At 40.7% G+C, this 203,386-nt stretch overlaps 7 protein-coding genes and 1 long non-coding RNA gene across 10 annotated transcripts in view; 4 read left to right on the top strand and 4 right to left on the bottom strand.

The window, feature by feature from the left end:
• Positions 1-869: 869 nt before the first annotated feature.
• On the bottom strand, positions 870-46,395 carry LOC117813102 (unconventional myosin-VIIa-like). The gene is made up of 49 exons (XM_034684187.1): positions 46,104-46,395; positions 44,302-44,400; positions 36,418-36,486; positions 32,382-32,495; positions 31,329-31,481; positions 30,563-30,747; positions 30,251-30,372; positions 29,799-29,941; positions 29,451-29,564; positions 28,897-29,050; positions 28,699-28,775; positions 28,308-28,427; positions 26,903-27,045; positions 26,526-26,736; positions 26,146-26,281; positions 24,098-24,204; positions 21,761-21,898; positions 20,948-21,106; positions 20,748-20,840; positions 20,087-20,181; positions 19,826-19,910; positions 18,114-18,332; positions 15,752-16,069; positions 15,416-15,625; positions 14,261-14,437; positions 14,060-14,149; positions 13,135-13,262; positions 12,310-12,436; positions 12,081-12,200; positions 11,605-11,778; positions 11,288-11,515; positions 10,730-10,900; positions 10,318-10,435; positions 10,110-10,236; positions 8,378-8,547; positions 8,084-8,274; positions 7,042-7,166; positions 6,720-6,877; positions 6,410-6,563; positions 5,911-6,066; positions 5,671-5,776; positions 5,298-5,411; positions 5,001-5,088; positions 4,298-4,404; positions 3,922-4,107; positions 3,017-3,133; positions 2,619-2,702; positions 1,693-1,812; positions 870-982 (listed from the first exon to the last, which is right to left on the bottom strand). Exons 3-49 carry the CDS (start codon positions 36,433-36,435, stop codon positions 890-892), a joined length of 6,543 nt encoding a protein of 2,180 aa, XP_034540078.1. The 5' UTR covers positions 36,436-36,486; positions 44,302-44,400; positions 46,104-46,395; the 3' UTR covers positions 870-889.
• An 8,417-nt stretch (positions 46,396-54,812) lies between these two features.
• Positions 54,813-130,517, bottom strand: capn5b (calpain 5b). Its single transcript, XM_034684189.1, has 14 exons — positions 130,365-130,517; positions 109,574-109,746; positions 93,444-93,575; positions 80,164-80,372; positions 78,326-78,518; positions 68,285-68,478; positions 64,476-64,553; positions 63,576-63,771; positions 63,201-63,323; positions 62,899-63,095; positions 61,528-61,649; positions 59,876-60,012; positions 56,095-56,506; positions 54,813-55,995 (listed from the first exon to the last, which is right to left on the bottom strand). The coding sequence occupies exons 2-13, from the start codon at positions 109,736-109,738 to the stop codon at positions 56,324-56,326; spliced, it is 1,929 nt and encodes a 642-aa protein (XP_034540080.1). The 5' UTR covers positions 109,739-109,746; positions 130,365-130,517; the 3' UTR covers positions 54,813-55,995; positions 56,095-56,323.
• Positions 83,654-84,538, top strand: ompb (olfactory marker protein b). Its single transcript, XM_034684188.1, has one exon. It carries the CDS (start codon positions 83,800-83,802, stop codon positions 84,280-84,282), a length of 483 nt encoding a protein of 160 aa, XP_034540079.1. The 5' UTR covers positions 83,654-83,799; the 3' UTR covers positions 84,283-84,538.
• A 4,171-nt stretch (positions 130,518-134,688) lies between the features above and the next one.
• On the bottom strand, positions 134,689-152,975 carry LOC117812963 (cullin-5). Of its 3 annotated transcripts, none has more exons than XM_034683968.1 (19): positions 152,875-152,975; positions 147,271-147,380; positions 147,071-147,170; positions 146,414-146,590; positions 146,030-146,171; positions 144,678-144,823; positions 142,168-142,248; positions 141,783-141,921; positions 141,016-141,146; positions 139,336-139,443; positions 139,176-139,240; positions 138,950-139,082; positions 138,310-138,441; positions 138,068-138,191; positions 136,873-137,048; positions 136,561-136,722; positions 136,309-136,427; positions 136,035-136,158; positions 134,689-135,830 (listed from the first exon to the last, which is right to left on the bottom strand). In XM_034683968.1, the coding sequence occupies exons 1-19, from the start codon at positions 152,896-152,898 to the stop codon at positions 135,636-135,638; spliced, it is 2,388 nt and encodes a 795-aa protein (XP_034539859.1). In that variant the 5' UTR covers positions 152,899-152,975; the 3' UTR covers positions 134,689-135,635. The 3 variants fall into 3 exon arrangements, with proteins under 3 accessions (XP_034539859.1, XP_034539860.1, XP_034539861.1); XM_034683969.1 differs by having other exon boundaries at positions 141,828-141,921; XM_034683970.1 differs by lacking the exon at positions 152,875-152,975 and adding an exon at positions 152,597-152,810.
• A 4,395-nt stretch (positions 152,976-157,370) lies between these two features.
• cnot8 (CCR4-NOT transcription complex, subunit 8) lies at positions 157,371-163,689 on the top strand. Its single transcript, XM_034683750.1, has 7 exons — positions 157,371-157,502; positions 159,012-159,221; positions 159,525-159,718; positions 159,798-159,959; positions 160,253-160,397; positions 160,570-160,680; positions 162,849-163,689. Exons 2-7 carry the CDS (start codon positions 159,105-159,107, stop codon positions 162,975-162,977), a joined length of 858 nt encoding a protein of 285 aa, XP_034539641.1. The 5' UTR covers positions 157,371-157,502; positions 159,012-159,104; the 3' UTR covers positions 162,978-163,689.
• Positions 163,690-165,911: 2,222 nt separating this feature from the next.
• Positions 165,912-187,063, bottom strand: gemin5 (gem (nuclear organelle) associated protein 5). The gene is made up of 27 exons (XM_034683749.1): positions 186,781-187,063; positions 185,166-185,320; positions 184,125-184,306; positions 183,376-183,620; positions 182,662-182,794; positions 181,902-182,067; positions 181,252-181,464; positions 180,311-180,396; positions 179,643-179,725; positions 178,089-178,225; positions 176,770-176,843; positions 173,848-174,029; positions 172,666-172,805; positions 172,319-172,490; positions 172,007-172,216; positions 171,873-171,929; positions 171,649-171,783; positions 171,091-171,186; positions 170,768-170,905; positions 169,139-169,286; positions 168,840-168,959; positions 168,535-168,745; positions 168,115-168,381; positions 167,860-168,022; positions 166,614-167,109; positions 166,243-166,333; positions 165,912-166,152 (listed from the first exon to the last, which is right to left on the bottom strand). Exons 1-27 carry the CDS (start codon positions 186,920-186,922, stop codon positions 165,997-165,999), a joined length of 4,398 nt encoding a protein of 1,465 aa, XP_034539640.1. The 5' UTR covers positions 186,923-187,063; the 3' UTR covers positions 165,912-165,996.
• Positions 187,064-187,205: 142 nt separating this feature from the next.
• mrpl22 (mitochondrial ribosomal protein L22) lies at positions 187,206-190,885 on the top strand. The gene is made up of 7 exons (XM_034683751.1): positions 187,206-187,312; positions 187,408-187,450; positions 187,687-187,822; positions 187,924-187,989; positions 189,680-189,757; positions 189,958-190,027; positions 190,586-190,885. The coding sequence occupies exons 1-7, from the start codon at positions 187,288-187,290 to the stop codon at positions 190,792-190,794; spliced, it is 627 nt and encodes a 208-aa protein (XP_034539642.1). The 5' UTR covers positions 187,206-187,287; the 3' UTR covers positions 190,795-190,885.
• An 8,346-nt stretch (positions 190,886-199,231) lies between these two features.
• LOC117813261 overlaps positions 199,232-203,386 on the top strand; it is an 8,517-nt gene continuing 4,362 nt past the window's right edge. Inside the window, exons 1-2 of the long non-coding RNA XR_004631378.1 lie at positions 199,232-199,385; positions 200,012-200,092. This is a non-coding gene — a long non-coding RNA (uncharacterized LOC117813261). The remainder of the gene's footprint in view (positions 199,386-200,011; positions 200,093-203,386) is intronic.

The following is a 203,386-nucleotide window of genomic DNA, read 5'->3' as shown; positions in this document are numbered from 1 at the left end:
CTTTGTGGCACACATTCAGTCTGTTTCCTCGCACGTGCATGGCTAACATGCAATAAAAAATCACCAGGTTATGTTTAAATACGTTTAAATCTGCAACAGTTCATAGCACTGGAGTTTGTTCTTTAAGAGACGTGATCTAACACTTATTTCAAAGGTAAGTCATTACTTCATGATGGTAGTTAAACTTATAACACTATAAGAATAAATAAGTCTGTAATATGAAGCTACTTACAAGACCAACAAGAGTTAATAATTAGTCTGTTTTGAGGGATGTTGATAGTTTTGTTGGATTGCTGATCTTTTCTTATCAAGCAAGAGAGATGTTTCTGTAAACAGACTAAAATTCAATTATCTTCATACTCATAGAATTGGAAAACTTGAACCCTATTTACACTTATTTTAAAACACATGAGTGGTGATAGGTCAGACAGTCCTAAATCAAAGATCAAGTGACCCTTAACACCCATAGGGGTGTTATTCTCAGATCACCTGAACACCAAGTGTAAATAGGGTGTTACATTTTGTCTCATTAAATCTAAAGATGTTTACATTGAAAGCTTGTTTCTCCGATCTGGACAGTCCCGGTTAATAAACGGATAAAAGTCATTAACTAGCAGCTAACAGAGATTAAAATTATACAGAGGAATCCAAATTGCCGAAGGTGGAAAAAGGTAACTTCAAGGCAAAGTAGGTGAGTCTTAAGACAGGGCTAATAAATATCAGCATGATGAAAACATTGGCATAAGATCAGTGTCACATGTTACCACCTGTGAAGTGCCTCAATGATCACAGGTGGGACATCAGAAGGACAGTTTGTGGGTGAATCAGTGTGTTTCCATGTTTTCAGACGTATTTGACTGAACAAAGGGTTTGATTGGATGACCGTAATTTATTTGCTGTTTCCTCGGGTGCTCCTCTGTTTGGTCATGGTCGTCAGCATCTGGCTGATGTAAGAGGTCAGGAGGTCGTCCATTTTGTAGCCCTGAGGGGTTAAAAAAACAATGAATACCAAACTTAATTATGACACAAAAACTGGAAGTAAATAATCATCTCGTCACTAAGAGACGTTTACTACCTGTATATATATATATCACATTTTTCACTATAATTAGAGAGAGGAAATGTTGGTGGCAGAGCGCGGGGGAATACATTCAGCTAATGGTTGTAGCCAGGAGTCAAACAAGCAACTGCTGTGACAAGGGCTATAGCCTCTGTACATGGGGTGCACACCCAAACCACTAGGCCATTGGCGTCCCATGGAAATATTTTTTGACTCACAATAATTGCACTTAGATTTGAAACCTTGCAGAAGTTACTAAACACAAACGTCCCCTAATCTGACGATCAAAATGTGAGAGAATGTTTGTACGCAGCTTCCCTTCACAATACTCAGTGTGTTTTGGGGGTTTTTGCTGATAGCTTTGTGTCATCTAGTACTACAGTGACCTTCTCAAACGTTTAAAAATATATCTGTCACAAATACGGCGAGAAATCCGCAGGTTTTCTCCAAAAACAGTCTCAATAACAGAACCTGACTCTAACTTTCTTAGCTGCATATTTAATCATATTTAAACTCCACACTTCTATGTTGAAATCTGAATCTCTCTCTCGCCACTTTGCTTTTGTTATTGTGGTATTTGAGTGCATGTGTATCCCAGCATGGTGTCTGTAAACATAAGTTCAGTGTCTCACCAGCGAGGTCTCACACAGCAGTTTGCTGCCTCGGACCAGGTTTCCAATGGTGATATGAAAATACGTGTTTCCACTGCTCCAGTTGGAGATCTTTGTGAAGGGATGAGTGGTGAGGATGTCCTGCAAGTAAAGAGAGAGATGAGTACACTGAATATTTACCATGCATGTCACTCACAATCTTTCACAGGAGCACCGTAGAGTTCAAACTAAAGACACAATATGTCCTAAAATACACTCGTAGACAATCTTGTGTTTCAGTTTTAAAGGCTAAAGAAAGCCGTACAGGTTATGAAGATGTTGTAATAGTTCAAACACTGCAAAAGGAAAAGCCCACAGTGAACAGGTAGATACCCAAACCACAAGACCTTTTTTGTCTCATACTGTTGCCATGATTTGCAAATTTGAATAATAAAATACACAACAACAATCAAATCACTGCCAAACATTACAGGAGCATGAGCTGCATGTCGATTTACGGCAGTTTGCATTGATTTTTCAGGCGCAGATGTGTTGCACTATGTGTTGTACAATACTCATATATTTGTTATTGCATAAATGAGCAGCAAATTTAATGTAGTTGATTTTTCACAAACCACAAAGATGCTTTTGGTTTAGAAATGAACCCTTATATACCCTTCTGAAATATCTTCAAACTGCAAAAATATGATATCAAGCACAGTGAGCACACTGCTGAAATACCAAGAGAAAACAAAATTCTCTGGAGTTACATCTTTTAAAAGCCTAAACTAGACCTAGGTGTGTATTTTCAAAATAAAATGTTTAGGTTTTACTTCTGAGGTGCCAAAAAGGAAATGTAGCTCCTTAAACTAAAATCAAACTTAGTATATAGTAGGTACTTCAGAGAGACCGTTTTTCCCCAAATGTCTCAAAGTTTAAATAAAAAAGAGTGATAGATGTGGACTCACCTTAGATTTGGGATCAATCAAACTGACACCATGTTTGTTGATGGCTATCAAGAGAGTTTCGGGGTAGTTGGGATCAGTTGATTGCTGCAGAAAGAACAAACACACAGTTTTGATTTACTTTTTCTGAGACATTACATTCTATGTTACTTTACATTCAAACTGAACTTCTCAATCAGGTGAATACTTTAGTTTTTGCACATATATCAATACATTTGTGGCTTTCATTTATTTGCAGATTCAGATCACAACGAAGGACGTGCATTTTTAAATAATATACTTCCCAGCAATATATATTAACCTTTAATTTAATTCGATCTTCTGCAAAACAAAAACAAAACAAAGTGGTAGAATAACTCAAAATATCCAGCTGTTTGTGAACTGCGGTGTGAAATTGTTACCTTTATTTCAAAGAAGGCAGATCCAAATGTGGGCCACTTGTAAATCACTTTGAGGAAGGCGAGTTTGGCTTCTTCTCGGGTTTTTCCTGAGTGCTTGTTGAACAGCAACATGATGGACTGAGAGAGAGAGAGAGAGAGAGAGAGAGAGAGAGAGAGAGAGAGAGAGAGAGAGAGAGAGAGAGATACACACAAGAGACAAACCATGAAAATATAAGACATCTCTGAATATTCATGTGTTCACTCTTCACTCTGTGTATGTTTCTTTACCTGATGATGAATGTGTTCATGAATTAAAAAGAGTTTTGTGGAGTCACAGAGATGATGTCCTAATTATGTGATCCGTCTTCTCAGGTCTTATTTTATTGTTCTATAACAAACATTAATCTTTGTACATAAAAAAAAGACTGATAATCGGAGTCAAAATAAATAAATAAATAAATAAATAACAGAAAACTGGGATGTGACCCAGACTTTAATAAACCAGCTTTTCCCACCAGGATGACTGTATCTGGTATTTTCAGTCGTGTTGATGTTTGCCTCTGGCTGTATTGTAATAACTTTAATCATCCTCTCTCTCCTCATCCAGCACCATCATAACTTTAACATTTTTAATGTCCAATATTTTGATTAATGACTTAATATCTGTATAACTAATGAAGTTCATTCAGCATCCTCAGCTGTGATCTGTTTGTGTGAGGCAGAGGGAGTTTCATGCATCCAGAGGGAAGTTTGCAAATAATGGAAATCAATACAGTGAAGCTGCACAGAGATATCTAAAAGAAGTGGGATGAATCTATTTTTTATGTCGTATTGCTGCTAACATCCTCTGCTGTGTCTCATGTGTCCTTTTTGTTGGACTGCTCATTTATATATAATTGAATTCCTGCTCCAGTGTGTCAGCTCACCCTCTTCCAGTCATCGGGGGACAGATGTCTGATCTGGTCCTGAGGGACCAGCTCCTTCAGGACCTTGGCGATGTTGTGAAAGTTGGATTTATCCTCCTCAAACTTCACTCTGTAGATCAGCGCCCCCAACTGGTACACCTCCTCCCTTGTACACTTGTGGTAGCCTCTCAGATACTTCGGCAGCTCCTGTAGATAGAAGACAGTCGCTCAGTGTTTGTATCTCTGGAGCTGCAGGTCATTTCTTAACACTTATACTCCACCAGGAACTGCAGCTGCTCCATTCAAACAAGGATTGAATGATGCAGCTCGGTGTTCGCACTTTTACATAAGCATCCAAACACCTTCACTTTCACGGAGAGCAACAGAGCACACTCACCTGATAGTAGTGGAAGATGGAGTCAGCCATGGAGTCTTTCCCGGGAACAGTGTTAGTCCACAGCTTCTTCATGAAGAACACCTGATAGGTCAGTGAAGGCACCACACCTGCACGGCCACCACACAGAGGTGAGAGGATGGAGAGTTACAGGAGGAATAACCAATAAGAAGGTAGATTAAATATGAGCTTTACAGGCGCTATGTGAAGCAATTCACATGTTTAGCCAGATTACGATGTAACTAAAGAGCGCTATTTTTACATGTGAAGAGTTCTGGACAGGTTTGTTGTTAAAATACAAATGATGTGAGGTTGAGGGGAAAACCAGGGTCAATATGTTTCATAATCTGGTTGGTTAGCTAACTTTGCTTTTTGTTGGCATGGAAAAATTCTGAGATTGCTATCATGACAAAAGTAGGGCCCACAGGTTAGTGGACGGCCTGTGGATAATACGTGTGTAAGGCCAAATAACAAAGGCTGTGAGACAAGTGGCATCCTCTCCAGCTTCCCTACAGTGTCCACAGAGCAGCACAAGCTAAAGTCATAAACTGACTAACCCCCACTGCAACACAAAGTACAATAAGTTGGATATCTAACAGTCAGTCAGTGTTTCCTGTTCATCACTGCTCCGGTTGACTCATGAAGTGCCCACTCACATGTGCAGACTCCACATGTTACCTCTAAAGAAGAGTTCATCTCTGTTTACCGTCTTTCACATGTCTGGCTTTTTTGATCCAGTCGGTCAGATGCCTCACAAAGTCGAAGAAGAAGTCCCCATCGGGAACACTGATGACCTGAAAGACAAGAAAAATCAGCAACTACTTTTCTGAGGAATAGGAGTCACATTTTCTCTACGGCCAGGTTCCAGAGAGAAATCAGACATCATTAACAAAGACTGAGCTGTGTAGTCTGCCTCATTTGTTGTTGCTGTTCTTTCTACAGAAGAAAAATGAATGAAGTTACTCTACAGTGTTCAGTTCATGAAGCTTCACTTCATGTTCACCTTATCTGTGATCTTCACAAAAAGACTGAAGCCATCTGCAGATTTGAGCATCAGACGTCCAGAGATGTTGTGGCAGAAGTCTTTGGCCTTGGTGCTCGACTCAACTTCAAACACCTGCTAACACAAACAAGCCGAAACTGAAGCTGCTGCTCACACATGAAACAGAAACATAGGAATGATAATAAAACATGAGATGAGTATGTTTATAAAGCAGATATGTTTACAGAAGCAGGTTTAAAGAGTGTTGATGAAGCTGAGAGAAAACCTTAACTCTTTACGTATGGACCTTTAAATAAGGATGCAACAGCGTTATTAATATCCCTGTATCAGGAAAACAAAAGTGATAAAAGAATGTAATATTTTTCAGACAGACCTCGTCTGAGTCATCCGGGAAGTAGACTTTGTGGAAGATCTGAGTGGTTTTGTGCTGGATGGCCTCCACCTCCACCAGGTGAGGGGGGTACTTCCTGGATCCATTTCTATAACAAATAACAGAGAGGAGACATGACATGATTGTAGACTGGAAACACTACTCTGTGTGTGTGTGTGTGTGTGTGTGTGTGTGTGTGTGTGTGTGTGTGTGTGTGTGTGTGTGCGCGCAGGCTTGTGTTACCGTAATGCTTTCTGTAGCCTCTGCATGCAGTCTGGAGCGAGTGGATAGTGTTTCTTTGCCTGCAGGTATCTCTGGACGTGAGGCAGCAGGGTGTTACTGGGAGGAAACAAACCAGTGCAGAGCCACAGCAGCTCCCAGCCCTTCTCCTCACTGTACCTTCACAAACACACAAACACACAAACACACAAACACACACACACACACACACACACACACACACACACACACACACACACACAAACACACACACGCAAAAGTCAAATTATTGTTCAGTGTGTTCTTGTGGCGAAAGAGGAATAAAATAAAACAGCAAAAAATACAACTTTCAATCACTCTGCTGCAGACAAAACTCAGTCCTTGTTACATATGTGTGGTTGTGGTTGTGTGTGTGTGTGTGTGTGTGTGTGTGTGTGTGTGTGTGTGTGTGTGTGTTTGTGTGTGTGTGTGTGTGTGTGTGTGTGTGTGTGTGTGTTTGTATGTGTGTGTTTTTCAGTCATACTTGATTTGATTATCAGTGAGCTGTCTCAGAATCTGACAGAAGATCTCGTCTTTGAGCGGCTCTGCCTTCAGCGCTCCTTCAAAGATCTGATCTGTGAGCTCGTTGACTGACCGCACTCGTTTGGACGGATAGTCGCCCATATACTTCAAGATGGGTAGAGCAGAGGTCAAGGACGTAAACCAAAGTACAGTGCTATCATTATTAAGTGTTGTTTTTAGAGTTGATTGTACTTTTTACACTGAATAATAAAGACACAAAAAGGATCAATTGATTCACATGAAGATGTTAAACGCTGTGCGCTAAAGGATATCCATGAAGGCCTGGCAGGCCTCCTGAGAGAGCTCATCGTGAGCCAACACTTTCTTCAGTAGAGGCTGTTTGAGAGGCTCCCTCGCACAGCTCCACAGACGCTCCTTCCCTCTGGACTTAGAGATCATCACCCTGCTCAGAGTGCTCTTAGGAGGAGGCCTGCAGGAGGGGTTAGAGTCGGTGAAACACAGAGGAACTTTGATCTTTCTGTGGAGCCATTTCACTTTTTATCAATGCAACTTAATTCATATCTGTAAGTATACTGTTCACATTTAACGTAACAGTGCTTTAGAGGAGGATAAGAGACGAAATGGGAAAGACACCTGAAGTAGTCGTAGGAGAACTCCTCCAATGTGTACGCCTTGGTTTTGTCCTCTTTGTCAGAGGGGTTCATCTGAGACACACCGATGGATTCCCTCCTCTGATCAGGAGTCATCGTTACCAGAGCCTGAGAGAGAGTAAAAGAAGAATGATAGAGTTATAAAAATACAGAAATCCATTTGTACATACAAAAACAACCCTTCTGGCGTACTTCTGCATAGATTTTTACATGCAAAACTGCACATCACAGAAAGTCAATCCTGCCTGTGGCCTCAATCTGTACAACTCCCCTTCTTGTGTGTCTGACACTCTGTTAGAACCTAGACTTTCTTTCACTTCCAGCAGCTATAACACCATTATTATTATTATTATTATTATTATTATTATTATTATTATTATTATTATTAATAAACACTGAATCTTAACCAGACACATATTTGTGAAATGAAATGCTGTGCAAAAATCTAGCTATAGACATCAAATCAATGCTTGCAGTGTTTATGTCATGTAACTATTTAGCAATAATATTGAAATAACATAACCCATTCTCAGTATTGCCATACTATTGGATGCACATATTTGTGCATATTTCATACATTGTATATTTCTTCTATATATTGTGTTGCATTTTTATTCTACATGTAATAAACTTGTCTCACAATTTTTTCTCTTATATCTCACACCTTGGCTTAAAACCATCAGAATCTACTTCAAAATATTAATATTGTGCGTCTTAAAAATACAAAACAAAGGTCTCAACATGCTTTAATAAGTGAATTTGTGGATGATTCAATGACTCATTGCTTGTCTCGGAAACTCATTGAACTGCACTTTCTATCTGAATCAAACTCTTGTTAGTGGACAGAGTGTGTGTGTGTGTGTGTGTGTGTGTGTGTGTGTGTGTGTGTGTGTGTGTGGGGGGGGGGGGGGGGTCCACACATCATGCTAAGTCTGAGTTTCCTCCAGAAAAGGGACTGTTCTTTAAGTGACACACTGTTTAAAGGCTTTCTAAGAACACTACATAAATGTTGTGTCCTCACTCACCACTATGTCGTACTGCGGCCTGGTGATGGTGGGCAGCACATAGACACACTCAGCGGGGAAGTCGCCTCTCTGCTTGGTCCTGTCATTGATGCCGTGAGCCCAGCCGGAGTTCATCACTTGGTCTCCGGAGTGTTCGTCCAGAATGATCAGGTCCCCTTTAGTGAAACTCAAGAAAGTTGAGTCTGCCCCTGCTGCAACACAGAGAGGACACTTTTAGACACTTTAAAACTCAAACATACAGCAGCAGCAGTGGTTTTAACATTTATAATATCATGGCATGTTCATGAGTCTTACCAGGGTTGGGACAGTCCAGCAGTCCCACCACATACTTGGACCTCTTTCTTAGACCATCGAGGAAGGTGATCACCAGGTCTTTGATGTCGTCTGCGTTGTTGGAGGTGAACGTGTACTCGTCTCCTTTGATGGTGGACAAGGTGAAACTCTGGCCCTGGAGTTTACCCCCTCTGGAAAAGGAAAGTTGACTTTTTATCACTGATTAAAATGAATACATGAGTCATCATTTAGTACCTCTAAGAAGGTATAGAGGTGAAGTTTATAAATGATCACTTGATGTTGTCCTCTTAATTCACTCAGCCTTCTAAGCTAATGTTTCGAAATAAGTAATTAATAATTAGCATGATAAGACTGGCTCTTAACAGAGAGTACAGCTGAAGTAGAAAATCCAAGTAAGCAATCTCTGTGCCCATCAGCCATCGCCTGACATTAATATTGCCTCTGAGAACGATAGACAATTTCTGTGTAGTTGCATGTATCCAGCGATCAACGATAAATGACTTCCAGCCAACACTTCTCTTATCTTATCCGCGCGCTTCATCGTTTACAGTCCAGTTAGCAACTTGAGAAGTGACCATGTACTCAGGTCAAATGCTAAGCACCCCTCCAGATCTACAAAATGAACGCTGTCATTTCTTGGTTCATAGCATCCCCGCAGGAGCGCCAGTACGTCTGTGTCTGGTAGGTCCCAGTTTCACTGTAAATAGTGAGTCAAACAGAGGCTGCACTCTAAAAAAGAAACAGTTTTTCTTGTGGTCTACGAGGGATCAGCTGGTTAACGAGTTTAACAGCATCATGATGCAGATTAATAGAAAGTGTATAGTTTTTTTCAAGCTTTGTCATGTCTGTCCTCAAGAGGAGATGAAAACAAACTTTGAAATGTTTAGTGAATGGAGATCTTTCCTGGTGCATTTGAGGAACTCAGGAAATCTAAAACTTGTTGGCACAGTGTTGTCCGGCTCAAGTTAGGAATTTGCAAACAAGGAACAGCTAACAATCTATTCTAGATCAGAGATGGATAATGTGTTGCCAGATTTCTGCTGATTCTACATTTTTATGAACCTGTAAATACAGATCTGAATTAGATTTTTTCTCATGTTTGTGTAAGAGTGATAGGAACTGTTGTAGGTGCAGTTTCTCCAAAAGGTCGCAAACAGGAGGTTTTCATGGAAACTGGTGCTGGTGCGGATTTCTCCAAGGTCGCAGACAGGAGGTCTCCTGTACTCCCATCCTAGCTTTAGCACGCAGCTTGCTTACGTATCCTGTTGTGCTCTCATGTGTCCTGTATTTTACTTAGCCAATGATCATTGTTAGACCATAGAATATTCCCTTTTTTGGGAGAGCTTCCTGTCAATGTACCACACCTGTTTTCTTCTGAAATATGCTGTTTGAGCTCACATTTTGGGGCAGAACACATCTAACTTCGACTGAGAGAAGTTTACTTGTTGTCTCCCTCTTTACAAAGAGTGTTGATAATAAAGACTCGACTAAAGACAACCATTTGTCTCTCCATAAGATTATTTCATCCATCACGCTGAAATCATGACCTGAACAAGAAATTGCCATTACACAGGTCAGACAATAAAAAGTAGACTTACAGTAGTGCTTGAATCAAGAATATACCAGATAAAATAGGGCAGAATTTTGATGTTTTATTCAATACTGCAGATGAAAACAGGCAGAATTCAATCTTCAAATGATGCAACAGAATATAATCTTGGTGTAATCTTACCTGCTGCTGGACACAGCAGTGATCTCTGGGAACGAGAGCTCCAGGAGAACCTGCTCCTGTTCGTCCACAAAGTAAACTCCGGTCCAGTTCACCGCCACGATCACGTCATTCTTAGGCAGACTGGGACCTGCGCACAGACAGTCACATCCATTAACACAGGACCAAGTCTGCATAATTACATCACTGCTGGAGATTTTGTTTTACCCACCAGAGAATTTGAAGGCCTCGTAGAAGCGTGAGAAGAGTAAAGGCCACTTTAAACGAGCAAAATCCACCACGTCCTCTTTCACCCTCTGCATGTTCAGCCTCCGTTTAGTGTGTAATCCCTGCACAAGTCAACTGTGGTCAGTAACTGTAGTAATGGTTGGCTCAGTATTATTTTCTGTAGCAGAGGTGTGGGGATGTAAACATTCCCAGACAATATTGCTCTGCAGAATCAAGCTATGAAGAGCTTTGAAGAGGGCTATCGTACGGTGGGTCATTGCATTCGAGTGTAACGGTGAGTGAAAGCCAAAGCTCATCACAACAGAGCAGAGATGACTAACTGCTCAGTGAAGAGTCAAAGCTCAGGCAGAAAGGCCAAGTGAGTGTTAGTTTATTTCATGTACTTCAGCAGGTACCTTTTTGTGGGCGCTGATGATGAGCTGAGCCCACTTCTCTGCAGTCTTAGTCGAGGTTATTTCTCTGTCTGGGATGTAAGAGGGGATGAGGCTGAGCAGGCGATCTTGAAGGATCTCAGAGCCGTAATCCACATAGTACTGCTGAGAGGCCAGCTCTGCCAGGTCCTCCTCCTGGTGAAGAGACACAGCAGAGGGAAGGGACGATCATGAGGAAACTAACAAACTTTTAAGGACAACTCTCGTTTCTCTACTGCCGAATGAAAGAGGACACCAAGTGTAACAGAAGTGTAAAGCTGTTTGATGCACAGAGGCTGCTGAGAACTTAACTCCAGCACCTGATCTGTGTTTGTGAGCATGAAAACTGAAGAGACACATGAAGAAATACACCTATAGATCCCTCATCAGGAGCCGGGTTTGGATTTGGTTTAAAATCCTCTGTTATGATTCTGGGTGGCTTTTTTGTTTATGCAAACTAATTCCTGTTGGAGAATTCACAGTTTTAATCTGGTCTCTGAATTTAATCATGATCTGTATGTTAAACCAAACTCAGCCGCTCACCCTCTCACAGCGATACTCTCCAAACTTCACCCCTCTGACGATCTGCTGGTAGACCAGGTTTGTGGCGACGTAGTCCTCAGAGGGGCTGTGCCAGGGGTTGAAGATTTCCTTCCTGAAGAACAGCCTCCAGGGGGCGTTCCTTTCCTGGGCGCCCTGCTCTTTAGCGTACTGCTCGCATTGGGAGACGGCGTCCATGACGTGGTCACTGCCGCTGCCCAGTGACGACACCTGGACGAGACAGTTTTACAAATGTATCTATATTATTATATGCACAGAGTATACGCTGGGTTAATGTCAGTATTAATCGTTCTTCTCACCTTGTCAAACAGGGCGATATACAGCGAGAAGCCAAAGCGGTCCCTCAGGTTGATCTTGTCTGCAAGCGCGTTGCAGAGCTCGCTGGCAGTCGTGGCCGAGTCTGCCAGGAGAGTCTTTGTGGTGCCGTCCATGAACGTGACCGGGAGCATGATGGGCTTCTTTGATTTAGTGGCCTGAGGGGCAAACATGTCAGACTCAAGCTGAAGCCTTAAAGACAAAGTGTTCCTCTGTGGTTCATTATGGTGCTCTGAAAAGTCAGCTCCTAAATCCTCCAATGATTTGATGTTGATATGTAAAGTCTATTTTCAGAAACATGAACAGTGTCTCTGAAGGTTCATCAAGTTGAAGTTTAGACTTATCATTTTTTAGGTCCCACATAGAATCCATTTTAATGTTTGAAACTGAGTTCAGTGTTTAAATACTTCTTCATGACCTGCAGATATTCTTGCAAACACAAAACAGACGATGTCAGTACCTGTAACTCCAACCAAGATGGCGGCTGGGTCCTTGTGCGGTTGACAAATGTCCTCCTCAAGCGTTCCTCACAGTATGGAGCGTAACCAGGAGGGCCGTTTATTAGAAACGTTCGTAGATACTGACAACAGAGAGGAAAACAACAGATGCAGACTTGCAGTTTGACATCTGAAAACAGTGATCACAGAGGAAAGAGCAGCTGTATTTCACCTCAAAGAGAGTTTTCTTACTTTGACAAACTTTTCTGATGGAGCGAAACAGCCAACGCAGAGAGACAGCAGGATCCACCCACGGGCGTGGCTGCTCTTTGATGGATTCTGAGTGAGCTGTTTGCAGATCTGACAGTAGATTTCATCCCTGAAACAGGTACCAGAAACATGATTCAACCAGATCTAGGGCTTAATCCTGCTGAAATTAGCAATTTTGTGGTTGTCCAAAATATTCTTTGGATCCATCCACAGAATCCCCCAGAAATGTACTCCAAACACAGACAATGAACATGAGTTGATTAAACTCTACAGACTGAGATCATGTTTGTGGGAAGATGCGCTCAAATCTCCAACGCAGTATCCCCGAAAATGAAAGTGATCACCACATTTAGACATTTGGCTACTGGAAAAATGAAACAGCTTCACTCATGATCTTTTTATCACTGCAGGGAGGTTTGTTATTAAAAACGAAGCAAAACTGAGAGTACAGAGTCACATCAGCATCAACAAGCTGCACAAAGGGATGAAAACATCAGAATTTAAAGGTTTGTTTGCGTGTTTGGATTACTTTTTGGGTTTGTTCGAGTTTGTTTGGTGACAGGACAGCCGACAGAGAGGGAGGAGATAGGGGACAATATCGTCTAATGTGCGGTCAGCCTCACCAGCAACAGGGTCAACCAGTCCTCCTCACTAACATAAAGAACCAACTTGGATTTCTTGCTTGTAGATGCTCTGAGAATCACTTCTAGGCTGGGACTTCTCACCTCATTTTTAAGCTCCCAGAGTTTGTAAATACGGGCACTATATGTGGTTTGAAGAAGAGTTAAACATCTAAAGTCAGGTCACCTGAGGGCTGGTCGTAGGATACCGTTGCCGATGATGAAGTGAAGTTTCTCGAGGTTGGAGGTTGGTCGGTCCTCCAGCATGCTGTTCCCCTGGACTCCATAGTCACCCTCTGTGAACCGCCTGGTCACCTGTCACACACACGAAGGAGAAGAAACTCTTTAACTTATCTTCTTGAAATGTGCTTCAATGCAAACACTGAAATGATCCAGAGTCATCCTCAGAAGTCATGAAACTGTTTGATGATTGCGCTGCTCTGTAAATATTCTAAACTGTGCATAAATAAGGGTTTATTTCCAAAAGTCCTCACTACAGTTTAAAACACTGAAACAGTGACTCTTAGATTTCTTTATATGACATTACTAACTTTTAAATACCCCGACATTAATGTTTCAGCATCATTTTACTGTTGTAGCTGTGCAAGATGGAGCTCGTTTGAACTGTTTTAGACTGACTATCTTTAGGAGCTAACTCACAGCTCACCTACAGGACCCTCTGAATGGTCTCCAGATAAACCTGAGGGGCCTGACACATCTTGTGTTTACTGACATTCAGCGAAAGCTATGCAATACACAGTTAAATCAATGCATGTGTTAGAGATTTAGTTAAAGGAGGTTTAAACAAGTCAATAAAAACCCTTCATGATCGTAGCATTATGTGTATTAGTCCCATTTTTCTATTTAAAGTTATTGAGGAATGATCAGACTGAGTGAGGAAAAACCTCAAGAACAAACAGCCCCATAAACTCTGTGACTCTGAAACTTTCTACCCGACAACAAAACAACATTAGAAACAAAAAAAATAAAAATAAAAATGAAAATATTTGATATTTCCTTCCTTTCACAAAAAGAAGCTGTGTCATTAAACTAGTAAATATCCCAATAACTGCTACAGATGTTGAAGTATAAAGAGCTGGACTGATTCTCGCCTCCTCTGTGATCTTTGTTTTCCTCTTCAGGGTGAGAGACACAAGTTTATGTCTGATACTGTTCCTCTTCTGGCCGTCTATGGAGCTGTTCTGTAGGCACAAACATTAAGCATGATTACATTTAACTACTCTGCAGACCAGAGCATTAGCAAAAATCATCAAGAGTTAATTGAACAGTCGGACCCTTCAGCTTCCCCTCACCTCTCCTTCCACCTGCAGCTCCTGCAGCTCCCTCTTGTACGTCCTCTTTCCCAGGGTTTCGTAGATCTTGGTCATGACGGGGATCTTTTCGCTGCCGTCATTAATTACCATCTGACATTTCGGCTCTGGGAGGTCTCCCATGAACCTCAGCACAGTGATCCACACCGCTAACGCAGCCTGAGGAACATCAGAGGATGTTTATAATCAGCAGTTGTGCCCGTTAGATATCTTTTCTTTCTTAAATGAGCTCTCAGATTATTTGACATTAAACCAATGACTCAATTTCTCTTTTCAGCACCGGAATATTTTTTAGGGCACAACCTTTGAGGCAAATGCAAAGTGCCAAAAACTGCAGTTCCTGTAATGACCACATGGGGCAAGACAATCCTCATTTTGTCACAGAAATCAACATGTTTACAGCCCGGTAACACCTAGAGTTTGGTCTTCACTGCAGGCCTCTATCCACAATAACTATTCAGGGAGAGCCATTTTAAAGATGATCACTCATTCAGGGTCTAGATTATGCTTCAGGAACTTGGTGACTCTGAGTGTCAGGTGGATGCTGTAAGCTGTCTGCAGGGGGTAACCTAACCTAATTCCATTACTGAACACACAGGCCATGTTTCTGTTGTTGTTCCTTTTGTGATTTCATGCAAAGATCACACAAATAAAAAACACTGAAATAACTGCTAGACTTAGCTTCCTTGGCTTCAGCGTCTTACTGAACACACGTGCAAACAGGATCAAGGAGGAGAGGGACTTCTGATGTAACTTAGTTTTCAGCAAAGGTGGAGAAACCATCAACAATTGTTATTTTGAGGTGCAAATTTCAGGTCTAGAGCAGCTTCTAATGCTACAACAAGATGTCTATCAATAGTTTTTACATTACATACATCTAAAACAGACTGAACAGTCACAAATGATGGATAGGGTGGACAACCAAGGACAACTTTAGTAACCTTGCAGCAGTAAACGTCAGTGTGAAGTACTCTGAAGTTTAGGTCGTAATCACAAAAACAACGTTCGAGAACACATCACCTTATTCCTCACAAATGTTGAATGACTCCTTCAAAAGGCAGATCTTGTTACTCCATTAATAAATAAATTGAATAACTTGGTGTATGACAAAGACATTAAAGTGCTTCAGTTCCTTACCAGCTGGTCTCCTTCGTCCTCATGAAACAGCAGAGGTTGTTTCAGCGGTCGTCTGATGTATGTGTGAGTGGAAACCCCCTGAAAGTATGTGGCTGCAAACTTGGAGAACTTGTACTCAGACAAATCCTCGTCATCCTCATCAGGTAACGGTAGACCTTCATTCAGCTCCTCTTCTTCATTTTCTTCACCCTGAGGAGTGTTCTCCAAGTCCTACGCAGCATGAAATACACACAGATCAAATGATACATCTACATGAGTAACATATAATAGGCTAGTTAATTTTACATCATCTAGAACCAGGGTGGGAACGAAGGATAAGACAATACAATATGATACCTCAAAACCAGCAGGTGCTTGTCCATCCTGGTTGGGCAAAGGCCCCGAGTTCCCCAGGAACCCAAACACGCGGTCCACCATGTCAGAGTGATCCACCGGCTGCTCCCTCTCCCTCTCCATCTGCTCCACTAGCTCCTTCTTCCTCCTCGCCTCCTCCCTCTCCTCCCTCTCCCTCTCCTCCTGCTGCTGGGCCATTTGGACGAGCCTCTCCTGGTGTTTCCTCTCGGCCTCTGCCTTGGCCCGCCGAGCCGTCATCAGTTTTTGCAGCTGCTCCTCCTCGGCCAGGCGCTGGCGCTCGGCTTCCTGCCGATGCCGCAGCTGTGAGGGAGGTGAGAGAGGACGGAGAGGGGGGGTCACAGAGACAGGTAGAGGGTGAAACTGGTTAGTGTTTCGGTTAGCTTTGATTACTGTTCTGATTAAAGCTTGAGCAGAGAGAGTCAGGGTACACCTTTTATTATCTGTATTGACAGATAATTGGCTTTTTGTTGTTATAGTTCAACAAAAATACAACCAGACAACAGTGACCAAGAATATAAACTACACCAGACTTCTTTTTTTCCTCTATTGAGCATTGAAAGGGGCTTTTAGTCAGCAAAACAAGTCTACATTTCTACGTATTCACTAGTCAGGGATCCAAGAAAGCGTCAAAGTCCTAACAACACCAATAAATGACAACATGTAACGGAAGCTGCCTCTGGTTCGCACTCGAGCTGCTTCCCAAAGCTCACCCACTCAACTCCTTCTCCCTCGAGTCAGTCTGGAACTGCAGACCTGCTAAATAATACTACTCCATGCTTCCTTAGAGAGCTAATTACATCTCATCAAGCTGATAACAAAGTGACATTAAAACAAACATTTACAAAACATCATTTATTTCATGTTTTCTTTCAGGACAGGGAGAGAGAAAGAAAGGGTCAACAGTGGCAGCAACAACTCAAAGATTCTTACAAACTCACGCCATCATTTCACATTTAACACAAAGACAAGCAACCAGGATCAAACATATCTGTTTAAAAAGACTGTGGAAGAGTCTACGGCCTGACATATTTCAGGCAAACGGGAGAATTTTTTCTCAAGATCAAGTTTTCCTATTTGTTTGTGCTAAAAGTTTTCAGTGTTTCTGAAGGCAAAAGTAGGTTGAGATATATTACGAGGGCCAGATGCAGACTTTAAGACGATGAAATCATGGAGCACCTGCACCCCAAATGTGTATCTCTCTAACAACCTTATCTTCTTCTCCTCCTGTACCGCTTTATTATAGAATCAGTTCTTTCCTATAGTGTAATCTGTTTCATTTACAAGGCAATAAAACAATCTCCTTAAGATCACTAGTCTGGTTGGTAAAATCATTGTATCTAACAGATCTAGAACAGTCACAAAAAAAGCCCCCTCTGTGCCTGCACTTCACCTCTCTCCCTTCTGGACGTAGGTAAAGGTCCCCATGTGCAGGAGCTTTGTTCCCACAGCCATACAAGCTTTAAACGTACTCTCCCCGTTGACCCGGTCTGTAGTGTTATCCATGACTGTCTCTGTGCAGGATGCCTGCTCTCTACTCATGGATCTGTTCAGTGTGCTTATCTGTTTTCTTCTGTCCACTGTATCCTCTTTGAGGGACTGCATTTAATCACATTTGTTGAATTTTATATTTTGCACAGGCATAAAGGCAAGTGTGGTTTTCAGAACAAGTAAAAACGGTGTCCCCCTTTAATGACTAGGGGTTTTCAGGTTGCATGCAGCAAGTGTTTTTAAATCAGGAAACCATATTTCTAAACATGTCTGAGCTGTGATTCACATCATCAGGTAATTAAACCCGGAAAAGATATAACTCCTTCGCTTTTTTATGACACCATATATGTTTACTTTACTTCTATAATCTGAAGCGACAAGCCACACTGAAGTCAAGTTTAACGTGAAGCTACAGCTCACAGCCACTCAGCTCAGCGGAAAGACCAGAAAACAGGCCAAGCAGCAAGCTCTCTAGATTTAAGACTTCAAAAATCAATGCTAGAGGGATTGTTTTTTACCTCTTGGACCCGAGTTTCTAGTCTTATGTTTAGGTAAGCTAAGCACAGACATTTGGTTTTCAGAAAGAAAACAAACAAGCAAACTTACCCAAATATCAAACTAACTTTTAAGTTCTGTTCAGGTATGAAAGCCTAAAAGTGAAGTTTGGCTTAAAGAATGTAAAGAAGTAAGGGATCACATGACTGAAAACAGTAAGGCTTTACAGTTTGTTTCATTCAAGTAAAATAAGCAGGACATCACAGTTTCTTCCTCAAGTGTGCCTTCAGCACCAGTAACCCTCTCCCACTGTCAGGTAGGCAAATTGATACAGGTAGACGTAGTAAACATAACTCTTTACCTCTGCCCTGAGCCTCAGGCAGAGGCGTCTGGCTATCATGCCTCTGGTGTAGGCCTGAAGGGTCAACACGGCTCGGAGTCGCCGCCAGAACGCCTGCCTGACGAGGAAGCCTCGGCAGCGCGCCTGAATGTAGGTGACGTTCAGGCGGGTCAGCTGATAGCTCCTGTAGAACCTCCTCGCCCTGTAGACTGCCTGGAGCCGCAGGAAGCCACATTTCATCTGAGGGAGAGAAACACACAGAGGATGAGATGCTCTCATCGCACGCTCATGCTCAAATGTCCCATCAAATCCAAATATGCTCTTTAAATTAATATGAATGAAAGATTATTAAAAAGGACAACAAATACTTTGACTGTTTGAACCAGCTGCCTGAGTAAAAGGTCTCAAACCTCCTGTATGTTTCAGTACATGCATACGAGTATTTGTGTTCATGTGAATGCATAAGTACTATGTAAGCATGAATTTACATATGTGCAGGTTTATGCCATGTATACTTTGTTTTTATTTTCTGTCATGAGTTACTTTTGTTCTGTATTTTCTTTGTAATGTCCTGACTTTAATTTCTGCTTTCACTTCATAGTTATCCTCATGTCTTCTCAGTGTTGTGTTTCAGTGATTCATGTACTGTGTTTTATTTGTTACCTTTTTGTGTTCTTCTGTGTTTAGTATTCACCTGTGTGTCCTTACTCATTACCCAGTGTGTCTATTTAGTCTCTGTGTTTCCTCCCTTCTGTGCCTGTTCATTGTGCTTATGACGTTTAATGTGATGTGGATTCCTGCGATATCTGTCTTCTTGTGTCCCAGTGTTTTTTGTTCTCTGGATTTAGTTTGAAGTAAGTTTATTTTCTATCTGTTTTTAGTTTATTCAATTATTTTATTTTGAATCTGCACCTGGGTCCTCCCCTCCTTTCTACATTTATGACATTTTCTGCTACTCTATGTCCCCTTTTCATAATGTATACAGTTAGTAAACATTTAAAAAGATTTAAATGGTTCAAACAACATGGGGACATGTAGAAGGACAGACAGCTTGACCTGCTATAAGTTTGGTGCAAAGCAGGATTCACTGCGGATCTTTTTTTATCTTTTTTTTCTATTAAGTTATTTTTTTTTTTTTTGCCTTTATGGAAGAAAGACAGGAAATGTAGGGAGTAGAAAGTTGGGGAAGACATGCAGCAAATGGTCGAACCGGCGACCTCTGAGACCGCAGATCTTTAAAGCTCCAGTGAGGAGACTTTAGCTTGTTAAAAAACCTGGACAAGGTTCTAAAGCAAACCAAAACATGAGCATAAAGACTTTTTCTACAAGTCGTAATGTGTGAAACAGCTGGCAGGGGGTTAGGTGCTGACTGTGGTGTGACTGCTTGCTGCTGAAACAGCCTTTTTTTAAAATCATTTTCCATGACAAAGTTTTCAATGAGTCATAGATTTGTCTGTAAAGATAAAGCACAACGAGAGTAAACAGTAATAACTAAACTAAGTTATCACAGGACAAAATCAGCAAATAGATGACAGGTCCTGCTTTGTCCACAGGGGGCACCAAAATCAGCACCAACCAAAAGTTCCTCACAGGCACTTTAACGTTCTCTCCTATCTTTAGTTTAATAAGTAATGTTTTCTAAAACAGTCACAGAATAAGTCATTGTAAAAAAGAGGGAACATATTACCAATGAGAAACTAAAAAACCACGCTGTGACCGTGTAAAAGACTCACAATTCTGTAATTCCTTCTGCATCGATAGCCTCTCCAGACCTTCTGGATAAAAGTGGTAGCACTCCTCAGTTTGAGAAAGTAAGTCCTACAAAGAAACAGATATTACATACTTAAAAGCAGAGCATATAATCTCTGAGTCTCTCCATTACACCTGAAAGAGAATATAACATCGAGATTCATCCAACAAACACAGACAAACATAGAGACCTTAAAAACACAACAAATCTACACTTTATGGTTTTGGTCCTGTACAATACGTACCTCTCTCTAAGTCCACGCACAGCCTTCTGGATGAGGATGACCTTGTCGGTAATGGCTGTGTCCCTCTCGATCTCCAGCTGCATATCGTGGTGGTCCTACAAAGAAAGGAGCAGAGACAGAACAGCAGATAAAAGAGACGTAATGAAAAGGTATGCATTCAACAAGAATGGATTTCCACTTAGAGGAGGTAGACTACGAACACAGTGGTCCCAGATGTGCGTGGTTATGTGAATTAAAGGGAAAATGTAAAAATGGATCCTGCATTATTTCTGACCTTTAGGCTGTGAGCTGTTCAGGGACCACGTGTGCATGTTTCATATTTGAATGCATCAACTGATTATTTGCTGTTATTCTGCATTTTCCAAAACAAGAGCAACTGTCATAAACTCAATATCGAGAACCTTCTAGAGGAGAGGGACTTGGAGTTAGGGGTTGGCAGAGGAGTCTATGACCCATTATTAAAGATGTCCATCATCAGTAGGGATTGATGGAGCTGGAACTGAGGGCCACAAATATTATCAAGAAGCTTTGGGTTCAGAGAGAGACTGAAAAATGTTTTTGGCGTCTTGATGACAAAAAAAGTTTAATCTACCCAGATCTAAGAGACGTTGTCCACTCAGCTCTCAAGGATTCAGTAAACAAAACAAGAAAAACAAACAACCTTGAGGAAAATCTTGGTCTTCCCGATCTGCCAGTCTTCAAGTTTCCCCAGCCGGGCCTGGACTATCATCTGGCAGGTCCCCCGTAGGTCTTCCTGGAATACGAAAGACGAAGCATTAGTGATGACTCTGTGACCAGAAAGCAGCTCATCCTATTCTCACTATGTCCTAAAGGTGGTGCCGATGAGAGTGTTTCATTGACCTGTCTGTGAGCAGGTTTGACACCAGGCATGAGGACTCTGTAACGGTCCACGAACTCCATGAAGGTGTATCTGATGGGATAACCGGCCCGCCTGATCCTGATGGTCTCCATCATGCCGGAGTATCTCAGCTGACGAATACACAGCTCTCTGTCAAAGAGCTGAAATAAAAACACAGAGAGACAGGATGAATTTAAGAAAAAACAGGACTCTTAATGGTAACAAAATGTCCAGTTACATGATTCAATTACAGAAAGATGAAAGATAATGATGCTACAGGTGACTCATGTCATCATTTTTGAGATTATAAGCCTGTTTGCTGCCTTGCTTTAAAAGACTGATGCCACTCTCAAATCAGCTAGCATGCCTCTGTCAGAAGATAAAACATCATCAGAAGCTCACTTATTTATATGTTTTATCACCATTTGAGAACCTGGAGTTATATGCTGGATTAGCCTATTTCTGCTTCACTTTGAGGCAACATCACAGTCACCAAACATTCCAGGAAGTAACTGCCCTAATCCAAAACCAGTTTAGATAATCCCTATTAAAAAAAATACTTTGATTCTAACACTTCGCTTTTTGTGTAATGTGTGAATTACAGATCTCATTGACAGTTTATCAAAGTTTATGAATATTTATAGACGTTTATTATTGTTTCAAATCCAGACAGAATAATTTGATCAATATTGAGGGCATTACTGAGGTTACAAGACTCAATAAATTTGAATCTGTTCTTAAATCAGTAAGTTTTTGTATTTCATGGATGATGTGAAGGAGGTCAAAAACACACACTTGAAGAAAATGGGCCTCACCATGGGTTTTTTGAGCTCGTTGGGTTTGACACAGCGAACAAAGAAGGGCTGACACACACTGAGCGTCCTCATCAGCATCTCCAGAGAGCGTTTGAACTGACTGCTCAGAGTGGGAGAGCGCTTCCTCGTCTCCACACCCTGCAAACACACACATACACAAAACACACACACACAGAAGGAGGGAAAAAATACACAGAAGTATGTTTAATCAACTTAAGTGAGAGTAGATGATGGAGCCACACAAGGTTTTTGGACTCTAAAAGTGCAGAGGAGAGAACAGTTGTTTTCCTGACGAATCCGTAACTGTATTTTATTTCCCCTTATTGTGTCATTAAAGTGTTTCTAGGAAAAAACCTTTTACTGTTTACTTCTTTAACTTTTTTATGCATTTACAGGCTGAGGACAAAACCAAACAACAAGCAGTCATACTGATCAGGTCATAACCTGTTAATAGAGCTACGATTTCTTCATTTAAAAATAGTTTTATTTGGATCTTTTGTCTACTCTCTTTATGCTGGACTGAGTATAAATATCACGATTATTACAATATATATATATATTTAAATAACTTTATACTGCACCATAAAACATGGATTCATAAACTTTGACATGCAAAGATCACCCACAGTATGAAGCTTCAGCCTCCATTAGGGGCGCCCCTCTTGCAAACATTTTTAAATGCCTGGTGCATTATGATGGCATATCAGAAGTTTAACATTCAACTTCTTAATGTGTTTTCTTTTTTTTTTTTGGTTATTTTTGCCTCTTTTAGATGGGACAGCTGAAGAGAGACAGGAAATGTCAGGGGCGAAAAGCTGAGGATGACATGCGATGGGCTGTGGCCAGGAGTCAAGCTTCTGTATGTGGTGCGCACACCCAAACCGCAAGGCCAACCAGTATCCCCCAGGATAGTTTGGTTTCTTTGAAGTTGGTTTGTATGAAACACTTGTCAATAGTAAATGCATTAGCCTCAGGGGATGCCGGTCAGCTCAGCCCCATTGTTAGGGAACCAGCCAGGGGACCGGAACAGAAGTTAGACTATCAAATGCTGCAGACAGGATCAGCTCTACCCTAACCGTAACCATACAATATAGCAAACTCTGACCAAAGTGCATGAGTTTATGGATTTTCTAAAGTGCTTTACTTCGTTGTCAGAAAGCCCTTTCCTTATTACACTATTTGTGGACGCAAAATATGTGTTCTTCTGCCTGCAGTGCACTGAGATCACGTGTGGGTCAAGCCCATGAATAATGCATGAATTAATCCTATGACCAATGCAACGAGGTCTGTGGCCTCCATACATAGGGCGCCTGCTCCACCAACTGAGCTATGTTAGTGCTTCATTTCTTGGCAATATCTATCAGTAACGGTGACAGTGAACTGACCACTCTGGACTTTTATTTTTGTTATCAGACTTTCTGAATTTGCTGCTCTCCAGTAACTTTTACCTTGAAATACTGTCTCTTGTACTGCTTCACCTAACTTCTGTTCTTAATAAAGCATCATATCTCATCATATTGTTTGTTTTATATCTTATACTGAATCATTTAATTTTCACTCTCATTATCTGTCTGTACTTTCAGTATATTTGTTCCTGCTGCTGCTAAACCTGGTTTTAGTCAGGTGATAAATGAAGTCCTGTCTTTTGTTATCTTACACATTTCTGGTGAGTTGGACACAGTGAGGATTTCTTCTTAGATTTTTTTTGCCAATGGTTGATAAACACAAGACACGTGTTCACACAGGGATACATGATACAACAAGGTGTGCACACAAATATTACTACATCACACAACAAACATATACAGAGAACAACACAACATGTGTGACAGGTGTCGTCTCCAGGATCCTTCCAGAGAGGACGAACAGAAAACATGACGTGACCTCACTCAGAAACACGTTTCACACAGTCTGTCAGTTCAATGTTTGATTCTGCAAATAAACAGACTTTTCCCCGCCCACCTGTGAGGTTACGAGAAGAGCTTGAGGATGGGGTGAGAGAAGCTTGGATATTTGGATTTTTGGCTTTGCTTTCGTTCAAAGCCAAAAAACAAACAGGGTTTGAATCACCACATGTTGCTGGAGACTGTCGATTACCTTGGGAGTGGGGGTGCTGGGCTGCTGATAGCCACACAGAAACTGATGCGATTGTGAAAGACAGACAGAGAAGAGAAAGCGGAGTGAGAGGAGGGGCGAGCAATTTAAGTAAAAGCCAACACGCTAAAGGGGTTCACCAGAAACAAACTTAAAAAATAAAAGCACAAAGCAGGTGAGAAAAACAAGTGCAGCATAAAATTATCAAAGCAGCAACCTAGTGGTGTTTCATTTTAATCTCACCATGGCAACGTCAGCCTGGAAGATCTGCTTGATGAACTTGTTCTTGGACGAGTGGACGAGCTGGATTATGTCTGTGTGGAGGCTGTCTCTGTTCTTCTCCAAAAATCCTGGAGGGACGACCGAGAGAGAAAACTGCTGTCACTTTTATTTTCACACTGGTTTCATTGTTAACAAACTAAGAGCTGCAAGAATAAAGTTACTGTGGACTGACATACAGCTCTGTGTTTGAATCTTGAAACATTATACATGTACCTCAACTTACAAGTTCATATGTGTTGCAGTGACACACAGTCCTTTATGCACCATTGCTCTCAAGGTATCATGCAATGACCTCTGACATTTTTAGTGTCTGTTAAAAACTCGCTTTTCATGATGTTAGGAATGAGATTTTAATTATCTCTCTCTCTTCTGCTCTTATTTGTCCTCCTGACTCCTGAGCCTAATGTTATCACCCTAGACTGTATAAATAATACAGTAACAACATAGTGTCCGTGATGTCACCTATCTGTTTCTGAAGTGCTGTGTTGAAGCCGATCGTCGGCGGGAGCCATATTGGAAATGCTGAAGTCAACCTAACTGCTGTCGAGCTAGTGTGAGGTAAAAAGGCGGGCTTTGTTCCCGCCTGTCAATCAAGTCAGCTGTGCTTCTCATAATGGAAACTCGTAAATTTGATATCTTCAAAATTGCAACGTTATGAAAAAATTCACCCCCCATTCAGTGTGTGCGGGTCAAGAAATTAGCTATCCAGACTACACTTGTTTTTTGTACCAGGCTGTAAACGTGTTTATTTCTGCTGTAAAGATCGGCTTTTCTGAATTGGTGTGTATGTGGTTTCCGGTACTTCTAGAGACAGACTCAAGCAGACACTCGAGAACCTGCAGTTTTTAACCCTTCCGCATCAGCTTCAATTCTCGCGGCCGGAGGTTGCAGCTTGGATATCACACACATCGTACAAAAATACAGAGTAGCATAAACAAATTCACAAGAGATGACATGTAAAACATCTGTTCTAAGTAACCCAATTAAGTTGAAGCTTTACAAATGTGATCACTTCATTTAATTGGTTTTTGTGATGGTTTTATTTTGTCTTCATTGCTGCTTTTGAGAATAACTGTATTTCCTGTCTTTATATAAACATGCTTTTATTTTGAATGTCTGCTAAAGGGACTTCCTGTAGATTGTACATTTCAGTACTGAATGAAAACAGCTAAAACAGCGAAGAAGAAGTAAAACTGTTTGATGTCTTGGTACACCAGGAGACGTAAACCCCTCTGTTGTAAATAATGTAAACATCCATTGTTGTGACTGGCCGTCCTTCAGAGGGAAACTTCAGATGATGTTTAATTCTACGCTCTCATCTCCTTCTATGACAGCCTGCGGTGAGTGACAAGCTTTGTTTTTACACACTCATGACTTCACTTCTACAACTGTTAACTCCTGGCTGAACAGGTGAGCTGCTCTAACAGCTGTGATTGGCTGGATATCTATATATCGGTCTGTCTCGACGAATATCAAAGACCCATTCAGTAAAAAGTGGAGGAGACAAAATCATGTTTCTGTGAAATTTCAAGGTGTTGCAAAACCCAAGGGTACGACGCGCCTGTACTGGATTAAACCCTAAGCTAGTCTGGGGTGCTTAACCCAGTCGTTGCTTATTCACTGCTCATTTTTAGTAGAACTTTCTCACTTTAAGCTGTTTGGAAAGCTGCACTTGCATCTATGTTTTGTGTTTGCACAAATGACGTCCTAAATAAAAAGGAAGTTATTTGAGATTAATTTGTTTCTTTCGCTTCACATTCATTCATACGATACTATCATTATATCACATGATGCAGCAGGTGTTTCCCCTCTGGTTTGTTTAGGTTGGCTGTGTTTTGGATGCTCTGCACATCTAATCTGACCTTTATTCTCCCAGAATCCCAGAGAGAGTCTGACTGAAAATTGCAGCATCACTCATTACACAAACAAGAGAGCAGCTCGGGTGAAAATAACGCAGCAATGAAAGAAAACTCAACCGCATGAAAGAAAACAGATGAGGAAGAACTCACCTCTGGTCTCATAATGCACCACACCAGCGAAATGCTGGATACCAAACTGGGTTTCGTAGCTGTTTTTAGGAGGGATGTAGTTGCAGTTGAGCTTATGCTGTGAGTTGAGCTTGTACAGCATCGTGGCATCAGTTCCCTGTAAGAAAAAACAACAACAAAGAAACAAGAATTGATTAGAAAGACAAGTAAATAAATCTGTTAACTTCCCATTATAAATTGTAGCATCAGATTTTGATCCCTAATGCCAACACATTTCAATCAACCAGGTAAAATACAAAAAACTAGCCCAACAAATCAATGTACTCTACTTAAAATGTGGAATTATATTTATCTAAATGAAAACTCGGACTGTTTTTAATCATTTCCCAAATACTTTGTACCTTAGGAAACTTGCTCTCTTCGTCAATGAGGGAGATGATGTTCATTGGCTTGTTGGCGATCATGTCCAAAGCATCCTGATTGTCTGTGAACTCGATGTGCTGCCAGCTGATGTCCTCGAGGTTGTACTCCTCCTGCTCCAGTTTGAAGACATGGCGAACGAAGAACTGCTGCAGGTTCTCGTTGGCAAAGTTGATGCACAGCTGCTCGAAACTACAGAGAAGAAATAACAAAGGAGGAAGCAGAAAGACAAGAGGGAGAAAGAGGGTTGGAAGTGTTTTACAAAATAAACTAGGGCTCAAATGAGATTTTTATGTGGTGTTGCACATAAAAACAGCAATAATACAGTTATTTAACCAAATGGCAGAGTTTCAATCACCTGTTGAGGATAAAGTTCTCAAAACCAAAGATGTCCAGCAGCCCTATGGACCTGCGCACGAGGCTACTCTCACAGGACGGGGGTCTGTAAATGGCAGCATTGATCTTATCCACGATCCAGACGAACAGCCGCCCGTAGATCCCCTGAAAGATGAAACTCATGGTCCATGAGAACGTCCTCAAACCAGACTGAAATATCTACGCAACCACTGAATGAAGAGATATCTATGTTCCCTCAAGGATCACCCCTCTCATAATCAATTGTTATATGTGATGATTGATATGGGAAGTTTGCAATAAAAGGATTATCAGCTCATGTTAGGTTGTCCTTTAAGGGTTAATGAACAGCTTTTTCTTGAGTTCTTTATGAAAGCCAAGCCCACTACCAAAGTAGGAGGGTTTTCTGTTGCGTCAAATCAGTTACATCTGTGTTTGTAATTAAAGATGAGGTATTATGCTCATATTTCAGGCTTTATAGTGTTCCTCTGGTAGCTTTGTAGCAACTTCACATGATTTACAGCTCAAAAATGTTTTACTTATCTCAGGCTGGTGTCTTTGAAACCCCTGATTTCTGCCTCTGACTGAAACATTTCATTTCAGTAACTGTCTCTTTAAGGCCACCCCAGCATTCTAGAACCATGCAATAAAGTGGTGTTTGTCTTTTAAAAATGATAAATATGCCCTTTTAAGGAGATCCACCAACTGGTGATGTCACAATTTCAGCAAATATCGCATTGATCTCGCTGAATTCTCGTATGACTTTTTGAATAAGCCGTTCAGAGCAGCCTGCTGCCAGCTGATTAACTTGTTTACCTCACAGTTTGAAACATTTTAACCTCAAGAGGAGGTATTATGCTTTTTTCATTATTTAAAAACAAATATTTTACAATTTTGGATGTTGATACTAAACGTGGGCACAGTTTCAAATTGCAAAGTAATGGTGTGTTGCAGTAATCACCAGGTGAGACTGCAGGCTGCTCTGAAAGGCTTGTTCAACAAGTTACACGAGGATTCAGCGAGATCATCACCAGATTTGCCCAAATGGTGTCCTTTCAGAAAGTAAAACACTACTTTGTTGTATGGCAACAATGAAAGAGGCCTCTAGAATGCTGGGTCCTGCTGGTGGGACCTTAAAGAGACAGTAACATAAATGGGTTCTGGAATTCTAGGATGACCTTAAAGAAACAGTAGCTGAAATGAAGCGTTTCAGACAGAGGCTGAAATGAGGGGAGTCAAAGACACCAGCCTGAGATAAGTCAATATTTTTTTTATCTGTAAATCATGTAAAGCTCCTACAAAGCTATCAGAGGAACACTATAAAGTTTAAAAAAGAAAGACATTACTCCCTCTGTAATATTTGTTTTTAAATATGGAGAAGCATAATACCTCCTCTGTAAGATAAATACCTTGACGAAGGCATCCCTGACGTCTAGGCCTTGTTCCACACTGAGAGGCGTAGTGACACTTTCCCCTCGAGTGATCAGGGTTCGAGTAGTCAAACACACCATCACGTCTTTAGGCTCCACCTGCAGAGCACAACAAGCAACATCACAAAAGTGAAGACAAAAGCATACCTGTGATGGGAAAAACAACAAAACATGGACTTCATGTTATACGTGCTTATTTTCTCACAGACAGAACACTAAAGGCTCAGCACATCTGTGATAACAATGAAACCATTACCAGTATGGGTTATATTACTCATTCAAGAAAGGCTGCTGGTTTTAAGTTTGTGTTCTTGTTCTTAGGAAGACAATGGTTTGATCTTTTTAACTCAGCAGATTGTTGTGTACTTACCTCCATGAGTGTAGCAGCAGTCACCAGGTCAGGAGATCGCACAACTACACAGGCGTCCAGATTGTCAAATATACGAGCTGAAGAGGGAAAACCAGATCACGTTTTTTTCACACATCTATTAAATAGCTAATCAACCTCTGACCATTCTTTGTAATTCCAATTTGAAACTTTACTAAGTGTACTTTTGGTCCATCATACCCTCAAAGCGCAGGTTTCCCATGTGCAGGATGGCAGCCAGCAGCTTTGAGATCTCCCAGTTTTCAGTCTCAGTGAACATGAGGACTTTCATGGCTGACACAATGCTGGAGTAATCACTCAGGTCGTTACGACCGTCACACTGCGTGCAGTTACCCTGATAAGAAACAGGAATCAGAGAATTGGGTTCTTTTTATGAGACAGTAGGGAGGCTGGTTAACCGCAGTCCTCCAGGTATCAGCAATGAGTCAGCTCATTTCAGAGTGCTTCAGTTTTAACTGTTTGGAAATGTTATTGGAAGTTGTCCTCAATGATAAAAGGGAACACACTCTTATAAGAATAAAAAATATAAGAATAAAAAAGTGATGATATTCACTATAACAACTGAAGTATAATTGAAGATGCAAAACATTCATGTGTCTGAGCTTTTACAGGGAAATACTCCTTCAGTTCAAGCTACATTAGAGGGGATGTAAACATATCTCAGTTTTAAACTAGCTTTAGATGCAGATCTCTGGTTATGCAGTACCACTGCTGTCCCACACGTACAGACTCACCATAGTAAGGTAGGAGTAGTCTGTAGCTAGACCCAGACCCAGCTTGGACTTCATCTCAGGAGCCATCCCCCTCAGCATGCAATAAAATATATGGTAGTTCCTCTCGTCTGGAGCCTGGAGGAGAACAACCATAGTCAGTCCTGTGTGCCTCATGTTATAATCTGCTGCTGATTCACTTCATTTCAACAATGATTCCAAAACTGACTCTCCATTTTGCACAAAGAATAAACAGAAAGTGGTCTGATTAAATGATGAGTGATACTTCGACAATAAAATCATCACATTACAGTTAATATCATGATCTTTAACTTTATAAAAATGTTGGTAATCTACGATCAGGTGTCTCACCTGCCGACAAACACGTGACTTCTCCAGCAGGTACTGCTCTATCTTGGCTCCTTCGATGGCTCCTCGCCTGTTGAAGTGGATATCTATATATTTTCCAAAGCGACTGGAGTTGTCGTTACGGATCGTCTTGGCGTTGCCAAAGGCTGAATGAATGAGTGAACATAAGGCACAGTGAGGTGATGGACAAAAGCTCATGAAACATGGGACAGATTTGACATTTGAGTCTTAAAATTATTTCTTCACCTTTGAAAATGGATCCCAAGAAATGTTAAAATAGGGCCCAAGTTTAAAAATACTGTAATTACTCCTTGGTGTCAGGAAAATTTAAATTTAAGCTACATTGTATAAAAACTGGGCAAACTCAATCTGTTGAGAATCACTTCTTGATGCTGTTTTTTCTCAGCTTTTTTTTATTACATTATTATTTAAAACATCACAGCTGTCTGTCTGACCTTCCAGGATGGGCGTAGCCTCCAGGACCTGCTGCTCGATCCAGGAGTGCTGACCACTGATGGCTGCCAGGAACTGCAGGATCAGCTTTGTGCTCTCTGTCTTCCCGGCTCCTGACTCTCCACTGTAATACACAAACACACACACATAGACACACACATACACACAGACTCACACACACACAGACATAGATACACACACACACATAGATACACACACACACACGCACACACACACACACACACACATATAGAGTCTGGCATTTAATGAAGGGCTTCACTTTGAATCCATCCTAACTGCATCATGACACACACCTGATGATGCAGCACTGGTCCTTGTTGTTTCGCTGCATGTTAAAGTAACAGTTGTCGGCGATGGCAAATATATGCGGCGGCATCTCGCCGATCTTCTTGTTGGTGTAGAGGCGGATGTGGTCTGCTGTGTAGATGGGCAGCAGCTGGTACGGATTGACTGCAACCAGGATTGAACCTGTATAAGTCTGCAGGAACGAAATAACAGAAGAGTTTGGATTATCTCTTATTAAAAGTCCATGTTTGAATGTTTAAACTTAGCTCAGCTCCAGCACAGTGTCTGAAATCACTGCACTTGCTAGATCTTTACAGAAACTTGAAGTTATCTGGTTCTGTGTCATAAAATTTCACCCAAACCAGCAAAACATCCCATTTAAGAAGCTGGCCCAACAAGAGTGGAAGTAATCAGAGTGAAGAACATGAGTTTGAAAGTCAAACAATCAGGAATCGTTTATATATCAAGTCACATTCAAAGACGAGGTCCCATCTCTTCTTCCTCTTTGGTAATGCAACACACTTTGCAGATAAATCTGTTCACACCTAGACTGAAGTGTTAATTGTGTTCTGTTAATTGTTTATTTATAGAAAACTCAACTTCAGGGTGTTGGAGGTTCATGTAAACAGATTGACCTGATTAAGAACTTAATAAAGCTGCGGCCTGTTGGCTGCTTCTCCTCCATATAAACATCGGCAGCGATGAAAAAGCTCTGTTCTAATGTGGGTCATTCTAAAACTGCGATCTACAGTGGATTTTAAAACAGGTACTGACGTAGATGACGTGTTCATTGTAGCGGATGAGCAAGTTGCGGAGGATGCCAGCTTCATTGAGGTCGCCCAGACGGATCATGTCCTCCACCCCCTGGATGGAGGTGGGGTGCATGGGCTTGATGTTGGTGGCATACTGAGGGGAAATGGAGTGGTCCTGTGTGAGGGGAGAAAGAAGCAAGCCATGTAACATTTCCAGGTCTTTCCAGTTACTTTGGTCAATAAAATGCTGTTTATACTGATTAGTAATGATGGTCAAAACTACAAAATTATTCAAATGCCTTGAAGGTCCTAGATAATAGTATTTTCAGCTGTTTACATCATATCCTTGTCATCCTACAGGTAAGGTTTTTAAATGAATTTTCAGAAAGACACCTCAAACTCAGCTTCTGCAGTGGGTCTGCAGCCTCTCAGTTTCTAACCTCCTTATCCATGCAGTGGTCTGAGTGGGTGGGATGCTATGATAATGAGGCACTGCTCTGATTGGCTGCCTGAAAGGGTGGGTGCAGGCCAATGCAGAGGTAGAGTTTGTAGAAAACTCCCTCTACCGACCAATCGGTTTGCTGCATCGTGGATGAGCAACTTTATTTGGTCGACCCTCGTTGTTGAAGTAGTCCGACGTGAAGTGGTTAGCATTAACAAACACATCAGCACTGACTGTATCTAGTAAGTTGTTGTTAAAATAAGAAGCAGCCACTGTTTTCTTTGTGTCTCCAGTGCTGGGACAGATTATAAACATTTGCGTTAGTTTTTGCAACCAACAACAGAGCAGTTGGTATGTCAGGCTCTAACCTTTGACAACACGACTCTGCAACACCAAAGGAAAGCCACAATAGTGTTCGAGGAAGCGTAACTGCTCCAGGAGTGGGAGTGGTCATGCCAAAAATCACTCCTGTTGTTACACCACCACAGGAGGTGGTGATGTAACAACAGGAAGCCTTAATCCAGGGAGGATCAAGGATTATTAAAGTAAATATGTGTGGATATGGAAAAACACGTTTTTCATTATATGAGACCTTTAAACTAAACTTATTATGAAGTGTGTGTCTTAACTCACCGTTCCTTCATCATCCAGAACCTGGATCTGTCCGGAGTCACAGAGTTTGACCACGGCTCCCACGGGGACGTCAAACTCTCGACCCGTTTTAAGGTCCAGCCACACATAGTCCCCCTGGGTTTAAAAACACAGCTCCAGTTAAATTAAATCCAGCAGGGAGAAGAGAAGAAAATGGAAGAGCATTTGACAAAACATGCCTTCTTATCCATAAATGAGACGTCATAACTTACTAATTTCTGCATTTTGGCATCTTACACAGCAGCAAAGTTTGTTGTACATGCATTTCTTTAAATTTCTTTCAACCTTTTTTCGACCAGGACAAAAACGCATCGTGATTAAAATTGTTCTCAAGAGTCTCCTGGCCAAGACGCCAACAATGACGTGTTATCATCGAGCATGAATTATCATAGATATATCCTACTTCCCTACTTTCCTTTGCACAGACCATGATAACTGATGATACTGCACAGATTATACTCTGGGTCCTTTAAATGTCTCACTTTAGTTTTGGTCTTCAAAGAAAACAGAACCTTGCCTTTATTGCTGCATGTTTTCATTTCCCTCTCCTAAAAAGTCACAGTGTTTGACATTGTATCCATTTCTTGCCCACAGGATCAATCAAGCTTTCATAAATCATTAAAGCTTCCAGAGGTCAGTGTTTCCATCACCATGCTTTAATCACACTTGTTTGTGCTTCTTATTATTATTATTGTACAACGTATGCTGAAAAAATATCAAAGTTGTATCACACTCTCTGAACACCCTACTTTTTCAGCTGCCAACTCTCTGAATGTGAGGATTAAGTCTGAAAATGGCTTAAAGTGGACCACCATAACCCCAGTATCAAGCATGATATAACCGCTGACCTCAGAGCTCTGTGTTGTTTTGGTTTTTAACATAGAAATGAAGTCTAAATTCAGCTGGTTTTAACATCCATTTAGTGGCTACAGTCTAATCGATTCATATGATTCCTCCAACAGAAGCTATAGATAACACATCATAAACAGCAAGTACAGCACCCTCTCCTTACTTGTAATGTGTTAGGAATCAAACCCAACATGCTGCTTAGCTCGAGTCCCTACAGATTCACACGGCTTCCTGTGTTTTTCAGATGCAGCACACAGCTCACAGTTTCTAATGAAAGTCGAGACCGTGTCCTTAAAGATGCTTCCATGTGACAACATCCAGATGTCTCAAATCACACGAGACTTATAGCTGAGGCTCTGAGCGGAGATTGAAGTTTATCTGGATCGTGACCTGCAGGACTTTGGGGTGGAAAGGTGCCGCAATCATGTTATCAAAAAGGAACTATCAATGACCTGATATTGAGTCTGGATACCGAGGACACGTCGGCTTCTACTGTATTTAATAACCTGGGTCTTAATTATGCTCCAGAAATGTCAAAGAACAGTATCATACTTTTCATAAAACCTCAAAGAAAAGAGTTTAGAGAAATATAGTGTAAGATTTAGATTTGTGAAAAGAATAATATCTAAAATTGAGATTAATCACATGATCATCCATAATCACTCATTTTTTATCTCTTCTAAATGTACCTCAAAGTGATATTTAAGCTTTTATTACTCTTATTAACATGGGAGCGGACAAATATGCTTGCTTTATGCAAATGAAGATGACAAATACCTTTAAGAAAATTATCCAGAATAATCTGAAACATACTTGCTTAAAAATTATGCTGAAAGCACAACATGGCAAAATGAAGTGCAACAACAGATGTGCATTTGGACCTGGACGTAACATTAGTTTGTAATGAGGGTGCAATGGATCACAAACCTCAGTTTGGTCCACAGATCGACAATTTTTCACGAAGTCTGAAACAGGCGGAAATTCATCACATGGACTGATAACTGTAAGGGTCTATATCCACTGACTATGACTCTGTGCTGGCTCTGAATGTTTTCTGATTGAAACAGACGTACTTTCCTGAATTTTTAGAGTTGATATATGGTTAATGATACAGTAGGCTCAAATACCACCGAACACCACAGCTGAATTCAACCAGTCAATTAAAGGTGACATATCACGCTTTTTTCATCAATATATATTGGTCTAAGAGGTCCCCAAAACATGTCTTTAAAGTTTGTGCTCAAAAAAACACTTTGAAATCAGATTTTGGCATGCCTGAAAAGCCCTCTTCTTCAGTCCTCCTCAGAACACTCTGTTTTCTCTCTGACCACGCCCCCTCAGGAAGTGGATGTGCCTCAGCTGTCCAGCACGTTGATCTAATGTTTACATGTTGGCTGAATATACACGGCTGCTCAGAGATCACGTTACTTCAACCCTCTGAATCTGATCCAGAATCTGATCCTGACGGAGAGGCGCCTGTAGCAGGACCTTTCTGAAGGATTGGTCACAGATTTAGTGTTTCTTGTTGTTTTATTTATCAGTATGTAGACGTGTGTTTTGGTACACAGCTACGAACATGTAGCTATGTGGCTATGCTAACTAGCGCTAGCACTTATCCATGATAAATAGAAATCATCCACTAGATATTCAATTCTGCAGACGTGGGGAGTAAAACCGACCTCTGCCAGAAAGGCAGCAGGACCTTTCTGAAGGATTGGTCACAGATTCTGTGTTTCTTGTTGTTTTATTTGTCAGTATGTCGACGTGTGTCTTGGTACACAGCTACAGCTACAGCTATGAACATGTAGCTATGTGGCTATGCTAATTAGCGCTAGCACTTATCCATGATAAATAAAAATCATCCACTAGATCTTCAAATCTGCAGACGTGGGGAGTAAAACCGACCTCTGCCAGAAAGGCAGCAGGACCTTTTCTGAAGGATTGGTCACAGATTCTGTGTTTCTTTTTTTTTTTTTTTCAGTATGTAGACATGTGTCTTGGTACACAGCTACAGCTACGACATGTAGCTATGTAGCTATGCTAACTAGCGCTAGCACTTATCCATGATAAATAAAAATCATCCACTAGATCTTCAAATCTGCAGACGTGGGGAGTAAAACCGACCTTTGTGTTTATTAAGACAGCCTACAACTAGCATGCCTCCCTCCTAAGCTCCTTGTTAGCACACATTTGTGCAGGTAATGAAAAACGGAGGGGGGATTCAATATTATTTTATACAGTCTATGGGCTGAACAAGCTCCGAGCTCTGACTCCGTGACAGACCGGATATTGTTGTTACGTAACAGAAACACGGAAGTCTGAAACGGCTCTTTTCACACACATTTACAGAAAGGTGTAGAAATCAAAACAGGGGCAGAATGGATTTTTTTAATTCTCGGGGGGTTTGTAGACATGCCAGGGAAACATATTTCAGGTAGAGAACCATTAAAAAGTCCATTTTGCATGATATGTCACCTTTAAAGTTTTGGGGTTTTCGCATTGAAAATAACGCCACGTTTCAGTCAAACTTTTAGGCCAACAAAACGTTTATTCTACAAGGTCTATTCCAAAAAAATGACACAAGGAGATATAAACCCTATTTTTCTGTTTGATTTTCTCCACTGTTGAGGCCCACAAATAAGAATTTTATGGTTTTTATTGCTGTACTATGAGCAATGCGGGTTCCCCCATGTGCATGCAATTCTCGGTGGGCGGGAGTTTCACGGCACAACACTTCTAATATCAGCTGTGTCAACAATGGCAGAGGGCCTACAGAGTTATATGTTCAGATTCATCCTCAGTCCTGGAAAGTCTGACATAATTTCATTCTGGCAGTCAATAAGACATACTACAGTATATGAGGTCCTTCAATCAGTCACAAGTATATCATATCAGGGGGCAGGTGACATTCCTTTCTTTGGGAATGGAAAGATGACCGGTTGAGAAAGAGAGCACTAAAGTCAAAGGCTTTTTCAAGGTACAATGTCACATTTTCTATAAATGGTTTTTCCATTTCTCTTTGTAAAATTGTATAAAAGCAAAAGTAAATAGAAGAGTCACAGGGCAACTTTCATAACCTAGGAACAACAAGTGACGGTGAGATGCACGCTTAAAAGGAGGTTTGGACTTTAAATGACCAGAAAGTAACACAAGGAAAAATCAGACCCACCTGCTGCAGAATGACCATGGTTCAGCCTTGGGTTGATACCAGGACATCCGAAGTCACCATGTGTGGGCTCTGTGAAGGAGACAAGCAGAGAGATCATCCAACTAAAAGATTGTTTTCAACCATGATTTGAAAAAAGAGACAATGAAAATTACAATAAACAGACAAACTGATTGGGTTGCATAAAAACGAGTGATCACACCCATCTAGAAACGACATCAGGGTTGTGGAGATGCTTGCTGGAGACTTTGTGGGACTGATGGAGCCAACCACTTTAATATGTTCTGGAACTGCAAGGTTATTAAAACATATTGGGAAGAGATCCGTAATCATATACACTACCGTTCAAAAGTTTGGGGTCACCCAGACAATTTTGTGTTTTTCATGAAAACTCACACTTTATTTATCAAATGAGTTACAAAATGAATAGAAAATATAGTCAAGACATTGAGAATGTTAGAAATAATGATTTTTATTTGAAATAATAATTTTGTCCTTCGAACTTTGCTTTCACCAAAGAATGCTCCCTTTGCAGCAACTACAGCATTGCAGACCTTTGGCATTCTAGCTGTTGAGTTGTTGAGGGAATCTGAAGAAATTTCACCCCACGCTTCCTGAAGCACCTCCCACAAATTGGATTGGCTTGATGGGCACTTCTTGCGTACCATACGGTCAAGCTGCTCCCACAACAGCTCAATGGGGTTGGGATTTGGTGACTGCGCTGTCCACTCCATTACAGACAGAATACCAGCTGCCTGCTTCTTCCCTAAATAGTTCTTGCATAATCTGGAAGTGTGCTTTGGGTCATTGTCCTGTTGTAGGAGGAAATCCAATCAAGTGCTGTCCACAGGGTATGGCATGGCTTTGCAAAATTGAGTGATAGCCTTCATTATTCAAAATCCCTTTTATTTTTTACAAATCTCCCACTTTACCTGCACCAAAGCAGCCCCAGACCATCACATGACCTCCACCATGCTTAACAGATTGCGTCAGGCACTCTTCCAGCATCTTTTCACTTGTTCTGTATCTCACTAATCTTCTTCTGTGTGATCCAAACACCTCAAACTTCGATTCGTCTGTCCATAACACTTTTTTTCAATCAGTTTCAGTGTTCTTTTGCCCATATTAATCTTTTCCTTTTATTGGCCAGTCTCAGATATGGCCTTTTCTTTGCCACTCTGCCTAGAAGGCCAGCATCCCAGAGTCGCCTCTTCACTGTAGACATTGACACTGGCGTTTTGCGGGCACCATTTAATGAAGCTGCCAGTTCAGGACCTGTGAGGCGTCTATTTCTCAAACTAGAGACTCTACTGTACTCGTCCTCTTGTTCAGTTGTGCACCGGGGTCTCCCACTTCTCTTTCTACTGTAGTTAGAGCCTGTTTGTGCTGTTCTATGAAGGGAGTAGTACACATCGTTGTAGGAAATGTTCAGTTTCTTGGAAATTTCTCGCATGGAATAGCCTTTATTTCTAAGAACAAGAATAGACTGTGGAGTTTCATATGAAAGCTCTCTTTTTCTGGCCATTTTGAGAGTATAATTGAACCCACAAATGTGATGCTCCAGATACTCAACTAGCTCAAAGAAAGGCCAGTTTTACAGCTTCTCTAACCAGCAAAACTGTTTTCAGCTGTGCTAACGTAACTGCACAAGGGTTTTCAAGATGTTTCTAATCATCCTTTAGCTTTCTAACGCGATTAGCAAACACAATGTACCATTAGAACACTGGAGTGATGGTTGCTGGAAATGAGCCTCTATACACCTATGTAGATATTCCATTAAAAACCAGACGTTTGCAGCTAGAATAGTCATTTACCACATTAACAATGTATAGAGTGTATTTCTGATTAATTTAATGTTATCTTCATTGAAAAAAACAGTGCTTTTCTTTCAAAAATAAGGAAATTTCTAAGTGACCCCAAACTTTTGAACGGTAGTGTACAGAATGAGTTAGGTGTTAAGATTTATTTTAAAAGTGAAACTCTGTGTTTGAGCAATATATCATTTGAAAATTGGAATATTAATGACAAAAAATGTATTGGTATACTATTGACGGCAAGTAAACAGCCATCACAATAAAATGGTTAAAAATATAATCACCCACCATTGAGGAATGGATTAATATTGTGCATGAGATTTACATTATGGAAAAACTGTCAGTTTCCCTCAGAGTGCATGAAAAGTTTTACTGGATCTGTACAAAATGGACTGAGTATGTGAAACCACTAAGATCAGATTTAGTTTGAAGTTATCTGTACTTTGTGACAACCCGCTCTCTTTGGCTGCTCTTAATCTGGTTTTGTTTTTTGAGAATCACAAGAAGGAAGCTTCCCAGTTCTTTTGATTGTATGTTATTGAAATGGAATGACTTCAGAGCAAAAAATCTTGAAAAGCATCATGGACAGAAACAGTCGGAGTATATACGATCACCTCTCCCAATTACCAGGGGGAAGGGGTGATTATACGATGGATGAACAATTTACTTTATTATCTATTTATTATTTATTTATTTGCTGAGGTGTAAAATGCTGAAGAAATTGTATTTTTGTACTTTTCCAAATAAAAATATAAAAAAATGAGTGATCAGTGATAATGCATTGTTAGTTACCTTTAAAGCTTCTACAGTGGCTTGTTCATAAATCTAACTTGCAGCTATAGGTAAGGATGTTTGGTCACATTGGAGCAGCAGAACAAAAAAAGTCTGAATGATAATTATTTTGTAAAGATGTAGTGAATATTTCAACAGCAGATAACAAAACAACATAACCATGACTCAGATTCTTGTTTTAAGTCTTTTTTCAGGAGACATAAGGAACTTCAGCCTCCTTTTACTTCAGTCGGCCCCAGCTCCGGAGGAAACAGCCCCCTCTTTAGATCCTAAGTGCTCGGTTATGTAGCCTGTCAGCTAACTGCCAGAGTTGTCTGTCTGCTGTTTGATGCTCAGTTGGTCGAATATAGTCGCTTTTGAGAGCATTCAGGGTGAAAATGAGGTCAGCTTCAGCAGACTTTGTGGACCAAAAACCTAAACAAGGATCCAGAAAAGGAAACCACAGAACTGGTGTGGATGTTATCAAAGTCAAACTGATCTTATAATTCAAATAATGCACACAAGAGAGGCCAACAAAGCATCACTGATATATATATGAGCTTCTGTGTGTTTCTACAGGAGAGAGTCGTCCAATATCACCTTCACAATCTATATCACACGGTTCTATGTGACATTTCCGAGTAAGACAACGAGCCATGTGGCTCAGCTGGTCCAGTGAGGAGAGTGTTAGGGGGGTTAAAAGGGGGTTACAGGGTCTGTTGGGGGCTGTCAAAGGCTTACTTGGATTCCAGGGGCTAATCCCATCGTTAAGTACGAGCCATAGTTGTTGCAGTTGTGACTGCTGAATCATTTTCTCCCCTTCTGAGCTGCGTTTCTTTATCCTTATTCACAAAGACGGGATGCTATACTGTATACGGTGCCCTGACCTTCCTGTTTCCAGTTTACTGTGCCACTCAGAGACAGTTTTATTGAAGCTTGACATGTTTTGAAGTTGTCTAAATGAAAATTGTACAACAAAAACAGAAAAGGTTTGAAGTTTTATCTGTTAAAGGAGAGTCAGAGTTATTTGGATTAAAGGTGAACAGTTCTGTTCCTTCCTTTTGGAAACCACAAACAGGCTGAGACCAAAAATAGCTTGTGTGGCTAAACAAACAGCACTGCATGAGGATAACCCATTGTCAAAGGGGGAGGAGCTAAGTGTATTAATGATCCATTAGTGGTCCAATAAGTGGATTAACATTCAGTCGCATGTGCCACATAGACAGCTCTGTCTTAAAGATGAACTGATACACACAGATTCTCCTCAAACAGGAGCAGGGAACTTTATGTGAGATATACGCACTTCATTTTAAGCCAGCTTCATCTGTATCACAAAAGTCACAAAACGCTCTGCTAATGCCAAGACAGAGCCTCTTATCCTGAACCACAGGGTGCCAATCTGGCAACTAATAGGTTTGTCCTGAAATTTACAGCACGGGTCTGTTTCATCCTGAATTAGATGACTGACCCACATGATAAGAGCTGTTTACATCAGGCAGAAGAAAAGTGGGATTTTACTAAAATGGCAGAATCAGAGATGCAAATCGCAAAGACAACCCCAAATACATTTTCCCCAGAATTATATTCATTTAATTTCCACTATAATATAACACGTCTAACTGACAGTGTTACAAAACCACTGATCATATAGAGGTGAAGGCTATAATTGGTTTAACGATATCAACACGTGGAGCAGGCTCATAAAAGTCATCTCTGCAGTCATACAAAGTAAGTCTCAAACTACTGAATGTTGAATTGCGGCAACAAGAGAACTGAACAGAAACACTGTCAGTGTCCAGTTTTCTGCCTACTTACTTTTATTGACAAAAGAAACGTAAGTCCATATGGCGGGGTGTCAGTTAGGAGCCAGAACCTGACTAACACCCTGACATGAAAACATTTTGCAGAGATACCGGTAGCTTTGTATCAAAAGATGGGACCATGTCCCGTGAAAACTTTGAAACCTCTGTGTCCGTGTTGTTAGAGGCCGTTGTTCAGTATTACTCCCCGAAAAAGAGCCATCACCAGGAGCCTGGCTGAGTGTCACCATCAGGCTAAACACCTTCACCTAGTTGGTTCACATGGAAACTTGCTTTAAATGACTCCACCCTGATAGATGAATGTAACATGAGACCACATGCTGATACCTGAAAACACCATTGAGCACGTTCTTAATGATCAATCACTCGATTCATTGCTACCATAGACTGATTCTAAAACTGCTGAAGTCAGTTATTATATTTAGGTGTTGCTGTTGTCCCAGGCGTGACAAGACTTTTTGGACCTTGGCCAAACTAAGACACTGACTTATGCAGGGCTGGCATGAAGTGTGTGCACACAGGATTAAAGGACTTTCATTTACCTCTCTATTTCCACACATGAAACCTTACCTACTAACGTTAAGAGCCTTTGGTCCTGTGTATATCTTATAACTTTAAACTGTGTTTCCCACATAATGATGCTGCATCTATGGCAGAGGATGTCTATTGAAAATATCATAATACAATACCCTTTTTATATTACATTGTGTCATCTTTGAAATCTATTACGAGGTCACTTTGTGCATTTATCGTGCTTTGTTCTACAGTTTTTCCAATTTGTGTTCAGGACTGACTTGAATTTGCTCACCTTCTCTTGTTTCAGCTCTCACACAATCCAATCGTCTTTATTTAGATCTCATTTTAAAAACATGAAAGTTAAACAGAGAGCTGCACTTTGGAATAAAATACAGAAATCAAGTTTTGTTTTCTCTCTCTGCCCCCACACACACTCTCTTCGTACACACTGTGATGTGTCCCATCTCACCTCCTACTGTTCTGTTTGATCTTTTATAACATAATCAGAAACAGGTTTTATAACAACTTGTGTTTTGAAATGTCACACTTAACACGAAGTTAACACAACAGCTTATCTGCGTGAGAACAAGAAGGCTTGTTAATGACAAGGCCTTTTATAATCACTTAAAGCTAAGTTGGTGCAGAATGACATCAGAAGCAACCAGCTACACATCACTTTTAAAACAGCACTATGAGAAGTTTTATATTCAACAAGAGACATTTCACTTCAGTCAGTGCATTAACAGGAGGGACGTGCTGGAAAGCCTCTCTGTCTCTGATTGCATGCAGATCATGTGTCAGGCTCCGCAGGTTATCAGACGCAGAGAGACAGAGAGAGATTGTCTCATTGATGGATGGCGTTCTTTTATAGATAAATAAATAATGTGAGAATGGACGGCGAGTGGAAACACAGCGCTGACACAACAGAGTTGTGACATATATACACACATTTTTAAGACTCAAAAAGATGATGTATGTTCAAATTCAACATTTAAACTAACAGTATTAAGAATCTGTAAGCACTTAAATGTTGGCAGTCTATGTTTTGTTTTTTGATTTTTTTACATTGTGCAGAGGTATTTTATTAAATGGACTGATTCAGCTCCCTTAACCTGTCGTATAAAACTGATGTGCAGAAGAATTGTTCTAATACTGAGAGTGATAACAAAACGAAATGTGCTTCTTTTAAATGCAAAGACTTCAAATGAGTTCCGCCTCTGACATGTCAAATAGCCAATCATAGTCTGGGATTTCGGGGGCCATCCCTGATGACCCCTCTGGACACACCTCTGTTTTGATTGCTTTTATGGACACTGTTGTTCAGTCTTAATTCAAAGGGTTAGTGACTCCAGGATAACTAGAAACCACTTTTTGGAAGCGGACAGAGATCCAAATAAAGAACAAAGTCTTGGCTTTTATGAGTGTTTTAGCTCTGAAAGTCCAAAGGCTGGAAAGCTGCAGCAGTAACAGACCACATTCTAAAACTAACATTTTACTGCAAAAGCAAAGGAGCATGGTTGTGTAACGGAAACATTGCTTTGTAATCCCCCGTGGAGGATATAATGTCATTTCTCAACCATAAGAGTTTTGAGCAATGTCACATGAGATGTAAACACATCACGTCTGTAACACGTGTGTTATCACCTCTTAAGAAACGCTGGGAGGAAAAACACAGAGACTGAATAGGGAATGTGTTCGATCAGCCTGTAGTGGATGAACCCAACAAATGATGCCTGCAGCTCTGGAGTCAAGTGCAGGTCCTACACCTTAATGTAAGGACAGATCTGAGTTTGGGTCTCAGTTTGGTGCTGGACTCTAGAGGTTAAGGAGATTTTGGGGAGTGATGTAAGGTTCTGCTCAAGGTTGAACTGAATGCTAAGAGTTGCACTTCAGATATTTGAAATGAAGAAGGATGAGATTTTTTAAAGCCAGAAAACACTTAAACATTTACAGGACAAGATCAGCAAAATATAAAACAACTCTTTGAATCCCTTCTCTTTCATGAGGACTGAAAGGGAAGGGGCACTGGATCAGTTTCCTCCTCTCTGCTGCAAACCTCATCAACAACGATGCCCCCCACCTCACCTACGTGACACCCCATACAGTCACACAGTCACCTGACGTTACATCAGCGTTAAGAGAGCACTGGTTAAACTCAGTGGTTAAATTGTACGTACAGAGGTTTCAAAACCATCAGCAGAGGACTGGATTCGACTCTCCAACCATCGACATCCATGTCAATTCCCACTCTCTCTTCCTGGTTTCCCACTCTACCCAATGTCTTATCTTCTGAATAAAGACATAACAGCCACAAAAGAATCTCTGAAGACTCTTGAGTAGACCTTCTGTGCTACATTAACACACACAGGACTAAAGTATACTCTCTCTCTGTTGCACACTGTTCCTTTAATATTATAAAGATTGGTGCACTCACCATCATCTTGCAAATTCCTGTACAGCTGCACACTATTTATGTAAGTATATATTTCTTATCCTTTCTACTCTATTCTCTAAGAGTTCTGCTGTTTAATAGCGTCCTACTTCTTTATTCTATCACTTTGTTCATTGTTTTAGCATCAAGCACACAGACAAACTCCTCGTATCTGTAAACATCCTTGAACGTAAACTTGATTCTGATCTTTTAAGTATTTTTTGTTAATAGTTCACATATTTATACTGAGTCAAGTTTGGATTACAGAACTTTGACTTGTAGTATTTTCAGATTTTGTTTTCGTACATGTCTTGGAGTAAAGTTTATTATTAGTTTATTTGAGACGCAGAGTTCACAGCTCGTGAGACCTCCACTCAACCTGGTCAGAGATTTACATGCAGCGGCCAACAGAAATCTTGTTAATGCCTTGGCTGCTAATCTGCATGTGTGTGTGAGTGTACGTGTGTGCGTGTGTGGCCCATAATGCTGCTCTAACAAGCATGTGCACTGTATGTGTGTATCCGTTCTGACTCACATGGCAGGGATTCAGAGGCACAGCGAGGCATGAAGCTTTCATCGTTGACCAGCAGTGTTCAGACTCTCCTTGTCCTCCATGAGTCCTGCAGTTTGGTCTCTATAAAAACAATAGTAACACAGATTAACGTGAAGAAGTCAACACTGTAATGCAGAATTCAGGTGTGGGTCATGATTAAAGTTCTCTAACACTTTTTCAAGAGTAATGTTGAGGCACATGTGCTTCAGCACAACCCTTATTTTGAGGTATTAAGTGACAAACAACGACCATGTTACTTTTCTTATTACATTTTTAAAAAATAAATATTTATTTGCATCATTTAATGAAAGCAAATGTTTACTAAATATATTTTCCAATCACTTTATCCATCATTCACTCAGTACTATGGAACAATCAATCCCTAGCCTTCCTAACTTTGCTGTTTTATCTCATATAAAGTCTGACACACCCTTTTTTCTTCCAGTTGAGCTTTTAGTACAAATATTACAATCGTTCATGTCCTGGAAAACAGGAGGGGGGTAGACAAAGAGGAATCACTCTTAGTCTGATCATTTAGACACATGAGAGTTGAGTCAATCGTGTAAAACTCTTGACTTCCTCCTCCATGTATTCCTGATGTTCAGTATGAGAGGACGGTCATGATGTAACTGTCTCTGGGACAGTACGAAGTGCACAACTTTAAAACTGTTTTTCTTCAATAATACTAATAAGTGATGTCAGTGGATCTTTATCAGGCAGAAATCTGAGTGATGGAAACACAGCTCAGAGCAGAGAGGTCCTTGGACTGAACCAGGGCTTTGTTTTACAGCTAACTCACATTTTTCTGAGCTCAGCTGTAGTAGCAGTGAGGCCCAGGCAGAGAAAGAAAGTGTGTCACAATTCAAGCTTCATTATCTGGCTTATATAAAATCTTGAGGATGTGTATGCATACATAACATGCCATCTATTTGTTTTCTCTCAGCTCCTGTGATACCTCTGAGGTCAAAGGTTCTGAGAGGGGACGACAGTTTGACTTTCCTCTAAAGGATCAGGTTTTATACACACATCCTGTGTTGAACAGTTTGGTGTTGAAGATCTTCAAAAGACAGTAAATGCTTCTTGATCTGTTTAGAAAATCTGCGTGTTGTTGTTAAGAACATTTGAAATGCATAAACTGACAAAGATTGAAGAGTTTCAGCTTCTAAAACATGAAGAATTTGAGCTTTTCTGTGTTATAATAGATCTAAAATCAAGTCATTTGTCACGTCAAGTCGAAGATGTCACATTTGGTTATAAGAAGTTTTGATGGGTATGTTTTCACTTAATACAACATTTTAAAGATGTTAGTACAGAGCTTAGACATGGTAAATAATCACAAGTTGTAGTCCTACTTGAGAGGGTTTATTGGGTCAGGTTGTTTTGACTTTACCTTGTTCAGATGTAGTTTCATTAACCATATTCTTCACCTCCTGATTCCATCTTTTATGTCATTCATGTTTACTTTTACAGCTCATACAAACATCTTTCATCAGCACATTTATGTTTCTGTCACTCATCTCTTCAGAGACACAAAGAACTGACGTCTCATCTGAAGCAGTAATCTAATTTAGTAGTAGAGAGGTAATCAGACTTTATGCATTAAATACACACACACATTAGTCTACTGTATTTACTTGAAGGGTACATAATGGCTCCTTGAAGTGCTGGCACAGGGCGAGGAGCAGTAAGAGGCTTTGGCCTAAAGCTACAGCAGAGCAGCAGCACTGTGGCCTGGCCGCAGCCTAAGCCTTCAGCCTTGAGCCATGTCCACCTGCCCCACTTACCTCTAAAAGCCCCTCTTTCTCCTTCTCTTCTCTGTCCTGTGTTGTCCTTAAAGGTGTGAGGGGGCCCAGAGTTGATTGGATGGTTGATGAAGATGGTACAAGACTGGAGATGAAGTATTTCTCCTAGATCTCGTCTTTTTCTGCCATCCTCTGACTCTCTTTAAAAAAATCTCCCCCACAGTCTTCACCTGATCTCTCCTGGTCCCAGCCTCCAGAGGATGATTGGGCTTTTATGTTTTTGGCCCTTTTACAGTTTGATGTCTGGGTCATTCAGTAACGAGGCTCTCCAGACTCTCTCCCTGTGTCTCATTCATGGCTGCTGATCCTGATTAGCTGGAGGTGGAGCCTGTTGGTGGCACATACAGAGCCCTGCTGGGAGGTGGAGAGGGAGGTGATCCAGGTCATGATTTTCCTAGCTGTTATTCTGTTACCACACGCTTGTTAGGTTCAAAGAGTCGGTCAACAGAAAGTACACAAGACTGAAGTCACGTCTCACTGACCTCTTTGAGTATCTTTTGTCTCAGACTTCTGTGGATTTTCTTTTGTGTTAATAGATTAAATAATCGGCTTTAAATATAAAAAAATGACATCTTTTTCTCACAGAAGCAGTTATTTAGTTAAATTTGGTATTGAGACACCTCATCTATTAAAATAAGAGCGTTAACTTTGACTCTAACTCGGCTTTATGAACAGATTCCTACAAAACCTTTAGGATTCCTGTAAGACTCACCTGCACTGTTTGTTTGTTTTCTTAAACATAATAACTAGATTCTCTTAGCAAAGTACCAAAATAAACATTTTAAACACTATCCACATAGATATGAAGGAATCTATCATTACTGACCTGACAGCTGATTGGTGAAATGCTGACAAACCAAAGGATGTGCATGTCATTTTAGTGCAATTTGGCCCATTTAAGGTGCAACAACAACTTCTGAGCAACGCGTTTTAGGAACTACATTTTCCTCCAGAGACTCCCTTGGTCTTGACAAATCTTTCCTAACAAGCCATGATTACCTGAAGTGAGATCAGTTTATGGAGAAACTTGACATAATGTGATTTGGTCTCAACTAATTAAACATTTATTGTGCTTTTCTACACTTTTATTTAGAAACTGAGGAGAGAACGGTGCCTCTGTGTACAGAGCATTGGAATTTAATTGCTGAGCTAAACCAGTTCCTCCCAAATCCAGCACATTTTGAGGAAATGTTACTAAATTTGGTGAAAAATAATCTCTTTAACCACCTGGAAAAAAATAGAAGCTTTTTCAGATATTCAATGTTAATTTAAATGTAGCTATTACTGGCCATCTAGGTTTGATCAAATATTTGTGACATGGTTGGTAATACTCTCATTTCCTGAATGTTTTGCACTATTTAACTCCAGTACAGTGATATACGTACAGCTGTATATAAGATTGCTGAGTGACAATACAACATTTGGTCACCCTGTAGCAGTGTCTTCTAGCAACAACAGAATAAAGTCTGTGTCTGATTTTTGTAAGACACGTTTGCAGATGTATTAAAGTGTCGGGAGCAGAGTTGATCCAAGCCCTTCTCTTGAACACAAAAAGCAGGACTTCTGCACTCGTTCGCTCTAAATGGGGGCTGCACAAGTACTCTAGAGAAGTTCAGCACAGACACCACAAAGCATGTTTTATCTGTATGCCTTCAATCTCCTTCTCTTCATCTTTTATTGAGTCATCATGTGATACGTACACTTACTTTCATTTTGGTTTAGAACTAATTCTCTCTTGATGCTCATCCCTGAATCATCGATCTGTGTATTAAAAATGGAAGGAGAGTGGATCCATTCATTATAAATCTTCAGTTCTTTTCTTGCAGATTGTGCACTGTGCAATAAAAGAAGAAAAGAGCTCCAGTGTGATGCAAGCAAAAATATACTCAAGGCAAGTTTTGGCGAACAGTCTTCATAAAGAAATAGCTTTGAGGTCAGTTGTTACTGAAACATACTCAACCTTTGAGAAGAAGAGAATCTGCAGACATCTGTTTGAACTGAATATAAGCTAATATGATCTATTTTATTTCTGAATGTTTCTGCCTTTAAACTTAGAAACATTTTGTTGTGTTACCTAAAACATGTCCATTTAAAGTCCACGTTGGTTGAGACCTTGATGTAAAAGATCTTCTTGTGCTTTTTAGGGAGCCAATTTTAATATCAGAGGATGGAAACTAGCCTTTTGGCTAACTCTAGCATGTTAACAGACGTGTTCATCAATATATATGGTCCCTGTAAAATGAAAAATTATCATACAAATAAGTTTGTCTCACAGTGTTTTCTTATTCAAATCAATGTGTCGTCCAAAGTTCAAAATGAAACATCAACAGTGTTTTTAATCAGGGAGATATGTTCTTCTTGGTTGAAATAGAAGTACAACAAACCCGGAGAGGTTTTCCTGTTTTATTTCAAAGTCATGCCACAAGTTGACATTAAATACAAAAGAAAAAATAATAATTTCAGATCGTAGCTATAAAATAACCACAGTGTAACCGAGAACCAAATTCAACGAACACGCATTGGAAAAGAAAAAGAAAGCTCACGCTGAAAGAAACACACAGACAAGCACACGGTACAGAACATACAGCACAGCTCTCTGAAACCTAGCTATCAGTAAACATACGGGTTTGGAACGCAAGGTAAAGTGGATATATAAAATTAACAAGGTTATAAAATACTGATAAAAGATACTTGTTATAAAGACCGTAGCATCTTCTAGAAGTGTCACCATGCAGTAGGTATTCCAGTCTCCAGTTAATAAACATCAGCAGAAAAATACAAGAAGAATCACAAGCTCATTCCTTGAGTGGACAAGACTCGATCTCAGATAAAAATGTCGATGACAAGAATGCAGAAGGTTCCCGGTGACCTGGTACGACGGAGCCAGATTCAGTACAGTCTACAAAATGCTTTCATTGAGATAAACAGAACACCCAGTGCAGCTGTTTTCAGACACATGCAGCAGTTTCTAGGTTGAGGAGGCTTTAAAAATGGATAGGCAAGCAAACCTCAACTGCGATCATGTCTTTGTTCTGTCGTGAAGCAAAACGGGAAAAAAGCACTGAAATAAGAACCCGAGATTTACCTTTCAGGGCTACAAATCGGACATAATGCATCTTTACCTTAGTCCCAGGAAACCTTGTTGGTGTTACTCTTTTCATTGAGATCTACATGATGCACTTTGAACAAAATAATGTGATCTTTACTTTGCCTTCCACTGGGGGTGGGGTGGAACGACCTGGAAAAGGGGCCTTTGATAAGTTTTGTTAGCATATTTAGCTACTACTGTATGTTGATGAATCCAGCTCCTGCAGTAGGTGAGGCAATGAAGGCCAATCAGTACTTGAACAATAATAAAGGACCCTCAAAGATAGGATGTGCCAAGTTGTGCTCAAACCATTAAGGCATGGCAAACACTGCAGAAATAAGGATCCTGACGTGAAGATGAATTTAGACCCGTTTGGATCAGGTTGTGAAACACATAAAGGGTTTAGTTCTACGTCTTCAAATCCAGGAACTCAGGCTGCGGTTTAAACAAATTATTTTTAGAGGCGTCTGATTTCTGTGACTGGATGTGACCAATGTGTGAGAAAGACATAATATTATGACAACAGGTTTACCTTCAGCCTGTTTTTTAAAAAGTTCTCTTCAATTCTCACTGTAAGCTTGGTATCTGTAGCACATTACACCCCTTAATCCTGTGTCTAAGTGTATTAATGTGTTTTTGATCTCATGTTTTGATCTTCAAAGCCCCAAATTTCCACTGCAATCTGCTGCTTTCTATCTGTGGCCGTTGTTAGTCCAAGAAAGTGTGACCATTGGAGATCTTGCAGGGTTTGCAGGACAGTCTACCATCAAAACTCCGGTCCAGTCATTATTCTCTCCTCTAACGTATTGACTCAGTCATACATTTGATGCTACCGATGCTAAATTTGGTGGAACCAGAGGTTATGTTGGTTTGTCTGGTGTATTCATTTTTGTGTGTGTTGTGTTAAGTTTGTCTAAAGTTCACAGAAGAAGCTAAGCTAACTTGCTCGCCACTGCAAGCTTCTTCAGGTCTTCCCCCGTCCCTCTGTGGTACAAGGCAGATCACATGATCCTGTTTTTAAAAACGTTTGAAAATCTGGGAAATATTTCACTTGAATCCTGCAAGTACTCGAACTGATCACTCACTCTGGCTGATAGTGAACAAAAACATCTCCCACTAATATAACATCCATAACATGAATCCCATAGTAATAACTGATAGAAGTTGCTGCTACTTTTATATACATACTGTATACTGCAGGTTACTGAATACAAATATTATAAAATTGTTTTACTGCATGCAATTGTGCAACATAAGCCTTCTACTTCACACAGTATGTTTATCAAAGTAGCAACAGTGGATAATGTTTACAACACTCTGAAACAAAAATATAGTTCCTGTGATTCTGTAATGGTGCGAGCGGATCTGAAGCGGTTTTGCTACATGCACTGGCATTTTTGGATTCGTACAAAAGTCACCACCACCAGCTTCATTTGAATGGTTTCGTGTTCTGAAAACCTGCTTTGGCATGGCCGTGCGGGAAGTATGTACAGACAACCGAGAAGCTTTATCGCAAAAAGTCAGAAAGAAAAACAGAGAAGGTCCGTTCACTCCAGCCAAGCCTGGTTAGTCTAGAAGCTGGAGTGTGTTTATATAATGTCTCAGTGTGTGTGTGTGTGTGTGTATGTGTGTGTGTGTGTGTGTGTGTGTGTGTGTGTGTGTGTGTGTGTGTGTGTGTGTGTGTGTGTGTGTGTGTGTGTGTGTGTGTGTGTGTGTGTGCAGAGGTTAACAGTGAAAGCCTTAACACTTTTGGCAAAGAATCACAAAGTGCAACAATTACGAGTAACAATAGCAACGCAATGAGGATCACTTGATGACAGAGACAGAAAATGAGTAGAAAAGTAAAGAGGGAACATAAAAAAGTATAAATGGTTTAAAAAAAATTCCAAAGATAACTTAGTCTGTCTTACATTTGTCCAACAGTTACATAGCAAACAATATTACTCTGTACAGTAAGTCTTCATGTTTCATCAGCCTCTTTGTGTTTTTGGCACCGCTGTAGCACATGAGTAAAAGCTTGAAGAGGAACGACCTGTTGGTTTTCAGATTGAGCTTGACACCCTGTTATTTTGGCTCCTTACTCTCACTATTACTGCCAGGCTGTAAGTGACTCTGAAACCCAAATACCCCGATATATCAGAGCTGTCAAGTTGTGTGTTAGTGGTTATGTTTCTGTGCTACATCCAAACAAACATGAAGAATGAAAACAACAACACTGCTTGCTAAAATGTTGATACTGGCATCTTAAATCAGTGACAGAAGGAAAGCTAACGTTTCCAATAACACCAACGTGGCACATTCATGAATACTAATTCTCACTTTGTCAGCCTGGTATCCACCTGTGTGCATGTAATGTAGATAGAGAACTTTCTTACTGGTGCAGAAATAAAGGTTCTGCATGTCCCTCTCTCACTTTGTCTCACATATTAAAGATTAAGAGTCTACAAACATGCTAGCAGCTTTCTGAGGCAGTATTTAGGCACAGCAATACCAGGATGTCTAAACATAGGCAGCATGCAATGCTAAACTGATGATGTGCATTGGGTTTAATGTTCCCAAAGATCTGATTTCAGCATGTCAGCGGAGGACAACTGAAGATATTTCTTTGCAGATATTTGGCCACAAAGTTTGTTCTGTGTGGAAATTCCCTCCATCACACAAACGATAAGGCTTACATCAAACAGAAATGAAATAAAAAACCTTCAGCTAAAAACAAATGTTGGCACAGCTATAACAATGGCACTAGTATAAATTCAAACTAAAGCTTAATTCACCTTCAACTTTGAATTTGCATTCATGAATGTACCACGTAGCAGTTATCAGCCAGGCGTTAGCCTCAAGTCATTTAGTGCAGTATGTTTGTGATTTCTGGTTCTCTCATTAACAAAACAGATAGACGTCATGATAGACTAACAGGGATTGGTCAAAGTAGTGCACTTAAGCGAGCCAAACTAGGGTTCAAGTGTGTGTATGTTGGTCCCTGTTTGATGCCACTGTCACTGCGCCTGAGTTTAGGCCTCAAACGTTTTACTGTCACATCGCTCGGCTGCATCTTTTCAGGGAAATAAACAAAAAAGATTGTTCAACAAAACAGAATCATTCAAACCTCTCTGAACCATCCTGATGAGAAAGTTGTTTAGTCCCCTGAGCAAAAAAATGTGGATTTAATAACAGCTGTTACATTCTTTTTTTCTGCTGCAGCTTCCCAAAGTACGTACTGTGAATGGCGTACACTTACAATTCTGTCATATTAGCGCACTATGAAGGTGTGCCTTTGCCCCTGCAGCTCACACAGCTGATCAGTCAGAAGCCTGGTGTTCATCAGAGAAAAAATTGTTGGAAATACAAATTTTCCTGAAACAGAGAGCTCTGCTGCTTCTACTTCATAATGTATGCAACATTAACTCAGCTGGAGGTTCAAACATGCAGAATTCTTTCACATCAGTAAAACAAGCTAAGCCTTCCAGTGGCTTCTGCAGCACAGGGGATTGTGCATGATACTTTGCTTACCGCGCAGTGTGACCAGATGCAATACTTTTGACTTCATCCAATTAAAATACTGAGACTTCTTCTGGTATGCTTAACATTACGGAAGTATGCAGACTATATTTATTTGACAGAAATCTCGAAACGACTTCTCCTCTGGCTCGTTATGCAGCACAACAATGAATCTATCATTTGAACAAGAAACGTCAATCTGCGCTTGTAAACATGACAGCAAATTGAACTACCTTGAATAAGTGTAGGTAATCCCGCTGTCATTTCTGTCCCTGATCTTGGTCTGACTTATGAAGCAGAGGTAGTGACTAAAGAGATTTTCTGCATGTGTTCAATGCTCATAAAAACTAAGAATCAAAAGAAAATGTAGTCTACTTCATTTCAGAAGAATGTTTGGATGAAGTCATCAAGGAATATGGTGCAGAGAGTAAAATATAATTTGAATGATTGTATGTAAACTCCTCCAGAACAACCTTTTGAAAAACTGGTGGAGATCAGTTTTTGGAGAATTGAGCTGTTGTCTCCATGATGTAGCGGTAAAACACGAGAGGCACAAACTGAGGCTTCTTCACCTCATCAATTCCTAGTAGCATCATATTCTTATGGCACCAATAACTGATCTTATTTACACTTTTCCTCACCCTCTGTCTGGCTGATTTCGAACATTTCTTGTATTGAGCTGTGTGTGGGAGATTCGAGTCACACCTGGAAGCTATCCTGTAAAACAGACCGGTGTTGCTGTTAGTGGAGTGGAGGGCAGGGCGGTTTTTACCACCTTGGTTCTAAATATAAACCAGCATCTATCCAGGCACATATCGCATACATATCTAACCCTACTCTGATTGGCACTGCAGTTTCTAACACTGACTAACACAACCTTTCTCCAACTCACTCTTCATTCATTGTTCCTAATGCTCAGCTTCTGTCGCTCCATCAGACTAAAAACAACACAAGAAAGCACAGAGAAGATAAATAGCACCTAAAAAGTAGTCAACAACTGCTGCTAATGTTCACCGATGCTAGAGGCATTAAGAATGCATCACTGTAGTACAAGACATAACTGTTTCAAACCTGTTGATATGATCAGACTGACATGTGGTGCATTAGTGTAGACATGCTGACTGCTCAATACTAGCATTTCCAAGACTTCTCAGATAGAAAGAATAAATATATAGTAACAATTGAACAGTACAATACAAGGCCATGAACATATCGGAAAGTAACCCATGCAAGACACATTTATAAAGATGCTGTACACAAAGGTGTGTGATCAATTAAATGCCATGTGTGACAGTTCAAGTAATGGAAAAAGGCGCTGAAATCAGGAAAACCAACTTGATAGTTTGACTGAAAATAGTCCACTAACTGTCTTACATTCAAAGGAAATGTCTTGAAAATGAGTACAACTTACATTTTTAAATTCTTCATATGAAACACAAGGAGAGAAAAAAAAAGACTTAGACATACCCAAAAGTCTGAAAATTTGGAATGAAAAGTCTCTGCAATGATATTGCACTTTCAAGAAAAACAAAGACATGTTGTAATTTTCTGTTCGGGCTTCTGTCACAAAAAGCCTCGGTGCCAAAAGGTCAGATTGGATGCAACATGATCTACGCAAGAAATGCAACAGTTCATCAGAGATAGATTAAATTGTACCAGTGTTGGTTCAATATGCAAAAGCCATCTGAACTCCTTCTAAAAATCTCTCAACAGTTCAACAAATGTCCCGTAAAAGTTTTCCTGCTGCGGAGGCAAAGCCAGGACCAAGGCGATGGCACAGGTTGTTTGGCAGGATGTCTCCTCTGCTCGCCCTCCTCTCTCTCTCTTCCTTTAGGGTCCTTTTGCTCCTTTTTAAATCAAATAAAGTGCAAGGTGTGATGTTCCCTTTAAGGGCTGTTCTCCTTTTGGTTCACACCTTTCCACAGAAACGACTTTCTTCCAGGTACGGCTAAATAAACAGATATACATTCACCCCAAGCACTCCCAGGTACTCCCATTTAGAGCAAGGCTGGAACAAGCAGTACACACACACACACACACACACACACACACACACACACACACACACACACACACACACACACACACACACACACACACACACACACACACACACACACACACACACTCATGCAGTTCAACAACCACACATACACTCGCGCCTGTTCTGTCTTAACAGCAGAAGCACAGCTGCTGTCTCTCCGGATCACGTGGCATGAGTCTTGGCCGGGCCAACAGACTCAAGTCAGAGGAAGCGTCAGGCAGTGGTGTTGCCGTTAAGAGATGATGTGGCACAGGGGGTGGTGGTTTGTAGCTAGGCCAGGCCAGGCCAGGCCAGGCCAGGACGGGCCAGGCCAGAGCGGTCCAAAAGGGACTAAGAGAGCGGAGGGTCTGGCTCATCTTTGGTCCCATAAAGCACTTGATTATGTCAGGGTAAATCTTTGCACTCCGCTGGACTGGGAAGGTGTACACACATGTCGGGGGGAGGGAGGGAATCAAAGAGGAAGGGTAGCACTATCAAAAGCACCGGCTGCTAAGCTACGACCGGAAAGATGTGCAGCACAGGCAAAGAGTTCAGTTTTTGAAGCCATGCAGTTTTTAAGATCGTCCATAGCAACCGGCAGAAAGCGTCTCGGGGAGTCTGAAATGGTCGTAGTGATGGAAGACGGGAGGCAAGATTTCACACATGAGCGCGCTCACAGAACAACACAGAAAAGCTCTCAGAAGAGGGAGAGAATAGCTGCTGTTGGCTATCGGTTTTGTAAAGTCCACAGTAAAAAGTGACAGACAGTGCTGCATGCTCTCCAAAGCACCGGCAAACTGGTGAAGACTTGAGGGGTCTTGGTGAGCGGACCAGGTGGGACAAACAGCGACGGATATAAAAGAGTACACATGACGTGAATATAAATGGAGACTATGACAAAAAGCAGGGTTCAATTTAGATTTCAAGGGACAGAAATGGATGATGTGCTAACACTGAGGACAGCTGACCGAGAAGATAAAGAGTTTTCAACATAAACCCCCTCCGCCTCCTCAAGGTGGAGACAGACCCAACCTTAAGGCAATGCATAGCCCTTGGAAACATTGGCACATGCATGGAGAGTGCAGAGATGTCTGCATACGTATTAGATGTGCATGTATGAGTGTTTGAACACAACTACATGAAGAATGAAATGATGAAGAGTTGTGTTGATTAGAGCTAAATCAATGTACTCATTGAACTCATGTCAGGTTGGTCTTTTTCTCCATCAGTGAGAGCTCAGCTGACGGAGATTCTGGTGAATAAACCTGCAATGAAAAGTATTTAAAGATAAAAATTCTGATGCAAACACTAAATAATGGACAATTTTGGCATGAATGCATTAAAAAAATATGAAATCAAAATACCAAATATTGTCTTTGGACACGTCTGCTCAGAGATATAGTTACAGACTTTCCAAAAACTTCCAAAAAGCTGAAGCAAAAAAAAGTAAAAACGGGCAACCAATAAGAAAAGTGCAGGCAGCAGAAAAAACGAGCCCCCATGATGTCTGGAGGGTTAAAGGTGAGCATGATCGACGGACACGATAGAACGCCATCTTGAGTTTCTATCGCTGTAACTGTCTGAGCGATGGGATCAGATGTTGGTGAGTGTGGTGGAGGTGATGAGGCGCACAGTGAGCGTGCCTGGCAGGTCGTTGTCCTGGCGGCTGCCCTTGTCGCGGAGATGGAGCGTGTGCTGCTCCTGCCGCTCGTTGGGGTCGCTGAACAGGATCACCTGACCCAGGAAGGTGTCCACGATCATGTTCTTGTTGTAGATCTGTTGGCCGCTCATTGAGAAGGAAAACGCAGAAAGAGAGGAGAGAAAGGAAGAGGCAGATAAGCAAGAGCAGAAGGAGAAAAAACACAGGGGGAAATACTCAGCGGACTCTGATAGAGGATAGTGAACCAAGTAGAATAGAGAGGGAGTGAAGCAATATGTAGGAAATGATAAACCCTACATGCATCATTCAAAGAGGAGCTTATATAACACTTTCTATTTGATTTCTTTAACCAAAGAGATCTAAAAATAGAAAAGTGCAGAACAATAAAACAATAAACTTCAAAATTCACAGCTCCATATCCAGGTGCATCTGAAGTCATTATTGCACTTTAAAGCACAAGCTTGTTTAATAACTTCAGAGCCTCTTGGAGTGACTGATTTGGTGGAGCCATAGACTTTAAAAACATGGACTTAGTCTGAGTGATCTCACCCATTGGTTTCTGTAGAGGAGTCATGAGCTGCTAGGTTGAAACCACTAGTTAGACTTATTTCTAAATTTTTCAAATGCATTGCTTTTGTTCATAATCATCAACTTGAGAAACAAACTGAGTTGTTGCTTCCAAACATGTAAGAGGGGACTGTTTGCTGCACACAGACATTAATTAAAGTTGAGCTGTCCTGAAACGTCTTCCAGTGTGCTCTGGGATTGCATTATGTCTGATTGTGTTCTGCTGCTTTTGCAGATTGTTTTCTTGCATGCAGCCAATGATCGCTGAAACACACTCGTCGATATTACTCAGACTACAAATGGAAACCAGGATACTCCTGATGCCAAAATCAGATTTATTATGCAAAATCTGTAACTTGAGATTACTACAGTGACATTGACTGTAAAAAAATGTTCTTTATAGAAGATCCTGGGTCATTTGTCTATCTAGTTAGGTAGTTTATGAGTGTCTTTGAGGCATTAAGAGATGCATTTTAATCAGGCGGCCACCTGCGGCCGCGAGAATCAAAGCTGATGCCGAAGTGTTAAAAACTGCAGTTTCACTTCATTACAGTTTGAAGATGTGCATGCCATACTGCCTCTGTTTTTAAATCTGTATTAAACACTGATTACCTCATACAGAGATATGTGGATGCACTGATTTTGTCTTTATATGCACTGTCTGCCAAAGAAAATCAATAAAAAGATTTGGGTAAAAAAACAAAAAACTGCAGTTTCTGGAGTGTCCACTTGAGGCTGGCTCCGTAAGTACCGGAAACCACATACATACAAATTTAAAAAAGCCGATCTTTACAGCAGAAATAAACATGTTTACACCCTCGTTCAAAAAACGGTTTAGGCTTAAATAGCTAATCTCTTATCGGCACACACTGTACGGGGGGGGGGGGGGGGATTTTTATAATGCGACAGTTCAGAGGATATTAAGACTACGAGTTTTGCCCATTTAAGGGCATGACTGACTTGATTGACAGGCGTGAACACTGTAGCTGTTGGTGCGGAGGCTCAAAGCCCGCCTCTTTACCTCACACTAGCCTGACAGCAGTTTGGTTGAGTTCAGCATTTCAAATATGGCTCCTGTTGACGATCGGCTTCAAAACAGCGCTTCAGAAACAGATGCGTGACGTCACAGATACTCTGTCCATTATTTATACAGTCTTTAATTTTAATGTGTAGTTACTGGCAGGCCTTCACTTTGCTAAGTTATTTAACTGTTTAGGAGGGTAACATGTCAACTGTTGATGAGAGATGTACAGATTTAACACCTCAGGAAGGCTGAGGAGAACATTTTCCCTCCCTGACGATCGCTATCATGGTATAAATGTATAATAAACACTCATGTCTCCTTTCACAGGAAACAAAAGAGGTAATTTCACAGCTCTGACTGAGGATATGTAGCATCACATTACCAGCAATAATTCCCTAACTAGCTCTCAGGCTGGTGCATACTGCCTGATACTGAGTGTGTAATAGATTGGTAACAGATATTCCACATTTTCCTTTTTCGAGTGATTTACTCACATTCAGAGATGTTGGAGGGAAACTTCGAGTATTGATGATACGGTTCAAAAATAAAAAGAATGCTTAAAAAGTGTGAGAGTGTATTTTTAAAAAGTGTCACAACATACTGGACGGACACAGTCTGGAGTTAAAAAGTTGCTTCCAAGGCAGGAACGAGGAGAAACTCAGGATACTGACCCGCTTCTTAACATGAGTGACGACATTTTAGATGTTGCCTGTGTGTCGTAGATACAGGTGTAATAAAGTTCTGAATGATCTGAGATTCTGTTTTTAAAACATATTTTTAACACTTCAGTATTTTTAAAATCAAGTACTCTGTAATAATCTGACAGAGCAACTTTCACCTGTACTGCAGTCATATTTGAGCAGGAGGATCTAGACTTAAACTCAAGAATGATGTTGTGGACTTTGTCACCTCTGATAATAAATGTTGGAGAAAGAGATTTACTGTGAAACTGAATTTTCTGACTCAGCAGCTCTGCTACCTTTTGGTGTTTATCTCTGCAAGACTTCTTTCGCTCAGTCTTTTCATCAAACTTAACTCCACAGTCACACAACCGAATAAAAACAGAACATTTCATGTTTCTAAAAGTGCTTCATTTAGTCTCCCCATGATAATGAGGCTTTTTGTGACTTCTGCATCCTGATGTGTTGAGATTTCTTTTTTTCTTTAAATATCTTTTGGGGCTTTTTGCCTTTATGATAGGACAAAAAGAGAGACAGGAAATGTGGGGAGTAGAGAGGGGGGAAGACATGCAGGACATGGTGGCGGTCAGGAGACGAACCAGCGACCTCTGCGACGAGGGCAATAGCCTCTGTATGTGAAGCGCTAGGCTACCAGCGCCCCGGGTTGAGTTTTCTTTTGTAACACATCAACAGTGATCAAAATCTGAAATGAAATGCTTACTTAAGAGATCTATGGTCTGGGCAAGTTTTTTTTGTCTTCTCACCTTCCACTACAGGTGTGAAATACATGACCATTAAAGATATCTGCTTACATTTACACAACAGAGCAGACCTGGTGGCTGAAAATTTAGACGCCCTTTGGAGATGTAAGGTGAGTGATCAGTAAAAGTCGCAGAGATTTGTCAAGAAGAGGATGCACCGTTTAGTTGAGTCTGGTGATGAATGACGTCATTCTTCCTTTTTACACACGTTTTATTTTTCTCCATCTGTTGGTTTGTGTCACTAAGTCAATAAAACAGACTTGTAACAAACTGCGTTCATTGCTAGTAAAGTTGGGCATCTCAGCAGCCGCTCTGGTCCTTCAGCTGGCTGAGAGCTGCCATTTAACAGATCCGAGCCTCTATTTTCTGCCTGCAGCCGTCATCACTGTGTGCTTCAGACTGCTGTCAGTGTACGTTCCCACAGTGGGATGTCTGCAGAGAGTGACAGCTCACCTCGATGTGGATGCCCTCCTTGGGTTTCTTGCGGTAGAACAGGCCTTTAATGTCGAAGTTCGGGCACCGCGCATCCTTTTGAACAGGAGAACGAACCCTCTCTCCTTCACAGGTGATGATCACGTACGGATCTACAGCTGGAGCAGGAGGAAGGGATATCAATCAGGAGACTGTGCTGATAAACACTTCTAGAACCAAGCAGCGGGTTTGTGAGGGCGTGTCAGTATCTAATGATGAGCATTAACCTGGCGAGAGGGAAATCTGTGTAATTGTGATGATGCACAGCTTACATAAACAGTTTTATCTATCTGTGTATGAGGTAAAGTTATGTTACAGGTTATTAATGACTTTTAGAGTTGTTTAATAATATTGTTAACTGAGAAATCATAATTGTAAAGCTAGGAAAAATTGTAAATGGATGTGGTTGTTTTATCAGCTATTTAGTTCCTTTTTGATGAAGAGTCACTGTCTCTTTAAGATAAACTTGTGTGTTGCACATAGACAGTAGGAGGAGTCGGTGGAGGCACTGGTTTGTCACATGTGTTTTACTGTGTCTGTGGTACTATACTGTTTATTAAAATAAGAAACCAGCGCCATCCTTTCAATATTTGGTTCTGTGATACTTAAAGAACACCAGAATAAAGTTGTTTTTGTTTTTACAATCTGCATCGGGTTTAGAGTGGTTGATTACTCTGGATACAACAGGGAGACACACGTAAGCCAGAACTACAATCTAGCAATGCAGTTTTGTCAGTTACAATCTGTGTTGTGTCCTCTTTTGTCTTTTCTCTCTCATTAATAAACCCTCGACCCCTCAGATTTATCTCAAGAACACTGGACAAACCAGCTGACAGCATCAAAAGTGGTTAGGTACACTTCCAGCAGCTTAAAATAACCCTATACTATCATAAAGCATGACATATGTCTCTTAGAGGACAACTTGCTGCTGAAATTTCTAGTATATTTTCACTTCTTAGACTTTAATGATCACCTTTTCTACTTTAAGTAATTTGAATTCATAATGCAGTATTTTTGCATTGTTGCAATTTACTTTTTTTTTTATATAACTGCTCTAACAATACAAAAAACACTCATCCCTGCCGCCACCATGTGAATCATACAGACATCACTGTCTTTGGCGCCCTCCTGTGGTCACTGTGGAACCTATCACTTGGATCTCTGCAGATTTTCAGCAGGGCTGTCTCGTTTTTAGGTGATCAAATCTGTATCATTTGTAGGCGGCAGCACTTTAATCCCATCATTTATCCACATGATGTGGCTTCAACAGTGAGTGTACTGTAGAAGTTGCAGGTTTGTAAACATTAGGAGCTAACAGAGGGGAAGGATTGTATACTACAGGTTACAACTCAGCAGCTAGCTACATCTTCAGCAGATGGTGCTACGGTACCTTGTGCTTTGGTCAGAAGTCTTTTCTTATCTGGATTGAGGCAGTGAAGCTCTGTGGGTGTGTGGAGGATTTCATAATGTTTTATGAAACAAGAACAAGATCTGCAACGTGCAGAAACACACACACACACACACACACACACACACACACACACACACACACACACACACACACACACACACACACACACACAAACAAACAACAGTCAGAATCAGCTCTTATTCAGTGTGTGTAGAGGTCTTACCTCCGTTGGATTCCTGTCCCTGCAGACCCTCAGCGTTCAGTACATGGACCTGAGTGACCAGCTGAGGGTAGCCACACATCCCCGTCCAGCATGTCTGAGGAGGCTCGTCCAGAGACAGCTCTCTGGGAAACAAACAGTGTGTGTGACTGTTAGTGGACCGTCACTGCAGAGTGGACTTTTCTTTTCTGGAATATGTGAAGAAGAGTTTCTTCCAAAAGACAGCCGGCTGGACAAACAGAAAAAGGCTGACTGAGATCAGCTGAGTCATCATGTTCAGTGATTGTGTCACTTTTCTTCCCACAGGGAAGGGATGAGTTGTGATTTTAAAATATTCAAATGATTGTTTAATTTATAAAAAATGGAATACTTGATATGACTTATGTCTCATCTTTAAAATGCATTGTTTGAATTGTATTTACCAGAGCCTGGTTGTAACACGGTACAACCACTAGATGGTGGTTTTAGGGCATCTGAAAACTGTTTTCTTTTCGATGTTAGATAAAAGGACAAAGAAAGCTTGGTGCAGCGCTGTGAGATTCAGACCTAGAATATAACGCAGAAACTTCTGCAGCCGTCTAAAAGTTCTGGGAGGAACCTCTACAAAAAAATAAACAAAAGACAAGACTTAGAGCAAACTTTGAGAAGTGAAGGTAGCATATCTAGATGACAACTGTGAGCAGTCATTAGAGAGGTCTCTCTCTCTCCTATGTGTGGAAGCGGGTGGGTGTGGGGCTATTTTCATAATCAGCGATTAGTTACCAATGACTTTTGGATAATAGTTTTTCTCTTTTAAAACCCTTTACTACAAAGTTAAACTTTAGAATGCAGTTAACAGGGTGCACAAAAAGGAGCTGGGTGCTGGAGTTTAGCCAGAGTATGCATGATCTTGTTGCACTGATTTCTAACAAGTCGATCACAAGCATGATCTTGTTGCACTGAGTTGCACAAGTTGATCACAAAACAGCACAATATTAACAAAACTGTCTGAAGGGATTGTTTGATTGTTGTTCCAAAGCAAAGTCGGTTGATGCATCACATGATGTCTGGGATAAAAGACTTCGTGAGTATTTGATATGGAAAAGTAACTAATATGATACAGTAACTCCTGATTAAGTTTGTTGCAGTACAATGAGGAGGTATCACATATAGTAGGGGACTCCTGGTTTCTGCTTCCTGACTTCAGTGGTTAAATCTTGCACCCCATGTACAGAAGCCTCAGTCCTCAAAGAGAGCAGTCCCACCTGTGGCCCTTTGCTGCAGGGTATTCCTAGCTCTCTCTTCCTTGAGTTGCTCGGTTCTTAGGTTTTCATTAACAGTTCAAAAAGTAGCAAACGTCAAACTACGTGTTGAGCTGTAAGAAATCAGATTTACTTGCAGTCTGAAGGCACATCAGTAAAGACTCGGAGCAGGAAGTCGCCCTGCTGCCCAGGGTCAAAGGTTGTGGGAATGATGACGTAGCGGCCCTCCTTCAGCTCCTTCCTGAGGAAGACGCAGCGTGAGTTGATGTAGATGGAGCCCGCTACTTTCTGCTGGGCTGAGTGCATACGGTACTTTCGATTCAGCTCCACCTGCAGGAAGGGAAGATATCATAGCAGATTATACTCAGTGGGTTATTACATGCTGAAGTTTGTGGAGGCCTCTTGGTGTTGGTATGTGTTTGTGTGTGTTTGTACCCGGTGAATGTCAAAGCCTATGGCGAGGTTTTCCCCTTTGCCCTCTTTGGGTGTAGCTCTCTTTTCTTTTTGCTGCAAGCAGATCAGCACCTCGTCCTCCACCTTCTTCACATCAAACACGTACTAGAAGAGAGTAAAGGCCCAACATCACACACCCAAACTTCACATAACTCTATCTCTAAGACTCTGTGATGTTGTCTCATTGATATTGTTCAGCCTCTCCCTGATAGAGTTGAATTACTCGTGTCGGGTAAACAAATCATCTCTTCTAAATTGTATTTAATTCTAATGATCTTTAAAAAAAAATATGAGGAATGCAGAGATAAACATCTTATTTGTCTCTGTGCATTGAAAGATGGAAAACCATCGCCCGACCTGAGGATTCTGCAGGAAGGTGGTCTTGTGATTGATGCAGCCTCCGGCCCGGTTGCGGAGAGGGTCCTGTCGGTGGACCCAGGAGCCCCTCATCACCTCCTCCTCCCAGGTTTTGTGGATGCTCAGATATGAGGTGTTGATGAGGCGGCACAGGATCAGGTCAGTGAAGTACTGGCAGAAGTCGTCGAATGTCATCCTGCAGGAGGGCAGGAAAAGGAGAGGAGAGAAGAGACCGGAGAGAGTGGATACCGACTAGAGGGAAAAGCTTGAAAGAAGAAGAACCTTCAACAGGTGCAAAAATAGAGGAAATGAAATCAGGAACAAAAAAAGAGTTACAAGTTAAAGAAGGTCTAAGAGTTCTGGTGCTGGCATGGGATGAGATCAGATTTTGTCAGTATGGATTCTTTAAACACAGGAACATAATGCCACCACCCACATCCTTCATTTGAAGACTTTAACAGCAAAAAGTACAACAAGGTCCTTAAATCAGAATCAGATCAGAAATACTTTATTTATCCCAGGGGGAAAGTCAGTAAACTCAGGTCAGCTGTTACTTAATATGACAATACAGCCTCTGAAGTTTCTCCTCTCACACGTCAAAAAAGTTACTGCTCATGTCGACGTTAAAAAAACCCGTAAACCACAAGTCTTTCATTTTTACACTTTAGTTAGAGAAATAAACAAACGAGAAACAGGAGAGTGATGAAAGAGTTACCTGAGTCTGAGCTGAGCTGTTTGTGATCAGCACTAAATGTTGAAGCAGTAGGACAGTGGAACTGGTTGTTAATTAAACATCTGATCACATAAATGTAACCTCCATATGTTCCACCATGCCAGCACCAAGTTAACAAACATAGGTCTAAGATAACGGAGTATCACTTCTACATTTAAGGCTCTTACCAGAACTCGCCGTCGTCCTGCACGGTGACACCCAGCTTCTCTCTCTCGCTCTTGCTCACCTTGTTCCACTCCTCTGAACTGCAGTGAACAAAGACACAAGAGAGATCCCAGAGGTGAAGGAGAGGACAAGAGGCATCAATCAGATAAACTACACAGGAGAGAGTTACTGTGTTAATGCGTGACACACTATTTGGTTAAAGGAAAGCACTTCAATTCAATTTTCAAACACTGGCAGTGCTTTTTTTTGGTTTGGTTTTTACACATTTCCCCTTTACCCATCAACAAACACTTTCACACACTCCTGACAGAGGATGCCGTCTTTTTTTTTTTTTTTCAGTTATATTTTTGGGCTTTTTTTGTCTTTATTTGATACGACAGCTGAAGTGGGACAGGAAATGTGGGGAGCAGAGAGTAGAGAAAACACGCTGCAAAAAGTCGCGTCCTGGAGTCGAACCGGCGATCTCTGTGACAAGGATTGTGGCCTCTGTGTGTGGGGCTCTTAGACCGCTAGGCCACCAGTGCGCCAGAGGATGCCATCTTAAGTGCACCTTATAATTAACTAATCACTAGGGATGTAAGGATACACTCAACCCACGATTTGATTTGAATCCCGATATTTGGTTCACGATACGATTCACTCACAATTCTATAACGTTTTTTTAAGAAAACTGAATTGAACTCAAAATTTAAATAACTATCATTACATTTCAATTCTCAGATATGGACAGTTGCAATATATATTTTCTATCTCATATTTCTTTGTAAACAAAGTAATCCTTTTTAATTTTTAAGGTGTGTTATAACTCTAATAAAACCACTGCACTTTTTTTCAGCACCTTGCAAAAAAAACTAAAAATGACCGTACAAAAATACCTTGTTGGAAAATTTTAGAACAATTCTAAAAAAATGGAAAGTGAACGATTCCCAAATGAAAGTATTAAATATTAAAACAAATAAGGTAAATCTCTTTAAATAAACTAAAGTGCAGATTATGCTTCTGGCTTGGAATTGACATGTTTGTCTTTATGAATATCAGGGAATGCTAAAATGCTGCCATACCTCAGACTTGAAACACAAAGGTGCATCCTGAACAGCTGTTGAACAAGCAGAGTGAAATGCAGATAGCGCCTTCTACTGTTTAAAAATAATATGGCAATAAAATTTTGTTGAATCGATTTAAATCCACCCTTATTTGTACCGATTTTTTATCGTCTTGTGATATATCCTTACATCACTACTAATCACTTCATGTGAATTCACACTCCCATGGCTATGACACTTGGATGCAATCTCGAGTTCAGTGTTTAGCCACAGGAGCTGGGATTAAACCACCAACCTCAGCACTGAGAAACAATGATCTGTACTGCTGAACCACAGCCACCCCAACGATGAGCTGCTTCACAAAGTATAACATTTTTCCTATTTATTAGGGGTGCCACAATTTTGAAAACAACACTGAACTGTTCGGTACGGCATCCATGCTTCAATACCATTTTTTTCAATTTTGCTATTGCGAGCTTCCACGCATTATATTTCTCTCTGATCTTTACTTGTGTGTGCCTGTGAGTCCTGTCGGATCCAATCACTACGCGCTAAACAAACATGACATCATGGGAGGTGAAGTTCATGTGGTCACATCCATGAGTGGCAGAAAACAGCACGAAACACTGAATGCACTGAGTAGTGGGTAGCAAGGCCAGCGCTCTTGCTCTGCCTTAATGCGACAAAAAAACAACAACTTCTAAACGAAAGGCTGACGGTAGTGAGATTCAAAGGGAACTTTTCTGAGGCAACAAGTTAAAGTTACAACAATATATAAATAAGGTGTGTTCTGATGCAAACCATGTGCATACATTGCTCAAATAATCCTTTGATCTTGTTTTGAAACCTTTAAAGATGATGAGATAGTACAGTTTAAGGTCACCCTGCAGGTCAGACAAGGATAAGGGAGCATGTGCATGAGTATGTAAGTTATGAATGAGTGTATAACACAATGTGTATAAAGCTGTGAATCTTAAGTTCATTTTAAGAGACAGCACATTTAAAAATCAGTCACTGTATTAAACTGTAATAAATAAATGATGCATGTGTCTATCCCTCATGGGCACTATTTCTAAAGAGTCAGATGTGTAGTTATGAGTGTGAATCGTACCTTAACATCAAGGTCCATTCAGTATTTACAGCTCAGGGGGAAACACAGACATTTACTAGATGCATTAGCTCTGTGCTTATGTCTCTGCTGATGATTCACTGACAAATGTCCACATCTCAACAGTCTGTCAGGCTGCGTTTACTGTAACAGGTTTTATCAAAGCATGAATAAATTATTCAGGGAGGGCCAGGGAGTGATTGAGAAAGATGAGCATGGAGTCATGTCTCTTTAATAACCTTTTTTTTTTCCTCCTCAGCTTTATCAATAATTCAGACTCCATCATGATCCTGCTTTACCACCTCTCTGTTTGTTTCACTGAGTCTGGTAGCCAAGAACTCAGAGACCGGACACACGTCGAGGGAGCAGCTTTATCTCGACCTCACCTGTCTTACAAGAAGTGTAGAGTAGCAGAAAGGCAGAAAATAAGGCTGAAATAATAATAATAATAATAATAATAATAATAATAATAATAATAATAATAATAACAATACATTTTATTTATAAGCGCCTTTCTGGACACTCAAGGTCACTTTACAACATACAAAAAGTAGAATCAACACTCAACAGTAAAAAATACATAAATACTACAGAATAACAATACAATACTAACAAAATGAAAGGGGGGGGGGGGGGGGGGGGGGGGGGGGGGTCATTAAGCTTGGCGGAAAAGGTACATTTTGAGGCAGGATTTGAAGGTGGTGTGAGAGGTGGAATTTTGTAAGTCCTGGGGGAGAGGGTTCAAGAGGCGGGCGGGGGCCAGGTGGCTGAAGGCTGTCGACCCCATGGTGGTCAAACAAGCAGGTGGGAAGGTGAGTTATGTGGAAGAGGAGGACCTGAGACTACAGGTGGGTATTTTTGTATGGAGGAGATCAATGAGGTACTGAGGGGCTCGGTTGTTGATGGCCTTGAAGATGAGAAACAGAGTCTTTAAAATGATAGGTTATTTAATGGGAAGCCGGTGGAGGGGGTTCTGGTGATGATGCGGGCAGTGGAATTTTGAACCAAATGTAACGCTTGTTCGCTTTGCCATAGGTCTGAATGGCCTCTTGTGCAAACCGGTCATTTTGATTCACTATGTGATGTTTGAATTGAATGTTTAAGAGGCTCAATTTTAGCCTGTCTGTTTTGGGCGGGTTCCTGGAAAGCAATATGTGAGCGGCACTTAGCTGCCTTGATAATCCCTCTCTCTCTCTCACACACACATAATAAAAACTCCAACATGGCTGAATTAAGTCAGTCTGCTTTGCCCTGAGACCCATTAGCCTGATTGCTTCTCTATTTTTCATTGTCTACATGACAGTTCCCATTGTGCTTCTTTCTTGTGGACCTCGTGAGCATTATAAATCAGCTGTTTTCTCTTCAGTATTTTTCTTGTTTGCTCATTCATCACATGCACTCTCTTGGAAATACTGAGAGCCAAGGAGAAATGTGCACTTTGTCATTTTACAAATCAGATCAGTGAGATTAGTTAAATTGGTGCAGGTCACATCAGGTCATGTATGAGAGAAAAACAATGCTCCTGCTGCTCTGGAAATGTTCCCTGTCTGACTCACTGTGCAGAGCAGAGACAGACAGATGAAAACAGGTCAAAGTGTCAAGGTAAGACAAACACCTGCAGGAGATCCTCCATGCCTGCAGGTGGCAGTGCTGTGGTTACCTGTCGCTCCAGGGGCCGCTCCACTCCTTCTCTCCCCAGGGGTTCCTCATGCGGATCATGTGCAGCTTCTCCGACTTGAAGAAGGCCAGCAGACCATGCCCGAGCCGAACTTTCTTCACATCTGTCACAGCGTAGGCATGACCTTTGACGAGACCACAGTCCAGCCGTGCCTCCATGTCCTCGATAGTGGTCGCCTGGAAAACAGCAACACAGGACACTTAAGAGGTTAGAAAAGACGCTACTGTGGATCTCTAGAATTACACAACACTGGAAGGCTGGCTAGATGCTACGTGGAACTATCATCAGGTAATATCGGGTAAAGTCACATATGAGGTGCTCTTTGGCCACAGGAACTTTCCTCAGGAACTAAGGACTTTTTGAGGAACTATATTTTTTGGACTGCAGGAACCAGGATCTGAATTTAGTTCCAGGGTAAATCTACCCCATTAAAAGTCCCATGGACACTCACTATCAGCAGTGAAAACCAGAAAAGGTGCTTTTCGACCAGAAGTTCTACTCTTCTGGAACTACTCTTCCATGAACTTAATGGTTCCTGTGGCCAACTGTTGTCTGCGTGTCCACCGAAGCCTGAAGTCCCGTGGAGATTATGCAAATCAAGCCAGTGACATATGGAGAAAAAAAAGAAGTCATTGCACTACACCGCAAGACCAGTAGAGGGCAGTAAGGCAGAGACAGAGGCCATTCATCACAGACGACTACATAGAAGGAGACAGACAGACCGGCATCACCATGAGCGACTCAACAGTTAGCCTGTTAGCATGGAGGAGATTCAACTCGTGGTGTTTTGCATTGCAGATGGATTCACTGAATCAACATTTGAAAGAAGACCAGCACGCGAAGTAAAGCCGTTTCAACCGAATTTAAAACTGCTTTGGCAGAGATCGACCGGTGTTTCAGTTAAAAGGGCGACCCTGTTAACTGGCGACTTTCAGCGGGATGCGTTACACAAACATCTTTAGATTATAATTAATATAACATAACAAACACTGACACGTTCAGATGAAGGTCTCCAGTTTACAGGGTAACTTTTAAAACCGTAACACCATGAGCTGACAGAGATGCATTTGCAGTGGGCTCAGAGAAGTCGACTGTTGAACAGCTGTTAAACCAAGTGAATCCCAGTTGGAAAAAGAGAACTGAGAGTAGAGTTATTGTTGATATTGTAATGGAAGTATTCAATGTTTACACATCCAGTGATCATCAATAATTTAAAAAACCTAAATTATGAGACCCAGATTGGAGTCAGCTACACATTTTCTGTCTGATGAAAGGACTTGGTTACTTTGGTTTAAAAATATAACTTTTCTTTACTATGAGAGTTGTCTTCAGACTTTTAGAGATGTTAAAACATTCATTTTTCACCCTGTTAGCCACACCAGAGTCGTATTACAGGCAGGTTTCAAAGGGAATCAAGAAAGCACACTGAAGATGGTTTTGTCTGTTTCCAGGGAAACCACACACATTGAAACATTTTAGTAACTTTATATTATTGAGCAAATAACAATGATGTGATACTTTCAAATTTGGGCAATGCACCATTTTTTAATCAAAACAATTGGGCAGTAAGAGGAACAGGGAAGAGAATTATTGGGTAGCTTTATCAGAAAATTGGTTCTTCGATCCAATAATTATGTGTTCAGTCCACTGGCTGTTTTTGTGACGGATTACGCTGCCAATATGAGACATTATTATCCAACAACAACCAAGAGCCTGATTAAAATGGCACAGGGACAATTGAACACACAGAGAGGACAAATAGAAGTAAGGCTCAATGGATTTCTAAAACATTATTTTATGGAAATTAAGCTCTGAGAGGGAATACAGATCCCCAAAGTGAGGCCAGTGCACGTAAAACACCAGCTGATGAGAGTCATGTAACCTAGAGAGTCTTGGTCAAGTCTTACACTCAGGATCAGTGTGATGTTATATTTCAATGGCGTTGTTTTTACAGAAGGTTTTCTACATACTGGATATTTATTCTTCTCTGTTTCAGGGCTGGCTGGAAGAACAGCAGTTCCTCCTTATGTGTGCATGTACAAAATGACAAACTGAATCTTGAATCCTGTAGTTTAGGAGCGCGTTCTACGTTTTCAGTTTTTGCACCAGCATCTGCGACAGGTTTTTATATCCTCCAGGTGTCCTCCCTTTCCCAGGAGAAATTTTGAGAAAAGCTTGATCTGCTCAAGCCAAAATTGGTTGGAAATTCAAAAGTCAACACAAACAAAGTCATTATTTTCAACTTTTTAGTTGGATGTTATTTTCCAGATGAAGCTTGAGAGTTCTACTTTGAAGACTACAGGAGCACACTGGTCAACAGAGCTGTCAATCATGATGTCACATCCCCTCTTTGTAGCATCAAATAACTAATCCAAACTCATTCTAAAACTTCAGACTCTTGCACAGTCATGATACACAGCACGTTTAATAAACATATATTTTACATACATATAATTTTATAGTTGTTTTTTTTTAATTGTATTATTTATTTATTTTTTGCCTTTATTTGATAGGACAGCTCAAGAGAGACAGGAAATGTGCAGAGCAGAGTGCGGGGGAACACATTCAGCAGGTGGTCGAACCGGCGACCTCTGCAACAAGGAGGGTACCTCTGTATTTGGGGCACCTAGACCGCTAGGCCACCAGCGCTCCTTTAACATTATAGATTGACCCGTGGGAGAAGGAGACAGGGTTTATGAGCCATACTGCAGCCAGTCACCAGGGGGAGTTCTAAAGCTTGACTTCACTTTTAAGGAGCTGCATGCTGTCCATTTTTTTTTACATCTTAACCCTAACCAGGAGATTACAGCTGTTCCAAGCCCACAGAGTTGTGGGAGTAAGTCACATTAAACATGTTTTATTGGAAAGATGATAAGACGCTGCTGAAAAAGTTCCTCTATGAGGATTTGTTTTGTTCACCACACATTTATTTTTTTACCATGACTTACTGTTGTTGGATAAGTTTGACAAATAGAAATATGACAACGTTCTGTTGAGCTGCTGCAGTGTGCACACATGGGATGTTAGGTGGTCCCTCTTCAAAGCTTGTCTCTGTTTTATCAAATTAAGAGATGCATGACAGGTTCAGGTTCAGTTGTGATTTTCATTCTTTGGTCAATACAATTAGTATTTTTTTTTCGTCTGGACATTAAAGGGGACATATCACGCTTTTTTCATCAATATATATTGGTCTAAGAGGTCCCCAAAACATGTCTTTATAGTTTATGCTCAAAAAAACACTTTGAAATCAGATTTTGGCATGCCTGAAAAACCCTCTTCTTCATTCCTCATCAGAACACTCTGTTTTCCCTCTGACCACGCCCCCTCCGGAAGTGGATGTGCCTCGGCTCTCCAGCACGTTGATCTAATGTTTACATGTTGGCTGAATATACACGGCTGCTCAGAGATCGCGTTACTTCAACCCTCTGAATCTGATCCAGAATCTGATCCTGACGGAGAGGCGCCTGTAGCAGGACCTTTCTGAACGATTGGTCACAGATTTTGTGTTTCTTGTTGTTTTATTTATCAGTATGTAGACGTGTGTCTTGGTACACAGCTACGAACATGTAGCTATGTGGCTATGCTAACTAGCGCTAGCACTTATCCATGATAAATAAACATCATCCACTAGATCTTCAAATCTGCAGACGTGGGGAGTAAAACCGACCTCTGCCAGAAAGGCAGCAGGACCTTTCTGAAGGATTGGTCACAGATTCTGTGTTTCTTGTTGTTTTATTTGTCAGTATGTCGACGTGTGTCTTGGTACACAGCTACAGCTACAGCTACAGCTACAGCTACAGCTACAGCTACATCTACAGCTACAGATACAGCTATGAACATATAGCTATGTGGCTATGCTAATTAGCGCTAGCACTTATCCATGACAAATAAAAATCATCCACTAGATCTTCAAATCTGCAGACGTGGGGAGTAAAACCGACCTTTGTGTTTATTAAGACAGCCTACAACTAGCATGCCTCCCTCCTAAGCTCCTTGTTAGCACATGTGTGCAGGGAATGAAAAACAGAGGAGGGGTTGAGTTGTATTTATACAGTCTATGGGCTGAACAAGCTCCGAGCTCTGACTCCGTGACAGACCGGATATTGTTGTTACGTAACAAAAACACGGAAGTCTGAAACGGCTCGTTTCACACACATTTACAGAAAGGTGTAGAAATCAAAACAGGGGCAGAATGGATTTTTTTCATTCTCGGGGGGTTTGTAGACATGCCAGGGACACATATTTCAGGTAAAGAATCATTAAAAAGTCAATTTTGCATGATATGTCACCTTTAAGGTACCCAAGATAATTACTGAGTTTTCTCTGTCTTTAATTCTTGCTCCTGCTTTTGTGTCTGTATTCTGAGAAAGAAATATGGAACTGAAATGAGATTAACAACCAAACAGTCTTGGGCCTCCCAGGGGAAATTTGTGGTCTCCCTGCCTGCAGCATCATAATCTACGAGTCACAAATACAAGCTAAAGTAATAAAAACTGAATATTAAGATGGTGAACACATTTTTCTAAGGTATTGTCTAGTTTTCCAAGCTTCCATTACTCTTTTAGGTAAAGAAAATGGACCTTTAGTTTAAAAACTCATGCATTTAGAGCAGTATCATTTAAAGACGGAGCTGCTGTTGATTCTGAATCACAATAAGGGATTATAAATTAGTTGTTGCTGGGAAAAGACATCAGGGAATACATGGCATGAGAGAGAAAAGCATGAAGCCAAGCAGCAAAATTAAAGTCAAAACAGAATTTGCTTGTTTTCTCAAGCAGAGCAAAGCCTCAGATCCTTAAAAGCATTATTCAGTGAGCTCTATTTGGAACACACTGACAACAAACTAAAACTTTAATATGCAGCTGTAACAGTTTCTGGGGATATTAAACATAGGTAGCCTCAGAGATGATCTGCTATTCAGCTGCAGGAAATGTTTGAGGAAATGTTGGATGACATGCAAAAGAACTTAGTGTCTGGAGGGCACTGTTGTAGCTCACACAGAAGCAGAGAAACATCCAGGAAACTACAGGCTTCGATCACATCTCTGGATTAACAGGATAGGAAAAAAACGAAAAAGTAGTAGCCTTACTTCCAGACAAACTCTAAACTTAGAGCCTGACCCTCATTAGCCAGACTGAGGAATAGGAAGATATTAAGAGTCAATCAGAGCTTCCTGCCTGTTGTCTGATTTACAACTTGGATAGTCAAAAAAAATCCCACAAGCCCTGACCTCAAAAGATGGCTGCTGTCAGCATCAAGAACAATGAAGGTTGCAGTAAAACACTGTTTATGTATTCCAACCCCTGTGCCATGCAACACTGTGGGATGTACTGATACTGCTGACAGTGGCTGACACTGGTGGAGCTCAGCCTCCTCCTCCTCTCATCAGTCCTGATGCCTGACTTGCTCTGACTTGCTTTACTAGATAAAAGAGGAACTAGGTGTGACAAAAACCCCAGGTTAGACTTAGAAGCTCAATATAAGTGCCTGACCACATTATGTAGACACAGCCTTTCAGCCCTGCTCCCAGAGTATACTGTCCTGAGTCTACATTGAGACGGCTCTGTGCACACACACGTCTGAAAACTGACTGTGAATGTGATCTTAGCCAAAGTCTGTATCTGTACATTAAATGAAGAAGAATGTTTTACGTGCCAGACAAGGTCATGTTTAAAATTGTGACGCTAAATGTTTATTAACAGCCGAGCTGATGACAGCTGGAAATACATCACTGATAATACAAACTCTGATGAATGTGAATGTTTAGTTGTCAACATGACGATGTCCAGACGAAAATGTTAACGGCGGACCCTCAGACATTCAAAGTACGGGACATTTTCCCACTGAGCACCTATTCCGTCAAAATACAAGCAAAGCATTCCTGTGACAGGAGTTAAGGCTGGTTTATACTTCTGGGTTGACTCTACGCAGCGTTGGTCAATGCGGACGTGAGCACCACATACTTCTGCATCAATGTCTCCGTGTAGAGCAGCAATACTCAGCTTAAATGCTTGACGGCAATGTGGTCTCTCTGATAGCCGGTTGCCCTGCTACATTCTCTATTTACTTTTTCACAGCGATTCCGAATGTATTATGTTAATTTACAGCTGATACATATTGCTATTTATCAAACAGCAATGATTACAGGGAGGAATAGAGAGGACACATCCCAGGATCCGGGGATCCCAGAAAGCCTCTGCATAGGTACAGGAGCTACGCAGACCTACACGGACCTATGTGCGTAGCCTAGGCCCTCCATTCCATGCAAAAGTATAAAGCAGGCTTTAGCTGAGAGGTGTGGTGTTAGCTTGAACAGCTGAAACAAGTGTGCTGTGTGTACAAGTTTTCACTGCCTCCATGCATCTTTTTATATTGATGATTTTTTTATTGTTCCTGTTAAATGACAAAGCTGCGAAGAGCTACCATGGTGACGTCGGTTTAATATTTACGTTAGCCATTTTTTTCCATTATTATCATTAATATAATAATAAACCGTTACCGTCAAAAAACTGTTACCGCTCCGTGTCAAAACCTTGATTTATCCTCGTGTGCCGATAAGTTGGAGAGGCAATTTGGTGAGATATTTACCAGTTTGATAGTCAAGAGTAGTCAAGAGTGTTGTAAACTGACTGTAGAGCCCTTTGCTTTATGAACACACACACATATGTGTGCACAGCACTTTTATTTGAGGTCACGGTAATAAAATAAAACCATTGTGACATACAGAATGTTTTTTTTACTTGGAGTAAGGAACATTCTTCTATCCTATCACTTTTATCAGTGTGCACTGTGATGGGAAAAATACAGACATGATTATATGTTTTTCCTGTGTTGATTAGAAGTTAGTAAGTTACACACACACACACACACACACACACACACACACACACACACACACACACACACAGTCCTTCTGTGATTTGTATATTATCTGTTTGTATGGCTGAGGGGGAATCCGGGGAGAATGAGGTCAAGAAGGTAACCAGGAAGGGAGAGGTCGTAATAAGCTTTCTGGTTCATCTCACAGCTCTTTGGGTTTGTTTAACGATGAGATCATCTTGTACTCTGAAGAAAAGAAATACCATGCTGAATCTTCACTCTGGGTTAGGTCTGCAGACCTTGTCCTGCTTGTTGGATTACTCTACCAGCTGACCGCTTTGCAAAGCTCAATGAAGGCCTAAATAAAGCTAACAAAGACAAATCGTTGTTGTTTGAGTGTTTCATTTTCAGCAGCATAACATTAGTGAGAGAGTCCAGGCTTAATTAACCAAGTTAGCTCAACTCTACTCAACTCAACTTTATTTATATAGCACCTTTTATACATATAAACATGCAGCCCAAAGTGCTTCACAAAAATAACAGAGAAACAGAAAACAACAGCAATGGTAAAATTATTTTTTTAAAAAAAGAAAAAAAGGCATGGTTATAAATAAAATACTTAAAAATCCATACAGTAAAATAAAAATAAAATAAGTAATAGTGGAAAGAAAATTTAAAATTAAAGTAGAGTTAACACGATCAGATGAATACAATAAATAAATAATTAAATACAATAATAAATGTTAAAGCAATGATTATAATAATAGTGCAGTCCAGGGCTAAACATAAATTACTCCAAATTAAAAGCCAGATAAAAAAGGTAGGTCTTAAAACTAGGGTTAGTAGCCACAGAAAACTAGCATGAATTTGAATGTAGCATTTCCTCAGGACTCTGTCTAAAAGACAAAAACTAGTCTGCATAGTAAGAGTAAGACGAAACCTAGAATAGCTGCCAAAGTGAACACTGTTTCTCAGTGAGCTTTGGTTGCATGCAGGAAAATAATGTAGAGAGTAAAAAAAGCTGAATCCATCAGCTAAAGTGAAATCTACAAACCCATCTGCACATAAGTCAAGATAACGTTGGCGATGTCCAATGCACCGAATAGGAAACCTTGACCCAGACTAACCTGAACCTGTTGTTTGGATAAAGGCTGGGAGCTCTGACATATCAGCAGAGGCTCAGTCTTCAACAGGTGATATCTGATGGGTTCAGATATTGATCTTGCTGAAACTGGCCTCAAATCGCAGACAGGTGCGAATTCAATCTGCAGAGTGCGACTACAATCTTAAAGAAAGCTTCTGCCCAACATGCTGATGGGTCTCCTAACTCCACCTGTATCCCCCTCTGAAAGAGCTCCAGACATAATCATGTACCCTGTTGAATGTATGATGAATCTGTTCCATTATCATTTCATTCCAGAAAGATCAACCCACATCTTTTACTGCAGGTTCCAGGCACACACCACGTCGATTAAGATTCAGCTTGAAGCGCTCACTTTTTCATCTTCCTCATCAAAGTTCCTTGATTTCTGGGAAATGTCAGCCTCAAAACGAACTCAGTGGGTTCAACAGCTCCTCCTTGAACCCTTTTCACTTTAAGTTAACATTATTCTGATGTTAGTGCATCTGCTTTTCCCTGTAAGAAGGTCCTGGAACAACACAGCCAGGCTTCTTCTCCACATTATCATCAAAAGGAACAACTGCATGCTCTTCATTTGTGTGTACTTCATGTAACAACAGAAAACACTGCAGCGCACTGAAAAGACTCTGAAAGTCTGGCAGGAATTTATCCAGAGATTTGGCACTAAAGATGTCGACTGTCTTTGCAGCAAAGCACAGGCAGTGAGTGTCTCTGCAGCACACAGAGGGGTTTTCATCCCTGGGTGTTAAAATTATAGCAGAAAATGGTGTAATTATTAAAGGAGCTCTGCAGCACAAGGGGTCAGCATTGGTGGATTAGACAGTTCTCACAGAATAGGTATGAAAACGGTGTTAAAATGACCAAAGTTCTGCTGTGATTTGTTAAAATATTAAAATGAAAACAGACATTTCTGTTCTTCTTTGGAGAAATGCTTTTAATGATCGTTTGTCTTTCACGGCAAACCATCACATAGTCAATTTTGACCTGTTGTTGAGTGTATAAAAAGATGGATGGTGTACATAACTGAAGCCAAAACAACATCCAGCGCACCTGGAGCCAGAGTCAGGACAGTAGAGATTGGCTCTCAGAGCTGCCATTTTTACGTCCTGAACACACATTTAACAACCTCAAAGATCTCTCAGGTGGGTTCAGTCCACAGCAGAACAGGCTCTCCTGTGGGTTTGAAGCCGACACTCATGCTTGTGGAAAGTTGAATAACTCTTGTGTTAGTGTTTGCTTAGTTTTCTCACTCTTACTCCTCTACCTCTCCTAATCGAGTGCACACAGCACTGCAGGAGTCGACAGAGCTGTCAATCATTGAATATTTAATGAAAAACTAAACGTCTCAGAAAGATGATCATTTGGAAGCTTGAACAGTTTTTGGCTTCACTTCTTGGAAGCTGCTATGTTGTTCATCGTGTTGCTTGAAAACCTGCAAACTAATGACATTTCATCTTATGTTTGTCATTGTGTGTTTGTGTGCTAATAATCCAACATTAAGAGGCTGACACGCTTCAGTGAAAAGGGACATGGTTAGAATTTCATGTCATGGTGGTGTATTGTGTTGTATGCACTCTTCATCACCATCACCTGCATTGAGTCGTTTTGTTGTTCTTGAACATGCTACCATAACTGTGACCTGAAAGTTGCTCATTTACCTTATTTTTACCTGAGCTTTGACACCTAACACCAAATCATTACATCACATCAAGATTGTATTTTTGTGGTCCTCATTATAAAAGACACTCAGAGTTTTGCTGAATATGTTATCAAACCTGGAACAGTGTTATAAATCTTTGAGCTGAGATGTTGTGGTGCCACTGCCAGACCAGACTGCAGACACTTTTTGTGTAAGATCTGGAACAAATCCTGGATCTGGACCCTGCCAGAGTTGTACTACAGAAAGCCTGCTCTCTGTAATGATGAAGGAAGCTACTGTGCTCTGCTCCATTCCTTTGAGTCATATCTTCATATGAAATGTAAAACTTTGGTATTTATCTAACGCTGTCAGCTGATTTGAAAAGTATTTTCTAATTTCCCCGCCTTTCATTCACACAGCTCACCCTGATGGAGCAGCTGATGAGGCCGTCTCTGTTGTGGACTTTGAGGACTCTTTCAAACAGCTGGTTTCGGGCCACCTCATCTGTTGCCATCTGACCTTCCAGCAGGTCCACGGGCTCCGAAACGCCACCCGTGAAATCCACCAGAGCATCAGCCGTGTTTCCCCCATCCAAAGCCTCGTAGCAGCCATAAACCCTGCGGGGAGAGGAGTGCGGTCGGAGAAATTGCAGCTTGAATTAGTTTGATGTTCTGAGTTTGTGAAGATACAGTCACACTGCAAACGCTCAAATGGACTGTAGGTGTCTGAAGAGGAGGGGGTGACATGAGGGAAAGGTTGGCACTACAGCCCCTGAACATGAGGTGAGATTCAACCACCAACGGCCAAATTCCACCAGATCCGTGTCCGGTCTGTCTCCGATCCGTCATGGCACTGGATCTGATAGGGTTTTTATTTTTGCTGGAGCACGACGCATCAATCTCAACAGAGCAGATGGAGTAGGAAAGGAAATCAGGCACCAAAACAAAATGAAAACATCTGGTTAATTTTTGGAATAAAATACTCTGTGTTATCACCAGATCGTATTGCACTCACTTCGGTCACATGACTCCAGCTGTCCTGCTCTGTGCTGTGTTCTGAAAATGCATCCGGTGAGTGTTGACAGATGAGAGAGCACGGAGCCGGACCGCAGCAGATCAGAGACAGACCGGACACAGATCTGGTGGAAGTCCCGGATAGGCCAAACTGGTACCCTTTTATGTCAGGTCTTTGTTGTGTTTTAGTCATGTATCAGGTTTGGTATTTGTTTCTTATTTTCTCCCTTATAAAATCATAATGCATTCTGATTGTAAACCAATATCCTCACTGTTTTCTGTATCCTTATCATTTGCTCTTTATGACTTCTGTACTAATTTTGATTTTGATTTAGTATTTATTTCTTATTTTACTCATACTTTCTTTAATACTCTAATATTCTTGCTTTATTATGTATAAGAGCAACTGTAAAGACCAAATTTCCCCCTGGGATAAATAAAGTATTTCTGCTTCTGATGTACGGCTGCTCACTGTGTGTCAGAACGGCATCTCAAGTTACAAGATTTTTAATCTCATCAAACTCTTCCTGGATAAATGAAGGTTGAAAATAAAAAATAATAAATCAAAAGAAATGCAAGAAAATTAGAAAAATCTAACCAGTCCTGAGAAATAAGGTTACAAAAAAGGCACACAGGTTTATGGGACAGATCTCTCCTCCTAGCATTTTCAAGACACACAGTTGTGCTCATAAATGTACAAACCCTGGCAGAATGTCTGGTTTCTTGGGTAGTTTCTGTTGTCATTATGACATAAAAAGAGTAAACTCAGTTGTTCGATAAAAATTTTGCTTCACCCAATCGCTAACCATGAGTGAAAAAAAAGTTTTTCTCTTATCATTCATATTCTCTGAAAAATGACCAAAAAATCAAAAAATTATGCCAGGGTATGTAAACTTATGAGCACAACTGTAAGGTTATACACTGCGAAAGTTTGATCATCACTTGGAATATGTTTTATACAGATTAACTAACAGAAAAATAATCTGATTATTGGGGTTTAACATAACTGAAAGTTGAAACATCTTTTATGTTAATTCAAATGATCATCACGGTGTTGTTTTCATGATGAAGGTCGGGTTATGTGCTGCTTGTTGACTGTTTAAGGATTGGACTGGCTATGGGATGTCTGGAACAATGGTGTACTTCCGCAGGCAGAACTTTAAGTAAAACAGTCTGCTACAAAGTGCTCACGAAGTTTAGATTTCTCCTCTGAAGCTGTATCTATATATCTGATGGCACCCATACTAACTTGGCATAGGCCTTTTCCACCAGGGCGCTCCAGAACTCGTTGCTGTCGTTGGAGTGGCAGTAGACCAGCTGGTTGTCCACCGTCGGTAGCCGGTCATCAATCACCACGTCCACCCACTCACCGAAGCGCCAGAAGCGGAAGTGGAAAATCCCAGCGTAGGATTCTGGCTTCTCTGTGTCCCACTCTTGCTCCTTCCACTCAGGAATGACCTGGAAGAGGAGGAAGAGGAGGATGAAGGAAGAAGGGTAGAGGGCAGGTAAGCCAAACAAACAGACTGTGGTCCACGGAGCATAAATAATGTCAAGGTGGAGTGGGCTGCCAGACGGGGACAGCATTCCCTCATGTCGGCCGATGCATTTGGGATTAGGGGACAAATTTATCACCTTGGCTTTCTCAGTCATAAATCCAGCTGTAATAGGACATGGGTGAGAGGTAATAACTGTGTGGCTGCAGTGTGTGTGTATGTGTGTGTTTCAGCTGCCTGCCTTTGCTGTGGTCCAGTGAAGCTCCTACAACCAGCCTCCATTTTGTGAGCAGTAGTTACTAAATTGACCAGAGAGGGAAACACCAAACAAAACGTCTGCATAACACATCAAAACACACACAAAAAAGACACATGCACACGCACATGCATGCATGCCCACACGCACACGCACGCACACACACACACACACACACACACAAACACACACACACACACACACACACACACACACACACACACACACACACACACACACACACACACACACACACACACACACACGTGTCAGAGATGTAAAAACTGCACACTGTGGCTCTGTTATCCATAGTGTAACATCTCTGATATGGAATCAAAGCGTCCATTTTCTATGTAAAATAGTTTGAGAGTTATCTTGTGTGGTGTCCTGTGAACTGTCCTGTCACACGTCCTCATAAATTCATGAACAGTATCAAAGAGTTCACTAACAAGGTTTTTTTGTGTGTTTTTTCATACATGAAAACATATTTCTACTAATCTTTTTGTTGCTCTCACTTTATCTCGATATAACCCACGCAGTACAGTCGTTAACTCCGTATTTGAAATGCTTGAAACAGAGTCTCGGATTAATTAATTGATTGGCCGAGCTTTTGGCTCACACTTTATGTTCAGGGTTTTTCCTGCATATCAAATTACCAAGCGGATGCATCTGCCTAGTTTCTTTCCACCCACGGCGCTCGTCAGGTGTTTACAGGAACAACGCTGTTCAGGACAACATTTGGTGAATTACACATTTCAAACTGTAAGTCTGACATTACACTGATGTGGTGTGTATTCAAATGGACGCCATCAGAGCTCACTGACTGTGAAGCCAAAAGATGTAGAGCCCCCCCTGCTGACTGGCTGCAGTATAGGTCATAAGCCCTGCCTCCTCCATTCTAACAGATTAAACATGGGTCAAACTATAAAACTAAAATACATGTCCATGATTTTATTATCTATTTATTTATTTGTGATTTTTGTGACTAAAATTAAGCAAAAGGACAGTTAACAAAGTTATACACAACACATGACACGGAACAGCCGCAAAACTAATAGAAAGTATACCTGTGGAGAGCTGAAGGCATATCAACAAAGTTCAGATGACTGCTGTCAGATAAGAATAATAATAATAATAGAATAGTAGTAATAATCCTTGGAGCAATTTCTCTCTACTTTAATTTATTAATTTATTCTTTTGCTTGTTCCTTCTCTTTCCCCTCTCAGTTTTGAACTGACATGTCCATGATTTTTTCTCAAACATGGATTCTGCCATTGTAGTTGGTCCTTATCAAGCTGAGGTATGTCCAAATGTTCATTTTTAATGAATCACTTGATGCTGAAAGAGGGAATGTGACATTGCGGCTGAGAGTAGAGGAGGAACAGCAGGAGAAATGGAACAGACACTAACATAGAAGTCATTGAACTCTCACTGTTAGAGTGACATTTTAATGAAAACAGGGTTAGCTAGCACATGAGCTTTAATGTTATATTTCACAGAGAGAGAGAGAGAGAGAGAGAGAGAGAGAGAGAGAGAGAGAGAGAGAGAGAGAGAGAGAGAAATCATCACCTACAAGTCATCAATTCTACCTGCACAGTCCTGTTTGAGCAGTTTCCAGTGTATTCACTACCTGAAGCTTTCAGACTTCATTTTGTTTCGATTAACAGTTTATTATCAAAAAAAAAAGTCTACATATCAATTTCCATAACTAACTAAACCTTAGGTAAAGTCACTATTTTTAATTTGCTGACTTAAAGAAAATTTAAGAGGTTGTATTCTAGTCTCATCGCCCCCTTGTGGTAAAGATGTGTATAACATCTCTGCCTTCAGAAGGAGCCCTCACTCTGACCCTAATTGGGAAACAAAAACAAGTTGAATTGAAACCTGACCAGTCTTACTCTTAGAGCATAAAAGTCCACTGAGCTGTGACCTCTCTCTGTCTTTAGCTGAAGCTCGTCATCTTTCATCTTCAGTTGCTGAGCATTGAACAGCAGGTTTATCACTGTAATTTTCTGCATGTTCAGGTCGTGATTGCTGTTTAAAATGTATGAAGTGCAGCTTTCCCACTGTGACTCGGTGTCGTAACAGAACACCCAGCCACGTGGTGACCTGTGAAGAGTCACCTGTGGCACTGCTCCCCGTATGAACACTGCATGCAATAAAAATTGCAAATAATGCAGTGAGCAACACAGCATGTGAATCCGTTGACAGTGTTGCAGCAGGGTGTCCTTGGAGATGTCAAGGTGCGCTAACTGAACAGCAGTTCCTGTCAAACCTCTCTGCAGGAGGTGACACTTTGCTGATGGAGAGAATCTGGCCTCTCTGGAGGACCGCACAGCAACAGCTCGTTTAAAATGAGGAGGAGGGGGGGGGGGGGGGGGGGGAAACAAAGCACTGCACCACAGAAACCCCAGAGTCATTTTGTAATCCTCTGGGAGGCAATCTCTCCTGCACTCCACCCTGCTGCTGCTGCTGCTGCTGCTGCTCTGACTCTGCACTGTGGACAGTGAGAGCGCAGAGGCTCCATCTATCTCAGCTTTCATCTGGGCCAAGTGTCGCTATGCAGCAACTGAACTCTGGGAGGTAAGTGACCTGACGACTGACCAGAAACACAAGCAGAAGGCAGCTTGGCTTTCCCTGCTGTCTGTCAAAATACACACCAAGGGGAACAAAGGGGATTTCCCCTCACTCAGTACTCCTCCCCCTCACCCAGCACCAGCAGAGAAGGGGCAACCTTCTCTTACACAACAGTTTTTATCCCCACATTTACATTTTAGCTCGTACGAGCATCTCCGGATTTAGAAAGTGCAGTTTTTCAGGTCGGGTATTTGAGTAAGGGATCAGTAACCAAGCGAAAGAGACAAACACGTGTGACAAACAGTACAGAGGACCTCCCTGAGGGAAGACCCTGTGCTGTGGCTGAAAATGTCATCAGATCTTGTTGCCTAGCACCTCTGCTCTCCTGTACTTCTGTTGATACACTCTGCAGGAAGGAGCATAGAGTGAGATTCACAGAGTGAGATTCACAGGTTTGAAGGAGGAGGGCAGAAGACGCTTGGTTTCGACATAGCTGCCAATCTAATCCAGCCTACAGTTGGTATCCACCTGTCAGCCTGCTGTGGGGTGCAGTTGAAGCATGTCTGAAGACTTGGAGCTTCCCTTCCAGCCGGACAACCAGCTGACGGAGGTGATGCGTTTGAGAGTTCAATCCCTGCAGCAGCGTGGACAGAAGAGGCAGGACGGTGAACGTCTGCTGCTGCCCAATGAGGCCGTGTACAGGCTGGACTTCTCCAAACAGTCCCTCCGGTTCTCGCGCTGGACAGTGCAGCTGGCCCAAGCTGGACACCTCACCATCACGGCCACCTCGCAGCTCTGGACACCAGACCTCACCAACCTGATGACGCGTCAGCTGCTGGAGCCAGCCGGGGTTTTCTGGAGGGCTCCCACCGACAGCAGAAATGCACCGGTCAGGTGCTACGAGGCCGACACACACGAGTTTGGTGAGAGGATCGCAGAGCTGGCTATGGTGAGGAAGGTGATGTACTTCTTGTTTGCTTTTGCAGAAGGCTGCAGCCCTGAGACTATGGACTGCTCCATCACCTTCAAAGTGGACAGATGAGACTTGGAAAACAATCAAATGCACAAATCCATTTTTTAAACTCTCCTTTTTGTGGTTGTGTTCATTTAGTTTGAAAAGAAAAACTATTTTACAGTTAGCTGTTTTTTAATGGAAGGAAACATCTCTGGACAACCTGTAAAAACAGGACTACACTTTCAGATCTTCTCTTCCAACTTGTGCAACAAAACTCATCCAAGATATTCTATTTATCATTAAACCTGTTGATTATCTTTGTATGCTATGATATTGGGCATTAACTCAGTTCAGTACAAATAAATCCAATAAGAAAAAAAAGGTGTATCATCATTTTCTTAACCAGTGTCTGGTCACGGCTTGTTCTGTTCCTGTGTGTTATCCTCCCTCTCCTCCTCTTGACAAACAGCCATCCTGATGGGTTTAGTAGAAATGAGTCCCTCATGAGATAATGGATAGAGACAGTGTGTACTTGTGTGTATGTGTGTGTAAATGCGTGTGTATTGGTCCTGAGTGTCAGGGGAAACAGGTTCCTGCTGCCTCATCCATCTCCGTCTTGCATGGTGACCCTGACAAACAAGAGAGAGGGGAGGCATGTGGATTTCATCTCTCAGCCTCATCCTGCAGGCTTCACACTGCAGCGGGGGGTGACACAGTAACTGTGACTGTGAATGAGACGACGCGTGTCAGATGAGGTGTGAGAGAAAAGAAAATAACTGAGATGTCAGGAGGTATTAGACTCATTTCGTGTCAGTACAAAGCGTGGAACTAACTCGCCACCTGAACGGGCTGTGCCTCCATTTTCTCTGATAAAAAGTGGAGAGCTGCACATTCTCAGGGGTCTCAATTAAATCGATCCTGCCTGCAGCCATGAATGCATAAATACAAATTATCATCAAGTGTCCTCATTGGTATGTGTCCTTTCTCTCAGCCTTGCCTGTCACCCTTTGACAAACAGGGAAACAACAGGACCAGGTTTGTGGGAAAGCGTCTCATTGGTCATCCTATCAGTAACGTTTAACATTTAACAGAACGAGCGGATGAATTCAAGGGAAGAGGAAGTTACCACAGCGCTCCGGCTTAATGAAGGCCCTCTAAAGTCTGGCGGTGTTTGCAGGTAATTAACATGAACCAAAGCAAACCAAAATAACAATGTTTTGTTTCAGCACTGAGGTTTCACTGGGGAACCGTGTCTGCTCCTGTGAGACTTGGACCATCGCTTGTTTTGCTTTAACAGGGAGTGCAGCGAGTGGCCAACAGGAGGCTGGGATCAGATGAATCTCTGCACAAAGACTGCTTTAAAAATTAGGCTTTCACTCTTGTTTGGATCCAACAAACAGCCCTCAGATAGGGGTCTGACTTTACCAGCTCTAGACCTGAATTTTGGTCCAATTTAAAACCAACAGGACTCCAGGGACCAGATCTGACCTGCAGGACAAATAGATAAGGCACCCAAACATGGTTTACCCTCTTGGTTAAGAAAAGTGTTCAAACAGAACATTCAATTATTTATCTGACATGAAAAACAGAAGCTAGGTATGTTTGGAAAAGGCTTATATATGTGAGAAGTTAGTATATGCAACATGTAGACATTCTAAGAAGTAGTGTACAAGTTCTGCTAAGCTAGGCTAACTGTAAATGGAAATCTGCTGCCTGTTATCTTTCATATAAAGATCCCCTCACACCAAGTAAAGTTTATTTTATTATATATACAAGTGTCTGAGCTTTAATTTATTTTGTTGTTTCTGCCAAGTGGCAAATTTACTGTATTGCTTACTGCTCCCATCAATGAAGGTCGTCAAGGAAAAGAAGCTTCAATGATCGTCCATTTGTCAAGTTTTTACAATTAAAAACACTTCTCAACACAAAGTCTTTCATGCACAACAACATCCGATCTCCTCTTCTTCTTCTTCTTTGTCTCACAGCCGGTCCATGTTGGCTATCCACAAAAATGTGCATGACGTATAGTTTGTCTATTCTGTGCTATGGTACAGTTTTATATCCAGGTGACAGGTGAAATACTACACACTAGTGTTGTAACCAAGTCCGGTCTTGAGCTCATTTAAGGTCTTGGTCTCGTCTCGACATTGAAAGCATTTTCACTTGGTCTTGTCTCGGTTTTGGACTGGGCGGACTCCGTATTTTAGATCATACCGGTCAAGACCACCACTGATGCACTCTGTGTCCCTGTCATTACTGTGATAAGAGAGGAAGATCCCCCTTTATCAGTTCATTCATTTTTTCCTCACCTGTTCAATAACAAACTCTGGAAGCACACTGACAGCTAAATACCTGCCACAGGATTACCACAGTCAACACCTGTAACCAAACAGATAAAAACTATTGAAAGCAAACTTAAATAAAATAAACAGAGGTCTTTTATTTTGTTAACTCTCATAATGATCTTTCATTGATATATATGGTCTTGGTCTAAACTCGGTCTCTATCCCTAATTGTCTTGGTCTTGTCTTGGTTTCGGTGCACTCTGGTCTCGGAAATGTCTCGGTCTCGGTTAATGTGGTCTTGACTACAACACTACTACACACTGCACCTTTAAAGTGTTTACAGCCTTGTACTAATATGATTGCTATAACTAATTTCTCTATTTGAGACAACAATTAGTTTTGCTGAACTCATCCATGTTGGTTATATTAAGGCTGAAATGTATGTATAATTTGGCAAAATAAGGGGAGTGGCTGATATAACTGCCAGGTGGGTGCATTGTAGCTGTTTGCAAGGCAGTAAGGCAATGGCTCCACTTCTTTGCTGGTTTCAAGCTCAGCCAAAAGTTAGTTGGAGTCAGCACTTCCAATATGGTGACCACCATATGGGCCATCTCCAGTAGCCAAGGGATGATACCACCAAAACTAAAGCCATGTTTTGAAAAACCTCTGGAACCACTCCGGAAATCCTGATCCTGATCGCAACTATTAGATTGGAGCCTATCCAAGCATTTATTAATTGATCAGGGATCGGACATTGCTGCAGAAGTCGGGTAAACACTGGACAGGTGGCCAGTCAATCACAGGGCTAACATACAGAGACAAACAACAAGACACACACCCACACTGACTGAGAAGTTAGCATCAAAAATTAACCTGCATGTGGAAGAAGGCCTGAGTGCCCACAGATTCACAGGGAGAACATGCAAACTCCACACAGTGGGTGTCATTTATGAAACATGAGTAAATCTGTGTGTAGATTTGCACATAAAAGCTCATACTACTAAAACTCTACTCTGGATTCATGAATGGCGTGGGACACTCAGATTTGAAGGTAAATACGTGTGTAAGCTCTTGAATGACAACCCATCGTAGATTGACAGCGCGCTCCAAATGATCCACAATTAGCATAAATCCCTGCCCATGAATAGCAAATAATCACCATATTAGGATACAGACCTGTGCATCTGGTTGGCCTGCTCTGCAGTCATGGCGCAAGGAAAGAAGGATAGAGAGCGAGGAAAGAACTTCTCCGAGGCGGAGATTGAAACTATTTTGGGCGAAGTGGAATGTAGGAAGGACATTGTATTTTCTATGGATATAAAATGGTAAGTCTCTACATATAAAACACATGCATTTGTGAGAAGACTACATTCTTACCGACAAGCCAGCCGTCTCTCACAGCTCCATTCTCCAAACGGGTGCCAGCAGTAAGCTGTCATGCGTCCCACCGGGCCACCGAGCCACAACATTGAGCAACACACAGTTTGCATCACATATCAGCTGCACATTCACCAAATGAAAGTTTTTCCGGTTTATGTATGCAAATGCATCATCAGATGGAGCCTTGATGCGTATATGTGTGCAGTCTATGGCACTGATGACATTTGGCATGTTGGCCAGCGCGCTACACCCCCGCTGTACCTCGATTTGCCGTTGTGCTCCATAGGGGAATTGAATGTACTCCGGCCTTAATTTAATAATGCCGGCAAGTACTGCAGAAAATAAAATGCGGCTCATTGATGGCTGGGATATCCCAGATCTATCTGCCATCTCCCGCTGGAAGGTCCCTGTGATTAAGAATCCCAGCACGGAGATCACCTGCAAACGTGCGGGTATGGGCTGGCTTCTTTTAGTTGGCCTTGTCAGATTAGGCTCCAGTTAGTCTGTGTGGTTTTAAACAAGTAGTTCACCTTCTAAATAAACCTATATATATTTTTAATATTTTGTCATGTTTAAATGACGTGTCTCAAAGATATCTGTGTATTCTGTAAATAACAGAGAGCAGTACGTATTAAAATTGTAATTTCCGACAGTGAAAAGCAGTATTTATGTGTATTCCTACGTTTACACAAGTCGGGAGCAGGTGTAGATTTTGTGGGTAGTTACTCACAGATCAGCGCTACTAAAAGATTGATGAATGCTGAAATCGGCATAAATTTCCGCTACACATGGTTTACACACAAATTCATGCTGCTCACGTTTCATGAATGAGACCCAGTTTGTTCAAAGTTTGAGTCCTCTGCTGCTCATCCTAACACAAGCAGAAAGTTTCCAATAAGGGAGAAACAGCAGATGTGATTCATGCCATTTATGGTTGGAAAATCATGTAAACTAAATGTTAAACTCAGCATGATGTTTCTCCCCACTCTGAAATGTTACTAGAGAGGAACAATAACATTACATGTGGGTGTGGTATCCATTTATTTGTGTTACTCTCCCCAAAATGTTTTCAAAATGTTAAACCACTTTAGAGCTGGTAGAGGAAACGGCACTCTAAAGTGCAGCTGATATCTAATATCCAAATGTCTCTTTGCAAACACAGAAAGAGGACGACCTGGACAACAGATGGTTTATTGCATGAATTTTAACAACTTCCTGTCTGCTCTTGTCTCCAGACTCAGAGGGCAGAGAGGAAAAATTAAATACATCTTTTCCCTAAAATGTTGAATATTTATTTAATCTCAGCCTCATATACACTGTATGTTGAGCCACGTCTTAAAACTACTGCATGCACTTTGATTAAGAGATGATTTCTAACCTCTACATCAGTCACTCTCAGTCCTCTCTTCAAAAACAAAAGGAAAATCTAAGAATGAAAGTGTAAAAGAAAAAAGGAGGATAAAAGGGATTTAAAGCAGTAAACACGCTGCAGGCTGGAGACACTGTTTGGTGATGACTCTGTGTTTGTACTGTAAGATGAAACAGAGCTCAGAAACAGAGAGTAAACAGAGGGAGAGCGTATCCAAACTGTATGTACACATTCTCTCTGAGCAGACTGTCACAATCCAGCGGCTCTCTACGACAGGCCGAGGCATCTCGTTTCAAATCTCATTAAAGCTCAGTAATCACTTTGTTTCCTCCACCCAGATGGACGCCACAGGACACCTTAGTATAATCCTGACACCTGAAATCTAGTGATAAACACACTTTACACATTAATGATGTTTAAATTAGGGAGGGGGCACAATATTGACGCTTCAGTATGTCAATAAGTTTATTTTGTGTCTATGAAGCAACAACATTTTGACATGTAAAGCTTCTAACAGAGCAGTCAGGAGGACAATGTACACTGTAAAATATGCCCCACCAAAAACAAGGGAAAAAAATATTTCATGGTACTTTTACCTTGATATAAGCAAAAAAAATCAGCCAATAGAACAAGTGTAAATTTGCTTGTTAAGATTTCTTAAAATAAGACGTAAGATTTAGAAAACTGTGATCTTAAAATTAGCAGGGAAACTTGTTTTAAGCAATATTGTACCAGTATTTTAAAGCTTTGTGTCTCAGAATAAGCCAACAATTAGTATTTTTTCACTGAAAAAAAGATTTTAGCACTAATACATTTCATGTCAACTTCTACATTTAAGTGAGTTGTATTATAGTGGCACTTCTCTAGGTTTAAGACCATCTTGTACTTGAAATAAGATTACAAAGTTTAATTTGAGCATTTTGAGATATAATGTCTTCTCATAGTGAGCTGGATATACTAATATTCAGTCAGGTTGTTTTTAGGATAAGCCAGCTATGCTCTTAAGTACAGTAGGTGTTTGATTGTGTGCATGTAGTTTGAGGATGTATGTTTTTATCTGATTTAGAAGAAAATGCCTGAAAACTGTAACCCACCCTTAAAAAAAACAACTTCTCTTTCTTTCTTTCTTTCTTTCTTTCTTTCTTTCTTTCTTTCTTTCTTTCATCAATTGAGCTGTTTTCTGATAGATTCTCCAATATAATGCATTTACTTAAATCAAGTAAAAGGTTTGTCTTAAATCAAGATTATCCATCTTCTACAAATTAGATCTCAGCTTGAAAAATGTATGAAATGTAAAATAAACCTTGTTTCTTCTAAATTACAACTCAAAACAAGATCATTTCAAGATTGTTTGACTTAAGATATTTAAGATGCATTGTCTTAAAACAAGTCCCTCTATCTTGCTCAAATGTTACTTGTTAAGTAAATGTATCTTAAATCAAGTGGGATAAGACATTTTGACTAAAAATTAAACAATTTCACTTGGTAAGATTTGAGTTTTTGCAGTGTAATGCCTGAAAACGAGCATAACATCAACTCTTTAAGGTGCAGAACTCTTCCAATGCATTGTGCACCAGACACAAGTGAGCAATTGGAGGCTGGTTAACTCTGTGCTGAGCCTGCTTTAGTCATGGCAGGACTCTGAGCAGCAGGTTTGGTGCACTGTGAGTAATGCCAAAGATACTTTGAAACTACAGCTTCAAGATTTTTCAGAACGAGATACACCCTTTGAGATCCCTTTTCAAATCAACTCCAAACGTAGCTCATCTCTGATTCAAAACTTGAAGTTTCTTTCCATCGTCCAGGATTTCAGAAACTGGTCTGAATATAATCTGGATATGTAAAAAACAAACCAGGCCTTTTATCTCTGAAGTCAAGGACCCTGACAGCAACTTTCTCTGCAGTTATGAAGACCAGGTGTCCCCATGGGGAAGTTTCTTAAGCATCTGTCTAACCAAACTGCAATTCACGAGCAGACTTTAGGAATTTAAAAAGATACATAAAAGACTTATTTATTTGGAGCGGTCACTTCTGGGTGTTGGTAATGTGTTTTTGTTTATTTGGACTGAGCCAAGCAAGCTGTTACTCCCAGTCTCCAAGTTTGAAGGAAAGTTGAGCTTACTGGCTGTTGGCTGGAGTTTACCATCACGACTTTAACAAAGTCAGACTCATGAATTTATTTGACTGCCCAACAAACATGTAAAAATGCCAGCATGTGTGTTACAGAGTTCCTGTTTGAAAGAGCACTATAGATCATTTGTTCATCCATCTGTACTGACTTGCCAGAACTGGAAATACAGCATTAAGTTAGAATGAAACACAATCTTATCCTTTCTCATTATCAAGTAATAATTCATGTTAAATTCTAAGAACAAATGCCAAAGATCTGATGTCCCTCCCCAGCTTCTCCAGTGTCAGGATAACCCATTTATTCAAGTCTTCCAATGAAATCACCAGAATATCTTTGGGTTTTGGTTAATGTGTGGAGTATTAAAAGCTCTATATATAAGTCAACTTTAGCTCATGGAAGTGATTACATTTGATGATTAGGTTTAGTACTGATACCTCTAATAATTATACAATCACTCCCAACATATAAGAGAGGATGTCCATTCACTGCACTGCTTTCAAATCGTAGCTGGAGTCTCTAGCTTGGACATTACTGATCAGGCTTTCACTTAGAGACAGTTTGCTGAGCTAGTCTTAGGTTATTACTTCTCATCATAATGGTTTTGAGCTGTGGAGGTTTATGAAATGATGAAGTTATTTTTTGTTTGTTCTAAATTTAAATTTGAACTTTTTTGAAAATTGTTTTTTAACCATGAGTCACGTTGACTGATGTTGTCAAGGACTCCAAGAGCTCTCTTGATCCCTTGTTTTCAAATGTTGACTTGTGATTCATGACTTCGTGATTTCTTTACTGTGAGGTCAAAAACAATTTTCCACCACTAAACCAATAGAGTTTTATTATATCATCCTATTCCACTCTATTTCATTCCATTCTTCCATTCCATTCCATTCCATTCATAGCTAAATACTGTGATGTGCAATGCTCATGATGGATTAGGGTGGGGTCAGACTGAGTCTTACCCTGTCTTGAAGTTGGGTCTCTGTTCATAATTTGACATAGAGTGGTCTAGACCTCCTTCGTTTGTAAAAGCGTCTTGAGATAACGTTTGTTGTGATTTGGCGCTATACAAATAAAGATTGATTGATTGATTGATTGATTGATTGATTGATTGATTCAATTCTTCCATTAAATATGGCATAATTCTGATTAAGTACAGAGAAAGTTTCTCTTCCAAAATCTACTTTATGAACCTTTATTTGTAAATAGTCCTGTTAACAAAAGACCAAACTCTTTACAAAGCCTTTAAAAACTTGACGCAGTCGGTTAATTTTTTGACAGATTTAATTTTAAGGTTCATGTTTAGTGATTTTGTGCTGTGTGATCAGTGGGTGTATACCTTTTATTTTAAAGATGTTTTTGGGGCTCTTTGGCTGTTTTTTCGAAGCTGCCTGCTACATTCTACCTATGCGTATGTAGTGGGTTTAAAAGTAGTATGTACTGTAGTATGACTGTTCTGTTGGATCTGTTCTGCAGGATGCTGGGTTAGGCGTTGCCGGATTTCAGGTTTTTGGAGAGCGGTAAACAACGGCCAAGTTGATGGAGAAACTGCTTCTTTAGTATCACTTATGATTTAAAAAGTTAAGAAATGGTTTATATAGAATTTAATAATTTTCAAACACTGAGTTCCTGAGAAATTTTTCCTGAATCAGTAGACATCCAGGTTTTTTTGGCATACTGCAGATTTTGCTCTTGTTCACATACTACATACTACATACTGAACTTTGGCCAAATCAGTACGTACTGCTAGCATAGTAGGCGGTTTTGGAAACAGCCAATGTCTTTTGGTAGTACAGCCTGAGAGGGACAGGATGTGAGGAGGGAGAAAGAGGGAATGACATGCACCAAATCATGTCATGTCCTACGACTATGACTGTGACTTCTGTACATGGGGCGTCTGCTCCAAACCAGCAGCCCACATGGGTGCATATCTGTGCCGGTTCTCTGAGGTCTTGATGACATGTCAACATTTAAAGATCTCTAAAACTTGTCAGTTTGGTGCTCAGACACAGAGACAATGAGAAGAAAGAAGAAGAAAGGCACAAAAGACAAAAACAATTGTACACACATCCATGCACACACTTACTTTTTGCCATAGAGACTCTCTGGAGGCCAAGCTGGAGCACGCCGCAACAAACCAGCAGTTACCCAGCTGTCCCTGGTGCAAATCGTGTGCGCTGATGCCATCTACAAACAGGTGAGGGTCTTCACACAGCTCCTACATGAACAGACAAAGGTGAACTGAGTGAGTGCTGCAGCTTAGAGGTTAAACATTTGAAGACATTTCATGAATCAATGAAGTCAAGCCAAATATTTTTAACATAAAAGAAAAGACTGAAGAGGTCCAGACTTAAATCTATGATTTGAGATTTTTATCTTGAGGAAAACTTTGATTTTATTTACATTACATTGGAAGACTAATATAAATGAAAGTATTTATGGTAAAAGAGGCCTTTATAACATGTTCAGAGGAGTGCAAATGTGTTACTGAAGTAGATTCCTGAATCAGAACATGACCATCTGTCCTAATGCACCCACGTATCATATTCACGATCTTCCACAAAATGTGGGAAGGCTGCGTGCATTTACACAATCACATTTCCTGTAGCTGCTGTGCTGAGGTCCATTTTCTGCCACAGTACGTACAGACAGACCTCTATTACAGCTAACAACATGGTGCTCAATGAGCCGGACTCACACACACCTACCCACATCCACCCACAAACGCACACACGCACACACACGCACGCACACGCACGCACACACACACACACACACACACACACACACACACACACACACACACACACACACACACACACACACGCACACGCAATAACACAAACAGAGGCACACACTTGTTGGACATCCTGCGGTTCCTGTGATAATGTGTGGGATGAATACTACAGACTGCGGGCTGACAGTACCCATTTACAGAGAGACACTCTGTCCTTTAGTCTTTTGTCTCCTCATACAATGGCTTCACTTCAGCATGAACATGTTGCAGAGAAGAAGAGACGTGTCAAAAATAAAAGAGATTTCCGGGCAACCTCAATATGAAAACTGAGTACAAAGTGAAACTACAGTATTCATAGATAATGTATGTACACAGTAGATAAATATATAAATATATAAATATAGTTTTAGACTGTATAGAAGTTAAAACAGGAGCGCCTACTTTGGCTCCATAATGCAACTGCTGGTGCTGCAATTTGATTGGCTACATGTCTGTGTGGGCTTAAAAAAAAAGTAGCAGGTTTCCAGTAAAATCTTGTTAAAATTTCATCCATATGCTCACAAAATATTGAATTGAATTGAATATGAGTTTTCATTCACTCCTGCATTAAAAAAAATAGATCACGTATTTTTGGCAAAGGGCCAATCCATGGGGCAGATTCAATGTTTTTCTTTGTAGTGCTGGTAGGAACAAAGGAAAAAAACAAGTTTTGAGATGAAAGGATATTCACATGAATGATTACATTTTGTATTGCAAATCAAATATTGGAATATTTAAAATCAGAAGGATCTAAACCTCCTTCGTTGATTCACACAGGACATCACTTTTTGTACAAAGTCCTAAAGAGAAAAGCTAAACAGCACAAAAACTCCTCCTCAAGATTTTACATAAAGGTTGTGACATCAAGAAATATTCACTAATTTAATAATTTACCTTTTAATTACCACTTGTTAAAGTTTCATAGAGGGGATGGGGATGAAAAAACATTAAAAATGGATTATCTCCTGCATCATAAAATGAAAACTGGACTTTAAAAAAAATTCAAACCCAGATAAACCCATTTGCCCTTTGGTACTCATATACCAGGATGTGTGCCCTTAGTGGACAAAAAGGAGAGTAGCATGCATTTCGCAAAAAGATTGAAAACTGAGAAAATGGCGCCAACTGGCGGTCAAATGTAAAATTTTATTATTATTATTTATTATTTTTGCTGTGGTAGTTACACGATCAAAAACTGAGCCATTTTTGGTCCCAAGACCACAAATTTGAGTAAATTGATGACAATAGACCTATACATGTAAAAAACTTGTAAATTGACCTAAATTTAAAAAAGTGAAAAATTAAGAATGTCCAAAAGGGGCTAAGGCATACGGAGGTACAATGACAAGCACACCATGAGAGATGACAGCGTGTCTCCTGGCATGCTAGGCTCCCAAATAACAGCCAAGAAGAGCCAATTTACAGGTTAGACAGTTCAGGGGTACAACAGAATGAAAAGGTCTGATAAATATCATGAAGATCGTCACGACGTAGAACTTATCAAACATCCAAGATCAATAAAATACTGGTCTTAGTTTGATATCACACTATGACTTCATAACGTCACAGTTACAATTGAATTAAACAGAAAGCATCACACCCGTCATATTGATTCATGCATATGAGATTTTTAATATAAAGGTTAACACTGTCCTAATATTAATGGAACACAACTCCATTTTACTGCAGAGCTGAGCTGGCAGAGGTCTGGCTGTGAACACTCTGTCTGTTTTCTGCTCTCTGCTTTATGGCACCGGCGGGTCGATGGGCTCCTCGGCCATTACTCAACAGACAGCAGAAAGACCAGCACCACTTAACTGCTCTTTATCTTTACACACTTGCAGCACTCAACTAGGGTTAGAAAAGTAAAAGAAGCAGAAAGAGGGAGAGGGATGGTGTACGTGAGCTTTTACTCATGTAACATACACAGCTGCATTCTGCTCTGACACTGAGTGAACTGGCTTTTCATTACAAAGCAAAAAGATGATGTGATGTTTGTCTTGTTACACTGGTCCTGTCAAGTTTCTAGCATTGATACTAAATCAAAATTGGATAAAACATCAACAGATTGAAGTATCTTTCTTTGTTGGCCATGACACAAATCGCACTGCACTTGAATATGGACCAGAGTTTGTTGTATGTTTCTGAAAAGGTACCAAAAATGTCCTACAGGGGAAAAAAAGGTTTCTAACTCTGTCCAAAGTACTCATACGTGTATGATCAAATTTATTTAAAGTTCTGACATTTGATTGATTATGATATTAGCAGACAAAAGTGCCAAACATTTGCTTTTTCTATATATGAAAATATGAGGTATGCTTCTTTCTTTATTTTCATGACACCTTGAATAACACAGAGTCCGTCCTGTTGGTTAGAAAAATAAATTAGAACTGTGATCGTGGGCTCTTGAAACGAGAAATCTGATCCTGGTATCAGGTATCAGCCAGATATTGATTCAAAAAGCAAAATCAAGTGTCAGTAACAAAGAGAAAATCTATTCAACTCATTTTAATGGTATTATGTGTTTATGGCAACCATTCGTGCGTGCTACGTCATCACTACACCGGCAGGTCTGTGAGGAGCTAACTTCAAAGGCTCAGATGTTTGGAGGTGTTTCATGTTTGATACACAAACATCTTCAGGGGCAAGTTGCATCATGCCCAAACCTCAGGTTTTGAGGGGTAGTGGTAATGTAGCAAAATACAGTATAAAAAAATCAAGCATCTCGAGAATCCCCATGCCAGAAAATAAGAGATCAACCGAACAAAAATGGAGGCCGAAATGAATCAGTTAACTTTGACAACTGTATCACAAAGATGGAGGAAACTTCCCAATGATGATTTGAAAGTGTAAAACATAACAGAGAGGGTTCTTGGATCCTCTGGATCTCTGCCGTAGATGGCCTGCTGCTGTGGATGGGCCAGACTCCAGCTGCTACAGCTACTACTATCCATCTCACCACTATCATCTCTCTCTCTCTTCATCTCTCTATCCCTCTCTCCAACACGGTCTCAGCAGATGTGTGTCTAACATGAGTCTGGTTCTGCTCAAGGTTTCTGCCTGTTAAAAGAAGTTTGTCCTTGCCGCTGTAACTTGCTAAATGCTGCAGTGCTCATCTTCAAATGGTCTCTGAGTGCTGAGTCACAAAATACTTAAGAATCAGGACTTATATCATTTATGAGTTTTATCACTTCGTAGTCTCCGTGGCATTAGAACCATGGGACGCCCGGAGGCTGAAGTGTAGTATATGCACGCAGAGGAGCTCGGCTCCCAAATCCACCACAGTTAAGAACGTAGAAGAATGGCAACAAGCTGTCATCTTCAGCGGTGGATGTGCAGACAGGGACACACGAGCACAGTGGCGCAAAGAGCAGAGAGACAGCTATACAGACAGATTACAGGCAGTGCGTGATTAGCAAACAAGCTAACAGCTGAGACAACATTGAGGGGAGCAGGCTGAGACGTCAGGAGACGGTCTGAGCAGGAGCGGAGTAGTTTTGTTGAACGTGCGTGCAGGTGACTGAGTGTTTTCTTTATGACTGGTTAGATATTTATTTCGTCATGAATATCCAAGTTAACTCCGCCTTCTTTATCCTAGCGTATCAAAAACTTAAAAAATTGATTAAAGTTCAGTTCCAATACATTAAATATATATAATAGCATGTAAATGTGACTATAAATATCATAGGTAGAACGTTTTTTTTTGTTGATTTGGGTTACCAGAGGCTTTAAAAAGCTGGATCGGTCCATCCTTAGTATATAGACTTGAAGCTGTGCTTAAATTATCAATCTAACACACTCAATTTCTGCAACAAACTACTTTTTGCTTTAAGTTGAAGTTTTTGTTTTGAAACAACAAAAGAGACGTGACCCATCACAAAGAATAATCAATGATAAAAAAAAGAAGTAAAGCTGTGGGAGGATTCACTTCATGAAAATTTGAAGACACTGATTATTACCAGAGCCTGATTGGACTGATCGTTTAAACCCACTGAGGATACCTGCCAGCAGCAGCCTGCCTGTGTGAAGTCTGCAGGCTGTTTCTCCTCTGAGCTCTGGTTTCATCCCACGGTCCAAAGACACGCCGGCTGGAGTGAATAATGAGAGTTAAGACACTTCTTCTAGGTGTGATAGTGAGTGTTAATGTGTTTATCAGGATGTGTTAGCTTGCTGTTAGCCTGGTGAACTGTAGAATGAATGCTGGAATATGCTCAAGTTCCTCCCCCACATCTTGCTTTAACCATAAACATCAGTAACGGTGCCAGGCTTTCACAGTTGTGTGTATGTGAGTATCAGTGCAGATCACAGCATGTTCACGCTGTGGCGTATGTTCGAGGGAGGGTAACAAAGGAACACACACACACACACACACACACTCACACTCTCACACACACACAGGACACACGCAAGGTCAGTAATTTGCTGAGTCTGCAGAGCTGATTGCTGCAAAAGCAAACTTTTAATCAGAAGCAGAGGCCACTGCAGTACTCCCCTGAGGCCTCTACGCTCCACCAGCCAGCAGCCCCTCTCACCTTACAAACACCAGCACTGAGCCACTCTCTGTCTGTACGTGTAGGTGCACAACTATGTGAGGCAATGATCAGGTGATCACAAACTCGTGTCTGACCGGTTCCTCAGTTAAGACCTCTAATCTTGTTTTTTTCCCTAGTCTGCAGCAGCATTGATTGGTGGATTCTGAGCAGCAGCGGGGGCTCCCTGTGGTCGCCTGCTGTCCAGGGATTGGCTCAAGTAGAAGAGTAATAGAGTATTGATCCCCGCCCGGCTCTGCAGACACTGAAGTAATGTGAATATTGTGGCTGAGCACAGCCTAATCTATGAACACACTACTGAGAATCTTTCACTCGGCTTCACCGGCCTCCTCAGCTCCATCCATCAGGCAGGGAGGGAAACCTGCAGACACACACGCTGAACAGACAAAGAGCAAGAAGTGGAAACTAGCTGTACATGCAGCTTGAGATGTCCTACAGTGCAAGGTTCCCTGTGAACATCTAGTTTTACTCATGCATTTCATAACAAAGCAGATATTAGCTTTTTAGTAGTGCTTTTTTAAAATTTCAAAGTCTGTATGTTTATTAGCCTGGACCCATCAGCCAGCTCACTTTTATTCTATCTGGAGCAGCTGTCACTCTTAACAATCTCCTCCCGCCTTCAGATGCAACGGACCAATCATAGCCCATTGTTTAGAATTGAGGCGAAATCTGTAAGATGACAACACAATAACGCCACTTTTTGTAAACAACAAAGATGGCAGCTTCTGACCAAGTGGCAACCTCCGGTCTCAAAATATGAAGCCCATGTGGAAGTGTTATAAACTGCAATTCATCGAGCGTCCGCTTGAGGCTGGCTGCAGAAACACCGGAAACCACATACACACCCATTCAAAGGAGACGATCTTTGCAGCATTAATAAACATGTTAACAGCCTGGTACGAAAAACGTCCTGGGTCTACGTAGCTAATTTCTCTATCAGCACACACTGTACGGGGGTGAATTTCTTTCAGAAGATATTAAACTTACGAGTTTGCTCATATAAGGACATGACTGACTTGACTGACAGTCGGGAACAAATAGCTGTTGGCGAGGAGGCTCAAACTCCGCCTCTTTGCATCACACTTTGACTGGTTGACTTCCGCATTACCAATATGGCTGCCGCCGACGATTGGCTTCAAAACAGCGCTCAGGAACAGATGGGTGACATCACTGATATTACATCCATTATTATTCCAGTCTATGCTTCTGACACAGGGAGGTCTGCTGAACCTGCTGCTTTGAAACAAACTGGATGATGTACTCCCATTGAAGCAACTATGAACAATAACATTTCTGCCACTCTATGCTACGTTACATGATGCTTGCTCTGATTGGTTGTAGGTCTGTTCAATCGCTGTCAGAGGCTAATTATTTACACGTTTTTTTTAAGATTATTTTCATGGTCTTTACTTGATTGACAGATGCAGAGATACAGGAAAACAGGGGAGAAGAGAGCAGGGAATGGCATGTACCAAATGGCAACAGGACCGCGAGTCAAACCTAAGACCAGTGACACGATGAAACCTGAGTTCTGCTATTAATATCTACAATGTCAAGACAGCTCAGTAATACTGTTTAAAAGTCATTCAAAGATCACATCAGAGCTGTTCTGATTTCTGAATTTCATTCAAGGCTTTAGGGACACACTGAATAAAACAGGTTTTAAACAGATGGATATCATTGGATAGACTGTATGTGCGTTCCTTTTAAGAAATAAAAAATCTGAATACCTGGATGGGTCAAACTTATCAGATGGGCTGGATGGGCATTCAAAGTTCCAGGAAAAGGAAATTGAGTAAAACATCAGAAGTTTTACGACTAATATGACCAGTCACGACGTTCACTTACTGCAGTTCACGTTTCATTTTTGAGTTCAGTTTAAGGTTTTTGAAATGAATATGGCTGCTTATGTTTTGACACAACATAAAACACATGATCTATCTTTTCACACGCACACGCACGCGCAAACGCGCACACACACACAAATAATACTTGCAATGTACTTTTTTCTTGGCACCCGTCCAGACTGATCTCATTTGATTTATTCAGATTCATCAAAGGGGCAGCTGCCATGTTATAGAAAACTCCCAGTCATTTGAAAATTTTCCATTATTTCACACCGTGCAGCATCATATCACCCCACCCGGGCCGAGCAGAGACATAAATAAACCGAATCAGTGGAGGAGTGCTGGGGGAGGAAGAGGAGAAGGGCTGAGAGACGATGTGAGACAGTGAGAGAGGAGGAACATTTTATTAGAGCCTGCTCTTTAAGCTCGCACGCTTCGCCACTGGGACTTCATTGCAGCCATAAATATCGCCGGGATGCATCTGAGCAAGGATAACATCGAGCAAAGTAACCTCTGAGGGGGGTTACGCTGGTGAACCTTCACCCTGCAACTGATTACATGACCTCTCTGCATGTTTACTGTCCGCTGCTGGGAAATAAAAAAAATCCAATCAATCATCTCAGATTTACAGTCTCTACAGATGCCATCGCTGCATCACTCTGCTCTACATCAGAGCTTTAGAGACATTTCCTCACATTTTCTATCAAATAAAACCAGACTAGGAAACTCAGCTCTTATGTCATTCGTCACTCTCTGGCTAATGTTTGCATTTACGAGAAGCTTTTTAGACTTTATTGTGAAACATGAGCACAGAGCCTCCCGCTGATGTTTTGTTGACATGCAGGTTTGTTTCCCCAAAACCAAAATGGAGCTTTTCCGGCACTAAATGTGATTTCCAGAAGAGTTGTGGTCAAGAAGACAGCTCTTTCTGGGAATGTGTGCCTCTAAATGTTTGTTTCTTTGTTAATGAAACCAGCAGGGAACAGAGGGCTTTAGGCCATCAAACAATACATCAAAATCTAATTTATAAAATAACTAATGTATTCTGAAAATCTGATCAAACGTTGAAGAAGTCAATCTCCATCTTGTGCATGGCCTTATTTATTCAACACACAAACACAAATCAGACAAACCAGCTGCACTTTGCATCCATTTCACTGATGTTTCATTACAGTAGTGACGATGTCTGCTGGAAACCACACAAATCTGTGACTTTAATTTGCTCTGATGCATCTGATCCCCCTCGTGCTCGGGGAGACTTCTGCCCTGATATAGGTCAGGCCAATCATGACCATTTATGGGACGAGTTTGATGTAATGACAGACAGTATCCTGTTTAAGACACGGCTGTTGATGATATGGGAGGTCCCGTGTCTCCTCTCATGTCAGTGTTCAATGAGCTGGACGGTGGTTCATGTCATGTCAGACCTTTGTGTATTATGTTCATGAGAAGCAATATGTGTTTGGATGTTATCAAGCTTCTTTGCTTTCTCTTCTTCTCGCTCTGATTGGTCGTAGATGCATTTTGTTCTTCCCCTGCTAATACTGCCTCCTAAAAATCAGGAACAAGCTTAAGGTTTCTAAACTAATATGTATACTGGTCTGATTGTTTGTTTGTTAACTTTATCCAAAAGGCTAATTTATTTATGAAATCATTTTGAACCTGAGAGAGAACAAGAAAGATTTGTTTAGCTGGTGAAGTTTTGACGTGAGAGAGACAGCTCTAAATGAAGAGAGTGATAAATTGGCAGAGGCCTTCAGTCCAGATGTTTTAGCTCTCCAATTTTGATGATCAAATATTGATATACAAGTTTTAAAAAATGATGTAATCAGACCCTCGCAAAGTTTCAAAACACCTCCAGATTTAACTCAAGTGGTTAAATGATCTTCTTCATTTCACAGCATGCAACTTGAAAAGATTTCATTTCAGTTTCAGGTTCAACCAGGTGAAATGAACGAGAGAGAGAGAGCAGACGTGCCTCTTTGTTCATCTGGAAACAGAACCACCACTGGTTGCTGTTGCAAGCTAAGGATTCAGAAGTTAAAGGAGCTAAAAATGTAAAGTCTCTGGGGGAGCAGAAATCCATGGAGATGATTTACCAGTTTGGATGATTCTGTTTTTCAGTGTGTCCACTCGCTTATACGTCTCAGACTGCTGCTGACAGGCTTTTCAAACGGGAACATTCGGGCTTAAATGTATCTCCACATGTGGATATTTATAGAAACCTACAACACTGCACTGTAACTATCTGACACTTACTCTATACAAACCTAGAAGGACTCTTTATTTGTTGTGTACTGCACCATCCATCTCATCTTTCTAAATATTACATACAGCTCAAAATATAAAGATAAACCATAAAAGCTGGGTCAGCAGGGTAAGAGCTTTGTCCATCATTAAAGGTTTTAACAACTTGAACAAGAACAATCTGTAACGTGTGGGGTTGCAATCTGAGGGAGCAGTTAATCAAATTTATCAAATTGAGCTTCAATTTGCAAACAATTTGCCACACAATTATCAAATTTAAAACAAACTACTCTTTCAAACTCTGCACAAGCATGCAATGTGTCTGCAGAATATGCAAATCTATCCGTAACTCGTGTACCACAGTAATATGTAGTGCAAGTTGCTGCCACCGTTTACAATCTTAATTAATTGCTCTGGTGAAACAGGCCTCAGTAGCCCTAGAAGTGCCTACATAATTAATTCTGCATTCTGCAGTGCATAATCTAAATCAACGTTTAGTGCCAATACAGGAAGCAGGACATCATTTATGCAGCAAGGAGGGGAGTAAGGAGTTTGGCATCTTTGAGCAGGAGATAACACTGAATGCAACCTTCTATAAAGAAAGAGACTTAATAGAAAAATGAAATGGGATGAAATGTTACTTTTGTGACAGAAAAGAAACTCCCAAATATAGGAGCTGTTGTTCGTTTTCACACAGCAGGAGGCAATGGGAGCAATCAGTCAAAAGAAAGGCTTCTCCATGAAATGTAACCAGCTATAAGAGTGCAAATATAAACTAAACAGAGACATATTCAATTATCCTGCTGCAGACCTGAGAGTTTACAGGAAATGATCTACAGCCATAGGATATTAACCTGCCTATTAGATAATGTTTGAGACTGCATTGACAGTAAAAAAAAAGGCTTTCATTTGGCAGGAATAATAATAATAATAATAATAATAATAATAATAATAATAATAATAATATCAGTATTTATTTATATATATAAGTTTTTTAATCAGGGTGCTTTAAAATTAAAAAAAGAGAAAATAAATAAATATATATACATATATATGAATAAAACAACTTAAAAGAGAAATGTTAAGAAAGCAATGACTACAATGTTTTTTAAATTAAAAAATTAAAAAGATCAGCAGGGAGTTGAGCAACAGAGAGAGAGTCGCAAAACAACAAAAAAGTCGATGTAAGGAACAAAGAATGAAAGATGAGGAGGAATAAAACAAATTAACAAACAAAAACAAAAATATAATAAAAAAGAATAATAATAAAGCCAGAAGAATAAAAAATGAAAATACAAAAAATATAAAATATAAAATTCCTGCCTTTGATACCGTCTGTAACAGAATAACAGCAGCGTCTGGAGGTCTAAAACAAGTTTAGATAACATCTCCTTTCAAAGCACATCTAAAAAAATATGTTTTTACAAGAGATTTAAAGGAAGATAAATACTAAATCAGTACTGCACTATGATGCGCTTTTATTGTTAATCATCACTTTTCTATCACATTTTTCATTTTTCATGACAACATTATGAAAGTCACGTTAATCTGACACATGTTGGGGTCTTCCTTTTAAGAACAGAACTTTATCAAAACATTTGAATTTCCAGTTTCAATATTTTGTTAGCAGCCGTTCAGCCTCTTTTATTTTTTTTTCCATAAGAACTTGACAACACAGGTCCGTTATCACTGAAAGAATAACTTCCGACACATGTAGTCTTACCTAAGTTTTGTGATCACACAGGACTACATACTTAAGTCAGAGGGACACGCAGACTGCATGCTGAGAGTGCATGTAAATGAGCTTTCTGTTAGGAACTTTTCATTCTCTCAAAGCCTCTGTGTCCCTGAGTAGTGCAGTGTGTCACCTCATTATTATGCAACCTCCTCTGAATAAAACAATGCACTAAGAACAAGCCTTCAGTCACAATCAGCTTTAGGGAGAGCACTCAGGAGGAGTCGGGTAAACCCTGCAGCAGGTGAGCTAACCACAAACAAGCTAGCCATCCAGGACATGCAAGCCAAAGTCAGTCACAACAACAATGTGACATGTTTCAACTATTGACTGTCTATAGAACAACAATCATCCAGTGCGAAGCCATAGCTTCTAGATCTCCCCCTGGTGGCTGACGACAGTACAGGTCATAAATCCCAACTCCTTAAAGATGGGGTTGGTAGTCAGTTTTAGATACACTTGTTATACTGGTTAAAATGATCTTTATGTCCTGATGGCAATCAATACATAATGATTTCTTTAAAAAGAGAGAAAAAATCTACAGCCGAAGTAAATCTGGGAAAACACCAACCAATCCCTGCCATCAGGAGCTAAATGATGAAACCAATCAGATCCCGTCTTGCCATTCTGCCCGCCTGCTGCGCGTACATTTCATGTTTGTTTGTGTTATTAACTTTCACTATGATAATGTTTTGGTGTTTTCTTACCACTTAGTGAGACATGAGTTGACATGAGGATGGTGATAACAGAAGGTTCTAGAGCTACCTGTCTGCACAGAAACTGCACTTTGCTGAATGCAATAGAAATCTTCACCCAGCAACACAGTTTGAACAATTTTCCCTCTGAGAGCTCATCTAAAGACAGACTGGGACAGATGTACCAGTGCAGCCTATAACACAGATTTCACTGTAAGTTTAGCCTCATGAACGTTGAATTCTGGGACTCAAGCTCTAAATTTCCTAAAGTTCAGTAGTGTTAGGAGGGCTGTTGTCACAGATTACATTACTGACTATGATCATTATAACATAAGTAACATTGATAATAACTGTTGCACTAAAACTGGGTAGATACAGTGCATATATCTTTCTATGGAAACAGTCTGAGTCCAAGCATCCTAACCTTCTGACAGAAACCACCATCACTGAGGACACAAATCAAGCCCTAATGTACACCAAAGGATGCTCCTCCTTCCTCTCCCTCGGACTCCTTCCAGTTTTTGACTGACATCACAGACCCAAACATATAATCTGTGTGACCCACTTTCTATGGCAGTGCACGCTGGCTGTAGCTGCAGCGGCGTGCAGGCAGAAGGAGGTTACTGCATCCAGAGCCGCGGCCTGCTGTGTGAGGAGGATAACGGCGACATGGGAGTCAGCTCTCTGAGTCCTGAGGCTCTGATATCATCTGCTGCTGAAGCATACATACAGAAGCGGCTTATACAAGAAGACGACAGAGCAGAGTGGAGCAGCGGCTGATGAATACTGACACACCGTTATTTAGTAAATTATTTAGTCATCAGAGCCTCTCGTTGGCACTGAGAGCTCCCCGTGTAAATGTTTAAAGGTCCAATAACTGCTCCCAGTTTACTGTACGCACAGTTGCTTAAAATGACCTTGACACATTTCTGCAGGGAGTTTGGCAAGATGTTGAAGTGACAGCAGCGCCTCAGCATCAACATCTGGCTGGAATGCGTCTCACACAACCTCCTGAAGATTTAAGCAGTCAGATCTTATTTCATCTCCATGAGGTGAAACACTGCTTCACCTCCTCTCAATCAAACAGCTCTCTGATTCAAATAACGTCCGGATGATCAAACCCATGACGGTAAGTGTGCAGTGATAAATGTTAGCTTTGGTCATCTCTGCTGATTTCCACGTACATGTGACCACGCTGTCCACACCACAGGGGTACAAACTGCAGATTCTTTGAATCCGGTTGATGCTGATTTATAATGCATACATGTAACTCCTCCTACACTGTGCTCCAGACAGAGTGTAAACAGAGCGACATACATCTTTGGCAGGAAGTAAGAACAATATGTGATCATGGAGGGTGAGCAACCCTGTGTTTACACACAAAGTATGCAGCTGCAGAGTCACACCACTCACACCAGCAGTTCTCATGAAATTATGGACCCTTCACCCACCCAGTCATGCACTGTTCACATGATGCAGCTGAGGCATCTTTTAGATCATATTTTGGCCTTAAAATAAAAAATAAAAAAATACCTCAATAAAAAGTTTGTAAATGTTTTTTGTAAAATGTGTCTTATCTTGTTATTGCTTCTTCTTCTTAATAGTGCATCAGATGCAATAAAAAACATCTTATTTAAGAAAATCAGGTTTTATTTATTTACTTAAAACGTATTGTCGTTACGCACTCGACTGCTGAACAACTCTGCCAAAGTTTGCTGAGTGTGTTTTGATGTTGCCGGTACATTAGCTGGTTCACTGTGATCGACCGATGACTCCTGTAGATTTATTCCTCAGACTCAATGTGATGGTTAATTCACAGACAGTGAAACAATTTCTTTGTCAGCCTGTCTTCAACATTAAACACTTTCTGATGCAGTGTGCAGATTGGCGTCTTTTGCACATCATCCGTCATTTTGAAGCCGAACCATGCCAGTGAGGATGATCTACGTCCAGCAGTTAAATCTAACGACGTTGATTCAGAGGCCAGAGGTGTTTGCTCACTTGTTTTTAAGTTAGCTTGTTGTGATGTGTTCTCAATGCACAGCAGTCTGTAGTACTAGGCTGGATCCTTTTCAGTGATTGTTTGTGGACTCTCAAGACGTGTTAGTGACATCCTCAATATCATCAGTTTGCAAGCTGTCAACCCAACAATCAAAATGTTATCTAAGACGATTTAAATCACACACCTCTCTGTACAGTTTATATAAATATACCATATTCTTTTACTGGTTTGTTCTCGGCACCTGATAACTTCCCTTATTACATGGTAAGTCTAAAGAGATGCAATCGAATGACATCCAACAGCTGCAGCCTTCAACTACAGAACAGGAGTCTCTGCTGAATATAAAAACAAGGAAGACTAGAGCTGGAATTTTCTCACACCGGTTGATGGATGAGTAATTCTCCAACATCCAGAGCAAGCAGCTATTGCAGAAGAATCCCAGAGAAAGAGGTGATATGGAAGATCTGGGATGTTAAGATCAGAGGCTCCTCAAGATGTTGACAACCCAGTTAGTCCTGAACCAGGATGAATTTAAGTTCTTGATTTTGATTAGTCATCAGATAATAGCAGTTCATAACAACAGTCTGTTATTTCTTGATAGCAGACCTGCATCTTTAATCATGGTCACTAGAGGACTAACTGTAATGATACATCAAAAGAAGTCTTTTGATATTTGTTTGTTTACACTACTAAATCTAAGTTAAAAGAGAAACAATGACTATAAAGACCCTGATCATTTGATATGAATTTAGTTTAAAGGTGACATATCACGCTTTTTTCATCAATATATATTGGTCTAAGAGGTCCCCAAAACATGTCTTTGAAGTTTATGCTCAAAAAAACACTTTGAAATCAGATTTTGGCATGCCTGAAAAACCCTCTTCTTCAGTCCTCCTCAGAACACTCTGTTTTCCCTCTGACCACGCCCCCTCAGGAAGTGGATGTGGCCTCGGCTGTCCAGCACGTTGATCTAATGTTTACATGTTGGCTGAATATACACGGCTGCTCAGAGATCACTTTACTTCAACCCTCTGAATCTGATCCAGAATCTGATCCTGACGGAGAGGCGCCTGTAGCAGGATCTTTCTGAAGGATTGGTCATAGATTTAGTGTTTCTTGTTGTTTTATTTATCAGTATGTCGACGTGTGTCTTGGTACACAGCTACGAACATGTAGCTATGTGGCTATGCTAACTAGCGCCAACACTTATCCATGATAAATAAAAATCATCCACTAGATCTTCAAATCTGCAGACGTGGGGAGTAAAACCGACCTCTGCCAGAAAGGCAGCAGGACCTTTATGAAGGATTGGTCACAGATTCTGTGTTTCTTGTTGTTTTATTTGTCAGTATGTCGACGTGTGTCTTGGTACACAGCTACAGCTATGAACATGTAGCTATGTGGCTATGCTAATTAGCGCTAGCACTTATCCATGACAAATAAAAATCATCCACTAGATCTTCAAATCTGCAGACGTGGGGAGTAAACCTGACCTCTGCCAGAAAGGCAGCGGGACCTTTTCTGAAGGATTGGTCACAGATTCTGTTTCTTGTTGTTTTATTTGTCAGTATGTAGACATGTGTCTTGGTACACAGCTACAGCTACGACATGTAGCTATGTAGCTATGCTAACTAGCGCTAGCACTTATCCATGATAAATAAAAATCATCCACTAGATCTTCAAATCTGTAGACGTGGGGAGTAAAACCGACCTTTGTGTTTATTAAGACAGCCTACAACTAGCATGCCTCCCTCCTAAGCTCCTTGTTACCACACATTTGTGCAGGTAATGAAAAACGGAGGGGGGATTCAGTATTATTTTATACAGTCTATGGGCTGAACAAGCTCCGAGCTCTGACTCCGTGACAGACCGGATATTGTTGTTACGTAACAAAAACACGGAAGTCTGAAACGGCTCGTTTCACACACATTTACAGAAAGGTGTAGAAATCAAAACAGGGGCAGAATGGATTTTTTTCATTCTCGGGGGGTTTGTAGACATGCCAGGGACACATATTTCAGGTAGAGAACCATTAAAAAGTCTATTTTGCATGATATGTCACCTTTAATACTAGATGGAGTCAGTTTTTATTCAAGTTTTCATTTGAGTAACTTGAAAAAGGAAAGTCCAAACTCTCAAAGTGAATCTTTTCTGGTTTCTTTACTGATAACTGAAACACGACAGAATATCTTTGGTCTATGGACAAAACAAGACGATGAGGGTAACAATAAACAACAAACGGACTTTAAAAATAATAAGTAGATTATGTGACTTTGAAAGTGTTCATCCTGGATCTCAGACCGGTAATGGTTAGAGAGATTTATCAGCACAAATGTCTACAAGTTCTTCTCAGTCAGGACTCACCCGAGGCCTCTTCCAGACCACACGTCCGATCCTGTTGCCCTGGTAGAAGAGCGAGTCGTCGGTGGCGGGGAATCGGGGGTCCTCAAAGAGCAGGCCACTCTGCAGACACTGCCTCTTCAGGGTGGAGTACTGCTGCCCCTCGAAGGCCTTCACTGAAGTGAACATACTGCAGCCTTGAGGGACGGAGACAGGGAGGAGTAGGAGGAGGAGGACACCTGTCAGACTACACTTGTTCTGTCGTATCACACACACAGATACACATTTTATCAGCACACTTTTAATGGACACTATTCAATCCTAAAATAGTTTTTTTTCCTTCAACAAGTGGCTTCCCCTGGCATTTTGGAAAGCAATTTTCTCCCCCACACCTGTGCTGCTCCACTCACACCGCGCTGACTGACAGCAGAATCCAGAACACTTTAATACCTTTACTCTGAAAGCTCTCAGTGGAAATAGGAAGTCGATGTGCTCTGCTGCTTTGAGCACAGCCAGGATCCACTGGGTCAAAATGATTAATCTGCCAATTCACTGATATCCTCCGGGGCCTAATTATCACTGCTATGCATTAAAGGAGCAATGGACACATTGATCAGATCAGGACTGGCAGAGCATACAGACCTGAGGTGATCTATAAAAACAGAGGTAATGAAGGGATGATCAATGCTGAGACAACACAAACCTCTCAGCCCTTTAATCTCAGTTTTATTTACATTCAGGAAGTATGATCTTTAGAGATTACACTGAGAAAATGATGCCAAAACATTGGTCCTTATTGATCCATGTATTTATGACTGATAGCATCATTAATATTTCACTATCCTCACGGATTCACTCTCCTCTCAGCACTGTTTTGATACGCTTCACCAATCTGATGCTAATATCAGATATCAATCCCATAAAAAGTTTAACCTGGTTGGGGGTCTTTTAAGCTTGCATTGACAACAAGTTCTGCAGCTACTTCTGCTCAGACCTTGAAAAAAGAGTCCATGCTCTCAAATCTCTGGATTGGACTTTTGAACTCACTCCTTGCTAACATTAACCTTAAAACACTCTCCCGCCTCCGACTGGTCTGAACGCAGCAGCTAGGCTCTGTACTGGTTTTAACCGATGACATAACATCACCCAACCTTCGGCTCTCTTCATTTGCTCCCCATTAGTTTTAATATTGATTTGATTTTAATGATCACTTTTAAAAGCACATGTAATTATATTAATTTACTTTTTTATATTGATTTTAATATTGTTTAATTATTTTATTTAGTTTAATTATTTAAATAAATAAATATCATACAATTATAAATAAAACGGAGCAAACAAATAACTAAAACCAAACAGTTAAAATAAATAATAATAATAATAATAATAATAATAATAATAATAATAATAATAATAATAATAATAATAATAATAATACATTTTATTTATAAAAGCGCTTTAAAAGATTCTCCAAGCGCTTTACAGGAAGATACAATTATACAATAGGAAAGCAAAAGGAAAACAGTGCAAAAAAGCAAAGAAAAGCAAGGCAGCAAGATACATATCTGAACTGCTGACATATCTCATTTTCAGAAAAATAAAAAAGCCCTTTTGGAAAATTAAATCTTAAATTAAAATGAAAATAATTCAAATGTAAAATAATGGTTAATCAAACAGAATAAAACAAGGTAGGTTGTTGTTTATAACACCATTCTTCATGTTTAGATTAAATAAAATATGATTGCATGTGCAAATGAAGCACTTATTCATTAAAATGAAAACAACCTGCAGTCCCTGGATGGATGACGGGTCAGGTGATGGACATACCTTTGTACCGTTTTGCTTACTCACATTTCAGAACGATCTTAATGTGCTCCCAATCTTACAACATCACACTCTATGACACAATATTCCTCAGCTGCTGGAAAGTTGTTTAATTTCTCTGCAGCACTGCAGGTGACCGTTATCTTAAAATCAGCATCGTAAAACTACCTGCGCAATCAGTTAACTTGGTCTGCTTTTGAGTCCCAGGAGATCACCGTGTCTCTCCACCTTTCATCCCCCTGGTGATGTAGATGTGAGTGACAGGTCCAGATTTTTGGACACACTTTAAAGAACTGTTGAATATTTGGGTCCACACGGTAGTCTTTTTAATGATTTGCACTTGCTGAGTCAGCAACCAGGTCTGTTCTCGGAGCTCAGGGTTACATTAGGCACTACAAGCATAACACGCCTGAATCTGCATTATCGGTCATACTGTAGGTTTGGAAACAGAGGAGGAATGTGTGGAATAAAAAAAGATGGCATCCCCGCCCTGCTGCATTTGTTTTGATAGATATTTTGAACTGTCCTTCCTTAATCAAACATTTCATACCAGTGTGTTACGTGGAAGTAACACTGAGAATCTTAGAATAGACTTTATCTTTATGTTGTGTTTTGTCAACAAAAAGTCATTAGTAGAGACCGCTCAAACATTGTAATATTAATGCTGACCTGAGATGTGGATCTGAGATCACCTATGAATGAAAATGTTAATTTGCTCTGCCAATCATTCAAAGGATATTTCTTACTCACTCAGGAAAGACAAACATGTGAGAGCTCATTAATGTTTCACAATAATCAGTCAGTTTGACACTTGATGAATGTTTTATGAAGACTTACATCAAAGGCCTTTGGGAGAATCTGGAGCTGTGATCGTTCCTCAAATGAACTGATCAGGAAGAAATGATGACTCTGGATCTTTTGAGATCTGGCAGCTTTTGATGAGGAGTGAGGGTCAGTTTATCAACTTGTGCTGAATATATAAAGTTTATGGAGATATATTCAAAAGAAAAGGAACAAATCTTATTCTTATGCTTATTCTGGAAAAAGATGGCAACATGATCAACAAGTCATCAATTTCACATGAGATCCTCAGGGTTTGAACCATCGTGTTTTCAGACCAGGAACGCTTTCCAACTGAACTTTTCATCAATATTCATTTTCGCACCTTCTCATCTACATGTTTCATTTCATTTCCCTGTAAATACATCTGCCCTGCAGAGCTACTGACAATATAAAGAGGTTTATTACAGATACTCAGAGCCTCTCAGGTCAGTGAACGCCTCGACAACAATGATTCAGGCCTGGCTGCACTGTGAACCGGCTGACTGACACAGTTTGTGTTGAAGGATTGGGCTGGGCGATACGATGATGTGTAATAGACACTCTGATGATAGAAATGTGTAAATAAGGGCTGTGACTAATGGCGACTTTCCCCACTGATCAATCTGCTGAACAAAGTCTGAGAGGTGGTTGGAATCTGTTTTTACACATTTTAAATACTTGTGTTTTCAGACAAACTCTTTAAAACCTGATCGTGACCTCTGAACTCCTCTTAAAGTTAAACATTTCTGTTGCATGACTTACATTTTTACGTTCTCAATTCATCCAATCAATCATCTTGTGAAGGTCTCAGATTTACACTACCAGACTAAAGTTTGGAAACACCTTCTCATTCAAGGGTTTGTATTTATTTTAATTATTGTAAACACTGTAGATTAATACAAAAGATATCAAAACTATGAAAGAACATATATGGAATTATTGAATTAACAAAAAAGTGTTAAACAAAGCAGAATCTGTTTTATATTTTAGATTCTGTAAAGTAGCCACCTTTTTCCTTCATGACAGCTTTGCACACTCTTGGTATTCTCTCAGTCTGCTTCATGAAGTGGTCTCCTGGAATGGTTTCTAATTAAAATGAGCCTTGTCAAGAGTTCATTTGTAGAATGACTTGCCTTCTTAATGTGTTTGAGACCATCAGTTGTGTTGTTCAGAGGTAGGGTTAGTACACAATGGATAGCTCTATTTGACTACTGTTGTAATCCAGATTATTGTAAAATCAGATTATTTAATAGTTTTGATGTCTTCAGTATTAATCTACAATGTTGAAAATTATCAAAATAAATAAAAACCATTGAATGAGAAGTTGTGTCCAAACTTTTGACTGGTAGTGTATATTATGAACCGCTGGAGGAGTCTGAACTCTAAGGCATACAACGATATGTGGATCAGTATCTGTAGATACGGTCTCCCCCAGTCTTCTAATTGCATGTACTGTATATCCCAGCAGCCCATGTGTGTGATTCTGTATCAGCAGCTTTCCTCATCAACATCAGCTCCCCAGCAGGTGAGATGGTTGAACTCTTGCTTATGTTTCCATGCCAGGTAACCCGTTTAAGGAGCTTTAACAAGATTCCCCTTAATCACAGCTGGACCTTCTGTGAACTGTGCAGTGTAACGCTCTGACACTAACAGGCTCCCACTGTAACACAGGTAGGGGGTGAGGATCTGAGGGGGGAACAGCGTTAGGACTGTAAAATGTTCTCAAGGGTTCAGGTTGAGATTTGCATTAGTTGAATGGATAATTAGAGGAATGTAGATAAGTTTGAGGACAGAGGAGTCTGAAGGAAGGATCAGGACCTGACAAACCCACATCTACCTGCAGTTCAATACAGACCAGCTGTCCTCAAGGTTATCTGACAGCTACCTTTAGTCCAATGAATTCCTCAGAAGATCAACAATGACTGAATTTACAGTGATTTAGAAAAGTCTTCAAACCTTTCATTTGAAAACAAACTTTGGATGTTTTCTGCTCATTTGATAAGAAATATATAACAAGTCTATTCTAAAACAAAGACTGTTTACATGTGCAGAACAACAGGATGTAGTTTTTGTTAAAGAACCTATGCTCGGATCTGTTGTGTTGTGCTAAAGGACTTTAGATGTATGCTAGTATGAGCTCATTGCTCATCAAAAAATGAAATAAATCAAAGACATGCAGACGATGTATTTGAAACAGCAACTCCTCTGAAGTTTGCTTATCAAGTTGACTTTACAGCTCCTGCACAGTATATTTCACAGACACAACTGTAATAAAACATGTCTGTGAAGGTTCTCAGTCATCCAGGTCATGGTAATTTAAAGCTTGATCCGTAACGCAACTGGACTGGAAGAAATTCTTGAAGATCTTTCACCTCTCCTCCAAAAGGCTCCTGAATTTCTACCAATCCAGTTGCCTTACAGATCAAGCTTTGAATGTAGTAAAACACAAAAATAATTAATATCAATATTTGCCCCTGCAACAGACTTTATCAGTCAGGCTAACGTCGACATCTCTGGTCCAGATTTGTTTCTTGAACTCATTCTTAGAGGGATGTCATAAATTGGGTAACTTTGAGCTCTTGAAAATACTCTTCCATCAGTGTTTCAGGTGAATATGATGGTATTTATTTGAGCATTTTAAATGCTTGTGTCATGAATGAAACATGTTAAAACATTCTTCAAACTGCACTTAAGAAAACATCTGCTGGCAGCAGAAACGATTATCTTTGACAGTCAGGCGGTCCTGACAAAGAGAACTCTGTTTTCCTTTAATAAAGTCATTTGACAAGTTAGTTAAAAAAATGCCATGACATTACTAGCGGCTACTGAATTTAGCATTCATTAATGGTCAGTGATGTCATTGAGTGTGATTTCATGCTGTATGTGGACACAGCATAGTTTTTTGGGATCTTATCAACCTCTGGCCACGAGAATTGAAGCCAATGCGGAAGTGTTAAAAACTGCAGTTCCACTTGAGGCTGGCTCCAGAAGTACCGGAAACCACATACACACACATTCAAAAAAGGCCGATCTTTACAGCAGAAATAAACATGTTTACAACCTGGTACAAAAGACGAGTGTATTCTATATAGCGCATTTCTCCATCGGCACACACTGGGTCTCATTCATGAAACGTGAGTAAATCTGTGTGTAGATTTGCACATAAAAGCTCACCCTACTAAAACTCTACTCCAGATTCATGAACTGCGCGGGAAACTCAGATTTGAACGTAAATAGATGTGTAAGAAGATCATGAATGCCAACCCATCGTAAATTGACAGCGCACTCCCGGTGATCATCAATTAGCATAAATCACGCCCATGATAACAAATAATCACCATATAAGGACACAGACCTGTGCATCTGGTCGGCCTGCTCTGCAGTCATGGCACAAGGAAAGAAGGATAGAGAGCAAAAAAATAACTTCTCCGAGGCGGAGATTGAAACTATTTTGGGAAAAGTGGAATGTTGGAAGCGCATTTTATTTTCTATGGATATAAAATGTTAAGTCTCTACATATAAAACACATGCATTTGTGAGAAGACTACATTCTTACCGACAAGCCAGCCGTCTCTCACAGCTCCATTCTCCAAACGGGTGCCAGCAGTAAGCTGTGCGTCCCAGCGGGTCACCGAGCCACAACGTTGAGCAACACAGTTTGCATCACATATCAGCTGCACATTCACGGAATGAAAGTTTTTCTGGTTTATGTATGCAAATGCATCATCAGATGGAGCCTTGATGCGTATGTGTGTGCAGTCTATGGCACCGATGACATTTGGCATGTTGGCCAGCGCGCTACACCCCCGCTTTACCTCGATTTGCCATTGTGCTTCATAGGGGAATTTAATGTACTCCGGCCTTAATTTAATAATGCCGGCAAGTACTGCTGGTAAAATGCGGCTCATTGATGATTCCAGATCTATCTGCCTGGAAGGTCCCTGTGGCTAAGAATCCCAGCACGGAGAGCACCTGCAAATGTGCAGGTATGGCGTGGCTTCTTTTAGTTGGCCTTGTCTGATTAGGCTCCAGTTAGTCTGTGTGGTTTTTAAAAAGTAGTTCACCTTCTAAATAAACCTAATCTAGATCTCAAAGCTTTAATTTGCCAACTTATTTGTTGTAAAAATATGTTATATATATTTTTAATATTATGTCATGTTTAAATTACATGTCTCAAAGGCATCTGCGTATTGTGTACATAACAGAGAGCAGTACGTATTAAAATTGTAATTTCCGACAGTGAAAAGCAGTATTTATGTGTATTCCTACATTTACACAAGCTCTACACACAGTCGGGAGCAGGTGTAGATTTTGTGAGTAGTTACTCACAGATCAGCGCTACTAAAAGATTGATGAATGCGGAAATCCGCGAAAATTTTAGCTACACACGGTGTACACACAAATTCATGCTGCTCACGTTTCATGAATGAGACCCACTGTGCGGAGGGTGAATCTTATTCCACTGCGGCAATGTCAAAGATATCAAGATTAGGAGTTTTCCATTATGAGAGGCACAGCTGACTTGATTGACAGGCAGGAACACTGTAGCTGTTGGTGACGAGGCTCAAAGCCCGCCTCTTCACCTCGTCAGCAGTTAGGTTGAGTTCACCATTTCCAATATGGTTCCCGCCAACAATTGGCTCAAAACAGCGCTTCATAAACAGATGGTTGAGGTCATGGATACTACGTCCATTATTTATAGTCTATGGGCCTAATGGCTGTGAAGTAAGACATCTCGTGTCCTTAATATCTTTGCTGTCTGGCACTTTAAAATAGAAACCAGGGAGCAACAGGTAAAGACAACCAAGCTACATTAATTACTGAGGAGAGAGACACCTTGTCTGATTGGCAAACAGTGCAACAGAAGCAGCAGGTAAACAAAACATAGCAACATGGCGGCAGCCGATGCAACACCATTGTGCCTTAAAACTTTGAAGTATTTGACTCAACGCTGCAAAGAGAAGTGTTGCCTTTAAGATCTGTGAGTAGGAACTGTCAGTTATACTTCAGTTTAAGCACTCTACATACTAAAACTAAATCCTTCATTCTCCATGAATTCAGATCTTTACTGGCATGTTAAGAGTTCAAGAGAGTCACGTTAAACTTCAGAATTCTTAAGTACACTTGTTTTCGGGATGAGTTGATTAATCCTTTCAATAATTGATGACCGGTGGACTACCAGCTCTTCTCTTTCAGTTCTCTGGTGTGAAAAGAACACTTGTTGATTTGGTGTAACCAAGCGGCAACCTTCGGTCTCAAAATATGAAGCCCATGCAGAAGTGTTATAAACTGCAGTTCATTGAGCATCCACTTGAGGCTGGCTGCAGAAACACAGGACTCAACATACACATCCATTCAAAAAAGAGGATCTTTGCAGCAGAAATAAACATGTTTACAGCCTGGTTCAAAAAACGGTTTGGGTCTGAGTAGCTAATTTCCCTTTCGGCACACACTGTACCGGGTTGAATTATTTTCTAACTTGACAGTTCAGAAGATATTAATATTACAAGTTTTTCCCATTTAAGGACATGACTGACTTGACTGACAGGTGGGAAAACTGTAGCTGTTGACTAGGAGGCTCAAAGCCCGCCTCTTTACCTCACACTAAGTTTGTTTGAGTTCAGCATGTCCAGTATGGCTCCTGCCAATGATCGGCTTCAAAACAGCACTTAAGAACAGATGGGTGACATCACGGATACTACGTCTATTATTTATACAGTCTATGGGTGCAACATAACTTTGGCATTTCTTGTTATTTTCAAGCCAATAACTAATCATGTCCATGCTCCAAGTTTTAAAGTATGTTCAGCAAGAAAAAAACAGGCTGGCTGCTGAAGACCCCACAGGATCATCAAACAGCTTCAGGCCTCTTTAAGTGACGGGCTGCTGCAGCGAGGAGGCGGGGAGATGTTCAGATGATGACGGAGGAATGGTTCCTCTGGAGCTTTCTTACTTCATTCTAACTTTTAAACAAGATTTTTCTCTGATGCTGTTTGTGAAACAACAGAAACATGTTGAAAGGATCTCCTGCAGCTGCACCAGAGTAGATGGAACACAATGATTGATGTTTACAATGAAAAATGCTGTGAATCATTACAGTATGGCCTCATGATTAAAGGAGTGAAACAATGGATTAGTAATTTACTTCTACAACAATGTGTGACTCACAGCTGTGTTCCTTTTTTGTGTCAAAACCTTACGCCCACAATACCCACAATGCAACTCAGCGACTGACATTGAGGGCAAGGATTTCTGTGTTGTAAAAACGGCAGCTTCGTGCAGAGATGATGAGCATTTACAGAAATTGTCCTTTTTAAAAGCATAACAGGAACTCCAAGGAGAGTTTTGGTGTCTTGTCTTGAGGAAAAACACAAAAGTGAGGACCCAATGGCAGAAAAACAAAAAGACAGTCTAAGGGTGCATCTCAAAGCTCTAAACTGCAGTCTCCTCGCTCCTCACTCCTCGGCCGAACCGGAATTAGTTACTGACGCGCCATTTTAACTTGCGTCCCAAAGCTCTTAACGCTGCTGGAGGAGAAAGGAGCAAGGAGCGAGGAGCGAGGAGACTGATCGGAGGAGGGATAATCGAGGAAACACGAGAGCAGACTTTGCAGAAGTCTTTTCTCTGACAGACACGCCCCTTATTGAATATCACTCACTGATTGGACGCTGCAGCGGCTCTGACTTAACGAAACTTAAAATCAGCTGAGTTTAATAACAGAGAAAAGACAGACCTTAAAACAGTCATTAAGGGTGCCCTGAAACAGATCATAAACATACGTTGGTTTCTAAACAGTCTGTATGTGATGAGCTGAGATTGAAAAGTGTTTGATGTGAGTTTTAGACACAAAATACTGAACGCAAAATTATAAATTCAATATAACAGAGGGTGGATTATGTTATATCTGATTGCTTTTGTCAGATTCACTGTCTAATGAAATAGAGTAATAGAGTCTAATATCATAGATATAATATATATATATATATATATGATCAGTTATTCCTTATAACTGATTATTCCCTTAAAGTAATAAATAATGTAAGAATGAGGCATTTTAAAAGTGAATGATCCATGATGCTTCAGGACAGAATAAACAGAGAGCAGATTCTCTTCATCTTCAGGTGTTTGTTAAACAGGTAAACACAGAGACAGAGCTCTGTTACTGTTTATATTGATCAGAGTTATTACAGTGAACCTGTGTGTTAAACAGGTGTTTGTTAAACAGGTAGAGCACAGAGACAGAGCTCTGTCACTGTTTATATTGATCAGAGTTATTACAGTGAACATGTGTGTTAAACAGGTAGAGCACAGAGACAGAGCTCTGTCACTGTTTATATTGATCAGAGTTATTACAGTGAACATGTGTGTTAAACAGGTAGAGCACAGAGACAGAGCTCTGTCACTGTTTATATTGATCAGAGTTATTACAGTGAACATGTGTGTTAAACAGGTAGGGCACAGAGACAGAGCTCTGTCACTGTTTATATTGATCAGAGTTATCACAGTGAACATGTGTGCAGACACAAACAGCTGTTCAAGCCATCATCACAAACCGACGTCGCTTCACGTGACGCTCCGGAGGAGAGGACATCTCATTTCTCTAAATACAAATCTCCTCTTTCCTCTCTCCTCTGGTTTCATTTCCTCGCATCTATGGTGGGCGGGACTAAGACGCGAGGATGGACATTTAGAGCTTTGAGATGCACCCTAATACTAAAGCTCATAGGAACAACATGATGAGAAAGCACTGTGTATACGCAATGGAACCAACGAAGAGAGGTGAACACTGGGGAAATAAAGCCACACAGGGTAATCAAACACAGGAGTGACTACAAGACACAGGTGAAACTAATGGGAGGCAATCTAACTGGAGGGAAAAACACAGAGGTAAAAAAAAACACTGGACAAACTGGGAGAAGACTACGAAAATAAAACAGGAAACACATCGAACACAACGAGTAAAAAAAATACGGCAAGAAACTACAACGGAAGAGCTCGAGGACAAGTAAAACTACTACTGGTGACATGAAAAACAAGGTTAGGGTTTCAAAATAAAACAGGAAATGAAGCCCAATACAAACATAACTGTTAACAAACAGAAATTAATAAATAAAAACTATAACTTATTTTATTTTGGGAAGTAAAGGAAAACTGGTCACCGGAGCACAACGAACAATTTGTGACTTTATTAAAGGTGTGAGTTCAGTGAGAGACTAACGTTTAGCTGTCAGTACATCTCCTTCAGAGTCACTGTAGCCTATATGTGTCAGTACCAAGAGACAAACTCCGGTCTCAAAATATGAAGCCCATGCGGAAGTGTCATAAACTGCAATTCGTCGAGAATCCGCTTGAGGCTGGTTGTAGAAACACCGGACACCACATACACACCCATTCAAAGAAGACGATCTTTGCAGCAGAAATAAACATGTTTACAGCCTGGTACAAAAAAAACCCTTGGCTCTACGTTGCTATTTCTCTAACATAGCTGTTGGCTAGGAGGCTCAAAGCCTGCCTCTTTACGTTACACTGGTTGAGTTAGCATTACTAATATGGCTGCTGCCGACAGTTGGCTTCAAAACAGCGCTCAGGAACAGGTGGGTAATGTCCTGGATACTAAGTCCATTATTTATACAGTCTATTGTCGGTACATGTCCTCACTTGATGTTGCCAGGCTAAATAAACTCACATCAATCTGGAGCTCAGATGATATGTTTGGCTTCAGGAACATGTGTATGCTCCTCACATCTGTTACCAAACATCTAACCGCAGAGTTAACCATAGATTAATCAATAATGACAATAATCATTGAAGCCCTGGTAAGATTACACTTAAACTCTTTACAGAGGAGCCTACCGTGATCTAATTAATTAGGAATTTGTCACAGAACCAGATGAAGTACAACAGCCTGTCACAACAAGAAACACGGAAACAAACAAAGGTGACAAAATGTCACAATTGTTACCCACAACATGAAGAGTGTTATTAAAATCTATTACCTGTTAAAAACCTGTAAACTGCAGGGCAGTGAAGCAACAAACCCAAATCCAGACTGTCTCTTAAAGCCACATTACTACCAAGCAGCTCTTTCAAATTTAGTATTCTTTAATTGGGCTGAGTTGACCTGTTCACCTTCCAGCGGTGCTCAATGATATCTAATATCAGGGGAAAATGGAGTGAACAGAAAATGGATGGATGCCAAAAATAAAGGACGACATGAGCAGCTTGAAATCCAGCTACTGTACCTTTCAAATATCATTAACCTGAAGGTATTAAACACACAGCTTTTCTGACATTCAGGGAGATCCAGTTCTTTCAATAACAGGCTGTCCAAGGAGCCGCATCACTCAAATCTGCTCACTACCAAGTTTCAATATCACCTTGAATGTGGTAAATATACACATTAAACAGAGCTTGAAGTGTTCATCTCTATGATCAAATACACATTTAAATATGTGTGTTCCTTTAAACAAACCCAGAGAACCTGGCCTGTGTTTGTACCCATTCAGTCTCCTCAGATTCAACCTTAATTAAAGAGAATATACAGTAACGTGGATTCAGAGGCGTTAACGAGCTGGCTCACTCTTCAGCGAGTGATAAAGTAAATTCCTGGGGGAGTGAGAAGGTCGCAGTTGGAAGCTAAATCCGACAGATGGTCTGGTGTCTTGGCTCGTGACTGCAATGGGGAAAATCATGCTGTCATCTGGCCTCTGTGGACGATCGACAGCCCAACCTGCAGAGAGCCCATCATGAGAAGCTGCAGCACTGGATGCCTTTACTGCTGTATCTGGCAGAACAAGCACTGCTGGCTACTTTATGATCAACACCATGTATACATTATAATGTTTAAACACTGTTAGCTGACAGTGTTTAAATGTTGCAAATACAGAGCAGCAGTATGATTAATTTTATGTTTCTGTTCATTCAACAGATCCATATCAAGATTCAACTTCAAAGTTCTAAAGAGCTGCAGTTCCATGAATGTCCACTTGGGGTTGGCTTTAAAAGTGAGTCAACCTTCACAGACCCTGAAGTAATAATGCTAACTTTAATGCATTATTAAATGTGTTTTCTGTCTGGTTCTTAAATATATTTTGGTCTCTATGTTTTATCTAACTGGAGTTGAGGCAGGCCTTTAGCCTCCTTCCTGTCAGTCAAGTCAGCCATGCCCCTCATTAAACAAAACTTGTAACCTTCATTTTTCTTTTAAATAATTAGTTATTAAAAAAAATCATCCTTCTAATGTGCAGATACAACAATGAGCTATTCAGACCAAAATAGTTTTTTTCTACCAGGCAGTAAACATATTTAATTATGCACTAAAGTCAGCATTTTTACTTCAAGGTCCGTGGAGGTTGATTCCCTTATAAAGCCAACCCCAAGTGGCCATTCGGGGAACTGCAGTTCTTTGGAATTTTGGATAGAATTGGCTAGATTTGGCTCTGTTGCATGAACAGAAACATAAAATTAACCATAATGCTGCAGGAAAGATGGCGTCTTTTGAATGGGTGTGTATGTGGTTTCCACTGCTTCTGTCGCCAGCCTCAAGTGGACGCTCAAGGAACTGCAGTCTTTAGCACTTAGGCATCAGCTTTATATTTCAAAACTGGTGGTAGCTGCATGTTCTCCACTTCCTCCTGTGGGAAACATGTGGCACTTGCATGTCTGAATTTTTTCACTGTTTAACTTTGCTAAAGCCTCCTCAGTGAAAACGAGTGTGGACTGATGCTGGAAATCAAACCTAAACCGAAAAAGTCCCAATGATCTCAAAATACTACAAAATGACAACACATTCTTTTTATGGTTTAGTATTCACCTTTTTCCATAACTGATAGGACTTTACTTTCAGACAGAACTTCCTGTTTTTAATTATTAATTAAGAATAGGTATAAACATATATGAAACATGTCGGGAGAATAAACAGCTTTAGTCTGCCAGCCTGTGTCACAAAGGCTGATGAATAATAGAGCGGACAGAAATGACCTCCTGTATCACTCTAATGCACACTGAGGTAGAGTGAGTATGCAGCTGAAGGTAATCTTTGGTTGGGATGATATGTTGTGTCGAGGGCGGTGAGGTTTTGTGTTCCTGTTTTGATTAATTCATTTAGAAGTATGGTTTTTAAATTGTGTACACGTCTTACAAACTGCGCAGCGTCTTCTCTAAATGAAAGTTATCCATGCCTGACGTTTCTGCTCTGTGTGATATAAAGAAATTCAGACTTTGTCTACCGGAATATTTAAAGAAACCTTTTTTCATTTGCATAAAGACCAATCCGTCACAAGTCTGTTTATTAAATGCTCCTTGATCACTGGTTTAATATGCATTTCTAAACCATGTCAACATTCCTGGGCTGTGATAGTCACTGCGTATACTCAGGGGAATTTCCTCTGAAAGAGAAACAAAATTTCACACCATGTTTTTTTGTAACAAGAGCAGTAAAGGCATGACCATTTGATCAATGTATGTGTGGGCGCAGATGCTGTATGTGGAAAAAAATATTGTTGCATTGAACATGTTAAAGTAAACATGACCTGTGATAATATAGGATTTCAGCTCTCCTACAAGTGGTAAAGTAAAACAGATGGCAAAGTAATGAAAGGAATAAGGTGGAAACTCAATAAAAAAACGCCTACACTACAGGATATGTGGGACTGCAACAAAACAGAGGAGGGAGAAATAATTCTATTAGTCATGAAGTGGCCAAAAGTGTCCAGTACGTTCATTAAGTTAGTGAGATAATGAACAATGACGACAGAAGAGGGACAAGATGACTCGGATGATGTGAATGTTGTCAGTGTGAAAGGTCCCGTGTTTTATTCAGGGTTCCCACTCTTTTCCAGAGATCATTTTCCAGGACATTTCCAGGACATGTCCAGGACATTTCCAGCAATGATCAAGCTGGTATGACAGCCTAAATTTAGTTCCTAAATAACCAAGTAACAATGACGGGCAACTCTCATCTCAGCTTTCTCTTTTCTCAAAAAATATCAAGTTAGCTAAGTAAAAAAGAAAATTCGCCAGCCAAGGAATCTGGAAGCTGCCTTACTGAAATAAATAAATAAATAAAAATAATAGTAATAATAATCAGAGGATCAATGCATAAATCGACCTAAATAGAACTAAATGACAAAGATGGCCACAAATTTTTCTCAACTCAACTCTAACTCAAAATATACCTGCTTTATCATGGATATTCATCCAGCTAAGTGGTCAATATCAAACAGCAAATGCCACATTTTTTTATTTGAGTTACCATAAACTGAAAAAATCACACCGGTATACAAGACACACTCTGTATTTGAAGATTTAAAAACGTTTAAACTGTCTTCCTGTGTGGCGATGTCTATTGTGATCAGCGATGTCCACAACGTTCAGTTTCTGTGCAGCTGGGCAGCTCTTTTTGTTCCGTTTGTTTTCACTATCAGGAGTTTGCACTCCTACTAGCTACAGTACGGTAATGGAGCTCTCAGCCTGCAGGGAAAGTTGTGAGGCACAGACCCCCAAGATCTCTGCCCGATTCCACTGGTCACTCTTTAACTTAAATATAGGACTCTTTAAATCAAAAGAGCATTCCACAAGGTTAATTCACCATAAAACATAAACAATAGACCCCTGTTTTCTGCTAATGAATGATTATGACCAAGCGAGGGAGAAAAGACGTGAAAAAAGTCCACAGCCGGACCGATCTGTGGCGCTGTATTTTCCAGCACAGCGTGCACTCAGCTTTCAATGAATGGGAATGTGTTTTTTTTTAATTATGCCAGGTCGCACGCAGTCATGTTGGAATAATTTTCCAGGACAATCTGTGATTTTCCAGGACATTTTACTTTTTCTCCCATTTTCCAGGTTTTTTCCAGTACTGGAAAACTGGTCAACTGTTTTCCAGGTTTCCCAGGTTTTCCAGGTTTTCGAGGACGCTTGGGAACTCTGTTCATTTGTTAACTTATTTACTCATTGGAGGTGTCCTGATGCTGCTTCTCCCCTCCTGATATCGATATCAGCTGGGTTTTTTTAACTTAAACACGATAAATTTTCTACCTTTGAACTTAATATGAATCAGAGAGTCGAGCTAAGGATGTCTGGTAAACTAAATAATAAAACATCGTCAACCTCGAAGAACATTTAGAAATGACGACGATGACTGAGGACAATTAGGCTAACATTTATAGCACAGTGCGTGATGAAAAGGCGCGACTGTCTCAAAGCATATTTTTATGTTTGATTTTCCATATCAGACGATGCCAGTTATTTAAAAATGTCACCAATCAGCCAACAAATTAGGGGTCAACCTCTAAACTGCAGGCTGAACCCATGTCCTGGTTTTGGGTGGTATTGGAAGCTTATTTGGAAGCGGTATTCATTGGGCCAACTCCAATCAGCACCTGATGTAAGTTAATTAAAAAATAAAAAGAAGATCTCACTGTATGTCATACATGATCTTGGTTCTGTTTGAACATGAGGTTCAACGTGTTAGAGTGAAGCCGAGAAATGTGCTGAAACAACACGCCAACAATCTGCAGCTGAGGAGAAATCTGCAGAGATGGAGGATGTCTGCTGAGGACGATATGACGTTTGAAATAATTTATGACTGACAGATGATGCAGCCCGCCCTGAGACAAAAGAGTCGTGGTTTATAAACGACAGCTCCAGCAGCAGTGAGAGGTGAGGAGCTGCAGGAGAAAGCTGATCAATCAATGATCAATACTCCAGTAGAAGGGGCTCCTCTGACAGACGGGAACACTGCGGACAGAACAATACAGAGCATGATGCAGTGTTTCCAATAATGTGTATTAATCATCCGCCACAAGTGTTGATCCAAGATGACAAATAATTCATAATGCTCTCTGTCTCTGCTCATTTCTGACTCTGAAAGCTTGTCCTCAATGTTTCATCCATTGTTTACTGAAAAGTATTACAAGTCTGGCATCTTGTGAAGTGAGCAACTTTGAAGAGGAGGCCAAAGCAGTACTGAGGAACCATTCCCAGCCCAGTCCAGCCTGTGATCTGTGCTGCAGTTGAAGAAGAAACCAAAACATGTGGTAGAATTTAATGCAGATGCAATGGGCCTTTGCTTCATTTTGCTGCGCTTGCCTTCCTGAGCAGGACTTGGCGCTGATCAAGACATGTCAACGATCATAATTCTACCAGGGTTGCATGTTAAAGTGTCAAACGCTGGCAGAAATACCAGAGACGTATTATAACGATGCAAAGTTTAAAAAAACAGGACAGCCAAAGCGATGTACGGCTAACAAGCACCTCTCTGTCTGTACACCAGATGCTGACAGAGGTGATGTGACAGCAAAGATGTGTGTGCAGCTGCAACAAGTAGTGGCATGTGGATGTACAGACTCGAAAAAGAGGAGTAAAAAGAAGAAGAACCTGTAACTGAGCGGGGCCCTGCAGTTAGAATCTGACAGGTAAAGAAGAAGCCTCAGGAGGAAGCTACATCTCTGCTGAAGTACAGCCAAAAATTGATTTTTTTCAAAGCAAAAAACATGGCTGGATGAATTATTCTCCAAAAACAGAGCTCACTCCAGGTCAGTCCACGGAGCCTCGACAAGGAGGTTTTCAGATCCTGAGGTAGGACCCAGTTTGTATCTCTTTTACATGTTTCCTGTTTTTCAACTTCCTCCAGAATTACCAGTTATTATCAGTATTTGTATTACTGTAGGAACAAAATGCCTGTCAAATGTTGTCTAAGCTGTAGCTCTGGTCACTACTGGGATGTAACAAGCACAGATGACAGGTGGTATCTCATAGCGTGTGACAGTACTTTGGTCGGAAACATTGAGATTAAGTTGTACATAAACTGTGTGTGGTTAAAGCGATGTGTAACCATCACATGCATGTGGAAATTAACCTGCAAGGTGGATCGAAGCAAGCAGCAACCTCCAGTCTTGAGATGGAGGCGGAAGTGCTAAAGACTGCAGTTCCTCGAGTGTCCACTTGAGGCTGGCTGCAGAAGCACTGGGAACCACATACGCACCCATTACTGAATTTCCCTCCCTGGGAGAAATAAAGTATTTCTGATTCTGATTCTGATTTAGATAAGACGGTCTTTACAGCAAAAATAAACATGTTTACAGCCTGGTCTGAATTGCTTGGTGTTTCTGCTCACACTTTACAGGGGTGATTTGTTTTTAATAAGTAGTTTTAGGTTACAAGTTTTGTATACATTTTATTTCTCTGTCCGCATACACACTGAGGGCACTCCATGGCTCTTAGCAAGGAGGCCAGAGGCCCACTTCCATGTTAGGTCAACCAAAAGTGAGCTTGAGTCAGCATTTCTAACATTTCAACCATCGCCGATCAGCTTCAAAACTGAATTAACTTTAATTTGATTCAATCTAACAGCCTGATGATAGCATAGGTGTGTTTTAATAAGACACATTTATATAAATGTATTGATTTCTATAAAATAAACCAAAATGTATTTTGACCATGTTTTTCCAATCCCTCTTTGGGAATAGCGAAAGGAAATATCTGTATGCTATCTTAAGATGATAATATGAATCCATGTTTTCATTTTATCACAATAACATTGATCTGATGATCAGCAAATTCTCTACTGAAGTAAAGGAGACTTTTGAATGCATGAAATATGTCAGTCTTTTTTGTTTAATTAGACTGTTATACCTTCATGAAAGCAAAGCTGAGATTGTTCTAGATGTACAGACCGGTCTGAGTGATTGGCTGATCAGGCGTGTGTATATCAGGGAGAGATGGAAGAAGGAGTGCTGGGGTTAACCAGGGATATGAGTTTTCACCACTAACACTGAGCCCCTTCTTCAGCACCATGGACAGCGTTCACCTAAGCCACAAAGACCGACAAGCAGAGTAGCACCATGGACAGCTCCTGTGGCACAGCAATGAATGAGACCAGGCAGCAACTGGTCAGGAGAAAAAAGCCAAATCTACTTATAGCTATGGAGGCAGAATCAGCAGAGGATAATGGTGAGCCAGCCTACACTTAAAACAATTTTCTTCACACTCCCACAGCCATACAAGCACAGCCTGTTACTTCAACTGTTTTATTCTGGGTGTGATGTTGCCATGTTGTTGCTAGTGACTCCAGGCTAGTTAGTTTCTCTGGAGGGACCATTTCAATACAGATGTAGAGCGTGCATGCATGATTTAACTCATAGTACGAAGAACAAAGGAGGGAAACATGTAAATATGGTGGTTGCACCGTAATGTAATAGATAACAAACTAAAGACACCACAGCTGCACTTCTGGTTCCTCAAAAAGAGCATTACTGTGAACTGCTGTCAAGGAAAACAGTATTTCCTTCCCTGATTAGATATCATGATTATAACTGCTCTCAAAGCGGTATCACCTCATTACGGTGCGCAGCGGGCAGCAGCGGATTCTGGCAGAGCTCTGGTCAGAGATCAGGGTGGAGTGTGTTCAGGGGAGTTGGTGTTGGTGGTGGAGGGCAGAGTGACTGATTGAGTCTGCTTCTGCTGACAGACTGATTACAATCCAAGAAGTGAACAGTGAGCAGTAATGCACCAGTATACTAGGGTGGGAGAGAGAGAGAGAGAGAGAGAGAGAGAGGAAGAAAAGAGAGAGAGAGAGAGGAGGAGGAAAAAGAAAGGGAGGGGTGCACCAGACCATCCCTCATCCACCCCCACAACCCCCCCTCACCCTCCTGCATCAGGGAGGAGGGCTATCCCAGCCTCCCATCCTCCTCCCAGCATCGTGATCTCCTCTCTGCAGTATCTTCTCCTGCTGCCAGTTACTGTAGGCTTGGCCATGACATACGACACTTGCACCGCAAGTCACTTTCCTCTGCTTACACACTTTCTTCACTTTACATGTTGTTTTGTCTCTTCATTTTGATACTCGGAAACCTTCTACTGTATGAGACAGCTCTTACATCACATTATCAAAACAATCTGTGCAAAGAAACAAAGTACTTTATCTGCTCTGTGAAAACAGGAAGAATATTACGCTTACTTGTTACTGGAGTCATGTTTGGTCCTGAAAACACTAATGCATGTTTTTCAATGCAAATGAAAGCTGAATAGTCAAATATAGAAGTGTAAGCAAAAGGTTTTGAGATGTTTAAATTGGAGTTAAAACTGAAGGACCGAGAAGTGGATCAGATTTCCCAGTAAAGAACTCCAAAATCTAGCAAAAGTATTGAGATGGAGCAATTTTGATCAGAATTTGTGTAAGAGATCAACCAATACTTTAGCATTAAATTGGCCTGCATATAGTTTAACAATGTATCTCTTAAGGTAACAGCAGTGAGCCCCTGTCTGTAATTTGTATTGATTTTAGACCCTGTAGATTCCCATGCCAGGAGTCTCAAGACTCCACTTTTCAGAACATTAAACCTGGCATGGAGCCTAAACTGGAGCATACACATGGGCATAGACTATTAATGTGCATTCATTCCCCTCTTGGTGCTCTGCAGAACAACACATTCCTGAGATTATTAATTCATTGCTTCTAATGCAGAGGCTCCATAGCATCAGACAGAGGCACAAAACATGACTCCAGAACAAACTAACAAGTCCTGGCTGACAACAAAACTTAGCAAACCCTCAGCCCTTCAACAGGAGACATATTTATGACTGATATTATTATTTGATTCAGTTTTATAAAAGTATGAGCCTGCAGAAATTACTGCTCCTGAATGCCCCTCTGATGTTGTTATTCTCAGATATGGCTTCCATATAGACTAAAAGCAACTGTGGCTTGATGTGCATTGAAATTATAAAATGAAATGTCAGAATGTGAAATGATCCAGAGCTTTGGGAAAGCAGAGGAACGCGTTTGCTGTCCGGTAAATGTGTAAACAAGCTCTGCAGCGTACAAATACAGGCAGCAGAGCAGGAGCAGCGGCTGTGTTATCCGATATATGCCGCTGTTTTTGCGCAAACTAAACACGTATAGCCCGTTTCACAGCATAACAACACGGTGGAGAGATAAATACTCTCCTAACCTCCACCTTCACCTCACAGTATCAGCTCTGCACCCTGCACACAGAGGCCGTCTCAATCAGACAGCAACTAAGTAATAGGATCTTGGATCTCCTGAGATTTAACAAGCGGCTTCGTGCGGCTAGCCGACCGCCGCCTCTCCATCTCCTGCAGCCCGCTGGAAGCACCTGCCCGCCCGGGAAGCAGTACGAACCGGTTTGACGTTTAGCACGCTTACCTGAACAGAGGCCTCTCCCGTGGCAACGTGGTTCTCTCTCGGGTCCTCCTCCGGGGGTCCAGCCGGTACGGCTCTCACTCTCCAGGGGCTGCTGGGAATCCTCACCACGCTCTCCCTGCCTGGTCCGCTGACGGAGCTCCTCTCTCCTCTCTCCTCTCCTCACCCGAGCGAGCTGCGTCAAGCGCACCTGGAGAAACAGGAAGAACCGCTCACCTCGTTTCACAATAAAAAAGTCCAGCCCTGAAAAACATAAACAATAAGCTGATTGGATGTTAAAGCTGGGATTGGTAGTCAGACTTAGACTACCATCTGTTAAAAGACCTTTGCAATCAATACATAATGTGTCCTTAATAATGAGTGAAAAAAAGCCTCTATCTACAGCCAGAGTAAACCTGGGAAAACACACACCAATCCCTGCCATCAGGAGCCAAATTATGAAACCAATCAAATCCCCGGCGTGCACTCCCCGTCCCCTGCCTCTGCTTTCCCTGCATCTATTTACTGCCCCTCTCGACCTCAGGCCTGTCCCCTCTGACCTGATGAAGTGCTTTGCTCAGGACTGTAGTCTAGATCAGAGTCTAAAAAGCTATCACCACCATCCTACCGTTCTGCCACATCTGTTTAAGTGTTAGATATACATATATGTAAAGCAACCATGAAAACAACTAAAAGTGTATGGCAGAGCTGATTATTGATAAAAAAGAAATCAGTGCTTTGGTATGGTATCACATATATAGAATTGCATCAATATTTTTTGTTATGTGCTGTTAGGAAGTTGCAGTATTAAGTATGTAAATGGAAAATATGAGATGTAAGGCCAAAGTTTATATGTTTTTGTTTCAAAATGTCGAAAAAACTGTTTGTATCTAAAAGAAAAAAACTTTGATAAATGAAAAGATAACTTTGACACTGGAATAATGAATAAAGTATTTCTGATTCTAATTCTGAAACATAATTTTAAAATTCTTGACAGATTATGGTTTCTTATTAGTGAGGCGATGCCAAATTTAATCTTTTATTTTGAAGAGAGGAACAGGAAGTGTAAACCATGTTCGGTAAATGACGCCGGTCCTGAACTCAACCGCGAGAGGAGGCTGAGCGCAGATGAGGGGGTTGGGGTGGAGGTGGAGGTTGGAGGCAGGGGATTGCTGTAGACTGAGCATGCGCAAAGTTAAGAGGCCTGCTGTAATCCCCTTTGTCACAAATAACAAGAGGATGCAATATGCTGTAATTAAGACAAAACTATCCACCTAATTAACGCCTTTCCGTTTCAACGCTGCCTCTCTTGAACTACTGAGGATATATGACTGAAAATAAACATCTTATATTTCTATATGAGGAATAACATCCATCATATCTGCAAAAAAAATATATGCTGGATAATTATGGATTAGAAAACTCTGTCTCATCATAAACTGCATGATGACAATACAATAAACATAACCTGTTAACCTTTACAATAAAGGTAATATTTGTTTCACCTGCTTATTCAAAAGGTCATGAATAAAATAAATACATTTAAAATCATTCAGTGTGTGCAGTAAAGTGTTGCAGATATTATGTGTTTTTATGTGTACTATACCTGACAGTGTGCTACAACTGTGGCATGAATGTAAAAAAAAATACAAAGAAATATAGATAATACCTTATACTTAAAGTTTAAGCTGTCAAATGTTTATATTTATGTGAAAGTGAAGCTCTCTATGGTGAAAGTAGCATGTCTACAATGTCTAAGTACTAACTCTAAATACTCATGACCTGCAGCAGTAACATGGAAATATTATTGTGGGAGCTATGAAATGTTAAAAGCAGGTACTAATAATTTTTTCAGCAACAATGAAGGAAAATAAATGAATAATACTACAAAAAAACAGACTTTCTTATCCAGGGTATCAAACAGATGTTACTCAAAGTTCAATTTGAGCACATCATTCTATAAGGTATAAATTAAAGACTGCAACAACAATCCAAATCAAAATTAAAACCATCACACACACATGTTTCTTTTTGGTGCCTCTGATGAAAAAGCACAGAGACAGAAATGTAAAGAGAAACCCGTCTGCATATTTTTAACTAATTAATAATTCAAAACTAGATTTTGTGTAGCGTCGCTCTGGTGCCACCTAGTGTTCAACCCCTGTTAGATTTTCCTCCCGTGTCCATGCTGGTGAGCAAGTTGGTAGTGATGTTTTTTCTAATAATTCGCAATCAAGCTTTTATCCGACCAAATGTATTTCTTTTAATGTGATTTTAACTCTCAGCCATTACTTTGTGTTGTTTCCAGTCAACCCTAGCAGCATGATTACAGTTCAGAGATGCTGATGTTGTTTAGTCCAGACTGAAAACATCTCAACAGCTATTGCTTCCTTTGAAATGTTTTACTGATTCATGATCTCCTGAGGGTGAATGCTGTTAAGTAATGATCTCCTGACTTTTCCCTCTCGTCAGAAACATCACAATGAATTTTGAATGTTTCAGTTTTACGAGCTCAGGTGACATTTGGACACATATCACATTGACTTATTTCCTAATTTAGTGCAGATAATCTAAGCCCCCAGAGGATGACTCTTCATGCTAATCATAATCATTGTGGGGTTTTCTCCAGTGCCACCAGCAGGAGGAAGTACTTTCTTACCCTGGACATATGCTGAAACAATCTGTATCACCATATGTTTTCGTTTTATCACTTTAATTTTTACTTTTATGTTGATTTTAATGTTGTTTTATTATTTTATTCATTTAACTATTTGTTTCTTTATGTATCTAATCGGTTTTATTTTATGCTCAACTCTGATCCTTACCCTTTTTTAATTTATTTATTTTAACTATTTATATTCTCAATGTTAATTTGATGCTTCAACTAATTTTAATTACACATATTTCATTGTTGTTGGTGTGCATTAGTCTCAATTTTAAAATCCTTCTTTTGTTTTTTAATGTCTTGTTATTATTTTATTTCTGCTTCCTTCTTGTTTTCAATCGCTGTAAAGCACTTTCGGTTGCACTTAATTTGTATGAAAGGTGCTATGTAAATAAAGCTTGATTGATGCTTGCAATAACATTTGTTAGAGGCATTCATGGCCCCCAGAGTATCCTGGTTACACCTGTGATCTACCAAGTTTTCCAGATCAAAGTTTTGTTGTATCCAGTGAAGTATCTCTGGACATCTGGACAGTGATCAGGTGGGACTGATATTTTAATGCCAGTCCTTACGACATTTTTTATTGTTCAGGATTTTGCAACAAACTACAGGATGAACCGTCATACGATTTGTCTTCACCAGAAGATGAATTGTACCTCAGGTGTTGCTCATTTTGGTGTTCATTCATTTTAACATCAATCAAACGGACGGTCCAACACTTCTTTGACATTATATCTGCAAAGCCAGTGATTTCCCTCGGCTGTGGTTTGAGATTATTGCAAATCGCATCTCAAAATCAATCCACAAGCTGATGTAAACTGCTTCTGGAGAGTAAGCATCTTATGTATCTTCAAAGATGAAGCATGCACTACAGCCGTAAAGATGCTGAGATTTTTTCCCAGAACTCTGCACAAATAGGGCCCGTTAGTCTCTGAGGATTACTGCGGATGATTACTGTTCACCTCTGAACTAGCAGCTGGTAAAAAAAAAAAAAAAGGGCATCCCTCTTTCAACTAATATCATGAAGAGCAAACAATATGCAAGAGGAAGAAAGTAAAATGTCAAATATAAATCTGGTGACACTGACGATACAGAAGGCGATGACTTTTAAGACTGAAAGATAAAACTGTTGGAAATTGTGCTTTTTTAAAGTCCCAACTCAAATCCTGAAGCATGTAATTATTTAGATGACTTAAATGTAACAGAGTGGTACTGAAGTACAGAAGACAGAGGTTAATTAAAGAAAAAAGATTCATTTAGTGCATCGTTGTTTTTAAACAATTTATCCTTAACAGAGGCCCGACAACAGAGCTCCTCATGTCCTGACTGATCTTTTGTTTTAGCCCTCACCGGCGTTGCAAAGACTCCAAGCTGTTGATGTTTATCTGCAGCCTAACAGCTGAATTTTACACCTGATGCCACTTCCTGTTGTCCCTTTGCAGACTCACAGATTCTGTCTGCTTGAGGAGCAAGGTTCTTTTCGTGGGGTTGTCCATCTATTGTCATTTCTGCGCCCACACTGCCACAAGTACATTTTTGTTTCTGCTTCTTTACAACTTTTTCTTCCAAATCTTTTAAAAAATCTTTAAGCCTCCTAAATTGTTAAGCTTTCAATAATTCCACATATATGCAGATCTTAAAGGAAATGTTTGCTTGATCTAGGATGAAAGACAAGCCTGTGTGTTATTTTATAATAAGGTGCTGTTTATTTAATCATTTCATTATTCACATCTCATGGTACACTCTCCTATAGTTCTGAATTGTAGTATTTACCATGTGTAACACTGACCTCAGCCTCTTCTCCCAGGCTTCCTGCAAGAAAGAGAGCTGACACAAACATGAGCTGAGCTCCTGATTTGACTCCAACACCCCTTCTGTCCCTGGGTACATTTGGTCAAGGGAAAAGGATTCTGGATTATAGCATTATGCTAATTTCCCCTCACATTTTCCATTTTTTACTCAGGGACAGAGAGGCTTTATTGAGCTTGGAGTTAGCTTAACTGTACGCTGCAGTCTGGTTCAGTCCTGCGAGCTGTGAAGTGCTTTTCTGGCTCTTTATACACTGAATGTTCAGATTAAGTGTTTTATCACATTGACTATGACTGCAGAGAGTCACAGCTGTGTCGAGCCCCCCGTGAGAGACCGTCTAGCAGGGCTGAAGCAGCGTCGCTTTTGAGTGAAGAAGTTTTGTCCAAGGTTCTGGTGGTCTGGGTTTGACATGGGGTAAAACTGGACATTAGATATTTTGAGATCCAAAGTCCCTCAGCTCTTCCCGTCAGCATGCCTTTAGACTCACACGAGCATTGAGTGGGAGTGTTGTAGTGGCTGCAGGTTATTTCAAAAACCAACCATCGACGGCCTCATCTGGACAGCAGAGAAACTCCCTCGCACTAAAAACAGTTAAACCACTTGGTGCAGACTCCCACTGCAACTGTTGCATTTTTTTCTTTGTACAACTTTAAGGCAGGAAGTTCCACTTTGTTTTTTCTTTAAATAGGTAGGTCTCAGTCTTAAATTCATGCCTCCCTGCACATGATTCTTTTAAATAAAGGACGGGGAGCCTGGAGTATCCTTGTGTCCATCAGGCCTGATCCACTGAAAGTCAACACGAGTCATCCGGGTGTGTTGTGCTATGCCATGTAGATGAAGGTGTTTATATCGGTCTCATCTCGCTTTATGTACTTGTGATCTATCAGCCACTCAATCTGCTCCTTGATCATCTTCTTCTGTGGTAAAAACATGTTCTTTAGGATCTCCACCAGCTCGGTCTGAAGCTGGGCATTGTTAATGCGCTTCCTCATCTTCATGATCTGGATTATGGCCTCCTGCACAGAGGACACAAACACAGCAGTGTGAAAAATGCCTAAGACAGATGGGTTATGTTGCAGACTGTGAGTTTACACAAACATAACCACGGGTGTCTGTTGTAACTCTATGATGGGAAATGGAAGGTGAAACTGTTTATTCGCAGCAGGAGCGGTTACATAACCGAGTATCTTCACCTGCATGCTGTGAAAGTATCTCTGTACCTGCGTTCTAAGTATCCTAAGCTGGACGATGCCCTCGTTCTCCTCCTCTCTCATTCGCTCTGTGGTGAGCTGCAGCCGACCAATCAGGTTAATCTTCCCCCTTTTCTGGACCTTGGAGTTTTTTCTGTAAAGTTTAATAAAAAAAATACCCTGGATCAACGTAATTAAAAGATCTCCAATCTCTTCGTTAAAATACACAAACATCTTTTTTGCACAAAGAATTCAGGGAGTGGCATCAACACGGTAATGAATTATGACTTTCAGATTCTCTTACATGAGAGAAAACTCCTGGTTGACGTAGAACAGTGTTCCTTCTGCAAAGTCTTTTGGGGAAGACACCACGGGGTCATACGACAACACCTGCCGCTTTAGTTTAGGAAATGCTACCAGAGACTTAGAGAGGAAGGGGAGCAGAACGGGTCAGATAGAAAACAGTACTCAAAGAACACTCAGCAGTAATCGCAGTGTGATTAATCTGTGTTTCAGAGATGTGATCTCTTTGACACACAGCTTAATCTACACTCACCCACAGAGTGCGTCTCAGCTCAGCATCGGGCAGCTCGGTGGCTAACTTGAGGTTCTCAAAGCTGATCTTCTCCCTTGGCCTCTGGTTCCACGCAAACAGCACAGCCAGCTGGAAAGTGGTCACCTCCAGGTCGTACTGGCCCACCTCGTTCTTAAAGGTGATCTGGAGAAAGACATAAGTCCCTTTACTAAGACAGCAGATTATAACTGTTGATCTCACGAAGATATTGGAGGCAACTTTGTCCAGGCATTTGATTATAGCTTCTACAGTTATGTTTTTATGTCCCTCTCTCTGCAGATGTGCTTCACTTACGATGCCGTTTGACATGAGATGGTGCCAGTGGAGCTTCCTGCCGCTGTGGTTCTTCTTGTAGAAGTCTTCTACCTCTGGTATCAAATCTTCCAGCTCTGTAGGCAGAGAGACAAAAACCTTCTCGCTGCTCCTCGACCATGCTCCAGCATTCAGGATCTTTATGTTGACTGAGTCGGCTGCAGGGGAACACACAGAGACTTCTTGGTGACTGGATGACAAACTCTGTACAGTCAGCACATCTTTAACCAAACTCAAAATTAAGCTCTGATGAATGTTTTAATTTGCTTGAAAAAAAGGACAAAAGCTGACTAACTTGGTGTGTCTCATTCTACAGATGTTTAATAACACCACCTTTGGTTTTCGAGAGCGGTTATTTGCTTGATTATCTCTTGGAGGGTCAACAGTACTCCATGGCACTTGGTCATTACTCCACAAAAATCTGACAGATTTCCTTTATTGGTATATTATTGTAACAGATATATATATATATATACACTGACAGTCAAAAGTTTGGAAACACCTTCCCATTCAAGGGTTATTAAAACTATGAAAGAACATATATAAAATGATTTAATGAACCAAAAAGTGTTAAAGCAGAATCTGTTTTATATTTTAGATTCTGTAAAGTAGCCCCCTTTTTCCTTCATGACAGCTTTGCACACTCTTGGTATTCTCTCAGTCTGCTTCATGAAGTGGTCTCCTGGAATGGTTTCTAATTAACATGAGCCTTGTCAAGAGTCCATTAGTAGAATGACTTGCCTTCTTAATGTGTTTGAGACCACCAGTTGTGTTGTTCAGAGGTAGGGTTAGTACACAATGGATAGACCTATTTGAGTACTGTTGTAATCCAGATTATGGCAAAACCAGATTATTTCATAGTTTTGATGTCTTCAGTATTAATCTACAATGTTGAAAATAATTAAAATAAATAAAAACCATTGAATGAGAAGGTGTGTCCAAACTTTTGACTGGTAGTGTATGTACAGTAAAAGGTGAGCACAACTGTTGTCCATATCTCCCACTTTAAGTCTTTGCTAAATGCTTGCTGCATTGTGGTGGGAGAGTAGGATGCACTGTGTTGTGGAGGGAAGAGCACTGGCTTTAAATGTCAGCATAGCTTTGTTCTTTAATTAAAGACTGAATTGATTGAGTCTTTTATATTAGCGCAGGGGTGCAACATGTGTGTACCTCTCACCTGGTAAAGCCAGCTTGTTGTGTTTATGCATCTCTTTGAAAGACTGGTTGAGGTCCTCTGACACCTTGATGTCCTGAAACATCCGAGCCAGCTTGTTGACATAGTCTGCTGGCATTCCTACTTCCTGTTGGGATGCATGACATCACAGGTGAACAGTTATTTCAGGTCATGAAACACTAATGACATATTGGGGTAGACTTTATGTGTCTGATGCTACTGATGTACATTCACCCATCTCTCACCCTGAGCCACTCCACCATGTTCTCCTCGATCTCGCTGTCTGCTGAGATGTCCAGGATGAGTCGACGTGTCAGGTGGGCTTTGTGGTAGCGCATGAACACATCTTTGTTCTGGACATATTTCAGCACTAACAGCTGCACACAAAGCACACAGATTATCACAGTTGCCCACATTCAAAGTAAAGTTAGCCCTGCTGGCTGCTGCACCTACGTGAACCAAAATAGCAGCTGCTCTCGGAGACTCCCACACATGCTGTGTGCTAAGACTTTGTGGAGTTTCCTCTGTGATTGGGCCTTATTTTAATCACACAAACAATGCTGAGTGACAGGTGGTTTCAAGAACAAGACAAAAAAGGATCACCTGGGATTAAAAACTCATTTGGTTAATCCTGAAAATAATTAAAAACTTCACACTGAGGGATGATTGATGACAAAACTGGTTCTTGGTGCATTTTAGTTCGAATCTACCCGACATACACTTTGAATTATTTATCCCAGATCTTTGTTAACTGAACAACTTTTGTTAACAGCTGCAAGTTCAATACAATGATAAAGATCTATAAAGACCTTATCAACAATATCCAACCACCTGATCGTCTTCAGATTATGACCTCTTTCAGAGCAATCAGTCCCTGAAACATACCACTTCTTTAAGCTTGGCCTCTATCTCCTCAGAGGTGAGTTTCTTGCTCAGTGGGGTCTTCCTCAAAAGCATGTCACAGTAGTTGGCCAGCAGCTCTGGACACTTGGACTCTGGTTGAGTTTTCAAACCTACCCTGTGAACACAGAAGAGCCACACGAGTTCAGTGAGATGTTACAACGTTTGTACGAGGTAAAGCCTCTGACTTCAAACAGAAGAGAGTCCTTACCCTTTCTGCTTCAAAGGAAGTTCTAATTTAAATATAGTGGCATCATTCACAACAGCTTTATATGCCTGCAATGGGATAAAAACAAGAGTTTTATCAGTTGAAAACTCAAAGTTTGATCCTTCAAATACAGCACTGTTAAGTTTGTAAAAGGTGAGCTCACTTTGTCTCTGGCCGTCAGGAAGCGTGGGTCGTCCTGGAAGGCTTCTTTCACCAGTCGACTGAAGCGGTTAAACAAGGTGAGCAGCTGCTCCACATATTTCTCTGAGTCCTGCAACAGATGATGTAACCGACATATGAGAAGAGAGTTCACTCTTCACCTTGGAAATGGCAAATTGACAAAATAACCCTTCTCAAGGTCTGCTTACGGACTATCTGCAGAGCCTTCAACCTCATACCAAAACAAGAGCTAGCTTATCTGAAGCTGAAGGCTCTGCAAACAGCAAGTGCATGCACACTCAGATGACATTATTTGTATTAACAATAAGATATCTTAGATATTTCTGCATCTCTGGGTCATAAAGTATCAGTGAAGTCAATGTCATGCATCAGTCTCTGGGAATGTCTGACAGTATTTATATTTCTAGGCTACTTTCGATTTTAAAAACATGAACAACACACATTTTCTGCACTTATAAAGAGTTATCAAAACAACGCTGCATGCTTTCTTCTTTAGGTGGCTGGGTGAATGAGAGTCAAACTGAGAATCGCTTTGTGCTCTAAAGTAAGGCAAGTTTGGTCTCTATCCTGGTCCATTTTAAGGTATTGAGCTGATTAAAATAAAGAGAAGAACAAACCCAAGACAAATCTAAGAACGATTCAGGTATAACATTCCATGTGAACTAAAAATACACACAAGACATCAAATAAGAACAATAATGGTTTGACAGAAAATAAATAGTTAGCTTGAGTTAAAACTAACAAATCAAATGGAATCTTTGAAAACACTCTGCTACACTTTAACACCCAGCTGTGTTAAATACTTGAATGTTTAAACCATGTGACAAATTGTTGTTATTGGCTAGAAAATGTATTTTGATAAACTGGATTAAGGATAAACCGCCAAATGTTATGTTGTGGTATCAAGAGTTATTTAGGGTCCTCCCTCATGAAAGGATCAGTGCGGTTCTGAGGGGTAGTGAGAGGTACTTCACTGACATATGATCACCTGTGCTCAGGTATTTACATAAAGAACTGACTCAACTTGTGATGAGGGGACAAAACTACATAAAATGGTCAAACCTAAAGAGAGCTAATCAATAAGCGTCCTCCTCCTTTTTTATTGTGTCTCTATTATCAATATAGCTTAGCTAGCTTTGCCTTTTGTTATCAGGTATCATATTCGATTGTACTCAGTATGCGAAAACTTGTTATAATGGCAATATGCATGACATCGACCTGTGGGGGTGGGGGGGGGATCTAGCAGCTGGATTTTCCTCATTTTGAATGTACGGTTTGATATGGTGGCAGCATCTCTTATTGTATTTATTTATGGTTTTTATTTTGTTTTTTCTTTTTTCTTTGTCTTTTCTTTCTCATGTAAATTTCTTTATAGAATCCACTCGTTGTGTACTTTTTAAAATGTATAATGTGATACAAAGGCAGGATGTATGGTTTGATTTAATTCTCTTCTTTTGTGGAAAAATAGAAAACAATAAAACTCTGTTAAAAAAAAATAAATAATTCTTAACAATTCACTATAGAAACCCTTCAGGTTGAGACAAGACACCTCCACTTAGTGTCCGGGTCTTGTCTCACCCTGTCGGAATTCTAATTTGCATAAACACCCACTCATTAAACAATATCCCTAACTTATCAGAACATGTGTGAACATATCACTCACAGAAGTGATCGTCTCTGCTGAAGCGACCATATCAGCCAGGCCTGCGCTCATGATGTGCTCCTCCAGGTCCTTTAGCATGGGCTCAATGCCACTGGGCACTTTGTCCATGAGAGAGAACATCAGATGCAATTCTGTGTAGGATTGAAAGTCGCATTTTAATTTAATGAGTAAACTCAGATTGTGAAAAACATGTGCAGGTCCAAAGTAAACATGTTCTCCTGTAACTGATGAAGAGATCAGGGATCTGCACAGGAACCAAAGATGTAAAAACATGTATGATTGTGGCACCATGGAAAGTGAGTATTTCCCTAATCTGATGAATTTAACTATAAGCTTTAATTTGGACGCTGCTCTACAGAACTAGCATAAAATGAGCAACTCTAAAGTCCATTACTGTGGATGCCCTTTGACCTTTTGTTCAATCAACCTGCAGGAACACAGACCTGAGCCTCACACACACATACGCACACTGACAACATAATAATGAGACGTTATACAGCTAAGAGTCTGAGAAGAAGCCTCAAGTGTGTAACCTTCAGATCATTCATTATAGTATTCCAAATTTAATCACAGAAAATGTCCGGACTAAAATCTCAGCACTAACTCGTCTTCAGGAGTCTGAGTGGATTTGGAGTGTACAGAATATTTGTAAACTCTTCATCTGTTCTTCACCATTTCAGAAGAGAGGTGGAAACACACACGGATGTTCTAAAGACGTTTAGATGCTGCACGAGATGGTTTGGTCAGGGCTATTTCCTGGTGCAAACCTGAGCTTGCTGAGCCTTTGGTGGGAGCAGTCCTGCCGTACTCACTCTCTGTCTCATTTCGTTTGATCATGCCCGGACACTCGGCCAAGATTGTCTCCTTGAAGGACGTTACCAGTGCATTCACGCAACACTCCATTAACTGAGAAGACAAAGACAAGGACGACAAATCATAAATGATAGGCACTGGCAGAACCTTGATAATCGATCACTGAGAGAGTCGTCAGGGTTTGAAGAGTGTTATTATATTTAAGATTTTCTTAATGCTGAATTAAATGAATATGAAACAGTTGTCTAGTTGTATTTAGGTCGTATTAAACATAAAAAATAGAACTTTCTGAATTCAACATTTAACTGCAAAGTCGTCACACTGCTGCATAATACTCACAGCTTGTACAGAGTTGCAGTCACGTCTTGTCTCCAGGTACCTCAGTGCACGTTTCTCCTCTTCCCTCAGCTTTGAATCAGCCTGGAGAAAATACAAAGGAACTGTTAAATAATTGTTTACTGCACCAACAAACATTTCATCACCTAAAAAAGTTAGCAATCTGTTGTGACTCATCAAACTATGTTCGCAGGAAATACACAGACTGATGCAAATACATATACCAACAAAATGCTAAATAAAGAAAATAATACATTCAAAAAGAACTTTTTCTTCCTTAGCAAACAATCGTGAATATGACAATCATATTTATTGACTGTTAACATTACTAAAGCACTTGAATTGAACCTCTGTTCGATTTATGGTAATTATTTTCTTACCAAGTACCATAGAGTGTTTTAAACATTGAACGTGAATATTAAAGAGTCGGTAAGGTTGATATTTGTTAAACTGAAATAAAGAATCTAAGAGGATGTCGAAGACAAAAGTGCGGTGCTTTGACTCAGAAATGTTCATGAACTTATGCAAACTACCAGTCTAGTATTCTTCTCAAAAAACAAGACTCTCCAAATGAACCTGAGAATGGAGTCTGTTTCAGAGTGAGTTAAGAGTAGGGATGAGCATTTTCAGTTAAATGACTATTAAATAGTCCGATGATAATCTGCGATCGACGGTGCGCCTTGTGCACACGCAGGCTGACTAGGGCTGAACAATATAATATAAACCTGCAATTTTTACTTTATCTGCTAAATATATTTCAGCATGAATAAATGCAGAAGTTAGTGCAGCATGTTCTAATGTACACTACCAGTCAAAAGTTTAAACACGCCTTCTCATTCAAGGGTTTTTATTCATTTCAATTATTTTCAACATATTAAATTAATACTGAAGACATCAAAACTATGAAAGAACATATATGGAATTATTTAATGAACAAAAAAATGTTAAACAAACTAGAATCTGTTTTATATTTTAGATTCTGTAAAGTAGCCCCCTTTTTGCTTCATGACAGCTTTGCACACTCTTGGTATTCTCTCAGTCTGCTTCATGAAGTGGTCTCCTGGAATGGTTTCTAATTAACATGAGCCTTGTCAAGAGTTCATTTGTAGAATGACTTGCCTTCTTAATGTGTTTGAGACCATCAGTTGTGTTGTTCAGAGGTAGGGTTAGTACACAATGGATAGACCTATTTGACTACAGTCTATTAATCTACAATGTTGAAAATAATTAACATAAATTAAAACCATTGAATGAGAAGGTGTGTTCAAACTTTTGACTGGTAGTGCACATCAAGTGAAATTTGAATCATGCTATCACAAAGTTGATGATTTGGATCTTTAATTCTGTTTGCTGGGTCCGGTTCTCTGACAGCAGGTTTGAAAGGAGAAGCAGAGACGACAGTGACTCACACAACACTTCACCGTGTGAGCTGCAGGTGTAGATAATAAAAGTAAACACTGCACTGGACACCCATCTTGTTGACGGTCCATTTGTACCACAGTGGCGTTTACCAGCAGTGGGGCGAGATGCTTCTGGTAGCGGGCACTGTCAGCTCTGTCTCGCTTTTATGAGGGTGTTTCTGTGATGCAGCAGAAGTTGACTTTTTACACCTACTGTATGCTCAGTCTCTGCAGTGCTACACCTGTATTTCCAGCAACTGACGCTAATTCTTCTTTGATTATTCCGTTAGCAAGCAGCTTTCAGATGCGCTACAGCCGCTATCTGCTGCGTTAAAACCAGGCACAGATGAAAACAGAGAGAAAACATATTTCTAAGATGAGATAATAGAAAAAAAATCAAGACCTAACGCTTTTTGGAAGGTTTTAAGGAAGATATTGTAACTCCTCCAAACAAGCTTCAACTACACTGACTCGCGTTAAGAATAAAAGCCTGAACAAATCATGACTGAGGATGAACACTCGGTGCTTTAACAAACACTGAGCTTCAGTTTGGATGCTTTAAAAAGTACAAGCATGAGATGAGCCAGAGCAGCAGAACGTTTTGTCCCTTTCAGTGTTTTCTCTATTGATTCTTGGTTTGGTGCCAATACCAACACTATAAAAACTAGTGATGCTCAACAGAAGAGTCAGATCTCCAGTTTGTGTTGTTTAATGCGACTGCAGGACAGCAGATATTTTCTTTGTATCAATGAGCACTTAAGATTGTGTTCTTCGTGCAGAAAGCAAGACGAGAGCAACAAAGAGAAACTTTGAGTGGCTGAGAGCGAAGGGAAAACAGAACGCTTCAAAGAGGGTCACCTGAGGATTTCACCTTCCTTTCATAAACAGAGTAATATTTAGTGTATGTGTCATTTCTATTCCCAAACAAGTGCACGAAATTATTGATCATAACCTCAGAGATGAAAACAATGTGAGCACATTCATGAGGTTTATTACTTTGCTTTTTATTCTTCAACTATTGTTTGATTTAAGATAATAACTCAACAACAATATCCAAATGTTTAACTCAAAGTTGTATTATCATGGCCCCGGGGCCTTCAGTACAATACTTACATATTTCATGTAGTTTTGGACGCCATTTTGCTGCAGGTAGGCGGGCGCCTGTGTTCTGTAAAACCTCTCAGTAGAATCCATGTAAGCCTTCTCAAAGTTGTCTCTGTAGATCTGCAGCTTGTCGTCGGGGTTAGAGCAAAGGTTCACTGCTCAGAAAAACACACAAACGATAAAGGGAGCAAGAATGTCACCAAATGTTGATGCCTGCATTCATCATATTAGTGGCAGGGCATCAAAACAAACTCAACACAGTTCCAAATAAAAGTCTGCACCTTGTTGATTGAACACTGAATTTATGTTTTTTACATATTTCATATGATATTTTCAGCAAATATATGAAAAAATAGGCACAGAGTGCAAACAATGCAGTTAAAAAATGACAGTCTTGTTGTGCACTGAATCACTTTTTGAACAACACCAGATGATTTCATTGACAAAGGGCAGGATGGCAGTGTTTCTAACCTCAACTCTCAGTTCAGGGTCACAACTTTGACCAATAGAAACAGGATAATGAAAGTTGTGCATTACAGACTGAACAGAACTGCTTGGTGGAAACACACCTTAAGTGTCTGTGTGTCAAAACCAACGGGCTGAGTGAGGTACAACAGCTTCACGCTGATTTATACTTCTGCCTCGCCCCTACGCAGCTGGGGCTGACGCTGACATGAGCACTACATTCTTACGCGTTGATGTGTCCATGCCGCGCAGGTATTCTCTGCCATAACGCTTGAGGGCAGTGCTGTCTCTCTGATAGCCGGTCGCCTTTTCTGGCGATCTCTTTTTACTTTTCCACAGCGATTCAGAGCGTTTTATGTTAATCTACAGCTGATACATGTTTTTGTTTATCATACAGACATGATTACATGAAGAATAGAGAGGAGGAGATGAAATACACGCCGATTTGCAGCCGATCCTGGAAGTGCTGTGAAGGCGGGAAACCCAATGCCGCCATACGGACCAATCACAGGGCTTGCGGTCCACATCTATTCTATGAGTAGTTACATTTTGGAGGAGGTGCACGTCGGCTACGTGTGTAGGCCTCTGCGTAGGTACGGGAGCTACGCGGACCTCTGGCGTAGGCTACGCCGCCGATTTGACACAGAAGTAAAAATCAGCCTTTAGTATACAATAAGTTGTTTAAAGTTCATACTGTTCCTTGCAGAAACATAAAAAACAACATTGGAAATGCAGCCTATCACAAAATCTAAGTTTTAGGGATGTGAATTTAATGCAGCAAAAATGATGGTCAAGTACAAAGATTTTTTTCACACATAAATGTGACACTCGTGTCCTATAAGCCTCGTCAAGTCAAGATATTGTTTAATGGTGACCTGTATTATCGTGTTTCTCACCATAGGACTCCCGCACTCCGATGACCAGCTGGGAGTCGAAGGCCTCTCCCAGCCTCTCAGCGTGGACGAGCTTCATGGCGCTGTCCTGTAACCGGTTTTTAATGTTGGAGAAGATGGACTCGTTCCACGTATCCAGCATCAGCTGAGGTCACCACAGAGAGAGCAGAGACACAAACATAAGGCAGAGTCACTCACAGTATGAGGACAGTGCTTATTTCTCAGCATGCTTATTTGGATGTAGTTGTAGTTCTGCCCCCCCCTCCTCCTCCTCCATCTCCTCCTCCTCCTCCTTCTCCTCCTTCTCCTCCTCCTGCTCCTCCTCCTCCCCCCCCTCCTTCTCCTTCTCCTTCTCCTTCTCCTTCTCCTTCTCCTCCTCCTCCTCACCTTGCGGACGATGCTGTCCTCCACGTTGGACTTCTTGTTGCTCCCCTGTTTGCCCATCAGAGTGATCTCCAGCTGACAGAACGGTTTGGGTAAGATGTCACACTGTGTGAAGAACTTCCTCCACTCCACGATGTAGGCCTTCAACAACGCCGTGTCATCCTGGTGACTCAACACCCGCTTTGAAAAGAAACACAACAAGGGGTTGAGTGACAGCTGCAGAATCTAAGTGACATATTCACCTAGGTCAGGCAAGAAGACCAGATCATGGAGGAGACGATCAGAGGATTAAACACGGTGATAAAAAGCACTGTTACGCTTAGATCCTGTGTGTTTGTTGTTGCTCTTGAGTGTTTCTTAGGAAAGGTGTGGTCTTTTTGTGTAAACCTGAAGGCTTCTTCACCTCTCCTGACACTCTTCTTATTTGTGTGTGCAGTCCAGTTTCCATCAATTAACTGTTTATTCCTTTCTCTACAGCATTTAGTTTCCACCTTGCGCCCCAGGGGCTTTCTTGAGTGCATCATATGTGTGTTCTTGCTGACTAAAACCCTGATTATGTGTCTGCAGTAGATCAATTAAGAATAGTGATAGCAGCAAGAATGTAGTTAAGCCATAAAACAGGACATTGACACAGAAATCCCATCATGCTCTTGGTCTTACTGCTTGTGCTTGTTTGATGAAGTCTAGGATGTCCTCTTTGAGGGCTTGGTGGATCTTAGCTGGACCTTTGTCATCCCACAGACAAACAGCATGGACGTCTCTGTGGAGAATCAGAGGAGAACATTAATGAAGAAACTATCTTTGATTAACAAAGCGATCAAATCATGTTGGTTGAAGCTGATGCATGGCGGTAAACTTACGAGAAAAGGTCAAACCACTGTTGTTTGGTGACTGACTCCTGCCGTAGCAGCTTCAGTACGATGGGACGCATCAGGTCCCATTTGTCCTCAAACTGAAGGGAGCCTTTGTTCTGGAAGAAGACAGAAGGAAGTCAAGATGGTGATCTTAACATATCCATGACTGCAAAGGTACTGCCTGAAAAACTCAAAACACCAAAGCAACACAAAATATCACAACTTTACTGTTTGTCGTTTAATGACAGAGTGACAGAGTGACAGTGACGAAGACAACAATCCCATCATGGACCGGTCCAGTGCTGACCTCAGCTTCCACAAACATTTTTCTGACTTGTTCAGAACTTTAATAATCTGCTGATTACTTTGGTATTGATGATTTTCAGACTTGTTATAAACAGAACAACTTATCAATAAATCAATAAAGTATAATATATATATATAAAGGTAATCAACAAAAGAAAATGAGCATTCAATGCAGTCCTAAAAAGATCCAAGTAATGATGTCCGGGGGGGGGGGGGGGGGGGGGGGGGGCAGACAGGGATGGAGGGGTCATGAGATGCTTAAAAGTTAACATTTCATGTGATGTGAACCTTTTTTCACTTTCTATAAAATAACATGATGGCTGTTCGGCTGATTTGTTCTTGGTTGTTCTGATGTCTCTGTAATGATTATTACTGTGTTAGTGCTGGACAGTGAGCAGCAGTAGTGGACTAAGTACACAGCTTCATTAAGTCAAAGTATAGATCCTCCTGGTCAAACATTCCTCCAATACAAGTGAAAGTTGTTCAGTCAGATAAAGACTTGAGTTAAAGTCCTGGAGTACTTGCTTTTAAAAATACTGAAGTATTCAAAGTACTTTTTAAAATATCTCTAAACATATTTTCACAAAGCATGAGGTCAGTCAAGAATGCATGGGTGAACATTCTGCTCCGTTCTGTTTATCTAGAAAACATGATTTCATATGTAAAAAGTAAACCATGAAATATAAACTAAGTTACTACAAGCACAGACAAGTTTACAATGTTCACCTGGAATCAAAGCAGTGTGTTAGCTACAGACCTCCACATGCTTTCTCAGGTTAGATGCTGATGTTTTGGAGGCTGTGATGAAGTTTGTGTGGTAAACAGATCAGAGATCTACAACAATACAAACAATCATTCTTTATTTCAAAACCTCAAACGTGGGTTTAAAATATGGCCGTGGTGCTCAGGTAGAGAATCATCATCCTTCTCAGTCAGAGCCATCATCACCACGACTAAATGAACAGACTGATCTGAAGAACGTTTGATCTGATCTATACTCAGCTGAGATACGGCAACACCACTGAGACAAACCAAACACAAGGACACGAACAGTTTACGGTCTTTGGGATCTGATTTCAGAAAAGGCAATTCATCAGCTGATTTCAAAGATAAAGTAGTGAGTAACTAGAGCACTGATGGAAATGTAGTGGAGTAAAAAGTATGATATTTGTCTTTCAAATGGAGTAAAAGTAATAAGTACCCCAAAAAAATAATACTCAAGTAAAGTAAAGATACTCAAAAACTGTACTTAGTACATTTACTTTGTTACTGTCCACCACTGGTGAGTAGTGACGGTCACCAGTCTCTGGCACCGTTATTTTGGGGGTCATGGGCGGATAAGCTTTGGAACCCCTAATCTAAGACATAAAACCACATACATGTGTCTGATTGTTTTACTGTCTTCAAACCAGAGTTAATTCTACTTATGCAAGTACACATTTAAGATTTCCCTCTTTCTTGTATGAAACTGTAAAGACAGTTCACTGAAGATCACACCGAACTGTCACTACATGAGTATCAGTACGACAAAACACAACTCCACGGTTAACTTGACCACAGCAGTGACAGAGCATGAAGAGAAAGAGAATGAACAGAAGCTGTGACATGATGATATATGAACACCATGAACAAACCTGGGATGTAAGAGAGGAACTTCACACTCTGCTTACAGATAGTTAAGTCTGTCAAACTGTGCATCAGCAGCTTATCACCAGACCTTCATCTCTTCTTTAGAGTTTGTAAGACACCAGTCATTGTGATACTGTTAATTATGATTTCTGTGTTTTATGAAATATCTGTCAGATCACAATGTTACACTTTCATTTTGTGTGCATTACTTGCTTTAGAGTTTTTCTCATGTCAACCATCCTAGTTATACTTATTCTCCTCCCTTCTATGTTCACAATGTTTCTATGTTTCCCCTTCTGTTGCTCTCGGATGTTTTCTACCCTCGTGAAAATGACTCTACGAGTAAGTCCATGAGAGACAACAAAACACACAAACCTGTCCGATAAATCAATCAATCAATCTTTATCGATACAGTTCCAAAACTCAACAAATGTTATCCTCAGACTCTTTCAAAACAGAGCAGGTCTAGACCATACTCTATGTTCTATTATTAACAAAGACCCAACATCTTACAGACAGGACTCAGTCTGATCTCATCTTAATCAGCCATGAGCAGAGCACTTTGCAGCATTTAGCAAGTTACAGTGGCAAGGACAAACTTCCTTTAACAGGCAGAAACCTCCAGCAGGACCAGACTCATGTTAAACACACATCTGCTTTGTCCAATAAATCTGCTTCTAATTCGTCAGGTGTAAATCTGTTAGACGTGACAGCTTTTTAATACAACAGACACTACATGGATAAAAGTATTCAGCCACAGCCGTTCATCAGTGAATTAAGGTGTTTCAGTCAGAACCCTCATCTCCAGTGAATCTTAATGCTTCAGCATACTAAGGCATCTTAGACAATTCTCTGCTTCCAACTTTGTGTCAACAGCTCAGGTAAAGCCCTTTTCTATCCCAACATGACTTTGACCCAGTGCACAGAGCAAGGACTGTAAAGACCTGGTTTGATGAGTCCGGTGTGGGAGAACTTGACTGACCCCTGCACAGAGCCCTGACCTCAACCCCTTGGAGCACTTCAAGGAGAGTGGAAGCAGCAACAGGGGACCAACTCTATATTAAAGTAGCCTAGCGGTCTAAGCGTGCGCCCCATATACAGAGGCTATAGTCCTCGTTGCAGAGGTCGCAGATTAGATTCCAGCTTCGACCATTTACTGCATGTCCTCCCCCTCTCTCTACTCCCCACATCTCCTGTCTCTCTTCAGCTGTCAAATACATTAAAGGCGAAAAATGTAACTTACAAAAAAAGTAAGTATGAATATAATGTCATTGCAGTCCCTGTTGGTGATCCCTGCTGGATCAGGCCTCTGAATACTTTTGTTCATATAGTGCAGGCATGTCCAAGTCCGGCTCCGGGGCAATCATGGCCCATGGTCCACTTTTATACGGCCCTCATCTTCCATCTTAAAATGTGTTATTTATGACACAGAAATAAATCACACACAATTATGTGTGGATTTGCATTTTTTTTCAAGTGCATACACAAAACTACACATTGGCTGTGATAGGCTACAGTGCAAAACTACAGCTCTGTGAACTCTGCAGGACTCGATCAGAACAGGAACACAACAACTCTTGAAGTTGGTGCGTTTAAAAGAACAAATTACTATGATGTGAAAATGTGCTTGATGAACACAGAGTTCAAAAGACACAGAAAAGGACCCATGACTGGATCAAAATCATGAACGGAGTCACAAATTGGTGCAGAAGAATTAGAGGCTGACATTTTTTCGGGAATCCCACGGGTCACGGGATGGGAGTTACATTTCTGGAGGGACTGTTGCTAAGTCTTGCCTGTGACAGCATGAAGTTTTCTCAGTTCATTGTGTGTAAACTGTAAACATTAGCTCACAGTGTACACACCTGCACCACCAACAGGTAACTCTGGATCTCTCCTGCTCTCCAGTTTAGCTCTGAAGAATTGCCTAAAGACTAAAAGAATAACAAAAATGGGAGCTGTACAGGAGCGGGAGTCATTCTGAATGGGAGCGGGATGGGAGTGGGGGTCATTTTACCAGGAGTGGGATGGGACAGGATTTTTATTTACTCTGGCCCGGGATTGGGACAGGACAAAAAAATAATCTGTGGGAGTGGAATGGGACAGCAGTGAAAATCTGATCCCGTGTTACCCTCTAATAAGAATTGTTCAGGGTGCTAAAAATGTTGATTACTAAATGAAAATGAAATGTCATAAACTCCAGAGCATGATCCTGCCATTAAAACTTCTTGACATGATGTTTTTACCCCAATGCCAACCTCGAATGAAGAACATTTTCCTCAAGAAGAGAGTCAACTCATGTTTGTGTGGCTCATAACACTGTAGTGCAGAGAACTGAAGACATATCAGCAGGTATCAAAAGACACTTCAGCAACAGGAGAGGTTTTATTTCATAACCCTGTGATGATTGCATAGATCTGACACTACCTAGTTACTATTTTTTTAAAGACATTATTCAAAATAAAGTGTTATAAAACAGCATGCATGTTACTTCACGTTTGAAGTAAAACATGTCAGCTGGTAAGAGGTGCTTAGTCCTCTGTCCTTTAATGCACCTGAGATTTGTGTGTGTGTGTTCTGTATTGTATTTATGCATACATGTGAGGACATGTGTATTAATGTTTAGAAATGTATGTCAAACGTTGTTGAAAATCAATAAAAACAATGTTGGAAAAAAACAAAAACATGTCAGCTGGCATTTTGGCATTTTCACAACATCAAATGTGGCCCTCTTTGAAAAGAGTCTGGACACTCTTGGTATAGTGGATCTTCAGAAGCTAGTTTGTGCAGAGATGTGTGAGTTATGCCTTTAAAGCATTACTGTTTAGTCTAATGTAGGAGGATGAAGGTTAGAGCAGCTGACATGTTGCTGCACAATGAAAATGAGTGATGAAAAACATGCCAAACTGGATTCATTCTGCACAGCAGCCTTCATGTTAGTACAGTGCAGCACAGAGCAGTATAACAGCTGGGATAGTAGAGATTAGATTTCATGCATGTTTTGACGTTGCCTGTGTGCACATACTGTACATACAGTCTTATTTCACCATGCACAGTCTTAGGTTGTGACTGGTTTTCACTAAGCAGTGCACAGAATGAGTCTGTGTCCCCTATCTGCACTCATGTCCCTCTGCTCGACGGTAAAAACATCATGAATATAGATACAGCAGGGCGACTGGTTACTGATTAGCTCAACATAGCAGGCTGGGATTAACTCAATGCACAGAAACTACTACGACAGTTCCCTCTGACAGCCTTCCCCATGTGTTTTAATGGGTTGGTCAGCTGCAGATTCCTGCTCCACTGAACTGACAGGTGATATCACATTTAAAGCTAGCGTTCACACACAGATTATGGAGATTGTATGCGCAGGTTTAGTGAACGATATGTGCCCCACCTGCTATCTACCTCTCTGTGTCCCCGGCTCCCCTCGTCTGTGTCTCTTTCCTTTATATTGAGCTGTGTTGTAGCTGCTTCATGTAGCCAGCTAAATCACTGATAAGTAGCTAATGTTAGCCAGATGTAAGTTCACAGCCCACAGCTGAAGTCAAAGCTCACAGCACAGTCACGTACAGGGGCTGTGAGCTGTGAGCTAAACACCGACAACACACAACGCAGGTGACAAGCCCTGAAGACAGCGTTAAATTGCAATAATTGAATTGGAGGGGATCCTACCTTTAGCAAATTAGACGTCGCCATGTTCCCTCAACTTATCCTCTCGCGAAGTCTCGCGAGATTTCCTCAGAGAATGAAGATTAACCGTGTGATCACATCCTATGATCACATCACGGTCTCCCTCTGAGCAGGTTTTTTTTTTAAAGCGTCCTGTGCTCAGTAACTCTAAATGGATGATACAAAGACTTAACATAAAGAAATAACGACAAAACGAGACAAATGACTTCCCTATAAGTGTGACCTTTTATTTTATTTTTTAATGTAAAGTTTTGTTTCACTCTTGTTTGGATGATTATTTGTTTTTCTTTAGGTCCAGTTTGATTTTTGGATGTTTTATTTTTAGTCTCATAATAACAAATGATTACTTCTCTTTTTTGGTAAATACAAATTAGGCAACAACAAACAAACAAACAACAACATCAAAAATGTCTTCAAGATCAATTTATTTCACTGTACTGAACTGTAGTTCATCGAGGATCCGCTTGAGGCTGGCTCCGAAAGTACCGGAAACCACATACACACCAATTCAAAAATCCGATCTTTACAGCAGAAATAAACATGTTTTCAGCCTGATACAAAAACAAGTGTAGTCTGGATAGCTCATTTCTCGATCTGCTCACACTGTAGGGGGGGATTTTTTTCTAACGCGGCAATTTAGAAGATATTGAGATTATGAGTCCTCCAATGAGAGGCACAGCTGACTGCGGGAACACTGTAGCTGTTGGCTTGGAGGCTCAAATGGACTTGTACTTATATTTAAGTACAAGTCCTCCTCTTTACGTCACAATCACTGGACAGCAGCGATAAGCCCTACTTCTGCCTGAAACCAAGACATAGCCAACTATGTCAAACCTCCGCAACAGAAACAAAACAGCAGCATAGCCAGGACAACACAAACAGCAACATGAGTAATCTCCCTCACTCTGGCATTTCTCCATTAATGAATGTCCTGTAAAGAATGTAGAGTTACAGACTGACACATTTCAATTTCTTCTTTTTCTCTATATTTTAGATTTGAGTTTTAATAATCTTATTTTTTTAGATTATACTTTTGGGAATTACAGCCTTCACTGACATTAGAGGACATTGGATAGAAGGGGAAACTGGGAGGAGAGAATGGAGAATATAATGGGGCATAGGGCCTCATGTGGGATTTGTACCGGGATTGCTTGCTTTAAAAGCTTTTGGTCTTTACACAGGGTACAAAATTTGACAGCTCAGCCAAACTAACTCTGAGAACAAATGGTGACAGCTGGCGGGTAGGTGTAAGGTGGTCAGCAGATTAAAAGTGGGGATGGTGGGGGATGTTTGTGGGGGGCCAAATGGTGAGGGAGGTGTGGTCTTTGATCGCTGGGACCTTCTGCTAGCATCAATGCCAAACAGATCCATGTGGACCCCTGGAGACCCTGCTGTAAGAAAACTACAGTTCTGTAGCAATGGCTATTGTATGCTGTGAGTACTGACACATCTTATTATCTACGATGTCCTGCTAGTTTTGGTTTCCATTATTTTTTGAAGTCTTCATGTGTTTCTGAACAGGTCTTGATTGGGTGGACAATGGGTGGGATGATTCCAGCAGAGGATCAGGAAAGGGAGCACATTTCTTAGGTGATCATCATCATGCTAACATAGTGCTCTACATACTTTGGTTTTTCAATGTATCGATGAGATTAATATAGTTTATTTTCACTTATTTTAAATTACCATTCCAATCTTGACTTTTCTAGAAGAGATCCATTTATTTGATGAAATCCCGCATCGAAGCAGTGGTGAGAGCTCACAGGAGAAATCTCCAACTGAAACATCTCAGAATAACAGTCAGTATCTGTCTCTGAAAGCACAACTTTACCTTTCAAATAACATTTTTTATGTAACTTTCACCTTCATATGTTTTCTTCTGTATGCCCAAACAGGAATCCACAATGGGAAAACTCCTTGTACACCAAACAGCAAGCTGCGGCTACAAATAATCAAACAACTACGGACTGAAACCACCCCGGAGACAACAGGAGAAGAGACCTTCGGAGGTCCAGTTTCAGCTCCTGACACTCCAGCAGCCAGACCCAGACAGACAGGGGCTTCTTTTTTAAATGCTGCAACTTGGGTTGTCAAATGAAGTTAATGTATTTATTATGTATGTCCAACAGTATGAACTAAAGTGAACGTTGTATTTAAAATATTTTGTGTTCACTTTGCTGTTTGAAACCAAAAAAGTTTTTTTATATTCAGGAGATTAGACGCTAATTTTGGTGCAAATGTCATCAGTGTTTTTAGTTTTTTAAGAGCTAATCAAGTAAAAATGCCTTGTGTTGTGTTTTGTATGAAATGTTTTATTTTGTAAAGCAGCTAATGACTCAAAACATGTAGTGGAATAAAAAGTTCAAAATCACCCTGATATGTAGTGGAAAGTAGTGGAAAATTAAACTATGCAAATTATGAAAAAGTTCGTCCATAATGACAGCATATCCACATTGTATTGCCTTATAGGCAAGTTTTATGTAGAGCAAAGTGTTTAATTTTGCTGCTGTAAGTATGTCAATACACAGTCATTTATCCAAACATCACATTCTAAAGATATTTTTACAATAAAAAATAAATACAGATCTCCGTTACCCTCAAATGTACTAACATATTTGATCCTTGGGGTCAATTTGACCCCAGCAATTTAAACCTCCAGAAACTGATTGTTACCTGGGTTTATGTGTCAGGTACTTTATGTTTCTTTGTTGACTATCTAAAAAGCCCTTTAAATAAAACATATTTTAAGCAACAATTTAAAGCATTTAGAATGACTTTATTTGTAAAACAGAACATCAGTTTGTCATGCTCTCATCGGCCCTGCCTTGTTTCTATGTTATCAGAACGTATGACACAGGACACATCACTGAATGTCTTTAGAGACATGGTGGCTGGAAATATTACATCTCAATCTAAAGGTTGGCAGTTCGATCCCAGCTCCTGTAGTCACATGCTTGGTTATAGTGACCTCAATATCATCCAAAACAACCAAAACAAATGTGTGTAAAATGTTTTTATTGTTTGTGATATATACGGCTAAAACAGTCTGGGGTCAAACTGACTCAGCGTAATTTTTTTTTTTTACAGGAAACTGGAACATATCAACAGTTGAATTTAACGTTTTCCCAGTTGTCCCCATTACATTAGGAAAAGTCATTAAATATGAAGCCAAAAAAATGATGTTAGTCATCAATTCAGAGAAGTTAAACATTTAATGGGGTCAAATTGACCCCAATGATGGCAAGGAAAATATAATTTGAGAGGGAAGTCAAGATTAAAGATGGTGAGTGTTCGGACCACAAGGAGAAGTTTTTGTATTTCAATCTGTGGAGTAAAACTGTGGAACAGACTCAACATGGAGCTACAGCAATGTCAGAACATAATCCAGTTTAAGAAGAAGTATAAAGAAGTAATTTTCATGAGGTACAAGGAGGAAGGGTTGAGAATTATGAGGGGTTTGCTTTTGATTGTAGGTGAAAGTATAATAATAATAGTAATAATAATAATAACTTTATTTATATAGCACCTTTAAAAACAAGTGTTTACAAAGTGCTTTGACAAACAAAGTGTAGTTCAAATAGCAGACTAAACAATTTGATAGACTGGGAGGAGAAAATTTGATCAATGCAAAACAAAATGCAACACAAGAGGTTAAAGGGAATACATGTTTAATTAAGAGATTTTTCAGGGTAAATGGATAAAATAAATAAAGAAATACAAATGAATAAAATGGAGCAGTAAATAAAAGCATTTAAAGGGCAATAAAGATGTTTTCAGAGCAAAAGGACGAAATCACATCGGGAAAATAAAAAAAAGTGCAAAGGATGAATTAGGAACAATAAAATATTAAAAGAAAAAATATATAATAAATTGAAACAATAAATAATCAAATAAATGTAAGACAATGAATTAGTGGGATAAAAACTCAAATTAATAATAAAACAGAAGTAAAAGCTGTTAGAAAGATAAAGTCACATAAAAGCTAGTCTGTAAAAGTAGGTTTTAAGAAGAGATTTAAAAGATGTCACTGATTCCGCGTGCCTTATCTCCTCAGAATGAAGATAGGAGATGAAGATTTGTTTTGTTGGAATGCACTAGTACAATGCCAGAAAATAGTGAATAAAGGGGTAGGATAGATGAGTTTGAACTTCTTCCTACTCCTTTTCTCACATGTTAAGTAATTTTTTTTCAGTGATTTCTAATGGAGCTGATTGATTTGGGTTTTTTGTATAACTATTTCTTCTTTTTACTTGTATGTTTGTATAACTATTTCATCTTTTTTTTCTTGTATGTTTTTTATTTTATCTTACCTTTACATGTTCGAAATAAAGACATCAAATCAAATCAATGATTATAGGAGGGTTAAGCTTATTTGATTAGAAACAGAATTTCTACACCTAAAGATAAATAAGAAAGACTCATCAACGTTGCCTGCATTGTTTTTCTCTTATGCTTCCGCTGCACTAGGTGGCGCTCTGTCCACTTACAATATAATTACGCTTCACAAATACAGACGGAGAGAAGAAGATGAGATGAAACAGGAACCGTAGAAGAAGAAGAGAAGAGGCGCTATCAGTTAGCTTGTCAGGCTACGTCGAGGAGATTCTGAGGTAAACCCTGTGCCCTTTGCACTGAAAATCAAGTCAAACGCTATTTTTCATGTAGTTTGCTCATATTAAATATATTGAAGGGTAAAAAAGTACAGCTGTTTGATGAACTCTTTGTGATATCAGCTCCATCGACAGTGCGAGGGTTAGCTTAGCCGAGGATGTTAGCCTTGTATTCAGCTCAGCGCTGCTCCGTTCTTTGATAGTTAAAAAGTAAGCTGTGCTCTCACTGAAGCTTTAACTGTGCTCTTATAGTTACAGATAACCTCAGATATGTTTAATACGAAGCCCTCTCAGTCTGGTAATGTGCATTTCTAAAGGACTGGCATTTATCTGATTATAAACAACCACCAGTTAGCTCCTCGGTGTTTATTCATCTCGATGTCATGGAAACTCAAAGGCAGTGTGTTTAAAGGAGGCTGAACTCATTACTTTTATTAAATAGCCACTTTTTATAAGTATGTATATGTATAATCCACAAAGAATGGACACGCGTGTTATATCGATTAGTCTTAAATTGGCTCTAAAGAAGCTCAAACTACGACCATGCAGGTGGAGCAGCACCGACTTGGACGAGTTCAAGCATGCTTTTAACTGTACTCTCTTCACACTAGGTGGGTTTCTGATCATCCTGGTGTGTTTGAAAACTGTAAAAGTGAAGAAAGAGAAACTGTAATACTAAGAGACTCATTCTGGCTGTTTAGGAAACGATTCTGAAGCTTAAAATACAAAATTAATACGTCAATAAAACTTATATTTAAGGATGCTGCCATCTTTTGTAATCTGCATTTCTTAGTGGACATAGCTGGGAGTTATTTCTCATGATTTCTGTTTCTGTATCCTTAATTGTCTGTATGTATAACCTTTAAAAGTTCACTGGGTGTTAGATTTTGTGTGGTAACAACAATAGTGGAGCCGCACTGATAGAGAGAATCTGGGCCAAGACCAATGTGAGAAAAACAATCAAACTGATCAGGTTTAGGTTCAGGTTACTTTATTTGTACCCATAGGTAAACTTGTTTTGCAGCCAGTGAGATGTTAGGTCAATACAGAGTTAGAAGACAGATGTCAGAAAAAGTGCTAAAGGTTCCACTACTTGGATACTTGTGAGTTTTTCTGAAGTAATTGTTGTTGTTTTTTCATCTTTTTGTGATATATCCCACCCTCTAGGACAGGGACTGACATTTACATTGGTTATAAAACCATTAGTGAACACTGTTACAGTCATTCAGACAGTGTTGCTAGATAGAAATGATAGTTTGAAACCCAAAAGTTGTCTAAAAACTGCCAGACTGCAAACAAATTATTTGAAAAGCATTGTTATTCAAAAACCCTCAAAATAATGACAGAAATGAAAGCATAAATAGCGCTATCATAACTGCTGATAGGCCGATCCCTTCCATGTGGCCCATCATGGCTGATAGATTCTATTATATCTGATGTTGTCCTCATACCATTGTTGCAGGAGGATTCAAACACATCCCCTTACTCCTTTCCCCTTTCTTTTCCCAGAGTTGTCTGTCTTCATCATACGGCCTCCCTTTCACCCCCGTAACGGGCGCTGCAGGATTGTTGGGCGTTCAGCACTCTCCCTGACCTGCCAACATGCCAGCCGCACTTACAGATTCCAGTCAGATAATCTGTGAGGTCTGGGCGAGCAACGTGGAGGAAGAAATGAGGAAAATCCGACAGATCATTCAAAGCTACAATTACATTGCCATGGTGAGAGCTGAGCAACTTTTCTGTGGACTTAAACTCAGGAGTCACTGAATAAGTTTAACTAGAAATCATGAATGAAGCATCAGATGTAGGCATGAAGGATTCAACTGGTGATGAAGTCATTTAAATATCTTTATTCCTGTTTATATAGAAATCAGGAAATTATTCCGGTTTTATTTTAATATTCAACGGCTTCATGTCGAAGTGAAATGGAACAAAAGTTAAATAGGAAACTTTTACTTCAGTGTTTGATACTGCTGACAAATGGCAGCACAGGAATCTTGAAAGGTGTTTGTTTTTCATCAGGACACAGAGTTCCCAGGAGTCGTCGTCCGACCGATCGGTGAATTCCGCAGCACGGTAGACTACCAGTACCAGCTGCTACGATGTAACGTGGACCTCTTAAAGATCATCCAGCTCGGTCTGTCGTTCATGAACGAGGAGGGAGACTATCCTCATGGCACGACAACGTGGCAATTTAACTTCAAGTTCAACCTCACGTAAGTGGACTGTTGCGTGACCGTTAAGTCTTGTAGTTTCTTAAATTGTTGTTTTTAATATATTTATTTCTCTGAATAGAGAAGACATGTACTCACAGGACTCCATAGACCTCCTCCAAAACTCCGGCCTCCAGTTTAAAAAACACGAAGAAGAGGGAATCGACACACTCTACTTTGCTGAACTCCTCATGACGTCCGGCCTGGTGCTGTGTGAAAACGTCAAATGGCTCTCCTTCCACAGGTTTGTTGTTGATTCTGGTTCAGTTTCAGTTAGACGTGTCGGTCAGTTACTAGAGCTCACAAAACATGAACTAATGCTGTGTAGCCTGGACACCTGTCAGGTCTCGCCTACTTCAGTCAGTTAGTTTAAGGAAAGGATTAAGTAAAACACCATAACCCTACTTTCAGTAAGGAAACTGAGTTTATTATCAGCTGCTCTGGTTAGAGACACTGAACGTATACACACATTGCTTTTCCATTTGAAACCAGCAAATCTGTGTATCATCCTCACCCGTTCTTCTCTCTGTGAATCAGCGGCTACGACTTCGGCTACCTGGTGAAGCTCCTGACAGACGCGCGGCTCCCTGAGGAGGAACATGATTTCTTCCAGATCCTAAACCTGTTCTTTCCTGCAATCTACGACGTCAAGTACTTGATGAAGAGCTGCAAGAACCTTAAGGTACTGTGGAGGCAGAACAAAGTGTCAAATGTATCATTAGCACTGATTGAACTCAGCATTTTGAGACTTTAGTTGAAGAGAGTGTTCTTTTCTTTTGGTCCTACACAAATCAAAATCTCTCTAACCATGTCACTGAAGTGGTGCAGTTTGTGACTGATGTGTGTTTGTGCAGGGAGGGCTGCAGGAGGTAGCAGACCAGCTGGAGCTGAAGAGGATCGGGCGGCAGCATCAGGCTGGATCAGACTCACTGCTCACCGGCATGGCTTTCTTCAGGATGAAAGAGGTATAGACACACACACACACGCACACACGTCTAGGCTGTTTCCGAAATCGCCTACTATACTAGCAGTACGTACCGATATGTCCAAAATTCAGTATGTAGTAAGTAGTATGTGAACAAGAGCAAAATCTGCAGTATGCCAAAACTCCCCGGATGTCTGCTGATTCGGGAAAATATCTCAGCATGCATCAGACCAGTCTGCCTCGCGTACTGTTTCCCATAATGCACAGCGCTTGTTCTGCTTTTTCTTTTCCTCATTTTTTGACAGGAGGAAATCCGTTTTTGGGTGCTGAGAAAGTTATCATATTACATATAAACCACTTCCTAACTTTTTAAATCATAAATGGATGCTAAATAAGCATTTTATTTATCGGCTTCGCCGTTGTTTACTTCCCCTTTCCGAAACCGGAAATCCAGCGAAGTCTGGCTCAGCATGCTGCATGACAGATCGAACAGAAGTCATACTACATACTAAATTCAAACGCAGTATGTAGTAGGCAATACCTACTGCCTACTACATTAGTAAGTAGTATGTAGCAGGCCGTTTCGGAAACAGCCCTAGTTTGTCGTCTAGTATTTGGATTGTGTGATTGTAGCTGATGCAGTGTAATCAGTCTTGGTCTGCATCAGAGAAATAACCAGAGGGGTATACTACGAAGCGAGTTCAGCATATCCTAGATATCTTCTCCTGATCCAGCTTCACTGAACCGGACAAAGGAGATCGCACTAAACTGTCACACGAAGCCGGTTATCAACATGTTGAGTCAATCCAGAATTACTCTGAGCGCGTTCACATGAACGGGGCCGAGAAGTCAACATGTGGCCAATCACAGACACGGACAGTCTGCCGTCAGCACCTCCACGTGAATTTCAAACACTGCACTGATATTAGAAAAATATGAAGAAGTTAAACACATAATCCAGATTAACTTCAACACAGATGAGTTTGAAACATGAAGGAAGAACTGAGGGATAAGACAAAAACTGTTTGAATGCGCAACTTGCGTCTTATTTCTCATCACTTAGTGCAGATAGATCTGACTATAATACCTCTGTTCATTCATCATTAGATATATCTGACTATAATAACTCTGTTTATTCCCTGACAGTGACCTCTCTCTCTGATGTAATCCTGTCTCGTGTGTGTACATTTTAGACGTAAGATTTCAGCTGCAGTCCTGACGGTATCAAACTGAGCGCTGTGGTTAAAGACTAATAAAAATCAGAACATGATTCAAAGTGATAAGAATGCACCGTTTTATATTTAATGCAGTAAAACGATTTCATCTGAATAATCTGACTTCAGACTCTGTTTAAGTTTGATGTCAGGAAAGATAATCAATAACTGTCAGCAGTATTTTATATATAAAATCCTACAGGTAGACAAAGTATCCTGCCCGTCTCTTCTCCACTGCGGGCTTGACCGCAGTTCTCCCCCATCCCCTCGTGATCAGCTCACAGAGCTCCGTGATCGAGGGAGCTGATTGGTCAGTGGGCGGAGTTTTCTCCAAACTAATCTCTGATCCTGAGCATAACCTGCTCCGGAGCAGGTTAGGAGTTCAGCATGAGTAACCATGGTGATCTACCCTGGTAAGACGGGAACCACCTTCGTAGTACAGAAAATCCAGAGTTAACCCTGAAGTTACCTCGATAACCGCAAATCTGGCTTCGTAGTATACCCCTCTGGTGAAAGCTGTCTGCTGCTGCACACCCTTTTCTGCTGAATGGTGTTGCTGCTCTTTGAAGAAAAAAAATAATAAGACTAATTATGTTGATCTAAAATCAATATCTTTGCTAGGTTCATTTTTTTCCATCTAATGCAAAATAGAAGGTTGTAAATCTGTGTCAGCTAGACATAGCAGCTTTATAAGTAAGTTGTTAAAACATGTCAAACAGATCGACACCGGCTTGTAGACAATGGGTGACACTGCTTTTCAGCAGACAGATCATTTGAAAACACATGCCAATAGATGGATTACATTTGCTTCTTGATTTCTTATGTGGTGTTAAAACAAGTCTTAACATTTATGTTGAGTCCAAAACTCCTGCCCTAGTCCCGTTTCAACTTCCCTCTTTGAATAGATACTTCCCTGGACAGTAATGACTACACAATGCAAGAAGAGTATTTGTGTGGTCATCTAACTGAAATCTCTTCTTTTTATTTTGATCAGCTTTTCTTTGAAGACAACATTGATGACGCAAAGTATTGTGGGAGATTGTATGGCCTGGGCTCCGGCTCCACCCAACCCCAGAACGGCATCTCCAGCATGGGCCAAGAGGAGACGAACAACAAGCACTGACTGAGCGCTCAAATCTTCAAGTGGAACATGCACTTGTTTTAAAACCCAACCAGCAGATTTCTCCTCTGATGTCCCTCAACACTCGACCCCTGAACGAAGACTAAATTAAACACCTTTCTTTAAGTTTTCCTCCTGAGTGGCTGTCAAACAGACTCACAGTGATAGTGGATTCTTCACTGGCTCGCTCCATTCTTTTTAGTCCCTTTTACTGAGTTAAATGGCCACATGTTCAGACCGCTTTTTTTAACCTGTTGGATTTTTTGTTTTACAGCATTCTAGTGACTCCCCTCTTTAACAGCATGGGACCAGCTCCTGTATCATACTGTGATTTCAGACCAAACTTTGACAAACACCAGTCACATCCTTCAGTTCAGACTCTCCATCAGCCGGGACTCGCCACTTGTTGCAGGGATTTCATCTTTTATGTTAATGTTGGAAGGGCCTGTAAATTAAAATGTATAATTTTGATGAAAATAAAAATGTTTTAGCTCTTTTCCACTTTCAGAAACTTTTAACAGCGAGCATCAACAGTGTGTAACTATGTTTGGTTATGCATGCGATTCAATCAGCAAATACTACTGTGGTTCTGTACATTCACCAACCAAACCAAACTGTCCACCGTCAGGTTTTCAGATGTTGTGGTTTCTCTTGTTTTTACTTTCGACATTGTTTTACAGTTGTATATTAAATTGTTTTGTATTTTGAATGTAAACATTAAGTACTTCATCTTTTTATGAGTTATACACTGACACACAGCTGGTTCAGCATTTCTTAAAGACTGAGGGCCTGTATCCACTAAGAGCATCTGCACTGTACCCCCCCTTTTTTCTATCTGAAACCGCTGCAGCTCAGAACTTTGTTCTCATTATCTCAAGCGCCAAAATGCCCTCTGTGTGAGTGTTTTTATAAGTCATCACACTCAACGCTCTCTGTTGAAAACATTTGACCTTTTAAAGGTACAGTGTGTAGAAATGAGAATATGTAGGGATACCTAGAGGTGGGATTCTAGATTGAACGCTTTCTTACTCTCCTCTGAAGCGACGGTGGCTTTCGAGGACATCAATACAAATAATTTTGCCTGTAACACCATTTTTTTAAAAAACGTGTGCATTTTGTGCAGCCACACACTAAACATAAACGAAGCGTCTGTTTCTAGTTTCAGTCTATTGCTGTGTTAGGAACATGGTGGGGTAAGATGGAGGCCTTTGGGAAGGGGAGCCGCTCCAATGTAGATATAAAAGGTTCATTCTGAGTTTGAAACAATATTTTTATATTCAGGTGATCATTCACAAATTCAAACATTGATATAAATATTATATTAAATGTACCAAGTCTGTTCAGCTAAATGCTGCTAAATACTACCAGGGGTTCCCAAACTTTACCATGACAAACAGAATTAGCTTCTGTCTGGGGACCCCCTTTGCAAACCCTCATACAATGCTTCAAAATATGTAAAGAAACATCAACTTTTGGAATTTATTTTCTTACTTTTATTCACTTCAATAATTATTACATTTGTTTAGCATAGGAAATTAACAAACGTGTTGTACATTAATCTTTTAAAATAATTAGTCTATTTTTTTCCCTTCCCTCCAATTTTCTTAGGCCCCCCTAGTGCCTCCTGGCGGCTCCCACTTTGAAAACCACTGATATAGACTACACACCATCTCATCCAATCATACAAATGTGAAATGTTGATGTATTCTGGAGCCAAGGCATGCACAGGAGACATATTTACCTTTTTGATAGTACAGCCAAGACCCCTCAGGTCAGTACAGCAGAACAGCAGCTTGTGTTCATTTGAAGCAGACACTCATGCAGAGTTCAATGACTCTTGTGGTCATGTTTGTTGTTATTTCCATCTGATTAAGAATGCTGCATGAGCCTCATTTGTCAACAGAGCTGTCGATCAATCATCTTTTTGACAGAAATCTTGCTTGACAATATTTTGATGTGTATTCTGATTTTCTAGTGTGACCCATGTCTCATTTGTTATAATGGAATAGGCGGCTTTGTGTGCATCTGACAGTCACCAGGGGAAGATGTTGTGCCATCCATGTTTTTATAGTCAACGGTTTGAAACATACTTAAAAGAAAAGCTTACATAAAACATGACTTCATACCTGGAAAATTTGACACATTTTTGAAAGGGCCACCTTTAAAAATCGAGGGACTTTAAGTGAAGCTTAATACATCTAATTACAAAAATTCAGTAGAATTGTTCACAGCATCAGCTCAACCTCCAAGAAATCAGCTTCCATTCATCACATACTCTTCCTGTGTGGCAACACGATTCAAACTATGAAGGCAGGTCTCAATCAGAAGTCTGTATACAATCAACATCTGGTTTCCTGTGCAACAAAGCAACAATTCACTTTTACTTATTCTATGTCAGCATGGGGCAAACAGTAGGAACAGAAAGCTGTCAGGCTGTCCAGGTAGAACTGCACATATCAGGAGCAGCAGCAGGACTGGACTCCTTTGTTGGTCTAAGAAATATGTTATCTAATTTTATATAGAGATAAATATTCTTGCTGGTTTGATATTATATTTGTTTTCACATATTTACTGTGCAGAAGTTGTGTCCTAAGTTAAAAAGGAATATTATTATATTAAAAGCCAGCCCCATTTAGAAGCCCGTCCCAAATGAAGGCAGGGGAATTTAAATGTGTGAAACAAATAAAAGCCGGGGCTGTTTGTTGAAGTTTTACAGTAGTTTTATAAAGATGCCACCACAAATGTTCCATCAAATACTTATCAATGTATCCAAAATACCTCTTACGTTAACCGTCATTTAACATGTAATCGTACTTTATTGATTTTAAGGTAATTATCATTAAACTGTTGTTAAAAAAACATAATCCTTTCAAAACAAAAGGCATGTAACTCAGCTGCTTCCAGCTTTAGAGTAGACACAATCACAGGATGCACGTGTATCATTTCAAAAACAAACTTTTATGTATCCAACAAAAATCTGTACAGTTGAAGTGCTTCTTTCTGTTTACGAACGACAAAGATTTCAGGCCACAAATTGCTGAGAGGCTTTAAGGTCTGCTCCATGTTTGCAGAGAAGATCTTTGGCCTCTCGTTGGAGAGACTCGGAGACGGACGATGAAGACCTGCAGATGTGCAGGAGGACGAGGCAGCATTCGACAATGTCTGGGCGAGGATACACCTGTCAGAAATAGCACACAGACACCTTTCAGTGATGGCAGGAGGATCAGAGTTAACACAGCAGCAAGAAAACAGCACTAATTCAATGTACCTTTATTGTGTCGGGGAAGTCAGCCAGCTGTTTCTGAAATTCTGACATCTTGGAAGACAAAGAGAGAAGAGTCTCTTGAGGCTCCTCCGGCCTGAGAGACAAAAATTCAAACCTTTAAAAGGACACTAGTTCAAACTGCTCAGGATGAGACACAGCAACAGGAAACTATCAAGCTTTAAAGTGCAAATTCATCTACTATGAAAGAACAATGACTAAAGTTTGATTTTTGATGTAATTCAGTATTTTTAAAGTTTGGTCTTTATATATCTCCTTCAAGTGTTCAAAAGTTGATATTTAAAAATCTATCTTTTGGTATTTGGTATTAAGTAGTATTTTACTGGTGGAGAAGTTTACAATAACTGAGTCCTCACCGTTGACCAACTCCAGCACGCCCCTGGCAGCCTGCTGTCTCTCCTGCCTCAGAGGTCTGGTTGGATGCGGAGCTTTCTTTCTCTCCAGGTAGGAGCAGTCCACTCTGGCCTCTGTTGTGCTGCAACACCATGGCCGCCAGCCGCTCCTGGATCTGTTTCATTGACCTCTGAGCGGCCTGACAGACAGCGTGAGGTTCAGACAGAAGCACAGACGCGTCAAAGTCCAGTTCACCAAACCTCTTAGTTGTAGAGGAGACCATCTCCTCTGACTCTGAAACACCTCCGTTGATCACTCCGTCCCTCAGCTCTTCTCCAGGACTGGTGTCAGCTGCTGAGTGTGAGAAACCGTTCTGGATCAAGGTGGAGGAACTCCACCAGTGTTTGTAGAGGCGGTGGTAGCTGACTAATGCCTGCAGGCTGTCAGCAGCAGCTTTCGCTTCTTCTTCTGTGTGATGCAGATTTTTGGAATGTTTCTTGGAAAAAACTTTGACATCACCTGATGAGGAAAGATGAAAAGATCATGGACATTAATGTGCAAAGTCTTGAACTGGCTCAGAATAAACTGATACCAACACATTTATCGTTCCTATTTTCAATTGATCTGCTGAAAGATCTCAATTATTTGTTCCGAAAAATCAGCACAAATTGCATACGTTTTTTCCAAGCTCCCAAAACTTATTTGGACCTGGTCCTGCATCAGCGGCCTGTCCGACTCCTGCCCCTTTGTTTACTAGATCTTCACGAAGTCCCAGCCACCCTACTAAAGAATCTCCTGTGGCCTCCATGCACCTCCCAACCTGAAAAGTCATTCCTGCCAAGCCCATGGGCTGTCCTCCAGAACTGTCTTCCCTGTATGGGCGGCCTCCTGGCTGTCCCCTTGAACTGTTTCCTGTGTGGCAGGTACCCCCTGAGTCCTGCCTTTTTAATACTGAATATTTGTTTGTGTTTATCTGAACTTCAAATCCTCACTCTTAAAGAACTAGGGCCTGAGAGTTTGTTCAAATGATGTGCTGCTCCTCTTCTCTTTATATGTGGCCACAAATATTATGATCTGACTGCAGAGTGTTTCTCAATCATCTGGAGTAGAAATCTTTTTGCACAATTAAACAAACATTTCACACTCAGACACACTGACAAGTTTAGTTGAAATGTGTCTGATCTTTACTAAAGAAGAACATTTAAGACATTAATTATGGTAAAATGTGTGTTGTTAAATTGAGAAATGATCACTTGGGCGCAGACATACCGTCAGGAAAGAGCAGCCTGCAGAGCTCCGTACAGACACAGAAGAGTCCAGCATCTCTGAACCAAGCCACCGCCTGCCACAGCTCCTTCATCAGCTGTCTGTCATCTTCAGACAACCAGCTCAACACCACGCGGGTCAGATGGAGGGACGAATACATCACAACCTAGGACAAAATGACATCTTGATGAAACTGCCTGAACGATGTAGAGTTGAAAATGCTGTATAAAGATCTAGACAGTGACAGGGGACACACACCTGTTTGAGAGGAATGTTGGTTGTCTGCGTTGGACTTTCCACAGACTTCAGCTCCTGCAGGAGAGCTTCAGGGCAGTGATTGCCCGTCTCACATGAAACACCAAACTGCTCCTCCCACACGTCTCTCACTCGGTCCTGGAAGCTGATGTGGCATTCATCTGGTGATGCCCATGAGTGACTTGAGACGCAGGGTGCAGCAGATACAGCTGAGGGGTCTGCAAGCATCGCAGTGAGAAGCTCGGCGACACAGAGATGCAGCCTGTGGACCTGCAGAGAGAGGAAAATCTGTATTTCAGTTATGATTTAAAACATTTATACAAATTTTTGCATGCTGCAAGTTATGTTTGATAATCCCATTTTCAAATCAACAACATAGAGCTGAAGTCAACGTTTTGAGTCACTGATGTTTCTGCCACTAACCAGCAGGCTGTCCTGTGAGCTGAGGACCTCCTGTGCTCTGACCCAGTCCTGATCAGCAGCCAGATCTTTGGCACATCTCAGTGCCAGTGACTGAGCCAGAGCTACCTCTCCTGAGACTCTGGCAAGAGTGGCTGCTGTCCTCAGAGAGGAGACGTCGTTTTTCCTGGCGATGACTTTAGCAGCATCAAAACTGGCGCCAGCAGCAAGGTAACTGAGAGAGGGGGAATACAAAGTTAAAATGATGAACCCAGTTATGTTAGCGTAAGCCCAACAGAGAGGCTGGAAGATGAGTTTTAACATCTTACCATTTAGCAGCTGCAGAGAAATGTCCATCTTTTTCCAACACGGAGGCCCAGGAGGTGTACAGCTCCTTGAGGACGGGCTCGTCTGCCGGCAGCCGGGCTTTGACCAGAGCGATCACCTCCCTGACATCAAATATAGAGATGTGTTCTTTTAGACGTGATCCCGTGACAATTAAACAAAATAAAAAGATGTGATATCAAGCAATAAAGTGTGACAAAAATGAAACTCCTACATAGCAAACAATAAGGAGTCACAACTTATCAACTGTTCATTAACAACTGTGAGATTCAAAAACATGAACCTGTAGAGTTTGTGCGAGCGCAGCAGGTCAATTGCCTCGTACAGCTTGTTGATTGACAGCAGGTGTGACGCTGCCTTCAGGTACTGCTCCTGCAGACACAGCTGCTTCACATAAGCCTCCACTGCCCTGCTCCACACCTGGAACCCCGCTGGAGGAGGAAACACCACAGTATCATCAAACAAACACACAGCTTTTGATTCAGTGTTTATAAAGCTGGAATATCGATTTTCTCTGTTTCCTGCCAAGTACAGCCGACTAGATGTAGTCTTTAGAGTTTGATATTTAATCTATGGTTCAAGGAAATACTTTTCTTAAAGGAAAATAAAGTAAAAAAACCAAACGTGTGGACTTGACAGGATTCACCACACATATTTTTGTCATTATGAGACAGCATCTCAAATGATTAAAGGTTGTTTAGTATATTTGTAATCACTAAGACCAAATAATTAGATACACATCCTAGAGGATACAGTAATTGGAGTCTTGTAAGTCAGAATTTGACATTACAACTTTTACTTGATGAAGTCAGTTTTTAAGTAATCATTCCTAAATCCATTCTTTGATTTCCTCATAGGAACAGGCTCCCTTACCTCCATCGCAACACAAGTTAGATCAAAACATTGCTGCACATCTGATGAAGTCATTAAAGAATACAGTTGCTGATAGATCTTTCTGGAGTCCCTGAGCTCCCTTGTCTCGAAGGTTCCTCTGGATCTCAGCCTTCAGTTATCAGGCCCCTCTCCTTTAGAACCATCTACCAGTCAGGGCCTGGGAGGCAGACACCCTCTCTACTTTTAAGAGTAGGCTTCAAACTTTCCTTTTTTCTCTTCCTTTTTCCAGTTAAAGCTGGCTCAGGCTTGGACCAGCTCTTAGTTATGCTGCTACAGGCTTAGACTGCCGGGTGAACTGACACACTGGGATCCTGTCTTTCCCTCCCTCTCCTCTGTCTGCCTGTCACTTACTTTAACCCTCCCTGTCCCATTAAAGTTATTAACCATAGACTGGCGTGGCTTGTCAGTATGCTGATCTAGTAAATAATAAAGTTGTATCTAGGCTGTGTCTGGTTAAAATGACATACAACAACTCAACCTACAAGGTGGACCAAAGGCTGTTGGTTTTAGCTCTGCTATTGTTAGCCACACTCAGCAAACAAATTTGACACCTGCAGACTCTGTGATCCCATTTTTGATTTCTTAGATTTTCTTAACTTTAGACTAGTTGGTAAGTCAGATTTTAAATTTCTATTCAAACTAGAAAATTAGTCGCTTAGAAACATCCCTGATGTGTGTCTAACATGAGTCTGGTCCTGCTGGAGGTTTCTGCCTGTTAAAGGAAGTTTGTCCTTGCCGCTGTAACTTGCTAAATGCGGCAAAGTGCTCTGCTCATGGTGGATTAAGATGAGATCAGACTGAGTCCTGTCTGTAAGGGGACTGGATCTGATCCTGTCTTGATGTTGGGTCTTTGTTAATAATAGAACATAGAGTACGGTCTAGACCTGCTCTGTTTGGAAAGAGTCTTCAGATAACATTTGTTGTGATTTGACACTACATAAATAAAGATTGATTGATGGATATGTGTAAAACATTTCTAGTGTAAACATGAGTGTCAGCCTGTAACGTAAATGCTCACCCATAGGAGCGATGGAGAGCAGGTGATCATTCAGCTCTCCTTTCTCTGTAGCGAGCTGCAGCGCCCCCTCCAGGTCTCCACTCCACAGCCGCAGGTACACCACAGAGTCGTAGTGACCGGCCTCTACGTGGCTCTCCTCTGAACAACAAGAGACAGCATGAGAGAGCTTACTTCACTCTAAATAAATATCAGTCCTGTGATTAAAATCAACAGTAAATTAAATCCTCCTTCAGATTAAACCTTCATACTTAGCAGAAAATTATCCTAACACGTGTTAATCACAAAATGTAAGCCATGACTCCTGGCTGAGAAAAACAACATACCTTCTGCCTCAAACATGCGGTACAGACCCTGTCTGTCAGAGAAGAGACCCAGATGGATGTGCTCTCCTTTGCCAGGGACACAGCCTGCAGGGGGCGCTAGAAACAACAAACAGTCCAGTAAATATGCAAGTCTATGCTAAGTCCATCTTGTCGATATTTTACATTCACATGATGCAGACGGATATCATGTGGTCTCAGTTTGGTGATCTATCACATCAGATCTTTTCCTCCTGTTCTTAGTTCAGTCTGGTTTTACTAAATCCTTTCTGGTCTTTCCTCTCTTGAAAAGGAAGCTCAGTCTTAGAGATTCAGTTTTGTTTTCTTCTCTCTTCTTCTGTTTTTTTGGGGTTAAGAGTTACGAACTAGCTGGACTCAATGACTTCATTATTGAATGCCTGTGCTGTCCACAAGGAGGATAAGAAAATGTGCAAACTAACCCTGCACGTCTGCACCTATGTGTTTCCAAACTGGAGAGGTAAGCGTAGGTAACTTTCTTTTTCTCTGTATTTTGTGCAAACCAGAAGTTCAAACCTAACTCAACAATAGACTAAATCTCACCCTCACTGTGTCTGACCGAGGCCAGAGTGATGCAGTCCTGCAGCAGGTCCTCTTTAGGTCGATGGTCCATGGAGGTGCTGACAGGCAGCATGGAGCGAGGCTTCTTCTTCTTCAGCAAAGTTGAGTCTAGAAAAACTAACATGCAAACCCACAGAGACACGTAAAGAAACCTTGATACAACATGTTTAATAGTGTTAAAGGTTTGATAAAGTTAAACCACAGACCTGCTTTTTCTTTGCTCTTCGCAGCAGCGGAGGTTTTCCTTTGCGGCTCAAAAGTGTCTACAACAAAATGTAAGAATTCAATTATCTCAACGTCACTGTTTAAAACTTGACTCAGCTGTTTTCTGCTCTGTTACCTGTTGGAGGTAAAGGACTGCTTGTTGAGCTGACTTCATCTTCTGCATCTTCTCCAGACAGCTCCTGTCCTTTTGATGCCTTCTGTCCCTTTACTGACTCCCCGTTCATCTCGAACGGTGAAGCTCCTCCAGCCCCAGATGTCTTCTTGTTCTTCTTCTTCTGTCTAGCATTGGTCTTCATCTTCTCCTTCAGATCTGTCGACTTTTTCCCTGAAAGAAGAAACAACTGAATGTCACAATCTGATAGATAACATTTATTTTGTTGCCTCTTATCCAGTGTTGTTGAATTATCTGGTTAAATCATCGGTTCACCTTTGGGTGGATTTGTAAACTCTTGTTTGGAGACCATCCACTCCTGCGCAGTGAAGTCTTTCCCTCCAGTCCAGACCACATCCGGGTCCACGGGTGACCAGTCCACACTCAGTAGATAACCAACGTGACCCCTATAGTTAGAGAGAGCTGCCTCCTGCAGCACGTCCCACACCTGAATAAAAACATCCAATAACATTGCTCCAAATTAGATTCCAAATAAAAAGAGAGAGAAACAAAAATAGAGACAGATCGATGTGGAGCATGTGATCTCCAGATTCAAGGTTCTGTCTAATAGTTGACGAGGCAGACTCTGGTGCATCTATCAGGGACACGATCAGAGCACTGACCTGTGCTGTGCCATCATAAGACACAGTAACCAGCCGGGCGTCGTGATGTGGGCTCCAAGCCATACCAGTGATTTTAGATGTGTGACCACACAGCCTGCGATACGGCTCAGTTACCACCAGGGGGCTCTCTGGAGGATTCTCTGTGCAAAGAAAAAGCAACAATGTAAGTCATACCTAAGATGTGATTTCCACCTCAGATTTGCATCACAACCTGTTGTCATGTTTTATTTTCTTTACTGTTTGGATGATTTACCATTCTTTCTTTCTGTTTCATAAAGTTGTACTTAAGTCTTTCTTTTATGGATTGCTGTGGTTTTGAAAATGATGTAGCAGGTGAAAAAGCAAAATATAGCTTCTTGAAGTCTAAAAGGGTGCTCAGATTTTTAAATATTATATTTAAAACGCCCCTTCCTAAAAAGTAAACCTAATTGTGGAAAATTAGGGAGGTTTATTTGGTAATTATGTTACCAAATTACCACTTTTTCTATGAGTTTGAAAATAAAAGAAGATTGCATGTAAACTGCAAGCACGTGAGGCATAGAGTGAGGAATAAGTTAAGTATTTGGCACAGACTCTGAAGCCTGAAGTCAGCAAGGTTCTTCAAATCAGGCAAATGACCTACAGGGTACTAATCCAGGACACTTATTTGGTAAATGAAGTCACATGCACAGCTCTTTATTCAAGTCTCTGCTGGGCTTCAGTGTAAACAAAATGAAGGTAAGCTGTATTCATTATTAAAAACAAGTGACAGGATATATTTGCTCTTGTGCAATCTCCCTTTCGCGCCTCTACCTGTTTGCCCCTCTCTTTGCTCAGCTCTTAGACTGTGTGAAAATTAAGCACTGGTTTTTAATTTAAACCAGTTTGTTTCCTGAAAAGACCAACTCTTGAAACCGTTATAAAAATACATGGGTGTTGTACAAGGGATATATCAATAGCCCAAGAACTACATTTAGACCCTGGTTCCTGCTATCAGAATCCCTCAAAAGGTTCCTAGTCTTTGGGGAAAGTTCCTGCTGGCAATAAGCATCCTTAGAGGATGTTCTGAGTGACCGTAGTTTACGCTGAATCTCTTGATACTTTTTCTGCTACAATCTGAAAAAAATACAAATAAACTATGTGTTTTCAAGGATAACTTTTGGACACACTACAGAATATGATTATTTTGAAGCGTCCTCCCACCTATGATGGAGCCCAGATCATGAATGTAAACAATGGCATTGCTGGAGCCTGAGGCCAGGAGACAGTGCAGCTCAGGAGGAGAGCTGAGGTCAGGATGCCACCGTAACACATTGATGATCTTGTGATGCTGCTGGATGCTGCACAGCAGCTTCAGACTGGGAGCCTCATACACATCAATGCACCTGCAGCAGAGAACATGTGGTCAGAAATACACAAAAAAGAACACACAAAGTTCAAAAGGTGCCTGTATCTACATACCAATGTACAGGTGAGGACACTAGACATGCTGGAGAGGACTTAAAGTGTATAACATGGTAGAAACGTTGGTGTGCTTTAAAGGACACGGCCCAACTCAGCTGAATAAACTTGATATATTTCAGAGTTTAACTAGTTCAGATTTTCTCCTTTTTGATGAAAACTGTCAAAACATTAAAGACCATTTATCAAGACGGGTAAGATCTGGAGACACCTGGAGAAAACATCTTTGCTAAGGCTTAAGGGTAAACCTTTCAGAGTTTTTTAAAGTTGTTTTTAACACTTGCAGAAATCCTGCACTCTTAATGGTCTATAGAACTTTTTCTTATCTATAGAGACTTGACAGGAATTTTTTTCCTATCATGTCTTTGTGTATTATCACTGTTATGACTGTAGTCGTAATTTGTGTGTTTCTATGTTTATTAAGACAGTGATGCCCAAAGTGTGGGTCGGGATCCCCTGGGAGGTCGTGAGACACTAATTTGGGGTTGCAAGATGTCTTCCAGATTTGTTTTTCTTTTTAAAATTATCTAAAGTTGCCTATACTACCTATTTTTAAAAAAAATATTGACAAAAATAGTTAAATTTCAAATCAAATCTTGCAGAAGTAAAAATGTTTCATTAGTTTTCTGTCTTTCTTTGTTGCCTGATGACTCCTAAGGTTAAAGTAAGTTAACAATGAATTAATAGAAGCATCCGTAGGAGCTAGTTAATTCACAGCACCACAGGAAATACAGCCAGGTGTGCATGTAGGTGCTTAATTTTCTGCAGACCAGCTAAATTAGGTATGAAACAACATTTAATCACTTCGAGGGGGGCGCAAGTCTTTGGTACCTATATTTTGGGGGTTGCGAGCTGAAAAGTTTGGGAACCCCTGTATTAATAGTCTATGTCTGTGTTGGATGTTGCATGTCTCTCTTGCCCTTTACAGGTGCGCTCATTATTCGGGGCGTGATTTCATTGGACTTCAGCTCAGCAGCTGATAGGCTGGGTCGGAGGTATTGCCCCTATGTACTGAGCGATGACGTCACAGCAGGAGACGGAAATCCCAGCTCCCTCTGCTTTCAACCGGCCACCTTAGCCTTTTGTTCTCTCCTGTGTTAGTGTGTTTCTGTTAAGTTGTGTAGGGGTGAACCGCCAGTTTATTTAATCTTGTTTCTCCTGTTTTTGTTAGGTAGGGAGGTTTGTAAATGTGTTTTGGTTTCTCTGATTTCTCTGGTCAGTTGCTTCACGTCAGTTAGAAATGTTTGTTTGTTACCTTGGCCTTGGTTCAGCCTGAAGGTAATTCTAGTTTCCTCTTGAGTTGTTATAGTTCAATATAATTTACACAAATACATCATTTAATTGTTATATTTGCAATCCTAGTTTTGTGGCTGCTTGGGACTTGGGGGAAATGGGTCTTATTCACATTATGCCTTCAGCACCACTAGACAGGGCATAACATCACTCAGTATGTTCCAAAACGTAAAAATAAACAGTATTTTACTTTGACTTGCACTAACTTGTTTGTTATTAGGATGCAGCCAAACAAACAAAACCTTTCAGGGAATGCATGAGTAGATTTGAAGCAACATTCGTGTTCAGATGGAGTTGTCTTTACGGCAACCTGATGGATGCAACTACCAAAATTACTTCCCCTTTGAGGTCTTTTTTTTGGATCTCAATAAACTACAAAGCAAAAAAAGCCAAATGCTTCAATCAGAGGCTTTTTGTTTCTTCACATTAGAGCTGATCAGTTCAGTGAGAGACGCTTCTCCTTCTGAGAGTGTTGACCAAACTGGACATTTGAGGATACTTCTTTGTGGACTCGTCACTTGAGGTATACATTTAGGGGTGCTGGTTTGGCCTTGAGGTTGAGTCGCATATCCCATGTGCAGAGAATATAGTCCTCAAGGGAGCAGCCCCTTTCCTGCCTGTCAATCCACACTCTCTCCGGGTTCTCTGCTCAATCCACTCTCCTATCCTCTCCAAATTAAGGTGTAAAAAACTAGAAACTATAACTAACATAAAATAATGTCTACTTCAGCCTTAAGTTCAGGATCATTGTTTTAAAAAAAATGACATCATCCTCAAACCTTGTTCCAGTTAATCCCCTGTGAGTAGATTTTAACTGGTTGTGAAACTGAAAATGATACTGATGCCTCTTCTTAACCTACTAAAGAAAATCAGACCATCATCCATAAGATTGATGATTTATATATTGTAAAATTTAAAGCCTGAGACCGCTGTGAGGAGGAAGAAGTCCAGATGATTTACAGCACAATTAAGAAAAAGCCTCCGTTTACACATTCAACAGCAGATATCAGGAATGTGTAAATCTTGGTCCACAGGGGGCGCCAAAATCAACATAAAACAAAAGTTCCTCACAGCAGTTTTGAAAAGCTTTAAATAAAATCAAGAGATTCAGATTGAGTCTACTCCCTAATGCCAAACATCTGTAAACAAACCCAAAGATCAAATAATAGACCATCAGTGTTGTATCTTCTAAACCACTTCCACACTGTGTTTCACTCAGGAAACTCAGGAGTCAGTGTGACACCCAATCAGAATCCAGGATGTGACCAAGTTAGCAGAGTTCGACAGTTCACACAGAAACAACTGCATCTCAGAGAACAGTTGGTCCCTTAGCAGGCCTGTAAGGTGGGTCAAGACCTGCCGCTCACTCACCCGTCCTCATTGCCGATGGCGACCACTTTCCCATCTGGCTTCCAGCTGAGGTCGGTGTGTGGAGACAGCTTGTGCTGCGGGGAAGAAGAGCTCACCTTCATCACTTATTCAAATCACCTCCGTTCACATTCAGCTACAGAATCCCTCCTGAGTATTTCCTCCATTAATGCTCTGACCCTCACAGCTTGAACTTCTCATGTTTGCTCTCCACCTGCAGGTGTATCTGTCAGGTTTTACTACCACTGACAGGTGGGCCTGGTCCTCTACAAAGGTGTCTGAGGTGTAAGAGAATGCCCAGAGACGGTAAAGTTTGAAGAAATACAAGCAGAAACACTAACACTGAGTCGTTCCTCTGTATATAGATATATTGTTTCACTACTTTGTTTTATTTCCAGCAGCTTAAAAAGCCGCTCTTTGCACGCTAAAGCTCTGTGATTGGTGTCAGAGGGGTGACTACTGCTGTCCCTAAATGTGAAGAAAACTGGATCAATTACATTAAAACCTTAAAAGTAGAGCTGGGCGATAATGAAAAAAATGTTATGACAATAAAATTTTTCACATCAATCGATATCAATTATCATCCCAATAAATATCAAATCATTATTTCATTCAGAAAATCTATGCCCCTTAATGAAAGTTGAAGAAACCAGACGGTTTGTAAACTTGTATCTGGATTTAGTTTTCTGACAAGCTTCTTGAATCCATCATTTTTGTCAGTGCTAACAGAAAGCAGGTCTTTAATGTTAGATGAGATTTTTGTGAAGTTTCACTTTGTAGATTCTCAGGTTGAGATAATTTTGCATAATTTGATTAAAATTTTCTACTAAAACATATCAAACTTTATACTGTGTATCAGTTTACGGAGTATTGTTTTGAGTAGTTAACTCGCCTAAGGTTACTAAGGGTTTTTGTTGAAGTGATATGTGGGTGGGGGGGTAATTATAGGTTTAAATCATAGACTAATTTATAGAAAATAGAAATAGAAAAATTTTAGCATGATAATTATCGTTATTTTATTATCGCCCACCCCTACTTAAAAGACAACTTGATTCCTTTGAACAAGAGAGTCTGGTCCCTTGTGTTCACACATGGTTCATTTGTTGCTGTCCTGGACTAACAGAATAGCCAATCTAAACCTCTAAAGAACTGTACAGTCACATCATACAAGTTAACCTGGAACAATGATGCAGTAGCAGGAAAAGCATCCATTACTCTTTGCACTGTCAGAAGAGACCATTCAATAACATGTAGCAACGTACTGAAAGAGAAAAGACAACTTCTTCATCATCATCATCATCATCACTGTTAATCCCTCCCACCTTGATGTTGTTTGTGTCTCTGATCAGCTTGTCAATGTCCGATGCCTCTCCGCTCAGCCTTGTCGGGTCGTGCTGCAGGATGACGCCTTCACCTGCACAGCTGTACAGGCTGTAAGACGGCTTTGTCCCAGCTGCACCTGAACGTCACAAACACGCACACACAGTAGAAATCTATGGATTGTTTCAGGGTGGCAGGGTGTCTGTTCACTTTTAAAAGAAGTCATTTCAGTTCCTTGATTCAGAAGTCATATCAATAATTATTTAGAACACTACACTCTCAGCAGGCAGGCCTGCTGGTTGTACCTAAGGTCTCTAAAAGTAGTATTGGAGGTAGAGCCTTCAGTCATCAGGCACCTCTCCTTTGGTATCATCTACCAGTCAGGGTCCGGGAGGCAGACACCCTCTCTACTTTTAAGAGTAGGCTTCAAACTTTCCCTTTTTGATAAAGTTTACAGTTCAAGCTGGGTCAGGCTTTGATCAGCTCTTAGTTATGCTGCTATAGGCTTAGACTGCCGGGGGAACTGACACACTTGGATCCTGTCTTCCCCTCTCTCCTCTGTCTACCTGTCTCTTACTTTAAACTCTTCCTGTCTCGTTAAAGTTACTTACCATAGACCTTTCAGGAGTCCCTGAGCTCCCTTGTCTCGTAGGTTCCTCTGCTGATGTGGATGTGCATGGTGGATTAAGATGCGATCAGACTCAGTCCTGTCTGTAAGATGGAACTGGATCTTATCTTGTCTTGATGTTGGGTCTTTGTTAATAGTAGAGCATAGAGTACGGTCTAGACCTGCTCTGTTTGGAAAGAGTCTTCAGATGACGTTTGTTGTGATTTGGTGATTTACTTCTTAGAGACTGAAGGGCATCGCCTGCATCAAATGTTTCTGTGTAGATTTAAAAACCTCCTTGGAGGATCAGTGTTTAGTGTCGGCCATGTTTAATTACCTTAAAGAAAGTGTCACATCCTGGTGATGTGGAAAAACAAACATATCCAGAAGGAGGTGTTAACAAAAAAACATTGATCTGTTTGTGCTAACCTTGAAACAGTGAGAGGTCTACTCGACTTGTCTACCCTGAAATTGTGATGACTCAGACACAGATAGACACCTTTAATGAGTCATTATGCAGACTTGAACCAATAGGATCGCATAGCTCTGCCAGAACCTCTGGACTGAGCTGAATTGGAGTTAAACACATTAGCAGTTCCATTTCTTCGTTAAGGAGTCTCAGCAGATTGTTGATATGGCAACAATTACATTTACAGCTTTGACGCAGAGTGACTGATACAGTAATCAGAGCATCATCTGCCAACAGCTGCTGAAATTAACTTCCTGCGCCCTGATTTCCCCATGAGCAGCTGAAGAGGGGGAGGTGAGCGGAGAGTGTTTCCTCAGCTCATTTCATTACAGAGTCGATTATAAACGGGTGCGTTAAGATGTTCTGGCTGTTCTTTTTGCTGACTTGCTGGTTCGTCAGAGTCCCACCACCGGTGTTTCTGCTGGGTCAGAGCATTCAGAGCAGACAGCAGCAGTTGCTAAGAGTTCATTAGGAACTTACCAAATGACATCGGGGGGACCGGGGGTCCCCAGGCCAGAGTGTACACGGTTTTCCGGTGATAGGAGCTCGATACCTGAGGAGGCCTGGGAGGAGATGGAGCAGAACAAATCGCTGAGTCAGGAAAAGATGAAGAGGAGGTGGCTGCAGGACAATACAACCAAGAGGCCACAAGGGATTGAGACCACCAGCAACAAAAGCAAACAAGGGTCTAAGTACCTAACTCTCAGGAAAGCCTCCGAGTTCAGTCGAATCACAACAGTCATCACTTTTTAGATTTTAAGCAGACCTACAATCAGGTCAAAAGTCCTCTGTATGATAATTCTGTGATGTTAACTATTCTAATTGTATTCACATAGTGCTTCAAACTTAATTCCATTGTGCCAGGTCTAGCAAATATATACAAAGTAATTTCTCTGAAATAAAAGTGTAATAAAGACGATCTTCAGCTCAGTCTCTGTGGGTTATCAGGGTTTTTTCAACTTGGAAGTCTGAAGTGTCTGTGTCTCAAAAACATCACAAGTTTTCACTCAAGAACAGATATAAAGAACGCATATTTCCTTTAAGTTTAGCACAGGATACTAAAAAAGCATGCATGGACTGGCACCACAGAGTGATGGAAAACATCAGATGTCTAAGCTAAGAGTAATTCAAACAAAAAATGGTCTTACTTGTTTGAGAAGACGTCATAGATCCCAACTTTCCCATCATCCGTCCCAAAAGACAGGGATCCTTCTTTTTTAGGATGCCACGCCAGCTGCAGACAATAAAAAAGTTCCTCAAAACACTTCTTCTCATCTCAAGTGCTTCTCTGGTGCCATCCAAGAGTTTTTGAGCTGAGTAATGGCTGCAGATTAAGATCATAATAGTCCACAAAGTCCCTGTGAGGAACAAAGTGAAGTGGATCTGTGGGCTCTCATTAGAGGCCTGACATTATTCAGCCATTGACATCAACCTCAGACCTTAGGAGGAGTACTAGTGGAAAATAAAGGATATTTATGACAAGAAGTCACAGTCTGAGTCACTGCAAGTCTCCAAATGTCTCCCCTGAATACGGCTGGTAGCAGCTGATAAGAGTGTTGCACTGTTCAGAAGCTCAGAGGAGGATTTTATTAAAAAGAAGAGGTTTAGATGACAAAAACATTCTACTATTGTTTCAGATTTATGTCTCACTGCTCTTAGACTATTGCTCATTATAGACTCTGTGGAGTACATCTACTCGTTGGACTATCATCATCTTGTCTGTGTGTATTAGAGGCTCTTACTTAGATGTTGTTACTGAAAAATGATCTCTGTATTTTGAAGTTATAAACCAAAACTAAGAAGGTTAAAAATAAGGGTTCATGTTTGTTGTGTCAAGACCAGGAAAAATATCACACAGAGCTTTGTGTAGAGGCAATCTGACCAAGTCTCCTGCTAAAGAATTATTTACCTTCCCCAGTGTCCGTCCCTCCTATCTTACCTACACGTCTATACACGTCAATAAATCATTAATAACAGCCATGACTTTAGACTTAATCCTTCATCCCCTTAAACAAAATAACAACATTAAATAAATGACTGAAAGAATGACAGTAAAGTTGCAAACAGCACTTTGAATTAAACCTCTCACCGCTGTAACTTTGGACTTGATGCCCTGCCAGAAGGAACGGGTGTCGTACTGGTTCTGGGTGGTCAGCGTGTTCCACACCCGGATCATATTGTCACCCACACCCAGCGCCAGACACCCCACGCCCACAGGGGAGAAGGTGAGCGCGTAGACGAAACCACCCAGCGTGGGCAGAGTCCAGAGGCAGTCCAAAGAAGCCAGGTCCCAACACTTAATCTGGAGAACAGATGGACACTGTCAGGGCTCCAAGAAAAACAACATCACTCAAGATAGATGCTTAGTGTGCAAGTTCTGAACATTTATATTATCCTGCAAATATTACAACTGACCAGGGATTTGTTCTGACCTCTCTGATAGCTCTAAATATGTCCATGATGAAGCAACAACAGGATACATTTGATGCTTTGCCATCAATCAAAAAGGTTATTAAACAAAAATGTTTCTTTCAGAAAAAATCATCCACATGTTACACACACATTTAAATTCATGTATTTATGGTTAAACTGACATAAATATCTTCCTAATCCAGATTCAAGCCTTTAAATTATGTAAAAGTACACAAAGAATCAAAACTCTGTCCAATAAATACGAAGCTGGTGACTATAAATATTCAATGATTCAATAATACATGAGACAAGAGAAAGTGAACCCACCTCTCTGTCCATGGAGGTGCTGATGAGCAGCTCTCTGCCATCCTGCAGCTGCACTGAGCTCATGTTGAAGACAATCCTGTTGTGATTCTGACCCTCGGTGGACGTCCCGAACAGAGTCCACCTCTGCTTCCCTCCCCGGGTCAAGTCCCACATCACCAACTCACCACTGAGGTCACACACACACACAAACAGACAGTTCAAAATTTGTCAAGCATGTTCACATAGCAGCAAAATGAAGGACGTGAAGAAAGATGTTTTCCACACTGTGTATGATTTTGTACATCACTGGAATTTAGTGTTCTACATCTAATTAAAGCTTACAAGCAAACAAAGAGCAAAATATGGAACAAATCCCCCGAAGAGCAACAACAGTTAAACCCTGAATCCAATCCAACTCAAGTAAAGGATCTATGAACACAACGGAGATAAGGTCTTTAAGTGGACACACTGGAAAGTTGTCAGGTTTCATTGTCTTAACTTCAAAATCATCTTTTTCAGCCTGCAACTACAAAACCAAGACTCAATACCTTTACTCAGAGACCAAAAATGGCCAAATGTTAATGAATTATTTTTCAAATCCAAGTTTCAGAATTTCAGCAATTTTCATTTTGATATGATATTGCAGAGAACTCAAACCAGACGCTCCCATGAAGGCAGGAAAATGTCTGATTTTGGGTTTTGTTCCAGCAATCAGTCACGTTTTTAGCACTTTCCATGTATGATCAGGAGTCCTCTGCTGTTTATAAAGTTGTGTGTTTACCTGAAGCAGCTGGACACCAGCTGTGTTGAGCGTCCCTTCGGCCAGTGGACGTGGAGCCAGAGTCTCTCTTTGACCCCCGGGTCCACTGCAGAGCCTCGTTTCTTCATGAAGGGCAGCTTCAGGGTCATCACACCTGAAGGGGGAGGAGGAGGGAGGAGAGAGAGAGCATTGAATATGATCATCTAGGTACATATATTAGGATATAATATACATTTTTTTCAGAAAACTGCTGTGCACAGATTTTCAAATTTGAGTCTAGATGAAAGTTTATATCATGTCCAGAATCTCTCTATACACAGGTATGCACATCAATTTGATTTCAATATTTAGCACTCAGTCATTATGGGGCTTTTTAAGGAGCTAAGTATCCCTTTTAAAGAAGTTGTTTTTTTCAGCTGTATGATAAGAGTAGCCGGAGGGAAATAAATTACTCTCAAATCCGGTATATTTTCAGATTAAAGCTTCTGTTAGGAGTTTTTGACTGGCTGTGAAACAGGTTTAAATGATTAAAGATGCCCCTTTATGACCTACACAATCCTGCAGGACTATCAGAAGCATGATTGAATTTTTGGAGTTGTAATAAAACACTTTTAATGCCTTTGTCCACAGGGGGGCGCCAAAACCAGTGCCATCTAAAAGATCCTCACAGCAGCCCTAAATCCCAAATTCTGCCTTTAAAATGGATGTTGATCAAACCTCTGCTCCTTGTCTCACCTTTCCCCTTCGCTGAGCTCCAGATCCTCACTGTCTGGTCTTTGCTACCAGATGCGAGGTAGCAGCCCTTCTCATCTCCTGCAGACATGCTGCCTTCATTGTCCTCTAGTCTGCTGTAAAGCGGGTCCTCGCCAATCAGTGACGACCATGCCAGTGAGTGGATCTCATCATCGTGTCCTCTGAGGCGGTGCATCACCTCGCCTTTCTTACTCACATCGATCAGCACGATCATCCCATCTTTGTACCTTGGAGAGAAAAATGACAACACAGCTGTATCAATCTGTGGTATTGCACCTGAACGCTGAGGGGAGATTTCACTGAACTCCACAAATGATTTCTACTTCAACTGTGTTTCATAAATTCAGGGCTCCAGAGAAGCACTTGGATTTATTTCTACCATCAAGCATTAAAGGAGCTTTAAAAACAGGCTGCTTTTTAAGAGGAAGGCGCAGCAAAAACATAAGGAGATGATAAAAATCAGCACAGATATAAGCCTGACTTTGGATTAGGGCTGTGTTTACTGCTCCAAACACTTTTCACGATAAATTAATTACGCTAATATAAAATCACATACAGATTCTGTTGAAATAGGAACATCTAAAATCTTGTTTTTGCATTTATTAAAAAAAAAACTAGTTTAATAACAGTTATTCATAAAATAGAAGACACGTTAGACTTTAATAGACTTCTTGGTTTTGTTGTAGAGCTATATTTCTGCAGTATTAACCTCATACGCTCGCTGTTCTTACCCCACAGCCACAGAGCTCCAGGTGTGCGGGGAGCAGCTGAGGCAGAAGATGGTCCTGGGCTCGGGGAAGAAGCTGGCGATGTCTCCTGTGTTGTACCAGTGACAGACCACAATGCCCTTCTCATCTCCTGACACCACCAGGTTTTTATCCACCGGAGACCAATGCAGGGCTGTTACAGAGGTCTGTGTGTAGAGAAACATCATACGACTCCTCGTTAGTCTGGTGTAAAGGTTCATATTTTTGTTAAGGTCATGATTCCGTTGGCAGGGTTTTTCTACCTCTGCAGGAAATCAATCGGAGGTTCTTAGAGCAAACCTTGTCAAATTAATGATTAATGTTATTTTTCGTTATTGGCTGAGCACCAAATCAAAAAGTACATTGTTAAGTTGAAACAATCAGATACTTAAAGGGCTTACAGAATATCTGATTGTTTTAAACTTAATTTGTGTAATACCAACACTTCATGTCCATCGTTTTGCTCATTAATATCCTGAGATATAGATCTAATTGGAGCCTGAATGTGTCTTCACAGGAAGCTTCACCTTCCTGTCAGTGTTTGGCTTTTATTATTTTTCAGACCAAATCCCCAGAAATGATCCCCTGAAGGCATCATTTGAAGCAAATAATGGAAAACAAATACACAATGCCCTCTCTAACCTTCACAACTGTTTTAAAATCGCCCTGAAGGGAGTCACTGAATTGTTGAAATTTGTGCCGTTTGTCTACCTACAGAGGAAAAACTCTTCTTCACATCCTCTCCCGCTCAGACTGTTAATTCTCTCTTTCCGGACTTGGTCTTGGACACAGACATGTGAAACTGAGATGTGTCACAGTGTGGCTGGTGGCCTTACTTATCTGCGTCATCACTCCTCAGAGTCAAAAGAGAAACACTGCGACAGGTTCAGAAATGAGAGAGCTGCCTCTTAATGACCTCTGCTGATGGTGCAGCACTGTCTGCAGCCTGTAGAGGTAGCCAACTGTAGTTATAAAAACATTATTTCTCTTCCAGTATCACAACAGAATGGGAAAGTAAACTCTCACCTGATGAGCGGCTTCTTCTCTGATAAGACTCCTGCTGTCTGAGTCCCAGAAATGAACACTCCCATCGCTGGAGGAGCTGACACAGATGTGACTCTGCCCGGCATGCTGACAGAAAGAAAAGCCCGTCACTAAGTCTCTGTGGCCGACGAGCTCACCTGGAAAAACACACATAGGGGGAAGAGAGGGTCAGAGATAGAAAAGGTCACACAATGCTCAAACTGAGGAACGGACAGCTGATGAGTCTGCTAGGTTTGGATTCATCATTTTTCTAAGGGACATATTAAGGAATGCAACTACAGCTGCAACAATTATCCAATTAATTAATTATTACATTGACCGCAAATTCATTTCAAACAATTTCACCATCAGTTCACTGCTTCAAATTTAAGGATTGAATTACCTTCTATGTCATCCATGACTTTTCCCTATTGTATACAAGGTTTTGACTATAAGCTTGTCAGTGACCTCTAAAGGTAACATACTAATGATGTGCCACTGTGGACTGGCTGATATTTTCTGTCTTCCTCTGTTCTTTGAATATTGCCAAATTTTGCTTCACTATGTTTTCTGTTAAAGAGTCTGATATATGTAGAGAACAATTGTAGCCTTATGTGGTACTGTGGTCCAAGACAAATTTCCCTCATAGGACAATAATGTTTATCCTTATCTTACAATTAAAAAATTAAAATAAAATAAACAAATTAACTTGGACTTTTGGAAATATTACCAGATTTTTTTAAACATATCTAAAAATGTTTTAGACCGAAAACCTAGATAAGAAAGTAGTAAGAGAGAGGATAACATAATACTTTATTGATCTCCAGGTAGTAAGTAGTAGAGCGTACTCTATGTTCTATTATTAACAAAGACCCAACATCAAGACGAGATAAGATCCAGTCCCATCTTACAGACAGGACTCAGTCTGATCTCATCTTAATCCACCATGAGCAGAGCACTTTGCAGCATTTAGCAAGTTACAGTGGCAAGGACAAACTTCCTTTAACAGGCAGAAACCTCCAGCAGGACCAGACTCATGTTAGACTAACATCTGCCTCAATCTTGAAAGTTGCTATTCAGTAGAATGTTGGAACTGCAGTATCCAGTGATGTTAGGGATTATTAATATGGAAGCTAAGGCCATCTTGATCCCTACTTTTTGTGGAATTTGGCTGGAAAAGTCTACAATTTTAAGGTTGCTATAATAAAATATGGATGAAAGCTGTGAGTGTTGATATCTATGAAATTATTAAGCATTCCAGCTCTGATCTCATGATTATATTTCAGTTTTAAGTGTTCAAATAGTAGGGAGGAACTAGATTTGAACTATCTATGCGCTAAAGGTTTATTGGCTCTCCTAAGAACAATTAAATAGGTGCACTTAAACACGTAAACAATCAAATAACACATGTGTTTGTTAGTGTCATAGATGGTAGAAATAAGAAAGAGCCTGCAGACATCAGAGGCTGTAATCACCACACCTGATGATGGGATTTCCCTGATTTGGACATCATATAAGTATTACAGCGTGAAATACAAGTTTGATCTTTCTGAAGTCTGAGTATGAATCCCTGAGTGACCACTGTGTGTTCGCTGCCCGTAAGTGACAGCAGACTCACCTACGACCCTGCAGGAGGCTGCAGACACATCAATCAGAAAGATGTTGTTTTTGGCTCCAACACCAAGCAGACCACTGCTGTTGACGTCACTGCAGCGCGAGCAGTACCAGTTCGGAGAGGCGGGGAGCGACCTCTCGTGCATGATGTCTCCGACTGTTTTAATTCTGTTAATTCTCTAATAAAGTCTGATAAACCAAAGACAGACTCCTCACATGGTACCTTCCATGTCGTAGCAACTACATTAACAGCCGTACGGCCAGCATGGTGTCGTAAATCTGACTGGTGCTGAGTACGGAATCCCAGTTGGGTCAAAACACATCAAGTTTGCCTTTTTCTGCTTTGTAACAGTGACGTTAAAATTACAATTTAGACAACAGAAAGTTTACGTCCCATATTTAAACCACACAAGATACTCTATTGGTTAAATTGACATGTGAGAAACTTTTTCTTTAAACACTGTAAACATTGTAATCGTAAAGTGAACACTGAGTGTCGTAAAAATGCAACATGGCGACCGCAATGACAGGACGTGGTAGGAGAAATGATCTCACTTAGTCCAGAAATCTCTTTTAATATGACAGATATTTGTTGAATCACGATGCGTAACTGTCTTATGTTTGATTTCAGGTATGGCTTTAATTAGGAATATTCACGGGGTTTTATATTCAAGGTAAGAACATTAAATTGAAGCTTCCCTGCTCACGCTATCTCTGCAGAAGGGCAAATTATGTTGACTGGTTTAGCTTACTTAATGCTGTAAGCAAGCTGAGTCGGTTCGGTGTCTATTTTCGTATAACATAAAAAACAGTTTACAGACAGTTTGGCATGTGCAATGTGGGTAGTGTGCAATAAGCGTGCATTGTTAGTGACATGATGTAGATCAATAATCCCTAAATGTCCCTCCAGGTTACAGGTCCTAGGTGGTGGCCCCCAGCAGCTCTCATGTCTCCACACCAGCAGCTCTCTGGACTCAAAGAACTGGGAGAGGAGAAACCTGAAGGTGTATCCACCTCAGCTACCAGATGAGCCCCGCAGACCAGCAGTGAGTCTTCTGCCTGTTTGTGATGTCACAGAGAGGTCATTTAAACATTTCCAAGACATTTATTTTATTGCCTTTTCCTGAATAAACATTTGTTTCTCCAGGAAATTCACCACAGCAGGAGGCAGATCAAATACAGCAAAGACAAGATGTGGTACCTGGCTAAAATGGTGAGACCTACTCTTCAGTGTTTTATCCACAAGTAGCTGAATGATGTAAAGTAGTAATAATACATGGATTGTTGAACATTTCTTAACTCTTAAAAAAATAAAGTACTCATTGGTAAATTTATAGTCAGGGAAAATTAAATCATATTTGGCCAATCTGGGAATACATTCCATACCAAAAAATGTCTTCACCAATGTGTTCATAAAGATCTCTAATAACACATATTAAAAGATTTAAACTCAACTCCTGTAGCAGAATCCATGACAGCTACTTGAAGTTTGGGTACCTGGAACCTTCTAGGTAAAAAACTGAAAATGTTCAATTCTGCCGTCAGCAGCTTGTCAGGGGTCAAACCATGGGTTATTTGGGATTCTGAATTTATTGCAAACATTTATTTTGCACAAAAAGCACTCCTTGGTGGAATAACGGCCACGCTCACTTTTATACATCCATTCAAAAGTAGCTTTATTTGTGTATTTCAATATCTCAAATACCAGTTACAAAAAAATACTGTCAAAAAACAACACAGACAAATATCTCAAGAGTCTTGGTCTTCTCCAGACTGTACATCATCATGGAAAGGGTTTTAGCATGCACTGCCTGTACAACTTTTGCATGCTGAGATACTCTTCAGAACATTCTCCTTGCAGCTGCACTGCCTGTTGCTGCAGTCCCCATCACAAATACAGCTTGTGAATTGGATGAGCTCCTTGGGAGAGCCACTAGATCTAGTGTTGGAACTGGCTCATAACTGTAAAAACCTTCCATTCACCTGTTGTCTCTGGGGTTGGATTTTGCTACAGGAGTTGAGATTAAATATAATAAGGAATTTATTCCCAGATTTTCATGATTTTCCCGAACTATTAGGTTAATTCTTTTGAAAACAAATGCCAGCAATTATGGTTAGCTGCTGGGAGAAACTATCTTATCTCTACTTCCGTAACATCACTGGAACCTCCACGTGTAGACAGCCTGCTGTTGTGGACGTGCCAGCTGCTACAACTACTACTATCCTTCTCACCACTATCATCTCTCTCTCTGTTTCAGTCTCAGTCTCAGTCTCTGTCTCTGTCTCTGTCTGTCTGTCTCTGTCTCTCTGTCTCTCTGTCTCTCTCTGTCTGTCTCTGTCTGTCTCTGTCTGTCTCTGTCTGTCTCTCTCTGTCTCTCTGTCTGTCTGTCTGTCTGTCTGTCACTCTCTCTCTCTCTCTCTCTCTCTCTCTCTCTCTCTCTCTCTGCTCATGGTGGATTAAGATGAGATCAGACTGAGTCCTGTCTGTAAGGTGGGACTGGATCTTATCCTGTCTTGATGTTGGGTCTTTGTTAATAGTATAACATAGAGTACAGTCTAGACCTGCTCTGTTTGGAAAGAGTCTTCAGATACATTTTTTTGTGATTTGGCACTACATAAATAAAGATTGATTGATTGATTCTACAGTTGCACCCCTGAGAATAATATGGATATGATCTCTTCCTAATAAAAAAAACAAAGTACCTTAAATAGACTCTGGGCATTTCAAGATATGTGTAGTGTATTTTTCATGATCTGCTGAATTTACCTTACAATCTAATTGGATACTTCATATTTTCATACATTTAAATTAGATCTGCTAACACTCTCCTCTTGGCAAAACAAACCCTGCTGGTTCTAAGTTTTTTAATTTTCTATATCATCCTTTTTTTTCTCTCTCACAGATCCGAGGGATGAGCGTCGATCAGGCTATTGCACAACTGGAGTTTAACGACAAAAAGGGGGCGAAGATCATGAAAGAGGTTTGTAGCTGTTGTTTAACGTGTGTGTGTGTGTGTTTGATTATTGTAGACACAGCAGTCCAAAACAGAGCATCTCTCATTCTCTCAGCATTATTTTTCACTGAGGTTGTTGCGTAGTCGTCATTAATTCGGACATTTCCCCCATCACATCTTCTCGAAGCCTTTTTATGGAATTCACAGCTTCTTGTTTGTTTGTTCAGGTTCTTCTGGAAGCTCAGGAGATGGCGGTCAGAAATCACAACGTAGAGTACAAATCCAACCTGTATGTAGGTAAGTGTCGGCACTACTGATAGGTTTACATCAATATTGTGCGAATTATTGACCCCACATGACCTCCTGATGTCCCAGTAATAAAAACAATGAAGTATCACAGGATGGTAGCATTGTCCAGTTTTTGACACTTTTGTCTCCAAACAACAAAATAACAGCAGAATTGAAGGCTTCAAAGTTGTGGTCCTCGTCTCTTTCACTTGTTCAAATGTGCAATTTATATTTTTATGCTCAGAGGTGGAGTTTGTCATCACAAGCAGTCCGCCATGACACCAACAGAAAGATGATAAACATTATACGGTGGAGATGACCTTTAACAGGAAGAGACCGATGATAAAATCTATCTAAAGCTGCAGAATTCTTTTTAGTTCGGATGCCGCATACTAATCTTTGTACGCTTGCAGATGTTATTTCAGATAAGCTTTCGCTCTGCACAACCAGTTTTCATTTAAAGGTACCTCAACAAATGAAATGAGTTAACCTGTAGCCTTATCTTTTCTCCTTTTCTCTACTCTCCCCTCTTTAATCACTCCATCCTGTCCTGACCTCGTCCTCCAGCTGAGTCGTACTCCGGCAAAGGGATGTACCTGAAGCGGATCCGTTACCATGGCCGCGGCATGTTTGGCATCATGGACAGAGTTTACTGTAACTTCTTCGTAAAGCTGGTGGAGGGGTCGCCTCCTAAAAAAGAGGAGAGCACAAGCTTTGACCAGGCCAAAGAGTACGTCCAGAACCTCAAGAACAGAACCATTATTCATGGCCTGTAGATTGTCTGATCGGAGAGTACTTCACGTCTTTTCACCGTATGTCTTTGTGTGTTTGTCATTGACATTTGTAAATAAACAAATGAGATAATGAGCACCGAGTCTTTCATGGTACTTGCAGGATCTTGCAACACAACCCTAATTGTTGATTTTAGCTGAAGTCCCACCTCTGGAAAGGCAAAGAGCCAATCATAGTTTACGATTGGATGGCTGATCAGATGTTAAGAGGAGCCAAGGCCAACCCTGGTCACAACCTGGATCTAGTGTTTGAGATTCTGGGGTCGGATGAGTTTGGGGTGGAATTGTTTTAAAAAAGTGAATGTCCCCCAATGATTTGCAAAACTATGCCATTGACCTGAGACTGTATTTGTGAGCTTCATAATGGCTAAATTCCACCAGATCTGTGTCCAGTCCGTCTCAGATCCTTCACGGCACCGGATCTGATCGGTTTCTGTTCTAGTCAATCTGTTAACTTCCACTGGATCCGCTCCGTTGCATTCCGGCTTCTTCTCTGACCGGCAGGTCTTATCCCTCATATATGCAAGACTTCTATTTTTGCTGTTGCGGAGCACGACGCATCAATCTCAACAGAGCAGATGGAGCGGGACAGGAAGTCAAACACCAAAACTAAATGAAAGCATCCAGTTAATTTGCAGAATATAACACTGTTATCACTAGATCGTATTTCACTTAATGACAAAATGTCATTTAGAGCGGAGCCAGGCCTGGAGTCAACAGGTCAGAGATTTCCGGAGGACCATAACAAAACATGGATGAGGAGAGGAGGAGGAGAATCCTTGATTCAGTGATTGCCACGAGAAAGCCTCGGTCACATGACCCCAGCTGTCCGGCGGTCCTGCTCTGTGCTGCATTCTTAAAATGCAACCGGTGGGTGATGACGAACAAGAGAGCATGGAGCCGAGCTGCAACAGATTGGAAACGGACCAAACACAGATCTTGTGGAAGTCCCATGTAAGAACAGTTCAAGGAAGCCCTGAGGGGAAAACGTAGGAGACCATTGCTAGTGATAGGCATTTATTATGTAATTCATATACAGCAAGGGATGAAGTGTTCCTCCCTCCAAAATAAAACTTATATGTATTTAAAAAAGCCCAATACCCCCTCTGAAACGAGATGACACATCTTTATCCCCATAAATACATTTCTTCAATACTGTCTGTATTATTGTTTCAATACTTTTTAATTTTTTCTCATGTGCATTTCAAGACTGCACTTAAGAAAAAAGCTAAAACTACCCCGTCACAGACTCTGCATATTGTCTCTGGTTGCTTTTTGGTGTTTACATTTTTTTACTGTACATTAATTTAAAAAAATGACCAACTTCAGTGCAGACAGTCAGTTCCACATGAAGAGAGCCTAAAAAGATAACAGGAAACATTTCATAGTTTCTTTTATGTTTCACTTAAAACCAAAGTTTCACTCTGAGCAGCTGGATGAACTGTGCCAAACTCAAACTACTGCAATGAATGACCTCCACTCTGTACAGTACAATGTCTCTAATACGACTGCTACACCACATCACCTCCCAGGCACAGGCGAGGAAAAACTTCCCACTGCACCTCAGTGTTTTTGTGCCACCCAGCCACACCAAAATAGAGCCTTAAGTGCGTGTTTGTCACACTGTCACCGCCTCACTGTGATGGCTCTGGTAGTTGTGTTAGTGTGACAGCAGTCGCCACAACTCCTCCCCTAAGTACAAAGCTGTCAGCTTCACTGTTCTTCATCCCTTCACTTCGACCACAGCTCAGAGCGAGAGTGGCCTGCAGTCATCCTCAGAGCTGCTTCAGTGCCTTTAAAAACACAGAAAACGTTCAGCTGGAAGTGAGTGACACCGCTGGCAGGCTCACAGGCTGCTGGAAGAGGAAGAACTTTTCTTTATGAGCTTAAAATAAGATTCTGTTGAGGGCTGCAGACTTGATCAAAGCAGTTTTTGTGTGGATGTTCAGATTTTTTTTCAGCATATGCATTATTAAAAAACAGGTTCTTCATTTAAAGGACTAAATCACAGCGAGAAGTTGAGTCAAGCTTCCTTTAATACTGGTCCTGCAATGTCACAAAGGTGGTGAATGATACCAAAGGGCACCTAGCTTCCGAGTTCTTTGAATACTAGATGTTGTCCACCTATATTGGTTGATTATATTTAAAGAAAAATACAAGAAGGAATGGCTTCAAATATTACATTTCCATCTGTGGATGGGTCAATTAATAACAAGTAGAGATGAAAGCTTTGTTAAGGAATGTTTCCTTTCGTTTCTGTGTCGAAGCACCGGTGAGTAGCTCTTTTGTTGGTCATGAAACAGACAGGAATTAATAATGATGCTTCTGCTGAGGAACAAGACCAGCAGCGATGAGACTGATTATTCTAAACAGTTATGTTTCAGGCCTTCATACCTGTCAGGGGGTACAGGTGCTAGTTTTTGAAAATAATCCAAACAAATTCACTGTGAAGTTTATGTGAGACATTTAAAATAAAGAGAGATGAAAGGGTTTTTTTTTTGTCATAAAAAGCACAACTTAGGACAAGATCACAAATCAAATCAAGTCAGGGCAAGGTTTATTAATATGTCACATTTAACTACAGTTGATCAAAGAGCTGTTCAAGATGGAACGCAATATTGAATAAAAGAACAAATATGAGTATGATGAACAATAAATTACACATGAAATAAAAACAAATAAAATGCCAAGCTTAACTGGAATCAAAATCCAAGAAGGTGGATGTTAAATCTTTCAAGGGAATGAGTAGCTGTCCTCCTGCTGTGGACATTCCAGCTGTCCTCCAGCTGATAAGGTAGTGCTGGACTCCAGCTACTACTACTACTACTACTACTACTACTGCTAGTCTCATCACTATCACCTCTCTCTCTCTCTCTCAAATTCAAATTCAAATTCAAATTTGCTTTATTGGCATGAACAACGAGATATTATTGCCAAAGCACATAAATTCATACAGTACATTATATATATTCACAACACATTACACTCACCATATATACATTAATCACACACCATATTCATTACATATTATATTCATCACATACATATCAACCATATATTACATATTTTATATGCATTAATGAACGATGGTGTCACCTATACAGCATATCTCAATGTCCTCACCCGATTCGGCGCGCTCACAAAACCTCCACCCAAAATCAAACCCCATGGGATGGTGCGTCCCTCAGGCTGTGACAGGCAGACACATATTTAGCAGCCAGAGGAGCTGCTGACCCTTCCCCCAGGAGAACTGACAGTTTCTCTTCTGGGGTTAATGTTGGGAAGTTTGGTACCATGTTAGTAATGTCCCTGTAGTGGGAATCTCTTAGAGAAGAGAACTTGCTGCAGTGGAGGAGGAAGTGCATCTCTGTCTCTATGTCCCCTGTAGAGCAGTGAGCACATAGACGCTCCTCTCTGGGCAGCCATGTCTGCCTGTATCTCCCTGTCTCTATAGCCAGCTGGTGGTCACTCAGCCTGTATTTGGTCAGGATACATCTTTGTTTTGTATCTCTGACACTGTACAGATATTCAGATAATTTATAATCACGGTTTAGGGTCAAATAACAATTCATTCTACTTTGGGTCTTTGTTTGGTTTCTCCAGTGATCTAAATACAGATCTTTGGAGTGCTTCATGATGAGTTTCATTTGGTTGTGTTTTGGATCAGTGCTGACTGGAGTCTGGCTGATTAGCTTCCTCACCAGCTGACTAAGGGGACAGTTTTCAGGGTTCAGCTCTTGGGTTTTTAGTGCTTTATATTGAAGTGAGTCTTTTGGGCTTAAATTTAGATGGGTCCAAAATTTGATTGCCCGTTTCTGAATGTTTAATAGTAATGGGAAACGTCCCAGCTCTGCTCGGCAGGCGTTATTTGGAGTTTTTCTTTGAACATTTAGGATTCTTCTACAGAATTCAGTATGGAGAGCTTCTATTGGGTGTTTGTCCCATGAGCCATGCTCCAGTCTACTGAGGGGGCCCCAGATCTCACTTCCATACAGAGCTATAGGTACAATCACACTATCGAATATTTTGGTCCAGATTCTAATTGGAATGTTAATCTTGAATAATTTGGTTTTTAATGCATAGATTGCCCTCTGTGCTTTTTCTTTAAGTGCATTTATTGCCATGTTAAAATGTCCTGATGCAGATATGTTCAGACCAAGGTAAGTATAATTCTTTGTGTGTTTAATTTGAGTGTTATTCAAAGTAAAAATATATTTATTTTCAAGACATCTGGGCTTTTTTTCTCTCTCTCTCTCTCTCTCTCTCTCTGTCTCTCTGTCTCTCTCTCTCTCTCTCTCTCTCTCTCTCTCTCTCTCTCTCTCTCTCTCTCTCTCTCTCTCTTATTCTCCTCTATCCCTCTTTCCAGACCCAACTCGGTCTCAGCAGATGTGTGTCTAACATGAGTCTGGTCCTGCTGGAGGTTTCTGCCTGTTAAAGGAAGTTTGTCCTTGCCGCTGTAACTAGCTAAATACTGCGAGGTGCTCTGCTCATGGTGGATTAGGATGAGATAATATTGAGTCCTGTCAGTAAGAGAGGACTGGATCTTATCTTGTCTTTGTCAATAATATAACATAGAGCACGGCCTAGACCTGCTATGTTTGTAAAAGCGTCTTGCGGTAACGTTTGTTGTGATTTGGCTCTATACAAATAAAGATTGATTGATTGATTGAATGAGTTTTTAAGGAACAGCCACCTCAAAGGCTAGGTCACCTCTGGTTTTGAGCCTGGATCTTGGACCATCTGGTGTGTTGATCTCAGGGATCTGACTGCAGTATATTGGTAAAACAGCTCAGGCAGATAGGATGGTATCAGCCCATTTAAAGTCTGAAAAATAGTCACAAAATCTTGAACTGGATCCTGAATCTGACAGGAAGACGAACAAGTATTGGTGTGATGTGATCCCGCTATCAGAAGACGAGAAGCCCTCTAAACCAGCTGCAGCAAACAGAGACAACTGATCTACACCAAGATGTGACAAGGTATCCAAACAAGAAGTATTAAGAGTGGAAGACTCTCTTAAAGTCTTTTGAAGGAAGTTCCGCCTGTGCTCTCCCCAAAAGTCTCTACAGGAAGAAGCTTGTCTGAATTAAAAGAGCTGTCAAAAATCACACCTACATTTTTTAAAAAGATTATTTTGGGGGGCTTCTTCTGCCTTTATTTTGAAAGGACAACAGCTTGAGAGAAACAGGAAATATGGAGAGGCAGAAGGGGGAATGACACCACCAAGTCATGCCAGGACCGGGAATCAATCATACAACCATTGTGCTGAGGACTGCAGTTTCTGTACACGGGGCGCCTGCTCTACCAACCGTCGCAATAACAGTAAGATCTTCTGACAGAAGGGGGACCGCAGTGTAGGGTGCTAAAGGGCCAAGAATACTATCAATGCCATCCAGGGGTTCAAGTCCTCCAAGTATAACAGTTTCAGTTTTCTCTTATTTAGCAGATGATGTTCTTGTTTGTCCACATGGAGGCTCCAACATGAACATTTCTCATGGAGGAGAGAAAAATCCTTTGAACAACAAAAGCAGCACAGAACCATAAATGATCAAAGTTTCACTTCACAACAATGTCAACTGTAATATTTGGACAAAACGTCTCGTTCTCTCTTGAATATTGTATCCTTTATCTGAGCAAAGATAAGTAAATTGCTTATTTAACTTGTTTGTTACTTTTCCAGTATGTGTGCTTTCACCTAGAACTCCTGCAGAATGAAATTATATTCGCCTAATATGTTTTCTCTCAAGTCTTCAGGTATTTATTATTTAGATCTTCTAAATGTCTCAGCCTCCTTCTCCTCATTATTGTCTGTTATTCTGCTAATAAATTGGATTCAGATGGAAATGAAACATCCTGAGAGGAACAAACAGCAGAGGAGGGATGAAAACACGTCCTCTGTGGGATTGTGTGTTGTCTAAAGGTCACATTGTTGGTGTGTTTTCAGGACTCACAGCTTTGGTCTCTGCTGCTCCTAATTGGCCTTTAGTTTCCTGTAGCAGATGTGTGTGATCCGGTTCATGCATCTGCCTGTCACCACGTCGCTCCAGAGCTCCCGTCAGCCCCCAGCAGCTTTCAGTGTATTTCCGAATAAAATGCCATCTTCTGGCCCCAATTTCAGCAGACAAGTGCCCCCAATCTCAGGTTGGAGGCCGGCTCGGTCCCACGGCACAAAGCAGCAGCAACTTCTGAAAAGAGCATAGGCTTCATCTTTTTCCTTTTCCTCCCTTCGACTGTCACTGCTACCGTCTGTGTTCACACCTAATGTCCTTCAAGTACAAACACAAACATGCAGGAAACATCGTGTAAAAAAATTAATCCCTTAATAAAAATAGTCGTAAGCACAGATTAACTGGATCCAAACAGATCATGATTGATACTCGTTCTGTTAAAGGCTGATATTGAAATTAATTGTTGAGACTTGTGAAACTGCATTACACCGTTGCTGTCAGAGTTGCTCATGAAGCCTTCAAAGACTGCAGACCCTAAGTGGATGATTAAATGTATACGCGTAGTCGGTTAACTGAGTGATGATGCATTCAGAAGCACCGTGAAGAGTGTACACATAACAAATGACTCTTTACCAAACCACCTTCCTCCTCTGTGACTGTAATCACACAGAGGCTACAAATCCACACGCAATTATACAACTTGTGAGTGTCTGCACCAATTAGTCGTCATTGTACAGATGACTGCCTCCGCCCTGCAGCTACGGACGCACAAACACGCACTGAGAGGTTTGTGCTCCATCTGGGCTTCCTGTCTCATACGAGCATGCGTCTGTGACTTGTGTTGTGAACACTGCTGATTGTACTCATGTGGGAATACAGAGCCATGTGTGTGTGTGTGTGTGTGTGTGTGTGGTTGTGTGTGTGGGTGTGTTTGTTTGCATGTTAACAACTCTGAATGAATGCATAGTTTAGCAGTCAGCTCTTTCCTTTTCATATTGATGACTTTTAATTTAACCACATTGAAGGTAAAGCTGAGACTCTTAGAGGGTCACACCTGCACTCCTACTAGCTTGTTTCACCCTGAGAAACATCAATCCGTTTCCTTCCTATGGTGTACGTAGAGCAGGGGCGTCAAACTCATTTCAGTTCAGGCCAGGGGCCACATACAGCCCAAGTTGATCTGAAGTGGGCCGGACCAGTAAAATCATAATATAATAACCTATAAATAATGACAAATCCAGATGTTTCCCTTTGTTTTAGTGCAAAAAAGTACAAGTACAGTCTGAAAATGTTCATATTTAAGGAACTATCTTTCTACAAAAACAGCTGTCGTATTTTTCACCATGATGAGTTTCATATTAGGCCGAATATTTGACTCTTTCAGCTCTTCAAGCCCTGAAACCTGCTGCAAACACACCAAACACACAGGTTACCCATTCACATGTCACAGAGTGTAATGTTTACTGCAAAAGAACAGATTATAATAATGAACAAGGTAAAGTTGACGATTATGGACCCCTCAGCTCCAGCATGAACAGTTTGCTTGCTGGACAGTGTTGTATGCAGGTGTGTAGTGCTAGTGTTAGTAGTTAGTGGATCATCTTATAGTGCTCTTTATGAATCTCAACCAGATTATGCAAACAGCAAGTAATCTATTTTCTCACTTTGAGAAAAAAAGTCCCTGGAAAAAGCGCTGTTCAGGTGCGCTCTGTCAGCACTATGATTTTATGAGACCCCCAGAGGACAAATCTGAAAGTATAGTTACTTCTATTGAAAAATTGCAGGTAATGTCTTCTCTGTAATTTTTTCACTTTGCAAAGTCATTCCACCGGCCGGATTGGAACCTTTGCCAGTTTTGGCCCGCGGGCCGCCCGTTTGACACCTCTGGTGTAGAGACTGTGCGCACTGATATATGACATTACAGGTGGTCTGAGCAACACCCTGTTATGACATAAAGGGATATTTCCGTTTTTCTGAAGTGGGGTTGTATGAGCTACATATCAATAGTAACTGTATTAGCTGCACTAGATGCCAGTCAGATCTGCCCATCAATGATAAACTACCGGGAGAAACAGCAGGCAAGCCAGGCTACAGATTTCTGCAAATGGGATCAAGTCTGTCTCATAATTTATCTAATTTTGAGAGACTCTGACCCATGCACTCAGCTCAGTTTTTACAACTGAGAACTTTTTCAGCCCTTAATTTGCCGTGAGAAAGCCTGTTTGTTTTGGATTGATAAGAGAGGCTTAAAATGTTCACAATGAGTAACTAGTAGGAGGACCTATGTGCAGAATTACAAAGATTTATTTAACTAAAAGCAAAAATGCAAAACAAAGAAAACCTAGACAGGAGAAACAGAGACTATATAAACATACACACTGAGTAACGAGACACAGGTGAGACAACAAGGCACAGGTGTAGACGCTGGCTGTTTTTGAAGCTGCCTACTATACCAGCAGAACGTACTGATTTGGCCAAAAGACGGAGTCCTGAGGAAATGCTACATTCAAATTCATGCTAGTTTTTCGTGGCTACCGACCCTAACTTTAATAAACATCATAAAGAAGATACACGGATAACTCAGAACTAATACAGACAAGAAATACAAGAACAACAAGAAAACACAAGGTAAGCTCTACAAAATGAAACGTGAAATCGATGACAGATAACACCACCGAGAAAATACACAACCAAACAAAAACAACTCATGAAAAAAACAACATAGTACCCTCCATGAAATGAGTACAGCAAAACGGTCGGCCCACCATGTTGAACGGTAAATCTTTAGATACAGTCACAAAGAAAATGAAAAAAGAAATGACCAAGTAAGCAGATTTCATACAGTGCTATCTCTACAGACTGTGAGGTTTGCTCCTCCTGTTATCGTACACAAAGTTAAGTTTGTAGTTTGTGAAACTTCAACATACATGTCCAAGCAAATCCATCACAAAGACAGCAAAGTAAATGAAATATATTTGTCTGTCATTGTCTTTCTGTGTTCACCTAACAAGCCAAAAACCTGTTCAAATATTAATCTAGGAGAATGTGAAGAGGTATGACGTGTAAATGATTCAGATGATTAAAACATTTTAGTTAAAGTGACCGGAGAACACGGCGCTCATTTGAACCAATATTTCTCCTCCTTTCTTTAATCGATCAACCAAATAATATATTTCCAAATCTTAACAAAAGTTATCTCAGGACCCTTTACGAAAAGAGCAGGTCTAGACTGATCTCTGTTATATTATTCACAGAGACTCATCGTAAATCCCCCTTGAACAAGCACTTTCCTGTCCAGCTCTTCATTGGGTGTCCGACAGATTCAGGAGTAACAGGTGTTGTGAAACATTTATTTTCCTCCTTTGTGGTTTTCAGGAGAAGTCACATAAATAAATGATCAGAAATGAGAAACTTAGCTTCTACACAGCTCTGCTGCTCTCCCACAATCCCTCTGCAGGGATATCATGGTGGGGTTCAGGGCTGAGGCTACATGAAGTGAATTATGTATCGTCGCTTTCCAAGCATGAGCTCATCAGGCTACAAGAACGAGACAACGTGCTATGAGTGCTGGGAATTAACTGGAGGAAAGTTTCAAATAGTAGGACTTTATTATTCATGACGGGTGAAATTGTGCATTGAAAATACTTTGTACACAAGCATTACACAACCCTGGTCCCCACGCACACAGAGCCACACCTGCATAAAAGACTGGGAGGCCATGATGCTTCCTTTCATTTGTTTTTAATGTGGGTTGTCGGTCAATGTGCCGGGCGGCCCAGCGGAGCCTCAGATTGAGAAACAAATAGAAATCAGAAGCCAGTTTTGTGGGGAGCGCCTCAGGGTCTTATTCATTTCCTTTTAACTTTCCCATTTTTTCTCCTCCATGGCTGACTGCGGTGGCTCTGTGCAGAGAACGACTGTCGCAAAATGCTGTTAGCTCCCAAATGAAATCTCCAGCACAAACACCACAGAGCAGACTGCCCGCTGGCAGACACGGGATGCTTTGCCCTTGAGAAAGGAATCCAGACATGAAACACTTTGTTAGCCCTCTGGAGAGCCGCCAATAAAGCCACATCCACCTCTTTTTCCCTAAAAAAGCTCACACTCTTCATCTCTTTGACAGGGATGAATCTGTTTTATGAAGAGAAGAAAGAAAGTACTTAGTGGAAAACAACCATGAGATGTTTTTGTTACTATTCAGCTTTTGTTTCTTCATCACCGTCATCAAGTTGTTTCATTTATAGATCTTTTAAGGATCATTCAAACTCTCAGCTTGAAAGGTGGTGAGAAAAGGTTTGGGGTCCCTTCCCATTATTGACTAACAGTAGCTACCATGAATACAATGCTTTCCAATGGCTCTTATTGCAAATATTAGGAAACTTCTCAAACCACAACAGCAGGAAAATCCACTTCTCTGTACATCTGTGTACTCAATCCAACAAATCTTGTCCCTCACATGTAGTCTGAGTGTCTAATCTCTTTTTACATGGAGGTCTGGGTTTTAAACATGGGAGGTGTTATGGTTTCAACTTCTAGTCTGAGTAGTATTAACTCACGCATGCAGGAAAAACAATCCATGGAGAGCAAAAACAGGAAGAACACACTGCTGTGAGTACAACTGGGCTCCCAGTGTCAGAACTCTAAAATTTTATTTATCTCCATTCAGAGATATCTTCAATCAAGTTCAGCTAAAACAGCATTAGAGATCAAAACATTCAATTTTGGGTGATGTGGTCAGTAGTTTTAAAAACAAACATTTCAAAAAGTTGTTTTCTGCTCCTGAAGACAGACATGACAACGTTTTCACTCTTACATTTTAACAAATCTTCATCATGAGGTTATTTCAGCCAACTTCAGACCTGTTTGTTGCGAGTAAAAATATAGGATTCTTTATCAGCTTCATACTGCTGAATTAAGCCAGAGAGAAGCGTCTGTGTGTCCGCTGTTGAACTGAGACCTACCGCTACTTCTGAAACAGATGAGCGGGCACTATCCTAGGGATGTAATGCAACGAGAAAAATACAGCGTTTATGTTGCAGAGGTAAACGCAGCAGGAGAGAGGAAGTGTTGGCTGGAAGTTGTTTTCATAGCCACAGCCACCTTACTGAGAAGTTGGCATCCGTTCCCAGAGGTCTATATCGCCTATCATCATCAGACAATGATGGACGACAATGGGATCAGGGGCATTTATAGAGAAAGTCCTTTAGAGTGTTGTTCTGAGTGTCTAACAATGTAATGTAAGGGATTCTGATAGAAATAGACCTTTTTGTTTTTAGGTAATAAAAGCTGTTTGAACAAAGAAACATCTGCTACATCGCTCTCTTCAAAGCCAGCAGAAATACATCGGGTCAAGTCAACTTGTTTATATGGCACATTTAAAAGGTTGACCAAAGTGCTTTACAAACACAAAGTTGTGACATGAAGCAACAGTGCACTATGCATCTTATTAATCGTGGTAAAATCCGTTGCATGGTGAATCATTGGTTTTGTCAGTGGCTTTAAAAGAGCATTAAAAAGACTGTTTCTGATTAAAAATGATCTTACTCTTTGTTGTAATCCTTCCATGATATTGATAGAAACCCTGAGAAACATAAAAGTCTGCCTGTGGCATAAACAAGGACATTTGATGGACTCTGATCCTGCCAGTCTTACATTCCGTCCAGTTTCACAGCTGAAGGCTGAAGTAAATCACTCCATTTTTTTTCATTTTGAGCCTTGTTTTTACCTGATTTAACTCAGGAGCATGTGTAATAACAGAATGCAGATGGTATTGTTTCCTTGTCATGTGAGCTAGAGATGCCTTGTGGGTTTGATTAGCAGATCTGAGTTTAAAACCTCAAACTTTTCTGCTCTACTTTGCTCATACTTTGCTCAGGAACACACAGGGTGTTTTTCTGCAGCTCCCTTGAGAGCTGAGCAGCATTCACCGACATCCCTGGAGAGATGAAGTAAGCAGAAAGTATGCCAAAGTGTAACGATCAGGTGCACAAACTTAAATGAAGCTTGGAGCGAAAACATTCCTGAGAACAGATGCATACATATTAACATGATAAAGCTTCATTGATCACCAGAGCCAGATAGTTTGTGGCATTTTGGGTGAACTATTGATTTTTAAGAGTACAATGGAAATACCTGCATATTACCAATGGATCAATCCTGTCAGGAAGCATAATCTAGTTTTATGATAGTGATATTCAGATCGGAAAACATGTGCATGAAGAATAAAATAAAGATATGTGATTATTTTGACCAAATGCATGGCAGTGAATACTCTGCACTGGGTGTCACTGTTGCCTCATGTCTGAGTTCCCTGCTCTACTTTGCATGTAAGCGGCTTCAGCAGCAGCAGCAGCAGCAGCAGAGCAAAGCCTGAGCGTCACAATCCACAAGACGCAGAGGAAGATTTCCCCTCACATGTCTGCAGACTCCTCCAACGGATCACATCCCACACGAAACCAGAGACACAGAAAGCAATCTGACACAATCCTGCTAGACGTGTGTGCCACATGTCTTTCAATTCATCAAGATGAATTGAAATCTTTCAATTTGTCACACATGCTGCTGCTCTCAGAGCAGAGATGTGCAGAGCAGGGACTGTGTGCAGCAGCCTGAGAAAGAAACGTCTACTA

This window comes from Notolabrus celidotus, chromosome 5 (genome assembly GCF_009762535.1).
Source record: "Notolabrus celidotus isolate fNotCel1 chromosome 5, fNotCel1.pri, whole genome shotgun sequence".
Lineage (NCBI taxonomy): Eukaryota > Metazoa > Chordata > Actinopteri > Labriformes > Labridae > Notolabrus > Notolabrus celidotus.
Note: the sequence above shows the minus strand (reverse complement) of the source record. Positions and strands in the feature narration are given on the sequence as shown.

Excerpts from the sequence above, each read along its gene's own strand:
- LOC117812963 (XM_034683968.1), bottom strand. The coding sequence starts at position 152,898 with ATGGCGACGTCTAATTTGCTAAAG. Across the intron at positions 139,241-139,335 it reads TCCTGACGGCCAGAGACAAA|GCATATAAAGCTGTTGTGAA; the intron begins GTGAGCTCACCT and ends ATCCCATTGCAG. Across the intron at positions 136,428-136,560 it reads AGCTGAGACGCACTCTGTGG|TCTCTGGTAGCATTTCCTAA; the intron begins GTGAGTGTAGAT and ends TTCCTCTCTAAG.
- gemin5 (XM_034683749.1), bottom strand. The coding sequence starts at position 186,922 with ATGCACGAGAGGTCGCTCCCCGCCTCTCCGAACTGGTACTGCTCGCGC. Across the intron at positions 171,930-172,006 it reads CAGTCCTTTACCTCCAACAG|ACACTTTTGAGCCGCAAAGG; the intron begins GTAACAGAGCAG and ends ATTTTGTTGTAG. Across the intron at positions 169,287-170,767 it reads GCTCTCCATCGCTCCTATGG|CGGGGTTCCAGGTGTGGAGC; the intron begins GTGAGCATTTAC and ends TTCCTCCTCCAG.
- cnot8 (XM_034683750.1), top strand. The coding sequence starts at position 159,105 with ATGCCAGCCGCACTTACAGATTCCAGTCAGATAATCTGTGAGGTCTGG. Across the intron at positions 159,222-159,524 it reads GCTACAATTACATTGCCATG|GACACAGAGTTCCCAGGAGT; the intron begins GTGAGAGCTGAG and ends GTTTTTCATCAG. Across the intron at positions 160,681-162,848 it reads CTTTCTTCAGGATGAAAGAG|CTTTTCTTTGAAGACAACAT; the intron begins GTATAGACACAC and ends TATTTTGATCAG.
- ompb (XM_034684188.1), top strand. The coding sequence starts at position 83,800 with ATGTCTGAAGACTTGGAGCTTCCCTTCCAGCCGGACAACCAGCTGACG.
- capn5b (XM_034684189.1), bottom strand. The coding sequence starts at position 109,738 with ATGTTCACTTCAGTGAAGGCCTTCGAGGGGCAGCAGTACTCCACCCTG. Across the intron at positions 93,576-109,573 it reads TGGTCTGGAAGAGGCCTCGG|GAGCTGTGTGAAGACCCTCA; the intron begins GTGAGTCCTGAC and ends CTGTTCATGTAG. Across the intron at positions 68,479-78,325 it reads TCATCAGCTGCTCCATCAGG|GCGACCACTATCGAGGACAT; the intron begins GTGAGCTGTGTG and ends GCTGTTTTCCAG.
- LOC117813102 (XM_034684187.1), bottom strand. Across the intron at positions 30,373-30,562 it reads GACCAGTGCTGCATCATCAG|TGGAGAGTCAGGAGCCGGGA; the intron begins GTGTGTGTCATG and ends TGTGTATTACAG. Across the intron at positions 24,205-26,145 it reads GGTGCATTATGAGACCAGAG|GATTTTTGGAGAAGAACAGA; the intron begins GTGAGTTCTTCC and ends TCGTCCCTCCAG.
- mrpl22 (XM_034683751.1), top strand. The coding sequence starts at position 187,288 with ATGGCGACCGCAATGACAGGACGTG. Across the intron at positions 187,313-187,407 it reads GACCGCAATGACAGGACGTG|GTATGGCTTTAATTAGGAAT; the intron begins GTAGGAGAAATG and ends GTTTGATTTCAG. Across the intron at positions 187,451-187,686 it reads CACGGGGTTTTATATTCAAG|GTTACAGGTCCTAGGTGGTG; the intron begins GTAAGAACATTA and ends ATGTCCCTCCAG.